The sequence below is a fragment of the Neovison vison genome, chromosome 4 (assembly GCF_020171115.1).
Source record: "Neovison vison isolate M4711 chromosome 4, ASM_NN_V1, whole genome shotgun sequence".
Lineage (NCBI taxonomy): Eukaryota > Metazoa > Chordata > Mammalia > Carnivora > Mustelidae > Neogale > Neogale vison.
In genome coordinates this window covers 163,222,625-163,510,982 of record NC_058094.1, presented here as the reverse complement: position 1 = coordinate 163,510,982, position 288,358 = coordinate 163,222,625, and the positions used below count along the sequence as shown (strand labels likewise).

At 41.3% G+C, this 288,358-nt stretch overlaps 1 protein-coding gene across 2 annotated transcripts; it reads left to right on the top strand.

Moving 5' to 3' along the window:
- The first annotated feature begins 102,769 nt into the window (after positions 1-102,769).
- SLC25A13 (solute carrier family 25 member 13) lies at positions 102,770-284,834 on the top strand. Of its 2 annotated transcripts, none has more exons than XM_044246082.1 (18): positions 102,770-102,933; positions 129,166-129,219; positions 138,386-138,528; positions 171,306-171,421; positions 192,653-192,792; positions 206,673-206,819; positions 208,669-208,807; positions 209,576-209,669; positions 209,884-209,968; positions 213,687-213,771; positions 214,236-214,394; positions 227,055-227,107; positions 228,596-228,676; positions 250,099-250,239; positions 270,947-271,085; positions 283,105-283,263; positions 283,357-283,447; positions 283,722-284,834. In XM_044246082.1, the coding sequence occupies exons 1-18, from the start codon at positions 102,919-102,921 to the stop codon at positions 283,906-283,908; spliced, it is 2,028 nt and encodes a 675-aa protein (XP_044102017.1). In that variant the 5' UTR covers positions 102,770-102,918; the 3' UTR covers positions 283,909-284,834. The 2 variants fall into 2 exon arrangements, with proteins under 2 accessions (XP_044102017.1, XP_044102016.1); XM_044246081.1 differs by having other exon boundaries at positions 213,684-213,771.
- Positions 284,835-288,358: the final 3,524 nt, after the last annotated feature.

Here is a 288,358-nt window from a genome sequence, read left to right as displayed (position 1 = left end):
TGATGTGAGAAGAATGATGGCTGTATGTGGAGGGTTGCATGAAGACAGAGAAAAATCAGCATCCCAGTGGACATCAAGCAAGAAGCTATATCTGTGACTGGAGTTCAGGGGAGTGATTTCTATCAGAATTGTGAATGTGAGGGTTATCAGCAAACCAAAGGTCAATAAAATCTTGGAAGGGCTGACTGTCACATGGAGAGATTATAGAGGGAGGAGAAGGGGGCCAAGACCCCACTTGGGAATACCCAAAAATGTAGTGGAGGAGGAAAAGTCAGCAATGGAGCAACCAATAAATAAGGTGGGGGGTGGGAATTCAGGAAAAGTGTGGTGTTCTGATAGCCAGGAGAAGAAAGTATCATGAGAAGAAAGGCGTGGTCTGTGAATCTAACACAGTTGAAATGAAGAGGAAGTTGAGTAGGGAAGGAGCTCAATAGATGTGATGACCTTGACAAGGGGACACAAGCCTGATTACAGTAAACTACAAGCGGACTTGAACCTGAGGGATGTGGAGAATAATTTCAGGCAATTCTTCTGCAAGATTTTATTGGAAGGATCAAAGAAATGAGACTTGGATCAAAAAAATGGTTCTTTCAGTAACTAATAGTAGGTACTAGCTACCATGTTTTGCTCACTGTGTGCCAAGCACTGTGTACTTTATCTCATGGACATTTTAATCCTTAAAAATCCATCAGATATTATAATTTCCTTTTACATGAGTCAACTGAGGCAAAGAGATAGATAACTGGCCCAAGACCTTGCAACTAGTAACTAGAAGAGCTAATGGTGGAACTCACATCTCTCCCGTTTTAAGGTCCCTGGTTTTTTCCATGAAACTGCAATCAATGGCTAAGTGCCTAGTCTCACCCACATTCTCCCTTGGAATGTGGTAAACCTGAAGATGAGGATACTGACTCAATATGTTAGTTCATATATTCTTTATATGTATTTAACCATGCCATATGCTCCATTGTTTAAATCCAGAACAGACAGAAAACCTCTTGAGGCATAGAGTATAACCACAGTCTACTTGAGTCAACTAGGACCATGTCCACCCCTTTATCAGTCACTGGGAAATTGTCAAACATGAATTTGTCTAAATGAACCAGAACATTTCTTGGGAGTGCAGGCTCAAGGGATATATTGTCAAAATCTGGTTCTATTGGGAAGGGGTAGGAGATAGATGTTGGACAGAGAATGCCCAGGATCTGACTGTGGCTGCAAACCTGTATAAGTCATCCATGAAGGACCACTTTACAGATGCTGTCCCTACAAGATCTTAGGGACTATATTAACATAAGCTTGGAAGTTACTAAAAACTTTGTCATATTCCTTTATAAGGTTTCTGGAAAAGGGATTCTGCCACATATGCCTAAGTTTGTTTTTATTTGCTATTTTCTCCCACTCTGAGATCTACAAAATTAATGAAATCTACTCTTACCATTTTTTCCTTTTCTGTCTTGGTGGAATAGTTTCCCCTCCCAAGGCTAGTCCTTAAAATTGTGCTTTGACCTCCAACTAAGTGTTCTAACAAATCCACTGCAACTCCCCTTACCAGCTACCAATGACCTCCCTTGCTGTTCTTCAGTGGATAGGTTCTGTTCTTAGCTTATTTGATCTCCATGAATATATTCCTTTTTCTTAAAATACTTTCTTCCTTTGATTTCCATATGACTACACTCCCCTAGCTTTTCTAGTGCACCCCTGTGCTTTCCTCCGTGTCTTCTTCTACCTATCCTGTAAGTGTCCTATCAATCTCCATCCTTAGTTATCTTCTTGCTTTACACATATTTGCTGAGTAATTCATCCATTCCTATAACTTCAATCACTATAAATATCAGTGTTCCTTAAACTCTTTTGTGTTATGGACCCCTTTGAGAATCTGAGGAAAATTCTGGGCCTTGTCCCTAAGAAAAAAATGTGCAAAAGCACAGTTATTTCTAAGCCATTTTAAGAGGCTCATGCTTCAGACCCTTAATGGATTTTTCAAAAGGTATTCCTGATCTATACTGCCAACAATTCCCAAACCTTTGTCTCTATCTACCACTCTTGGTCAAGACTCATATATCAAATTGCCTAGTTGATATCTCTAATTGAATATTCCACCAGCACCATATACTCAACATGTTTAACACCTATGATCTTCTTCTTAAGCCTGACCCTTACAGATTTAATATTTTTATCCTAAATAAGATTTAGTATTTTTCCTTATTGGGTCTTGTGCAATTCTTGTTAAGTTTATTCCCAGATATTTTGGAAGTGTCTATGTTAGGAATGATATATATTTATACCATTTCTATTTTTAGGTGCTTACTGCTAGCACAAAATAAAAGCTATTTTTGTATATTTATCAAATATTCAGATACCTTATTAAGTTTTACTAGCTTTTTTACTATAGTTTCTTGGGTATTCTAAATAAAAATTCAAAGAATTATCAAAGAGCTCAGTTTTTTCATTTTCTAATGTTCATCTGATTATTTGATGTTCTTATCTAACTGTATTTTTTACTCTTGCTACTGAAAGTGTGGAATCAACAGCATGGGCATCCTCTAGGAGCCTGTGAAAATAAAGCGTCTCAGCCCCATCCCTGGACTTTGAGTCAGAAGCTGCATTTTTAAAAGATCCCTAGATGATTCATGTACAGTACAGTTTGAGCAACATTATTACTATTATTGAGTAATAATGAGGATAGTAGGTAGCATTATCCAGTTCCTGATTTTAACTGAAATAGTTTCTATGTTTCACAAGTTAAATCATTTTGGTAAATACATTTTATAACACAGAAATAAGTTCCTTCTCTTGCTATCTTAGAATTTTTCATTTAGAATGATTGCTTAATGTTATCAAGTTTTATATATATGATAATAGTCTAATTCAATTAGTTTAATATAATTCATCATACCATCAAGGAGTACAATTCATTATACTGACAAAGTATCTTTGAGAATTACTGGATCCTATTTCCCAATACTTTATTTTTTTCTATCCATAAGCAATAAGTCTAGCTTTCTTTATTAGCTTGAGGTATTAAATTATAGCTGGTTTTATATAATAATTTGGGGACTATCTTTATAATCTTTTTCAGGAGATTGGAACAGTGGTTGACAAACCTAGTTTGCACAATAGAATTACCTGAGGAGCTTTAGAGATGTGTTAAAGTTTAGGCCCTGGTTTCTAGAGATTCTGTTTTGGGTAGTCTGGGACTCACCAGAAAACAATATTTTTTAATTAAAACAACAACAACAATAATAATAGAAACAGCTCCACAGGTGATTCTAATGAGTTTCCAGGACTGAGGAATACTGGTCTAAAATCCTCTAAATAACTTCAGAAGATTAAATACAATTTAAGCATTCTCTATTTAGTTACCTTCTCAACGTCTTCTATGGTAATTGTTCCATTAAAGTTTCCCATTTCTTTTTGAATGAATTTTAATAAACTATATCTTGCTCTTTATGAGGTTAAGGACATTTCCTTCTATTCCCATTTTGCTGAGTCTTTATTATGAATGGCTATGCAATTTTGTCAAATGCTGTTTCTGCGTCCATTGAGATAATGATGAAGTTTTTCTTCTTCGGTCTATTAATATGGTGAACTGTGTTGATTGATTATGAACTGTTGAAGCAGCCTCCTATGCCTAAGATAAAGCCCACTTAATTATGATATATTATCCTTTTTTATATATTGCTGGATTCTATATGTTAATATTTTGTTGAGGGGGAAAAGGATGGAAACTTACCTTTGCTGGTCATTCTTCCCTTTCCTTCCCATATGCCTATTATTGGTTACTTCTCAAATTCTTCAGATAGTTGCTCTCTGTACTCTATCCAAATTTTCAGTTGGAATCAGTGGAAGAGATGGGTCATGGTAGGTTTCCTCCACCTTTATTAGCATCTGAAATCTGCTACTCTTCTTGTGTGTTTTTTATAAACAGCACTTCAATCTATTAGTCTGTTTTTAAATGGGTGAATTCAGTCTATGCAGTCACACAGTTCACATTCTTGATTTTGTTTCATCTTACTTTATGTCTATTTTTTTGTACTTTCTTTTTTGTTTTATGCTTTATTTCTTTTTTTTTCCCCCCCTCCAATTTATGCTTTATTTCTGTTGTTTAATTATTCCCTGCCTCCATCTCCTGTTACTTAGGAATACTACTGCAACTTTTCCATTTTTCAAGTGAATAAATATTCACCTTTCCTTTCCTGGGACTCACAAGCAAGCATCTTTCACTCAGCTACTACCTGGAAAGTAGATACCAAGTGTTTTTTCTCCAATAAGGCATTGGATTTTCATTTCTTTATTCCTTTATCCAGTAAGAAGAGCTCTTGAGAATATTCTTTCAAGAAGTCTTCCCCAAACCAACAGAATCTTTTCCTATGTTTTTATGCCTCTTCTTTTCCTCCTGTTTTACACAGGTTGTAAAGAGATTTGATCCTTCATTTCTTTCCAGACTAGCATTATTTGTTTGTGGTATATGAGCTCTATCCCCACATCATTGTCTTAGCCTTTGCAGTATGGGTAATGATTATGCTTTTAGATAGATGGGAAGATACTTTATACTCCTTTGTTTTCTCCATGTCCTCTTTCTTCATCTACTCTTATCTTGAATCTTGAATTCTCTGTTCTGCCTGATTTCATTTAGTTATAGCTCACAATTTTTTGGCTATTGTCTCTTTTCAAGTTTCCTTAGACTTTCATTAGACTATTTTCCTTAGACTTGATGGAAAGATAATATATTCAGTAATTCTTTGTACATTTGCAAACAACCTTTTATATCCCAATAGATGAATCTCAGAAACCTAATGAGCAAAAGAAGTCAGACACAAATGAGTACATGCTGGATGATTCCACCTATAGAATTTTAAGAATAAATAAAACTGATATATATATATATAGAGAGAGAGAGAGAGACAGAGAGGGACCAAGACAGAGAGAAAGGTAAGTAGATATAGATATAGATATAGATAGGTAGATTTGTATATATACCTATATGTAAAAGTGGTTAGAATTATGGTTACTTTGGGGAGAGGAATGAAAAAGTCTACTGGAAATGTCTGTTTCTTATTCTATTGGATGGTTATATGTGTTTATACATATGTAAAATCACCAAGCTATATGCTTAAGATTTTTGTACATTATTATATACGACATATACCTCAATTTAAAAAAATAGGTTTAAAGAGGATGAAAAAATTAATTAATTAATTAATGACTTAAGTATTAAAGAAATTTGAAAAGGAGAACCAAGAAGGTCTTTCCTCCATAAAAAGCCCCAGACCAAAAATTGCTAAGGGCAGTTTCTAGCAAAACTCTCAGGAACAAATATATTTAATGCTATTTAAAATGTTCTGATTTTAAAAAATAAATAAAATAAATTAAAATATTCTGATTTTTAAAAATAAAGAAATGAAAGATTCCCAGATCGTGCTGCAACATGAAAAGATGACCTCATATCTTCACCCTTAAATTGGCCAGAACAAAGAAGCAGCAAGCACTCACATTCTGAAGAAAGCTGCAAATAGTTGGAGACATCTGGGCTTGTTAGGAGTGGCTGAACTAGTCCTCCTAAAACAATCCTGTCTCCTTCCATTTAATAGTGCTCAAACAAGGGAAAAGCTGAAAAGGCAGATACGCCTCCTTCTCCCAACCCCGTCCTCACCTTCCCACTCTCCGCCACCCACCCCAGGACCCTTGAGCTACAGGTTAAGCTTGATCTGAGGGAAACAGATTCAAACAATTAAGAATGGACATAGCTGACATCTATCCTGTGAGCTCAAGTTACTAGGATCTAAAATACCCAATTAGAATTTCCATCAAAGACTGGTCACCATGTAAGTCAGTCAATAATCCATGAAAAGATTTTTTTTAATCTATTTAAAAGCCAGAAGTCAGCTGGGAAGCATGACATACTACTCTTTTACAGACGATAAACACGAATTTTAAGGAAAAGATCATTGAAGACAAAACCAGTTTACGTCTATCCGGTTTCCTCCTATTAAAGAAAAAGCATCTTCTGTAACACGCTTGCATTTCTTCACTAAGGGCCCGATTTCATTCTTTCTTTTTGAACTCTGTGCAAATGAAATTTGTGAAGCAATCATTGCATTTGCTGGAGCTGAGGGTCTGTTTGCATTTCCATTCATCTCCTCATTGCTGGGTTCTGCATTCAGGCACAGAGAGAAAAAAAGCTAATAGAGCAGCAGGCCTTGGTCTGAAATCAGCACTGAGAGTATCAACCCACGTAGAAATAGATCTTTTTGTCAGGTTGAATGGGGCTGATAAAATAATAGATTGTCCTGCTGCGTAGAAGCTATGGGGATGCAGCTAATGGGACTGACACAGGTCCCCAGAAGCCACCTAGCAGTTGCAGCAAGAATCTGACAAAAAAAAAAAAAGCAAGCTCTAAGTAAGGTGCTATGGGTAAATTAACCCAATAGGTAAAGTGTGTGTGAGAGAGAGAGAGAGTTGGGAGGCAAAATTAACCATTAACACACATTGGTCTCCATATCCAGCTTCTGTTGCAAGTTCTAGCAATGTTTTAGCAGTCCTTATGGAAACATGCCCCATGTTTCAACCCTACTCCTGCGGAGAGAACAGGTTCCCAGGGACATAGGGGTGTATATGCCATTAAAACCAATCAACTGCATTGTTAAATTATACAAATATTTCCATGCAGTTATCAACAGAAATGTAATTTTCTGAACAGTATCACACAAACAAAACATTTCTGGAGACACTACAGAACTCAAAATGTTCATTTGGAGTCCCCAGTACTTGGACTCTTCTTTGTGATTTCTAGCTCATTCAACATTGCAGGAGCCAAGAGACATATTTTGCAGCTGGACAGTATCAGGGCAACTTCAGCATGTCCCCCAGGCTGACCTGTGGCTCTTGGCTCTGTCCCTCCTAGCCTGACAGACAGAAAGAATGCACAGGGAATGTCTCCTTTGGATTTGGGGGATCAAAATGGTGGTAAAAAGAGTTGGAAACCATAAGATGAATACATCAGCCAAATTAAATTGGGGGGGAGGCAGGCATCTGCTTTAAGAGGAAAGAGCAAAACGCTCTTGCTAAGGTATAAATAACTAACAAATAATTCTCACAGTAAAGCCGAGTATGCACATGTTATTTCCTTTTGTAGGATTTGTATCTACTTCCTTCAGCTTTTTTCATTTTTACCAAGAGTAGAATCTTAAGTTAAATGGAAAGAGCAAAAATGTTAGCATATGGAATCTTGGGCTTACTGAGCTAGCAAGGGGCACTGCCCTTCTGGGACCCTGAGGTGGGTATACTGTGTGACTTTCTCTACAGCCCTGAAAGTGCAGCTACTGACTATACCTTATTTCACAATCTTTCCAGGATACAGGGCTATGCGTGCTTCTCTGGTCCCTGTGTGAAGAATTAGAGTATTAGGACATAATGCAACTCCTCAGTGTAACTCCATGTAAGGTTCTGAAAAAGTCAAACGTTGAGGTATTTAGGAGGTAACCGGGGAAAATCCAGAAGGTCCTAATACATGCCCCTGTGAGCCATGTTGCAATCAGTTCACAGGCTGAAAGAACTCAAGTCTGTAGACAGCTTAGGAACAATAGGTCAGACTGGGCAGGCTTGGCCTTGCAAGGACTCTGTGAGACAAACTCAACATTCCCTTCCTCTGAAAGGGCTTGGAGATGGGGGAGATGGGGGAGAAGGGGGAGATGAAGAACATTAGTAGTCATTCTAGACATTTGGAAGTTGGTCTTTCTCCCACATGCATTTCTTGTCTGGTTGCATCAAAAAATGTAGGGTTGGGGCACCAGTGGCTCAGTTGGCTGGGCGTCTGCCTTCAGCTCAGGTCATGATCCTGGGGTCCTAGAGTCGAGTCCCGCATCAGGCTCCCTGCTCAGCAAGAAGCCTGTTCCTCTCCCTCTGCCTGCCGCTCCCCCTGCTTTTGCTCTCTCTCTGTCAAATAAATAAATAAAATCTTTAAAAAAAAAAAAAGTGGGGTTGAGGAGGGAGCTGAATGTTCGAAGGTACTTTCCAGATAGGAGCAAAGGAGCAGAGCCCAACAGCCCTGTAACTCTATGCACTGTCCTTCAGTTGCTCTCTGAGGTCTATCTACCTTCTCACCAATGCAGCATGACCAAACTCAAATTCAGCCTGGGTGACTGTAAGTGACATTGCTAGTATGACTTCTTAGAACTGCTTCTAAGCTAGGGGTGCCTGGTGGGCTCCACTGACTAAACGTCTTCAGCTCAGGTCAGGATCTTAGGGTTCTAGGATTGAATCCCACATCTCAGCAGGAAATCTGCTTCTGCCTCTGCCCTTCCCCTCACTCGTTTTCTCTCTTTCTCTTTCCCTCTCTCATCCCCCCTCACAAAAATAAATAATCTTAAAAAAAAAAAAAATCTTCTGAATTGGTCATGCTGCCCATGGTAGGTATTCAATAAATGTACTGAAGGATAATATTCTACCTTAAGTTGTTTCTTATCTCTCCCATATGACCATATCTTGTTTCCCCATTAAGATCATAAGCAGGAACAACATGTTACATTTCACCTGCCTTACAGTTCCTCAGAGAGTACCATACTCAGAGTGCTTTGTAGAAACACTGAATCCTTAAATACTTTTCTGTGCTTACAAAGAGACAGACATTTTCTGGTTTTGCTTATTTCTTCATTTACATTATTCAATATGGTGTGACCTTTCAAACTTTTACCTGCAATGACTCCTAGTTTAACACACCAGCCCCTAATTAGTTTTCCTAGTTCTGGTGGACAGCTGCAAGACACAGAACATATGATCAATTTTATATGATTTTTTGATAATTCACATCCTCTTACTGAGAAGAATTACAGCCAAAAGAAAAAAGAAAAAAAAACAAAACAAAACAGAAATACTGTCCTGTAGGTAAATATAAATTTTCTCTCATTTCTTGTATTTATCCATTTTCAAGACCACTTTCCATTTATTTAGTTCTCTTTTCTGAAGTGTTTCTGAGAAAAAATAAAAGCATATTTCCCTTGAGGTAGTCTGTTTGGAATGAATTATTCAAAGGGCAACCCAGCAATGTGTGGGCTTCCATAGGTAACATGGCCATCCACCACTTTAAGGAAACACAATATAAATAGATAAAGCAGTTAGCAGGTAATTGCATGCATTAAAGAAAAAGTTTCCAATTTCCAGAGAATTACTGCAAGCTCTCACGTTGTACTGAACATGAATTTCAACTTTTTAAATTCTGATTTGCCTAGAACTTTTCATAAAAGAGGCATACCTATAACAAGAACTTCTCCACTACCAGGATTTGGCACTGGCCTCCACAGACTCCCCAACTGGCTGCAGATATGCATTTCAAAGCCTTTTTGGAAATGCCAGTCCTACACTGAAAAACCTGTGTGAACTGCAATTAGAAAAGCCAGACCTAAGGACGGACATTATCGGCTAATTATAATGAGGAGGAGCCTGAGGGAGAATCTTCTAATCCCGAGAGATTACATCTGCATTTGAAAGAGTGATGTCAGACCTCTCTATAGCTGTGACCCTCAGGTCTAACCCAATCAAAGAATCCGTGTGCAGCTGGGCTTGCTCGTTTGTTCTCCTAGATCTTATCAGGCTTGACGCCTTCTCCCATTAGAACTCCCCTTTCTCACTTGCTGCCTCAATTTTCCTCTCTTCACAAATACTCAGAATAGAAAGGAGCTTAAAGGTCTTCTAATCCACTGATTTTGAAACTTGGTTTTTGTTTTGTTTTGTTTTTTGTTTTTAAATCAAGGAATCCTTTCCTCAAATGAAGGCTCTCCCAGAAACCCAAGGTGTAAAACAGAGCCACCTGCATGTGAGTTGCGAGGGGAGGGGAGCTGGGCCAGCGGCCCAGCTGCAGCACTGACCTGCCCCCTCCCACTAAAGACTTCAAAGATAGCAATGCCACTTCCTCCCCAGAGGCGTGAAGAAACCGGAAGTTGGATTCCGTGTTTCTCCAGAGGGGCACTATTGGCATTCCAGGGCAGAAGCAGCCTTCCTGTGTAGGGCTGATTCTGCAAGGGAGTCCCTGAGCTTCCCTAGCTCAGTGTCAGTAGTGCCCTCCCATACTTGAGTTGACCGAAATCAGCTAGCTACTGGGGGGGAAGTGATCTGGTTCCACCTGGGCTGAGAATCACATGACCCAGGCGTGATTGGCCCAGGGTTAGCCCGAGGGCAAGGCCAGGACTTTCCTGCCTGCTACAGGTTTTCCTTTTTGAGCTTCGCCCTAACAGTGCGACCCTTGTCTACTGACATTTGGCTTCTACTTGTCCATGAGGCTGCCTTAACGTACCACTGCCGTTGCTGCTTCTGGTGTGGAAGCCAAGTAGGCTTTCCCACCTGAGACTAGTAGTAGACACACACACAAAAATATCCCCAGCACTTCCTCAGTTTATTGTTAGCACAAACTTAACCCCTGGCCCCATGGCAAATGCAGCTTCTCAGTGAGATATGCTTTTCAATTCACTAGCCCAGAAGAACTGATTTTTTTTTTCCTTCATCCCAAATGGTAATGTTTGATTCTGAATCATGTATATATTCTCTATGACCTTGATTCTAGTAAATTATTTCTTGGCTGCCATCCTCAGCAAACAGCAAAGGTTTGGGAGTCAAAGAACTCCTGGTTAGATTCCTGTCTCCTCCATTCATCAGCTGGGTGGCTTCCTAGAGGTCACCCCAGTTTTCTGAGCCTCAGTTTTCTCATTTGTAGACTGGGGAGAAAATTCCTCTTGCAGGATCCTTGTATGGATTCAATGTGATAATGCACATATGGTACTTAGTGCTCTTAGTTCCTTGCTTAGTGGCTGGCATCACTGTTAAGATGATCACCTTCACCATTTGTTCACCTTGGTAGAATTGGTTGAACAAAGTAAGTTCCCCTAAGGTGAGTTTCATAAGGTTGTCACATGGAAGTAGCTAAGGACACTCGTTCTAGATTCCCTGCTCAGTTTCCCCTTGGCTTTCGAGCTTGCCCAGTAATGTGGGCCTATATTGGAGGAGAGTGGTAGACTCCCCTCTTCTTCCTACAATAAGACATCTCTGTAGTCATCCAAGAGATCTTATTTCCCACTGATAGAGGGGTCGGCAAATTTCCAGACCTTTTCAAATGGGTTTTTACCAACAGTCTATCAAGTCTCCAGAGGGAACTATCATGTCTGAGGCAGCCAGGATCCTTTTATTACTGACAGTTTGAGCTGTGTGGTTGAAATCATTTCTGACAAGAAAAAAACAGGCTCAAGTACAACGAAAGCACAGACCGTCCACAGTGACCAATTTTCAAAGTTCAAAATCTGCACGAGTGCTTAATTATGCCACACAAAAATTTCCATCTAAGTTTCATGTAAATTTTTGTCTTTTGCACTCAGTGCTCAAAAACCAGTTGAACAATTTCAAAAATCACAGCTATTAAGTCATCTAAACCAAGCACATTGTTCTGAGATATTTGCTAAAAGTTGTTTCTGCACACAATTTGCTTTGCTGAATCAATTAGTTTTTGCAAAGTTATATTTGTGTAGAGCATTTGTTAGATGCCTGTTTAAAACCTACCCATATGGTTAGTGTTTTAAACAATATGTACAGATGTTAAGTGTGTATATGAAAAAGTATGCATTATTGAAAATAGTTAAGACCCAATAAATCATAACAAATTCAATATTACATTCCATGTAGGGATTCTTTTGATGAACAGATTGAGCAGCTCTTCTTAACAGACAGGCTGCTTGTGTTTCTGAGGAAATTTTGCCCAAGGAAAGACTGACACAGATTCTTCAGCTACATTTCCTTGTTCTTTTTATTCTCAATGAAACGATAATTATTCAATTAATCTTGTCAACAAGTAGAGGCTGGTTTCATTTCAGTTGTTTACTAATTATTATTGGGTAGATCTTTAGATCCTTGAAAATGTTGTCCAATTGTGACAAACTACTAATGAAGCAAGACTTGGTTAATTAGAGAATAAGAGCAATTAGCTTGTCAGCAGTTAATTCCGACAGTCCCTAGAGAAATGCTACATTTAGGGATACGTACCACAGGAGCTATTGACCTCTAAACCTTCCTCCTTTTCTGTCACCGCTGTTTAATGGGAAGTCACTTATTTTGTCAGGCTAATAACTGAGATAATGAAATAGCCTATGGCTCCAGCTTTCTACTCTGTTTTTCTCTTGCTAATTTTAGAAAGTTTAAAAATAGATGAATGGATCTATTTTGGACATCATTTAAAAAGAGGAAAACCAAGGTGGGACTTCACAGAATCCAATGAGGCCTGTTGACCACCCCCAAAGTTATCTGGATCTCATTAGTCCTCACAGAGGTTTCTCTGCCAAGAAAAGTTGGTTGTGAAATTTTTAAATGAAAAGGCTTTTATGATCCAAACCAGTTTTTTTGGAAAGTTTGATTTGGTGGGATGATGGAGGATCATTCTGAAAGATATTCTCTTGTTTCCACATTTACTGACAAAAACTATCCTTAAAAAACAATGGTATTAGGTAATACATTTGTAGCCTTTTGTATATGTGTGTGAGGGACAGGTGGGTGAGGTTTACTTATCATGATCATTAAAAATATCTTAGGATAACTTGACAAACTCAACTTTACTGAAGAATAATCCTTTTTTTTTTTTTTTTTGAAGATTTACTTATTTAGATTAGAGAGAGAGAACACATGCAGGAGGGGCAGAGGTAGCAGAAGAAAGAGAATCCCGAGTAGACTCCATGCTCCATGCAGAGCCTGACTCAGAGCCCTTTCCCATTTCCGCAAAGATCACAATCTGGGCGGAAATCAAGAGTTGGGCACTCAACCAACTGCGTCACCCAAGTGCCCTTCAAAGAGTAATAATTTAAGTTGGGTTGATTGTTCTAATCTTGGACCTCCCAGTTTCCGGGTAAATTCTCTGAGGAATATTCCCTCCACATCTAGACTGGCTGAATCTGGCTAAGACTCAGATTGAGATATGTCACTGAACCAGTTGTTTCCTGTTTCCCCGTTCTTCCAAAAGGCTAGGATGGGAAAGTGTTAACCCTGCCTCTTGGAAGACCAGTCACGAGCCATGCTCTGTTTTCCCCTTGGCATGTTTCAGAACTTCACTTAACTCATTTTTACTTTTCTCCTTTGGAGTGAAGGAAATGACAGTAACATGGAAATGGAAATGAAAATCAAAATGAGAGCAACTAATATCATCTTGACATGTAGTTTTGCTGAAGTTGTCACCAATTCTAAAGATAATGGTGTTGACCTTGTTGGAATTTCAGGGGCCCAATAAATAGCACCCCCTTTTCCCATCCTGAGTTTTGAAACAAGAAGTAAGAAGTAAGACAAAGGGGTAAGATGGATAGGAGCCCATTTTATCTGATTTTAAATTAACAGAGTTCAATTCAGATTGTAGTACATTCTCAAGGGAAATTACCTCAGTATTTTAAAGAAATTAACAAAATGTAATACTATTTTGAACATCAGATTAGAGATGTGGTTGCTATCAGAATATGGGTTTTATCACTGACAGGAAGTCTTCCTTGTTAGGAAGGCCCCAGACTAGGCTCCAGAATTAGAAAGAATTGCCCACCCAGTGTCTGGACCGGCAGACCATATCATGTGGTAAACCCACCTGTATGAGCAGAGCTGTGCTCCTGCTGGTGGCCGCACATTGCAGAGGAAGGAGCTGACTGTGTATGTTCCAGCTTCTCTTTCCAAACTCAGTCATCAGATTAAGTCACTCTTCCTCCAAGGGAGCAGTAGGGAAAAGCAAGAGTAAAAGTGTGTTTCCTGACTAGGATTTCCTCCATCTAAGTAGGGAAGAACTCTTCCTTTCAACAGCTATTATAGACATTGGTGTTCCATATGGTGAGATTCTAAATTTCATTACAAAACTAAGAGCTCAGTAAAATTTGAATTAAATGTCATTAATTTAAATATTAAGGTGATTAGAACTTCTGCATTGTCAATAAACAAAGAATATAGCAGTGTCTATAGAAGTTTCATGGGATTATTTTGGTTTCTTAAGAGAGTGTACTAATTTTAATATATTTCAAAATGCTCTAATAAAAAAAGGACCATGATAATTATAAAATATTGTTATGTGTTGATGTATCTCACATAACATATGTATTTTGTTCTTGTTAGAACAGTGGGTATGCAGAACAAAACTAACTCAATTATTTTTATTTTACTTCTTGATATGCATATTTTCTACCAATATGCACTACCCTTCACTACACTGATGAGTAAAGAAAGACTGAAAGGAAAAGGAGCTATGGGCTGCCTTATCTTTCCCTTTCCTTTAGTCATTTTCAGCATGAGTGATTGACATACAAGGGGATAGTACAAGTAAGAGAAAATGTGATAGGGTTCCCTGGTATTTGTATGCCTTAGAACACTATTGCTTTCCTCCTGCATTTGAAACAAATTATGGTGGTTTTTTTGGTTGGTATGTTTGTTCATTTGTTTGTTTGTTCATTTTAGAGAGAGCTTGCACTCGAGTGGGAGGGGCAGAGGGAGAATAAGAGAGAAAAATCTTACAACCCTGAGATCATGACCTTAGTCAAAATCAGGAGTTGGATGCTTAACCAACTGAACCACCTAGGAGCCCCAAAACCAATTCTGGTTTGAACAGAAAGCATGGTCTTTGGGGGCTGTTTTTAGTACTCTGAATAACTTTTTATTCAGTACTAGATGTAACATGCTTCCTTTGTACTTGCTTTCAGTGTTGCTCAACTCTCATGCATTGTGGTTTCACCCAAATTCCACGCTCCTGAGGATATTGTGCATGCTATCTGCAAATGGGGCAGCTGGGAGAAGAAGGCGTTAGAGTACACATACCTTAGCTACTCAAATGCATGCTTTGTTGTTCCATCAGACATCATGTATGAAACACAAGTTCAAAGACAAAATTACTAAGAATTTCAAAATAGAGACAGCAGAGAGACAAACCAAGTGTGGGGCACTTTCTAGCATAGGGTTCTGGGCAGTGGCACAGGTCACATGCCCAGGAAGCCAGTTCTGGGTAGAAGGTTAGACCTAAGGGAATTCAAGCCACAGAAGGGAAGGCTGAATTCCAGGATAGTGAACTGAAAATGAGGAACAGGAGGTGGAACAACCCCCAATTCTTGCTGTAAGCAATTGCTCTCACTTTCGCGAGGAAGTAAGAGTACCAGCAACAAATGAGCCCTGTACCAACAGAACACCAGGCTGCAGGCTATTGCTGGAAAGAGTATTAGAGGTGACTTATCCCTCAATAAATACAAGTAATTCTTCTTAAGTTGTTATTCAGCATTTTATGGACCCAATTTAGCCTTTGTGCTAAATTACCTTCCACTAAGCACAAAAGTATGTGAATTTTTGTTTCATTTTTGTGGGCATCTGGCAACAACCAGTCTGGTTAAATAAAAGTTTATTATAATTTTTCAACTGACTTAGTAAAATTGGTATAAATATGTAGGTTTGGTAAATTAAACAGCTTTCAAAGTCCTTTAAACTCATAACATTTGCAACCACTTTAGAATTTACAAAGTGCTTTTTACCTACAGAATCCCCGTTTAACCCCCATAATAACCCTGTGAGGTAGAAGAGGCAGACATTATTATCCCTGTGTATGGGTATGTTTACCAGACCTCTGAATTGAATTCCATGGACCTACATCTCTCCATGGCCTCGGCTGATTGGAAGGTGGAAGCATTTAATGCAAGGGAAATCAGACGTTAGCTAGACAGCAAAGGACCTTGTGCTACCGGACTCTAGAGGTGAACTGAGTCATTTGGGTATATCTCTCAGCAAAGGTAAGGCAATTTGTCCAATGCAGACCCCTTTATACAGCTCATAATTTGTCTCAACATTTCTAAAACAGATTTGTTGAGACATTTTCTCAAATTGCCCCTTTCTCATTCTTTTCCATCTTCGTAAAAGGCACTTGCATCCAATATTTGCTTGGCCAACCCTTAGGAGTTAGCCTTGAGTGCTCCTTTTCCTTGCATCCAACCTATCAGCAAGCTCTACCGGTTCTGTTGATAAATTTGGTCTATCTGCTTTTCATCACTGCTACCCACCCCCTGGTCCAAGCTACATTTAGTTCTTGCCTAACTTTGCAATAGCCACAAAGCAGGTCTCCCTGCTTTGTTCTTGATCCATTGTAATCCATTTTCCACACAATAACCATTTATAGAGCTTTATAAAATGTAATTCAAACCATTTACATGCTTAAAAATTTTCAGAGCTCCTTCGTAGTTCAGGAACTCATTTCCCTGGCTTCCAAGGGTCTGTGTGATCTGGAATTTGCATCCCTCTGCAAACCTGACTCCCAGCAATCTCTTCATCCACACTCGCCTTCTGTTAGTAGCTGGAGTCCATCGAGCTCTCTCCCCCTCAGGGCTTTTGTACTTGCTAGTCCCTCCGCCTGGAATGTTCTTCTGCCAACCCTTTGCAGTGCTTATTTTTGAGTGTGACCAATGCCACCTCTGCAGGGAGGCCCTTCAATGATCTCCACATCTGAAGTGATTCTCCTCCCGCAGTTCTGTATGCCCTATCCAGCTCCTATTTATTCCCATCACAGAATGTTTGCAGTCTTTCCTATTTATTAATGACTTAGTTTATTTATTTATTTATTTATTTTTAAGATTTTATTTTATTTATTTGAGAGAGGGAGACAGTGAGAGAGAGCATGAGCGAGGAGAAGGTCAGAGGGAGAAGCAGACTCCCCATGGAGCTGGGAGCCTGATGTGGGACTCGATCCCGGGACTCCAGGATCACGCCCTGAGCCGGAGGCAGTCGTTTAACCAACTGCGCCACCCAGGTGTCCCATGACTTAGTTTATTTATTGAACTTTCCCCCACCAAAATGTAAGTTTCATGAGGGTAAGAACTTGTCTCAACTGTTTATCCTTGTGTCCCTAGCACATAGAACAGTATCTGGAACCTAATACGCACTTAACGATTTTTTTTTTTTTTTCAATTTAAATGAAGAATAGGAGGAAGCCAAATAGATTATGTCAAAGTTGCCTGAGGTAGTGGAGACTGGGGCAACCTGACATACATCGAAGTCTATGTACACATGGAGGAAATAAAAATTATGCGTAAGTAAAAGAGAAAGGGACATGAACAGGACTGCAGAAATGAGCTAAAATCTGAAAAAGAATGAATACAGGCCCTAGAACTGCCTTCAGTGAGAGCAATGTCCAAGTTTTTAACTCAGCACAGGTGTGTCCTGACAATAAACTCTTTTTACCAGACACCAATCAAAGTCCCAAGTTTTTTTAAATTAGAAAACTGAAGGCAATTCTGTAGTCTTGTCTTCTACTGCTGTGGTTTTCATCAATATTCTTTTAGCTACAAGTACCAGATATAAAATACAAGCTAGCTTGAAGAAAAAGGGGACTTTTATTGACTCATAAAACTAGGAAGTCTAGGGACATAGTTGGTTTAGTCATGGCTGAACCTAGAAGCTCAAATTATATCATCTTCTTTCTCTCTTTCTTTTTTGATCTCCTCTTTGGATATACAGATCAGATAGGTAGATAAATTGAGGTAGATATCCATCCCCATTTCTTAAACTTGCTTCCCTCCATGCTACAGACTCACTCTTAGACAAATTCTCACCTTTTGGAAGAAAACCAGCCACAGTCACACCCAAACCCACATTCTTACAACTCTTGATCAAGAAGGGAGGGATACTCTCCCTCTCCCAAAGAATTTCACAGGGCTCTTTTACCTGACTCAATTTGTATGAGTCCAGAAGGCTACATCACTGTGAATGGTCATCCTGGATGACATGTCAAATCTTTTGGCCAGTAAGCCAGACAGAGTGATAAACAACCCATGAAGACCCCATGGCGTGGGTGATGTGGGCTTCCCCAAGGAGGAGACGCCAGACAAAAATGGCACATCTACTTCTGTACTCCCCCCACCTCCCATATACCTTACTATTCCCTGCCCATGCCATGCTCTTCTATGTGACAGGGGTTTGCCTGTGCCCTTGCCTTCGATTACCTTCTTTCTCAGCTGCCTGCTTAACTCAGGATGAGATGTTTATTCTAAGAGTACTCCATGCACATCTCCATGATAGCCAGCTCACTGCCTTGTGTTCTCGATCTTTGTTTACATGTGACTTTCTTTGTCAGACTCTGAGAGTCTCAACTTCAGGGACAGTGAATCTTTGCTCAACATAATAGGGGCTCCATAAACAAATGGATGTGAGATTACTTCACATTCAAAGGTCACACAACTAATGAATTCTTCAAAACTAGTGTGTCATTATAATTGTAAAAGACTTAGGGAGCTATGACTTTTTCAGCTATTGCAGAAATGCCTTAGTTTGGGAATTAATGTTGAAGAGAAACAAAACTGTTCTCTGCTAAATAAATACAAAAGGCCTTAGATTGCTCCCGTGAAGTAACTTGTACCACTGGAGTTCTGGCAACTCAGGGAACTTTTCGATTCTTGAGTTCTTTTCATGGTCTTTCCAACAATCGATAGCCCAAGCAAATATTTGTCCAGCGTGCACTTAGTGGATACTAAATAGGAGTCTGACTACACCAGTGACTAGAGACAGAAAGATAAGTGAAACATGTCCCCTGACATTGAGGAGATATAGTCAATAAAGGGGTCAGACACAGTAGTCTATGTGATCCTTTAAGATCAGGTAAATCATGCCACCCTTCTGTTCAAGACCCCCAGTGGTTTCCCTTCCCCACTGTAATCTCCAGACTTCTCACAATGACCTACAGACCCTCATGGTGTGGCTTTCTCCTACCTTTCTGACCCCATCTTCCACCACTTCAGTACAACCAGGTTTCTGCCTGAAGCCCTTGAACTATTTCTCTGCCTGAAATGTTCTTCCCCAGATAGCCATAGTCCAATCCCTCACTTCCTTTAGATCTCAGCTTAAATGCTTTCTTAACAAAAATTGAATTAAATGGAATTAAAATATAAATAAATGCTTTCTTTTTTTTAAAAGACTTTTGAATATTTATTTGAGCAAACGAGAGAGCACATGCACAACACAGGAAGGACAGAGTAAGGAGAAGCAGATTCCCTGCTGAGCAGAGGCCCAATGCCCACTGGGTCTCCATCCCAGGACCCCAAGATCATGAGCTGAGCCCAAAGCAGTTTTTTAACTGACCGAACCAGCCAGACACACCAGATAAATGCTTTCTTAACAAAAAGGACGTTCCTGTCCAGACTATCCACTACTCAGTTCCCAGCACCATTCCCAAATCCCTCCACCTGACTTTCTTTTTTTTCAAGCACTTACTGCTAACTGATATATGTTGTGTCCCTCTCTCTCTTACACACACAATCACAAGCTCCATGAAGCAGGAATTTGCAGTTTTATTCATATTCAACAAGTAGATGTTGAGTTAGTGAGTGAATGAATGAGGACTTTAATAAACTTTTTCAAGGTATACTGTACACACTATAACAATTATTCTCTTAAACTGCACTGATGATACCTTTTACTAAAGAGAACTGAATCCCGGGGCCTAGCTCTAGCTGGTAAGGCCATTTCTCATTTCCAGAGAACCATGAAAACCAAGACAGTGAACTAGATGATGTGAAGGGCTCATATAGGGTTAAAATAAGACTCAGATTGTAAGGAGACTTTGACCTAGTAGAAGGAAGAAAATTCACACCTAATCATACAAATGTAGTTAGCAGTAGGAGTCCAAAGACAGAGCACATCATGAAGTCTCAGAATAGAGAACTGTTGCAGGGAGGATCAGAGATTTGAAGGTTGAACTGTTAGGAAGTAAAGAATAAGTAGACACGTGGGAAAGAAAATTACACACAGAGGAGACTTAGAAAACAATGTTATGAGGCCACAGGAGAAAGTCCAACCTTGACTAACACTACTGGGTATACAGGAGGAAAAGATAGGATGATCCACTGAAGACATAGGAGCCTGTGAATATACTGGAGAGTTTAGGCTGAGGGAGGCAGGTGTGTAAACCTGTGTTCAAATCCACACTAGTTCTTTAGCAAAATTCAAATATCAGTACCTCCTTATCAGTTTCCAACAAAATAACATATGTAAAAGCACTGCCAAATGTTACATTTCACTAATAGAGTTTTTTGTTTGCTTATTGTTGAGAAGATACTGCCTAGTTGTGGAAGCAGTTTGAATGAAGGAATGACACAATTAGAGCTTTTCCTTATCAAATTACCCGACAGATCTGGTGTGATTTGATTTTCATTTGGTGTGTCTGAAATGCCGAAGATAATTTTGGTACAACACTATTCCCCTATATGTCAACCAAAGACATAATGACAACATTAGCCTCTTTCTTACTACATATGCCACAAGACAGAGCATCTAAACTTAAACGTTCATACAAAATCTGAAAACGTTGTGACATGGTAGAGCCTGACAGCGGGTTTGACACTGCCTCTTCTATGCAATGGCTGTGTGACTTTGCATGGAACACTTTACTTCTCTGGGTCTCGTGGTAGGTGCCATGAGACTTAAATAAGATAATGTGTTTAAAATACTTAGTATAGAGCCTGGCAGATAGGAAGTACTCAATAAATACTAGCTATCATGATGTCATTGAAGTTCTCTTAGATCCCAACCTGATGAAAATATAAAACTTTGTAATTTGGTTTTCCTGCTCTTTGTTAACTATACAACCTCTAAAAGTTGGAGTTTTGAACAGTAGTAAACTTTCATAAGTTTGATAGATATGAAAAATTGGACTTCAGGAATGCCTGGGTAGCTTGGTCAGTTCAGCATCTGCCTTTGACTCAGGTCATGATCCCAGGTTCCTGGGATCGAGTCCTGCATCAGGTTCCGTGTTCGGGGGCGGGGGTAGCTGCTTTTCCCTTTACTTGCCACTCCCCCTGCTTGTGCTCTCTCTCTCCGACAAATAAATAAAATCTTAAAAAAAGAAAAAAGAAAAATTGGACTTCATTCAATTAAAGACTTTTGGGTATCAAAGGACATTGTGAAGAAAGTGAAAAGACAACCTATAAATTAAGAAAAAATGTTTGCAAACCATACATCTGATAAGGGCTTAATATCTAAAACATATAATGAACTCTTACAATTTAATGACAAAAAACAAATAACCTAATTTTAAACTGGACAGAAGACTTGAATAGATATTCCCAGAGAAGATATACAAATGGCCTACAAGCACATGAAAAAATATTCAATGTCATTAGTCAGTAGAGAAATGGTAAATCAAAACTACAACGAGATACCACTTCATACCTACTAGGATGGCTATAAAAATTAAAACAAACACACACACAATTCCCAGAAGATAACAAGTGTTGGAGAGGATATGTATCTTGCTAGTAAGAATTTAAAATGTTTCATCTGTTGTGGAACACAATTTGGTGATTTCCCATGAAATTAAGCATAGAATTACCATAGGATCCATCAATTATACTTTTAGGTACATAACCCCCAAAGAATTGAAAACAGGGGCACCTGGGTGGCTCAGTCGGTTAAGTGTCTGCCTTCAGCTCAGGTAGTGATCCCAGGGTCCTGGGATCAAGACCCGCATCAAGCTCCCTGCTCGGTAGGGAGCCCACTTCTCCCTCTCCCCTGCTCATGCTCTCTCTCTAATAAATAAATAAAATATTTTTTTTAAAAAGAATAGAAAACAAATACTCAAATAAATGCATGTACATACATGTTGATAGCAATACTATTCACAATAACCAAAAGATGGAAAGAGCCCAAATAGCCATCAGATGATGGTTAGATAAACAAATTGTGGTATATATATGCAATGGAGTATAATTTGGCCATAAAAAAGAATTAAAATATGGTATGTACTACAGTAGTAGCAGTAGTATGTACTATACTGTGGTTGAACCTAGAAAACATGCTAAAGTGAAAGAGGCCAGACACAAAAGATCACATAATATATGATTCCATGTATATGAAATTCCCAGAATAGGTAAATTCATAACAGAGACAGAAAAGAGATGGGTGGTTGGGAGGAGAGGGGAATGGGGTGCAGATGTTTATGGGTATGGGGTTGTGAAAATGTTTTGGAAGTAGATTAAGATGGTAGCAGAACAACCCTGTGTATAATCTAAATACCACTCAATTGTTAATTTTTTTAAAAAGATTTTATTTATTTATTTGACAGACAGTGATCACAAGTAGGCAGAGAGGAAGGCAGAGAGAGAGAGAGGGAAGCAGGCTCCCCGCCGAGCAGAGAGCCCAATGTGAGGCTCCATCCCAGGACCCTGGGATCATGACCTGAGCAGAAGGCAGAGGTTTTAACCCACTGAGCCATCCAGGTACCCCAATTGTTAATTTTTAAGTAGTTAATTTTACGTTATGTAAATCTTATTCCAAAAATATATGAAAATACAAAGCTCTTTCTGTAAGGATTTTAGCAATACAGCTTTTCCTAATGAATCGCTCCTGTTTTATACACCAATAGCATCTGTCTCCTCCATCATAGCGTACTGGTCCATGTGTTCTATTGATTTACATACATATCTACTACAGGGGCCCATAAACTATGGCCCATAGGCCAGATTCAGCCCCCTGCCTGCTTTTGTGTGGCCCACAAGCTTAACATTTTTAAATAGTTGGGAAAAAAGTCAAAACAAAGATAACATCTTATAACACATAAAAATTATGTGAAATTCAAATGTTAGTGTCCATTCATAAGGTTGTATTAGAACATGGTCACTCTTACTCTTTTATGTATGTCTATGGCTGCCTTCATTCTACAACAGCAAGGTTTAAAAGTTACAACAGAGATTATGTGGCCAACAGAGTGGAAATATTTACCATTTGCTCCTTTACAGAAAATGCTGTTGACCCCTAACCTACTAGATTATAAACTTCTAAGGGGGAGGGGGTATCTCCCAAGCACCGAGCCTTATAGGAATCTATTCTAGAGGTTTGAGAAATGTCTCTTACTTTAACACCTCTGTAAATGTTTTAGTATTCAAATGTGTGCCATGTGATTCTCTATATGCTAATAAAATTGAAAGCACTAATTTCTTTTTATTTCTACAAAATTTGACACTTACTTAGTTTGATATTTAGCATATGAATTCTACAAAAGATTTTTTAACAGAAACTCCATGCTGCAATAAGAATTTATCATTCCCAAAAAGAGAAGTAATTTTGCAATCTTTTAAAAAAATATATAAAATAGATGTTCATGTTGAAATCTTGAAAATTACACTAATGTACCATTCAAACTTTAAATGTCAGTACATAAAACTATGTTAGTTTTTCTAGCACAAAAATAAATTAAGGATTAAAAAGTTCTGATCCCTAGCATTGCTTCTCTTGGGGATAAGTTCAGAACTAGTATAATGCTAGTTTTTTAAAACTTCTATATTTAATATTTAACTTATTGGGACAAATGGAATTTTATAATCAGTTTTACAAAGTGAGACTATAGGTAAAGTAAGAATATAGGTTAAGATGTAACCACTAAACATTCCTGGAGTAGATTTGGGGGAAAAAAGAAGCAAAAAAACCTCAAAAAACAAAAAAACACAAACTAAGTTTTTCTCCTTCATTGAAGGTGACAAATGAGCCAGATCTTTGTAAGATGAAGTGGTACTGAGCAGAACTTACATTTCTCAGACTTTTTTTTTTCTGTCTCTGACTTTTAATATCCTTCCTTACTTGTATCTCTCTGTTTTGCTCAGAAGATTCTCTGGGTTTCATGGAACAGTCAGTCTAATCAATCAAGCAATCAATTCAGTAACATTGATGTCATATGAAGAGTAGCTTCTTGGGAGTTCAGAGATCTCAACTGAAGCCAAGTGACCTTGGGTCTGTTCTTTGAAACTTTCATCATCCATGACAAAGAAGGTCACTCCATGGTCTCTGAGAGTCTTCCATTCTAACATTCTAGGAGGCTAAATAATAAGTTACATTTATTTTTGACATTCGTGATTGACAAGTTATCCAGTGGATTTGGTCAGTCACATTTTTATAGCAATATATAGATTTAGGCCTTTGTATTTCTTATTTCTCAAATATTCTACATACACCTATAACTGAAGTAAGTTAGCATTAAATAAAATCTCATGTTAAAGCTAGAAGGGTCTAGAATTCACCTATGTGACTTTTTCATTTCGCAGATGAGAACACTGAAGGAGGTCCAGAGAGAGGAAGTGCTTTTCCATTAATCCATGTTGCCCTATTTATGGTTAGGAATTGCATTCCAAATCCTTGCAGTTCCTGCAATATTTGCCTATATTGGCTTTCTCAATTATAACTTTTCAGGCAATCGTCTATTTTCCCACACTCTTAACTTTCCTGTTCCCATGGCTTGATTTCAACCTAGTCTGTCTGTCTGAAAACATTGCCTTCTCTGTTTGGGCTTATCAAATAGTGACATCTAAGTAGTGTATTTATATTTCATCCAAGCAAGAAGTATATAGCTGATTAGAATTCAGGGCTAATAATTAAGATGAAGAAAAAGAAACAAAGATGAAGTAAGGGGAAAATCTTTGCCTTATTTGGACCATTTTGATGTAAGATTTTTCTTCAAAACTATGGTTTTGTATAAAGGGACATAAATTAACCTGTCAAATATCTTGTTGACCAAAAAGAAAATCAGCAACAGTAGTACGATACTCCTGCAAAATCCATTCAGACATTCAACAAATATTATCAACCTGTATAAATAGCAAGGCATGATAGGAAATTCTGGAAAACACAAACAAGAGCCCCTTCCTTCCTAGGAAGAAATTGAAGAAATAATAATAATGACCCACCCTTATAGAGTTCTTACTATATGCCTTGTGCTAAGTGTCTTATATGAATTATCTCTTCTGATTAATCTTTTATATCCTATTTGATTGATGTCAAGTTTACATGAGATCCTGGATAAAGCTTCTAGGACAGTGTCTACAGCATATTAGATTCCCACAAAATATTAATTACTTCCCTGTCCTCCTTTTATTTTACAGAAGACATCACCATTTTTCCTTAGAAAATATACAGTGAATTTGGGCTGAATGAATGATACAGCCAGAAAGAACTAACTAACTGATCATAAGAAAAAACCCCAAATCCAAGGTACAGCTTGAGCAGTGGAATGAAGTTTGGCTGAAGGCAGAAATGGATGCTCATCTGAAGGAGACAAAGGCTGATCCACACAAGAGATGCTTGGAAATGGAAGGTAAACATAGTGGCTGTTTCGTAGAGAGTTGAGACAAGAAGAAGCCTGGGCTCTGCTTAGTCATGGAAAGGCTCCTGCAGTCGGGGGAGGCCCAAGTCCAAGGAACACACTGAAGAAAGTGTGGGCAGAGGCACAAATGACAGATTAAAGTCTGTCTCTAGGCCCTAGCCTAGAGCCTTTACAGCATGGCTTCCAGAACCACAACAGACCAACACTTTCCACAGAGATGGGGAGGAAGTTGCTAGAACAAACACTACCCTGAAACTTGCCCCAAATCTGAACCTAATCAAACCCCAATGTTTTCTTGAGGTCAGAAAAAGCCTGGCTTAGCATTTTTAAAACAATATCTATTTGCCTTTTGTCTCCTATTTGCAGCCAGAAGTGGAAGTTCTAAAAACCCATTAAAAACTTTGGGTTATTTTGTATTTATTTCTTTACAATATGCATTGCCTAGCCAAAACCAGAAAATGCTGGAATGGCACAAGTTCATTCTCCTGAGATATCTAGATCAAAGTCATTTGGAACTGCCTTGGCTAAGCAACTGAATTTTTCCATTCTCATCCAAACCAATGCTTTAATCCCTCACAATTTACTCATATGCACCCACCTTCTCAAGTGTTCTGAGGTATTTCTTTCAGCACACACGGTTGGCCTTCAAAGGGTAACAAGCAATTGTGTGCTGGCAAAAGCTACATTTTCAAGTTCATACCTCCTTACTATTGTCCAACAAAGAGAACAGAAACTTCTGGCAACTTTGTCCACTCTCTCTAAATTCCATACAGAGTGAAAATATAGAAAAGGGAATGTCGAAGACCGTCTTGCATAGAGATTTATTATGTTTACAGTACGTTTTACACTGCTTAATTATCCTCCCTCTCCTGTTTAGAAATCACTTTGACCAAGTAAAATTTTAAGGCAGGTCATGTCATTCGACCAGCAAGTTTACCAGAAAACTGGTCTTGTTTTTTTTCTCAAGGTCTTAGAGCGGTATCTCTTGGGTGGCATCCAAATCTGCCTTATCCGAAAAGTATCGTTTTTGTTGGGTAATCAGCAATTTACATTTATTTCCCCACAGGTCACCTTAATTCTAAATGACTTTGATCTATAGATGCATTATCTTTCAGGAATTATTGAGAGTATGATGTGTTACATGTCACAATCTTAATCCTGCCTACATTAAAAATTTTTCAGTTTATTTACGGTAGGATTTTGCTATGTGAAATGTTTTTCCCCATGCACTATAAGATCAAACTAGAGTTTGTCTTACCAGAATTCAATTCTTGGGATGCCTGGGTGGCTCAGTTGCTTAAGTGTCTGCCTATTGATCTCAGCTCAGGTCTTAATCTCAGGGTCATGATTTCAAGCCCCACACTGGTCTCCACACTGGGCATGGAGCCTGCTTAAAAAAGAAGAAGAAGAAGAAGAAGAAGAAGAAGAAGAAGAAGAAGAAGAAGAAGTCAATTCTCAGAGAACAATTCCATCATTTCAATAAGATAAAGAAAATTTACGATGTTGTCTTCCTCAAATCTGCTGAGAAAACATTATAGTAATGCCCATTCTTGCCTATGACATATTTTAGTCTCAGCGCCTCTATGGGTAAGAGTATTTCTTCAAGGATTTTATACAGCCTTTCCTATTCCAGTCTGTGTATTTGAAGCCCTATTCATTAGCACAATCTTTTCCTAATGCCAAATGAAAAACATGTTTATGATCAGATAGATGAACTTCTTAGGTCAGCAACCTTGTCTCAATTTCTGATGTTTCCAAAATATACAAGTGATTCTTTAGCTTTATAAACCTCCACCTGCTTCTTCCTTTCATGTAATTTGCCTTTGTTCAGTTATTTTGTGCCACCCCTGGAGTGTTTTCAAATATATTTCAAACCCCCAAGCAACCCCATTTCAGCTGATTGACTTCAGAGAACTCTAATGCTGGCCAGGCATTTTGCTGCAACCCCATTTAGACTCAGCAGGAAGAGCAGATTTAAAAGGCAGATTACGTTTTTAGCTTTTTAAAAACTGCTTTATTAGAGAGGCTAAAAGCCACAGTGGTGGTAAGCTGAATTCTTTTGAAATACAGGCAACTTCAAGACATCTAGGGAGCAGTTCCTCACCTGTGGAGCTCCTCCCTTTGGGTTTCAGTGATGGCAGGACCAGCTGATTTCAGGCATTTTTCTTAAGGGTCCTTGTAACTCCAACAACAGAATTCATAAAAGCACCAAAGAGGTTTCATTTAAGGGTTGGAGACATTTGAAAAGCAGCTCATCGAGATTCCCACCCTTGGACTTCTGGCAAGCCACTTTGTGTGAAAGGATTGGTTATATACTGGCCTCCATTAATTATAGGGGCTGGCCAATGGATAGTAGGCAGAGAAGCATGGTGAAGATGTAAAAAGCCCCTTGGAGAAGAAGAGAAAATACCTGCAGGTCTGATTCCTATGGCAGACAGCTAGGAGTCTAAATGGATAGATACATAGGTTGGTAGAGGAGATAGATACGCGACGATAGATAGATAGATAGACAGATAGATAATTGGGGGCACAGTAGTGGCAGCTGCTTCACCTGTCATTGTGTGTGTGTGTGTGTGTGTGTGTGTGCGCGCGCGCAGGTGCGTGTGTGAGTAAAGCAATAGAAGTTTATTAAGTGAAGATGCAGAAAAAGTTCTCAAGAGTGAGAGGGGTCCGGACAGGGTTGTCCTTCACCTGTCATCTTAAAACAAGTGCTACAGCTTATCAGTACCTTCCCTTTCACTTATTTAAACTACACCAGGAGCTGCTCGCAGGGTGGTTGAGGGCCCATGAAAAGAAGTTGGGTGTAATCAGATTTCTAGACTCAATGAGATTCTATATAGAAGGTGTGTATAGAGGTTTGGAGATGAAAAGAATGTACTGGGTTTCGAGAACGTTTATAGAGGAAAGTGCACTAAGAAGCAGTGGATGCTACTTAAAGGCAAGATGCAGGCTTAAACCAGAGATAAAACTAATCAGGACAAATATTTGGCATCTCTGCTACCACCCACTCCCTCTGTGGCCAAATGGGACGTTATCAACTAACCATCACTTCTATGCCAAATCCAGACACAGCCTTAGAATCCTTCTCAGCAGGCTGTTGCAATCTGGATTAAGCAGGCAATATTCCTAAAGATGTGTATGGATCAGATGTACATGGATCAACTGAAGAAATTCCCATGGGTGGGGAAACAGGTGACAGGTTGAGTGATGCTGGCAGGCTCTGGACTAGCAGAATGTCAAGTGCTTGCCCCATCTGAACAGGACAGCAGGGACTCAGATTCAGACTTTACCCCACAGGACTTTGGGACCAGTGCCACCAGATTTTTCAAGAGTAAATAGAAATCCAATTTTGACTTGGACTATCTTTATTTTTAAATGTTGGATCCAAAAAGAGGGGGAAAATTAATACCATGTGAGCCAAACCAAATACACATGCAGTAAAAAGTAAATTAAAATATACCTGTAAGACAATGTAGTCCCAGGTTTAGAAGAATTGGGAAGATTCCAGTTTGCTCTTATCTTGCCTGAACTACTTTACTATCATCCATGGCTTAAAAATAAAAGAAAACCATCTCACCAGGGCTTGAAGAGGGCATGTGACAAATTGCAGAAAATTATAGCCAACGTTTTGTGGTTGCTGATCTCCCCTGGGTTACATGCTAGCAGAGTCCTGAAAAAATAGGCAAACTTAAAGATCAAAGTTTCCACGGCTGCAGAGGGGACTTATAAACCAGCTTGCTTTTGTCCAGATCCTCCCCCACCTCAACCTCTTTTTGTCAATCACAAAGCGGTTGTCTAAAGCTCAAATTCTGACATTGTCAGAGGCTAATGACAACATCAGAGGCCATTTGCTTGATGCTTATTTCAGTATTCCAACCCTCTCGTCTTGGTCTCCCTTTGGGTTGTTTACATACAATTTCCTTCTGGGTGGAACTTTGTTTTTCCTTTCCTTCTCTTGAGGCTGTTGTTTTTTCTTAAAATAGGAGGTCATTTCAGGCAGAGATGTGTTTTCGTCTCCATGCTTCCTCTATGGCTGGGACTGGGGCCCTTTTGGAAAAGAAGGAAATTTCCACTTTGTTTATAAGGAGGGATTGGTTTTCTTTGGATATCCCATTAATTTGCTGGGTAGGGAGTTTGGAGTTCCTAGGATTATCAAAAGCGATCAGGAAATTCGTTTTAAAGGCATTTGTTTGATTTTTAAACTGTTATACATTCTGCTTTCCTTATTTTTTTTTCTCTAACCAGTTCACGTTTTTCCAATGAACCTAAACTTCCCATCTGTCTGTCCCTGCATTTCAGCTCTCTACAATGTCTTCCCAAGATCTTTCAGCTTTAGTTGTCAATCTGGATACTTTGACCAACATTCTGGACCAGTTCCAGCATGAGTCATAGTTTTATACTTTGAGTTGGAAAAGTAATTTTCCCTTTCCCTTTAAAACGCAGCCATGACCCATTATTATTACTGGAAAAGACAGACTTGATCATGCATAACTTTCTCCACCCCATCCTCCCATCTTCACAGGCTACATCTGTCAATTATCCATCACTCACATCAAGTAATGTCAGTATGCACCCAGGTAGGTATGGACTGTGTTAGGCACCATTGAAAGTTTACCCTGGACCTCTGAGAGAATACATTCTATGTTAGAATATTAACAACAACAAAAAAATTCCAAGCATTCCAAAGCCAAACAGAAAAAAATCCCTCTAGGTGAGTCTTGTGATGACTTTAGTAGGTTTCATGCAAAAAATTATTAATTTTAAAATAATTTATTCAAGGTCACTCACAATATGTGACTTATCTAAATGACCATGTTCACTAACAAATAATACTCAAAAACCTCAATTAAATGGATTCAAGCAGTCAGATCTCAATTTCGATTGTTCAATACCTTCCCATTCTATAAATACTTATTGTTTATTCTAACCCTGAGAACAAAAGTAAATAATGAAAAATAAGTTACTGATGAGAAGGATTGAAATCAGAAATAAGTGAATGAAGTAGCTTACTTAGGTTGGTGGTTAGGAACATGGACTTCAAGCCAGGCAGCTGTGGGATGGCTACTTGGCCACACTGGTACTAGCTAAGTGGCTTCAGGCAAGTCACTTACTGTCTCTTACTCAATTTTCTCATCTGTAAAATAAAGATAGTTATAGTGCCTGCTTCACAAAGTTGTTGTGGATTAATATGTTAAAGACATAGTAAGTGTTCATCACCACAAATGTAGCAATCATTCTAACCTTTATAAGGTACTGTCTATGCATCAGACACTGCCTTCACTTGAATAACTCTATGAAGTAGATATTATTATTCCTATTCTCATTTTACAGATGAGGACATTAAAGATTCAGATAAGTCAGGGCCACAGAGCTACCAAGTAACGAAGCCAGGATTCCAGTCCAAGTGAGCTGGCACTGAAGCATTGAGTCTGAGTCCTTAACCACTATGTAGCTAACATCTTTTTAACTGTAATGAGTCTTCATTATTCCAGGTGATGTCTGAGGTTCTTTCATCTTTAACTCAACTTCTTGTGTTGCCCATGACTACATATACAATGTTGAACACTGAACAGAGATGTTCAACATGGCAATTCTGTTCTCCATAGCAGAATCAGTCTTCCTCTCTCTCTCTGTCTCTGCCACACACACACACACACACACACACACAAGGATTTAATTACCTTCCCTGCTCTCTACTTCCTAAGTCAGAGGAGTAATTGATATATTTCAAAAATATGTTCTATAGTATAAAAAGAGAAAGAGGTTTCTAATGCTTTTTTTTTTTTTTTTTAAGATTTTACTTATTTGACACACAGAGAGAAATCACAAGTAGGCAGAGAGGCAGGCAGAGAGAGAGGGAGAGAAGCAGGCTCCATGCTGAGCAGAGAGCCTGATGTGGGGCTCCATCCCAGGACCCTGAGATCATAACCTGAGCCAAAGGCAGAGGCTCAACCCACTGAGCAACCCAGATGCCCTATTTTTCCTTTTTTAATTAACCAAGAACTAGTAATCTAAAACTCCTTGTTCCACTTAACATTCTGGTTAACTAAGACTTTTCTGTATAATAAAATAAATACGCATGGCTGAAATTACAAAGTCAAATAGCTTCAACTCCAAAAGGGACAAACTGCTCCAATTTATCTAGTTTCTTAAAACGTAAACATTTTAAAATAAATTGTTAATGAAAATCCAAGTGACATTTTCATTGTTCTGAGAAATGAAATTTGAGAACTGAAAGGAGTGGGAGGGTATGACATTAGGAACATACATATAAAACAGGGCCAGAAGTTTGTCACAATAGTATATTCTAGTAATCAAGGAATTAACATATCACATACCACAGACCATATTTGCATTTTATAACAATACACTGGTTTTTAATATAGCTTCCAGTTTCTTTTATATTTTACTTTACCATTCATGACTTCATTTGATTTGCACAGGAGAAATAATATTTACTATTAGATGAAGTAGGCATTAGAAATAGTATCAATTCATTTTATGTAGGAGGAAACTGAGGCTCAGACATCCTATGGCTTGACCTAGGTCACACAGCTAGTAATTTGCAGAGCCATCACTGATCATGTCTTGCTACTTCTACTGGATCACAATTCCCACTGGCACTTTTGCTAAGCTTCGTTTGATAGTTCACTTAGACCAAAATGGCAGTTCCCCAAGGGTTGGGAGCCAGGAATGATTTCTGTGGGAAAAAGCCCAGAAAAAGAGGTGGTTATGCATATGGGTATGCCCCCCCAAAACCGCCTCAGAAAGCCCTAGGCAGCTTTGGAGGAAAAGAGGTCACTGGCAGAAGAGAGAGAAGTTATCATAGCAAATGTCCCAATTTTCCCCACATTTGGCTGTGCTCATCCCACATTTTATTTTGTGTTAAAAACTACTAGCTCTCCAGCTGAACTGCAGTGATGGAATCCTGGTTCCACTATTCCCTAACCTCTTTATGCTTCATTCTTTTGTTGGTAGTATGGGACTTATGGTAGTACTGATTTTATAGGGTTGGTGTGAGCATTCTGCAAGAGAGCCTATATAAAAGGTTTAGTGTTGTAACTGACTCATGGTAAGTACTTACTGAACATTAACTATTATCATCGAGGTTGTTTCATGCAGAGATATAAGCGGCAGAGAGGATTTCAACATAGCCAACCGAACTCCAGAGACTAGTTTCTTAACCACAAGCCCATACTGGCTTCGTACTTATACTGACTGTCCATCTGGAAAGTCCTTTCCCTAGATACCCATCAGCATGGCTCACTTCCTCTCTCTATTTAGGCCCCTGCTCAAATGTCACTTCCTCTTAATAACCTTTCCTGGCTCCCTGATCTAAAACAGTGTTCCTTGGTACTATGCCTTTAATCTGCTTCATTTTTTTCATAGCATTCATAGCAACTTGATAATATATTGAATATATTTATTTGATTATTCCTGGATTATTGCTTTCTCCAGCATTAGAAAACAAGTTCCATGAAGGTAGCAGCTTGAGTGTAGCTCACATTGCTACCCTATTGCCTAGTACACACTCAGTTGTTCACTGCATCAATGTATAAATTAACAAAAGGAACCAAAATATGAAGATCTAGTTCCTTCTCTAAAGGACTTGCACCTTAGCTAGGAAGGGTTTTGAAACAGTCAGCAGGAACACACCTAACCACCATGATAGAGTATGCCCAGGTTGAATGAGTGGTGCCAAACCTCTTGGCTCTCATACTCTGGGTCTTATCTTCTTGCTAAGGTGCTGACTTCTCCACCAAATCACTCTGACTGTTTAACCTTCCCTAATGAAATGTTCTAGAAGCACATCTTATAAAATCAAATGATACAATTTCAGAAACCCATTTCAAGAGAATTTAAATCTCAACCCCACTATCTCTGTAAATCAGACATAGCATTCTCTTGAGGGTGATAGTCCCCAGAGAGTTTCAGAAAAAGCACAGTAAGTTCTACTCGAAGCACATTTCTTTTTGGTATAATCTACTCCCAAGGGTAAACTGGGGAAGTAGATACTTTACAATTGTTAAAGATCATGGGAGAGTGAAAAGCAAAATAGGCACTCAGCCTTATTCAGCCTAACTACTGGACTGTGTCTCCTGTGTGTGAGTCATTAATCAATCCCATTAAGTTATAATTCTTTGCCAAGCTAAGAAAACACGACCCAAACAGTAGCAAACACTTCCTCCCCTTGCTACTTACCCCTCGATGTGAAGAACAGCCTTCTAAAAACTTCAGTCTTCCTGAGATTAGCAGGTCTGCAAAATGTCCATTGGATTTGCCCAGAGCGAAAATGTGCCAGATTTGATGAAGTGAGAGAACACTGCTTGATTCTGACCACTCACACTCAAAACTATTTCCATAGCCCAGATAAAACAATGCAGAGCCACACAGGATGACAAGACTGAAATAAAACAAATCATTTACAACATGACTTCCTGCTGCGCAGTGTTCTAAGAAGTCCCATGGTGGATAGTTGTTAGCTAACACAGAACAGACCCCAGACTCTTGAATAGCAAATCCTTTTATATGACAAATGACATTGTGTGTGTGTTGATGAATGGTGACCGCAGGAAAATGGCATGACATAATAGAAACATCAATGGTTACAGCTGAGGAAGACTACACTGTACTTCATCAGAGAAGCCCACCTCAATTAGTTATGATAGACCAAAGGGATAAATAAGCCACTGGGGCGTTCAAATCCACATTCATAAACAAGGGCATAGCAAATGCTCAGTGTGCCTTATTTAAAGGGCAACACAGTGCAGCATACTTAATCAAGTGTCTGGTATATGTACTATTATGGGCTAGGGGTTAAAGAAATTAAGATGCACAAGACACATTCCTGCTGCTAAGGAGGAGGAAGGTACTATCTCAAATGTGAACTCATTTAATTTGATTCTCATAAGATTCTAGTTAGGGGGACAGAGCAGTTTCTATGAAACCCCATTTTATAGATTAAGAAAGCTAAGGCTCAAAGTAGTAAATGATGTACTCAGGTCTTAACACGAGTGAGGTCTGGAACTTGAACTTGACCTCAAGTCTTGGGCTCTTACTATATCACCCTGCCTCAGGCTCCATCTTTAGACAACTGAAAAAAGTAAAGTCTTTCTTCAAATCACTTCAATATATCATTACAAACATTATTTCACTTTCTTTCAGAAAACCATGATACGTCTGCAAGACCAAAATAGTCAGATGCTCTCAAAACTGAAGCTCTGCTTCCCCCCATAGTACAATTAAAGACTTAAGGCTGGAAGGCTAGATGTGAGATGCTTGGGAAGATCAAAGGGTCCCGAAATTCTGATTTTGCTCTGGATTGGATCCTACACTGTAGAAGTGGTCCAGAATTAGTATGTTTACTACAACTTACAGTTAGGGCTGTCTTTCACCTCCTTCACTTGGCTTTCTTTCAGTAAGCTCTTGCACTTTTGGTTCAAATGCCACTTCCAGACGTTTTGATCATCATTGTGATTATGGTAGCACTTTTACCTCTATTTCTATTCTAATGAAATAATGTTTTCTACTCTGTATTATCATTACTTGTGTATATTTTTATGTCACCTCTGAACTTAAAAGCCCTTTAAGACAGTATTTATAATCAAATATCATCTCTGCTAAGAGATAACCAGCATGAAGTCTTGAATTTGATAAGTATACAGTTTGTTGAATATATAAATGACTCTTTCTCTGGTTTCCGCTCAGTGCTATTTATCTTCTTCCAAGGACTTCTGCTTGACTTCATCTTGACTATAGTAGGTCTGTTTTTACCAGTTGTCTTTTTATAGTTCTTGAGATCCATGGTATTTTGTTCTATTTCTTGAGCCCATCTTGAGGAAGAGTTCATAAAATTTTCAGTTCTGTCAAAAATATTACTGGTGATCCAGCCAAACCAGTTTCATCATGGAGGAAGAAAATTTGCTGATCAGTATTACGGAGAGAGGTACTTTTCTTTTTCTCACAGCCTTGAAAGGTCCCAATAAGTAAAAGTGTTAGATTTCTTCCAGTCCTGAAATCTTTGGATCTTCTGCCAAATTGGGCATTCCTGGCAAAATATCTTAAAGAGAGAGATTGTATTTGGAAGAGACAGTAGATCATGCAATTTAGTTTCTTTATTTTACATAGGAAAAATGGAAGCCCAAAACGGCAATGTAATTTGCCTGAACTCACCCTACCGCTTAGTGGAAGGCCCAGAGTAAACCCAGGTATTCTCACTACTGGTCCTCGGAGGTATTTTGTTTTTCTGGTTTTTTTTTTTTTTCTTCCCCACCAATATGAACTTCATTTCTTAAAGAAAATAAATCCTACTGATACTTGAGTTCCTGTTTTTGTTAGATTGGTTTGGATCCTTGAATACTCCTCCTGTCTTCCTGCCTATCCAGAGAGCTAGGCCACTCTGAACTAAGAGCTCAGACTCCATGGCTCCAAGAGGCCACCATCAAGAGATAAGGCACTCCCAAGTGTCCATCCACTGGTGAATAGTTAAAGAAGATGCAGTATATATACCCAATGGAATATTATTCAGCCATAATAAAGAATGTAATGTTGCCATTTGCGAAGGCAGATGGAGCTCTAGAGAGTATTATGCTAAGTGAAATAAGTCAGTCAGAGAAATATAAATACCACATGATTTCACTCACACAAGGAATTTAAGAAAAAATACAAAGAAGAAGTGCATCAATGGCTTAGTCAATTAAGCATCTGACTCTTAATCTCAGCTTGGTTCTTGATCTCAGGATCATGAGTTCAAGCCCACATTAAACATTAAGCAAACAAACCAAAAAAGTACCAATACAAATGACCAAAGGGAGGAGAGAGTGGCAAATCAGGAAACAGATTCTTAACTATAGAGAACAAACTGATGGTTACCAGAGGGGAGGTAGGGAAGGGTGTTGGGTGAAATAGGTGATGGGGATTACGGAGTGCGGTTGTGATGAGCACCAGGAATTGTATGGAAGTGTTGAATCACTATTGTACACCTGAAACTAATATTATACTATATGTTAAGTAATTGGAATTCAAATAAAAACTTAAAAAAGAGAGAGAGAGAGAAAAGGCACTTATCTCACCCCCTGGGCAGTGCCACTTTCCCTAATTAGACAGTAATTAGACTGTCCAGTCCTTCAATAACTAAGAGATATGCCTGGACTTAACCTTGGTTGGTAGAAACCAATCTACAACCCACGTGGTACATGATATTGCTCTCACTTTAGCATATTGATTTTAGAATCAAATAGTTTTGTTAGAACCCTTTGTTATATTACCTCTTTAGCTACCTCATTTTCTAGTACTATCTTCTATTTTTTACTACCTTTGATCTCTTAATATTTTGCCTTTCTCATATTGATCTTCATATTTATTTTGAGATATGATTATTTTGAAGGATATTACTTGAATTTAAAAGAATAAACAAAAAAACCATTTATATAAAAAAGATGAATTTATCAAATGCAATGTATTAGAGCAAGTTATAATGGCAGGAGTCCTGGATCTGAAATGGAGAAGATCAAAGTTCAAATCAAGCCTCTCACCAGCTCCGTGATGGTTGCAAATAGCTGAACTTCTCTGAGCCTCAAGGTGCCCACTTGTAGAATAGAGATAATAATCCTATGACATAGGGGCACCTGAGTGGCTCAGTGGGTCAAAGCCTCTGCCTTCGGCTCAGGTCATGATCTCAGGGTCCTGGGATCCAGTCCTGCCTGGGGCTCTCTGCTCAGCAGGGAGCCTGCTTCCCCTACTCTCTCTGCCTGCCTCCCTGCCTACTTGTGATCTCTGTCAAATAAATAATATTTAAAAAATAATAATCCTATGACATAGAATCTGGGGAGAGCTGAGCAGGAAGTCCTTACATGGGTCTGGTGTGGTGCCTATTGTGCTACATAGGTTCTCACTACAGATTGACTTGAACTGAAACCGAAAGATTTTCAGGAACGTGAGATCAACTTTGTTAATCAAAGTTTCCTTCATCATTGCTCTGGTTTCTCTTTTCTTATAGGGTCAGCACCTTCTATCATGTGTTTTAGAAATGCCAAATTAATTTTTAAAAATCAAATTTAAGTGAAATGGAAAGATATCATGGTGCACATTACTAAACTAATTATTACATAAGTACCTCTTAAAAGTTAGAAATATGCAGAAATAGAGAAGTAGATTAAACAGTTGTTAAATTCAGGCAACATTGCACTTGGGAGGACAGCAGTAGAACTGAGGATGTTACCCAGAGCAAAATATTAAACAGTTTGAATGTAAGATCTTCCAGAATGTACTAGAACATCAGAAACCTGCCCTAAATTAAACACTGAAGAGGTTCTGGATTTTTCCTCTTTTTTATGGAGATCAAGATGGCAGTCTGAACAACCATTTTTTAAATTGAAAAAAGCAACAGTAGTGTTTTTACTTGCAATTCCAAAATAGTCTTAAAATTAGTTAAGCTTTCAGCAAGCACACAACCCCACAATCCAGGTATTTTCTTACTACATTTTACCTTCCACATAACACAAGTTTCAGATAGGGTGCAATCATATTTTGAATTCGACTAACTCTCCCTTACATTATATTATAAACATTTTCCATTTATTTAAATGGCTGCATAATATAGTTCACCGAGCTGCTGAATCTAAATTTAATCAGCTCTTCCCCTGATCTTAGGCATTTATTTGGAAGTCGAATTAAATTCTGTGATTAAGAGGTTTTTAAATAGCTCCTACAGTTTTCATATCAGAATTCCTTTGCCTTCCCAGTCCTGGGGCCATCTCGGTTATGCAGAGTGAGGTCAGCACATGTAGAACCAAGAGGTTTGGAGAAGACGACCAAGGCCTCCAAAGTACTCTTATGGGCCAGAGGGGACAGTGAGGAGCAAGGGAGGCACAGAAACAGCAAAAACACCTTGTTTTAATGTTTGTCTTTAGTTTTTAGATGGAATGACTACTTGGTTTCCTTAAGTTATTTTCTTTGACCAGCAACTGAATTCTGGACATATTTTCATGACTATCTGCATTATTTTATATCCTGTCTTGTTATAAAAAGGATGTAAGGCAGCTCACTTTGGGGATTTTTCTGAAGGACTGAAAACCCTTTATCAAAACTCGTTTCCCGGGGCGCCTGGGTGGCTCAGTGGGTTAAGCCACTGCTTTCGGCTCAGGTCATGATCTCGGGGTCCTGGGATCGAGTCCCGCATCGGGCTCTCTGCTCAGTGGGGAGCCTGCTTCCTCCTCCTTCTCTCTCTACCTGCCTCTCTGCCTACTTGTAATCTCTCTCTGTCAAATAAATAAATAAAATCTTTAAAAAAAAAAACAAACAACAACAACAAAAAAACTCGTTTCCCCACCATTCCTAGAGCATTTCCATCAGTTATAAAAGTTGCATTCTGTTTCTTAGAGTTTTACTTCATATTACAGGTATATAATATCTTCATTCCTTTTTATTTTACTTTCTGTAGCAATCAATTTGATATGAACAGTTTATATCCGCTTTCAGGCGTTATTAACAAATGGTCTCACATTTGTCTTGGTTATATCTCTTGTGTAATTACAACCTGGATAGAGTATTATTTGTTCAACCTTCTGAGGTCACAGAGCAATCTTTTCTGGTTCATATCTGGGCTAATCAGCTAAGAAACCATGAGTTAAGTTATGGAAAAGCTAAATGTTGAAAATTTCTGAAAGCAGTCTTTACCATAACATGCAACTAGCTGTGCTTTGGAACCCCAGCTATCTAGGACTGGGAATGTCCCATCAGTTTGCCGCATTGTGAAATCATCTCGTCACAAAGTTTGCTCAATAACTGTATGATTTTTTGTTTGCTCATGGATTGGTTTTTGTTTGTTTGTTTTGTCTGTTTGCTTTTGTATTTGCTCCGTGTCAAATTTCTGTATTTTGGGCAGTGCCAGGAAGGCATCTGGGAAATAAGAGGAGAAGAATCTGATCTCTAACAAATATAAATCTTTGCCCTCTATGGAACTTTAAAACTGAAAGGCTATTTTCCAAATGCAACCCTCACAGCAGTACAATGAGATGGGACAGGAATGATTATCCCCATTTTATAGGAATGAAGCAGAAACTCACAGTTTGTGACTTACTCAAATCCATTGCAACTAGAAGATGGAAGACACTGGATTCAAACCCTGATCCTCCTGTCTGTGGTCCAACCTGCTTTCCATCATTCACAGCCATAATTAAAACATTTACGAAGTAATTCCTCCCTTTGAGGGTTTTCTGTAATTCCTAGTTGCAAATTTGTTTTACCACAATCAAAGTCCAGGAGAAATCTGTGCTTGTGAAATGACTTCTTCCTTTGATGTGCTTTCACTCTCCATGGAAAGGCCCCAACAGTTAGTTCTCTTGCCCACGAAAGAGCTCATTTTATTTGTCGTGATGGTACCCAATAGAGAGTGAGACTTCTCAAAGCAGCTCACAGATTGGGGCTTCGTATTCCACATGTTGAGAGACAAGAAACGTTGACCTCCCTGGCTAGTGGTAAATCTTCAACAAACTTAGGTGGCTTGTCTCCTGGGTTCCCATGTTTCCTCTCTTCACTCAGCCAAAGTCCACATTCCTTTCCCTGTCACCACACACAGGTTGACCCCAGGCCAGGGTGGTAGCTTCCTCCATCCCTTTGAGGTCACAGCCAGTGCTGCTCTGTGGACTCCCTGGCAGTGGGCATTTGGGGACAGCTGCTGCTGGAACCTTCTGCAGCAGCCCCTGCACCTTCCTTGACAATGGCCTTGTGTTCTCTCTGGCTCCCTGGGTGGAAGACCCATCCTACTCAGCCCAGGCCTCCCACCAAGTGTGTTACTTGGGGCCCTCAACTGAAACAGGTCGGTGATTGACAACTGGAAGTTACTTAACCACCATTACCTCCTCATCCCCCCCCCCCCAGGTACTTCATTCAACTAACGGTGTCAAGATCCCACCCTAGAGAGGTTTGGGATTGTGGTGAAAAAATGTGAATATCTTGTAAGTCTTCCCCACCTTACCCCTCATATGTTGTTTGAAAAAATGAGATGGTGCCAAGTGCAAAGATATTTTTCCATCTAGCTTGGGGAGAAAAACAAAACAATCCAAACAAAAAACGAAAAAACAAAAAACCTCGCCCTAATATCTGAGAACGTTTTTATGAAAATCTGGTATGAACCCAGGTTGATGCCCCACCAGCAAAGAAGGAGAACAACAGCACCGTCTACTGGACAGAGAACTGAGTTAATTGGTGGTGTTCTGTGTAGTGGCCCCAGGAAAATATGGATGACTCTGTGGGTTAGTGTACAGAAAGAAAAGCCGTGAAAGAGGAACCAGCCATTTCCACACTCAGCAGATCCCTGGAGAGGCCACTGCTAAGGGGCACTGTTTCCCAAACAAATCCGGTCTTGAGAGTCACCCTTAAAAAAATTAAACAGTTATTCCCTATGCATCCACACCACCCCCCATCCATCTACTGTAATTTTTATGAGGCTGCCTCCACCATCAACACTTATTAAACACCCTCTCACCCTGACACCCACACATTCATTCCTTTATTCATTCATTCAGCAGCAGACCCTGTGCTAGGCAGTAGGGACGAGTAAGACCCAGCATCCTTGAGCCATTCTGTGGGCATCCAAGACTGGGCCTGGGCAGGAACCTCTGTTTCCACACTTCCTCTACCAATTTCCTTTCAATTCTTGTCCTGAGTCTTGTTTCTACTAAGTGAGATATTGGGGGTTAACCATATAAATTCACCTGGCTCTGTTATTAACCAGGCAATGTTTCTTCTCCTATGTAAATTCAAACTCTTGGGTTCTTAAGAAAGCTATTCAAGAATGACCCTAACGTTAAGTTCTTTAGGCAATTTGACAGATAAACGCAGAGGACCAAGGGGCTGCTGTTTTAGATCTCTGTCCCTCAACCAATCAGTTATAGTCAGTGGCTACCTTTTTTTTTTTTTTTCCCTAAGATTTTATTTATTCATTTGACAAACAGAGATCACAAGGAGGCAGAGAGGCAGGCAGAGGGAGGGGAAGCAGACTCTCCACTGAGCAGAGAGCCCGATACAGGGCTGGATCCCACAACCCTGAGACCATGACCTGAGCTGAAGGCAGAGGCTTAACCCACTGAGCCACCCAGGCGCTCCTACCTTTTTTAATTCATGCAAATATCAGCTCTGGCGAACAGAACACAAAGAAAGCTCAATTCCCTTAGGAAGAATTATTTGGCATGAATATATCTTTTTAGAATTTTTTGTTATTAATGAATGTGTGTAAAAAATGTATAACCAAGTCTTTAAAAATAATCAAGTAGGCTACAATGTTATCAGGAAGACAAAATAAATAATGTTAATATTGAGGTGGAATACCTCTTTGTAGATGTTGGAGAAACTAAGCAAATAAATACAGGAGCCATATGTATTCATCATTAGAACAAACATTCTTCTCAATAGAGATTATCTGTAGGATGACGGAGGATAATTGCCCAGGGCTTTCTAACACTGAAATAGGGCAAAGCCCAAATTACGGTACAGACTCAAGGGACTGAAAAAGTTTTCCGGATCCCCTCCTTCATCCACCTTCCTCATGAAAAGCCAAACCAACCAGCAAGCAATCTTATTATTAACAGTGTTCTGGGTGGGGTGGGGGGAGCGGTCCTAAGACTACCCTGCCCTATGGCTGCAGGGTGGGTGGTGTGGGGTGGGTGTCTTTATGATAATCACCTGTGACCAACAAAGAATAACCACACCCTAAAAAGGAAGTAAGCCGGTGAAGGCATTATCAATAGAGATGTTAAAGGACTTAAGTTCCCTGGTTAGCTTTCTATAAAAGACCAACCCAGGCCCTTTTTCGCCATCCTGCCTGGCCTCCTCTCACTGTTGAGAGGTTTTTTTGTATCTTCATTTAATAAACTTCTTCACTTTAATAAACCTCACTTAATAAACTTCTGTTGCTTTACTAAATAATAATAATAACAACAACAACAACAATAATAAAGATGTTCTAGGAAAATTGATATTTTTTATAATCCATCACACTAGTTAAAATATATGTGTACCCCCCCCAAATTTTTCTAACATCTAATTTAAAGTTCTGGATTAAATTTAAAACTGTATTCTGGGGAGAGAGGGTAGAAGGGAAGTAAGAGGGGGTAGAACAGAAGTGGAAAGCAAGAATAAATCAGACTTTTCTTTGTAATAGCGCTTGTATTCTTAAAGCTCATGTCTACTTCCATTTATAAATATTTCTTTTCCATTATAAGCAATTCCAGATCGGTAGGTTGGTTCACATGAGCCATAATCTCTTCAAATTTTCATGAAGTGTGTTAATCTCAACTCACAGAGGTATGGCAAATTATGATAATAGAGACCTTCTTAGGCTTGATCTGTTGTCCTTTCTGTTTATTCAGGAGAGAATGATGGGTAACGTGAATATTTATAGATAGCTGTTAATTAGCCCTTTTGCTAACTTCCCTCATTAAGAATCCTAAGTTTCAAACTAACCCAGAAGCCCTTGGTTTATATTTCTAATTAATAAAAAGATGGCCAATTTTGAAATAATGATACCAGTATTCCTAGAATAAGATTCTTCAGTCACCCATGTATCTTGAACAGTGTTTATTACACAAAAGACCAGTTGCTGCTGAAAGTAGCTCCCCCATTTGTCATAGGATAGGTTTTCCTCCTGTCCTGCACATATTGTGTCCTCGACTTTGGACATAGGAAGGAACTCTCATTCACACTGATTCCTGCTTGCAACTTTAACTTTCTAGAGATCAAAGTGACTCTCTTGTCTATGTTGTCACCGTGAGTGACAGGCCCGCATTGTGTAGTGCAGGAGATCAATTCAGAGCACAAAAATAATAGTACTTCTTCTTTAACTGGTTCAGTACAATCAAAGTGATGGTCTCAATTTAATTTCATCCTTCAGAGGCAAGTCATTCTTGAGCCTACCGTTACTTAAAAGAGGGATAGATTGTGGTATAATTGCTTCCCAGTTAAACATTTTACTGCTATCCATCAATTTTACCCCATTTTTGTCTGTATCTAGCCATCATTTTAAAAATGTGGGTCATGTGAATATTTTAAAGTGAAAGAAGACAGAGGGATATCATTCCCAGTGAGCAAGGGAAAGGAATCTGTATTCTTTGAGTTTCAAAATAATCATGAGCCTTACAGACTCCCTAATGCAGCTAAAAATACACTCATGGGGTTCCTAGCCATTTTTCTTAAATGAGTTCTAGACAATCATTACTCCTCCCAGAGGATTCAGTTTGGTCATTTACCAATAAAAACAAGCATTTTAAAATCAATTTTAAAAAAGCAGTTTTCTAGTGGAATGCAAGAGTCATTCGGTATTTCCATACCAGACGGCACATTTTACTAATATAGTTAAAACAACATTTGTGATGGCCAATATTATAACTGTATATGTGTGTATAATTTGACCGAGTTCTACTTTAGGAACTATAGTCAATTGAAATAATTGAATACATACACTAAAATATATGTACAAAGATGTTCATCACACTACTGTTCATAAAAATGAATACTAGGAAAACTAAAATTGCATCAATGACCAAACTGATGATACATGCATGAACTGGAATATTCTGTAAAACCACTGAAAATGAAGAAATCTATCTCTAAGGACAGTGAAAAAGTGTGTGTGTGCATTTTTTTCCGGGATATATATGTATTCAGGAGATCTATAGTTGTATAAACAAATGAATTTATTTTTTTAAATAGTGTTTTATGTGATGTCTGAGAGATTATGCATAGAAAAATGTGAAAATGTTAGCAGCAGTAGTACCTAGGTAAGCAACAGTGTACCTGAGATCACAGGTGAATTTATTCTACTCTATATGTCATATAATTTTTCTAGTAAGCATAATCACTTTCATAATTTCTTAAATATATTTTCATTTTGGGGGGAAAAGTATCTCTTAACAGAAAATAATTTATCAGGGTTTTGTTTCCCTTAAAGGAAACCATTCATTCAAGGAAAAGATTCTGTGCACAAATATAGTACATTTTATTTATCAGGGGTGAGTAAGGAACAGGGTGTTAGAGTTAACTGAGAGTAACTATATGAACTCTATGTGGGTATAGGCCAAGGGCTCATTAAAAGAAGTACTACAAAGTGGCTTTCATCCAACCTTTTAAGACCTTCTATTTTTAATGACTGGACCTAAACCAGAAATGGGCATCTCTGGATCCAGCCGTCATCACTAACCCGCATGGCTTGGCTGTAAACAGACGCAGCTCCTCCTCCCTCTTCTCACCCACAGACTCTCCCTTACAAAACGTCTTGAGGGACTCTAGCCCGTGGTATTAATGTTGGGTTTCACAAAGCTACTGACTGGCGCTTGTCAGTAGAAGAGAGAGGAACTGAGGTTCGATTCTTCCACCTTTTTAATCCTGGAATGATGCATAAAGCATCGTTTGAAAGCATCGTTTGAAAGTTCTATGGCAACAGCAGCAACAACCAGTTGTGAGACTCATCTCATTTTCCAGATGGGGAACTGACGCCTAGAGGGAGGAAGTCACCTACTCGCCAGGATGGAGATGCCAGGGCCAGAAGGCAGGTTTCCTGACACTGTTCTGTTAGCTACTGTTCTCACAGAACCTGGACTCCTCACAAGAAACAGTATCTCTCGGATAAACCAAAAATCAGACCCAGTGAAAGAGGAATATGCTCTCGTCCCAAATCTGAGGTATTTCGTTTCTGGCTGAAAAGTAATTAATAGTGTTTCAAATTATTATGGCTCTTATGGAAAGCAGCAAACCAAAACGTAAAACTCTTTAAAATATCCAGTGTAAGACCTCTGAACAGCCATTGTGTTAAATGTCACAAGAGATTTTCATCTTAGTATTTAGTGGCTGGCAGGAGATGACTCAGGGCCATGGAATTTAATTTTAAATTGTTTTCAAATAAATTCACAAGGTCCAATAACATGAAACGTTGGAAGGTGACAAGGTGGCTTTGGAGATTTGAAAGTTTTTAAAGCCATATATCAAAGGCTACCTCTGACAGTTATGGGGATTTATCGTGTTCTCAACCCCCATTGTTTCTAAAAACTCTCAGCCATGCTTCTCTGTGCAGGAGAATTAAATTTGGAAAACTTGCCGTCTTCCACTGCCTGGGACCTCAAAATCTCTAACCTCATGTACCTAGAAACGGCTCAAACATTCTTTTCTGGGGGCTGTCATTAAATCCCCATTTTCTGGATGGGGACACAGAGGGTACACCATTGGTCAAGGTCACCCAGTGAGTCAGTGGCAAAGCTGGGAATGCAACCCAGACTTTCTGACTCCCTTGCCTGTCCTCTGACCATTAAACCACATGCTCCTGACCAGGATGAAACAAGCTTGTCCGTCCCAGCAGTGGGAGGGAGCTGAGAGAAACTGCAATTTCCCTGCTTCCCTTTCAAGCATTCGTATTCCATTTATTTCATCAGCTGAGGGGCAGATCACTCCAGATCATTTTTCACTCTAAAAAACTTAGTTGTATTAATTTTTCAAGGAAATGCTGTCTTAATTTGGAAGAGCAAGAAAGAGAAATTTTTTTTTTTCCATTGTATCACATTGTGTAACACTGGCAGTGTGGCCACTTCAAAAACCCGCAGAAGCTGCTTCCTTTGCTCTGCCGATGGCCGGTTCCTTTGCCAGCTTCTCCATGTGGCCTTCCTTGTACTGGGGTCGGGCGTCCCGTGGTTTCTGGCAAAGGCAGATCCCACGGACAAGCCAGGCCTTGACGTGGCTGTTCCTTCTCCTGCTCTTTTGAATGCTCCTTGACCACAAGAGAACCCAGTTCTCCCGCCAGCTACACCCCACATGCCACTGGAAATGTAGTCGGTGGTGAGGATCCAGCAGGACGCCAGCCAGAGTGCAGAGCAACTTTACTAGGGGCAAGGGAAAAACAATGCAACCAGTTCTCCTGCCAGTGAGTACCATCTCCTGCCAAAGACCATGGGGGGAGAAAGCTTTTCGGTGCTGAGCACTGGGACCAGCCTCTGGGTAAACTCTCCCTCTAGTTCCTGCAGCCTGTAAAGTTGTTTCTCCCCGTGTTGTATGCTTGTCATGTTTGATCATAAATCGTTCTTTCTCAAAATTGTGAACAAAATTTCTCAAAATTGTGAATATAATTGTTTACTCTCAAAGACTTGTTGCCATTTGGGGGACAACTTTCCAAACTCTGGGTAGGGGTTTGTGACCTGCCCACTGTGCGCCCTCTCCTTGTTTTGGCCGTTTGTTGTCATGCTTGTGAGGACTTTGCTCCCAGAAGCTGTTAGCAGAAACCGGAGCCCCAGGGCGCCTGGGTGGCTCAGTGTGTTAAGCTGCTGCCTTCGGCTCAGGTCATGATCTCAGGGTCCTGGGATCGAGTTCCGCATCGGGCTCTCTGCTCAGCAGGGAGCCTGCTTCCCTCTCTCTCTCTCTCTGCCTGCCTCTCCATCTACTTATGGTTTCTCTCTGTCAAATAAATAAATAAAATCTTTAAAAAAAAAAAAAAGAAACCGGAGCCCCAGAGAAATGGGATCAGGAAACCACAGGTGTGTGTCATCACGGTGTTATCCAGACTCCTCTTTCTCCTCCCTGTGCATGCTTTGGTCAGATGTGATTACCCAAAGTCACCTCAAAATGTAGTGCTGTCCCCCCGGGGAAGGACCACACCTCTTTCCATGCCCAGCCACCTAGCCTCTGCTTGGCCAGAGACTTGAGGACTCAGTCTCTTTCACTGCATTTTGGAACAAAGTCCCCACCGACACACAGGGTGGCCCCAAATCAGTTTCCCTAAAGGTCTGAAAATCACCGATACTTAATCAGCTGATTGTGCTTATCTTTCCCCTCATACATGGCCTCCAACACATCCTATTATTCTGTTCTCCGGCTCTTTCTGCACGAGCTATGAAGCACTGTATTCCCAGGAGAAGGAATAAGTTTGCTTAATGTGACAGCACTCGATGTGCTCCAGGAAGACTGACAACATAATTTTGTTTACTATTCACTCCAAGTTCTAAAGAAGTAAACTTCATTAACTTTTCTGATAAAACACAAAGACTCTATTATTTGCTGTACCCATAAAATTAAAAAAGAAAAAAAAAACTTTGATGTCCTCAAGAAGCAGATTTTATTGAAGTTTCTTTTGCTCTACCCTGGTGATGGAGAGGCTGATACCGCTTTGGTTGGCCTCTGACCTCTGATGGGAACGCCCATGTCGGCAGCTCTGTGCGGTACTGGGCATTGGCTTGTCTGCCCATCCATGTATACTTAATGGTCCACCCCACAACTTGACCGGTAGAACAAAGAGGTGATAGATCTCTGGCTAATGTTATATGTGTTTATAATTTTCCTTCCTAGGGTAACAAAACTAGGAATGTAGATACCTTATTCAAAGTAGTTCCTCAACCAGAAAATAAGAGACTTAAAAATATAACATAGCCCGGGGCACCTGGATGGCTCAGTGGGTTAAAGCCTCTGCCTTCCGCTCAAGTCTTGATCCCAGGGTCCTGGAATCAAGCCCCACATCGGGCTCTCCACTCCACGGGGAGCCTGCTTCCTCCTCTCTCTGCTTACTTGTGATCTCTGTCTGTCAAATAAATAAATAAATAAAATCTTAAAATATATATATATATATATTAGTTGTATTAATGTATTATATATCATAGCCCAAGAAAGCCTGACTTCAGTCACAGATGGGTTTAGAGAGACTGAGGCCCCAGGAGGAGAAAGTGAGGAGGACAAATCAGCCGGGACCGCCAGCCTCTGTATTTGGTAGAAGCGGTGACAGGCCCTGTGTAGGTCCGTGTCATCTTGAGTTTCTGTCCACCAGGTGGAAATCTGCTCTTAGGATGAAAATTGTAAGGAAAAGTATCTGGAAAAATAATTTTTAGAAAACTGTTTCAGTTGAAAAAAAAATTAGCTAGAAAACCAAACCAAACCCCCAAATTAGATATTGGAGCAGATTACCTTATTTTTTTATGACTTTTTTCTGCCAAAAGGAAATGGTCATGTGTGTGATTGTGTTAGCAAGCACAGGCCCCAGCCTCCAACTGCTCACAGAAATTAAACTGCTTTCAAAGGGAGTAGCAGGCGAGACAGCCCAAGAAAAAGAGTTTAAGGCCTTTTGCATTCATTAAAATTTATTTGGAGCATGATAAATCTTCCATATATGTCAACTGGTCGTCTTTTCTGCTTTATTTTAAAAGCAAGCATTTGAAGATCTGAGAGTAAACAACGATGTGAAAGTTTCCTTCACAAGACTTTCTTGTTCTATTTTTCCTCCCCTAATAAAATGGTGTTTATGGCTCAATATACAGAGTTAGAAAGAATGCGAGTAGGAAGGTATAAAGTTTTAAAAATCTAAACCTCTAAGTCTTTTTATACTTAGAGTTTAAAAGAATCCAAGTTTAGCACTGTTTTTCCAGGTTGAACTTTCAAAAAAAAAAGGGGGCAAACTTTGTTTTTTAGTTTAATTTTGTTTTGTAAATATATATATACCATAGTGTGCATCATTTTAGCCATTCCTAAGTGTACAATTCAGTGGTATTAAATACATTCACAATTTTGTGTGATCATCACCACTCTCTATATCTAAAACTTTTGTCCCCAATAAAAATCTGTGCCCATTAATAACTCTCCATTTCATTTCTCACCCCCCCCAGCCCCTGATAACCTCTATTCTACTTTCTTTCTATATGAATTTGCCCATTCTGGGTATCTTATATTAAGCTGGAATCATACAATATTTGTTCAGTCTGACTTTTGTCTGATTTATTTCACCAAACATAATGCTTTTAAGGTTCATCCGTGTTGTAGCGTGTATCAAAATTTCATCTCTAAGAAGGACAAAATTTCAGCATAAACAATCAGAATTTTTACCTATTTTCTTTTGTGCAGCCCTTGTGATCTGGAGTTTGTTAACTCTCCACGGAGGAAAGCAGATGTCTCTGATCTTACTTGGCTTTGCTTCATTTACAGTCTCCTGAGCACTTAGAAGTTTTTTCCTGTTGCCTGAGAAGCCCAGAGAGATTCTGGGTTTTGTTTTTTGTTTTCTTTTGGATTGTCTGGTATTGTGAACTAACAAATTCCAGTTTTAAAACCAAAGGACTGAAAATCTTACGTTGAGGCACTTATGGTCAACCCCAAAAGTTGTGGGGGTTTATTATTATTATTATTATTATTATTATTTTGGCCCTCATTGACCTGAATACTTATTATAATTTTCCTTCAGTTAAACTACGGAGAGATACAATGTGTAGGCAATGAACATTTAACACAACCCACATTCATGACTTCTCCTTTTAGCCTAGTGTTTCACAGCCCTATTGGGCTTGACGGCACCTTTTAACAAATATTTTGTTAAGTCCCTTTTAAAGTCCTAAAATGAAAATATGCAATATAACCTGTATACACCTATTTTTTAAAAGTCAAGATCATGCCTTAAGCATGACGTAAATTAGAAATAAAGGGAGAATGATTTTTTAATAAAATTATATATATTCCAATAATGTATATTCCAATTTGCTTGGGAATAACTACATTGAAAGACATAATGAAGTAGTCAGAAGCTGGCATTAGATAGAGAACCACCTTTGACTTCAACAGCTATAAACACAAACCAAGACAAATGTGTTATATTGACAACTAAATTCCCTGAGCAATGTTGCAATTTTCCAACAGTTCCATAAATTTCCAAAATAATGAACAACTTAAAAAAAAAAGTTCTGAGCAAGGCATAAGGTTTTATTCCTAGAAAACTTAGGGTGTGTTAAAACTGTGTAGTAAATATGTTGTGCTTATATATAAAATGGAATTAGATTTTTAGTTGAAAAGATACATAGGCTTGTCCAAATTCATGACTGTCTATTCAAAAGTCATGTACGGAACAATTCTTCATTGTGCAGGACTGTCCCAAAGGACCCATTATTTTCTGTACAGCTTTGTGCCAGGACTGTCTTGCAACATGTCAATATCCCTAACATTTGCCCGGTAAATGTTAGTAATGGTCCCCAATCAGTATGACAGTCAAAAAACAAAACTCATGAATTTTTGAAATGACCCAAAAGTAGAAGAATAACTTGCCTAATCTTTTAGAGGTGGGAAGCCAGCAGATAATTCGAAGTGCCTCTAACAATTCGCAAGTATGTTTACACACCTAATTTCCTGAATGGGATCTGGAGAAAGAAAGGCTCGGACAAATTAGGCAGGGAGGCTCCTCGTGTCCTGGCCCATGCCATGGGCCTGAGATCTTATCCTCTGCCTTTTTTTTTTCCAGACATTCCATCCACCACCACCTTTGCCAAGCTTCATAAAGATAGGAAAGTACATAAACAGTTTTCCTGTGGTGTAGTGGAACCTCTGGGGTTGAACATGCAAATTATGTCGTTACAGCTTCAAAAAGGGTTCAGGTTCTTTCCTCCATTTCATTTTTCCCTTCTAAGCTCACCCTTAATTGCAGCCTCCAGACCAAAGCTGCAAGTCTTGGCATAGCTCCCATACCATTCAAAAATCTAATAATTCCTTTCTATATGTGTCTCCAATTCCACCTCCTACTTGGTTCCTTGCCTACAATGTTCTCGAAGTTTGCCTGAGCTAAACTTGGTGGCTTCCTGCATTCTGTGCCACAATCACCCTGGAAACTGAGCTTTCTATTCTCCAACATTTTAGTGTTCTGGGTCATCTTTCCTGAGTGGCCAATCTTGCCACATATCAAAAATATGTTCTAGGGGCGCCTGGGTGGCTCAGTGGGTTGGGCCTCTGCCTTTGGCTCAGATCATTATCTCTGGGTCCTGGGATTGAGCCCGGTGTCTGGTGTCGGGCTCTCTGCTCAGCAGGGAGCCTACTTCCCCCTCTCTCTCTCTGCCCATCTCTCTGCCTACTTGTGATTTCTCTCTCTGTCAAATAAATAAATAAAATCGTTAAAAAAAAAAATATGTTCTAACAGAGCCGATGCCTTCTATGCCTCATAGACTCTAAAATTTTTCTCCAGCCCTGATCACTTATGTTGCCTACCTAGACCCCAAGATAATCCTACAAAATGGATTGAGAAGGTGACATCTTTTCACTAAGGTCACTGAGATGGGACAGATTGACTTGCTAAAGTTCCATAACTAATAAGTAGCAGAAGTAGGGAACGAACACAGATTTTGTTTCGCTTACTTGATTTTTGTCTTTATTTTCTTACTTTAATTCAGTAGGCTTTTTAGGGGTTAGTTCACTAACCCCATTAAAATAAAAACCTCTTCAGTGAACTATTTCATGGTTACCCTTTCCACTCTCCTTTGAGATTGTGCAAGTCTCTCAAAAAGCCTTCTTGCTTTGCTTGCTGTCAGTGTGGCAGAAAACCCCTCATTTCCTAGTCTATCATCACATCCCCGGAAGTGCCTCTGCCCTTTAGATGGTTTAAGGTGCCCTTCCTTTGACCCCTTCCCCCATTCTTATTTTTCCTGGACACACAGAATCCAGATTGCCACTAAAAAACATGTTTGCCCTGCCTCTGGGTACCAAAGGTGTGCTAATATTTGCTGTTTTATTTCTGAAGCATATTGTAGGCAGGAGAGCACTTTGGACTTGGGACTTTTCAGAGCAATCATTGCTGTATGTTCACCAGCTGCCGAGGCGCAAGCTTCCTATGGGTCTCCCCTTGCCCCTGAGCCACACTGCTCTTTGGCCCCTTCCTGCCCTCAAATCTGACCCCGTCTTTAAGGCCCTGCCCACATGCCGCCCCCTGTGTAAATCTTCCTTTAAGCTTCCAAAAGAATTCCTCTATTTCTCTCATAGAAGATCATCTAAAGTCCGTTTAGCACCTGTTTAATTCTGTGGGATATTATAGTAAAATGCTCACAAATATTTGTTTTGCATTCTTTCTTCTTTATGCCTGGCATTACATTTCACTAATTTCCTTGCTTATCGTTGTTATCAAACCTCCTGCTTCTCTCTAGAGTTGCTTCTTTCTAGAGTAGACTCTCTCCGAGAGGATCTGTGGATGTTAAATTTCTTGAGTTCTATATGTTTCAGTTAAGAAATTTTGGTCTACAGGTAACACAGATCCCTGCTCAGATGGTTTTAAAAATAAAGGAATTTAATTATCTCACCAACAGCTCCCAAGATAGGGCAGCTGCATGCAAAGATATCATCTGAAGGAATGATTCTTCTCATGCTGCTATTCTCCACCTTTCTCATTTGCTCTGGGATTAACTCCCTTCTTGACCATGGTCGCCACAATCCCAGATATCACAGGCAGACATGATAATGTCCAAGGAAAGAGTACGCTGCCTCTTCTCCTCTGGACCTCTTGGAAAGAAAGGAGAACTTTCACATAGTCCCCCAGCACACTTCTCAAATCGAATTGGCCAGGACTGAGTTACCAACAAATGTCAACAAATGTCAAGGGGAATGGGATTACTGTGATTTAAGATCTACCTTTTCTTAAGGGCCAGAAGATGAAAGCAAACACCATTACCAACTTGTGATAAGGATAGCACTTGGCTTGTTGGACCACATTTATAAGAACGCCTTCCAAGAACGTACTTAGTCCCCACAAAGAGTTATTCTTGAGCCTGGCGAAGCAGGATTCACAATGGGTCATATCCTAGGACAGAAAGCTCATGGCTGCACTGCTTTAGCAGGCTTGAAGAGGCTGGGCAGCAGGGATACTTAACCAATCCTGCGACTGAAAACTCGGGCAGTGGCCTTTCTGGCGAGAGTATGTGGAAGTGGGACAGTAGCTACCTTCAGTTTTCTTTCTAGCTCTGGTGTCATCTATAGACTTCATAGGACACCCCACTGAACCAGCTTGTTGCTAGGTCTGTAGGAAGGGGAAAAGAGTTCCGAGGATGTATGATAAGAGTTTGTCTTGCCTCATCCCTAAATTGCATGGAGAAAGAATGAACACTTCAGAAAAACAGGGCTCTCCCTGCAAGAGAGAAAGTTTCTTTAGAGAAGTCTATTGAGTGTGTTCTATACCTTGAATGTTTGAAACCCTCACCAGCTGTGGCTGAGTCTTAATTCTAGACCCAAGTTCTTTTCCCTTCAATACTCTGAAGATTTTGCTTCATTGTTTTTTCTCATCTAGGATTATAGGTGAGAAATCTGTGAGTAATCTGTTTTGATTCTTTAGAATAGTTTTTGCATTTTTTTAATCTTTAATGTGCCAAAATGTCATAACTTTATGCAAATATGTGAAGTTGTTTCATCCTGTTTGGCGCACACTTTCAATCTAAGATGGTGTTCCTTTTTTTTTCAGGTGTTATTTCTTTAGTCATTTGCTTGAGGATTTCCTTCATTATCTCTATTTTATTCCTTCTGACTAACCCAGGAGACTCATGCATCATTAAACACATTTTCGAACTTGCAAATATCTCATCCAAGTCTCTTAAGTTCTCTTGCTCACTTTTCATCTATTTATTCTTTGTGCTCCCTTCTGTAAGGATACTTGCTCCATTTTTCAGCACACTATTTAGCTCTTTCATTTTTCTTTTATGCTGCTTAGCCCTCATTGAGTTTGTTTTTCTAATAAACTTCATTATTGAAATATAACACACTTACAGAAAAGTGCATAAATCCTAAGCATACAGGTTGATGAGGACTCTCAAAATGAACCCTCATCTGTTACATCTGTGTAACCCTCACAGATGAAAAAGGAGGACAGCACCAGGGAATGTTGCCTTTGCAGCTTTAATATACAGGACGTATGTTTCTGATATGTAACTTAGTGAAGTGAAAGAATAAAGAGAAAGTGGAAACTACTGCCAGACTCCTCTTTAACTTAGCTTGCGATTCCGGCCAAGTATTCGTTCTGCTAGAGCCGCCATTCTGGTCCTGGGTCAAAGAAGAGTTTTGTTCCCACAAGATAAGTATGCGATCCTCTTTCTCTATAAAGATCTAGTTTACTATGATATTGCTGACAAAAGTACTAATTATTTCCTCTTGTTCATATGATCATTCTCCTCACTCTTCCTCTCTGTGATGTCAGCTCATGAGTGTCTATGGCCAAACCAAACCGAGTGGAAGTTTTTCTGAACAAACCCTTTCCTAGAAGTCTAAGGATGGATTATTATGCAAGGGCCCATCCCTGATTGGGAGGATTAAGAGGAAAGGGTTATTTCTTCTCAGTAAGAGATATATGGAAATGACAACTCTCCCTGGACCATCAAGTCAATGTAGACTGGCCTGCTTATTGCCTCAGGAGTGATCTGGAAGGGGATTCTGTAGAGATATGCTATCTTCCTTACCCAATGTTCTGCCTGCCACTCTCAAAGTTATTGTCACTCATTCTCCTTGTGGAGGACTCTGTTTTAGCAGATACTGTTGTGAGGAGAAAAATCTCAAGAAATGGATCACAACTTGCAGTTCTCATATAGGTCCAATGAAGTCTCAAAAAATGGGTCATAGCTAGAAACTTCTGTGACTCATTAAATTCAATAGATGTTATTGAGCACCTACCATTTTTTTAATTCAGTCAACAACTGTTTATTGATCAACTACTATGCATCAGTCTCTGTTTTAGGAGCCGTAGTAGACACAGGAAATAAGATGAGACCCTGCTCTGAAGGAAATCATAGTTCAGTTGGAATGGAAAAGCATATAGAAATCATGAAAATCAATGACAGAAAAAGACATTGCCCTGGAGCAGTATAAACAAATGACACTGGGAGAGGAAAGGGAAGGTCAAAAGAAGATACAGATGTAGTGAAAAGAAGGTGTACATGCACCCTAATGTTCATAGCAGCAATGCCCACAATAGCCAAACTGTGGAAGGAATTGAGATACCCTTCCACAGATGAATGGATAAAGATGATGTGTTTCATATATACAATGGAATATTACTCAGCCACCAGAAAGGATGAATACTCACCATTTGCATGAACATGGATGGAACTGGAGGGGATTGTGCTAAGTGAAATAAGTCAAGCAGAGAAAGACAATTATCATATGGTTTAACTTATTTATGGAGCATAAGGAATAGCATGGAGGACATTAGGAGAAGGAAGGGGAAAATGAAAGGTGAGAAATCAGAGGGGGAGATGAACCATAAGAGACTATGAACTCTGGGAAATAAACTGAGAGTTTCAGAGGGGAGTTGGTGGGGGGATGGGTTAGCCTGGTGATGGATATTAAGGAGGGCATGTATTGCAACAAGCACTGGGTGTTATACACAAACAATGAATCATGGAACACTACACTGAAAGCTAATGAAGTACTGTAGGTGACTAACATAACATAATTTTTAAAACATTTTTTAAAAAGAGGGAGCTCACACTCAGATCAGTAAACCAGGAGGGGTTTGTGGAAGATAATATTTAAGATAATCCTTATAGCTAGGTAGGAATTTGACAGAGGGGATGGAAGGAAGAGCATTCCAAGAGAGAAAACTAGAAAGCTGCTTAAGAAAGGGATGGAATTAAAGGCAGACAAAGTATTTGCGTGTAGCTGGAATGGCAGTAGAGACAAATAAGCAGAGGTTGTTTTTTGTTTTTTTTTTAAATAGAGGTTGGTCTGTGGGCACCATACTTATAGAGAGCAACTCTAACCAACAGCCAATGGAGAGTGTGTCATCTAAAACAAACTATTTTATAGAAAAGAATAGGGTTTCTGACCGAAAATAAATGGTATTTTTGTTAATCCAATATAGTCTGCGTTGAAAGCAAAGTGCCAAAATGACCCTTTCCTTAAGGAGTCCTCTTTTTCATAAATGGATTAGAGGAAACAAAAATTTGCCCAGTTTCCCTAGCTAAAAAAATATGGGTAAGCTAAGGTAAACATTATTAAAGAATTAGTTCCAGCTAAAAGGACCATGGAAAGCTTTTGGAAAATGCACATTTAAGCAGAGTTTTGAATGGTGGGACAGGGGTGGAGAAGATGGATCTGGGAAGATCAAGCTCCCAGTTCTATTTGTAATGCTCATGGGGCGTGGATGCCTATGGAATCATTTGCCCTCCACAGACATAAGCTACCGAAGCACTCTGACCCAGCCAATTAAGTGTGGGTATCAAATGAGATTCTCATTAGCATCAAGTGCTATGATGGATAAACATTTTATGAATCCTGTGCAATCCTCTAGGCATTTAAACAGGGGCTTTCTTTATCTTCTGTAATCACTATTACATAATACCATGTGTGGCCACTATCCCCACAATCTGGGGGGATGGAAAGGAGAGAAGTTGGGGACGGCTTCTGGAGAAGTGGATGGTGAATTTAAGATCTAAAAGTCGAGATGGAGGGAGAGGGAGAGCATCCCAAGAGGAAGGTAAAGGGGGCAAGACAGAATTTGGTGGAATCAAGAAGTGTCCATAGTTCTGGGGCACTGAGGTAGAGGAAGATTTTAAGTAAGGGGAGCATGAGCCACATCTAAGGTTAGTTCTTACCCTAAAGGCGATGGGAGTCATCAAAGCATTGCCAACAGGAGCAAACTTCTGCTTTAGAAAAACCACTCTGGCGCCTGGGAGAAAGAATGGAGCGGTAGGAGGATGGGCGGCCGAGAGTGGAGTCCAGCTTCCATCACAGTTTCCCAGCCAAAGCAAGGTGGGCCCGGATCGGAGTGTAGTAACTAAAACTCACTTTTAAGAGGGGCAGAACGCACTTACTTTTCTGCCGCCTGGTAATGTCGTTAAGGTCTGTCAACACCCCTTGTTTGTCAGAACATTGCCCAAGCCAATTTTTTAAACCAAAAGGCTTAGGAGTAAGAATATCACATACACTGAGGAAATTTTAATTTAACTTTCCTGAAATTGGGAAACCAACCTCTTGCACAGTTCAGCACATTCCTCAAAGCTGCCCTCACTTTCCTGCCCGGCTGAGTCAGGCAGCAAGAGGACATCGTTGCTAAGACGACTCCATCCAAGGCCCAGCACTCGGCACTGCCCTCTGCTGCACTCTCTGGCCAAACCCTTTGGGATTGCTTGGAAAATTACAAATGAAAACTAGCAACACTACTTCTCCACGTCTCTTTCTCAGAAATCCCGCTTTAGGCATCCCGTTCTAACTACCATGTTATTTCTGTATCGGTCTCTCCTGCCTCAAATTCTTTCTTCTTTGAAAGGAAACGTGAACTTTCCATTGAAATTAGGTTTCATTTTCTGATATTTTCAGACCTTATTTACTTTTATTCTATTTGTTGGAAACCCATCTAAGGAAGGAGGAATAAAGGGAAGGAGAGAAGGTGCATCTGATCTAATGTATGTTGCCCAGTGCTAAGTAGTATGAGGCATCCGGGTACCAAATCTAAATGCATTTCCTTGTTAATATATATGACACCATATATTAAATAAGAGCAATACAGTACATCTGGATTTCAAAAAGGTATTTGGCAAAGTTTCAGTATAAGGAACAAGGTGAAGAAATGGAGACTAGTTAAGGTTGTGTGGTTAGCATGATTCAAATATGACAACATGCAGAGGATGTCGATTAAAGAATCCCTGACATTTTGTAGCAAGGGCTTTAAACTTAACCCTATCCTATTTATCAAATTCATAATCACTTGGATAGCAACATGTGCTATTAATTTCTTAAATGATCCAATGCATCTAGTGCAATTCTAGGAACTTAGTAATTGCTCAATAAATGTTGGATTTAATAGAGAGAAAACTATTGATACTTCACCTGACAGAATCACAATTCTAAATTAGTTCATTAGTCTGAAAGAAAGTAAAAATACAAATACAATAATATTGAAAAGGTAAAAATTGGTTTTGTGCTCTTGGGCTCAAGGAATCTATGTTCAAGTATAGGTTGAAAAAGCCTAATTTAACATGTGATTTTAAAAATTAAGATTTAGGGGGCGCCTGGGTGGCTCAGTGGATTAAAGCCTCTGCCTTCAGCTCAGGTCATGATCCCAGGGTCCTGGGATCGAGCCCCGCATCGGGCTCTCTGCTCAGCAGGGAGCCTGCTTCTCTCCTCTCACTCTGCCTGCCTCTCTGCCTACTTGTGATCTCTGTCTGTCAAATAAATAAATAAATAATCTTTAAAAATTAAGATTTAGGGGGCTCCTGGGTGGCTCAGTTGTTAAGTGTCTGCCTTCGGCTCAGGTCATGATCCCAGGGTCCTGGGATCAAGCCCCGCATCAGGCTCCCTGCTCAGTGGGGAGCCTGCTTCTCTCCCTCTCCCGTTGCTTGTGTTCCCTCTCTCACTCTCTCTCTCTGTTAAATAGATAAATAAAATCTTCTTTAAAAAAAAATAAGATTTAGGGGCGCCTGGGTGGCTCAGTGGGTTAAGCCGCTGCCTTCGGCTCAGGTCATGATCTCAGGGTCCTGGAATCGAGTCCCGCATCGGGCTCTCTGCTCAGCAGGGAGCCTGCTTCCTCCTCTCTCTCTCTCTGCCTGCCTCTCTGCCTACTTGTGATCTCTCTCTGTCAAATAGATAAATAAAATCTTTTTTAAAAAATTAAGATTTAGCCAACTACAAGCAAAGTATGCGTTAATAGGTGACTTTTCTCTCCCTGCAAAACTAATTCAGGCTACATAGCATCATATATGGATCAAGGCAGATAACAGTGTACTCGCCATTGAGCTGTTTAGACATCTGGAAACTGTGCTTCATACTAGACACTGCATTTTAAAAGGATTATTAATCAAGAGACTGTGTCCAGACTAGATTAGGCATAATGGAGCTCCTATGAGGAAAATGTCAAGATATTTGAATTATTTGCCTATATTACAAAATAAAATTTATGCCAGAGTAGGGGTAATACTGCGAATCTTCATAGTAGCTACCTTCACATGTTGAAACGCTATCATGTACAAGCAGAATTCAGATGATTCTTATTTGCTCTAGAGGGCTTAGTTTAACTAAACTCAGCTTAGCTAAGCTAAATTTAACTTAACTAAGTTTAACTTAGCTTAACTACACATTTGAAAGAAGTGAAAATAAAGCAGATTTTGACTGTAAGTAAGAAATAATTCCTTAGCAAATAAATTGGCCAATAAATGAAATAGTAAGTGTTCCAAAGAAATACTGAAAAGCAGGTTACTTTTAGAGAGAATTATTACATGAAATAGTTTGTTGAATTTTTAAAAATACTTCATATTTTGAAGTCCCTACCATCCCTAAGACTGACTGACTATGATCACAGTTATATTGTCTGAAAGAAAAAAACAAAAATTAAACCACCATAACCAACTAATCATCATGCAGACCAATATGATGCATGAATTTAAGAAATACTAATGCAGTTGAATTCCACATGTCATTGGGGATTGCTTCTTTAGTACTAGGCACTTTGTAGATGCTGACTTTATCATTGATGCTTACAGTCTTGTGAAGAATGATCTAAGTGGGTAATTTCAATATGCTTCATAACATATTGCACGTAACAGACATTTGTATTAGTTTCCAATGGCTGCTGTGAGAAATTGCCAAATTTAGCAGTTTAAAACACCACAATTTTACTCACAGTTCTGGAGGTCAAAAGTCCAAAATGGACCTCACTATAAGCTAAAATCAAAATGTCAGCGTTCTAGTTCCTTTTGGAGGCTATAGGAAAGAATCTGTTTCCTTGCCTTTCCCAGCTTCTAGAAACCATCCATATTCCCTGGTCTGTGGCTGCATTCTTATAACTTCAAAGCTAGTGACATTAAGCACAGTTGTCCTTACACAGCCAGCCTTCTGATTCTGCCTCGCTCTTCCTTATCTGAAGGCCTTTAGGATTATGTTGGCCCCACCCAGATAATCCAGGATAATCTCCCTATTGCAAGGTCAATGGAAGAGCAAACTTAATTCCTTTGCCGTTGTATTAGTCGTGGAGGGCTGCCATAACAAAATACCACAGACTAAGTTCCTTAAAAAACAATTTTTTTTTTTCTTATAGTTCCAGAGGCTGAAAGTCTAAGATCAAGGTAGTGGCAGAGTTGGTTTCTGGTGAGACCTCAGTTTCTGGCTTCTAGACATCCTCCTTCGCCCTGTGTCCTCACATGACCTTCCCTCCGTACATGCATACTCCTGGTATCTCTTTCTCTTCACAAGGATGCCAGGCCTATTGGATTAGGGCCCTCCTATTATAACTTCATTTAACCTTAATTATTCCTTAAGACCCTACCTCTAAATGTAGTCACATTGGGGTTCAGGATTTCAACACATGAATTTGTAGGGGGACACAATTCAGCCCATAACAGCCATGTAACCTAATATATTCCCAGGTTCCAGGCATTAGGACATTAAGGGGGCCATTTCTTGTCTACCGCTGTCAGTGAATGTTTGTTGAATGAATGAATGAATCAATGCTAAGGCAGGACTGCTGACAGGGAAGCTCAGAGGAGATTCTTGGGTCAACCTGGTATCTCAGGGAAAGATTTTTAGAGAACTAATTATGGATGCATATAAAGTCAATAGGGGAAATTGTGGGGGAAAATATTAAGCATCATGCAGTCCAATGCTCAATTTACAAAGAAAAAAATGAAGGGTCAGGGAGGTTAAGTGACTTGTGATAGAAGCTAGTTTTCTCTACCTTTAGTCTAATACTCAGTCTACCATATTGGTCAACACTTGGGACAGCATGGAGAAGGGCTGCCCCTTTGACAGTGCAAAGAAAGCAAACAATAGGTAGAATGAAACAGAAGCACTCCACCTCATCAGACAAAACAATCCCCTTGGGGATTTGGGAAACTACAAGGTAACTGTGCTCTAAGTATGAGATGATGAGAACTTAGGTAAAGTGTGAGCCCCTGTTTCATCATCTACAACATGGGGAAATAGCAACTTCGATTTCATCCAGTTATTGTCAACTTAAAAAAATAAGTGTGCTTAGAATAATCTTTTGTGCATAAGAAGTACTCAATGAATGTAGATACCATTATTATTGTTATTATCATTACTAGCAACTTCTAATGCCTTTATTGTAATCAATATACCTCCCAGCTAACTGGTGCTGAAGTAGTACCAGGACACAGAAATCAACAAGCGAGTTTCCACCACGGAGGACATCAGTCCAGCCAATGCCTAAATGACTATGATCGTCACACAGGTGGTCTCTGTGAGTGAAACGAGCCAGCTGGACCCTGTGGCAGGGGGAGGGCCATGTCCAGCGTATGTGGAACAACTACTGAGTTCCAGACAATTTTTGCCATATAGCATCTTGCCCAATTGTCTGATAGACCAGTTTTTCAGAGGAAGCTGAAGATCTGGATATTTACATATAAAGTATCAAAATTTTTCACTGGCAATTCAAATCATAAACATCTGTGAACCAGATGTGGCCCATAGACTACAAGTTTGCAATGTCTAAGGTGAAGAAAGCACTGAGTAATTAACTAGCAGTTCTTTACCTGAGGTCCTGATAGAATTCAGGGGTCTTTGAACATAAATGGGGGAAAAAAACACCTAATTTATATATAACATAATTTCCATATCTTTTTATATCTATTTGTATTTATTTTATCAAATAATAGAAAATAAATTGTATATATTTATTTTTCTAACACTTAACTGAAATTGAGCATCTCCTTAATTATGAGTATCAACAACAGACCACAGGAGTATTAGAAGTACCTGTAGCTATCACCCATAGAAACCACAAATATTTTTACATCACATTACACCATTGTGGCATCTCAAAATATCTACTGTGCTCATTACTGCTTTGAAATCACAATTAGTAGATCTACCCTAGGTCTTGCTGTTTAATGTATAATGTATTTAACGTGCGTGTGTGTGTGTATAACACACATAATACCGTATCATGAATTTTATTTTTATTTTATTTTTTTATTTTTTTAGATTTTATTTATTTATTTGACAGAGATCACAAGCAGGCAGAGAGGCAGGCAGAGAGAGAGAGAGGAGAAAGCAGACTCCCCGCGGAGCAGAGAGCCTGACGTGGGGCTCGATCTCAGGACCCTGGGATCATGACCTGAGCTGAAGGCAGAGGCTTTAACCCACTGAGCCACCCAGGAGCCCCTGATTATTATTTTAATATTTTGATAACTATTTCATCGTATTTGGTTACTTTTGCAATGCTTTTTTATTTTATGAATTGAGAAAGATTATCCTGAGAAGGGTTCCATATTCTTCACCAGACTGCGAAGGAGTCCATGGAACACACTACACACTCGCCTACACTCACACACACACGCACACACATGTGCACATGCACATGCCAGGAATGAACATTGAGCGTCCAAGGAGGGGAACGAAGGATCCAGGCAAGACAAAAGTCTTCTCCAAAAGTAACACACACAAGAATTGTGCATCTTGGTTTGCTCTTTGAGAAAATGTTAGTGTGTGGCCGTGCAGCAGTGGCCCATCTCTAACTATCCCTGAAGCAGTGACCTGAATTCATCCAGTCTTCTCAGGTACTACAATTAAATCGAATTTCAACGCCCAGGAGTGACTGAGTGTTGTGAAACCGAAGCCTGCTGTTGTTAAGCATTATTATGGAAGCCGGCTAGCTGAGGAACCTCATTTTGTTCAGTAAACGGGTCATGCTAGAACTTCAGCTGTAGTCACAGATAAAGTTTTTTTTTGTTTCTATCTCGCTGGGCTGAGGAGCTTCTAATTATTTGCTTGCGATCCCCTCTTACCAGAGCCTCTCTGCTGGTGGATGATGGTGGGTTCCTTTGCAGGTCTGGGAAATGTGTTTGGCCTGCTCCAGTCTGGGCTGCCGGCTCTGCTTGCTGGGTTTTGCAAATCTGAGCTCGGTTGTGGGTTTATTTAGTTCCAGGAGACTGGTTTGGCTTTTCACATTCCTAGGTCTCGTGTATCTGAAGACCTTCAGTTTGGCTTTACGAATGATCCTATGGTGTAACACTAGCTCCTAAGCGGTAACTTAAGTTTGGTAATAATAATAAAACAGAAATAGGGAGCTATCAGAGATTATTAGTACTGGCATATGAATTAAACCATATTGTAACAAATCTGTTTCAAGGGTAATAATCTTAGTTTGGACAGAACTGAATTCAAGACCTCAGTCTCGCTGGCATTTCCCACATCCACTTCCTCTGAATATGAAGATTTCCAGATATACTTACATGATGTACGCTCCCAACTAGTCTTCAGATAGTGCTCTAAAGGAAGTCATTTCTACCAAACTCTGTTTTCAAATGTCCTTGTAATTTTTATGTTCTAGTATTTTTTGAATACTCCCAAAGTCATGAATAAGAGGGCCCCCACACCTATTTATAGGCCTGAAGGGGAGAAATACTTGTTTCTTTTGTTCGTCATGGTTCATCTCTAGCCTGGCACACAATAGGTGTTCAAAAAATATTAGTTGGTTTAGTAAATATATGAATCAGTGCAACATAAATTAAGTGTAATTACAATGCTTACTTCAACAGTTATCGAAAGGATTAAGACACCAATTTAAAAACATTCATAAACTCGTAAGTCCTACATAAGTGAATAAACTGGATTCACCAGTGCCATAAACCATAGTTAACCTCACACCCTCCCTCCATTGATACCAACTCTAATAGTCTTTTAGTTATATAAAAGCCTGTCGCTAATTGAAATTATATATTTGGCGCTTTTATTTGCTGCCATTCTATTCTCTCTCTCTTTTTTTTATAAGATTTTATTTATTTATTTGACAGACAGAGATCACAAGTAGGCAGAGAGGCAGGCAGAGAGAGAAGAGGAAACAGGCTCTCCACTGAGAGCAGAGAGCCCGATTCGGGGCTCGATCCCAGGACCCTGAGATCATGACCTGAGCCGAAGACAGAAGCTTAACCCACTGAGCCACCCAGGTGCCCCCATTCTATTCTCTTTTATCAATGCTACCCTCATTGGGGGGGCTGCAACTTCCAGGGGGCCAGGGTCCTCACAAAATCTTACACATTTGACATAATTAGTTTAGAAGATACCCACTTCCTTACTCCCGACACTGAACATCTCCTAACATTGCCTCCCTACCTTCAAAATTTATCTTTTTTTATGTGCTATTTGTTCTCAGTTGTACCAAAGCTAACCTGAAGAGCTTTATATATGTAGGTATGTCTCAGAAGGTTACTACTTAATGTCATATCCTTCCTGGTTGGTGCATGTGTCTTTCAGTAGGGGCAAATACTTCAGCCATCCTGGCAAAATGGCAGGAGCATACTGGCTTTTCCAGGATCATTACATATTATACCACATTGGCAGCTACCTATTTGGTGCATAAATTAAGCCCTACCAGTACATGCAAAGGCTTATTTTGCCTCTATTCCACCCAGGTGCACTGGGAGACCTGGGCAAATTGCCCCATATCTCTCTGCCTTAATTTCTTCACGTATAAATTGAAAAGGGAGGACAGAAGTGCCCCAGATAATCTAGTCCGTACTGCACCTAAAAGAGCAGTAGTTCCGGGGTTATCTCTGATAAACCATATTAAATGAGAAATCTGTAAGAGATGCTGATGTTTTTCTCACCCTCGCTTGACATCAGTCTTTGACAATAGAGTAATTTAGGGATATATATAGATATATAGATACACGTATACATGCTCTTGGCCATGTACCAGCCTGAGGTGAGAATTGCCAGTAGGTATTTCCGCTGCTTAGTAATCATTCAGGAACCCAGGCTAAAGGTGACTCAGATATCTAGCCCCTAGTAACACCTTCAGTTCCATGTATGAGCTTAGAAATAGACCATAAACTGGTAATTTTATCACTTTGTACTTTAAAACATGATCCATAAATTGACTTATGTCTTCTCTCTATAAATTTGACTTTTTAAAAAAAAAATCACGGCATGATGACTCCTTAACTTCATGTAGTGGGCAAACTTGATAAAACATATAGAGTCATTTTTTATCTCTATGAGGACCTAATAAATGAATCTGAAGGCTTATTTCTTGTTTGTATGATTCTTCTGTTCAATACAAAATGTCAAGGATTGATAACAAAGGTCTATGTTTTTAATGTCTTATTTGCCATCATGTTAATATGTCAATGTCAGGCCGTCCTTTCTGTAGAGGGAACTAAACTTTTAAATATAAACAAAGGAATGAGTTCCTTTGTGTTCCACTTTTGTTGACACTGGATTTTTCTTATGGACAAAAATAAAGCCCTTTCCCCCCATCATAAGTAGTGACTCTAAATTGACCAAAAAGGAAAAATAAAAAGACAGTAATGTGTTGTCATATGCCAGGAGACAGTGGTGACTGTTTTTATTTTTATAGTGCATTGTAAAAGACATCTAACAAAAGAAGTTTGAGGGACTGCTAAGAATAAAATACATTTAAAGGTCTCTGGCTTCCTTTTCAAACATGACTCGAAGGATGATCAGCATTCATTTTTGGGGGATAAATAGAAAGCCAAGGAAAGTAAGTCAGCTTATAAACAAATATATTTACCAAAACCCAGAAAATGAAAAAGTTATGCTCTTCACATCCATCCAATACAAATTTGTTTGCGTCTGTGGAGAGCTGTGATATTCTATTGGCTAGAACTGCCACGTGGTTTCTCCGTTTGGCTGGATCTTTAGGGCGAGCAGACCCACAGCAGCTGAGCAAACAGGCTGGAGTTATATGTAGCTTGAGACCACCACAAGGACTGCTGGAGGAAGGCGAGACAGCCATACTGTGGAACCTGGGGGAGTGGCTTCTGAGAATGAGATGGTCTCAGGGGAGTCAGAAGCCTGTTATGGACTCTGTGCCAAGATGCTGAGTCTCCCAGATCAGCAAGGTCCCCCAGATCAGGTTAAGTCTGGGGTCCCCTGCGTGCCTCTGTCAGACAGCCAACGACACTTGGTGCTAAGTCCCAGGGAACTGTTTCTGGGCCCTCCCACGGCTGTCTCACAGTAGTTTTGGCCCAGATCATTTCCTGCTACATTTCCTTTCTCCATTGCCATGTAGAAAAGTGTGATGGGGCATGAAAAATAGTATTGCGAGCCAAACAACACACTCTATTTGAAAAGATTGGTCTGGTATCCTTAAATAAAAAATAATTTTGCTTGTAATTTCAAATGCTAGCCTACGAACTTGAAAGAAACCCAAATGACCACAGGATGGGGTGGTATAGACTACCATGTGGCAGACAGATCCCATAAGAGCCTGGGAAAGGGGTCCCTAATTAGAAGGTGTGGCTCCAGGGTTGGGCCTGAAGGCATTTGACTATAGTTAAGGACTTTCCAGGACTCAGAAGCCTGAGATGAAGTTAGTTATACATCTAATGCCTGCTCACACTAAGTCTCAAAAGTTAATTGTACCAAAGTATACTTTTTCATTTGTATTATTTTATTTGTTAGCATTAAAATTCTTCTGCTTTATTTTCAAAATCTGACAAATTACTAAACAATATAAGGTAAGAGTAAATACGAAAACGTGAGATTTGACAAATGGGTTCCAGACTGACCACTTGCTTATTGGCTACTCTGGGGAAAACTCTACCACTTTGGCTCTTTAAGCAAAAACTTATTACAACGGGTTTGATAGGAATAAATCTGGAAAATTAAAATGATCAATGTCCTTGCCCCTAGGCAAGATTAAAGGCAAATAAATATACTATTTTTCAAAAAATATTCATTACTACATAACTAAACAAAATATACTATTTTTCAATAAATATTCATTACTACTTCATTACTACTTCAGGCTCCCTTTTCCTTTAAAAAAAATTATTAACATATAATGTATTATTTGTTTCAGGGGTACAAATCTGCGATTCATCAGTCTTAAACAATTCACAGCACTGCGTATAGCACATACCCTCCCTAATGTCCATCTCCCAGTTTCATTTGTATTATTAAAGATAGTCAGGTTGCAGTCTCATATCTTATAGTCTATCCCACATTAGCAGAAATAATTACAAATTAAGGTTATCAAATGTATGAATATATATTTAATGCAAAATATTCATGGCAGGTAATTCCATTGGAAAGCAGTCATTCTCTTCTTAGCCCATGCACATGTGTGCACAAGCACCAATACTATTATACACACACAGAATTCAAAGACAGACCCAAAGGAAAAAAGATGAGTAAGGAAAAACAACTCGGGAAAAGTGGGGCAGAATTGGAAATCAAAACAAACTTATATTTGAAATGATGTGATTAATAAAGTAGCCAAAGAATGGCCCTTCAACATCAAAGTAATGCAAGACATTTTCCAAAGCTCCGTGGAGAATAAGGAAGTCATTTCACTGCATGAACTACAACAATATACACAACACTAGCTCTCCTTTCTAGTCATAACAAAAATTACTTGAAACATATACAGAGTGAAGGAAAGAATTTTGGTTGTGAATATTGAGAATTCAAGAAAAGAGATTTCCTCTGAAGGCTGAAAATCTACCCAGTATATATATATATACATATATATATATACATATAATGTATATATTAATACATATTAATGTAATACATATTAATGTATACATATATATATATATGTACCCAGTATATATATATACATACATACACACACACACACACATATATGTGATTTTTAAAATTCAAATTCTTGTTTTCTCCTTTACCTTGAAAACCTAAAATAATTTAATCTTCTTGCAAATTATTTTAGAAAATAGGCTGTAAACATTCACATTATTGAGCATATGTTTAATGGAGATAAAAGAACAAGAACAAGAATTTTAACGAGGCATTTTTGCTAAGGAAAGATCTGAGTGAATTTCATGCTGGCTTAGAAAAATAGAGTGGGTGTGTTTCATGAAGATTAATGTTATTTGGAAGTTATAGTATAAGATTTTAAATCCATTTTATGATAATAATGACAAGTCGCCTTAAGTAGTGCCATTATATGCTGTTAATAAGTTAATTCATAACTGAACTTTCCTTCTTTCACAATAGAAAAATTTAAAAATATTAACACCATGAAAGATAAATAAGAAAGGGGACTTGTCTCGATTAAAGGAAACTAGAGAGAATGACAACCATATGCAATGTACAATCTTTGACTGGATCCTCAAACAAAAATAACTGCAATAAACTATGTTTTGTAGAAAATTGAAGAAATTTGAATATAGACCCTTTATTAGATATTATTGAATCAATATTAAATTTCTTGGATGGTTTGGTAGATTATCTTCATTCTTAGGAAATATATGCTTTAGGAGATGTATTTAGGAGAAAAGTGTAAAGTTGCTTTCAAATATACATATAGATATACAAGTGTGTTTGTGTGTGTGTGTGTGTGTGTGTGTAGAGAGAGAGAGAGAGAGAGGGAGGTAAAAGCAAATGTGACAAAATGTTAACAATTGGTGGATCCAGGTAAAATATATGGGTTTTCATTGTACTATTCTTTCAACTTTTCAGTTGATTTGAAATTGTAAGGACCCTGAGTTACTAAGTTATAGATGAGAGCTATTTCACTTTTTAGCAGTATTTCAGGTAATAATTGAAGAAAGAACGATAGAATTAGTCTATCTCCATTTTGCAATTTCTAATTACTTATGAATCTAAATGCCGAGCATCAGTGGCCATAAAAGGAAAGATGATCAGATATTATGTGCCTTTTAAGAGAACACATCACTGAGAACACACCATTGTTATAGAGTGGGCTTGAAAGAAAAATAAAAAAACAACAACAAAAGTATCAAACCTAAGTTCAGCTTCCAGTCTGGCTGTTCTCAAACATCAGCAGAATCAGAATCTCCTGGAAGGCTAGGTTAAACCACAGACTGCGGTCCTTCAAGTCCAGAATTTCTGATTCCATGGCCTTGGAGTAAGTTTCAGTGATTTGTGTTTCTAACAAGTTCCCCAGTAATGCTGAGGCAGTGATCTTGGTCCACCCTTTGAGAACAACCTCTCCATATCAACATATTAACTTACAAGAACTACAAATGACAGAGGAACAAGTCAGTTAATACCATAGGGCTGATATCAACAAAACCAGACTGGTGGTAAGCAAAGGAAAGAACAATCTGCTTCTTAAATACAGTACAATTTAAATAAAGTTGAAAGGGGAACCTGTAGGTTAAAAGAGATTTAAAAGAGGTACCCATCAATTGTAACGTGTAAAATTTTACTTGAATTCTTATTTAACTGTTGTGGTGTTGTTTTTTTAAGATTGTATTTATTTGTTTGAGAAAGAGAGGGCATAGCAGAGTCAGAGAGAAAGGGAAAAACAGGCTTGGAGCTCCATCTCAGGACCCTGAAATCACGACCTGAGCCAAAGGCAGACACTTAACTGACTGAGCCACCCAGGCACCCCTTAACTATTTTTTAGAAGTATTTATTATATTTACGAGACATTTAGAAATTTGGCCACTGACTGGATAAATTATGGTTAATTTTTTAGTTGTATTAGTGGTATTATGGGTTTTTTTTTAAAAAGAAAGTTCTGGGGCGCCTGGGTGGCTCCGTGGGCTAAGCCTCTGCCTTAGCCCACTGAGGTCTCAGGTCATGATCTCAGAGTCCTGGGATCGAGCCCCGCATCGGGCTCTCTGCTCAGCAGGGAGCCTGCTTCCCCCCCCCCTCTGCCTACTAATGATATCTCTCTCTCTCTCTGTGTCAAAAAAAATAAATAATATCTTTAAAAAATTAAATTAAATTAAAATTTAAAAAGAAAGTTCTTATTTTTAGATGTACGTATTGAAATATTTACAGATGAGAAAAGTTAGAGGGAAAAAATAAAGGCAAAAAAATCTATAATTCTTAATAGCTTTGCTGATTTTTATTCTCCAGAAAGAATATTTTTTTTATCCTTGCTTGTTTCATCATTAACATTCCTGTCTATCTTTTTAAAAATCCTCCTTTCCCCTGATGATGACTCAGTTCTTGGAAATCTGAAATGGCCCTCACAATTATTCTTGTGGTTAAATTCTCTTTTCTTTGGTGCCAGCATGAGTCTTCCTGAATCCAGAGTACGCATGTGTTGATTTCCTCATTAATTTGACATTTTGAAATGTCAAAATACTAAAATGCCAAACACATTCAATATAAGTTCCATTTTAATTACAAACAAAATCATGAAAAATTAAGTTCAGTTTTATTGTGAAAATACCATATATAAAGTGTATATGATGAATAGATAGATTAAAGAATACCAATGAAAACCATCCATCAACCACTCAGCTTAAGAAATAAGACTATCAGTACCTTAGAAGACCCCATGTGCCACCATCTAAATCACCTCCCCTTCCCTGCCCCATGAAAGTAATACTATGCTGAATTTCACACTAATTAGTCCTTTGCTGTATAATGGTTTTATCTTCTAACACTATAGTTTTGACTGTTTTAATACCTACATAAGTAGAATCATACTACGCATTCTTCTGTGTGTCCTTATTGCTATTTTACATCATGTTTTTGAATTTCAGCCGTATAGAAATGTATAGCAGTCACCCATCCTTTTTCACTGCTGTATAGTATTCAATTATTCATTTGTACAGGTTTCCAAGATTTATCAGTTCTTGCATTGACAGATAGTTTCTCTCTTCTTTTCCAAATTTTAAACCCATTTATTTGCTGGATTTTAGAACTTTTCTTTATTCATTTGCTCTTTCTTCTAAGGACATCATTTTGTTTAGATTTTTGGTTGTTTTTTATTTTTTAAGACTTTATTTATTTATTTGACAGAGAGAGATCACCAGTAGACAGAGAGGCAGGCAGAGAGAGAGAGAGAGAGAGAAGCAGGCTCCCTGCTGAGCAGAGAACCCAATGTGGGACTCAATCCCAGGACCCTGAGATCATGACCTGAGCCAAAGGCAGTGGCTTAACCCACTGAGCCACTAAGGCGCCCCAAGATTTTTCTGTTTTTTGATGTTAGTTTTGGTGGTTTATCTTTCCTAAATAAAAGTTCTTCTGTTCAGGGGTGACTGGGTTGCTCAGTCTGTTAAGCATCTGCCTTCAACTCAGGTCATGATCCCAGGTTTCTGAGATGGAGCCCCGAGTCAGGCTCCTTGCTTGGCAGGGAGTCTGTTTCTCCTTCTCCCTTTGCCCCTCCCTCTGCTCATGCTCTCTTGGTCTTTCTTTCTCAAATAAATAAATAAGATCTTTTTAAAAAAATGTTACTCTGTTCAGCTAAATTTTCAAATATATTTTCAGAGCTGAGTGTTCCTTTAGATTCATTTTATTTCCTTTGTTTCTACCATTGTTTCTCTGTAATTCTTCTTCTTTTTTTTTTGTCCTTTTTTGTTAACTTACCCAGTGTTTTGTCTACTTTATCATTTTAAAGAACTTGTTATATTTTCTGTGTTCTGAGTCACTAATTATATTGTTACCATTTTTTTCCATTTGCTGTGCTTCATTTTTTTCAGCCAGATACCAAAACATTATTCACTCTTTGGAGTCTTCTACCAAAATTATTAAAGCTATTGAATTTTCCTCTAATGGCTGCTTTAGCTCTATTCCGTATGTTTTGATAGTATTCACATTTGTGTCCTTTTTTAGAAATCCTGTGGTTTTTGTTTGGATTTCTTTGTTAACCCAAAAGTTGTTTAAAGAGAGCTTTTAAAATTCCAGGCAAAAAGGATTTTTTTTCATGATTAGTTTGTAGTTTATGATTTCCAGTGTATATTCAGAAAGCAACTGAAAATATTGTCTATTTCCAGGGCACAGGTTTTGTGATACTAAAGTCCTATTAACTATTTTTTCAGTTCTTTATATACTTACATAGAGGCTTTTCATCCATTTAAGCTATCATTAACTTTGTCTTCTTTCCAGGCACATGGTTAAAGTGTTCTACCTACCCCAATTTAGGTTAGAGATGGCTGTATTGATTGCTGTGGATAATGAAATGTGAGCAAAAGTAGCATGCAGCATTTCCAGGTGAAGGCCTTTAAATGCCGGTGCACTATTTATTTACACATCAGCTTGCCCCAGTACCAGGAAAGGAATTTGGAGTAAAGGAGAGTCCATCAGCCTATAAGCCTCAGTGAAGGAGGCCTTGAAAAGAGGCTCCTATTCACCCATGATGCACATGTCGCATAGGCAAGAACTTAATTTTGTTAGTTTAAGCTGCTGAGATTTGGGGATTGTTTGTTCATTAGCAGGATAGGCAGGACCCAGTTCATCTGAATACAGCAGGTATTGAAGACGCTTCAAGGCAGAAGCGTCTGCTTCAACAGCTTGATATGTCATCAAAGACCCAAGTTTTTGTACCTTTAAATCTTGACTTCAGCTTCTCCCTGATAACAAGAGATGCAGAGGTTCTAGGACTTAGACTCAGACATGAAATAGCAAAAACAAGAAGAAAGAGCATATTTCCTCTACTCTCTCTTAGGAAATGGGAAACTCCCTGATACAGTCCAGCAGAGGGCCCTTTCTGCCTCGGTGCCTAGAACTGTCACAAGCCTATTTCTGAGCCAATCACTGGCAAGAGGGATGGAATTTCACGATTGACATTGACTAATGGTCTAGGATAAAACAGATGTTGGGGTCTCAACCATAATGACTGCTGGTAGCCAATGATCTCTATTAGTATGTATACATATGTAGGAATGATTATTTTTCAATATTTTAATAGAAGAAATACGTTGGTTTCTAGAATTTTCCTGATAAATAAGAAACATAATGTAAAACAAAGTCATTAATTTTCTCCAAATTCTGAATTTAAAAGCTTTTGTTTCTTAGGTGATAGTTTATATATTATCATTTGTATCTCATATAGGCCTTTTATTTGTAAAAATAGCCACTCACATGGTGTCAATAGAAACAGAAATGATAAAAATATGTAAAATTATAATCCAGGATAAGCAATGATCAGAGTATATTTGTACACTAGCAAATGTATATTTCTTATTACCTGAGAAAGGACAAATATCACTTTAACTAAGGTTCCCATACTTTCTGACAGCTAAATTTGGCCTTTTGTTTTACTTGCCTAAAATATTTCTTCTTGTCCAGACTTCAGTCAGTTGCCATGTATGTTATCTCCTTGTCAGATGCTGCTCCTGTTCAGTTTATTTATTTGTAGCAAGTGGTCAATGATATCTCAGAGATCATTTCCCATTAATACATGCATCCTCTTAATGTGTACATCATATCTTTTGTATGAATGGATCTTAATTTAACCTGTCTCCCCCATTTGTATGTATTGAGGTTATTGCCAGTCTTTTGTTTTTATAAGCAATGTTGCGATGAGCATCTATTTTTGTTCATTTATATAAGCATATCTGTAGCAGAAATTCCTAAAAGGGAAGTGTGTTTTCACCACTTGACACAGCTCTGATATGAGTCAGACTTGCCATTTTTAAGAAATTATTCAGAGGATGTATCCACAAATAAATAATTCTAAAAACATTACTTGATTCATAGGAAGATATAAATGTTGAATGAATCTTGTCCCTGTATGAACACACCTCTTTATTTTTATTTCACCACTTTTTCTGGTGAGTTCACAAAGTTCACATTACCACAGAATGATTTATTCATGATTGCCAATGTGATTTAATTAATTTCGGGGATTTACAGCTATTTCATTCACTTGTAAATATGAGAATAAATGACCATTAAAAAATAACAAAATAAATACCACCATCAGGAACTTGTGAGAAGAAAAGAGTAGTTTGAAAAATAATGTTTTCCAAATGCTCCCTATATTTCATTCAAGGCTCAGCTCTCAGGGCATTACTTTATATATTTTTTTAAATGTTTTATGGGTCCTTTGTGAAATAGTGAAGGTTACTGGATGTATGACTTAAGTTTTGCAAATCAAATGTTTCTTTAAAATTCAACAAATTTTCAATGAGGTTTAATTAGGCAGAGAAGTGGTTCAGAACTCATTTTAAAACATGCATGATAATTAGGGAACATCAAAGAGTATTGTTACATTCTAAACAGTAAACAACCAGCTGTTAATGATTTAACAAATTCCAAATGTTAGTTCAGAGAACTGAAGCTTTGTTTTTTTAAGGCAAGTATAGATTAAGTCAATGATTTACTCAATTCCTCTTCTCAAAAAATAGTTTCACCAAAGATTGCAAGGGTCAAAGTTCATGGAATTTTGGACCTGAGAGACATTCTGTGTCTTCCCATCCGTGAGCAGGGGAGGACGCTGTCTTCGCCAAGGTCATATTTGGTTACCAATAGGCTGAGCTAGGACACAGTTTCCCGGGCTCTCAATCTAGGTCACTTTCTACTAGACTGTGCTGTGTCTGCATTAATGTATGTAAAAAAAGTCACAACACCATCTACTGAGTTTACTGCGGTATATACTTTTTTTTAAATCAACTTAAAAAAAAAAATATGTTGAAAATCATGGATAAATTACAGAGATACACCAGTGAAGGAGGGAGAAAAAGTTTCTCTCAGGAATCCATTTTCTGGTGGGAAAAGTGTGTCCCTGATGATTAGAAGAGGCACTTGAGGAGAACGAGAAATCCTGCTAGGACTGATGAGCCTTTCTGCCCTGGACTTGCTGGGAGTGGTGGCATGTCTGTCCCATTATGTCATGGTTGCCCAAGATCTACCATATTTTCATTACAATCATAATCCCTCCTTCTTACACCCTTTACAGGTTTTAAAACATGTCTCCAGGACTGTCCTCACAGTGAATTGTGAGGCAGTTGTTATCTCCAGTTTCTAATTAAGAAACCCACTGTTATGAGAGGGTGACTTGCCCACAACCTCACAGCCAGAAACTTGTAGAAGTGGGACTGGAACCCCAGGATTTCTGGCCTTTGCTCCAATGAGTTGTTCACTATTAATCAACCTGAATTTCCCAAATTCCAAATATTAGTTTACTGGGAATTCTGAGGTTACTTTGGAAGGGAGATCCTTCAGTGGAAGTTTGGGTAACCTAAATTTCCAAATTATAGCATGCTTTCTTGGAAAAGGAAAATAGTAGCGCCCAAAGGTTCCATGGAAGTGCTTGTGGCTGTTAGTGAACTGTGAGGATGGCATTTTGCTAGAAGCATGAAACCACAGTGAGCTTTGAGTTCCTCAGTTTGTTTGTTCCATTCCTTGTCATGGGGATAAGGAAACTTGAAAATAAAATATCACTGAAATTAAAAGCATCTGGAAAGAAGTTTACCAAAATGTTACTAGTCCCTGGGTGGTTGGATTGCAAGTTAATTTTGTTTTCTGAATTTTCCACATTTCCTACAATAATTATGTGACTTTGATAATCAGAAATTACATAATTCATCTGTAGCTGTATATAATTCCCAACCTATTCAAAAGGGAAATTTACATTTTCTTGATCTATATACTTAGATGGACAGGCATTTGTAACCTCTCCTAATAGATAAACATCTTATTAAAAAATCAGTCTGTGAGTGAGCTAAGGAATTCATTCAGGCATCTATCCATTCTTCTAACAAATATTTATTGAGCACCTACAGTGTGCCAGGCGTACTTAGGCACTGGAACTATAGCACTAAACAAAACAGATAGAAATCCTTGCTTTCATGGACCTTCCATTTCAGAAAGGGAGACATGAGTATGAAATGAGTATAACAGAATATGTTAAATGGTGCTAAATTATCAGAAAAAAAAAAAAGCATGGAAGAATGGAGTGCTTAGGGTGGGAACATTTGGGATAGGGTATTCAGGGAAAGCATCTCTGAAGAGGTGACCTGAAAGAAATGAGGTAGTGAGCCTGATGAGTTTGTGGAGGAAGAGAAATCCAGGTAGAGAGAGCAGTGAGTGCAAAGGCGTAGGGCAGGGATATACTTAGCATGTTCACAAACCTCGAGGTGGCAGGATCGTCTGGAAGACCTCATATAGCAGGAGAAAGAGTAGAAGATGCCATTGGCAAGAAAGAAATACAATCTGACTTAGGCTTTAGGATCATTTTGGCTGCTGAGATCGGGATAGATTGAAGGCAAGCAGAGGCCAATGCAGGGAAACAGATGGAAGGAACATTATAAACCTCAGCAAGTGGAGTTGGTGGCTTGAACCAGCGGGGTGGGGACGCAAGGAGTCAGAAGCGGAGAGCTGCTGGATATACTTGGAAGGTGGGGCTACTGGGATTTGCTCAAAGATTGACTGAAGGTTGTCGGAGAGTCAGCCATGACTCAAAAAGTTTCCAACTGAGCAACTAGAAAATTGGAGTTGTCATTTCCCAAAATTGGGAAGATGGTGTGAAACACAGACCGGAGATGGACAGAATCAGGATCTCACTTTTGGACATGCTAACTCTGAGATGCTTATCCTCTATCAAAGTAGACATGTTGATTGACCCTTGGATATACAAAGGAGTGGTTTGAGCTGGAGTTAAAAAGTTGAGACATGTGAGCATGCAGATGACAGGTGAACCTAAAATGCCAGATGAGAGCAACAAGGAGTGAGTGAGAGCAGACAAGAGAGCCAAGGAGTCTTGAGTCCTACCTCCTTACAGAAACCAGGGGAGGAAGAGCCAAGAGATGGCATATCCTGGGGGCCCAGTGAAAACCTAGTGAAACAACAAAGAGGGTATGTATCAGGTGGTGATAAGTCAAATGTAGCTGAGAATTATTGTGCTTCAGACCAGTTATTTCTCAGAAACATCTGAGTAGTGTTTGTTCCAGGGACTAACAACCCATAACGACTGTGCCAGAAAAAAAAGCATTTTAGAAACCATAGTATCACTTCTTAGTATTTTGGCTAAGATAGAGTATAAAGGCCATGGTATAATGAAAGATGGAAAACATGGGTTGGAAGACCAGCTCCACTATTTATTGGCTGTGTGATCTGGGAGAGTCACATAGCCGGTTCTCTTCTAGGTTTCCACATCTGTAAGACCAAAGCAACACTAGCTGTCCCATTCTGTTGCTGTGAGGAATAATGGAGAGAAAAAAAAAAATCTCTATCTTTGTTGTTTCTAACAAACAACAGGCACTCAATAAATGTTAGCTTCCTCTTTGGTATTAAGTGGCAGAGTTGTTGGGCTATGTAATAGATGGTAATATGGTCAGACCTTATAACAGATTTCAGACTCTATGAAATTGGTCCTCAATGACCCAATTCCCCATTGTCCCCCTTTGTAATTACTCAGGTGCCAAATATGTGTCCCTTGCTAAACTTTAAACTTGGCTTCTCAAACTCAAAAACATGAAGCTGAGGAAGTTTTTAAAAATAACTGGCTTATGTTCTCCATATTCTTTTTTTTTTTTTTTAATTTATTGACTTGACAGACAGAGATCACAAGTAGGCAGAGAGGCAGGCAGAGAGAGTGAGGAAGGGAAGCAGAGCAGAGAGCTGCTAAGCAGAGAGCCTGACACGGGACTCAATCCCAGGACCCTGGAATCATGACCTAAGCCAAAGGCAAAAGCTTTAACCCACTGAGCCACCCAGGCATACATACCATGTTCTCCATATTCTTAATGTCATCAAAGCAAAGAAAGGTTTAGGAACTGTTCCAGAGCAAAGGAGAATAAAAAGACATGACAAGTAGATACAATATGTGACCCTGGACTGGATCCTGGACTCTTGGGGGTCAGGGGGCTGCTTGAAAGGACATAATAGGGACAACTGACAAGATTGGAATATGGACTATACATTTATTGTTAACATGTTAATAACATTAAATGCCCTGAATTTGATAATTCTGCATGTATATCTAAGGGAATATCCTTGATTTAGGAAATGCCACTAAATCATTTCAGATTAATAATTCATTAAAATAATTATATATAGAACAGAGAGATAGAAAATGAGAAACAAACATGACAAAATGTTAAAAGTCAATTAATCTGGGTAATGGATATACAAATTATCTCTATTGTTCTTGCAACTTTTCTGTACATTTGAAATGATTTCAAAATAAGAAGTTGAAAAATATTACTTCATGGAGTATGCTGTTTAGTATATGTGCTGCCGAAGCGAGCACTGGAGTATGCTGTTAATTACTTCATGCAAAAAGCTTCTTGCCCAGGGGCTCCTGGGTGGCTCAGTGGGTTAAAGCCTCTGCCTTTGGCTCAGGTCATGATCCCAGGGTTCTGGGATCAAGCCCTGCATCAGGTTCCCTGCTTAGCAGGGAGTCTGCTTCCTCCCCTCTCTCTCTTTGCCTGCCTCTCTGCCTACTTGTGATCTCTGTCAAATAAATAAATAAAATCTTAAAAAAGAAAAAAAAAGAAAGAATCTCTTATTATAAAAAAAGGAAAAAAAAAAGCTTCTTGCCCAGAGGGGCAATTTTTCTTTCACATGTATTTTATACATATGACAATTTTCACAACAAAAAAATTAAAAAATAATAACGAGGAATGTCTAAATGTCTGTATTTATATGGAAATATGTCAGGTGAAAAATGAAATTGCAAGCCTTTGAATTACAAACACCTTTGGTTATGGAAACATACACACACGTTATACTTGGTTTATGTCTGGAAGATAGAAAAAAAAAACCTTTAAAAGCAATTCCTCTGAGGAGTCCAGTTGTAATTTTATTCCAATAATTTTCTTTCCTGTTCAAGTTTTTTAAATCATTGCTTTTCTAATTTAAAATATATTTTAAGGTGGATAATAAATTATACTGTTAAAATTTGTGAACCGATAATGAGGGAGTGGTTTTGAAAGAGAAAAGCAGAGAATTTCTCCTGCTGCAAATACAAAGATTAGAAAAACTAGAATTTATCAATCTTTGTCTTTTGTCTAGGATGGCATTACGGCAGGAAGCAGAATTATTCCTGAGAATGGACAAAGCAACTGTTATTTAAGATCTTACTGGCTTTCAGATATTTAGGTAAATTATTTTTAAAAAAATATTTATTTATTGGAGAGAGAGAGAGAGAGCAGGGGGGAGGGGCAGAGGGAGAGGGAGAAGCAGACTCCCCACTGAGCTGAGAACCAGACATGGGGCTCAGTCCCAGGACCCCAAGATCATGACCCAAGCCAAAGGCAGGCACTTAACAGACTGAACCACACAGGCACCCCTAGGTAAATTATTCTTAGTCCCCAGTTCCCTGGCTTCTGAAAATCTAGAGCTTCCCCATGAGTTCTGCTAACATCTGACTTTATCATTCTAGTTTACTCTGCCCCTTCAACATCCAAAGCCACTTTGTTGCTGCCTGGGTTTTCTTTGCTGCCTTTCACAAGGAGCTCAGGTACGTTCCTGGTTTACAACTGCATAATTTAAGGAAAGACTTGAAGAGTGTTGGAAGCACCTTTACCAGACATTGTCAAGCCCTCCACACTCTCCCTCTTTCACATTACCCTGACTCCCCAAAAATGGATGCTCTCGTTCTATGAGCCTGGGGCTGTGTGTATACCCTCGGAAAGGTAGTAACATTCTATCCTAGCAGTTGCATCTACAGTGGGCCAGCGGGGCTATCCTCCTTGCCCCAACTCCCCTTGTAATTCTGGTGAATGGAGTGTCCGTGAGTAAGAGTTTATGATTATGGTTTTTGCAAATGAAACATCCAATCAGGCACAATTGTGGTAGGGAGTGAAACTGATTCATGGAAGTCAATAGTTACCAAAAGACTGTACATGAAATGCGCTGATGTCTCCTCTGACTCATCCCTTCTTGTTCTTAAAGACATGATCCTGGGATCACTTCCTGGTGAAAAATGTTTATAGCTCTCTGGTCCATCTCCAGGCTGATCATCTTGAGATGCGCATAGTAGCTGAAACCACACAGGTAAGTGAGGTGGTCTAAAGGGTCTGTGAAATACAGAGCAACAACAGCAATAAAAATAAATGACTGTGAGTAGAGATGCAGACTATAGACACTGGCACCCAGAATTCAACTCCAGATCCTCTACTGGCCACTTTGATCATACAGATACTTGCTAGACTAAGTGCAGAGAAAAGAGAATAAAACAAATTCCTTTGAAGATCGTGGGGAATTTGTTTTATTTACTTTCATGAAAATGAGGGAATGTACAGAGGTGGGAAATTTTTATAAGGAAATCTATCAATGAAGTTCAGTAAGCCTTCCAATGTATGGCTTGTCTTGTTTCTGACCTTGAAGTATTCCATATCTTTTCTTCATTATTTTCCCACTTACAGTCATTGACCAAAACATTTGTGTTTGTCTCTCACCAGCTCAGGAAAAAAGGTCATGAAAGGTCTTTAAAGACCTACCTCGGTAGGAGCCTTGAAGTTAGTTAAAATCCAAAATAGAAGAACGAGGTTCATCTCAAGCTGACACTGGCCTATCCATCTAAGCTCTGGAACCCCTTGCTGAGTGTGGCAGACAGAATAATGGCTCCCCAAACATGTCCTCATCCAAATCCCTGAAAGCTGTGAATCTGTTACCTAACATAGCAAAAGAGACTTTGCCGATGTCATTAGATTAAGGAGATAGAGAGATTATCCTGGATTATTCAGTAGGTCCAACGAAACCATAAAGGCTGTTATAAGCAGAGATAGGAGAGGGGCGCCTGGGTGGCTCAGTGGGTTAAAGTCTCTGCCATAGGCTCAGGTCATGATCCCAGGGTCCTGGGAATGAGCCCTGAATCGGGCTCTCTGCTCAGCAGGGAGCCTGCTTTCCTTCCTCTCTCTCTGTCTGCCTCTCTGCCTGCCTGTGATCTCTGTCTGTCAAATAAATTTTCAAAAAAATTTAAAAATAAGCAGAGGTAGGAGAGCAAGAGTCAGGAAAGAGAGTTGCAGGTGCTGTGCTCCTGGTTTTGGAGATAGAAAAAGGGACAGTGAGCCAAGGAACACAGGTGGCCTCTAGAAGCTGAGAAAAGCAAAGAAGCAGATTTCTAGCTGGAGCCTCCGGAATGATCACAGCCCTGCCAAAACCTTGACTCTTCTGACCAGTTCAGACTTTTCTGACCTCCTGAACTGAGTAATCATAAACGCGTGTTGTTTTAAGCCACGGAAAGTGTGTAATTTATTATAGCAGCCGTAGGGAACTAATACACCAAGTCACCCACATTATTTTCTTCTCGTACTTCTCTCTAGCTGAAACTGTGTTGTTCAACTGATTTGTTACTTCCTTACCTCTCTACTCCCTCAAGAATGTAAGCTACACCTGATAATGAGAAATAGCCTAGGACTGAGCTTGTTCCCTGTCTCTCGAGTGACAGAACTACTAATTATGCTGCTGATATAGGTTGACATTAGTCAATATCACCAGAGACCAAGAACCCGGTATTCATTCTCATGTGTTCTTAGGAATCTGTGACGGGCCAGGTACTTGGGAAGTGTTGGATGGAGAGAAATATAAACATGGCTCTGGACACCTAGGAGTTCTCACTCCAATTACATAGAGTAACAAGGTAATATTGATTGTAAAAGTGCTTTTTGAGCAATCAAAATGCAAATAGAATAGCAATGTTTTAGAAGTCTGTGTTTTACAAGAAAGGTATGGCGGTTCAGTGGTGAAGAGTAGTGGCTTTCAACTCAAGGCATTTAGTTGAGAGTCTTGACCCTTCTTTCTTTCCCCGGGACAATCTAGAGTGGCTACTTCTCTCTTCAACCTTATTTCTTCATCAGTAAAATGGGACAGTGAGATTCATGCCATAATCATTGTGATAATTAAATTGGAAAATGTATGTGGGAGCCTTTAGTAAAATGCCTGGCACAAAATAATCACTCCATAAATGATACCTTAAAAATAGAATTCATTTCTCGATATCCAGAAGCAATTTTTACAAAACTGGTCGGTTACCCAACTTTTCCTCACCAAGAATCTCTAGAACTGAGTTATTATTTTGAAGAGCTTTGCTTCCCATGTGTCCCTACTCCTTCCGCCATTCCCAAATCCATAGTTTCTACTACTGAAATGACTTTCCAAGTCAGATTTGTCAACTAGGATTTTCATTAGCCTATTTTCTTTTTAAGGGATGGGCCCCAGTCAGAAAAGGGCTTTTGGAGGTTAGTTAGGAGCCTCTCCAAATAAAAATACAAACATCATTCAGGAGGCACCATAAGAAAGCAGAAATATAAGGACACAATTATTCTTTTTATGGTCAAGATGGATGAGCTAAATTTGTTAGGGCAATTTTGTTTGCCTATATGTGTGTGTGTGGTGGTGGGGAAGGTACTATAAAATCCCTCATTGTTCATTTTCTGCTGGATGTTTTGCAATACGAGTTTCATGGTTTTCGTTCCAACACCTCACTGCCAGACCTGATTGGAAAGGCAACTGAGTTTACCTTAACGGTTAAGTTATAAAGTTGAACACATGTGCCAGATTTTCTCTTTAACACATAAAAATGCTTTGTCTTTTCCATCTAACTCAACACACAAAAATACTCAATCTTATATTCTGAATTTTCAGCAGCTAATGCAGGGAGCAATAAAGAATGATCAACAGATGGGGCTCCTGGGTGGCTCAGTGGGTTAAGCGGCTGCCTTTGGCTCAGCTCATGATCTCAGGGTCCTGGGATTGAGCCCCACGTCGGGTTCCTACTCAGTCTGCCTCTCCCTCTGCCCCATCCCCCAACTTGTGCACTTCTCTCTCAAATAAATAAAATCTTTTAAAAAAATGAATGATCAACAGATACATAGACCAGTGAAACAGAATTGAGAGCCCAAAAGTAACCCAATCATACACAGTCCACTAGTATTTAACAAAGGAGCCAAGAATACTTAGTGGAGAAGAGATAGCCTCTTTAATAAACGGTGCTGGGAAAATTGGATATTCACAAGTAAAAGAATGACCCAGTATCCTTATCTTTAATCAAACACAAAAATAGACTCAAAAGACTTAAATGTAAGGCGTGAAACTATGAAGCTTCTAGGAGAAATTGTAGGAAATTGCAATTTGACCTTTTTTTTTTTTTTTGGCAATGGCTTGACATGGTTCTTGGTAATGATTTTTTAGAAATTACACATAAAGAACAAACAACAAGATAAAAAATAAGCAAGTGGGATTCATCAAACTAAAAAACTTCTGCACAGTAAAAGAAACCTTCAACAAAGTAAAAAGATAACCTACAGAATGGGAAAAAAATATATTTTCAAAGCACATATCTGATAAGGGTTTCATGTCCAGGATATATAAACTACATAGCAAAACAAAACAAATGAAACCCACAAATAATCCAATTAAAAATGGGCAAAGGACCTGAACTGGCATTTTTCCAAAGAAGATATACAAATGCTAACAGGTACATGAAAAGATGCTCAACATCACTAGTTATTAAGGAAATGCAAATAAAAACCACACTGAGATCCTACCTCACAACTTTAGAATGGCCATCACCAAAAAGACAAGAGACCAATCAATAAATGTTGGAGAAACTGGAGAAAACTGTGCACTTTGGCAGGATTGTAAATTGGTACAGCAACACTGGAAAACAGTATGGAGTTTCCTCAACAAATTAAAAATAGGTCTTCCCTCAGATCTGGCAACTCCCAATTCTGGAAAAATATCCACAAGAAATGAAAACACTAACTTAAAAAGATACCTGTACTCCTATATTCCTTGCAGCATTATTTACAATAGCCACAACATGCAAATAATTTAAGTGCCTATCGATAGATGAATAGATACAGAAATTGTGGTATACATACACAATTTATTCAGCTATAAAAATTGAGGAAATCCAACCATTTGTAATAACATGGATGGGACATATATGCATTATGCTAAATGAAATAAGTCAGAGAAGGACAAATACTGTATGATCTCACTTACATGTGGAACCTAAAACAAAACCAAACAAACAACAACGACAAAAAATCGCACATGAAACTCATATTAAAAGAGACTAGAGTCGTAGTTTTCAGAGGTAGGGTGTGGGAGAGGAGGAATTGGAAGAAGTAGGCAAAAGGTGCAAACCTCCAGTTGTAAGATAGGTAAGTACTAGCAATGTAATGCACAATGTGATGGCCATTGTTAACACTACTGCCTGGTATAGAAAGAAGTTGTTAAGAGAGTATTTCCCAAATATGGGCATCACAGGAAGCTAATTTTGTGTGTGTGTGTGATGAGTATTCTTAGAATCTATTCTCTTATAAGCATTTCCATATATCACACAGGAGTGCTACCTATGTGATGATATTTTTTCTTTTCCTCTTATTGTATCTGTATGAGGTAATGCATGCTAACTAAACCTATTGTGGCAATCAGTTTACGGTATGTCTAACTGAAACAGTCCTGCTGTATACCTTAAACTTATAAAGTGATATATGTCAATTATTTCTCAATAAATCTGAAAAGAAAATAATAATTAAGTCCCTTAATTTTTTTTTTTTACTTTTTATTTCTTTTTTGGTATTTTGTTTTGTTAGGGTTTAAAGATTTTATTTATTTGAGAGAGAGAGAGAAAGAGAGAGAACAAGTAGGGGGAGCAGCAGGCAGAGGGAGAGGGAGAAGCAGACTCCCTGCCGGGCAGGGAGTCCAATGAGGGGCTTGATCCCAGGGTCTAGGATCAAAGCTTGAGCCAAAGGCAGCCGCTTAACTGACTAAACCATCCAGGTGACCCTGTTTTGTTAGGGTTTTAATGTCTTTTTTAAAATTGAAAATCAATCAATTAACATATAGTGCATTATTAGTTTCAGAGGTAGAGTTTAGTGACTCATCAGTTGCATACATACCAGTGCACATTACACTAAGTGCTGTCTTTAATGCCCATCCCCCAGTTACTCCATCCCCCAACCACCCTCCCCTCTAACAACCCTCAGTTTGTTTCCTATAGTTAAGAGTCTCTCATGGCTTGTCTCCCCGACCCCCGCCAAAGTAGAGACTCTTTTTGTTTTTGTAAAGTTTTTATTTTAATTCCAGTTAGCTAACATTTACTGGGGTTTAAACGGTCTTATTACAACGTGGGAGCCGATGTGTCTCTTTTCCTTTGTTTCCCAAATAGAAAGAACTCAAGTAGCAGTCCCAGTAATGAAGCCAGCACTGTGGAATGGGGGTTATCACCTGTAATTTCCTCATATGCTGGTGTCTTTCGGAAAATCCAACCTTCCCGCTGAGTAAAGGGTCTCAGCAAATATGGCACCTTTTCCCCATTTATTACGGCAGCTACCCAGGAATCTGTGATAGGGTCATATTCCTTTTGGAGAGGTGGGAAATTTGAGGAGAGTAGTCTATGGAGTCGTGCTTGGAAGGATAGACCCGTGGAAGAGTACTCGTCATTTGTGATGGGCAGGGGCTGGGAGCTGCTGGTAATCACAGCACAACCTCCCCTTGAGGACACCGTGACTATTGAGTCTGCCTTTCTGGCTTGCCTGCTGAGACCTGTGTGGAGCCTCAGCAGGCACAGTACATGATATGTAATTCCTGGGCTCTCAGAAGGCAACAGAAGCCAACTTCAAACCTTTGCAAAAGAATTCAGGCTGTTTAACAGTGGGGATCTACCAATCAAGATGTATGAATGAATGTCAGCCTCCCTCACTTAGAAATCTAAACCAGGGTATATATTTTGCCACATGGGTCAGTGTGTGTGAAGACTGGAATCTCTCCCTGTCTCAGGCTATTGAATTCAGTTCAATTTGTCCTTACTACTTATTAAATTCCTTCTGTCTGTATAGCTCTGTAGAACACATTACTCTGGTAAACACAGAAATGAGTGATGATGTCCGAAAGAGAGGAAGACCACATTTAGAGAGTCCATTCTATCTGCTTTAATTCTTTCTTAAATGTTTCTCGCCACAACCCCAAGAGGCTGTGCAGTCTGAATTAAGGGTCCAGCCTTGTGTAATGAGCAGTCTAAATGCTGAAACCACATTAAAACAGAAGTTTCTTTTTTCTTTTGGAAGAGTCCAGAAGTCAGTGCTCTGGGCACTTTCTACCTTGTACTCAGCCATCCCTAGATGTTACTCTCATCTGTATAATGTAAGATGGCTCTGCACCCCATCGACATTCCCTCCCCTTGTCTGTGTCCCTTCCGCTCACAGCCTGTTTATCAAAGCTTAGCCTCATGGCCAAATCTCCCTGGGAAGTGGAGGCCTTCTAATAGGTGGTCACATGCCAGGCTACAAGGCAGAAATTATTTACATAAGAGCTAAGGAAGAAACAGATGTTGTAGAACTTAGATCATTCTAATGATTCCCATTTTACATTTATGAAACTGAGATACACACAGATTCATTCATAACTAACCTTCCCCAGATCCAGGGGCTTTACTGACCTGTACTGCCTCTCTGTAATGCCCTACAATAGTTGCTTTAGCCTATTGGCTAAGCTTTTCCTGCCAGAATAGAGTCCTGAAATGCCAGAAGTATGCATTTCCACAGTTCTATATTCTTTATGTAATGGGAAATAAGACTAGGATGAAAGCTATTTAAGGGAGAGCACTTAAGAGGTTCCAAAGCTCTCATTCAGCCAGCAAAGGAAAATCAGGTTTTGTTTAAGTGGGAATTCTGCTGGGGTGTGGGAAGAAGTCCAACACACCAAGCAGCCAGGGTGGCAAGGTTGGTAAGACTTGTCTGGGAGGAGTCAAGGTAGAACCTTCCCTCTCTCTGGTTTTATACTCTCAATATGACAGTGGTTACCATCACGACAACTCAAGTCTGCCATCATAACATGAAAGCAGCCCTAGGTTAGACAGTATCAAGCAAATGGGCATAGCTGTGTTCCAATAAAATATTATTTATGGACACTGAAACTTGGCTTTCATGGGCCACAAAATTGATGTCTTCAACCATTTAAAAATGTAAAAATCATTCTGAACTCATACTCCATTTTTAAAACAAGTAACAGGTACATCCGTACTATGGATACTACTTAACAATAAAAGGAAAAAATTTTGATACATATGACAACTGGCAGGGATCTCAAGGATGTTATGCTGAGTGAAAAGTCACTCTCAAAGGTGACATACGTTATGATTAGATTAAATAAGAGTCTCAAAATGACAAAATTACATAGAGAACACAGTAGTGGTTAAGGATTAGGGATGATTGGGGATAGTGGTGTGGTTGTGACTACAAAGGAGTGGCACGAGGGAGATCTTTGTGATGATAATGGAATTGTTATGTGTCCTGATTGCAGTGGTGTCTGCATGAATCTTTACCTGGGATAAAGTGGCACAGATGCACACATGCACACACGCACACACACGCGCACACACGCACACACACGCATTATGCCAATATGGATTTCTTGGCTTTGACGTTGTACTAAATTCTGTAAAATGTAACCAGTAGGGGAAACTAGGTAAAACCTACATGGCACCTTTCTGTATTATCTTTGAAATTTCATGTGAATCTATAATTACTTCAGAATTAAAAATTTAAAAAAGAAATTAAAACACACAGTGGGTTTGGCTCATGGGCTGTAGTATGTCAACCACTGGACTAGAAAAAAATTTGCAATATATATAATAGGAAGATATTAATATACATAATTATGTAAGAATATGTAAGTCAACAGGGAAGTGATAAGCAACCCATTTTTAAAAATGAACAAAGGATATAGGTAACTCACAAAGAAATACAAAGGCCAATAAGGATATAAAAAATGATTAAAGCAACACAGTAATTAAAAAATTAATAACAATAAGCTTCTTGCTACAATATCAAAAACATAAGATTAATATTATCAGGTGTTGGCAATGTGATGGAGAAATGGATACTGTCAGTAGAACAGTAAAGGGGTGAATTAAATTTGAAAGACAACTTGGTGGTTTCTGTGAAAAATTCAAAAGACATCCCTCTGGTCCACCAATTATACATCTCAAAATTAATTCTCTGGATATACTTCCACAGGACCACAAAGATGCGTATAAGAATTTTCAGTATAGTTTACTTGTTTTTTTTTTTAAAGCAGCTTTATTGAGCTATAATTTATGTAGCATAAAATTAACTCATTTTAAATATACAAGTCAATGATCATTAGTAAATTTACAGTCATAAAAATCTATCATAAAATCCAATTTTAGATCATTTCCATCACCCCCAAAAGACACCACCCACCCATTTGCAGTCACTCCTTGTTCCTATCCCTAGACCCTGGCAACCACTAATGTACTTCTTCTGTCTCTATAGACTTCTCTTCCCTGGATATTTCATACAAGTATTGCATTTTAGTTTTAATTGGGACATGTTCAATATTCAACAACATAATTTGTTTCACTAATGCTCTGGTACCAACTATGGACATGATTTAAAATCATGCTTGAATTTAGCTTAAAAGCATCAAGGATACAGCTTCAATAAGAAGGAGCTTGAAGAATATTAAATAGCATGTAAATTTGCATGTATACCATCTTCCGTCAGAATTTGATAAGCAAAAGCTGTTGAAATTTGTTACAGAGTAATGCCATGCAACTGTTACACTGTTCCCCTTCCACAGGGGATACAAAGTTGATCCGTGTATTTTCGAAGTGGGAGGCATTGGTACTTTGACAGAGTTCTATTACAGTGACAGTATTCTTGTTACACCCAGTGTCTAATGTACACCTAATTGTATTAGACACAGAAAGCTGTTATGCACTGATTACCAACTGCTGTTTGTAATCTTTTGAATGCACTTTTCTGATGCTGGAAAAAGTCACAAGAGAGAGAAAATGGAAGAGAAAGTGATCCATAAACAATGGGGCTTCATATAGCTCCATGTGGCTACATCAAGCCTCATGATGTCTCAGAGACTCTGACAAGTTCTAGGAGCATAATAAATTTCTAGGCTTAATAGCAATAAAGCAAATGGTAGCTTCTGATTTAATAGGTACATGGGTGTCAGGATTATGGTAACACTTGATATCATGAGTCCTTTAAACTTAGACCTCCTGACAACTGCTGAGCCTACTACACCCCAACCATAAATCATCAGTCCTCCTAATCAATCAAAGATCAATTTTCTTGTAGGCAAACTGCTAATTTAAATGTTCAGGGCTATTTTCTGTTTGTTATGATCCAATTACATTTTCAAATATTTGAAAGTTCAGTAGCGAGAGAAAATAAAAAGATTTGGTTCCTTCAAGCAGGATAGGTGCTATTGATACCTACAAATTCAGCCACCATGATAAGAAAACAAAAAGCATAGGGTTGTTCTCCATTGGGACCAGATCCTGAAACTCTGCTCTCTCTTTTCCATATAGTAATCATTTTGGGAGAAAAGTGAGAGAGTGGTAACAATAGAGTAACATCTTCCCCACAGTAGAACAAGCAAGATTTGAAAAGAACCAAGGCAAGAAGAGAGTGGGGGAAGAGTTTAAGAAACTAAAATTAGTTCAGCTTGACTAAAGCAGAAGTTGCAGGGAAGAAAGTGGCAAAAGATGAGGCTGACGTGTAGACAAGAGCCAGCAAGCAATGTTAAGGCTTTGGGAATTTACTCAAGGACAAAGGATTCTGAGTAAAGGAGCAGCCTGATGAGTCTTGGAATTTTAAGGTTCACTTTGGATCCAGGGTGAAGAACAGTGTGGAGGAGAATGAAGCAGGGGCAGGGGAGACCCTTTAAGAGCTCATCAGAATTCCTCAGGAGAGATGATCATGCGGACATTACTACCGTGGTGGTAGGACAGAGAAGAGGTATTTACATGGTGGAATCTACAGCACTTGAATCTACACTGATTGAAGAGATTTGGAGAGTGAGGGAAAGAGAAGGAGAAGTCAAGAATGCTCTCTGTGTTTCTAGTTTGGGCAATGAGATGGCTGATGGTGACATTTACTGAAATAGAGGTCAATATGGGAGTAGCTGGTTGAAACTTGGACATATATATTTTTTTTAAGATTTTATTTATTTGTCAGAGTGAGAGGGAGAGAGCACAAGCAGGTAGAGTGGCAGGCAGTAGAAGAGGGAGAGGCAAGCTCCCCACTGAGCAAGGAGCCTGATGTGGGACTTGATCCCAGAACCCTGGGATCATGACTTGAGCCGAAGGCAGATGCCCAACCGACTGAGCCACCCAGACATTCCGCAACTTGGACATATTAAAGTACTAATATTAAATATTAAAGAAATGGTCAGAAGGCAAGTACATAAACAATATGAGTTGGAAGTTCAGGAAGAGAAAGGAAAAGGGTAAATATTTGAGAGTGATATATTAAAGCTATAAAGATAAATGAGATGAGACAAGTTTATGAGGAAACTGGGACACAAAGACAGGCCACAAAGATAGTATTATTGGAGCTGGGATCACAATCCTCATATAGTGGCCTTGCCTAAGTATCAGAAGACAGAGCCATCTAGCATTGTAGCAGAGAGCCCCAAATTAGGAAAAAGAGCAGTTTGAATCCCAACCTGGTCACATATAAATCAAATGATATTAGGCAAGTGACCTAGACTCTTTACGCCTTGCTTTCTTAAACTGTGGTAAGCAGATAATGATAATATGAGCTTCAAGGGTATTGGAGATGGAATGTGAATGTAAAGCCTAAGCATCTAGTTCAGTGTATCAATTAATAAATGGTAGTTCTTACTATCATTTTCAATAAATGGAAGGAAAAAATTTCTTTGAAGATCATTACATATTATTACATATTACAGATTATGTTGAGAGATGCTGATTTTAATATTTTAATTCTAATTGAAATTTAGACAACTTTCACCTTTACCTTTACTTCTCATTTAAAATGGCTGATCTTTAACTTTCACAAATTGTACTTTTTTTTTTTAAACAGTAGTTGTACTACAAGGGGATTGGTTGGCCCAAGATCATACTATATAATGTGCTAGAGATGATAATCTGCAGTCTATATTGGAAAAGCTCTGCCTAAGGCTGAGAAAGACACAAGAACTACGTATAGTGTCACACTTATTCACTTTAGGGGCTACTGGTATTCTGTATAGAAACAGTACATATCTCTATAAAGAATAGAGTACCATAAGTGGAGGGGTGAGAGCCTACATCATAGGCAGTACTGTTTAATCTATTTGGGGAAGAAAGAGCCCCTATGAAAGAACATGATAAATATGCTAAGTTTATACAATACATGCTCAGTGATAAATATTCTAAGCATGTACTTCAATAATTCTCTCATCAGCACAGCCTTGTTACCCCCACCATCAGCAGATACTGATAATTAATCAACTGAAATGAATCTTTACAGAATAAACAAATCTGTTATACATGAATGATGATTATGTCTCTTTCAGTTGTGAAGGCTTTTCATAACTTATTCATGCCAACGTTTGAAGACTTTTCCCTTAGGGAACAAAATCTTTTTGGTGAGACCTCTTTTTAGATTGTTTCTGGTGATCAGTGGCATTTCAGCCATATTCAGTGGATGTAGGGAATTTTAAGGAGCATACGGGGTTTTGTGCGGTGTTACTCCAGTCCATTCTCCAGGAGGGAGGGAGTGAGCTCCTCATTCTGGCTCACAGGCACTTTGTAGTCTTGCTGGCAGAGCTGGGATGGTTTGCTCTGACTATACTCATGGAAGTGGACATGATGTTATTGTATCCAGATCTGAATAAATCTCTGTATAGGCTGCTTTGCAGCTTATGCATACAGACATTAAGTCATGTGGATAAGGAATATGGAAAGAAAGTGCCACACGCCAGACAAAAAGAGGCCTCAGGTTGGTCCTGATGAAAATAACAGCAGTCTCATGAATACAATATACAGACATAGTCCAACCAGTTCCTAATACCATCTTCATGCCCATAATGAAGGTAATACCCTACAGGTCTCTTGCATTTTTGCACATCTTATTAGCAGAGGCTTTACTGGTGTTTGCTCCAAATTGTCTCATTAGGACATTTGTATAACAAACAGCCTTGGAGACTTCTGGCCATAGAACAGCTGTCTGTTCTGTCCCTTATAAAAGATTCAGGTTCCCTAATTCAGGGTCCTCCCCTGTAATGCAAATAACTGCATGGAGAGGTATCACCTGGCCCTCTTTGTGTCACCTTATGGGAATGGGACTTAGAAAAACCAAAACCAATATCCCGGCTGTTGCTGTTATTGTGAGTAATAAACTGTCCTCTGTCTCTGACTCAGGAGTCTCATGTCTTCTGCCAGCATCTGTGAAACTTGTTAGCTTTCAGGTAGACTAAAATCTCAGAGCCTTTACAGTTTTTAACACTGGGTTTCACCACATCTAATATCTAATATGAGTTATTTTCAGTTTCAATATACCTTGAAAATTTGCCTTGGTGCTTCTAGTCCTTCAAAAGTGAAATGCGGGATAGAGAGAATTGATCTGTAGTCAGTACAAAGAGAAGATATTTCTGAAAGTCATGTGGAAAGCCAAATAGTCAAAGCCTGTTCTAAATCACCCATAGGAGACAGGAAATTATAAAACACTCTTCTATATCTTAAATGACAAAAAAACTCCCAAAGAATGATAACTAAAATGTTTTTCTAAAGAGTCAGACATAAAATTTCAAAATAGGAAGAAAACTTAAAAATAAGTTGATTTGACTGATTCTGTCTATTCAAAAAGATAAGGTATGTAAGGACACTCACTGACTTCCTTTGCATTCTCTGTAATAGTTTTGGTAGACTTCTTTCACTTTCCTTAAATTATTAGAGCAAATTTGATGTACAAAGTTATTTGTCACATTTTACCTATGGTAGGTAAAAATGATAAATGATTTAAAACTCCCATCCATTAGAGAATGCTTAAGTGTTGATAAATTCTTGCAGTGTAATATTAGGTAGCAATTATAATTATATTTTTCAAGAATAATTAGTGACATGATATAATTTTTATGCCAAATCATTGAAACAGTAAGATACACAAATTATGTAATCCCAATAATATAACACATCATTATAACACACACTCATGCATACAAAGATAAAAACTGGAAGAAAGTTACTGTAAAATATTAAAATAATTATAACTGGATTAGGGGAATGTGGATGATTTTTATTTTTTTCTCCTTTGTTGTTTTTGGTGTTGTCAGAACTCTCTCTAATCTAATTAAAATTTTAAAATAACTGGGGTGCCTGGGTGGCTCAGTGGGTTAAAGTCTCTGCCTTTGGCTCAGGTCATGATCCCAGGGTCCTGGGATCAAGCCCCGCATCGGGCTCTCTGCTCAGTGGGGAGCCTGCTTTCTCCTCTCTCTCTGCCTGCCTCTCTGCCTACTTGGGATCCCTGTCTGTCAAATAAATAAACAAAATCTTAAAAAAAAACAAACAAACTGATGCTTTATGCCATAAAATCAAAATCCTATTCCTAAATAACTAAGGTTCAGTCTGTGTTTAATCCACCACGCTGTTTATTTTAGCCTTTCTCCTTTCCATTTAGAGCTCTTTTTGCCAGTTGGGCAAGCTTAGGGTACAGTGTGGTTTTGAGGGGGGACGGGTAACAGAATTGTATCTGACTTTTCTGCCTCCCACTTCATCCGATTCCTCTTACCCTATCCTCATGTGAAATCCCATATCTGAAAATCCCTCAAATGGTCATCTCTGGGTATGCCAATCCATGACCTGGCATTGCTGGACTTTGGCCATCTTGCTGCCTAATGGTGCAATTGAGTACAAATTGGGGACACACTAGGCAGAATATCTTCTTGATTCACTCCCATCTTCTCCATCAAGTCCCTCTTTTCTGTACCAATTCCTGCTCCTTTTCCTCCTCCTCCTCCTCCTTCTCCTCTCTCTCTCTCCTGCCCCCTTCCCTACACACAACTAGCTCTGGATCAGCCCTATTCAATAGCAACATCATTTGAGTTCCTCAGTAATTTAAAATTTTCTATGAGCTACATTAAAAGAAACTTCCTATTGGAAGTGGCTTCCTATTCCACCTTATGTCTGAGGTTGGCTGGCTGGCTGACTGGCAGTCTGTTTAAATGAATCAGGAGAAGAAAACAGAATATTAGTACTTGATTGAGCAGTTGCAACATCAAGTACATTGACTTCATTGGTAAAAAAAAAAACCTGAGTCTTGGAGGGGAGAAGTAATTTGCCCACAGTGATAAGACTGGTAAGTGGCAGAACTGGATTAGAACTAAAATCTGGGTCCCCTGACCCTTAGCCCATGACATCAAATCTCAAATCATTTACTTGTGACAGTGTTGACTGAGCTACTGTACCAGGTCATTTACCAGTAGAAAGGCCCAGGATCTACTCCAGAACTAGAAGCCATTCACCTTCTCCATCTAGCTCCAATCTAAGTAACTTTTCACACCAATACCCAGAAAACACACACACACACACACACACACGCACACACGCACACACACACGTGATTACTCACTGTCATAAATGCTAAAAGGGCCAGAAACAGGATGCAGAGACAGAGAACAACAAGGAGGTTCCTGCTTTAGAAAGGAGGTGGGGAAGGCACCCCTGAGTGCCTGAGGATGAAAAAGAAGATCAGGGAGAGGGACTGGTGGTGTTCGCTGCAGACTGAACAGTCTGTGCAGAGATCCTGGGGCGGGAAAGCTCGGCCCATTGAGGAACTGGAGGCAGTTAGGAAGTAAGAGGTGGGAGAACCTGAGAGGCAGGAGGGGCCACATTCCATGGGGTCTCACAGAGAAAAGCCAGACAGTCAGCTAGAGTTTGAATTCTCCTGCCCCTTTTGGTATCTGGTGAGTTTCTTCTTACTTTTACCTGTTGATGTTTAACGACCTCTTATTTGTTTAAAGATCCTCTTAATCTCAAGAGAACGAGCTCTGCCATCTGCACGAGTCCTTGGAGGTTGACTGTGCTGGCCTCTCTTTCTAGTTGGCAGTGGATCCCTAATGGACTTAGGCAGTGGCAGCCAGAAGGAAGATAAAGCACTGCAAAGGCCGGTGGCCCTGGGGCTGGAACTGTGATTGTGTCCAAGTGACAAACAAGTTCAGACATGAACCATCTGGTCCAATATCTTCAAATTGGAAACCTAGAGCTAACACTGGTAGGTTGTTCGTAAATACTCAGGGGCTCTCATGTTCTCTGCCTTATTGGAATTTCAAGTTCCAGCTTCGAAAGTAAAATTTCCACGTCTTCTAAATTGATCTGCCTCCCTTCTTTTTTTCCACCCCTATGTTTGCCAACCTTTGAAAGATTCTGAGACAGTGCGCCTAGGCCTGGATAGTCTTCATCTGTGTAACAGAATACTAGAAGCAGTAACACTAGAATAGAGTCATTGAGCATGAGAGCAGGAAAGAGTCAAGGAGGATAGCTGCTCTGACCCTTTTACTCTTGTATTGCTATTATTTAGAACCCACTTTTATGTGCTGAATGATTTACATATTCAATTCAGTATCATAGTAACCTTGCAAAATGGGTACTTTTATTTCATTTACAGATCAAGAAACTGAGGCTCAGCAAAAGGCTCTACAGCCATAACTGGTGGAGCTGGGGCTCCAGTAAAGGTCTGTCTGATTATTCACTCACCATTCTATCGGAAGCTAGTTAGACAAATAGACACAGAGAGAGATAGATGAGGAGATAGTAAGAGCCAGGGTAGAATCTACATAGCCCACTAGTTCTTGCTCGTCTACATCTTGATTAGCTATAAAGAAGGGTGAGAGGGAAATAATACCTATGGCAGAGTTTGTTGTTGTTGTTGTTGGTGTTTTTTTTCTGTTTGTTTTCGATGCTTACTTTTTATTAAAAACAAAACAAAAACAAAAACCAAGTCTCATGAAACCAGTTTTGGTAAGATTGTTTTCCTGAGCATCTAATTCCATAAGGAATTATAGAGCTCTTGATGAAGAGTTTTAGGAGTTCTTGTGAAAGAAATAGCTGCCCTAAGAAGGAATGCTCCGTGCTATAGCTGGTCAGGCCTGGAGAGCTCACTATACGTTACTGGCTTCTGCTCCTTCCTGACGCATTTGCCTGTTCTGCTACATCCCTCCTGGGTGCCCCGAGGGGTTGGAGTGGCCTATGCCTGACTTGCCACTGCTTTGAGTGGATTGCTGGGCTTGGGGGACCTCAGTCAGACTCATAAACACAGAATTGAGTTTGGTGAACAAACCCTAGAGTATTCTCCTTCCGGACTATAGAGATAGAGCTTAATCTCTTTAAGACTTGACCTAATCCCCGTGAGCAATCAGTTTCGCTTTACTGGGATCTTACGGGACCATGGTTACATGTTTTAAATATTCTACTCTCAGAACTGCTATTTCTCAAAGATTTGCTATGCCAGTGATACCATATTCAGCACAAGGTGTGTTAGGCTCCCCAAAGGCATTCGTGTCTCCATCTTCAGAACCTGTGAATATGTTACATTACATTATGTGGCAAAAGAGGATTAAGGTAGGAGGTGGAATTAAAATTGCTAACCATTATGAACTGAATTGTGTCCCCCTCAAAATTCATATACTGAAATACTAACCCCCAGAACCTAAGAATGTGCCTTTTTTGGGATATGGGGTATTTAAAGAGGTAATTAAATTTAAATGAGATCACTGGGATTGCCTCTAATCCAGTATGACTGGTATCTCTATAAGAAGGGACGATTAGGACACAGGGATGCACACAGGGAAGACCATGTGTAGACACAGGCAGAAGAAAGCCATCTATAAATCAAGAAGAGAGATTTACTAACCCTGCTAAAGACAAACCCTGCCGACATTTTGGTCAGAGACTTTTAAACTCCAAAATTGTTAAGAAAATAAGTTTCCGTTGTTTAAGTCACCTAGTCATTGGAACTTTATGGTAAACCCTAACAAACTAATACACTAATCACTTGACCTTAACATTGGAAGGTTATCCTGGATTGTGTGGCTGAGCCTGATGTAATCACAAGGGTCCTTAAATATAAAAGAGCAAGCAGCAGATTGATGTGATATGGGAAGAACTGGACCTGCTCTTGCTGCCTTTGAAGATGGAGGAGGGCCATGAGCCAAGGTATGAAGTGACTTCTAGAAGCTGAATAGGCAAGGAATAAATGGATTCTCTCCTAGAGCCTCCAGAAAATAACACAGCCCCACCGATATCTTGATTTTACCCATTTTGGACTTCTGAACTGTAAGATAATACACTTATGATGTTCTAAACAAGAAACTTGTGGCAGTTCATTATAATGGCAACAGGAAACCAATGCACAAAGGTTCTGAGCCTGGTCCGTACAACACAGCAGGGTATAAAGCATGACTCTTGCTTCAACATGGTTCGGACTTTCCTTGTTCTCATACTATTAGTTCTTCAAAATATCCCTATTATTTCTTATTTACCTACCTCTTTTGTCAGTGTTGTATAAGATTCCAGGGGCATTTCTCTTATGAATGGTGCTGGAATAAGGTACTGGGAAGAGCAACTGCTCTGGTCTAATATAGGAACATTCACAATTTGCCTTGAAACTGTGGATGAAGCCAAGTCATCAGGATGTCCTTAATTTAAACTTCGACTCACTGGCCCCTGTGGGGTAATCTTCCTCAGTCATTAGATGCATTGGTGCTGTAGGTATAGGACTTCATGTATTCAATGCATACATTAAATGGATATTTATTGAGTGCCTTATACATGTCAGTGTTGCAGACACCAGGCATACAATCTCTACTTCCTTTCCAATGGGGGAAGGCAGAAGACAAATAAATTATAAATGTATTCCAGGTGATAAGGGATAGAATGAAAACCTAAGCAGTAGGTGAATGGAGGAGGGGCAGATTTCTCTGATCCAATGACATGTGACAAAGACAAGAATGATAGCTCTGTGAATTCTCTGAGGGCCAGGACTGTGTTTTCTTTACCTTGGCTTCTGAGTGTAAAATATGATGTAGGGCAGGAAAATGGTTTAACATTAGAATATAAGGCCATGTTGGCAGGGGCTGCAATGGTCAACACTTAAGCCATGGAAGTATAAATAATGTGTATAATCCCACAAATCCTGGTCAAGCATCGACTCTCTACTGAATTTTACCCAAGAGTCCGTTATGCTCTCAGAATAAACAGCAATCACATACCTCTGTCAACTTAGAACTTTTTGGGGTACTATGTGCCATCTGTTACCCCAGTACCATATTTAGATACTCTTACCAGTAAATACTGTAGTCTAGGGACTTGAAATGAAATTGGAAACCTGAATTCATCCCCAAATCTGTAGTGGCTATAGCAGATTTTAGAGGTTTGTCTTTGCCTCCTGCAAAGCTCTATGTACTTTGAGTGCCTGTGAATCTCATAATTTATCCCTGGAATATTTGGCTATTGACCAAGACATTATGATGAATTATATATAAAGTTAGTGATTGTGATTCCTTTTCCCCAGCAGACTGTTGGTAGTTGCTGATATGGCCCCTACTTCCATTTTTGGGTAACTTTCAATGCTCACATTTTATATTTGGTGAAACTGAAGGTCTACCCAAGGGGGAAAGTGTTCACAGGCTTGTGTATACCTGCTCTGGTCTCAGCAACTAGTTATTCAAGGCCAAGAGCATATCTCAAAACTCTGGGGATTTGATTTCAATTACACTTTCTCAAGATGTCTTCTTTTCTTATCTTGACTCCCTTCCTCCCTTTCCTTTCTTTTTAACTCTAAAAAGGTTGACACAGCTTTCTCTTTTTGATCTACTAAGAATACTAGGTCATATTCATTTCCGACCTACTTTTAGCCCACTCTCAGGGAAGCCTTATCATGCTTGATCCAACACACTGGGCAGGATTCGCAAACCAAACGACTGCCCCAGAGGGTCCTGGGTCCTGAGCAAGGTCAGAACTTGGGAACTCTTCATTTACTTATTTCATGGTCCTCTTCTTGCTCTGGCACACATGTCCTTTACCAGCTCTGCCATTACCTTTGCAAAATGCAATCCATACAAAGGATCGTGTTGCAATTTATAGTAAATGCTTAAAATTTCCAGTAGATGATGTGTTTTGCAAGCATTTTTGCTGGAGTAGACTTTCCAGCATGCTGGGATCTGGGAGCAGGCTGGTAGTGGTAAGGGTACCTCTTACTGGCTTGTCTGCTTTTTAGGGAGCTGAGGAAAACCAGATAGTTTAAGAGCACGGTCAAAGGGCATCTACAAGGTACGGCTGCTCTGGGAAAGGTGAAAGCTCAGAGCAGGACACGTTGTTCACTTTTCTGAATTCCTGGGGCTTGAGCTCACACTCGGGCTGTGTGCCTTCATAGCCCATGAGCTTTTCCCATGATTTGGATTGGCTGCTTTCCCAGCACGCCAGGTTGGCACCCGGTGCTATAAGACAGATGGCTTTGGGACCTCTAAGGGTTTCTTTGGGCGGCTATAACAAAGTACTACAAACTGGGTAGCTTCAAACAACAGAAATTTATTATCTCATAGTTCTGCGGAGTACAAGTCCCAGGTCAAGGTGATTTTCCCAATCAAATCAAGCAGAGCCATGCTCCCACCGAGATTCTAGGTAAAATCCTATCTTTTGTCTTCTTAGTTTCTGGTGGTGGCTATTGACTATTGGCATTCCTTGGCTCACAGCTGGGTCACACTAATCTCTGCCTTCTTATCACCTGGCCTTCTTTGGTATGTCTCTGGCTTCTTCTAAGTGCATCAGTGTTGGTTACTTTCAAATGGTAGGGAGGATGGTAGTCTGGGAACAGAGAGAAGGGACAAGTATGAGACAAGTCAGTTATCAAGAGTGCACCTAAGCCTGTCAGGACATGATGAAGAGGTCAGAGGGAACATGGTAGGTGCCCAGGCAACTTACACTTTATCTTCTCAGATGATGTTTCACATCACACTATTGCTTCCAAGGAAATCAAGGAGAATCTTTCCTATTTCAGAGCTTGTGACTGAAAAGTTCCTATTTTGAAAAACTTTTTGAAAATTTCTTTTTTTGGGGAAATTCTAAAATGAAGGAAGAAGCTTAATAATGAAGTCTGACTCCAAATGTAAGTCAAAATTCACTTTTATACATATGTGGATACACTTGCATCCATAGAGTGGTAGGTTTTGTAGGTGGACTGATAGCCCCCCAAAAGACGTCCACATCCTAAACTCTGGAGCCTATGAATGTTAATGTCTATGGCAGAGACTTTGCAGATGTGGTTAAGGATCTGGAGGGTGGAAAGATTATCCTGGATTATCTGGGTTGGCTCTAGATGCCACTGTAAGTGTCCCTAAGAGGGAAGTGGAGGATTTCTCAGAGAGAAGATGCCATGTGAGGGAAGCAGAGTCACACACAGAAGATGCTATCTATGTATGTGGGGTTAGAAGATGAAGAAAAAGGCCGTGAGCCCCTGGAAAAGGTAAAGAAACAGATTCTCGCCTATATCTTCTGGAGAAAGCTCAGCCCTACCATCACCTTGATTGTAGCCCCTTAAGGCTCATTTTGAAATTCTGGCCTGAATTTTAAGAGAATATATTTCTGTTGCACGTCACCAACCATGAGGTAACATTGTTAGAATAGCCATAAGAAACTTACAAACAAGAGTACGATGCTTTGTCTTATATTTAAAAACACAACTCTTTCAAAAAACTTATCATGAGCACTGAGTAAGATATAGACTGGTGAATCACTCTATTGTACACCTGAAACTGAAATAACACTGATATTTATTCAGTATATAAAATTGAATGAAATTAAAAAAATATATAACTCTCTTACATAGGACATAGAGACATCAAGACTTGAAGACAATACAGTAAAATGTTTAACAGTGGCTAACTATGGTGGTGGGATTACGAGTGATTTTTTTTTTTTTTTCGGTCATTACTATGATTTCCTAAATTCTCCAAGATATCCAGAGAAAATCTTACAGATTCTTGATTCTTTTTCTATTTTTTTTTCTTTAAAAGTTAAGGGAATATTATTCAATCTTAAAGAATCTTAAAACTCTGACACACACTGCCACATGGATGAAACTTAAGGACACTATGCTCAATCAAGTAAGCCATCACAAAAAGACAAATATTATATGATTTCACTTTTATGAGGTATCCAGTGTAGTCAAATTTTTAGAGACATAAAGTAGAATGGTAGTTGGTTGCCAGGGGCTGCCGGGGAGGGAAGACTGGGAGTGGCTGTTTAATAAGCATAGAGTGTTAGTTCCGTAAGATAAAAAGAGTTCTGGAGATTGCATAACATGAGTGTGCTTAACAGGACTGAACCATACACTTAAGATTGGTTAAAAATAGATTCAAACCACATTGAGGGCGCCTGGGTAGCTCAGTCGGTTTGGCGACTGCCTTCAGCTCAGGTCATGATCCCGGAGTCCTGGGATGGAGCTCTACATGGGGCTCCCAGGTCCCCGGGGACTCTGCTTCTCCCTCTGATCTTCCACCTTCTCATGCTCTCTCTTACTTGTTCTCTCTCAAATAAATAAATAAAATCTTCAAAAAAAAAAAAAAACCCACACATTGAAAATTTTTAAAGTTCATCTACATTATAAAAGGAGAGCTTCAGTGATGCCCTTAAAAATAAATATGCGGTATGTGATGTGATCTTGGTTACATGAGGTTGTGTCTTCTCTGTACCTTTTAAATTCCTTTAGAGCAGCTGGGGCCACTTCTCCGCATGAGCTGTAGACCCATCCCCCCGCCATTTTTTTCTCTATCAATTCCCCTGGTTTTGCTTTTGTTTTTGTTCTTTCACTCTGCATGGTCTTTCTTCTCTGCCTATGAACATGTTCAAGTTTTTCCGGTTCTGTTAGATCTCTTGGGAGTATGTTAATCAGTTGCTCCTCTTTGAAATGCTTATTTTTCTGGCTTTTCAAGGTAATATGTATATTGCACATCCTCTTCTTACAAAAAGACACACACTTCAAAACACTCCTCTCTTGTATTACTGATCTCGAGTGTCTTGCCAACATTCATATACGAGGGATGTAGGTGCAAGATAGGACGACTCTATTTCTCTCTCTCACTCCCACATATATTAGTCATCACAGGTGACTAATTTTACCTCCTATATATTCTTTTAGCCCCATCCCATCTCTAGTTTCAGGCCCTCAGCCTGCCTTGTCTGAATATACCAACAGTTCCATCTTGCCCCATCTTCCCCACTGCAAGCAGAGTGATCCGTCTGAATTGCAAAACTTCAAACGCTACTTCTGGCTCTAAAGCACTTCAGTTACTACCCTTCAGCGTGGCATCTGACACCCTCTATGACATGATCCCTACCTGTCCATCCAGACCATTCATCCACCAGTCCCACAGCTCAAGTCACCTTTCACGACCAACTACTTTCATAACTTGCTGTGGTTCTCCAGCAATTTCTGAGCCTCCTGCCTCTCTTCCTTTTCTCTGGCTGGAAAACCCTTCCCCTCCACTTCACTGAAGTAATACACAGCCTCTTTTCTGCATACAACTTAGGCATTATCTCCCTTAAGGTACTTTCAGAGTCCTCAGTGTTCCCACAGTGCCCTGGGAACAGGTTATTATTGCCTTAACAGGTTATTTAAATAGAAGTTAACTATTTATGCATGGACCTTCTCACTAGCCCTTAAGCTCTTTAAGGGCTGGGACCATCTTTCAAGTAATTTTGATGTTCCCAGTATCTAGCACAGTGCCTGGCACATGTAGGCACTCAATTGGTATTGACGTATTAAAATAATTAATAATACACTTTTGCTGAAAGGTTATATCCATAAGCCACAAAACATTTAAAGCCCTTTTCTCTCACCACCATTGCCTTAATTATAAATTGTCATGGCAGAGACACGTGAATGGAATTTTGATAAAGAGGGCTAAGATCTCTGGACGGTTACACATTCATATTTTCCACTTAAAATTCTGACCTAGTTATCTTAACAGGGCCTATATTCGGGGTGTGTGTGTGTGTTGGGGCGAATCTCTGACCTCTTCCATCCTAATAGGCGGGGCTGAAATGAAGTAGCCTCCCGAATATTATGTTCCGCACTATATATACCTGGTTGGTACTTAGAGTTTACAGATTTGGCCTCAAAGTAGATTTGCCAGTGATACAGCTTTGCTATCTTCCCTTCGACTGGCCTATGCCTTTGGATACATTCTACTATGGTGCAGAGTGAAGCCCCTTTGAAGGCGAACCGACATAGAAAATGTGGCTAAAGAGTGACCTAGTGGAGTTCTCAGCTTCCTCAGGCTCCGTGCCCCTCCTGGCGAGTCTCACCCGGGTCTGGCCGTTCCCAGTCGAAGTCAGCAGCTTCCCTCATCAGGTCACCTACCCCCAGGCCACCGGTCCGCGCCGCCGAGGTCGCCGCCCCGGGACAGCGCAGCCGGGGTCACGTGCGCGTGCCCCGTCCACCGCCCCCCGGACCCGGGCCCGCCCCGGGCCGCAGGGCAGAGGCCGTCGGATCACGCGCGCCCTGGCGGCCCCGGCCCAGCGCAGCCAATGGGCGGGCGGCGCCCGCATGACCCGCGCCGGCGGGAGGGCGTGGGGAGGCAGGCCGGGCGCGCACGCTGCCGGGCTGTATCGCCAACCCCGCTGCCGCCCGGACTGGAAGTGAGCCGCCGGGGCCCACGGTGCCAGCCAGCCTCCGGGAGGGTCCTGCAGCCGTCCGCACTCGGGGCGCAGCATGGCGACCGCCAAGGTAAGTGTCGGCCCGTTGCCCCGGGGAGCGTGCCGGCCGGCCGGGGCCGGGGGTCTCGGGAGCCTCAGGCGTTCACGTGCCGAGTTGGTGCAACGTGGAAAACAAATGGGAGAGGGGCGTGGGGCAGCTGTTCCACCTTGCAGCAGCGGAAGGAGGTGGGTGACCGTTCCTCCCTGGGTAGCACATGTGGCCGGTGCGGGGACGGAGGCCCGACCTTGCGGTAGAAACTTTGCCGGTTGAACCCTCCCACTTGGCCCGGGAGGGGAGTCGGTGCCTGGTTGGCGCCCTGCGGGCTGAGCCATGCAGGGCTTGGAGAAGCCCGGTGGGCCCGGGGTCACTAGAGCCCCGCGACTGACCCAGAGCGCACCTGCTTCTGACCCCGGTTGTTGTTGACTCGGGCCTCTCCTTCCCGGCGGCAAAGCGCGGGCTGAAGCCAGAGCCTATTAGGTTTCAAAGGCCCCGCCCTCCCGCGGGTGGGGAAGTCACCTTGACTTCCGGCTGGTCGGAGAAGTTGGTGTGCGCGCGCGCGCGTGTGTAAAACTCCGGAGGACCCCCGTCCCGCCCCCACTTCCCATTCTTCAGCCCTCTCCCCATCTGACAACACTTACATACCGGCCTCTGCGCGTTTGAGAGGCTTCTTTTTAGAAATGACAAAACAGATTGTCCTGGGAGCCTGTTAACTCTTGTGAAGTTTTACTTAAAAGGAATTCTGTGTAATGTGAATCATTCACTAACCCAGAGGAAAGGCAACTCCGACAGCTTGACCTTTCCTCTTTAACCGTTTTTTGGAAACCTGGACACCATTTCAGTCTCTTTGGACTCCATTTCAACTTTTCTGACAGAATACCATATTTAGTCCCAATCACTTGACTCATTGGAATTTATTGCTTTTAATTTTAAGTTCACGAAGGCAGCCCTTTAATCAAGCCTATACAACTTCTTAGTTCGTTTTAAGTGCCGTGAACTTAAATATACCCAACATCTCAAACATTTGTCCTTAATCAAAACTCGGTGATAACCCTCAAGAGGAAAACATGGCCAACACATCATATTCCTATTTATTCAAGCAAACTAATCACATTTGCAATGGAAATTGTAAGCAGACAAATATATTTAAATGCTGTTCTATGACTTAAGTTTCTCCAGGCTCCCCAAATCTGCAGGCTTCGTGTTCTTAACTATGTGGCCTAAGTGGCCTTTTTCTTTTCTGTAATTACTCTTGAGTTCCATCCTCAAGAGTCTGCTCTTGGGTGTGTGCATGAGTGTGTTTATGTGTGTGTGAACATATGGGTATAGAGAACTATTTTAGGTAGATTCTTTAAGGATCCCTGGTATTCATTTTTGGAAACTACATTAACCCTTTCAAACCCAGTAGCCCTTGACCTTTTCTTTGCATTAAATTTGCATGCAGTCAGAGCCCAAGGCTTCATATGAATGCGTTCTCTCCTGGTGACTTCTTGCAGCAGAGTAGGTGAAAGTAGATTCCCGTACTTTATTTTTTAAATATCTGCAGGTGATTTAAATAATTTTAATTTGGGGATAAAATAATTGAGGGGCCTAAATTGAGGAATATGCATATAATGTAATTGGAGTACAGGAAAAAGATCATTAACCAGTATGAAGTAAATAAGTGACATGGAAGCAGATCCTGCTTTTTGGTGTATCTTTGTGAAACTGTCACATCATGTCAATAAGTGCAGTATGAGAGAGAAAATGAAACATTTCATTTTTGCTCTTCTGGAGTTTGTGTTTTTGTTTGTTTATTCATTTTAGCCTTGCCTCTTTTCAGGGTTTCTGATGGCTCATGTCATGTATACCTGTATTTATAAGCCAAGAAGACATCAACCACCAAGTCAGAGTAGATGAGAAAAACAGGATAAAGGGAAAGTAAGATGCAGCCAGGACTAAAGTTAGTGGAAAATAAGGATGTACTTGCTAGAGGTGACTGAATTTTCTAGCATCCAAAGTAAAGAGGAAATGATCAGTGAGGTCAGTTCCTTGAGAGAGAGGTCTCCTTGTACTGAGGATGGTTTCTCCCCATGTCCTTTTATATGCTGTGAGTGAACTGCATTCAAAACTAGCTCATGACCACACATATATGTCTGTGGGTTCCATAAGGCCATTTCTTGTAGTGTCACTCCCTGTAGCTCAAGGGCAGTGCCGTAAATGTAGTCTTAAAAGTTCCCAAAATGAGCTGTGGTGGTCTGCCTTAATCCAAGAGTGTCTCTTATTTAGTTGCCTTTTAGCACTATTCTTGCGAGGTGATTGTGTTGGCTACTAGTCAGTGTTGGACAACCCAAGTTAAAGGTTGTGCTCTTTGCTTTTTCCTGGAGTGCAGTTATTCCATATTGCTGGGTTGAACACAGAGCTATAGTCTCATTTAGAAGTAGGACTGACATCCCCTCTTACTAAAACATGAAGAGCTTGCCTAGGAGAGAGCTCATTTCAGTGGAATATTTCCGAGGTTGGGCCAAGAGTCTGAAACTCAGCAGTTATAGGTGAATTCCAGCACTTACTGTGATGAATTATTTGAATATTTAATTAGGCAGATTTGATATTTTCTGGATGAACTCAGTCACACCTAGCAGTTTCTTGATCTCTTTATTCTGAGTTTCCTTGTTTTCTTTTTTTTTTCTTTTTCCCCAAATGTAACTAATTGTTCATGCCCCTCATCCTTTAAGTAGTTCATATAGGCAGGCCAAGAGTCTAGTCTTTGGTCTGCTTTTATTTTGCATGAAGACTCCACATAATGATGCCAAAGGTACATGTTTTTCATGATGTAACATTTATCTAACTACTAGTATTTTGAGACAAATTCAAAAAACTTCCATTCTCGGGGCACCTGGGTGGCTCAGTGGGTTAAGCCTCTGCCTTTGGCTCAGGTCATGATGTCAGGGTCCTGGGATAGAGCCCCGCATCAGGCTCTCTGCTCGGTGGGGAGCCTGCTTCCCCCCTCTCTCTGCGGGCCTCTCTGCCTGCTTGTGATCTCTGTCTGTCAAATAAATAAATAAAAACCTTAAAAAAAAAAAAGCTTCCATTCTCTTGTTCTGCCTACTTTCATAAGGATAATCCTTATGGGTTCCCTTGCTCTATGGTAAATGGTAAGTGGTCTGCCTGTACTGTTGTGTTTTCAGGATTTCTTTTAAAAACCTCCAAGCACTCCCTGCGTGTATTAAAATGCAGATGAGTTTTTCAAAATTCACGCAACTCCACTAAAACTGCATTTTTTAAAAATTAGTATTAGAGAGGAAAAACCTTTCCTTCCCCTTCACCCCTTGTTTGGTTGTAGGGAACATTCTTTTTTGGTCATTGGTTGAGTTTGTACATTAATAATGAGGAAGTGAAACTAAATGAAACTCTTAAAAGTTAGAGAATGCTTCCTCCAGTTCAGCCAGGAGAGACGTTCAGAAACAACACTGGACATGGACCAGTAATTTGTCTAAAATTAGCCTAGACCTGAAAGAAAGGAATTTGAGGACAAATTGAAGTGTTAGTCATGAAAATTTGGTCTGTAGGACTAGTACACTTAGTATTGATAGTCCCTTCTTGGATGAGATGTTGCCATGATTGTATTATGTTCTTTCTTATGTTCCAAATGTGGCTAAGTTGGGGATATGAAAATGAGTTGGTCTCCCTTTGGGCCTTCAAGAAGACCACAGCCACACTGCAGGCGGATTCCTCTTATGGAAATGCCTGGGTAGGATTAGTGCTATAACAAGGGCTATGGGGGCATCAGGGAAGGAGACCGTTTCTGTGGGCATAGGAGGTGGTATTTCAGCGTGAATGGTTGGGGGGAAGAGGGAAGACCCATTCCAGTGATAAGAAACAGCAGGTGAAAGGCAGAGTTATGTTACTTACAGAGGAACCTTGGTCCGGCAGCCTTTTTTCCCCTGGCTCACCTGGTTTGGGACCCTATGCTGTAGGTGTTCCCCAGTGAGGCCACACTCCTTACAAGTGTCGCTCAGCCAATAGAGAACTGGGGGGTGGGAGTGGTGGGAAGGATTGAAAGCCAGGATATAACAGCTAAACAAACGAGGGAGCACATCTTTTTGGGTATGGAGTTGTTTATAAGATTGCTGGAGGGGCTGTGGCTCCTTCTGCTTCTTTGACTTTTTTTCCTATGTCTGGCCTCTACTTTTGTTCGGTTCTTAAATGGAATCATTCTGCCCTGAGTTTCCCACTCTCTGTCAGTGGGAAGCTCCCCTCTTCGTTCAGCATGTGCTTCTTCATAAGCATCCATCCTTGCTGCCATGATGCCTTGGGGTGTGTCTTGGAAAGGAGGAATGTGTGACTCTGCAGATGCATGTTGGTTTTGCTGGGAAGTAAGGGGGCTGTGCCCTCGCCACGGTGATACAGTTCCCTTAGCATGTCTTCAGCAGCAACTGAGCAAGCCCTGTTTTCATGGCCCATTTAACCAGACCCTCTTGTTGCGTTAAATCGGCCCAATTAATGGTAGCTCTGGTGGGTTACCTCGGAATTATTCCCAGTGGTTGATATGTAGCGTGGTGGTCTGGTTTGTTGATTGGAAACGTTTACAAGATAGAGTACTCATATTCAGCCATTTCCTTTGGAAATTTGCTGTGCAGTTGTGTGAGTGAAAATAAGCCTGGATGGTTCCTTTTGACTTTAGGTGCTGACAACATAGCAGAGTTGGCAGTGTTGAAATTCTTAGTAATTTAACCTAAATAAACCACTCTATTTAATGACTGTTATTAGGCTGGTAGCTTTGTCTTGATTTCCACATGTAGTCACAGTTTCCACATGTTATCCATGAAAATTGTTGACTTGATATGTAAGAGTCAGATATTTCAAGATACACTTACTGTTCTATGGTAAAATGTCTTTTGCATAAGTCTCGCGCAGTGTGGTTTGGAGGAAAATTGTATAAGTCTAAGTGTAGAGGAGGGAAAAGTTTTTCTGGACTCTCCTAGGGGTCCCTGGCTGGATCTGAGAATTAAATTGACAAAAACAAATGGACAGGAGAAAAGCACACAAATTTTACTGAATTTTTACCTGGGTATGGGAGTCTTCACAAGAGAATGAAGACCCAGAGAAGTGACCATGGCAGGAAACTTTTATTCCTTTTAGACAAAGAAAGAGTAGGTTTGTAAATAACTGAGGTGAAGGGGTTTGGGCCAGGAGAAGTAAATGATGAAGAAGTAACTAGAAGACAAGGGTTAGTTTACCGAGGTTTTGTTTGTACAGCTGTCTGGGTCCCCACTTCCCCATCTCTGGCGATGAGAATGTCTTTCTTCCTCCTGGTACAGGGAGGGTACCCTTCATGTGGGAGTTACATGACCGATTTCAGGAAAGAGGGTTGTGGGGGCGGAAGTCAGAGTGACCTTCCTGCTCCTGCTGTTTTCTCAGACTCCTTTGGCTTGACATTACAGATGCCAAGGTGCTGCATTTTGGTGCAGTGTGTCCTGGACCCCATCATAAGCCTGATTTGAACAGGCTTGTAGCCCCAGGTGCCCGTATGGAAGTTTTTCTAAGTTAGGCACGAGATTTTCGTGTGTCTGAGTCTGGTCATGGTGGTAGGTTGAGCTGCAGAGGAGCTCGGAACTGATTTCTTAAGTGGGAGGAGGCTGCAAAGAACATTTTATTTATTTATGTTTGTGTAGCTCTGGTTTATTGAGGAGCTAGCCAGGGAGGAGTGGGTTATGTGCCCGCAGCTTACATTGATGGTGAACACATGGATGAGTCTAACTTCTCTGGGAAAGTAGGGAGTGTCTGTGACGTGTGTGATGAGCAAATGCAGTATAACGTGTGCAAATTCTTTGGGGATTAGGAAGTGCTGCAGGATGGCCAAGAGATGCCTTTGTGGGCTGTGGGACATTTCTACCTAACTGAAAACTGGGGGACATAGACATTATTTGATTTACCTGGACAAGACATAGTTTGCTTTTCTTATGCTTGTGATCCATTCAGTGTTCACCATAATAGTTAGCCTATGTGGCTGCTTAGCCAGATTGTCTGAGTGGTCTTCTGGAGACTTGCTGTTGGAACTTTCGGTCCATGGGCCAGCAGCTTTGGTTTACTTGGGAGCTTGTTAGAACTGCAGCATTTTTGGACTCAGCCCAGGCCAAAGATTTTGTTGCATCAGAATTTGCATTTTAACTAGATCCCCAGGGGACTGTATGCACATTAAAGTTTGAAGAATAGTGGTCTGGAACTCTCATTACTGTGTAATTAAATGTAGTTGCCTTCCTATGCCAAGGTTGCAGCACCTTTTGAATTGGTTGTAAGTTAGTCCAACTTTTTGCAGAATTAAATAAATAATAATAAAATCCACGGTAAATTTTAGGGTTTTGGGATTAGTTTTGGATTCTGCATTGGGGTCAGGGTATTATTTTTGGAACATATCCCTGAATTATTGTTTAAGGGAGTGTACGATTATTATACAGGGGTTGTACTTTTCTCCATTTCTTAACTACCCACCCATACTTACAGGTCCTGAAAATGAATTTGTGCCTCTTCTCTTTTTTGACATTCCCTCCTAAAGTCGTCAGTTCTGAAGCTGTTAGCCTGTCCTCCTCATATCTGGATTCAGGGAACCCCATGTCCCACCGCTTCCTGCCTGTAACACCTTTCATCAGCATTCTCACATTATTCCTTCATTCTCATTTGCCGGCTTCTTTTTGTCCTTCTGCTTCCCCCTGAACTGTGGGTGTCCCTAGATCCTCTTCCCTCTGAAGGGTGATGGCTCTGTGTCAGTCTCTCTCTTGAGAGAGAGATAGCTCTCTCAAGCAGCAGCCTTGCATTTGCAGCTGTTTGTTACAAATCTCAATTTTTCTGCCTCAAAGATATTTCCAACTCTGCTTACCTAGAATTGAATTCATCTTGTTGATCGTTCCTCACTTTCAGCTTACGACTTAACTTTCCTACTGATTCAAGTTTCCAATGAGCTCAGTTACGTGCCTGTTGTGGGTGGCCAGGAGAGGCCATCGGTGGGAATTTGGAAGAATACAGAGAGATGGGTCCAGCAAACCCTTATGCCCTAGAACAGGAATGTCCTATCTCTTCCATTTATGTCCCAACTTTTCATTACTTTTTAGCTACAGCATTGCTTTAGCTTCCAGCCTGGTCTTGCCTTTGGTCCGTTCCCTTCACTTCCCCTCTCCATTCTGTCCAGGTCTGTCAAAGGCAGCTTCTAAGATTGGCTCTTATTGCCAGGCTCGTAGCAGTACTGTGTTCACGTGGACAGCGTTTAACAGTTTTTATTAAAAGATGCATTTGGGTGTGTTGTTGATACTGACCATCTGCCAGCTCATACTGTACTGGGCTTACCAAAATGAGTCCGTTATTGGGCATGTTTTCAAGAATTCAGTCTATGGGGATTAAAATAACTAGGTAATATGAAGATCCATGCTTATCTTTATGATTATCTTTATAATCATCTATAGCATAACAGGGAAAAGGTATTGTAGCTTCATTTGACAGGGAAACTTAAGATTGAGAAATGTTGTGCAAGTAACAACAGCCTTAGCAGGTTACATTTATTTAATACAAAGTCAGGCACTGTTCTAGGCACTCTGAACATGAAGTAATTTAATCTTCTCAACAGTCCTATGACATATAAGTGCTGTTCTTATCTCCATCATACAGATGGGCAGACTTACATGAACAGAGTGTGTGTCTTGGTGAACAGAGAAGTTAAATGATTTGTCCAAGGGCACACAGCTTAGAAGGGGCCAAGCTAGGATTTGGAAGTCAGGCAGCCTGGGTCCAGAGTTCAAGCGCGTAACCATGAGATGATATTGCCTTCTTTAATTTGTCTTGTTATACAGTGTAGTTTCGTATTGCCTATAGAATAAAATTAATCTCTTTAGCCAGCTAATGCTTCCTTGGTCTTGGCTGTTGTCTCTTTTTTCCAGTATTACCTCACCCTCATTCCCTTCTGATATCCTTCACAGTGGTTTGTGAATGGGACCCCTGTTCTCATTCCCAGCGGTAAAGCTATGGCAACAGTGTAACTCCCAGGGAAAAAGGGAGCCTGTTTGTTTGTTTGTTATTTAATTTAGACCTTAGTCAGAAGGAGTGTTTCTTGTCATTTCTCGATATGGGTTGGTAGGTTTTTTAAGTTTCTTATTTTAACTTTTTTATTTCTCTTTAGTACTTCTTAGGAACAGGGGTCTTAGTTTTATTTCACCATTCCTTCAGACACCTGCCAGGATGTTAATCCCATGTCCTGAAGTTTTTACAGTTTGTTTGTTCTAATAAAGATTCAGACATGGGCCACACATGGCATTTGATTGATCTGCCTTTTAAATCCTGTTAATCTGTAGGTTCTGCTGCCTCTCATTTTATTTCCGTGCAGTTTATTCCATGAGGGAATTGGGTCATCTTTCCTGCAGTTTGGATTTTACTGATTGCATCCCCCTAGTGTTCTTCAGTCCTCGGTGTTTTCTGACAAGTGATCGATCTGGAGGCTTGATCAAGTTTAGGGTTTTATTAATTTTTATTTTTTGTGTTTGGCTTGAGTACTTCTAAGGGATGCTGGGTGCCTCTCTCAGGTTATTGGGTACTTGGTACCGAGTACTACATCAGGGGCCCATAATTCTTGGTTCTTTCCTTTGATGTTATGTTTGATGAGTGGGTTTGGATGTTGCCTTTCTATTCCAGCAACTTCTTCATAATGGTTTAAGTTGGCTAAATTTTTTAAAAAAATTTTATTTATTTACTTGACAGAGAAAGAGAGAGAGAGAGAGAGATCACAAGTAGGCAGAGAGGCAGGCAGAGAGAGAGGGGGAAGTAGGCTCCCCACTGAGCAGAGAGCCCAATGTGGGGCTCGATCCCAGGACCCTGAGATCATGACCTGAGCTGAAGGCAGAGGCTTAACCCACTGAGCCACCCAGGCGCCCCTAAGTTGGCTAAATTTTAATATTAGCAGTCATTCTCATGTATTATGATTTTCATTCTTTAAACACACACACATATGTGTATACATACCCATATTACAATGAGTGTCTCACAGTTATTACAGAACAGTGGCTGTTAAAATCAGTTAGATATCAGTGGCTATAGAGTTTGTGTCAAATGATGAAATGAGGAGAGCTGGTGGTTGTCCAACATTGTGCGTACACTAAATGCCGCTGAATTGCACACTTGAAAATGGTTAAAATGTTAAGCTTTGTAGGCATTTTACCATGATAAAAATAATTGCAAATAGACTGTAACACATTGAATAAAAAAGAGCCACACTATCATTCCGTGAGAGAGTAGTGTTCATGCCCCCAAAAGCCAAAGTGAGACAGAGAGTGACAGGTATAGCTTTTTTCTTTTCCTAAATACCAAAGAATGCCAACCAATAAAGGTGGAAGGCTCGATAGAATTAGGAAAAGGAAAAAATACCACTTCATAACCCTTGGGTAATAACTGATTTGGGCAAGGTTCTTCCAGTGGATGCTAAAACTTGTCAGTAAGAGACTGTTGGAATTCCCATTGTCTCAGAGTATCTCCTTATAAATTACTGTACAATGAAGAGCTCTGCTTCGACCTCTGATCCAGTTTAACATTATCAGGAAATGGAACAATCTATCATTGACAGTCCCCTGAGGTGATGCATTGGGAAGTACACAACATTCATGACATTGGGAGAATGCTTGTTAAAAATGTTGGATCTAAGTCTAATCACAGAGAAACAATCAGACAAATACAGAAAGTAGGACTTTCTGTAAGATCTCTAGTCTGACTTCAAAAATGTCAATGTTGTGAATGAAAAGGCTAGATTAAAGACGTCCAAGGAGATGTGACAGCCAAATGCAGTACTTGAACCTGGGTCCAAAATAAATAAATGAAACAGTAAAATAAATAAGTAAGTAAAAGAATGCCCAACTGGTGTAACTTGAATGAGTGTATATTAAATGATTCTGTATTAATTTGCTAGGGCTGCCATAACAAAGTACCAGAGACAGAGTGGCTTAAACAACAGGCGTTTATTTACTTACAGATCTAGGGGCAGAACCAGGATCAAGGTGTTGGCAGGGTTGGCAAGGTGAGATAAGATTTAGAATTTGCTCGTTAGTCCTTGGATGGCCTTTTTCTCCCTGTGTCTTCACATAGTCTTCCCGTAGCATCTGTGTCCCGATTTGATTTCTTGGGAGCATTCACTCTTCTCTTACTGCAGGTTGATGTTGACTCTGCTTGAGGATCCCACTTCTTTCCAGTGTCTCCCATCGCAGTACCAGAAGGAAAAGCTCAGTCCCTGCTTCTCTCTTTTGGTGGGTCTTGGAGATTTGTTAGCCCCATTTTGGTGTCCACCAGCAGTTTGAGAAGACCCTGGTCTTGACCTTTGTCCAGTTTTCTGTTGGATTATTTGTCTTTTCACATTGATTTGTTCTAAAAGCACTTTTAAGAACCTTGGCCCTTTGCCCTGTCTGTTGCACGGGTTTTTTTTTTGTTTTTTTGGTTTTTTTTTTTTTTGGTAGTTGTTTAACTGGTCAATACTCACCTTTGATTTAAAAAAGGTTTTTAAATTAAAAAATTACATATTCATTAATCTTTTCATTTATAGATTCCTTTATGGATTCTGAGCTGTTTGTGATGTTTAAACATGGCTTCCCCATTTAATAATATATAGGAAACCACTTGTGTTTTTCTAGTACTCTTTATAAGTCTCTCTCTCTTTTTGAAATTATTAATTATCTGAAGTTATTTTAATACAAGATGAAAGGTAGGAAACCAGTTTAATTTTTTTTGTTGTTGTTCAACCCTAGGAAGTCATGAACCTTCACTATAGTGCCACATCCCCAGCCACCATGACCTGCTGCCAGCTCAGTCCAGACCCTCTGCTGGCTTAGATTCTTAAGAGAAAATACAATTAGTTCAGAAAGCCAAGACAGCCTCCCCTTGCGGCCCAGTTGTCCTCCTGTGACTCCATCAGCTCAGCGGCTATGAATAGGAATATGGAAAGGGTACCAGGAACTGGGGAGCGAGGCACTGCTAGATTCTGTCCCAGCTTACACTGCTTTCATTCAGTCCTTTCCCTCTCTTCCCCGCCTCCTCATAAATGAGAACACAGGCAGTCATGTTGCTGGTTAGTGATAGAGTGAAAATTTAAATGTCCAATTGCAAGGCTCATAAAACAAGGGCAAGTAGCATTCCATGAGGGGAATTTGGTTGGACAATTAGGAAAATCTTCCAAGAGGAATTGGCATTTGACCTAGGTCTTCAAAGAACTGCAGCATTTTTAAACTTCTCATTATGGACATTTTCCATAATGTAGGAAAAAAAAAGAAAAAAAAAAAGAAAAGTATAATGAACCTCCATGTTCCCGTCTAGCCAATTTCAGGAATCATCAGTTTGTGGCCAATAATTGTTTCATTTATACTGCACTGGCTTTTCTCCTTCCATCCCCCTGATGTTTTCAGTACAAATCCCCATCATCATATCATTGTATATATAAATATCAGTGTGTATCTCTAAAAGAGATTTTTTTTTAAATGCACAACCAAAATATTATACCTAAAAAAAAAAATTAGTGATTCTTCAATACGATCAGATATCTATTCTGTACACACTTTACACATTTTCCCATTTCTTAAAATTTTTTAAATAGTTTTTTAAATTGTCATCTACATAAGACCCAGGCATTGTAGTTAGTTGGTGTGTCTTAATTTTCTTTTAATCTCTAGGTTCTCTTGCTCTTTCAGTCTTGTAGTCTCTAAAAGCCAGTATAATATAATGGTTGAAATCTTGGACTCTGTGTTCAAATTATGGCTCTGGGCAAGTTACTCTATGTATACCTCAGTTTCCTGACTTATAAAAAGGGGCGTAGTTGTATTTGTTTCCTGGGTCAATGTGCTCATGTTTGCGAGGCTCAGAGCCAGGCCTGTAACGTAGGTAGCTTATGGAAGTGTTAGCTGTGGGTTTGGGATCAGAGAAGTTGCTCAGAGTAACGTGGGAAGTCTGTGGAGCACGGAAGAGAGCAGAGGAGGGCTCATGTGAGTGAAATTGTATGCATTCTTTAGAAGGGGGTGTCCTGGCTGTGCAGAGGGTTCCTGTTCTTTTCTTTAGGTTTCCTCCTGGCTCCTTGACTGTTCTTCAGTTCAGTGATGTTGATGCACAGTGGAATTTTGAACAGGTAAGGTATGATTTAGTGGAAGCAACTTTTCTATTGTCATTTGATTTGCTGCTTTCTCTTCCTCTGCATTTATGAAGTTAACTGTTCTCTCTCAGAAGCCATTTTAACTTTCGGTGGCATTATTTGGGCTCCAGCAACTTGTGATCTCTTAAGTAGAACCTTTCAGCACTTTATAAATATGTCATATACTTTTTATAGTCCTTTGTTCCCCATCAGGAACATACATCCCAGTCTTCCGAACAGCACAATCAGTTTTTATTCATTTAAGGAGCAGTAGTAATTTGACACTTGCTAATATGTAACAAATTATATTGGGAGCTGTAATTACAATTGCAGCTGGTTCCTAATTATACTGTAACCTTGATGCTTTAAAAAAATGAAGACCGAGTTCAACCTGTAATACAGGAGAATAATATTCTCCATTCGGCAGGTCTGCTTTCTGCTGACTGTGGGCACTTACACATCGTAATGCCAAATTAAAAAGACTTTGTTAGTTTCAGCTCCGGTGTTGTCCGGTGATACCCTTCCATAAGGACAGCCTGAAGTCCCCATCCCTGCTTGCCAAATTCTCGGCATGTCCTCCAGGTATTATAATTAGTGTCAAAACATCCTGGGCTCTTGGGTCATTTTTGGCTCAGTAATTTACCTACTCACTTGTGATGACTAAGAGTCTTATAGCCTCAGTTTCCTCATCTGAAAAATGGTGATAGTAATGACTCTTTACCTTAAATAGTTTCAGAGATGTTCTAATGAGGTCAGATATAAAGACTTTAAGCACCGTGCCTGGCATAAAGGACCCGGTAAAAGTTACCTGGTTACTGTTAATTGCTGTCACCAATAATGAACAGTCCAGCTCCAGAGACTTGACCTCTACAACCCCCCAACACCAACAGAATTACAGTGTTAGTTCTGCCACCACTCTAATTTGCAGAAGCACGTATCTCCACTGATGGATCAGGCCGGCATTCCCCTTGTGAGGCAGGGTCTCTGGCTTATTTGGCATTGTGTCCTCAGTGCTTGGCGCTGGGCCTGGTACAGGGAAGGCTTCCCAGAGGTGATGGCATTGTGTGAATGGGCAGCACCATCTAGACAACGGTTCTCAACTCAGGGTGGAGTAAATCTGCCCCAGGGCATATTTGGTAATGTCTGGGTACATTTTTGATGGTCACATCGGGGAGGAGGGGTGGCCAGAGATGTTGCTAAACATCCTACAATGCATCAGACAGCCCCCTGTAACAAAGAATGATGGGACATCCAAAATGTCAGTAGGGCCAAGACTGAGAAAGCCTGCTCTGAGGTAACCTGACTGCCCGGGTTATGGTCCTGTGGACTAGACATGGGGTTTGGGGTAGATCAACCTGTTTGACCTGCAGTTTTCTCATCTGTAAAGGAAGAGAGTCAAACCTGCTTCAAGTGTTCTTTGAAAATAAAGGGGAATTAAACAGGTGTGTCCCTAGTTACACTACCTAATTAAGTTAATCTTTTTTAGAAAGGGGGAGAGCACAAGCTAGGGGAGAGGCAGAGGGAGAAGCAGACTCCCCGCTGAGCAGGGAGCCTGATGTAAGACTTGATCCTAGGACCCTGGGATCATGACCTGAGCCAAAGGCCGATGCTTAACCAACTGAGCCTCCCAAGCACCCCTAATTAAGTTTCTGATTGTTCTGGCTACTCATGATTTTTTTTTCCCCCCAGGAGACTTAATTTTCTTTTTTTTTTAAGATTTTAGTTGTTTATTTGACAGAGAGAGAGATCACAAGTAGGCAGAGAGGCAGGCGGGGGGGGGGGAGCAGACTCCCTGCTGAGCTGAGAGTCCATTGCAGGGCTCAATGTCAGGAGCCTGAGATCATGATCTGAGCCCAAGGCAGAGGCTTAACCCACTGAGCTACCCAGGCGCCCCTAGACTTAATAGTTTTGAATAGTTTTAGGTTCACAGCAAAATTGAAAGGAAGGTTCAGAGATTTCTTATATACCACTTGTTCCTAAGAGTGCACAATCTCCCCATTATTTTCCTTCAGAATAGTACATGTGGTACAGTTGATGAACCTACATTGACATATCATTATCACCAAAGTCCCTGGTTTGCATTCGGATTCACTTCTGGTGGTGTACATTCTGTGGGTTTGGACAAATTGTATAATGATATGTATCCACCATAATAGTATCATAATTGGTATTTTCACTGCTCTAAAAATCCTCTATATTCTGCCTGTTCTTCTTCCCTACTCCCTCACTTCTAGCAACCACTGATCTTACTTACTATCACCACACTTTTGCCTTTTTTTTTTTACCAGTAGATACAGTCATACAGTATGTAGTCTTTTCAGATTAGCTTCTTTCACTCTGTAGTCTGCATTTAAGTTTCCTTCATGTCTTTTCATCGCTTCATAGCTCTTTTTTTTTTATGCTGAATAATACTCCAATATCTGGATGTCCATGGTTTATTTAACCATTCACTGAAATACACTTTGGTTGCTTCCAGTTTTCAGTAATTAGGAATACAGCTGCTGTAAACATTCATGAGAAGTTTTTGTGTGGATATACATTTTCAATTTGTGAGTCATATGGGAAGATTATGGTAATTTTTTTTTTTTTTAATATTTTTTATTTATTTATTTGACAGAGAGAGAGAGATCACAAATAGGCAGAGAGGCAGGCAGGGAGAGAGAGGAGGAAGCAGGCTCCCTGCAGGGAGCCCGACGCGGGACTTGATCCCAGGACCCTGAGATCATGACCTGAGCCGAAGGCAGCGGCTTAACCCACTGAGCCACCCAGGCGCCCAGATTATGGTAATTTTGTAAGAAACTGCGATTCTTTCTTCCAGAATGACCATAGCATTTTGCATTCGCATCAGTAATCCATGAAGAGTTCCTGTTGCTGCTCATCCTCACCAGCGTTAGTGTTGTCAGGATTCTGCATTTGGGCCATTTAGATAGGCGTGCATTGATATCTTGTTTTAATTTGTATTTCCCTGATGGCAGATGATGTGATATTTACTTCCTATCTATCATCCTCCTTGGAGATTTTTGTGAAGGTCTTTCACCCATTTTTGTATTGTTTTTTTTTTTTTTTCTTACTGTAGAGTTTTAAGAGTTCTTTGTATATTTTGGATAGTAGTTCTTCATTGGCTCCTCTTTTGCAAATACTTGATTCCAGTCTTTTGCTTCTCTCTTCATTTTCTTGACATTGTCTTTTGCAGAGCGGAAATTTCTATTTTAGTCAAGTCCAGCTTCTCCGTTCTTTCTTTTGTGGGACATGCCAGGGTGCTACATCTAAAAAAGTCCATGCCTAACCCAAGGCCATCTGAGTTTGCTCCTTTATGATCTTCTAGGAGTTTACATTTAGGTCTCTGATCCATTTTGAGTTAATTTTTGTGTAGGGTTTAGGTCTGTGTGTAGAGTCTTTTTTTTTTTTTTTTTTTTTTTCCTGTTGTTATCTAATTGTTTCAGCACCATGGTTGAAGAGGCTGTCTTTGCCCTCTTGTGAAAGATCAGTTGGCTCTATTTATGTAGGTCTATTTCTAGGTTTTCTATTCTGTTCCACGGGAGATCGTTAATATCCTCTTGGAGGATTGACCCTTCTGTCATTCTCTAATGTCCCTCTTTATCCCTGGTAACTTTCCTTGCTTCAAAATGGGCTCTGACTGAAATTAATATAGCTACTTTTGCTTTCTTTTGATTAGTGTGTGTGACAGTATCTTTCTTTGTTCATTTACTTTTTTGTTTTTTAAAGATTTGTTTATTTTAGAGAGGGCATGAGTGAGTAGGAGGGAGGGCAGAGGGAGAGGATCTCAAGCAGACTCTTCGCTGAGTGAGGAGCCCACTGTGGGTCTCAACACAGGATTCAGTCTCTCGACCCTGAGATCAGGATCTAAGCTGAAATCAAGAGTCAGGCACTTAACTGAGCCACCCAGGTGCCTGCCCCTCTATTCATTTACTTTTAATATATAAGTATTTTTATATTTACAGGGGTTTTGTTTTTGTTTCTTTGTAGGTAGCATATAGTTGGTTCTTATTTTTTGATGCATCTGACAAACTCTGTCTTTTAATTAATTGGTACATTTAGATCATTAATATTTAAGGTGATTTTGATTATCTTGCTTGGTTTTTTTCTATCTTCATGGATTTGTGGTTTCATGTCTGACATTGGAGGGAAGTTCTCAATCTTTATTATTTCAAGTAATTCTTGCTGTTCCTTTTTTTCTTCTCCTTCTGGTATTTCTTTTACATCTATGTTACATTTTTTGTAGCTGTACTGCCGTTCTTGGATATTCTGTTTCCCCTATTCTACCCCCACCCCCCATCTTTTTTCTCTCTGCTTTTCAGTTTTGGAGATTTCTGTTGAGATATCCTCAAACTCATAGATTCTCCTCTTAGTCATGTCCAGTATACTAATAAGCCCATGAAAAGCATTCTTCATTGTCGTTAAAGTGTTTTTGATCTCTGCTGTTTCTTTTGGTTCTTCCTTAGAATTTCCATTTTTCTACTGACATTGCTGATTCATCCTCGTATGCTGTCTACTTTATCCATTAGAGCCCTTAGCATATTAATCGTAGTCGTTTTAAATTCCTGTTTGATCATTTCAACATTCTTCCCATATTTGAGGCTGGTTTTGATGCTCACTCTGTTTCTTCAAATTGTGTGTGTGTTTGTTTTGCCATTTGCTATGCTTTGTAATTTTTTCTTGGTAGCCAGACATGATGTACTGGATGGACAAAAGGAACTGCAGCAAATTTGCCTTTGGTAGTATGGTGGTGGGGTGCAGAGGGGGAGGAAGTGTCCTGCATGCCTGTGATTAGGTCTCCACCCATTGGAGAGTCTCTGGCTCCAGGCAGCATACTTCACAAGGATGTCTCAGTTTTTTCGCCTTCCCTGAGGTGGGAGAGAATGGCTAGCAGTGGCTGGGATAGGGTATTTATCATCCCAGTAGTAAGGTAGGCTCTGATAATACCCCAGCAGGTTAGACTGTTAATAAGTAATTTCACCTGAGGACAGATCTTGTTAAAAAGAATGGAATACTCGGATGGCATTTCCGAATGGTTCCTTTTCCTGTCCTTGTGTGAGATGTGCAAATGATTTTTCTCCTACTTTCACTGTGAGAACCAGGTGGAGTTCCCAGAGGTGAAACTCACAAAAATGTGGAGACCCTTCTATAGCTGGGACTTTCTAGAGTTTTTAAATCTCTGTCTGGTCCACACTGAGCCTCCAGCAGTTTGTCTTTCATAGGTCAGGTTTTCCTACGCCAACACGGGTTCCCACAGAGGTCCTAGTTGGTCCTTAAAATAACTTTCTGAAATAGATACGCAGGTTTTGTTATGTTGCCCATTTTATAGATGAGGAAACTAACTTGGAGATATTACCTGATTGTCCGGGGTCACCGGGTTAGTAATACACTGGGATCCAGATCTTTACTCTGAACCTGGGGATGTTTGCTTTTGTCAGGGTGGGCAAATACCTTCTGTCTCCATGAGGAGTTGAAAATATAAACAGAAAAATGTCTATTTTAGAAAAGACTCATACTGTCTCTTGTCAGGTTTTTACTCTTGGGAACATTTACTGGAATGTTAGCTTTAGCTTAATAACAATAATAATAAAATCTAAAATTAGTGTGTTTAAAGTTATTTTAGCATCACAGAACCCACAGCTAAAACACCACCATTCATTTCTTAACTGTTATATTCTGCTTCTTAATACGGAATTGTAATGGTGGTGGCTTTATCCTTGTTTAAAGTTTGTCTATAACAGTGCAGAGTTAAATCCAGCACACTTCACAAGCTACTGAATCCTTCTGATAAACATCTGCAGCACCCCTGACATGACCCGTTTGTGTAATTACCTGGTGGGTTAATGTTTGTGGTATCTGGTACCTTATAAGTCAACTGTTGAGTGATGTGAACTTTTGAGGGTTGATTACACAGAAAGGCTGTGGTTTGAAGCATGCTTAACAACGCATCTTGTCTCTGTACTAATGCAGTTTCAGTAGCTTTTTATAATCACTGCTCTACATTTGTTAGAACTAAGGAAAACTGTAGGATGAGGAATGAGTGACTTAGTGAATTTGGTAAAAAAATGATTTTTCTTCAGTTTGATGAGACACCTCATTCTTTCTTCTTGAGTTAATACTAGCTGTGGTTTTAGGGAATTCCAAACTTTCTTTCGAAGTTACTGATTGTATCAGTCAAGGTTCACTTGCAGAGAACAGAATCTACTCTAGCTGGTTTAAGCAGAGGGAGATTTATTACAGGGTATTAAATGGCTTACAGAATTTGTTGGGAAGGTGAAGAAACAGACTTCAGGTTGAGCTTCCAGGAGTGCCTTCTAGGCCCTCAACAGACCAGGCCACCAAGGGAGCAGCAACCTCTTGTATAGTCATGAAATGGGTTGCCGGAAGGGGAGTGTTCAGATCTGTACTGCCACTGACATGGGCAGGAGGTTGGCATGGGAAAATCTAGTACTTCTAGCAATGATGCTTGCTGGCAGAAGCAGCCGAAGCATGGCCCCCACCTTCCCAGTTTTTGCTTTACAAAATATTGCCTTCCACATCTCACCTAGCTTCATCGGATGGACAGCACCTAGGCCACATAGCTGCAAGGGAGTCTGGGAAATGCAGTTTTGGCCTTCCAGTCTCTGCAGTATGGGAAGTAGATGGGAAGAAGAGTTGGGCCCAGCTTCTAAATTGTTGGGCCACACCCAGTAGAGCTTTCTTCTGGGATTCAGGTCCGCCTGCTACACTTCCTCAGATTCAGAAGACAGGCAGAGAGATTTCTCCCTCCACCTCCATTTTCTGCTTGTCCCTGCATGTGTGCCTGTACATACAGCAGAGGCTAGCTCACTTTGATGAGCTGTCTCTTCTGGTTTTTATTTCATATCTAAGGTAAATAATTACTTCATGACAGTAGAATTCTCAGTGTAAGCCTGTGCTTGTCTTAGCTTTCAGACCTTTTAGGTTTCTGGGTGGGGGTGGGGGGTGGTTGGGCACAGGGCTGAGTGAAGGTGGTGTTGTGCAGTGGGTGGAGTAGCAAAGCGGAGACTGGGATTTTAGGGCCTAACTCAGTGGGTCTCAGCTGAACCCCACAGTATAATCTCTTGCTGAAGCTTTGAAGGTACCCATTTCGGAGATTCTGCTTGGATTAACCTTCGCAGTCTAATCTGATAGGCTTGGACCTGGTAAAACCCAGAAGTTCTTGGGGAGACTTGAATAGACAGCTGGGGCTGAGAAGAGCAGCCCTAACCAGACCGAATGGGTTCTTAAATTGTAATAGCATCAGAATCACCTGGAGGACTTGTTCAGTGGTCGATTGCTGGCCCCACCCCCAGAGTTTCTGATTTGTAGATCTGCGGTACATTGTGACAGTGTGCATTTCTAAAAGTTCCCATTGGAGGCTGATGGTCCAGTGCCCACACTTTGAGCACCCCTAGCCTAGAAGGAACTACTATGTATTTTCACTGTACAGAGTTGATTTCTACTCATCTGAAAAACTTTCTTCCTGCATCAACATTTTTGGAGCATCTGCTTAGTTTCTTTTCTTTGCAGGAGTTGGGAGTAAGATGCATTTGAGGAGATCATGCATATATAAATAGATAGATAGATATCTTACAGCTTTTCACTGGAAGAAGAGAGCTTTTCTTCTCCAAATTAGTATCCCTTATTCTGTGTAGGTGTTCTTGTGTTCTTCCCCACTGCCCTGTTGGACTCACAATTCTGTACTACTGCGATTTGTTAATGAGCTTACAACTGTGCTTGATTCCAGTGTTAGAAAGTCAGTTTAAAAAATATTGCTCCACGCAGAAAAATCTTTCCTGGGGTTCTCCTCCTTTTGGCTGTTCTAACTCATACTAAAATAAGAATGCATTTATTTGTCCTGAAAGTATTTTTCTGGTTCTCCTTGTCATGCTTCCTGGCACCACCTTTTAAAAACACAGTCATTGAAGTTATGTTCTTGTTTGGCTGTTTTTTAAATATGTAGGATTACCTAGTTATTGCATCTGTTTTGCAAATGCTATTGTTAACCTGTTCAAGCTATTATATCTAATGTTTGTCTTGTCAAAAATTTTACATACTCAGTGGTCCTGAAATTTTGTCCAGTGAAAACATAGATTCACTGAATTGACCTGAAATTTCCATATTAAAGTTCAGTAAAGGTAAACTTCTCCCAGTTTGGGGGGTGGGGAAAATATATATGTTATATATATCTATATATATATATATAGATATATATAGAAAATATATATGTTATATATATATATATATAGCATAGCTTTTTCAATTTTAACCCTAGGCTCTTTTCACTGAGTCTTGATTATGTGTGAAAGTTAGCTGCTATAGTATGAGGCTCTGTTGTATTGATTTAAGGAGCAAATGGTAATATTTCGTAGTCATCTGCCAAGAACTCTTTTCCTTCATGGTGATTTTCCTAACTATGCTGGAAAACTAGTACCTTTATTTAAAACTCTTAATATACAAATTTTGTTTAATAGTGGAGTCTGTTCTTACAAATGCAAATTCAGAAGCATGATGATAAAATCGGGCAATTAATTTGGAAGAACAGTAGCTGTAAATATTTACATGCTGTTAGTATAAGGAAAAAAAAAACTTACAATGAGATTCAGCCTTCTGGAAACAATCTGAAGTTTGATGAATCTTCTAAAGGCTTGTTAAAGTGATGCAGAGGGTGTATGCTGAGCCGCTGTTTGAGTTGACTTAAAAAGGGAGGCTGCATTTCTGTAGTTCCCTTTTTCCAGCTCCCCAAACTTCCTGGGTATTGATCTTTGCCATCAGGCAGAATCCATCTCAGTACACCTTCAGAACACTGGTACTTCTAGCTCTAACTTAATGTTGTCTCAAAAGAAGCTGTGTTTAGTATTCTTCCTTCACTGCACATGATACCCAACAAGATAGGAATGGGAGGTAGAAGTAGAAATGGGAATTCTGGCTATCCACACAGCAGTGGGGAGGCCAAGAGACCGGTAAAAGATTTTTCTGAATTTATCCCCAATTGAACCATAGTTATTTTGTGCTTCATTAGTATGTTCAGGACCTAATAACACACATTTCCACAGGCCGCAGGGAAATTCCATGGTGTATCTGGAACTTGGGATCTGTTTTCAAGAAGTAGCATTGGTCGAGGCTCAGATAGCAGAAGGGATGAGTTAGGAAAACGTCTGTGGTTGGTGGTTTGCTGAATGTTTTTGAAGATCCATGAGTTCCTTTCCCCTCCCTCCTCATTTTTTCCTTCTCAATTTATGTCAGGTTACTCATGGCTTAGACTTTTTGAAGAGTAAGCATGGTAGAATATAAACACCTTTCCACAAATAATACAAATAATGGATTTCATTTGAGTGCTTTAACTGTGTGTCCTTTTGTTGCTAAGCACTAGATGTTATTATCTCCTGTAACTCTTTCAGCCATCTAGGACTTCTGATTTTACAGGGGAGGAAAGGGAGACTGAGAGGTCAGAGGTCTAGCTCAAGGTCACACAACTAGTAGGTTTAGATGTCATACCTAAGCCCAGTCACAGGTGGGCTGATACTAAAGCCATGTTTTTTGTTGTTGTTATTTTGTTTTGTTTTTAAGATTTTTAAACATTTACTTATTTATTTATTTAGTGAAAGTCAGGGAGGGGCAAAGGGAGAGGGAGAGAGAGAATCCCAAGCCAACTCCACACCCAGTGCAGAGCTCAATGTAGGGCTCGGCAGGGCTCGGTCCAGCACGCTGAAATCATAACCTGAGCTGAAACCAAGAATCTGATGACATGCAACCATCTGAGCCACCCAGGCACCCCTAGAGCCATGTTCTTAGTAATAGCACTGGATGGATATACTACAGTCTGGTGGTTGTAGGAGAAAATCTTGATTTCTAGGCATGTACTATATTAGTGGTTAACATAAGTTATGGTCAGTTTGAAGCTCCCTACAATGTGGCTCAGTGGAAAGACCAATAGAGTAAGAGGTGAAAGATTTGGAATCTGATCTCAGCTCAGACGTTACCTAGATATGTAAGCAGAAATGGGTACCAGATCTGACTTTTGGGGAAGTACTTGACCCTCTTTGAGCCTTGGTTTCTCCTTCTGTAAAGTGGGTGCAATATTATGCTGTCTGCAGGTCTCAGATTTGCTGTGAAGATCCAGTGAAGTAATAGTCATGCATTGAAAATATTAAATGGTCTATACACATTAGGTGATATGACTTAGATTTGTTAGGTAACTATACGGATTTTTAAAAAATTAATTTATAGAATTCAGTACTTCAGCTAATATTTATTGAATGCCTCTTGTGCCAGACATTATACTAGATGTTGGTCATACATTAATGAATAACTCCTACTTTTTAAACAAAATTTTTTTTAAAAGATTTTATTTACTTATTTGACAGACAGAAATCACAAGTAGGCAGAGAAAGGCAGAGAGAGAGGAGGAAGCAGGCTCCCCACTGAGTAGAGAGCCTGATGCGGGGATTGATCTCAGGACCCCGGGATCATGACCTGAGCCAAAGGCAGAGGCTTAACCCACTGAGCCACTCAGATGTCTCTAAACAAAATTTTTAATAAATTTATATACCCTTCACCATTTCTCCCACCCCACTCCCCTGTCTCTAGCAACCACCAGTCTGTTCTCTGTATCTATTTTTTTTCCTCTGTATCTGTTTTTGTATAGATATATAGATTCCATATATAAGATCATACAGTCCTTGTTTTTCTCTGATTTATTTCACTTAGCATATGCTCTTGAGGTCCATCCATGTTGTTGCAAATGGCAAGATTTCATTCTTTCTTATGCCTGAATAATAATCCATTATTTATTTATTTATATGTATCTATCTATTTCACAATTTCTTTGTCCATTCATCCATCAGTGGACACTTAGGTTGTTGCTTTGTCTTGGCTATTGTAAATAAAGCTTCAGTGAACATGAGGGTGCATATATATCTTTTCAAGTTAGTGTTTTCATTTTCTTCAGATAAATACCTCTAAGTAGAATAGTTCCATTTTTTAATTTTTTTGAGGAACCTGCGTAATGTTTTCTGTAATGGCTGTGCTAATTTACATTCTCACCAGCAGTGTACAGTTACTTTTTCTCTACATTCTTGCCACTTATTATTTTCTTGTCTTTTTTTTTTCTTATAATTAGTCTAACAGGTGTAAGGTAACATCTCATTGTGGTTTTGATTCTCATTTTCCTGATGATGAGTGATACTGAGCATCTTTTCATGTATCTGTTGGCCATCTGTATGTCGTCTTTGGAGAAGTTTCACTTGTTCATGGTGTATGATCCTTTTAATAATATATTGTTGAATTTGGTTTGCAAGTATTTGTTGAGGATTTTTGCACATACGTTCATCAGGGATACTACCCTATAATATTTTTTTTTTTCTTGCAGCATCCTTTTCTGGTTTTGGTATCAGGCTAATGCTGGACTCATGAGTTTGGAAGAGTTTCTTCCTCTTCTATATTTTGTAAGAGATGGAGATGGATTGGTATTAATTCTTCTTTGAATAGTTGATAGAGTTTGTTAGTGGAGCTGTCTGGTCCTAGACTTGTTTTTTGGGAGGTTTTAAATTATTGATTAAATCTCCTTACTAGTAATTGGTGTCTTCAGATTTTTGTATTTCATTATGATTCAGTCTTGGTAAGTTGTGTGTTTCTAGGCATTTACTCATTTCTTCTAGGTTGTCCCATTTGTTAATATAATTGTTATAGTGGTCTTTTATCTTTCGTATTTTGGTGGTACCAGTTGATGTCTCCTCTTTCATTTTCGATTTTATTTGTGCCATCTGTCTTTTATGCTTGGTGAATCTGGTCAAAGGTTTGTCAGTTTTGTTCATTATTCAAAGAACCAGCTGTGTTACATTGATGTTTCCTATTGTCATTTTAGTCCTGTTTTCATTGATCTCTGCTCTCATCTTTGTTGTTTTCTCCCTCTATGGATTATGTTCCCCTGTGCCCCTGGATCCTGGCAGAGTCGCAGAGTGAAAGCCTTGTTTCTTAGGGAGGTGCAGTCCTGCTGGGGGATACTGATGTGCATTTGGGGGTTAGCAATGGAAGAATGGTGTGGGAATTTAGGGCAGGGGAAGTTCACTCTAAAATAGCATGGCCCCGGGAAAGCTTGATGAAGTGCATGGAATAGTGAAGTGATTAGATTTGGCTAAGATCAAGTGTAGATTTTGAAGGATGTGGTATTCAAATGGAGCAAGAATAGTTCACTTGGTAGAAACCTAACCTTTGTTTTTAAAAGGAAACCCAGCTAAGTGCCTGTGGTAACCATATGCCTTCTAAAAAATGTCACATATGGGGGCACCTGGGTGGCTCAGAATGTTAAGCATCTGCTTTTGGCTCAGGTCATGATCTGTGGGTCCTGGGATCGAGTTCCACTTTGGGCTCCTTGCTCAGCTGGGAGACTGCTTCTTCTCTCCCTCTCCCTCTTCTGCTTGTGCTCTCTCTGTCTCTGTTTCAGTAAAATAAAATATTTTTTAAAAATGTCACATATGGGGGCACCTGGGTGGCTCAGTGGGTTAAGCCGCTGCCTTCGGCTCAGGTCATGATCTCAGAGACCTGGGATCGAGTCCCGCGTCGGGCTGTCTGCTCAGCGGGGAGCCTGCTTCCTCCTCTCTCTCTCTGCCTGCCTCTCTGCCTACTTGTGATCTCTCTCTGTCAAATAAATAAATAAAATCTTTAAAAAAAAAAATGTCACATATGGACTGTTTCAAGATACGGAACTTGGAGGGACTTTGTCCGCCCTTAAGAGGATGGAGGCGTTTTTATGCTGTCTCATCTTCTTCAGTAGTGTTTGGCCTAGCCTACCTTTCTCAGAATATAAACCTGAAAGGAAGGAATCTTCTCTGGAAATGTGTAGATTGGCACTATCATCAGGCACTATCATCAGTCTTAGGTTGGTTAGTATTCTGTTTTTTCCTCCTTAATTGAACAGCAAAGAATACTAATTTAGAATTTTAAAAAGATTTCCAAATCTTATGGACAAAAAAAATGCATTGGTGGTTGCAAGTGCTCAGTTGAAATTAAAGGAGTTATCAGTCTTGCTTTGGGAAACAAGGTGAGTAGCCAGCTCGTTTTAGAAAAACTACCTTTCCCATTCCAGTGATTAGTTAATAAAATTATTCCTGACAGTGGCAGTCCAAGAAGCTGGGCAGTTACACATTTAGAGACAGAGAACCCATTGTCCAAAGATCTCAGAAGAGCCTCTGCAAACACACAGAAGGGATTTAGAACAATTTGCATAAATCTCCCTGTGGATAGCGACATGGCTCTGGTATTAGGGTGGTTCCAGGAACCCCTCCTTGGCTGTATCATGGGGTGACGCTGTGCTTGGTGAGATTTCAGTCTCATGACGGTTATTGCCAGCAGGATTGGGTGATGGGACACTGAATAAGCCCACTGTTTGGTTCCACATAAGGACTCTTTTGTGTTGGCCTGGGGTAGCCATATTCAAGTTTGTCTTGCTTTTTCTCCACTGATGTTTTTGGACTTTGTGGGCTGGGGAATTAAGCACAACACCTATTCTGAGCTAATCTGTCAAATTTTGTTCTCAATAGGTAACCATAGACCCTTGTATTTCTAGAATGTGGAGAATAATAGTCATACCTTTGGAGACTTTGACTTCTTAAATTAAAAATTGGGGAGGGAAGGAGACCTTGCTTGGCATGCCCAGATAGCTAGGTATTCATGTGTGTTCCTGGCAGTACTGTGAGAAGTAATTCCCTTGTTTGTTAATATGATTTGCCTTGTTCTTTAAGAACTGTGTTCTCTTGCATAGTTAACAAACAAGTTGTATTTTAATATTTAATATTCCTCTGTGGAAAGGTATAGATCACTCTGGTGTGTAGTTTAAAAATGCCAGGTGGTCACAGATCTGTTTCCAGTTTTCTTTTTTTCTACTTTTTGGGGAAAAAAAATGATATACATTAAGTACCACATATTAAGAGCTTTACTGGTTTCTTGCACAGACTGTTACCATTCTAGAAGCCACATAAGGAGTCTGATTTAAAATCCAGGGAGTAGTTTATGCAATGGGGAAATTTGGTGCTTTAAGTACAAAAATGACATCTACTAATTTCTAACCTGGAGTTTATTTTCTTTCAGTCTGCTAGCTTGATTTCTCAGCTTTGTTCTAATAATATAAACATTTTTATGTTTATTTATAGGTGGTTTTAACCAAGAGAGCAGATCCAGCTGAGCTTAGAACAATATTTTTGAAGGTCAGTATAAAGGAATGTTTCTTGTTTCTTGTTTGATTTGTGTTCTTGAACTTTTAAAGATTATTTTCAAACAGCTCTTATTTCATTGTTTTATATATATATATATATATATATATATAAAATACCTTAAGTAAAGGATCTTTACTTAAGACTTATGAAAGAGATCCATTTCAATTCTATCTGTTTTTTGAAATGTATCAGCAGCTTGCAGGTGACTGTGAGGACAATATGGTTTACATTTTAATTTCTTGTCTCTCACTTGGTGTCAGATAGTGGAAGGGGGTTGTTGGGGGATTTAGTCTCACAACTCATTGACCCTTCCAGGACTTACCTATGTGTTGTGATGATTGTGGTTTTTCTCCTAGGAAGCTGAAAGCTCTTTGTTAACATATCCATAACCTTGATCCATCCAGAGAGGGCTATCTTTGCCTCTCATTGGCCATCGTTGTTACCATCATCATCATTATGGTTTTATTGCAGCTGTGGTTCATGATGGAAGCCCATTATGAGTAACAATACATACCAGTTCATGACAGATACCGTATATTTCCTTTGTTTCTTAAATTTACCCTACTTGGTGACCTTGGGCAGTGAATGAATGATAGATACTCAAATAGAAGTCTACCCAAGGTCCCAAACCTTGGATCACGTAATGTTATTTTACCTTGATTAAACTACTCAAAAAAGGAAAGGCCACCTTTGTAAAGATCATTCAAAAGGTATATATGTGGGCCTTTTCTAAACATGATGGAAAAGCAGCTGTGCTGTATTCTTGAGGACGAAGGCTTCAAATGAAACACTTCGCATGCTGCTGTGTACCAAATACATGGCCCTGAAAGTCACTAATTCTGTGAGCATCTCTTTCCTCATGAAAGTGTGGTATGGTTAAAAAATACTGAGAAATCAGAGAATTTGAATACCGACAGGACTATCTGATATAAAGGAATTGTTACTGATTTTTTTTTTCTGAATGATGATATTGTGATAGGAGCTATAAAGAGTCTTTTTCTGTTAGAGATACACAGTGAAGTGTTTATAGATAAGATTATGTCTGAGGTTGGCTTTTAAACTCCCCAGTTTTGGTGGGGGAGGGAAAATGGCTTGTCTGTGTGGTGGTAATATTTGAAATTGGTAAAAGGAACATTGAGTTTCTTACCCTATTCTTTCTACTTTGTTCATGTATGAACATCTTGTGAGTTATAAAAATTTGTAAAGATTGAGTGAAAAAACTTGGGTGAACGTGCCCAGTGCCTGATATGCATTGATAACTGATTCAGTAAGTATTTGAAATTAAATAATTCAACACGAGAGACAGGCTTCAAAAGGAGATGGTTAAAAATGTGAGGGCTGGGGGTGGGGGAGAAGGGATAATATGTAAGGAGGTTTGGATTATGTATAAGAGAGCAGAATTCTTTATAAATTTGGTTTTAACCTGAAAGGACAATACAGTATACAGATTCGAAGGTGGAAAAGGATTATAGGTCATGCAATTCCAGAAGACAGAAATGCTTTGTTTCTCACCTGGACTAGTATCTCTTACTCTGCATTTGGGACCCACCGTAATTGGGATGAGGTGTGTATGTGGGAACCGTGGACATTTTTATTGTGTATATTTAAGATCTATAGTATAAAACTTAAAATTCTAGGAGACCACTTGCAGTGGGTTGCCAGAGACCCTAGAGAAATGGTTAAAAGCTCATTAACCTCAGCTGGCAATGTCATAATCATTCTTCGAACTCAGGACCTCGCTATTACTTCTGTTTTCTAAACCAGCAGTAATTGTGGGCATCTTTCTGACAGGAAATGGGAACAAGTTTGAAGATCTTAGTAGATGGTACATCTTGGGTACCTCTTGGTCTTTGGCGTGATCCAGTAGAAAGACTCCACCTGGGTAAAAGCTATGCCCACCTTTTGAGGCCGCATGGCAGCTGGGTTAGGTTAAGATCCCACTTTGGAGAGCCTGTCTTTTCCATCTACTCCCGTTAATAGGAGGCGAGTCCCTGCTGGAGACAAATCAGATTGGTCAGAGTTCTGGAGAGCCACCTGTGAGGTTTCTGTGTCAGTGAGCCTGAAAGCTTGGGCGGGATCTTGGGCAGCACATAGGGAAATGCCGTCTGCTCTTGGGGTGGCTAAGACGACGTGGCTTTTGAGTGAGAGTGTGACTTAGAATCCAAGGGAACGATGGGGCCAGGAAGGCGGGGGGGGACTGTCCATGAAGAAGAGAGTGATCAGCAGTTTCTGGAAGGGATTGTGGCTCTGGCAGAGGTTCGGGTGATCTCATCAGGCCTGGGCAGGGTCGTACCAACACAAATCCACCTTGGCTCAGCATGTGGGGGATCTCTTGTTTACCATCTGCCACAGATGGTGTTGTGGTGGGAGGAGGAAAGGGATGAGGAGAATTGGGATGAGGGTTGGGGATTCTGCCAGGCACGGCTCCACTGTGGCCAGGCTTTCCCGTTAAGTGGGGATCAGCAGTAAGCTCTCTGCAAACTGGACTACTTTGCTGATTTTCTGTGACTTTCTCCTGACTTTTCTTCCTGATAAATAAACCAGCCTTCTGACTGTCACGCTAGTTAGAGGATTTTTCTGTAGCTCGGGGGAGGGGGACCATTGGACCAGATGAGCTGATAGCAGGGGAGATGGCAACTGTGGAGGTCCGAGAGAGCCAGTGGAACTGGCAGAGAGGAGGAAAGAGGGGTCCTGGAGGACGGAGATGGGCCCTTGAGAAGGGCTACACTTTCTTCTTTTTTTGTGGGGAGGGGTTGCTTACTGTATGTGAAGTGTAGCATTAAGTGTTGGGGATATAAAGATGCATAAATCATGGATCCTGCTTTTTACTAGTTCACTGTGTGTAAGTGTAAACAAAAAAAAAGCCATGATATGGTTGATAAGCATTATATGGTGTTAATTAGTAGGAAGATGATGTGGGGCTAATTAGATCTAGCCGAGGTCATTGCAATTACAGAGAGGTGGTGGTTTGGAGCTGGGCTTGACAGTGAGTAGGTACTTACCAGCTGGAGATGGTAGAGGGGGGCTGTGGGCAGAGGGCAGAGGAGGACCATTCCGGGCAGAGGCAGTAGCAGGTGTGGAACAGAGGGCTGTAAGAGTGCCAGGCGGGGGGTGACCTGGAGCACAGGCTCTTGGGCAGCGCACTTGGGTGGTGGGCAGGGGGCACTCGGTGGCTGGCAGTCCTAGCCTGAGGAGGTTGAGTTGGTTATGCAGCCTCTTCGGGTGACAAGTGGTGGCTAACATTTTGTCTGCGTGTGGAAGTTGAAGTCCAGGTGTGGTCAGTTTGGTTTCTAATCTAAGAGTTGACATGCGTTTTGGAGCAGGTGTACTGAGTGCTCCCAGTTTAAAAACACCGTGAAACCTCGAGGTGAGTAGGGTGTATAGAAGAGGTATAAGCAGCAACCAAGTCTTCAAGGAGTTCAGCTTTTACACGGGAGACCACATTTACAGGTACGCAGCAGGTGAAAAAGAATCTAGCACGTAAGTGCCAGTGCGGTGAGCGAATATGGAAGTTGAGGTCCAGGTGTGGTCAGTTCTGTTTTGTGGCACGCAGGAAACCGAAAGGCTGGAGTGGCCTCTGTGGTGAGGAGTGGTCGGAGAAGGCTCTCTGGAGAGGGACCTGGGAGAGCAGCAGGGCGAGTGGGCACTGGAGTCAGGAGGAGGGCAGCTGGGGAGTTCCGGGGAGAGGGCCATATTGGAGGGAAGGCCGGGAGATGGGTTTGCGAGCACACAGCCTCTCCACATTGAAGGATTCTTGCTCCTTCAACTTGTTGATTTAAATTCAGCTCTGTGCCAGGGAGTCTGCCAAGCCTTACAGGCTTTTTTTGTGGGTGACAAAATTAGCAAGGTAATTGGGAGTTTGGCACGCCTGCTGAACAATAGGAAGCCACTGGGTTCATCCAGTGACACTGGCAGGGTGGGTCGAGATTTGGCAGCAGGGTCATGAGTTAGGCGGCCTTGGGGGATAATCCCTGAAGACTTGTTAGGGTTATGATAGCAGCAGGTGGATGGAGAATGGGGGAGGTTAAGACATTTTGAAGGACTGCTTGATGGACATGATCTTGTACAATGTACGAGAGGGTGCAGGGGTAAATACAACCCCTGGATAGAGCCTGGGTTAGGGAGGTGCCAGTAATGAGAAGGGGAAAATTGAGAAGGACATTGTTGGCTCAAGGGAGAGCAAAGAGGGTGGTATGTACTGTTTATAGGTGGAAGTAGCTGAATGCCTGTAGTTTAAGTTGTGGGAGATGACAAAACTGGGTAAAGGGACTAGACAAGGGGAATAGGCCTTATGACAGTTTGTAATGATACATAGTGAATTACACTTGGATTTTTTATAATTGTTCTTTGTCAGCAAAACATATGTATTTAGAAATTAGTTAATAAAATTGGAAAAACAGTTAATTTCTTTATTGAAAACTTAAGATGAGGAAATGCTTCATATTGGCAAAAATTTAAAAAGCAAAAGTATATAAAGAAAATTATGTGATTCTGCTGTATAACTAAAATCCATATCTATATCTATGTATAAATATGTAAAATTATATTTTATATACCTCTCTCTGTCCGTATTTCTGTGTATGTATATAAAACCTTTTTTTCCTTAACAGGAGAAAAAATACTTTTTTATCCAGCTTTCCCTTTACCTAATACGTTAGGAAAACTTTTTTCCTATAATTGAATGTATTTCTACAGTATTTTTATTGTGAGCTATCCCTGTGTATGGCTCTTTTTACCATAATTTATCTAGCCACTTCATATTTTTGGATGCTTAGTTGTGTTTCCTGCTTTGCTAGTATAACAACACTGTACTGAATACTCTTGGACCTGCATTTTTGCATATAGCCTGCATATGTTTAATCATATTAAAACTTACAAAAATTTGTAAGGGAGAGAGAGAGGCTTCAGGTCACTTGTAAAATCTAGTCCCCAAAAGGATTAAATACCATTTTAAAGGTGGTGAGAGCTGTGTGGTCCACTCCCTTGACGGGGACCCCTGTGGGCCCTGGGGCCCCGTTGTCAGTACATTCTTACTATGATCTGTCTTTGTCCGTCAGTTGAAGGAACAACCTTTGACATTTTTACTGTAATCACAAGGCAGACCACCCAGCCTTGGTAATGTGCTGGTTTTGCAACCTGAAGAAAACTGTTTTCCATGTTCAGATTAATATGTTCTTATATTTATAAAATTATTTCATTATCACCTCTAAAAACTGGGGCAGAAAATATCTTGATTTTTTAAAAAATGTAAAATGCTGAGGTATAAATCAAGTGCCCAAATCATAAATGTACATACAGCTCCATTAATGTTCCCAAAGTGAGCTCACACCTTGTAACGAGCCCCCCCAGAAGCCATCTGATGCCCTGTCTAGTCAGGATCCACCTCTTCTGAGGGGAACCAGTTGTCTGGTTTTCAGCTTCTTAAAAATGGAAAAAACACTATATTTTCTTGTGTCTCATTTCTTTCACTCTTGCTTTATTTATTTATTAAAAAAGATTTTATTTATTTGACACAGAGATCACAAGCAGGCAGAGAGGTAGGCAGAGAGAGAAGGGGGAAGCAGGCTCCCTTCTAAGCAGACAGCCCGACATGGGGATTGAGCCCAGGACCCTGAGACCATGTCCTGAGCCGAAGGCAGAGGCTTTAACCCACTGAGCCACCCAGGCACCCCTCCCTCTTGCTTTAGTTGTTAAAATTCATTCCTGTTGTTGCATGTGGTTGGCGTTCTCCTATTCTCATGGCCGTGTTGCATTCTGTAGTGTGATTGTACCACAGTACACAGTTCATCTGTACATCCTATTGTTGGTTGTTGTTTGAGTTATTTTCCATCTTTTCGCTATTGAAGCTAATGCTGCTATGGACATTACAATGCCATTGTAATGGCACACGTTTCTCTGTACATGTTTCTGTTAGAGACCTCCTTAGAGTTGAAATTGCTGTGTCTGTGGTTCTGTGCATGTTCAGTTAGAGGAGATGCTGCCAGACAGTGTTCTAAAGTGGTTTGACAGTTTACTCTCATGACACCAGTGTATGAGAATTGCATTCGCTCCCTGTTTCTGCAAACACTTGTTATTTCTTTTTAATTGTCCTATGTATGGGTTAGAGGTATGGCATTATAAATTTATTTTGCACTTTCAGTGGAATTCTTTTTAAGGGGGACAGCAGCTCAACAATGATTCTGAATGTTACCTGGGGGAAAAATCAAAGACTGATCATGGCCCAGAAAACTCCCAGGAGGGAAAGTAGCACAATAATTTTAAACTTTCTTCCATCCAATAGATGTGTATTGACCATGGTTCTCTCTGCCTGACACCAGTCCAGGACCCTGAGGATGTTGCAGTGAGAACCACGCGCACAAATCCTGTCCAGACAGAGCTTTCCCTTTAGTTGTAGCAATTAAGGTGCATGCAGTCTTGGAAGAGTAGACAGGTGAGTTGGCCAGGACTCCTGCTGGAGGAATGGTAGAAGTTGACAGCACATCCCTTCATGGAATTTGATGGATGAAGCATCCCTTCATGGAATTTGAGGGCAGCCCCAGAGGGGAGTCTCTACCTTAGGAAGCCATTTGTCGCCAACTGAACAGAACTAGTGCTGAAGAAGGACTTACTTGCCAGGCTGTTCCCTGATGATCATGTGATAATTAGTATGTGATACACTTGCATCTTAAAGACAAGGGAAGGGAGAATGATTTCATTTGTGCTCCTGGGACAATCAAGAGATTAAGTGGGAAAAACTAAAGTAGGAGGATCCTCACCTCAGACCACATAAAACAATAAAGTACCAGTGCATTGAAACTTAAAAAATAAGCCTACTTAAAAGTTAAGAGAAAATATGGGTAGATATTAGTCTTGAGATGAGGAAGGCCTAGGTTTTAGATTTAGAAGTAAGCAATGGAAGAAATTGCAGAGGAGGAAGAAAAATCTACAGACTCCGTTATCTACAAGTATCAAACTGGATAAATATTTGCAACAAATCTGGTAGAGGGGGGAAAGGGCATGTTCACACACTGCTGGTGGGAGTGTAGATTGGTACAGTCTTTTCTGGAGAGCAGCGTGATAATAAGTATCAAGAGCCTTCAAGTTCCCTCTCCTTGACTCAACATTTTCTCTTCCAGGAGTGTAGCCTTTGAAGATTGCCAAGAATTTGGATAATTGTTATATACAAGCTGGTTACCTTAGCTTTATTTAAAAATAGCCCAAACTGGAAAACAACCTTAACATCTACTGGTGGGAGAAGAGTTAAATTGTGTTTTTAGCTAAATTAATTACTCACTGCTGTAAGCAAACTAGGTATGATTCTCTATCATGGCTCGTTGTAGTTAGCTGGGACATCTCCCTTGTACTTCTGTCTTGTTTTGCCTCCAGAAGATCAAATATAATTCTTCCATGTTTCCAAAAATCCAATTCAATGCTAAGTGAATAATAGGGGATTCTTGGACCATTTTTGAGCTTTGCTTTTGTACCATGCTAAAAATTAACCAAAAACGGATTGTACAGAACATTTATGAAGTGCTTATTGTGTATAGTGTATTGTGCTAAGTATATTATGTGATTATTCGTTTATTTCTGGCATTGACCTTAAGAATCCCAGAGGTGTTATTATCCCAGTTTTACAGGGGAGGAGCCAGAGGCCTGGGAAGCTTACTTTACAGGTCATCCAGGTGGTGAGAGGCAGAAGCAGAGCTCAGTGCAGCCCAGGCCTGAGGGACTCCAGGGCTTGTTCCTGAGTATCTAAGCAAGTTTATCCTGCCTTGGAATTAAAATGTAGAAGTAACAAGTGACTTTTAGAAACAGTTGTAATGGTACTTGACCCTGTGGCTGCAGAGGGAGTGGAGGTGCTTTGGTTGCACTTCCCTTCCCGGGTGCACCACATCACAGTGGCCTCCGGGGTGGTCACTGTCCTCCAGCTTGCCTTGCTCTTCGTGCAGCTCTCGGAATTCACCTCCCCACCCCCAGTCACTGTCCTGTCCCCAGGGTCAACAGGTCTTCTCCTCTGCCGTCAGAATACCGGATGATCCTGTGTTGTTTCTCAGCATCCCCTGTGTCCCCTGGGACTCCACGAGACAGGGATGAGAAGCTTCCTGCTTCCCGGCACTGGATTCTGCCACTAAAGGCAGGAGGAACGCTGTGGGAAAGCATTGAGTGTACCCAATTCTTACGGGCCATTTCTACTCTGGAACGGAGAGGAAGCTAACTAGAGCAGCCTTTCACATCTCCTTCCATAAAATCCCATGAGAAGCCGTACAGTTGACAGTTTGCTTTCCAGCTTAGCCTGTTTGTCCTGCTTTTTTGCATTATTGGTGTCCTTGAAACAAATGGGGCAAAAGAATTAGGTTGTTCCCATCCATGATTTTTTTTTTTTTTTAAAGATTTTATTTATTTGACAGAGAGAAATCACAAGTAGGCAGAGAGGCAGGCAGAGAGAGAGGAGAAAGCAGGTTCCCTGCGGAGCAGAGAGCCCGACGCAGGGCTTGATCCCAGGACCCTGGGATCATGACCTGAGCCGAAGGCAGAGGCTTTAACCCACTGAGCCACCCAGGCACCCCCCCATCCATGATTTTTTAAAGCTGAATGTCCTTGCTAAAAGCAAGATGTAATTTTCCTTCCAAGTTTCTGTAAACTAGGGTTTCTCAGTGTCAGTACTGTTGACATTTGGGGCTGGCTCACTCTGTTGTAGGGGGTCATCCTGACCTCTCCTAACTAGATGCTGGTAGCATCCCTTCCCGTCAGGTTATGACAGTCAAATTTGTCATCAGACACTGTCAGATGTCCTCTGTGGGGAAATAGAAAACAAATGGAGAAAGTGCAAAGCAAGAGAAACCTCGCCCAGCCCTCCCGCCCTCCCCAAAAGGCAGGTTACATAGAGAGGGTGGGCCTCTTAGGTTTTGCTTGGCTGTTAGGGGGATGTTGGTGTTTAAAAGCTGGACAGTCAGGCTAAGCTGCCCCCAGTTGAGAACCACTGGTATAAATATAAAACTTGGAAGACTTAACATGTTTCTGTTTTTTTCTGTGAGATGTTCGGAAATAACTGTGCTTGAGAAGAGTGTATTATCATGTCTGATGTCTTATCTGTTGAATATTTTCAGCTTTTTCACGTTGATCTCATGATTATGTACTTTTGAGGGTAAAATACTTTCTCTCTTTTTTTTCTAAACAGTATGCAAGCATTGAAAAAAATGGTGAGTTTTTCATGTCTCCCAATGACTTCGTCACTCGGTATTTGAATATTTTTGGAGAAAGGCAGCCTAATCCAAAGACTGTGGAACTTCTAAGTGGAGTAGTGGATCAGACCAAAGATGGGTATGTTTGTTTTTAATTATCTTATTTAATATTTTTTGTTTGAAATAGCTTTTTATCACTTTAAATATTAGGAAGTCACTGAATACCTTTCTCTCTCTCAAGAGCATTTTGTCTACCTATTACAATTAATTCATTATTAGGAATTATACCTTTAACATTTCCTTCTTATCACAGTTGGGGATTCTATGTGTGTGTGTGTGTGTGTGTGTGTGTGTGTTTTAAGATTTTATTTATTTAGGGAGAGAGAGCATGCTTGAGTTTGGGGGAGGGGCAAAGGGAGAGGGAGGGAGAGAATTTCAAGCAGACTCTGCACTGGGCACAGAGCCCAGTGTGGGACTCAGTCTCATTTCCCTGAGATCATCACCTGAGCTGGAATTAGGGATTGGATGCATAATTGACTGAGCCACCCAGACACCCCGTGTGTGTATTTTTTGACAGTAAAGAACCGCTAGGGGCGCCTGGGTGGCTCAGTGGGTTAGGCCGCTGCCTTCGGCTCAGGTCATGATCTCAGGGTCCTGGGATCGAGTCCCATATCGGGCTCTCTGCTCGGCGGGGAGCCTGCTTCCTCCTCTCTCTCTCTGCCTACTTGTAATCTCTCTCTGTTGAATAAATAAATAAAATCTTTAAAAAAAAAAAAAAGAACTGCTTATGGTTTTAGAGACTTAACTATAGTTGATGAATGGTGTGAGATCTACTAAAATGTTTGTACATATTTGGTATTTTTCAAGGGAACTGTAAGAATTGTGAGTAAATGTAAAATATAGCTCTACGAACATGATCTTTACCTCTGCTCAAATAACTTTTGAAATCTTTTGTATGATTAAATAGTATGACTCTAAACAGAATAATATGATGATTCCAAATCACTGAGAAGGCATTCTACCCAAGCTGGAAGAGACAGATACTTTGCAAAATGACTTTGGATTTCTTTTCCCCTACCAGTGTTGTTACATTTTAAAAATGAGTTTTTTCTAAGCTGTTTAAGATTGTAGCTGGCTGGGGCACCTGGGCAGCTCAGTGGGTTAAGCCTCTGCCTTTGGCTCAGGTCATGGTCTTGGAGTCCTGGGATCGAGCCCCACATTGGGCTCTCTGCTCAGCAGGTAGTCTGTTTCTCCCCTCACCCCCCAACCCTGCCTGCCTCTCTGCCTACTTGTGATCTCTGTCTGTCAAATAAATAAATAAAATCTTTAAGAAAAAAAAAAAAAAAAAGATTGCAGTTGGCTTTTACCATTAAGTGTGGAATTTTAGGCCCCAAACTCTTGATAATAGAAATACCAACATCCCCTAGTAGCCAAGTACAACGTCCAAGAGCTGGCCTTCTCTGTATTACCTGTGGTAGACCCAACCTCCCACCCTTGCTACCTGTCAGCACCCTCTTCCATAGATTGCAGTGACCTGCTCTTCCAGATTGGCTTTCTCTAGCCAATTTTTTGTCTCCTGTGATTTTTCCCACATGCACTGGTGAAGATACAACTATGGTAAAATTTGTTGATGTATTGCAAATGCTTTCAGTTTTCACCAGCACTTTCCTTTTCTTATTTATGCACCTGTGGTCCCATCTTGCATGGAAGTAATCTCCTCTAAAATGAAGGTGTTGCAGGTAGGAGGGAGAAGGATGGATCTTGGCAGTGATACTTACAGTCATATCCCAGAGAGTTGCTGGATTATGCCTTCTCTGTTTATTCCGGAGGAGGTTATTTGAGTTACTTCTATTTTCTACCTCCACCCGGACACAGCATTCTTTGCTTGGTGGGTAAGTGTGTGTAATGCACGAGTAGCCCATCGTTCCCTCACAGGGCCTCCCCGGGGTGGCGTATATATTTCATATATTTTCACACTATATTTTTTTAATATATATTTCGTATTTTTCACACTAGTCCATTGACTAGTGTGACATATATTTCATATATGTCATATATATGTGAAATATGTCACACTAGCCCATAGAAGCAAAAGCTAGATAGAACATAGATTTGTTCCAGCAGATGTATTTTTGTGGGGAAAATTTGGTTGCTTTCACACACCTTGTGTTCATGATTCATATGAAGTGTGACCAAGCTCACATGCAACAAGAATGATTTGATTCAAGGTTTAAGGCCAATTTTTTTTCTTACTTCATGGTTTAAAAATTCTTGGGCGCCTGGGTCGGTCAGTGGGTTAAGCCTCTGCCTTTGTCTCAGGTCATGATCCCAGAGTCCTAGGGTTGAGCCCCACATCAGGCTTTCTGCTCCGCGGGGAGCCTGCTTCTCCCTCTTCCTGCCGCTCCTCCTGCTTGTGCTCTCTGAAAATTCTTAAAAATTCTTAAGAATTCTCTTAAAAAATTCTTTAAATTACAGAAACATTGAAAGAATGTAATGAATACCTATTATATACTCTGCACCTAGACTAATTAACACATTTGTCACCTTTGTCTTCTCTTTTTATACACACGCATGCTTTCTACATACAAATACATGTATACACGTCATTTTCTTTTTTGGCTGAACCATTTAATTATAAACTGTAGACATTATGATATTTTAGCATTTATCTTCTAAGGATAAGAACATTCTTCTACGTAAACCACCATACCATTATCTTCCTCAGGAGAATTAGCAGTGGCATGTAATATCTTCTGATTTCCAGTCTGTATTCCAATATACTGGATCTTTCTACCTGCCCCCCAACCTCAAATGGCTCTTTGCTGGTTTTTGTTTTTTTGTTTTTTGCTTTTAAATCTGGGATCCAGTCAAGGTTCTTATATTACACTTAGTTGTTACATCTCTTTTAATCTAGAATAGAATTTTGCCTTCTGATGTTTTTTTCATGATACTGACTTACAACCTTACAACCTGGGCCAATTATTTTATTGAAAGTCCCATGTTCTGGACTCATCTGGTTGCTTCAGGCCTGGATTCATGTGATTTTTTGGTGCAGGTTGGGAGAGATTCTGTACTCTCTATTGTACCTCACAGGAGGCATGTCGTCACAGCATTGACAATGGGAAGTTGGATGTCTTGGTTAAGGTGGCATCCCCCAGATTCTACAGAGATCATTTTTGTTCGTCATTAGTAAAGAGATACTGAGAGCATGTGCATATCCTGTCTCCCGGCGACTCAACATCCACTAGTATTAGCATCCTTGATGAGCCTTCCCTGAATTAGTTTTTATGTTGTGGTTTGAAAAGTGGTGATTTTTCTTTCTTCCTTCCTTTCTTTTCTTTTTTTAAGATTTTATTTACTTATTTGAGAGAGAGTGAGAGAACACAGGAGTAGGGGGAAGATCAGAAGCAGAGGGAGAAGCAGACACCCCTGCTGAGCAGGGAACCCAATTGGGGGCTTGATCCCAGGACTTGAGCCAAAGGCAGATGCTTAACTGAGTAAGGCACCCAGGTGCCCTGAAAGAGAAGTGGTTGATTTTTCAAATTCTGTTATTTCTCCTGTATTTATTATCCAGCATTCTTTGTTAAGGAAAAGCTTTTCTTCACTCTGTTTCCTTTCTCTCTTTATATTGGTATAAAGTAATGGAAGTTCTTACTTTAAATTCAGTATATTATAGTCCTTTGTTGTTACTCTTACTGATGCTCAGCTTGTCCCACTGTGGGCAGAGGGAATCCCTTTAGCCTGAATTCTGTGACTTCTGCCTGTGAGGGCTCCTTGCTTCAGGAGTGTAAGGGGTTCCAGGCTCACAGTGGGTATTCCCTACCTCCAACCTGGAAATCACTCTTTTCTTCAAGAAGTCCTGGTTTTTTTAGGTTGGGAATGGGGCTTAGAAGCAGAGCTGGGCACAGGTTTATCGCTACTAGGTTGTTACTACGACTCTGGCTTCTCAGTGGAAAGAACAGAGAAATGTATTTAATAAAATCAAAACTTCATAATGACATTTCCTATTTACATTTAACATGTCAGGAATTTTTCCTAATAGTTCATCTCTTTCTTTCAGTGAACATTTTGGTTTCTTATTAAATTAATATATTTATGGGCATTAACTTGTATAATTGTTATACCTTCTAATTTTTTTCTCCCATTAACATACTTATTTTTATAGGTGCTCTCCAAAAATAATAGCCTTTGATTCATTAGATAACATACTGTATTGTAACGTACGTTGTACATATATAACGTAATAGATACATTTTTTTCAGAAGCTTCTAACAAATCTGAAATGCTGGCTCTGCTTTCCTGGTTGTGCAGATGAGCTAGCTAGGGCTGTTGCTGACCAGGTTGTTCACCACCACGCCTGGCTGGCTCCAGAGACCGTGTGGCCTTTCCACTGCTTCAGACTGTCTTTTCTCTCATAAGCTTGTCATCCTCTTCAACTTGACATTTTCTTTCAGATTTTGTATTATCTTAAATATCAGTGTTTGACTGTAATAGAGAAAATCTTAGATGGCCTCAATCTCTTGCCCTATGACTTTTTCTTCATTCGGTTGCAAAAACTTCAGTTTCAGAAAATAACGATCCATAATCTTTTCATCTCGACACGATTATTTAGAGTTTTTTCAATGTCTCCTGTGATTTGTTAACCTACATCAATATTTTCCATCATCTGAATGTATTTTAATTGCAGTTCTTTTATAATGCAGTTCTTTTATAAACTTTTATAATCTTTTAGACTGTATCAACCAATTCTCGTATTTCCATATGCGGTTCATATTAACAGTGGTAAATAGCTTCATAATTTTCTATGAAATTATGTACCATACTTTATGAAATTGTGCCCTTCTAGAGTTATTTCAGTTTTCCTTTTGTTTCTAGTTTTCCTTTTGTTTAATTAATTCCCTTGGAAGAACTTAGAGGCATTCCTCGATGCAAGGGTAGAAATATTTTAAGTCACCATAAGCATTGTAATTCTTTCCAAAAGAATTCAAAACTGAGTAAGTTGAAGAACTTGTCCAAACTATTAAAGCTTTCTGAGCTAGTAGCACAGCACTGGTGTTTGAGCCGAGACCTGCCTAAGCCCCAAGCCTGTTCAGATGTTCGTGTGCCATTTTCCCAAAGCCTGTCCTGGACACACAGCTCCTCAGTATTTATGTCACCCATAGGTGTAACTGTACATCTGTTCTCAATGTGAAACTGAGAATACCTTCATTTCCCCTTCCTTTCCCTTTCATTGGAAGCAAAGCATTTATCAAGTTGACAAGTCACAAATCGTCTTCCCAAATCAACTACTGTTCCTTGAAAAAATTATACGACGAAGCCACATGTTGGCACACGGAAGCACAACACCTACAGCAGCCAAAGGAGAAGCACTGATGTGGGCTCTGTTTGTCTCTCAAGGCTCTTTCCACATCGCTTGGTTGGCCAGAGGGATTTTAGTGCATAACCTTATTAAAATTTGAAAAACTATTTGTAGATTGGTAACTTTAGGAATAAATATAGTGGCAGCTGTGCTGACCCAGATGGCAGGGTGAACTGTGGTAGTTACTTTTATGTAGATACTGGCCCACAAGCTGTGGTTTCTTGAGTGTGTAGACCAGGTCTTGCATATTTGCAGATCTCCAGTGTCTAGTCCAATATCTGGCCTCTGTTTCACAGCAATTTGTTGACCAAATATAGGTAAATCTACTGAGAAGTATTTATTCTCCTTCCTACCCCTTAAGTTATGAGAGCCCAGGTGTACTGAGGAATGGAGGTTCTAGTTCAGTTTCAAGGTTACCCACTGTAGTAGCTGAATAATGTCTACCTGTAGATACCAAGTCATATTCCCTCGAACTTGGAAGTGTGACCCTCTTAAGAAAAAGTATCTTTGTAGACATGATTAAATCAAGGATCTCGAAATGAAGAGATTACCCTGGCTTAGCCATGCCTTAAATGGTGTAAGTGTCCTTATGAGAAGTAGAGACAGATGTGACACAGACACTGGGGCCACCAGAGGCTTGAAGAGGCGAAGAAGGCTTCTCTCCTAAAGAATCTGCCTTTGGAGGGAGTGTGACCCTGCTGCAGCCTTGGTTCTGGATGTGGGGTCCCCAGAACTGGGATGGAACGAATTTCTGTTGTGTTCAGCAACCTAGTTCTTGGTAGTCTGTTAGAGCAGCTCCGGGAAACTCCTACATTCACACACCTGTTTTCTCTGGTTTAGAAAGCCTGTAGTCGAACTGGCCTGATTGTGAACTGCCTTTTTTCCAGTAGTAACTTTTGGCCAGATCCCGACATTTTCCAGGTGGAGACCCCTGCCGCAGCCTGTCTCTGTGAGGGCACTGCCCCTTCCCAAAGGCTTCGCTTCTGTGTGGGGTTGGGCTGAACTCTAGGCATGAGAGTTAAATGCCTGTGCACTGCATGAACTTAACGGACAGGGATTCTCTTTCTTTGGAGCAGTCTTGATTCTGATTCAGTGTTTCATTGGGTAGTGACTTGGTCATACTTCCATTCTGTGGGCTTCTTGCTTATTTTCTGAAATGCAGAGGGTGGCATGCCAGGAACATGGGAAGTGCAGGACACAGTGATGGGAGAGGCAGGCCGTAGTCGACTGTGTAGGAACTTGGTGTTGAGTTTTGGAGATCTTTAAGAGCACTGAAGAGCCGTCAAAGGATAATTTGAGTCCGGCAGTTGTTACAATTTGCCTGTGTTAGAGCCTTCTCAGAGTCTTTGATTTCACCTTTCCCCACCCCTCTTCTAATTGCCTGTTGTGTTTAGATTTTCCCAAATTGTGCCATTTTAGTAGATTTAATAATGGGTTTAATCAATTTGTGAAGTTCCTTGAGAGAAAGGAGAAGAAGCTTTGAGTGCCCAATCCTGGAGACTTTGCTTGGTGGGCCTCATGGGTAAGGAGAGCTTATTGCAGCGTTTGAGGAGAATGAGGAGGAGGAGGGGTTGGAAAATGGAGGGTCTCTAGGACTCTCTGATCTGGGGGCCAGATCCTCTTACCTTAGCCAGACGGTAAGAATTCTCTGCTTGATGTTGGGTTTATTTGTATGATTTTTGATGTGTGTCTTAGATTTGTCATCATTATGGTTTTGTTTAAAATGGGATTGAAGCTTTCTTTGTATATCATCCAAGAGTAATTTTCACACATTATACAAGAGCAAGTAAAAGTAATTTTGTGATTGTCCTTTTGAGCTTTGCAAGCATGTTTCTCTTTGTTATTTAATATTAAGGGGTATGTCATGAGGGAGAGCTGGGCTCAAGAGCTGTTTTCCCTAGTACTTGAACTTCTTACCTGGGAAGATTAAGTGGGGCCTCAGTAAGCTGGAGGTATTGAACGCCTTGCCTCTTGAGCTTAGGGTGCTCACTGCCCGGTACAGCCTGACCCCTGTCTTTGTGGGGGTGGGCACTGGCTGCCTCTGGCATCCGATCAGTTTGCTGAGATCATGTATGACTTTAACATGTACATGTTTTCCATCTCAGGCAAAGAAGTTCTTTGTGGTCAAAACGAGAACAGAAGTTGGCTCTTCTTTTGAAAACAGCACAATCAGAAATGCTGATTTCTTAATGAGCTGACATATCCATTTTACCGTTACAGCCCCCACTTTATTGTATTAAAATGATAGCTCTATCATCAACACATAATTCCTTTCTCTTCAGAGAACAGAGTTCTGGGCCTGTTCTCATTTTGACGCAGGAGGAATAAGGGTGTCAAGGAAGAAACAATCAAAAAGAAATCTAGGGCTTTAAAACGTGTGGCTGTATAAATTAGGTGTGTTCTCTGCCTTTCCCTTGTTCGTTCTTAATCTGAGGGAAGGAAAAGTATGGCCTGTAAATACTCAACAAGGTGAAGGAGGATATAATAATGTTGTTGATGATAACATCATTTTTATATACCTGTTTTCACTTTGTGAGGCTGTTGCAATGAGATCCAGGCCTTGGCCACATGCTGGGAGTTAATGAGGTTTACAATTGGCAATGCTTAAAGAGTATTAGGGTAATGTATTTAAATATCAGCAGTTCCCAGTCAGAAATGCTCATCATCTGTCAAATATAATCCGGAATCAATATGAGGAGGTCTTTAAGTGTGCTAATGAGGAGCGTTTTCTACATGCTAGGGTGGACACAGATTTCAGATAAACACCTGAAATTCATAAACTATAGAATTAAGCAAAAGCATCTTTTTCATTAAAAAAAGTTGGTAATAATCAACAGCAGTCACCTGAGAAGCTTAAATTTTCTTCTTAGTCATCAGACTCCCAAATTAATCTACCAAAACAAAAAGCCTCATTAGCAGCTCTCATTGAATCAGTGTTATTTTTTCTTTCTCTCAAGGTGTCTGATTAACCCCCTTTCTTTTTGCATTTCTCACTTTGTGTTAATATTTGATGTCTGAAATCATAGGGGGGTGCGTGCAATGTGGTGGCTAGACACTGTCTGCAAGGAGCAAATTAAAAAGAATTCTTAAAAAGGTTTGTATTATGTCTCTGGTATATTAGAAAACCTTTAGGAATGTCAGGTGCCTGGGTTTATTTTTCTTTTTAATTTGGGAAAGGGTTGATTAATGACTGGGTGTTGATTTCACTTCTCATTCATATGTAGGGACAGCCCTCCTCCTCTTCCCCCTTCTTCTGCTACATACGAAATGCAGGCCCTCTTTTGGAGAGTGTTGCTGTCAAGGGAAGGTGAGAAATGGGGCCAGAGCTGGTGGGGGATGGGAGGTCAAAGGAGGGTTGTGGATAGATGACAGCATAATGTAAGCTGACGGTAATGACTGTAGAGAGCGGAGCCCTGGCAAGAAGGAGAGAAAAGGAGGAAATTCTAGCGCATTGTCTGAGAAGGAGGTCCATTCTTGTGAGAACTGGGTGAGTTCATCTAGAACAGCTGTTCTCAAAGTGCCCCCCCCCCGCCCCGCCCCGGGTCCCTGGGAGTCTCTGAAAACCTTCTCAAGGAATCTGTGAGGTCAGAGTTGTTTACCTAATAATACTAAGATTCACATCTACCTTTTTCCACTGTGTTGTCTCTGAACAGATGATTCTGAAAGCAGTCGGGGTGAGGGGGTGAGGTGTCAAATGTGTGGTGCCTTAGCTGCCGTTAGGGAGTGCCACCAAGCCGAACAAGACAGGTGAGCGGTCATGCTCTTCACTACCACACGTTCACGGTGACGGAAGTGATGAGCATGTCAGGTCCACTTCAAAGTGTCCTTGAAGAAGCAGTAAAAATCACTGATTTTTATTAAATCTCACCCTTGAGTACACATAATTTGAAAATTCTGGGTGGTTAAATAAGAAATTGGCATAAAAAATTGCTTCTGGTTATTGTCATGTGGTTGGTTGTCTGAGGAAAAGGACTTGACCGCTGATTTGAGTTGCTCGCTGAGTAGTGATTATTTTTCATACAACACTTTCTAAGAGAATTAAAATTTTCATGTGACAGTTTCCCAATACTTAGATTTTTCTGATGTAATTAGTGGGGATATTAATGATTGTGAGTTTATAATACAGTGTAATGAAATGTGCCAACATTTGGAAGATCGGCATAACTTAGGGAAAGATGTTTTTTGTTGTCCTGTACAGAGTGTTTCAAAATCATGCCTGGCTAAGAGATCTAGTCCTAGTGCAAGACAGACCCATGGAGTTTAAAGTAACAAAATGGGTGCAGTTTCAGAGTCCACATTGTAACTAATCTCTGAGGAAGGATCACTTGTTGGGATTTGGTGTTGTACCAGAGGAATCAGGTACCTGAAAAGGCTGTTAAAATACTCCTTCTATTTCTATGAATCTGCATGAGGCTGAAATCCTTCATATCCCTCCACAAAACAACATATTATAGCAGATTGAATGCAGCTGTCTTCCATTACGTCAGACATTTAAGAGATTTGCAGTGACATAAAATGCTCTTTTTCTCACTTCATTTTCTGCTTTAGAGGATAGTTATTTTTCATACAGATGTGCTGTTTATATTGCCATGTAATAGGTTTATCACTCGTAAATGAATTAGTAAATATTTTAAAAGTTTATCTGTTTTAATTTCCAGTACAGTAATTATACATATAACCCATGTAAATAAAACTCTTGGGACTCCTCAGTGTTTCATAAGAATATTTCAGTTTTACCACCTGAAAAACTGGCAAATATTTCAAAACCCTAAGAAACGCTGAGCTAGAAAAATGGAAGAGCAGGTAGAGTATAGAACAGAGACGTGTAGGTATGGTGGTGGGATTTGGGAGACGTTGTCTTCTGGTTTCCTTGGTTCTGCTCAGGGAAGTAGATGGGAAGGAGGATGTGGGTTGAGGTGCTGGCAGTTTGAGGAGAGAGGAGAGTCCACTACATAATGATTGCCTGTAGACTGAATCTGGGTAAGGGGCAAAGAGAGGACAGCGGCATGTGAGGCAATGAGAGGGTGGTAGGCTTATTGAATTGTATGTTTCAGTGTGGTTGAAGATGGTTTAGGGTATAAGAGGGAGAAAGAGCAGGACAATTAGGAGATAGTGGCTTCAATGTGAGATGCGTGACATTGAGAATAAGGAAGTTTTGCAGTTTTCGGTAATGGCAGACATCTGGAGTCTGTGGGTGTGAGTGTGTCTGAGGAAGGATGGGAAAAGGATCACTAGAAGAGAGGAGGAGCTCAAGTATTTGGAAGGTCAGGGTGTTTGTGTGTTTGTGTGTGTGTTTAAGATTTTATTTATTTGAGAGCGCGCGCCTATGTGCATACGAGTGGGGGAGGGGCAGAAGGAGAGGGAGAGAATACCAAGTAGAGTCTTTGCTAAGTATGGAGCCGGATGCAGGGCTCAATCTCATGACCCTGAGATCATGACCCGAGCTGAAACCAAGAGTTGGATGCTCAACCAATTAAGCCACCAGGTGCCCCAGGTCTAGGTGTTTGAAGGCTCAGTGTTGAAGTGTTAGTACATGGAGCTAAAATTTGGTTGGGGTTATGAATCAGGGGTCATTAAGTGATGGAAACCAGGAAGGTTGCTGTGTGGTGTAGTCAGGTGGTGTGAGTATTTCAGCGGGAGTGGGGTAAGGAAGGAAGGGTTGGGGAATGGTCTAGAAGAGGTGATGAGAAGGAAGGAGTTTACCTGCCCTATTTATAAGCCTGGTCCACCTAGGAAGGCTGAAGAAAGCCCATCCATACTCTAGAGGGGGCTGCAGAGGAAGCATTGCCCTCAAGGAAAAGCCAGGTATTGGTTAGAACAATAAGGCGAAGGGATATTTAGAGGATTTCTCTGAAAGGGATCCCTTCAGAGACGGGATTGCATATTGTTCATTATGTCTTATAGAAAGCACAGTGCAAGGGTTTTTGAGAAATGGCACAGAATAAGGAAAGTACAGAGCCCTGGGGATTAGACGTGGGTGATGGAGAGTGAGGGGGGAGCCAGTGAACAGGAAATCTGGGCTGCCAGTGGAGGTTGACATACATGCACAGGATAAAGGACACAATGAGATTAGTCCTGGTGCACTCTAGGTCATGCGTCCTGGGAGACTGGGATCTTGCGGAGTTGTAAGAATGCCAGGAGAGGAGCAATTTTACCACCTGAATAACTTTCAAAGCAAAAATATCCTGTGGAATAGAAGCTCTGTTGATAGTTCCTCCTAGATGGTTAGACCAAAGACTGTAGGAAGCAAATAGTTGCTGAGTACGTGTATGATTCCAGGTCTGGTGCTAAGAGTTTCCATCCAGTTTCTTCATACTTGATCTTAGCCAAAAGGCCAAGAAGCGATCCATCCAGTTTCTTACTTAATCTTCATAACAACTCTTTAAAACAGGTACTTTGACTCCCTACTTTAAAGGGAGGTATAGAATCAGAAGTGTGCCCAAAGTAATGTAGTGAGTTGCTGGAACTAGAATTTGGGCCCAGTTCTTTCGGGCTTTGGGGCTTGTACCTAATCTGTTCTTCCATGGGACTTTCCATACACAGAGTAGAGTAAACTATTGAAGGTGGAGCTTTGCATGAGAACTCCGCCTATGTCCTTGCTTACAAGTTCTGATGCTCTTTGCAAGATTCTTAGCTCCTAAGACTCATTCTTTGGCCCGCATGAGGTGGGCCTGAGTTCTCCATGTGCACTCCTCCAACTGTCATCCACACCCACAGACGGAGGAAAAACTGCCCTCACATTCCTCTCATCCATTTTTTTCTAAGCAAGGGATAGTTTTTGGATCATTCTCCCCCTTTCACTATTCTTAGACTCAGCCTTGAGGTCCCACTGCATACCATATTCTCAGAATTCTTGTTTTTCTTTACTGGGGCAACTGAAAGTACCAGCCCCCTCTTCCACATTCTTCCCAGCATGCGGAGGTGCTCAGATAATAAAAGAGCAAAACAAGTGCCTTCCCGTTTTCCATGGTTGGTTGTCTAGTCTTGCTTTACTCTGGCTCAGAGGTGTTTAAAACTCACATCTAAAATGTTAAAGGCAAAGAAATCAAGGATAAGCTCTGTTAGCTGGCTGCTGGAAGATCTGTTTCTCTACCAGTGACAGTGTCATAGGCATGGGGTGTGGCATTACTGGAATTAAAACAGTCTTACCGTAAAGCTGTGAGGGATTCCTGAAGTGAATTGTGAGGAGATTTGGTGCCTGTTAACTCTCCATTGCTGGTGGCATAATTGTCAGTGCGTCACTTCCTAGTAAAGAGAGTGAGAGTCTCAGATCTTAATGAGGGTTTCTGGGGGTGAGGCTCCCATTACAGTCTGATGGAAAGGTTTTGGGATTTTCAGTCTAGAAGGAGATGAAAGAAGATGATGGTTGAACTTGCACAGAAATTATAAAGTAACTTAGTCTCTGTAATAAAGGATGTATGGTATGGTAAAGTGACCAGGTGTTACAGACCCAAGAGAACCTAATATTTGAAAAATCTAGATTAATTTCAGATTTGTTAATCCATTTAACAAATATTTATTGACAGTAGCTGTGTGCCAGGCACCGTTCTAAACAAAACGGTGAACAGTGTACCCTTCTGTAGCGAATAGTGCATACCGATAGATGTGTATGGCACCGAGGCAGGTGGCTGTGTCTCTTAGAGCAGGGAAGGAGGTGCTGAGCAGCTGTGTGCTCTGGGTGCCATGGTGGATAGGGTGGTCAGGGAAGGCCTCTGCAAAGTGACATTTGGGCAGAGATTGCAGTAAGAGTGCTCCAGGTGAGAATCTGTGAGTTGAGTTTTCTGGGTAGCGGGAATAGCAGAAGCAGACGAGGTAGGAAAGCGCTTGACACGTTTGGGGAGTAGCAAGGAGACTGAGACTGGCCAGGAGCCGGAAAGTGAAAGAAACGAGAAAGACATCCAGGGATCAGATTGTGTAGCTCTTGGACAGTTTTATTCCAAGTGTAGAGGTCATTGGAGAGTTTTGAGCGTGGGACTGACACAATGTGAGTTAACTTAGGACAGATCTCCCTAACTTACTTGTACAGAATAGAATGAAGTAGGCAGGAATGGAAGAAGGCAGAAGATGGCAGGATTAGAGGACCCATTGTGGAGACGGTGGTAAGTGGTTGAATTTGGGGTTTTCTTGCCAGATGGGCTCCGAGATGGGAAAGGGCAAGTTAAGCAACTGAGGGAGTCGCGTGGGTGGGATGGGTTTGGAAGCAAAAGCAAGACTTCTGTAGGACATGTGAATACTGACTTGTCCATTCCTCATGCTACTAGAGAGCTTGGCTGTTAGATGTTTGCATCTGGATTTCAGGGGGGAGGTCGACTTAGAAGTAGAAGTAAGCCAGATTCCTTGATCTGAGAGCGTTTCAGCATAAGCAACTGGTGGTGTAATAACTTCCGAGGGTTCGGAATTGGGGTTATTTTTTGTGGGAATGAGGACCTTTATTATATTGAATATTGTGAACTCATAGAATGCTTTTTAGGTTAATATTTGGCATGTTTTAATCAATTGTATTTTTCTCATTTTTGGCCAGTGGGGGTCCATTTACATTTTCTCCTTAGCGATCCAATAGTATTTGATAGCTTCCTTGTTTTCTGGCACAACAGGACATTGTTTTGTGTGTTTCCTGCTGCAGACTTAGAATCGTCTGCTCTTCATGGAGTCTTTATTCTTTGTAATGGGCAGTTGTATTTAGAGATCACAGTGTAGGTAATAGTTGCTTCTTTTGCGTTCCCATTGCTTTAAGGTCTTAGCAGCTACTTGGGGGAAACGTTTTCAATTCATATGGGATTTCTGACTCAAAGTGAACAATTGACAGGATTAGATTCAAAGTATTTTTAATTCTTTGCTTTTTCTATCATCTCTTTACTCTTTCATTGAAAAATCTTGGTTACCAGCAACAAATTCATGTAATTATATATTTGCAATATATAGGTTATATTCAAAACAATAACACCAGTATTGCTGCTAACGGTTAGATATTGAATGAAGTTTCAGATTTCTTTTCAGCTCTTTTTGTGCTTCGACTGTATCCCACTAAAGACTTACAGTGAAAGACTGTGTTCTAAAGTTATTTGAAACAATTCATTTCTCTGTGTGGTTTTGCCACCAACTTGATATATGGTTAGCTTCATTCGTTTCAGTTTGTTTTCAATTTTTAGGGGTTGTTTTTTTTCTTTTAGATTTAATTTGATTCTTGAATATGTAAAACATATGTTGCCCGAGTCAAAGCTGTATTAACAGAAGCAAGGTATCCTCAAAAATGTGACTTCACTTGTCTCCTCTCTCCCCTTAGAGGTCACTCTTCTTTCATTTAGTTTGTGGCTGCTGCTTCCATATGGTGTTTCTCCCCCAAGTATAAGGAAATTGGTCATTTTTCTGGCCCAGTCATATCTATGAGAGATAATATATAGTGTGTGCATATGTGCATGTGTGTGGTGGGTCAGGGTTCTCCAGAGAAACACAACCAATAGGAGGTGTGTGTGTGTGTGTGTGTGTGTGTGTGTGTGTGTAGGGGTGGGGAGAGGGAGCAGAGAGGGAGACACTTTTTTTATAAGGAATTGGCTCATGTGATTCTGAAGTTGAGAAAGCAAGCTGCAGACCCAGAAAGGCCAGTGGTGTAGGTCACTCTGGAGCCAAAGGCCTGAGAACCAGGGGAGCCAATGGTGTGAGTTCCAGTTGGAGGGCAAGAGAAGATGGACGTCCCCCTTCAGTCAGGCAGGCAGAGAGCAAAAGTCTTCTCTTCTCATCTCATCTTTTCTTCTATTCAGGCTCTCAACAGATTGGATGAGGCCCACCCACTTTGGGGAGGGTTTGGCTCAGTTCATCCATTTAAATGCTAATCTCACCCAGAGACACCCTCATAGACACACCCAGAAATAATGTTTAATCTGGACATGTTTAATAATGTCTAACCCCAGATCCCAATCAGGTTGACATATTAAGTTAATTATCACAACATACGTGTAAGATTAGTCCCTAGGACATACATACACTTGCTTTTGTCACTTAGCCATATATCCTAGAGATCACTCTAAATATATAAAGAAATCACCTTCATTCCTTTTTATGGCTATTGAGGACAAGAATATACATTTTTAATCATTTCCCCAGTTTCTTCTAATACTCACTGAAGCTGTGGGCCATTGCTTTTTAAGGTGGCTTACATTACTTGGGTCATACGGACATTTTCCCAGGGTTCTCTTCGAAGAGAACTGGACACACTGTGAGGAACTGGATGAACTCTAATTACACTCAGGATATGCTTTTCCTTCCTTCTGTCTATCTCCCACTTTCCTGCATCAAACGCTTCCAAGCGTTTCCCTCCCTTGTCTTCTCCTACAAGGAAAAAGTCTTCAATGTTACAGATCTCAGTGTGATTCTTCTGGTCACTACTTCCTCAGACAGAAAGGATTGTTCACATGGCAAAGGCACTGTATAGTGGAAGGAACTAGATAGTGGTTGAAAAAAGCCACATTTACATCTTACTTAATTTCTTAAAAGCCCTGGAGCCTTAGCTTAGACGAGTGACCTAAACTTTCGGAGGTAGTTTTCTCACCTGATTAAATGGGTTTATTCCTTGCTCTGTGCACACTTCTCTGTCGTCTCCCAGTGATGTACCATCTGTGATGGTGTAGTCCGCCTTCCCTTCTCCCCGTTCTCCCAGGTACGTTCCAGCATTCCTCCTCCTCTGCATATCACCTGCCACTCCTCTGCCCCCACTGCTGGCGTCTTTTCCTGGGGGCACACATATTTTCCAATATCTTTACCAAATGAAGAATATCTTCTCATGATTCCACTTTCTCCTCCAGCTTCGGCCTTGCATCTGTTCTTTCTGAAAAGTACATCGAGAGCGTTCTGTTCTGGCCCTCTGCTCTTCACCCCTGCGCATTTGTGCTTGAGTGCCCTCCAGCGTGGATTTTCTTCCACTCTTCTGCTCTTGTTAAGATCCTGAGAAGGAAACACTTACTCTTCTCCTGTGTGTATCTCCTTTACTGCTCACACAGGACACTTCACTCTGACTCTGCTGGTCACCAAATGTGTGGGGTTTTTCCCCCACACCAAGCAATTCTGCGACACCAGCTGGGTGTCTTACAGTTTAACTCCATTCTGACAGTGGCTACCTGGAGATAGCGTCAGGTCCTATGGGTTGAGGGCTCAGCCCCACAAGACCGCCTTTCTGTGCCTTTGCTTCCGATGCCAGTTGTAAGATAAGGTTGTTCCCTGTGCTTCTGACTGATCACCTGTAAATCGCAGGTTCTCATGACCCCCTCCTTGAGTTTGGTTAGCTAGCTAGAGTGGCTCACAGAATTCAGGAAAACAGTTTCCTTACCCTTTTCCAGGTTTTTATGAAAGGATATGATAAAGGCTACAGGTGACCATCCAAATGGAAGAGCTGCGCAGGTATGGAGTTTCCATGCCGTCTCCTAGAACTGTCACACGTTCACCAACCTGGATGCTCCCTGGACACTTCTGGGATTTTTATGGAGGCTTCACCATGTAGTTGATCGGTCCATTTGCAGCCCCTCTGCCCTTCTTGGAGAATGGGGGATGGGCTGAAAATTCCAAGCTGCCAGTGATGGCTTGGTCTTCTTGGTGACCAGCTCCTATTCAGGGTCCCACCCAGAGTCACCTTACTAGAACAAAGCCACAGCTGTCATTCAGGCATTTCCAAGGGGTTTATTAGGAGCTGTGTGCCCATGAGCCAGGGGCAGGGATCTCTCTATAGTTTCTCTCTTACCTCCCAGAACTGATAGGAAAATCCAGTCCCAAGTCCTCAGGTTAACATAGTTTCTCCCTTGCACCTTTCTGGAAATACTCTTTCACTTTCAGGATAGTCATCACGGTTCTTTTATCTCCCTGATTGTTTATTCTCATTCCCCTTTTTAGTTCTTCCTCATCTCCCATCCTCAGAGCTCCGTCCTTGGACTTCTAGTTTCTTCTGACTACTTCTTTGCAGTCTCTCCTCTCACTTCACAGATCTAAATACGTCATAATTCCTACTTTTATGTCTCTGGCCCTCTCTTCTACTTGAACTCCAGGGTCCTATCTGCCCAGCTGCTTGCTTAAGATCTCCATTTGCACATTTAGCAGGCCTCTGGAAACCTCAAGTGTCCAAAACTGGGTTCCTGATTCTTTTTGCAAAAATATTCTTCCTTTCTTATTTGTTATCTCAGGATGTTCCATCGTAACTGTCATTCAGGTCCTAAACCCTGGAGACATCCCTGCTTCCTACTTTCCTCTCACACTTCACATTTAATCTTTAATCAGATCTGTTGGCCTTACCCTCAAAATATAGTAAAACTCCATCCGTCCAGTTTCTTAGCACAGTGGCAGGAGCAACAGCTTCTCCTCAGGTTTCATGATACCAGTATGGACAGTATGGAAATGGGAGATGGCAGAAAGTTGACCAGGAGAGACAAAGACTTAGTATCTGGGGCAAGTCCAGAACACGAGAAAAGGTGCAAAGGCAAACTCTAAGACAAGTTCAGTTACTTTGTCTTGTTTCCTAAAGGGGCAGAGGACAAATTATAAGGAAGTTTCCAACCCAGTCTCCTAACTGCCGTGGTCCTCTCTGGAGAACGGGCAGTTTGCGGCTCCCTGACCAGGGGAAGTGCTTAGTGGAAGACTCAGCAGGTGGATTTCTAACACTGAGCCCATGTAACCAGAAAATGTGGTGACTCCCTGGCTGCTAGTGAGGGTGTAGAGGGACAGCAGGGGACCGGAGGTCCCCACCGCTGTAGTTCTGCTTGTGTTTGTCTTCTCTTCAAGCTGATCTAAATGTAAATTTTCAAAACTAGCACTGTATTAAATGAGCACACGCCCAGAACAATACCGAAGTCTCATTAACTCACTCCACGGTGATTCTGCGCAGCTGGTGATCGGCGAGTGGCCCCCGGTTGACCAGTTCTGTAGATTCATTGCTAGTGAGTCAGTGATCTCCCAGTAAACATGACCCTGCATTTAACATGATTTAGGTTCTTTTTTTATTCCATTTATAGCACTGTGGCAGAAAGTTACAGTGCATCCAGAATGTGGCCATTTCTTGCCTCCTCTGCTGCTTCTATGCTAGTTTGAGGCGAGACCATCTCTCACCCAGATCTCTGTCATAGCTTCTTAATAAGTCTCCCTGGTTCTGTTCTTGCTTCCCTTCCGTCTGCTCAGCACAGCAGCCGGAGTGATCCTGTTCATACTTAAGTTGGATCACGTCACTCTTGACTCACAACCCATTTTGCCCCCCCATTTCACCCAGAGTGAAAGCCCAAGTCCTGACTGCGGCCAGCAAGGCCTTACAGAGGCCACGTTCCTTCCCTTCCCCCTGCTTTGTCTGCTCCTGTTCTTCCTCCTAAGGACTTTGTTCGGCTCCTTCACTGATCTTGCTGCACCTTGAACACACCGTGCTCAGTCTTACCTCAGGGCCTTTGTATTTCCTCTTTCCGTAAGAAGCTCCCTTCCTTCCTTTAGGTCTTTGCTCTGATGACACCCTCTTAGGTGGGCTTTCCCTGCGCCTGCTGTTTTAAGTCGTACCCCTTACATACCTTTTCCTTTTTACTCTGGTGTCCTTCACAGTGGTTATCTTGCAACATAAGGATTTTATTCATTGTTTTGCTGTGTCCCCCTCCGCCTCCTCACACACACTTCCTGTACGCTCCGTGAAGGCGGGGATATTTGTTTTGTCCACTGCCAAGTCTGCAGCTCCTGGGACAGTAAGGTCAGCATGTAGGAGCCCTCCATCCATATCTGTGGAATGACTTGGAATGGACGGGGCACGTGAAGTACCATCCGTGTGTGACATATCATCAGATAGATGACGAGGGGGTGAGAGTCTCAGGCTCTCCTTTTGGTTCCGTATTGAAATTCAGCATGTTAAAATCCTCTGTTGGCATTTTTCTCCCAGAGTCACTAACATTTTATGCAGTCTGCCTCTGTAAAAGGTGCTGGAACTTTCAGCAAATCTTTTTTCTTCTCATGTCTTCACTTTTATCTTCCCTAAATAGGCTGCTGCCACAATAGTCTGGGGTCATTCTAGTTTTTGTAAAATTACTCTGAGAGATTCTTTGTATCTAGAAAACCACTCATAGGATTAGGTTTTTGATCCTTTTCAGACTCCTACCCTTCCCTTCAGCACCCTGAGAAGGCCCGGATGTTCACTGAGCGCCATTCGCCATCGCCCCTCTGCCCCTTGTCCCTCTTGCCTGTGCAGCTCTGTCCTTGCCCTTATCATCTCTGCTTACGGTCTGGTGAATTCAGGCCTTCTGCAGTAGAGTTAAATAAATGCAGTCATGTCTTATCTCTGAATGCATTTTAGTTCACAGTCTTCTTCTGGTTATTAATTTAACAATTTTAGAATTCACTAATGGTGTTGCATTTCCATGGGTGAAAACCCCTTTTTAAAGTGTCCGAGGATTGGCTGAATGTGTAATTCATATTGAAACCTTTTTCTGTGCTTTTTACAATGTCCTGATCAGTGCTTTCTTCTATAGGGTTTTCTTTTTTCTTTCTTTTTTTTTTTTAAGTCAGGAAGTAAAACAGTCACCAACTTACTGAAGGAAAAAGCATTAAAATGCTGGTGTTGCTTTTCCACAATTAGCAGTAATTATACCCAGAAAAAGCAAAACAGTCTCAAAAGTCTCGTAGCTTAATTTGGTTTTGCAAAAATATAAAGTACTCCTAGCAGTTTCTAATTTTGATTATTCTTTACAATCTCTATTCTGTGTTGTAATTGCCTGCTTTTAAAAAAGCTTGGTATTGTGAGGAGACCTTTAGAAATAGGACTTGCTAATGAATACAGAGATAGTGTGGAATAGGATGGGGAAACGTGGTGGGCAGAAATTTTTTCTTTTTTGCTGTTTTTCAACATTTATATAGGTTCTCTCAGAGAATAAAATAAAATATAAACCTATGTAGGCCAGGCTTAAAAAGTTATAATAAATGTTTTTGGTTGTTTTAATGAGAATCTACATTTGTGGGTGGTCTGTGTTAACAGATGAATTTATTGTATTTTGTTCATGGTTATTTATGTAGTAAAACACAATTAAATACAAAAAAATTTCTTTTCAAGATTCTTACCAGTCTTAGGCAAGCAAGTTATGCTCATGTAGTAAAATTTTAATTAATCCTTATTGGGGATAAGGATGGAAATAGCAGTCTGTTTATTGTGAATTATGGGTAAAATCCAGAAACGCTACTTAATCGAGCCGTTGTAATCAGGAATCGCTTTTTATTTCAATTCTCATATTGTTTAAGTTATTAGGCTTTTTTTTGCAATCATGGCGGTTTATGCAACCTAGTCTTAATTTTAAAATTTTATTTGAAATCGCAGAGTGTCTTAGATAATCATTCAGAATACGAATTCTCATAGAGGCATTGGGGTGTGACTGAATCTGTACTGATCCCAGTATATCCTGAAAATGTTTTGCATAAAGATTTATCAGTGCTAGTGCTATCACTTTGTTTTTCAGAATTTACCTCACTTCAGAGCAGAGTGCTAAAACCAAAAAACCAAAACATGTTTAATGCCGAGTATATATTTTTTTCTCCAACTGCATCCTAGCCCCTGGACTGAACATGACGATGGAAGTTTTATTCAAGCAGCTACAGGAGTATTTGTGGAGTGGTGGGAGGTGGAAGCATGGGACCTGAGGCTAAGTCATGGTATTTTGTGTGGCCGTTTCTTCCTTATCGTGGATCAGAAAACAGATCTGGGAAGGAGAAAAAAGACACAGTTCACCGTCGTAGTTGTATCTTGGGATCTCAGTCCCATAACCAAGAACTCCCTTGTTCTTGGCAGAGTTTTCTTCTTAGTGACTCTTAGGTTGACTGGACAGCTTTGCAGTTGACTTCTGAACCTTGATCAGTCCTCCCCGCCACCCTGGTCACTGTTGAGTCTCACCTGCCGCCTCTCCTTTCCAGGATTTTGGAGCTGCCTTCCTCCTATACTGGGAAAGGTGAGAAAGTATATTGGATTTGGCACTGCCATCTGAGGACTCATTTCCATTTTGTACGTGTCCTTTAAAATGAGCATTGTAAATTCAGAGACCCTTTCCAATGCAGATGATACAAGGCAAGTTGTAATTGCTTCTAGGCCAAGAGTTTAGACTTAATTTGGAATTACGATTATGTCTCAGAAAAATCAGCAGTCCACTGTTTTGGAACTGTAATCTGCTCGGGAAGGTTGGTGGGGAGGCTGTAAATGTTGTAGAGCTGAGCGCGTTGTTCTTCTTAGACATGAGTGCTGGTTTGTGGTGGCATGGGAGGGAGGGCTAATGGATTATTTGGGATGGTGGCTACTCTTAATGCAGGCACTGGTTCTAGAAAACTGTGAATAAAACCATATGTTGCCATATCTAAACTATAGAACACATTATTAAATTTTTAATATTTAAAATATTTTAGATAATGCATGATGTCTCCTGTACTTTTATTTATTACTGTGTGCCTTGAGTTTTACGCACCTTATCCTCTAAGTTAATTTTGTTGCTGAACTCAAGTGCCTTCTCCACACCTTGTTATAAAGAGTAAAAGTCTTTGATGGTCTGAGATGCAGTTGATGGAATTGTTGTACAACTTTGAGTAAATCTGAAAAGTAAACTCTGAGTAAAAAACCCAATCCTTTTTTGTTTACATTGAATATGATAAGACGTGTTACCTCTGGAACTTGTCTGAATTCTCTTATGTTATCAGAAATTTCTGCAAATTGAATTTGGAATCAACACGTGGGTACTTTTTTTTTTTTTCTTTTTCATGGTCTTAAATACAGAAAATCATAATCTATTTTAAGCTTCTTATAAATGATGGAGCACTTGTTTACATGGGTAAAATGACTCTATCTAAGTAGTGTATTGAAGTTCATGTTAATGTTTGCTATTTAATGACACCTAATGATATTCAATGAAGGGTTATGCTAAACCGAAGAGAAAATGTGTTACCCAGGCAACTGCCTCAGGCAGAGTAGAGATGCAGGCATATGGCTCTATAGTACACATTATTTCAGCATCTTTAAGCATAAAGAACCACACATGTAATTGACTGTGAAAAATTACTGCTCAGTTACTGTATTGTATGGTCATAATAGAAGTAAATGAATACGTCATTGTTGTTGGAACAAGTCTGTTGGGAATCACTTGTAGACTCTACTATTTAAGAAGCAAAAATACAATAAGAAGAAAATAGCTGGTTTAATTAACATGTAAAATTGGGTTAATTTGAATTCAGCTGGCACAGCAGATATTAATGTTGGCTTTTTTGTGTGTATGATATTCTGGCTTAAGCCTGTGTGCTTTTATTTCTTCTTGCCCACAGCATGAATAATTTTATTTTTAAAAATATGATAAAGGCTATTTCAGTCATTTAATTTTTGCTTCGCCAAGTGCTTATGTTATGATCACATCTGAAAAGGTATTTGTGTGTATCCATAGTGTAAGACTTAAACTGAATGAAAGAAAAAGTTGAAATATTTCTAAGTAATTGATAATAGTCCCTGAAGAGGAATCAGTAAAGCTTGATTTCATAGGTTTTTAAAAAAATTTAGTTTACTGCTTATTTTTAATTTTGTTTTTAATAAAGTGACTAACTGGCAGTTGTCATTGGCAGATGCAAGAAAGTAGCATATTTGCTCTTGTCACTTTCTGTATGTCTGTGCTTAGGTGCTCATCTGTTTTCGAATATCCCTGTAATCATCATTACCTTGCTTCAAAGATTCAGAAAAACACGTTGAGAAAAGGCATTGTGTCCCAATTAAAAAATCATTCAACTCAATCAATTTTGGGTATTTTAAAATGCTATTTGAGCAAAGAACACCCATAGTTAATATGGGCCTGTGCTAAAAGTATGCATGAGAAAATTCTGTTCTTCACCTTGTCTCCTGGGCTTTAAGTACTCAAAATCTCTTGAGTGGAAGGTACTTTTTGTGCTCTTTAGTGCTAAACCAAGGGAAAATTAAACTGAAGTCAGGTAAGTAAAGGATTTGGTAGCATGTGCTCTACTGGAAGCATTTCAAGTACCTGGTTATCCAGTGGTAACCTAACAAGCAACCTGCTACTTTATGCAGAGTGATAGCAAGTATACAGCAGTCACTTGAAAAAGATGCTAGGTAACAAATTTGTGTGCCTGGTGGCATTTTAGGTCCTGATTATCTTACCTAAAGCTTACATATCTCCATTATCCTTCTTCATTTACCATTTTAATAGAATCGAAACCTTCTCATCCAGCCTTAAAAGGACAAAGGAAGATCTCGGAAATAGATTTTTTTTAGTTTACTTTGCTTACCTGAGTGAATTTTCCATTACGGCTTAGAACTACTCTCTACACACCCCTCGCCATTTTTTTTTTTTTTTAAACCAGTGGTCTTTCTCCCTTTCAATTTTTCTCTTCCATTAAAGGCCCCCTTTAAACTTTTTAGGGTTTTTGTTATTTTCTATTTACAATCCCTGTTAGTGTTTAAGAACAAAGAGGATATTTATCTAGAGTCTATTGGAGATAGAGAATATGATTTGTCTCTAGCTTTAAACACCCTGTGGGAATTCTTTTCCTCAATGCAGTGTTACTCTTGTGGAGATTGGCCACAATTAGAACTTTTTTATGATTCAAAGTTTAAAGGGTTGGGGAGGTGACAGGACCTGAAGACAGATTCTCCTGAGGTCATTGGGCAGTGGGCAGTACTGTTTAACAGGGGCAAGAAGGAATGGGGTGTAGAATGTGTAGAGGTGAAAGACCTTTTTGAGTGTATGGTTCAGCAGACTGTTAGCAGAAGAGAAGTAGAATGGGGGTGAGTATACCTGTTAAATGTGCAGATCCCTCTGATAAGGCAGGCATTGTTGGAGGTGTAAGAATGTCCTGTATGAATCCCAGTAGTTGGCACAGTTGGCCCTGGGCCACTTGAGTGCTATTTGGAGTGAACTGTAAGCGGTGGACAGACAGGTAGATCTGGAAATACGGGCTTATCACTTACTGAGTCAAGTTCACAACTATGAGAGCCTGTGTATTTATCTACTGTTGGCAATATGGAGGCAGTGATATATGTAGAGGTGGTATTTATAGGCAAAACTCTTGATAACAATACACTAAAATTGCTAATAAAATCTTTAATAGGTTTTTAAAGCCAGGCAGTAGCCTGCTTGTTTGAACAATATTCAATCTGCTAGATTTCACTGGAGCCAGTGAATTTAAATAGAACCCTGGCAAACGCTGCAGTCAGATTTGAACCCAAGTGTGTGTGTAGAACTGAGGAGCCAGCTGGCCTCAGAACAGATGTGCTCTCAGCAGTGCCAGTGCTGGAACCACAGTGGGCACGGGAGGACTCCCTGTGGCCGAACGTAAAGAAAACAGGATTGTGGACTGAAAGGCATTGGAGAGAGCCTCTTTCATAGATCAGGAAAGATCTGCTCCAACTTGCCCAGCAAAATCATTCAGCCACTCAGGCAAAGGAAGAACTGGAACTCAGGCTGCTTTCCACCTTACTCCTGATGATGTTAGCATATACAATTAGGTAATAATAATTCATTTTGTCTTTAAAGTGTGTTAAGAACAATTGGAATGAATTTGCCTGATTGGGTTATATGGCTTCGTTTGCTTTCTCACTGACCATCAACTGGCACCATTTACTTACGAGCTCCTCCACCATCTGCCCAACTAGTAGTTTTCATATCTTGCGTGACTGCAGGGCCTCAGAGTCTGTACCGCTAGCTGCCATAGCCCCTGGGGCCATAGGCCATTGGGTGTCCCTGATAGGCACCTGACTCCCCGGGTTTGAATAGCTGTGTGCTGTGACTTCTCAGACAAGCCCTGGATTTGAACACTTCTCAGATCTCTCTGCTAATACGCAAGCCCTTGGCCCAGCCTGCTGCAGCCTCTTTGGATTGGGCTCACTGCCTCCCCCTGCAGTCTGTGCTCTGCAGCATCCTGAGTGTTCTTCCCATGCAATCCCGGCATTCCTGGGTCTAAAGTCCTTGGTGGAGGCTGTCCCCCATGCGTCCTTGTGGTATAGTCCACATCACCTCATATAGCCCTGCACGCTCCTTCATCCCCGTCTCCCTCCTACTTCCCTCGTCCTCTAGTCTCCAGCCCTTTGGTGGCTCCCTGCCCCATGGGGCTTGCCAGGGTTGGCCTGTCTTAGGGCTGGTGCAGGCACTGAGGTCCTTTGCCCCCAAAATTCTTGCTCCACACCTTCCCAGTGCTTCCTCCTCCTCACCATTCAGATCTTCATGCTACCTCCCAAGATGTGTTTCCTGACCACATAGGCAGAGCAGCCCAGCTCCCATCCCCATTATTCTCAAGCTTGGCTGCACAGTAGAATCACTTGGGAAGTGGGAAGAAACAAAAGGCTGCCCAGGTCCCTCCAAAGATAATTAATAGGCTGTCTGGGGCTGGGAAGCAACTGCTTTAAGGCATTCCTCTATCTTATGCTCTATATGGAAGTTATCTGATTATGAATCATCTTATTTTTATGTGGGTATGTTTGTGCTCATTGCCTCTTTCCTCCACTAGAATGGAATTCCTGGAGGACACAATTCTGTCCATCTTACTCAGGTTCATAGTATCCTTAGTGCCTGGGGCATTGCCTGGTACACCAGAGATGCAGGGAACTTACTTACTTGGTGGCCTGAACCACATATATTTGCAAGGCATTTGGGAGGGAAATAAAAGAGCTGGAAAACCCCAGAAGCTGTTGAGAATGTTAAAATCATGGAGGCCAAAGCTCTTTTGATAAACTTGGGATCTCAGGAAAGCCCAGTTCTGTGTTTCTGGTCGTCTCCCCACCCCCCCTTCCCCCTGCCCCACCCCTGACATTCACAGATACTTGAACCTGGGTGGTCTGGTGGTTGGAACTGAGTTTTTGGAGTTCATTTTGACTTTTATCTCTGCCATTAATCCTGGACAATTGTTTGGCTTCTGTTGTAACACACGGAAGAGGGTTATAAGAAGAAGTTATTTTTGCGAAGCACTCTTGTGGTTAGGAGCCTTAAGTAAAAGTGGTAATTGGATTTTGATATGGTGCATTGTCTACAACCAAACTTCCTGAAGGCTGAGCAGATCAGATCCTTATGTGCAGTTGCTTAAACTTTCCTAGCCACAGAGTTGGCCTGGAGGTGGAAGCCAGGCAGAGGATGAAAGGGACCACATGGGGTATAAGCCACTGCTGAGCAGGAATAAGCAACAGCCGGCAGGAAGAGAAGCTGGAGGTTGTCCTCCTTGGATAGCCGGTTAATGTGACTTTCTGTCATTTGTTTCTTTTTTCAGTCCCCCCTCCCCTACCATCCCCATCCCTCATTCAGTCCTCCTGCCACTACCTAAGCTTAGATCCTTGATGTTTTGTTTAATGTAAACTTTAATTCTTTCTCTCATTACAAAAGTAATTTAGGACATGTATTATGGAAAAGACTAAAAAATATGGGCAAGCAAAAGGAGAAAACTTTGTTTCTAAGATTTTAACTACCTGGAGAGAACCATTGTCAACACGTTGGCATACATCCTTCGCACTTTTATGTATGTGTTGTTATTTTTGTCCATTTTTAACAAAATGGAATCTTTTTTGTATCCACTTATATAACTGACCTTTTACTTAATAATGTGAATCTGTTTGTAACGATGATAGTGGTTGGAGAGTATTCTGTATATGGATGTTCCTTTATTTAATTAGTCATGTGTTTTTGCATATTGAGGTGGTTTTCGCTTTTTGCACTATTGACTGTGCCACTTGAACGTCCTTACACATAAAAGTTTGTGCATGTTCATTCCTTATTTTCTAGGACACAGCCTGAAAGTGGGATTGTGGTGTCAAAGAGTGTGGGTGGGCACTTCTCAGACTCTTGCTGTGTTGTCAGATTGCCCTCTTTGGAGAGTGTAACACTCTAGACTCCCCTCGCCTTGTCCTAAGCCACCCTTCTTTCCTTCAGGCCTTCATGGCTCTTTCCTGGATTTAGCCAACACATCCCCCGACGCCTGGCTCTTCTCCTTCCAGCTCAGTTAATACTCCTCTGCCAGACTAAATGGTTTAAAGCACAATTCATCGTGTCATGAAGAATTTCAGACCTGGGGTACTGTCAGGATGTGAGCCCCTTTGCCCCTGCCCTTACTCCAGCATTCTCGCACCACTGGTGGCTTGTCACCTGCAGCCTTCCTGCCTTGGTTCCTGGCCCACGGTCTGCCACCCTGTCCCAGGCCATCAGTTCGGGGCTGGGGGAGGGGAGGGCGGCAGGGGTTGCACTTTTCACCTGTGTCTTCCCTGCACACAGAGTAGGCATTGAAGCCCCACTGCTTTTGGCGGCCTCTCCTTCCCCCACCTCCCATCTCTGCTCGGTCACATGTTCCTTCTGCAAGACTGATGGTACACGTCCACTTGGTTGCATCGTCCCTCTGACGTCATGTGATGGTACTGAAGTCCCCATCTCTTTTCCCTCAATATAATAATAATCTTTCCTTCCTCTCTACTTCTGTTACTCGCCACTTTTTCCCATAATATAGTTTTTGGTCTCATCTCTAAGCATCTCTTGGCTAAGAGCTATGCCTTGCAAATATGGGGGGAGGAGACCTAAGTGGGTGCCAGTATAAGGAAACGCTGGCATCGTTTGGTGTGTGTCCTTCTAGTATCCTATTGTGTATGTAAGAGTTATGTAATTGTACGCAGTCCTGAGCCCTGTGTGCACATACAGTCCACTTGGAATCCCTTTTCTGCTTGCCTCAGTATTTGATTATAGGATGTGGTGTTTAGGCCGCTTTATGTGGCTCTCGTGGGGTTGTAACATTGCTGCTGTTCCAGGTACCTTTAGAACGAGGAGAATAATGGCTCAAGTGGTTTGAAACACAAAAACGACTTCCTTAAAAAAATCTCTGGTGACATTGGAACCAAGAACAGTAGTTAGAAACCTACTTTTCACTCATCCGACTGGTTGAAGGCCTTTGAAAATGGACTGCTGGGTTTGCTTCTCTTCACTTACCCGTGTCCTGCTCTTAGTTGCTGTGGGTGGGCGCACGCGAACACTGTTACGCAGGTAGCGATCACGGAGTCCGACCAGAGTTGTGGGATTTATTTTAGAGGGCATCGGACATTGTCAGAGAAGTTTTGGGTGGAAACGGAACCAAGTGAGCTCACCAGCCAGGTCTGAACTTGATTAAGCTTGTATTTTTTGTTGTAATTTACTCTAATACCCATTAAATCTATAAAGCAAGACTGAAATACTGTTTATGTGAAAATATATATATACGTCTGTGTGTGTGTGTGTGTAGATAGCATGCTGTAAAGGAATATAGTACTGTGTAATTATTCTGTTAGCCCTCTAGTCAGATTACCTTGAAAATCCTAAATGATCTTGCTGAACAGTAAGACATTATGATTTCATGGTTCATCTGTCTACCTCCTACATAGATGTTTAATACTTGTATCTAACAGGATTACCAAATTACATACCTTTTTGGTATCTGTAACATGCCTAAAATACCAGAGTATTCATTGGCCAAATGGCCAGAAACCACATTGACATTGCCAGATGAGGATTTGTTCATGCATATAGATAGGTTTCTCATACCATTTTGAGAGATGTAACATACTCTTTTTATTGTATTTAAGTCTTTATTCCAATCATTAAAATTTTTAAAAATGCCTTTTTTCTGAATAATACACTGTGCAATTCACTTTTGATTAACCAAACCTCTGTGCGTGGATAATTGAGCAAATAGGATTATTTTGTGCCCTGACAAATTGCCAGCAAGCAGTTTGGTGAGCAGTGTGGCTGTATGGTTGTTGGTACCTGCTCAGAGGAGTCCTGGGAGTAGGAGCAGTGGCGAGAAGAAGGAGAATCAGAGACGTCTTCCCTCTCTGCTGCTTCAGTAGTGTGGAGAGCGGAGTGTGAGCCTTGACTGAGCAGCCTCGGGCAGTCTCATTCACAGCTTTAAGGCAGCTTTGTTTCAAAACTCCCAGATCTGTTTCCTGTCTTAGCCTTTGTATGAGTTTGCTAGAGCTACTATAACAAAGTTCCCCCAACCTGGAAGACTTTAAAAATGAGTAAATTTATTGTCTCACAGTTATGGAGGGTGGGATCAAGGGTGTCAGCGTGGTTGCTTTCTTCTGAGGGCTGGGAGGGAAGATCTGTTCCATGCCTGTCCCCAAGCTTCTGGTGGTTTGCTGGAAATCTCTGGCATTCCTTTGTTTATAGAAGCATCTGATCTCTGCCTTTATCTTCACAGATATTCTTCTTGTGTGCATGTCTACGTCCAAACATGCACTTTTTAGGACTCTAGTCATATTCGATTAGGTGCGCACTCTATTTGGGTCGGAGCTCCTCTTCACTAATTACATTGCAACAACCCTGTTCCCAGGCAGTGGTCATATTCTGAAGTACGGGGGTTTACGACTTCAGCATGGAATTTTTGGGGAAGGATGCAGTTCACCTCCTGTCAGCCCCTCTCCCGAGTTCCGCACTGGTGCTTTTGGTTTCCTGCTGAACACCATATTCAGTGTCCCACCAGTACCTCAAACGGCATAGTCAGAATTGGTCTTACTGTCTCACAAGGCCGTTCTCTCTTCTTTTTTTCTCTCACTCTATCTTTGTTGGTCATATCTTCCTGCTTAGTTAGCCAGGTTGGATGTTTTGGTTGTAGTGAGGCCCTTTTCCTGGCCCTCAGTCTCTGACATCCATCTCTACCGAGTTCTGTCATTCCTGCCTCAACTGTTATTTCTCTAGCCTTTCCTCTCTTTTCAGTCCTGGTGTGATAGCTCTGGCTTAGACCCTTGTTGTCTCTTGCTCTCACACTATCTATCTCCCATCTCATCTTGCCTTTTTTAAATTCATATTCCACCCCAATTCTTTTTCTTTCTTTCTTTCTTTTTTTTTTTTAAGATTTTATTTATTTATTTGACAGAGAGAGAGAGAGAGCACGCGCGCGCACAAGCAGGCAGAGTGGCAGGCAGAGGCAGAGAGAGAAGAAGGCTCCCCACCAAGCAAGGAGCCCGGTTCAGTACTCGATCCCAGGACTGTAGGGTCATGACCCAAGCCGAAGGCAGCAGCTTAACCGACTGAGCCACCCAGGTGTCCTACCCAATTCCTTTTCTAAGACAAAGAGCTGAACCTGATATTTATTAGTGCCCCCCACCCCAACTTTCAGTGACCTCACTGCTTGCAAAGAAGACAGGATTTAGTAACTTGAGCCTTTAAGGTGTTCCACAGGTGGCATTATTATAGCTCAAGTCATTGTTCACCCTTCACAGCCTGTTAGATAGGGGGTTGGCAACTCCTGCATCCTTCCCTAAGCAGAGCACACCCCATATGTTGTCACCTCTGTGTTTTCCTCTGTTCTTTCCTCAGTGTGGAACGTCTTTTCTATGCCCTTCACTCTTCTCGCCATCTTCCCATCCCAGCTGGAATTTGGTCTCAGTCAGATGGAAACTAGGACACCTGGTTTTTCGGCCAGAATGCCAGAATCAGTTGCTTCCCCTTCATATAAGTCATTGACTTCTAGTTTTCTCAAAAGTAAAATGAGGGGGTGCCTGGGTGGCTCAGTCATCTAAGTGTCTGCCTTCCGCTCAGGTCATGATCCTGGGGTCCTGGGGCAGGGTGTCTATTTCTCCCTCTCCCTCTGCTGTTCCCCCTGCTTGTGCATGCACGCTCTCTCTCTGTCAGATAAATAAAACCTTAAAAAAAAAAAAAAGTAATATGAGGAGGTTGAAGTAGATGATCTTTAAGATCTTCTCAATTTCAATTTTTTTTAAAAGATTTTATTTATTTATTTGAGAGAGAGAATGAGAGAGAGAGAGAGAGCATGAGAAGAGGGAGGGTCAGAGAGAAGCAGACTCCCTGCCAAGCAGGGATCCCGATGTGAGACTGGATCCCAGAACTCCAGGATCGTGACCTGAGCCGAAGGCAGTCACTTAACCAACTGAAAGCCACCCAGGTGCCCCTAAAATTTATTCTTTAAATGCCACATCTCCATGAAGCATTCCCTAGGTTTGTAGGCAGAATAAATCACTCCTGTTGTGTCCCTGTAACACTTTGTCTTCTGTAACTTACAACCCTCAACTCGTGCATTCTGGTGGGCATATATGCACGTGACTACCTTGTGCTCCCCCAACAGGCTATAAGCTCGTCAAGGACCCCTGAGAATGTTTGACTCCGCTTTGCTTCTTTTCCCATCCCTGTCTACCCCGGTCTCGCTTGCACATAGACTCTCAGTGAGACACACTGAGTGGTAGAGAAGATGCTCTTGGGCAGGCATATTTATGTAACACATGTTGTTCCTGGTCCTGAATATTCCCTTGCATTTGGAAGGATGTGTTTTGGATGGTGAATGACAGAAATCGTCTATTGAACACACGATGGGATTTTCCTTCCTTGTGACATTATGATCAAGAGACTTTCTGGAAAACACTTAACTTTGTAACACTTAACTTTGTATAAAAATGTGTTCTCTCTATGAGATGCTTAGAAGTAATTAAGTGTTTTGAGAAACATAGGAAAACACTCCTGTTTTCTTCCTCCCTCTCTATCCTCCAGAGACTTGGACTATTTCAGTGTATTATTGAAATATTTGGACATTTAAAATACAGAATAGTGGCACAGAACATTTCTGGGAAAGCTTTTGTGGATGTGTTTCCTCCTTGGAAGTCAAAGCATCTGTGGCCTGCTGTATTGTTCCTAATGGCCAGATTTGATCATGTCATGACTCTGCTCAGAAGCTGTCAATCACTCCTTGCTTCCTAGAGAAGAAAAAGGAGGCCCTTTTTTTGTTTTCATGCCCATCTCTGGTCTTCTACTTCTAATCGCATTTCACAGTGTTTTTCTTTTATGTGCTCTGCTGCCCAGACAAAATCAGTTCCTCACTGTTTTCCCTTGTCCACGCCCTAGCTTTCTCGCACCTGCCTTTCTGCTAGGGTCCCCTGCCCAGAGTTCCCACCCTTCTGTGCCCATTACTACATACCTGAACCTCACGCGTTTTTCAAGACCCAGCTCGCATTCCATTTCTGCTGCAAAGCTTTCTTTGATTTCCTCCCAGAATTCTGTTTTCATCGTGTTGGTCCCTATCTTAACTTTGTGTACTATCTCTAGTTCTAGACTAGTGTCATCTGCCTAATCGGACTGAAACGTCCTTGGCATCCCATTTCATGTCTGTTTGTATTCTACTGCCCCTATCAGTGCTGTACGGCCAGCTGAATCCACATGTGGTCGGTGGATATAAGCAATGGATGGGTCTCTGTGAGCCATTTTTACATGGTGTATAAAGGTGTAAATGAATGACAAAGCTGCTCTATTTTGCTGCTACACAATCACATCCTAATCTAAAATATCTCCTCTTTAATTCTAGAATCCAGCAATATGCCTGAAACAAAAATGCCATTTTGGCTAAAACAGTTACATTTGAAATTATAATTCAAACCTGTCATGTTCTTTCTTAAGGTCTTCTACATTGCTGTTTCAGTCCACTGTATGTGAAAGGAAATGCTGAGTGTTAATCAATGGTTTTAGGTTTGAATGTAGTTTTTTGACAGTGATGTTTAATTTTTGTCCTTAGTGTCTATTTGTGTATGCTTTTATTTGCCACAAGCTACTGATGTTATGCTCTGTGCTTGTTTTATGTTGCAGATTAATATCCTTTCAAGAGTTCGTAGCATTTGAATCTGTCCTTTGTGCCCCGGATGCTTTGTTCATGGTGGCCTTTCAGCTGTTTGACAAAGCTGGCAAAGGAGAAGTGACTTTTGGTAAGGGCATGTGCACCTAAGTGAGTACAGACTTGTGTCAGCCATTTGTTTGTTTGTTTGTGTGTTTTGTTTGTTTTCATCCCCAGGAATGAAGTGTAGGGAGAAACTTTGCAGAAGTTAAGCATATCTCTTTTAACAAAGATTGCTCTGTGTTTTGAGCTCCAGATATCTTTCTGTTTGGAAAAAAAAAAAAAAAAAAAAAAAAAAAACAGATCTCTGGCTTAGTTTTGAAACTCTGGTTTAGTTTTAAAGTGAGGGAGGTTGTGCGTGACTTTTTCAGAGCCATAGACCATGGGAGCTAGGCAGGACTTCCTTTCATTCCCTTCAGAGTCAGTGGTGCGTCCCACGGATAGGAGGAAGACGTCATCCACTGCCCAAGAACAGAAGGTACCTGCGCCCCCAGCACTTACGGTCCTTACCTGGTTCCCACGGAGTAGCTTGAGTGCCAGGGTTCTGCCCAGGATAGGAGCTCAGGGCAGCGCCAGAAGAACCTCGGTCTTCCAAGCCCTATGTGCCCCCTTGCCTGGGTCGTTGTGCCTGCCATGCTCCCGCCGCCTTTATTGTGAAAAGCCAGAACCCGTCTCACAGGGAGTAGCTGCAAAGCTGCAGAAAACCCAGAAGTCCTTTAAGTATTAGGAGAAAGGAAGCAGCGGGCCAGGAATAGGTTCTTTATTAAAAATAAACTGCTTCCTGACGTATGAAAAAAAGTGTACAAATAAACTTTTTTATACTGATTGGCTGGAAAGTACCACAGTTTCCTTGGTCTGTGTGGTATCCAGTGGGTGCTCTTTGTGCACATGAACCTGCTGTAGATAGCACTGCCCATGAAAAACAGTGGAGACGTTTTGGACTTATGCATTGTTGATTCAGGGGAGGTGGCTAAGGTGCCCATTTCCAATGTCTTTATTCATAGTCTCCAATTCATTTAGACTTCTTGGGCTTTTCTTACTTGACGGATGGTGAGAAATGTACAGATGGGAGGAAAATACAGACAGTATCAGCGTACCATCTATTCTGGAATAGTTTGGAAATTGGAGACACTTAGCTCCTTCTAGCTCTTGGCTCTGTTGTGCTTGAGCAAGTTAATCATCCTCTCAGGTCTTCATTTTCCTTCTCAGAAATGAAGACAATAGCTAGCTGCCTAATATACAGGTAAGGCAGTATAATAGACTAGAAGCCTTCCCCCTTCTGCAGCCATTCATCCACATTGATTGGACATGGCAGTTTTTTAAGGCTTGATCAACTGAGGCAAAACATGGACATGTGCCTGGTTTTGTTTTGTATAGTCTAGAAGCTCAGATGCTTTCCGTGAATACTCCTTGAGGATTATTTCATATTTAAACATCCCAGGAATAACTTCAGTTTTTTCCTTTCCCATCAACCCAGTTTGTCTTAGTGTCACTGTAACCACAGCTTTTCAGTGGAACACCAATAAAAACGTGTCCCTGTTGAAACTGTGGAGTAACAGACGAGCGGCTGGCCCATGGTGGCCTTCATTGACGCAGTGGAAGCCAGTTTGATGAATACATTAGGACAGCGTTTCCTGGGGTTTTACAGAGGACCGGGGGCCGCACATCTGAGTGAGTTGGGCAGTGTCATGCACTCAAGCTCTCCTCCTCCCTGGAGCACGTGTGGAGGCGGGGGTGCGGGGGCACCGGGGTGGAGACAGGGGCCCTGAGAAATGGCCTGCATGTGTTCTCCTTACGTCTCAGTGTGAAGCAGTGATGGGTATGGGTGGCACCAGCCGTAGACTGGCCTGGTGGAGAAGGAATCAGGAGACTGTCCCCCTGTGGGGAGGGAGGGGCTGTTGGTGTGAGCAGAAGGAAGGAGCAGGTGAAGAGGCAGGGGTGTGGGGGGGGTCGTCTGTGAGGTACAGCTGGCGCAGTAGCAGGAGCGTTCTCTGCTTCTTACTAGTGCTCTGTTGATGGGCAGATCATTTCAGCCTTCTGAGCCTTATTTTCCTCATCTGCAGAATCAGGGTAGTAACAATCTGAGTTACAGAGCCATGTGAGGATTACAGGGTACACTGCATATAGAGGTGCTGTCTGGAGAACAAAGAACAGAAGCCTCTATAAAAATATTACTAAAAGAAAAAACTTGAGAGAGCAAAGGAGGATTTGTTTCTTTCTTTCTTTTTCTTCTCCTCCTCCTCCTCCTCTTTTTCTTTTTTCTTTTTTCTTTTTCTTTTGTTTTTGTTTTTCATGTGTGTTTTGGGAAGCCCTGCACTTCCAACTTGCTGTTTAACCACGGGCTGGGTAGCTAGTCATTTGCTTACCGTCTGTTCTGTGTTAACACCATCCCATCTCTGAAGGCATAGGACATTGAAATGAGAAATCACGGTTTCTAAGGAGCTAAAATTCTAATGACAACATCAGTTGCGTATAACTTGTAGAAGAAATGCACACCTCCTCTCCCAGTGTCCTGCCCTCCACAGGCAGTTCATTCCAGAACCTGCCTGTCTGTCGACAAAACAGAAACAGCGTATGTCCTGTATGCATTTATGTTGCGCTGATGGGGTCCTCACCTGGGGGTGGGAGAGTCACACAATGTAGCCTGGGCTTTTCTGAGCTATTCATCCCTATTTGGGATTAAGCTGAAACCGATATACACTACAAACAAGAACCCAAATGACCCATCAAATTATAAATTAATAGCTGACTTTTAACGTTTTTCATAAGGTAGGGTCCTCCAAGAGAAGTGGGTGCTGTGTTTAGGAGGCTTTTACCCAGTAAACAAAATCACAGGGAGATATGGCAGCCTAAGGAGTGTTTCAACAGCAGGTATCTTTAGAAGAAGCTAGTAACAAGTATGTTTTACAGGAAACTTATAATGGGGTTGGAGAAACTTTTTTAAAAAATGGAGTTTGGGAGAAAAGGGGACTGACTTGGTCTCATAAGCCTGCAGAATTCAGAGCATCCCGATCTGTGACCTGGCGGCCTGTCTCTGTGAGGAGTTGGAGATGTACATAGTGACACTCCTACCTCTGCTTACGTCCTTAGCTTCTTGTAAACCCTTCACCCAAGAATGACCCTTTCATGTTTCAGAAGGTTGCCTGGGTGTGCCTCTTTGGGAGGGGTAAGCATGAAGAGATAAGAGAAAAAGTTCTCCTTTCTTACCTCCCAGATTGTCTCCATTGGCTGTGGTCATGAGGAGAGCATTGTTTCATGGGACACAGATTGATCTGGGGTCTTCCCGTGGGCTGCAGGTGAGGGAGGAGAGTGGCCTCGCTTCCCCGTACCTCCTAGCCTTGCATCCTGTCCAGAGGAGAGGTTTTACCTTCTTGATCTGTACTTGTCATGGATTTCCACATGAGGGCTTGTTTGGAGCAGGGCTGGACGAAGCTCCTTAAGCAGCAGTGTTTGCTACAAGCCGCCGTACTGCTGCTCCCGCTAGTGCTGATTCTGGTACACACTGAACAAAACTCAGGTGGCGTGAGGGGCGGATATTCCAGTGTTACCTTTCAGTGAAGGCTTGCCCTGTTTCCTCTGAGGCCTTATTTATGTTTGTCATGTTTTCATGTCTAGATACTCCTGTGTTTGCTGCATTGAAAAGATCTTGATTAGGCCAGTTTTATTCCTTTGATATTGAGTTTGCTATGTTCACTTGTTTCCTCTGAGGAAAATTGTATCTTTAGTATGTTGTTCTGACCATGTTTTCTTGTTTTGATACTTGATATTTATAAGTGCGTTTTGAGATGTCAACAGATGTGTACCAGGGTGTCCGCCTAAGAAGAAAATTCTAGTTAACAATTTGCAAAAACATTTTGTTCTGTTTTTATTTGTGTTTTTAGCCTATTTTACATGTGATAGTGAATTTTTGCTTTTAATTTTTTAAAGTATGCTTCTCACATAAACATAGTATACATACAGAAGAATGCACGTATCCTAAGTTCTCACAGAAACATAGCATGCCTACAGAAGAATGCACACATCCTAAGTGTACGTCTTGATGAACTTTTGCACAGTGTCTGTACTTGTTTTATCACCATCCAGATCAGAAGGAGAAGAGTGCTGGTGCTCCACGGGCCCCTTTCCAGTTACCGTCCCCCAGGCCCAGTGCTAACCGCTACTAACAGCTAACATCTGCCACCATCGACTGGGTTTGCTTGTTTTTAAACTTGATAAAAATGAAGAGATACAGAACATTCCATCTCGCTCTGACTTTTGGTCAAATTTCATTTGTGAGAGTCAGCCATGTCTTTGTTGTATTTGTTTTTCCCCCTTGTTCTTTTTCTTTGTTGTATACTATTCCTTTGCATGACCTTATCCTAATTTGTTTATTCATCTTACCACTGGTAGACATTTGCACATGTCCAGCTTCAGTAGCTGCAAATAATGTGCTTTGGATGCTGTTTCATCTGTCTTTTGGGTTGTGGGTGTGGGGCCATTTCTAGGAGTAGAGCTGTTGGGTCTTAGAAAAGGTGTGTGTTTAGCTTCAGTAGATACTGCCAAACAGTTTTCCAGAGTGCTTGTACCAGTGCATTCACACTTTCAGTGTGTGAGAGTTCTCGTTATCCTATGCCTTTGCTAACACTTGGTATTACCAGTCACTTTTATTTCAGTGATAGCTCATCATGTGGCTTTAATTTGCATTTCCCTGACTGCTAATGGCTTGTGCAACCTTAAAAAAAAGTATTTGCTGGCCATTTGCATATTCTTTAGTGGTGTGCGGGTTTTTCTGCATACAAGCTGTTTATGGGTTGTGTATCTCAGATATCTTCATTCCGTGACTTAACATTTCCACTCACATAATAGGGCCCTAAGGAACACAAGTTCTGAAACTTGGGTAGTACAAATTATTGACATTTTCTTTTACAGATAGTGCTTTCTGTGTTCTATTTGAGAAATCTTTGCTTATATTGAGGTCCCAAAGAGAAATCTCCTATGTTATCTTCTAGAAGTTTTTTGTTTGCCTTTCAAATTTAGATTTTTAGTCTTTCTAGAATGTGCTTGTGTTTTTTGTTTGTTTACTTTTGCATGTTGTGGGGGTCAAGATTCTTCCCCAAACCTCATGGATACCTAGTTTCCCAGCACAGTTTATTGAAATGATTGCTCTTTTATTGCCCTGTGGTGATACAGTGATCATAATCACCTGTGGGTCGTTTTCTGCACTCTGTCCTATAATTGTCTATCCATACCATCGCTATACTCTTAATTACTAAAGCTTTGTAATAAGTCTTGATTTCATGTGAATCTTCCCACTTTATTTTCTAAGATTATTTTGGCTGTTCCTGGCCTTTGGAATTACCAAAACAGTTTTAGAAAAAGTTGTCTTTACAAAAATCCTGCTGAGATTTTGAATGCTATTGCATTGGATATTTTAGTGTGTTTTTACGTATATCTGTATGTGTGTAAATTTTTGACTGCCTAAAGGGTTTTTTGGAGTAGTTAAATAAAAGCTTATTTATTCTTTTTTAAAAAAGATTTTATGTATCTATTTGAGGAAGAGAGAAATTCAGCAGGGGAAGGGGCAGGGAAGAGGTACTAGCAGACTGCCCACTGAGCGGGGATCATCATGAGCTCATAGTCATGACCTCCTGACCTCATGGTCAGTCATAACTTGAGCTGATGTCAGATGCTTAATCGACTGAGCCATCCAGGCACCCCTAAATGAAAGCTTGTTTAGTAATAAGTGTTAGTCTGCCTGTTCCACCGCTATTTAGAAAGCATAAGTTGATGGAAACTACAAATTTTGAAAGAGAGAAGAGACGATACATATCTATGTGATTGTCATCTGAAGATGCTAGTGTAGGTCTGCCATTTTGTAGCTAGGTCTCTTGCCAGTAGGAGTCAGTGCTAAACCTCTCGGAAGGAAGATAGCAGGAACAAGAGCCGTATTTTATATGTAAGCTGAAGAGTAAGCATGATTTTTAAAAAATTCATGAATCTTTGAATAGATTTATATTATGTTGACACAGTGAATATAATAAATGGAAAGAAACTTCAGAATTCTGTGACCTTGAACATCATTGATACTTAACTATCACATTAACATAGTGGGCAAGAAGGATATACAGAAGAGTAACTCATGATGGAAAGCAAGCAAGAAAGGAAAAAGAGGAAATATTTGTTGATGGTCTAGTTATTTAACCAGAGGAAAGAAAGAATGAATAAAGTGATGTTATAATTACATATTTCTACACCATTATGTGAGGAGTTGTTTATAAGAACTTCAGTTTATGATATTTAAGGCCTAAGACCTTATCTCTTTAAAATTATGTTTTTTGAGATCAACATGATTTTCCTTTTTTTTTTTTTTTTTCTTTTTTAAAGCATTACTTCTCTACTAGATCAGGAGCAGCACATTTTTTCTATGAAGGACCAGATAGTAAATATTTTGAACTTCATTGGGCCTTAGGGTCTCTGATAACTAGACACCTTTGTTGTTCCCATGGACAGTATGTAAACGAATGGGTTTGGTGGTCTTCCAGTAAATGTTTACGTACAGAAAGAGTTGGTGGGTCAGTGGAACATAGTTTTCCAACTTGTTCACCAGACTAGTAACAGGAACATGTACAAGTTGATAATTTTAATGCTAGGCATGAAAGGATTAATAGAATGGGTAAGTTCTGGTAATATTGGGGTGATTACAGTGAGCTATGAAACAAAGAGGGTACTCCTCTGTGCACAGTATGGTTTGGTTGGCTTTATTGAGAAAGTGACTTTTGAGCACAGACTTGAAAGAGGTAGGGGAATTGATCCTGTGGACAGGTGGAAGAAGGAGAGAGATTGTCCTAGACAGAAGGAACGGCTGTTGTCTAGGTTTGAAGGCTGGAGTGTGTTCGGCACAGTTGAGGACCACAAGGAGAACCTGTGTGAACTAAGAGAGTCAGGGAGAGCCTAGTAGGAAAGAAGCTCAGAGAAGTAACAAAGCTGATAAAGTAAGACCCTTTATAAAGATCAGGTTAGGTGTTGGACATTGATGGTAAGTGAACTGAGGAACTGTTGCAGGATTTTTTTTTAAAGCAGAATTACATAATCTGATTTATGTTTTAACTGGATCACTCTGGCTGCTGTGTTGAGAATAGATCATGGAAGGAACAGAGTAGAGAGAGAGGGACCAGTTAGAAAGCTATTGCAGTAATCCATGTGAATGATCACTGTGGCTTGGACCTGAGTGCGTTTAGGGGTATTTTGAGGAGAAAATCAGCAGGGTTCTCTGATGGATTGGATGTGGGCTGTGGAAGAGAGAGGAAGCAAGAGTGATTTCAAAGACTTTGGCCATTTAGAAAGTGGAGTTACCAATCAAAATGGGAAGGGCTACAGGCTTGGGGTGGGAGGAAAACAGGAGGTCACTTTTGGATGCGTTAGTTTCATGCCTTTTGGATATGTAAATGAGGTTGTCAAATAGGCACTTAGGTATGTATGAGTGGGGAATTTGGGAGATAGAAATTTGGTAGTTATCAGCAAATCGTGCTTGAAGCCATTTAATTGGTAGGGGCAAAAGAATTAGTAAAGATAGGGATATATTTTAGATCTGACTATATTGTAAGACTGAAGATTATAAAATCTCCAGGGAAAGTAAACAAAATTATATGATGTTAGGATAGACTGTAATGTAAGCTAAGTGCTAGGAGGGTTAGAGGCCCTATGAGCAGTGCTAGAGGAGTGTCTGCGAACACCCAGGAGCTGTATGGCCTGTGAATGGCAAGAACTTGGAGCTATGGGGGTCTGGAGATGAAGGTCACTTGGGAGGTGCTATAACAGTCTCATGCAGGTCTGGGTTGGCTTTGTAATCTCTCTGGACCTGCCAGCGAATGAATCATATATGACTGAACTGTGGGGGTATAGGGGGTCAAAGGGCAGGAAGAAGGACCAGATAGTAGGTACCGAGTTTGTTCTGCTCAGAGACAGACGGTTTTACATAGTCTCTTGAGAGAAGGCAAGTACCTGACATTTTTATCTTTATCGATCACTTATCACTTATCTCTCCTATATAATTCGATTTTTCTGGAAAGAAACGGCCTTGGGAAGGTTAAGTAACTTGCCCACAGTTGTGGTTGCTGTGGTACAGGCCGGGTAGCAGCCCGATGACGCCAAGGGTTTGCTGTTTACTGTGTGCTCCTGCCTCCCCCAGGGGGTGGCTGTGCTCTGTGGGGCAGCCCTTCCTTCCTAATGAAGACAGGGGCCGACTAATCTGGAATAGTTTCAGTCTTTATCAGACATGGGAGGGATTTAATAATTTTTCATGTAGAAGTAAAGAACTTTCATGAAGAAGTAAGCAATTGCATTCAGTTAGGAGTTTGTACGGCTGTAGCAGGAAGTAATTGTAAGGAAGAACACACCCGGATTAGAGTTCTCGGTAGACACAGAAAGTTGCCTTGGTGGCACAGTTGTCCATGTAATTTGTTGAAATGCATTTGATATGGTCTCACCAAGGAAGCTTTATCTTTCGACGTGAACAGAATTCTAAAGTGGGGGGGAATTCATGGAGTGGTAGGGGGTGGGGAGATGGTCTTTGTACAGGCTGAGGATGTTAAAGGAAGCCCTTGATTGAAATGAACACCTTGAGAGCTGTTGGCTCAATATGATGGAGGAGGTTCCTGGGCAGGAGTTCTTAGTTAATGAGAGGAAGTTGGGAGGCCCGCAGGCTCTTCAGAGGACAGGGACCACATCCAAATGATGCCTAGAAAAGATGGATTTTCTTGCATTAATTGGAGTGGGGCACAGCCAGAGGCATACGCGCCTATGGTCATTTTGTGGGCTTTCCAGTACCTCTGTGAGGCAGGCAGATGACCACTCTCCTGTGAACAGAGGAAGTGAAGGTCAGGGCTTAAAGGTGTGGTGTAGACACATTGCGAAGGGTGGTTTCCCAAACACTTTCATTTTCCCATGTTTCTTGTTTGAGGATGCTGGGAAAGCAGAGCATTTTCCTTATGAATTTTAAGAAAGAGCATGTGTTGTGGGGGCGGGGTAGTGGTGGTGGTAACGAAACTTGTTAATCCTGATGTATTTCGTGTGCCCACCAGTGACCCGTCTCTTGATGATACTAATTTCACATGACCGATTCCAGCCCCTTGCTGGTTCTTGGGTTGTTGTTTCTGCAGTAGGCCACAGGAACAGCCTAGCCCAATAGTAGTAGACAGCCTGAATCTTACTTTGGTCCAGTGAACGTCGTAAGTGGACCCCCTGAAAACTCAGAGTATGTTACTATACCATAGTACTTCTTAGGTTGAAATCTGAAATTTTTGCTTACTTGCGTAATGCTAATACATGTTTTTCTCTTTAACTTACCTTTTGCATTACAGTGAACAAAACTTCATGAACTGTTTTATAACGCAATTTTAAAGTTATCGTTCTTAGTACGTGAGAGTAGCCCTCAGTTTCATTGTCTATGTGGCAGTGATGTGTGTAGGGATCTGCGGTTTTTAATTGAACTTTAAAGACAGGAATTCTCGAAAGACAAGGACTTCTTGACTCTGGGGTTCTGGGTAAGTGTCGGAGTCCAAGAATGGCCACCGTTGTCAATAATGTCAATAATGTTCTGTCTAAATGAGCATTTGCTTTTAGCAGATCTCAAAGAGGTCATGATCTGCCAAAAGATAAGTGCTTTTTGTAGAGGGACAGTTTGAATGAATAGACATCTTATTTAAGACTTTTCTAGCTGTTAAAGACTTTGGTTGTGAAATAGTGCCATGCTTGGGAAGCTTTGACTGGCTTTCTGCTTCAGGTTCGTCAGTTGACCTGGAGTCCAAAAAAAAAAAAAACTAGTTCAGTCTTGCTCTTTTATTGGAAATTGCAGTGGCCTCTTGTCCTTTAATCTTCGCTGTTGAATGATATTATGAGTTTTGGGTATCTTCAAGTAGTGGTGTTTCCTGTTTCTGTTAGTGTTAGGTGGAAAAAAGATTCTCCTATGAGACAGTCACTTTTAAAGTCTAAAATTTTTACTTTATTAAAGCTCTGCAAAGTCCTGCAGAAAAATAAATCAATTTAACTTTGTCAGACTTACTTGAACAGGACCTTTCTTTTGTCTTTGAGACCTAAACACAAACTCCGGAACTAATGAAGTGATTGATCTCTGATGCCTTTCTCTAGTTAATTCTTCGACATGGATGGTGGTGTTTGGAGGGGCCCTTTCTTGGTTCACTGTTGGATTTTGTACTAGAGCATCTGCTGTGAAAGTAGAGTGGGCACTCTCTGGGAAACAGGCAGGCTAGCTGACATGACAAAATACGCGGAAACAGTCCGCTTCAGTAATTTTAACTCAGGTTGCAGAAAATGATGAGCGCTAAAATTATGGAAATAAGTTTTGAAGGTATGCTCCCAAATTTATAATACATATAAAAGGCTAGAGGAATGTATGTAGTGGATTCGACAAGGACAGAACTTTAGCCGTAATTTTTTAAACTTGCTGGGAAGATCATTTATTTTTATCTTTATAAAGGCACTTGGAAAATGAAATATTCCAGAGATAAGTGAGGGCAAAAATTGGTTAAGGGTTGAAAAGAGCATTATTTGGGGGAGGTTCTGATTTTGGTGTTTCACAAAAATAGTGTGTTATTTTGCTGAAAGAAACTTACTGCCCTACAGTAGATTTAGTTTATATTATTTTGGGACTCAAGTCCATTTTCTTATACACATTCCAGTAGAGAATGAGAATATTGGATAAGAACAGTGTGTGTCTTGAAAGTAAATAACTTCCACATTGATAAGAATTGTGGCATGCCTCGGTGCTGAGTGTCTTGCCTGAGATCCCAGAGACTGTTCAGAAGCTATTCCAGTTCATTGGGTCAAAAATCCACTATTTACGAAAAGCTAAATACGGATTTGCACGATTGACCATAATGGCTTCAATTTTGAAAGATAGTAGTATCAGGGAGCACTTCCAGTTGGTGGGATAATTTGAGAATCGTCCATGCTCAAATGGCTAAAATATTGTACTTTTTGCTACTTCATCACTCCATTTTAAAAATAGGGAGGGGGGATAAAGGCCTGTTGAGAAGGTGGGAGAATGTCAATTGGAGAGTAAATCACAATAACCCTGTGAAGCCACTCCTTAGTTAACAACTGCCTGAAGGTTAACCGTACTTCAGAAGCCTGTCAGTGTGGAGAGGCTGACTGGGGGATTCTGCCCCTGTTTGCATGGATGTGTGCGCACGCACGTGTGGGTCAGGTGGAAGGAGAAGAGGACTTGTGAATAGGGTAGAAGGTGTGGAGAACGGAAAGCTGGCAGTAAATCCTAAAATTTGGAGCACTGGGAAAATTGTACTGTTTTAAACTGTACTGCTCACTTAAAAATAGTAAAATTATACCATTATTCTTTCAGTATGAGGGAGAGATAAAAATACAGTTTTTCCAAATTGGAAAATTTGCTGTAATCTTGCTGCTAATGACTGATTTCTTCCAACAGTTGCAAGGCAGTTTTTGCTCTGATAGGTTGATAAAGGAAACAAAATCAAGAACATATTGGAAGTTCTCAGAGAAAATTACAGTTTAGGTATGTGTTGGGGGTGGATAGTTAGACATTTTAATTGAAATAAAACAGTTTTATACTAATATGGGATCACTGTGGGTGTACATTTGTAGTACATCTGCTCTTGAAGCATTTCAGTAGGGTTAAATGTATGTTAATGCTTTTGCAAGAAAATCATTTTTGATCACATCCGACTAAGGAAACTGGCTGAGGAAATTGGTTTTTTAGACAATACAGATATTATACTTGCATTTAGAGAATGAATTAGGAATTCTTTACTCCCTTAAAATTTTCAAAGACTTGGAATTTTTTGGTTGTGGTCTTCTCTAGTGGTGAGGAAAGTTAACGGTAATTAGTACAACAGATGATTAAAGCAAACACATACCTGGAGAGTGACCACAGTCTCCTCTATGCCTCCAGACATTGTTTTAGGGCACCTACTTTTGATACTATGAGAGACTGCTCATGGTTTGGTTTATCTGGTTGAAAACACCTTGTCTAGCATGTGTATCAAAAACATCTCAGTTGACCTTTCACTGTTTATTGCATATGATAAAAGATGAATATCAAGTGCTAGGTATCTGCCTGCCAGGCTTTAACCTTTTTTTAAAAAAAATTTTTGTGAAGCAGCGTTTATACTGTGATGAGTTAAGCAGTGTGGTAACCCCAAGGATTTATAGCTCCATCAGATTTTAGAATAGGAAGGATTCTTACCAGGAAGGCAGACCATGGGTTTTGGTTGTAATAGTGTGGAGGTGTTCATTACCACTGTGGACTTCCTGGCTCCCTCTCAAGTCTGCAGAATTAAAAGCTTAGGGCGTGGGGCTTGGGAATTTGTTTTAAACAAGCTCTCCAGGGAATGTCAATTTTCACCATAGTTGAACAATGGCTGGTGTAGTTCATGGCTTTCTTTCATGGATATGGAAAGAAGCCCAGAGTGGGGTGGAAAGTGACTGGTTTTTCCAGAACCACAACTTTGCCTTCTACACCATGAGAAGGACGATCTTTTTCTCGGATGCCCATGACCTCAGCAGAGTAGTTGCATCCCTTTCTAAGTACTGGATTGGAAGAGGTGCACATTAGCTCTCTGGCACCGCATTTATAGGACTCCAGTCTCCTCTTGGGCCCAGCCTGGCCGCGTGTGTGCGCGCATAGTGCGTATGTGCTTAGAAAGATACTTACCACCGCTGTACCTGTGTGTTGAGAATAATAATAATAATAAAAAGTTTCAGGGGCTTACAGGGAACTCAGTTTTAATGAGAGGGGCTGCGTGTGTGAAGTACTTACTCTTTACTTACTCTCTTTTAATGGCACCCATTTTCCCCCTAGAACTTTCTTGAGTGTGAATTGTAGCCACAATACTTCTTTCCTCTTCAGACCCTTAACTGTGATTAATATAAAAAGGCACTTGTCAAAAGGGTTTGAAATGGCAGTCTTGATCCTGGAGCACGTGGAGGTAGAGATGGGTCTGTATCCACTCGCTCCATTATGTTATTTAACTTACCAGTTCAACAATTTGTCTTCTGCTCCTTGCTTAAGAGACGATGGCGGTGTGAGCTGTTGTTAACTGTATCAGCAGGGTGGGATATTATTTCCCTTAGAGCGAAAGCACAACTTTCTTTGAGGATTTAGTGCACGTTAGGAAAGCACCCCAATGAAGCCGTTCCGAGCTGAAGTGCAGGTTGTTCGGCAAGTCTCCCTCTGCCTCCGAGAGGGATTACTTTGAGGTTTAATAAACATCCTTTTTGTGTTTATTGTATTAATGAAATTTTTTAGGATCCATGAGAGAGATGATGGCTCAGTGTTTAAAATAATGTAGCTTGATGAACCTTTTTTATTTGAATGGGAAACTCGTTTTCGTTGATTTGCAGCTTCAAAAAGTGAATCTTTTGGAAATTAAAGTGCATTAATTTAGTTATTCTGTATGGAAACAAAAACATAGAAAGTTAAAATTTGCATAAGTGAAGACCTTGATGATTTCAGATTATAGTGTGGTGGAGGTTAAGGAATAAGAGCCCATAGAATTTGTAAAAAAACAAATTCAGTCTAACCACTTAATGGCATGTGCAAGTAATTTGCCAATTAAATATTTCTAGTTATCTGAAAGATTTAAAAGTAAAGAGTGGAGGCTCTTAATCTTTCTTAATTTTGTACTTTCAGAAACATAATAGAAAATTACTAAATTTTTTATCACTTTTCTTTCAAAAATTTAATATATGAGCTAAGAGAAGGATGGATTTTAAGTATTTGAGGAAAATTATTGCTTTTTGAGAAATGTATAAACTATGATATTTCCAAATCACACTGTGCCTGATTTTTTAGGTATCGTTTGTAAACATTTGATTCCCAGATGACAGTTTTCATTATAATTAAGACTTCAGATTTTGGAGTTTTACCATTTTGATGGTCACCTACTGTGTTTAGAACCTGTGCTAGGCATACTTAGCTCCACACAGCACTCTGAGGTAGATATTTTATTCCCATTTTACAGAGAAAATTGAGTCAGAGTTAGTAATTTGCTTAATGTCCCTCATTAGTAAGAGGCAGATCTGACAGTCCTAAGTTTTTTAAACAACAGTTTATTGAGATAAAATTTACCCACTTAAAGCGTATATAATTCAGCGGTTTCTAGTATATTCATAAATTTGTGCAACCATTGCCACAGTCAATTTTAGAACATTTTCATTACCCCAAGGACATGTTTATCACCCCATACCTTAGCATTCCTCACTCTTTGCCTGTTATGAATAATGCTACCATGAACATTTGTGTACAAGTTTTTGTGTGAACATATGTTTTCACTTCTCTTGGATATATACGTAGGGGTGGAATTGTTGGGGTATTTGGGAACTATGCGATTTTCCAAAGCGACTACATGGTTTTACATCCCCACCAACAGGGTATGAGGGTTTTGGCTTCATACCCTCATCAGTACTTGTTATTTTAGTGGGGATGAAGTGGTTATTTCATTGTGGTTTTGGTTTGCATTTCCTTGATGGCTGATGATGTTGAGCACCTCATATGTGTTTATTGGCCATTGTATGTCTTTTTCAGAGAAATACCTACTCAAAATCTTTTGCCATTTTTAAAGCTGGGTTATTTGTCCTTTTATTATTGAGTTACAAGGGTTCTTTATATGTTCCAAAGTTCTTTATCAGGTACATGAGTTGCAGAATTTTCCTGGCATTTTGTAATCTGTCTTTTCACTTTGCTGATCATATCCTTTAGAGAACAAAAGTTTGAAATTTTGATGAAATCCAATTTATTATTTTCATGTGTCACATGTGTCATAATAAAGATCATTGTTAATCTTGAGTCAGAGAAATTTATGCCTGTGTTTTCCAGTAAGAGCTTCACAGTTTTAGCTCTTATACTTAGTTCTTTGCTCTATTTCGAGTGAGTTTTTGTATATATTGTGAGGTAGGGTTCTAACTACTTCTTAATTTATTTTATTTTATTTTTCTGTTAAAAAGACTAATCTTTCCATATTTAATTGTCTTGTCATTCTTATTGAAAAGCAAGTGACCAAAAACACGTTTATTTCTTGACTCTTAGTTCTTTTCTATCTGTCTGTATATCAGTACCATGTAGTCTTGATTACTGTATTTTTGTAGTAAATTTAAATTACAACTTTGTTCTTTTTCAAGATTGTTTTGACTCTTCTAGGTCTCTTAAATTTCCATATGAATTTTAGGGTCAACTGGTCTATTTCTGCAAAGAAGCCAGCTAGACTTTTGATAATGGATCTGCTGAATCTGTAGATCACTTTGGGGTAATACTGCTACCTTAACAAATTAAGTCTTCCAGTCTATGAACATGGAATATTTTCCCATTTATTTAAGTCTTTAATTTCTGTCAACAGTGTTTTGTAGTTTTTGGAGTATGAGTTTTACGTGTCTTTTGTTCAATTTATCCTTAAGTATTTTTTTTCTTTTTGAGGCTATTATAAATGGAGTTGTTTTCTTAATTTCATTTTTTGGTTGATTACTTTTGGTGTCTAGAAACACAGTTGATTTTTGTATATTGATTTTATATCCTTTAGCCTTGCTGGATTCACTTTTAAGTTCTAAGAGTTTTTTAGTGGAGTCCTTAGGACTTTCTACAGACAACATGACGTTGTCCATGACCCAGTTTTTTTTAAAATTTACAACTTTTTCTGCTATAACATACTCTGTAGCCTGAGAAATTTATTAACTTCGGAGAAATTACTTGACTTTTTGAGGTTATGTTTAGGAAAGAAACAGTTGCCACAAACAATTGCCAATAATTGTCTTTTTGTAATCTTTAAAAAAAGTACGGTGGACATTTAGGCTGGAAACATTTATGGGGAAAACAAAGTCTCACAGATAAACTCATAGGATCCTTGAGCTTATTTGGTAAGTCTTGCTTTAAATAATACCACCATTATTTGGTGATATTATGGGAACTGTAGGCCTTCCAAACATTGTTTGGCACAGACTGAAATAACAGTGATTATACTTTAAGAGATAAGCATTCTAATTTGTTTTTACTTTCAAGAGTAGTGGCTGCACTAAGAAAAGTATGACTTTAAATACCTAAAACACATAATGTGGTGCCTCATTCCTATTTCAGTGGTAATTCAGTTTTGCTTCTTTGCCTATTTGACCTCTACCTGAGGTTACAGTTTTAAGTCCTTGTGTTTTAGACCAGGATAGACCTTCTTCTCATTCTTTTTAAGTTAGTGATAAATCTGTCCTCTGGTGCTTATTTGAAAGCTATCAGTTGATGAAGTATGAATTATCGTTACATATGTAGCTCAGTGAACCAAATACGTAACCAAAAAGCCTAGAACATTTGGCGTTTCCTCTTTCCCATCCAGGTATACAAGTTAGGTTTGGAAAGGTCAGAGAGTGGAAAGGTTTAGTGATAGGATGGCCTTCGGGTTGATTCCTGGAGTCTTCTATGGTAAAGCTCATGGAATTTCCAGTGGGATTCAGAGTCCAGAGCAGAAATTGGAAATTGCTTTGGTTTTTAGTTTCTGATTTTCTAGCTATAAAATAGGAAGAGTACTCTTACCTTTTTGTTGCCTTACTAGGCAGTCAGATCTCCAACAATCAAATGTTAGAAGAGAAAGCTCTTTGTACCTGCTAAAAGGAGAAAAAAATATTAACCTGAGGTGATATTACACTGCCTTCCAAAGTGAAGGGGGGAATTCCAGGACCCATTGTGACTCTTGGCTCATGGATGTTTGTGTTCATGAAGTGAAAGGAAAGTTATAGAGACAAAGCATTTCGGAAGACAAAGGCCCCAGAATGACTTACAGAACAGGATGAAGTAATCATTGACTTGGGAACCTGTTCAGTACTTTTGTACAAAATGTGTGAGTTTTCCAGAGTGGCAAAACTTGATATTTTACTTCTTTAAAAAAGTTGATTAATGATGAAAACGAGTAGAAATATTGGTAGTTCTCTTTTTAGGAAGAATCCTGCTCCCCTTTTGCACAGTCATCTGGTCTCTCCAGTTACAGTGGCCTGGCAGTCTTAAGATACTTGAATACATAAACCTCTATTAGGTGAATTAGGAAAGTGTAAAATGAATTTTGTAGAAATTGTATCAAATGTTTTTTTTAAAAAAAAGCCCCTGAGTCTTTTTCTCTGCAGAGTCCCATGAACAGTTCTTCTTCCACAGCAACCTTTTCTTTACCATAAGTGTGGCGTCAAATCCTTGGGGTTTAAAAATAATATTTGGTCTGGCAACTGAGGCCAGCGTCTGTAACTGTCTGGAGCAGGATCTGTCATGTCTCCGTGACCCTGGGTGGCTTTGGTCCAAAGCACTCTGATTGGACCCTTAATTCACTTCAGAGGAAATGAACCCTTTTCCATGCTGTTGCTCTCCACTGAAAAACTCCCTCACAGATTTATCTGGATAAGTCCTTGGCAGTCTTCAGGACCCAGATCATGGTTTGTCTTCAAGAAGCCTTTTTCTCTTCTGGAAGGGCCCCCCTCCTGATGACTTCTGTTTCCTTGCCACAAGGAACTCCTGCAGGTGAACACTTCCTGTGGTACTGTGAGGGTCTGCTGTTTAGTTGTTTCTTATGGATTAGACTTGGATACAGCAGCACACCTTCTCCCACTGTTCGGCTTCCCACATGGCGAGTACACTGTGCACAGTGGCTGTGCTACTTCCGAGCTATCAGTTAGCTAGCTGAGCCCTGGTGTTCTTACCATAGCCACATTGTCAGAGCAGCTGAGAGCTAGTAGAGGGACCACATTCTCAGGGTCATGTCCGGTGGAGCCCGTCCAGCTCCAGGGAGCATCAGACGCATGGGACGTGAAGAGGAGGTCATCCACTGGGTTGCACAGTGTGGCAGCCCTGTGAGTCCTGTTGTGTCTATAAGTGGCCTGTGTCTACACGTTACTGGATTACATTCGCTGGACTGGAGACTCTTTCCTACCTCCATCCTGTCATATGTTTGTCTCTCAGAAGTTAAAAATTAGGAAAGAGTGAATCTAACTTTTCCATAACTTTTTGGGGCAGTTTTTTCAAAAATGAGGTCTTAGACCGTAGACCGACCCTTGTATCAGAAACACTAGCTATTCTGGTTAAAATGCAGACCCTCAACCCTCCTGATAGATAGGAGTCAGTCTAGGAGTGGAACTGAAGACTTTACTAAGCAGGACTGATGATTCATAATATGTACCTCCCTGAAATCGTAGGAAATGATTGTGTGCGTGTGTGTGTGTTTCTTTTAAAGATTTTATTTATTTGAGAGAGAAAGAGAGCATGAGAGGGAAGAGGTCAGAGGGAAAAGACAACTCCTTGCCAAGCAGGGTGCCTGATGCGGCACTCGATCCTGGGACTCCCAGGATCATGACCTGAGCCGAAGGCAGTCGCTTAACCAACTGAGCCACCCAGGCGCCCCTGGGAAATGATTGTTGAAATAGCTTCTCAGTAAGTGGAATCTATAGTGCCTCAAAGGGTTAATGCCACTGTCTTTAACCTGTTGCTCTACTGTCAACATTTACTGACTCATTTAAATTCTATTTAGTAGGTAGTTGCTCTAAACCTACTAAACCAGCCATGGTGGGAGAATCAGATGTGAACAGAAGGCCCTTTGCTCTGGAGGTGCTGATCATCTATGTGGAAAGAAATGATACACAATAAATACATGCACTCACAACACATATCTGCTTATATATACATATTATATAAATATATCTTGAAAACTGATTATTACCAATGGTACAGGTCTGTAGGATTGACAGTACGTGGTGTTATGTCTTCGGGATCACATATAGCTCTGCGCTTTAGAGTGACTGAATGTCAGTACTCCAGGCAGACTTCATAGGAGAGAGCAGCTCTGTGGAATAGTGGCAGAAGGTGCTCGACTTAAGGGTTCAAAGTTCATGTTTTGAATTCAAGTCAGAGCCTCTACCAGGCAGTAAACGTTACTTTAATTATAGAAAAACTAATTAGGTTATGGTGAGGCATATTTTAAATTCATTTACTAATTTTTGAATGACTTAAATTTATGCACGTATATTTCCAGTTTTAGACCGTAAATATATTAAAATGGATAATAAGTGCCATAGCTTTAGATACCAGCATTTGGCTTCTACGGTCTGTTACTTTCTATGGGACAGTGAAGGAGGGAGAGGTCAGGAAAAAGAAGGATGTCATTTTTGATAGGTATGCAGGATTATTGCATGAAACATTACTCCACAAGCATGCTTGGCAGAAAAGTGGCTAGGACACTGTTCTTGCTTGCATTTTATTATTCTATGAAATGTTTACTTATTGTGTAAAAAATTGTGTTTTTTCTTTTGGTCCCATCTTTGTCATTTGAACATCATCTCCCACTAGATACTTTATTGGTCTAGATTAGAAGATGGTGGGAGCCTTCCCGGAACCTCTGTGGGGCCTGCTTCATGCAGAGGCGTGGAAATGGAGAATGGAAAGGAGCCACGGATTTTCTGGGGGCACTGTCTATTGTACAACTTGTGCGTAGCCCCATTAGAACAGTCCCTGGCACACGAGCAGTGTCTGGGAAAGGTTAGTCACTGGAATTCCAGGTTAGGAATTTCTTCTCGGATGTTTAGAGCTGTAAAGAAACTTGTTTTTCCTGCTTAATTTATTTCATCAAAGATGACCATTACCCCCACTCTCTTGGGGGGGGGGGGTGTCTTTTTTTTTTTTTCTTTTAAATCCCAGTTCTTGTTTCACTTCCTTTTTCCTTATGTCCTTTCTGTTTTTCCTAAAAGTGGGGAAGGCAGAATAAAGTCAGAGAAATTAAGGGTTGTACTTTAAAACTTTCAGTGTTACTGTGCTCATTAGGGCCAGCCTGAGATTTTCTGCCACCTTTTATAAAATTTATGCCCAGTGTAGTTCTGATTTTTACTGCCTTCTCTGTGCAGGTAAACACCCATCCTTCTGCTGATGGCAGCACTGCTGTTTCTTCATAGCCAAACTTAAAAAAAATAAATCCTGGAAATGTTAAAAGCATAGAATAAAAACTTGGAGTTGCAATGCGCTAGAAGTAGGAGATTTGGGGGAACAGTGGAAACCTGTGCCAAAGTTTTTGGCTCCTTTCAGAAACCTAAAGGACTATCTTCTTTTTTCTTTTTTAAAATAGGTACAAAGAGGGGGAAAAAATCCCCAAGGTATCAGGCATAGCTTGGTCATAAAAATGAGCAGGTTTGGTAGATATATTTAAGGAAGTGAAGGCCAGGACAGAACCTCATTAATATAATAATACGTGTCCCTCTGCCTTCCACACACACATTTTTGTTGGGAGAGGGAGACATGTAAAGAGAAATGTGAAGCTTTAGAAAAGTCAGGTTTTTCCTGCTATTGTTTTCTTTGTCAGTTTTCAAACGATTTGTGATAGAGGCCCAAACGAGGTAAAGGATCAGTACGAGTACATTTGGTGCCCATCTGAAACGGGATTCTGTGGGCACGTGCAGTGCCGAGTTGAGGAATTGGACTTTGGACTCGACTCCCCATCACTTTTGTCTTCAGGTGCCTTTCTCTCATGACCAGCGGAACTTCTTAAAGCTCAGATAGAGTCTTAGCACTGTTGAATATGTGCTTCAAGATACATCTGATTTCTAAATCCTCAATAATTTTAAAAAATGGAAGTGTATTTAGCATACAGTGTTGTATTAGTTTCAGGAGTACAACATAATGATTTAGCAATTCTCTGTATATTCAGTGCTTACCATGATAAATGTAGTCACCATCATTTGTTCCTTAAATTCCACATATGAGTGAAGTCCCATGGTTATTTGTCTTTCTCTGACTTATGTCACTTGAAGACAACACAAACAAATGGAAGAATATTCCATGCTCATGGATTGGGAGAACCAATATTATTAAATCATCAAGAACTTTTTAATGACTTGATAAAGGACTATATTGAAGACTTATATAGCACTGTATGTGTTTCTATATGTGTATATGTGTTTCCTCCCACTAACAGTTGAATTATGTTCCCTGTGTTTAGAAAATAATATTTGTTGACACAAAATATGTGAGATGATGATATTTGGTTTAAATTATTATTTTGGTTTGGTTTCCCACTTCCTTCTAGGTGCACGAGCGGACACACGCACACATGGGTGTATATCTGTGTGTGACTTCTTGATTTTTTTTTTTCTCTTTATTAGTGGGACTTTTAATTCTGGGTTCTTCACTAATTCCATGAAGATTCCAACTTTTATTTTTGCCATGGTTTTATAACCTGTGTTGTTTTAAAATTGAATTATTTTTGTAAGAGGAAAATAACAATATCCTTTAAATAACTTACTATATAAGGATAAATCTGACTTGTTTTTATCATTCTTTCTTTTCTCTTTTCAGAGGACATTAAGCAAGTTTTTGGACAGACTACAATTCACCAACATATTCCGTTTAACTGGGATTCAGAATTTGTGCAACTACATTTTGGAAAAGAAAGAAAAAGACACCTGACATATGCAGAATTCACTCAGTTTTTACTGGTGGGTCCAGCTCTTAAAGTGTAAATAAGTAAAACTGAGATCCTGATTTACCTCAAAATCACTAACCTGGCCAAACCATCCTATTTGAAAGTATTTCTTTATTAGTATGTAAACAAAATATCACTAAATGGATTCTTACAGACTGTGTAGAATCCCTTCTTGTGGAAAGGAATATGCATTGAGGCCCAAGGAAATCAAGTGATTTGCTGAAAAGTCATATGAGTCTGGGAGGGGGCAGGAGTGGAACTTGAATTCTTGACTTAGGACTAGTTCCGCTATTTGCCGATATTTTATTTTCCTTTGAGGGATGACAGACACATCATCATTAGCCTCTAACTATAGAATTATTTCACTTGAGGCCTTTTATAGACAAAGGCACGAGGTCAGCAACTTGACTACAGATTGAAATCACCTGGGGAGCTTTAAAAAACCACTGGTATTTGGGTCCCCCACCTCTAGAGACTAGATTTGACTGGGCAGGGGGGCAGCGAGAACCTGGGCATTGGGATAGTGAAAGCTTCCCAGGTGCTTCTCATGTGCAGCTAAGTTTGAGAAGCGCTGTTCAGAGAGCACCTGCTGTCCATACCCAGGGGTTTACATTTCTGGGGTTCACCTTCCTTGGCCTCGTCCCTCCTGCCTTTCTCTCATCTCCACCCTTGCCCCATTATGGTCTCACCATTTTGCCACTGATGATGCCAGTGGGCGAGTAATAACAAAATATGATTGCAGTTTAGTTTTCCTCCTGAAGCATAATTTTTAAAATGTTTTAATTCCAATATTAACAGTCACTAGAGGTCAATATCTGTATGGTATGCAGGCTCTATGATAAACTACTCTTTCTTTTGGACTTCGATGCATTTGTTTTGTTTCTCTAACGATTAAATTTTATTTATGTTTTATTAAATATAATTTTAAAAGACTCACTTAAGGCCATTCCTTTGCTGTGTTTAAATTCTTGGTCTTGAGGAAAAATTTGCCAGGGAAATCACCTTCTTTCCTTTGTCACTAGAAATGTCTTCGGGGGTGGGGAGGCCGTTTCCTGATGCCCCTGTTTATTTCCTCTGCTCAGCACTTTGCCAGAGCCGTCTGAGGAGTGTTGGAAGCTGGAGTGTCGGGGTGGATGTGGAGGGCTCAAGAGCGCACACGCAAGCCGCCGTGTGTGCTCGTTCAGTTAGCGTTTTGTGGGATCTGTTCTCAGGCACCAGCATATGTAATAGGTTGTCTTTAATAGGTACTTCTCTTTTTGACTTCTGGTGGTTTTGTTATGATATGTATAATTCGCCATGCTATTTATTTAGTTTGCTTTTAGGTGCCAGGCCTTTGGGAACTTAAAGCAAGATGTTTTAAACATACCTTTATATATATTTTTAAAGTGTTAGTGTCTATGAATCCCCCTTTTCCGTTCTGTGTAAACACAAACCTACTTAAATAACTCAGGTGGGGAATGGAATGTGAGTTATGGATTTTTGCTGTTGTTTACACAAGACATTGGTGCGCAGTAGGAGGTGGTATTCGTTTTGATGAGGAATAATTACAATAATGCTATTGAGACAAATGCCTCAAATTGACTTTATGGAACACAGCCTAATTAACTTTTAGCCTTAATGGGATGTTAGCAGTAGTAAGGATGATCACGTTTCCCTTTTAAGCAGGTATCAATTATGCTGAATTGAGTCGGCTGTAAGCCACTCACGGCGGCTTCTAGGCCTTCTTCAAGATACGGAGAAGCCAGAGTCAAAGCTTAGATGACTCAGGGATTACCGATTGTTACCAGCTGCAACTTATAGGGCATTCACTTATATTTGACTCCTTTTTATAATGTTAAATGGAAAAACAGCCCCTCGTGTCCTGCATGGGATGATTTTTGACTTTGTAGCCAGAGTGCAAGTGCTGAACATACACTAGATTAACGTGGTTATGGTGGATAATTATCTCAGCGAGGGCCTTGCCTTTGTGCTGTGCTCCAGGTCCAGATCTGAAGGAATGAATGGATGTGTCATGATAGAATCTCTATGAATGTCAGGGAAGTGCTGGTTTTGATGTCTGTCATTGGGTTACTCTCCCCTTCCTGCCGTTCAGATGTTTTGTCGGCTTCCTGTGAACTCTTTTCTGAATACAGGTTTAGCTTCAAACCCCTACTCCAAATGCTTTGTTTGCTTCCTTTGGGCTCTTTTCTGTAGGCAGGAACTTCTTAAAAATACAAGAAAGCTTAATTTCCTATATTTTGGGCTCTTGCTTTGTCAAGCACACACCTGCCGTTCTGCTCTAGGACGAGGCTCCGAAGTAGACAGCAGCTCCCAGGCAGGTGACAAGGTTGTGAAGGCAGATGCTAGGCCGCTGGAGCCTAGAAAGGCCTGCCCCGGGGCTTGTTCCTACCTATTACCTGAAAAGGAAGAGGAGCAGCCCCAGGGACAGCTGAGAAGTGTGTGTGTTTTCAGGGAGCCTTAGTGCTATGTAGAGAAAACCCTGCTGAATCCCACAGACGTCCTAGAAGGGAGGTCAGGTTGGTTCCAGCCAACTCAGGTCTGACGTTTGTGAGTTACCTGTGCGATAGACATACATGGGCTTGTGACTGGTGAGCAGAACTGGTCTCTGCGAGGTCAGATTTCTGTTTCCTTCCCTTAATGAATGTTTCACTTTATCTGAACAAGGGTGAGTTGGTTATAAGCCACCACGTGGCTGTGAGGACTCTGCTCACATGTCCCATCTGTGTACTGTCTGGCCAAGCTGCCCTCTGGCCAGGGTGGGGCTGGTCACAGGTGCTGCTCAGATGCCGTGCTGTGTGTCGTTTTGTGTACTTCAGTTTTTAACTTCATAAAGTGGTGAATCAACTTGATATTCTTTTTTTTTTTTTTTTTAACTTGATATTCTTTGAGTCGAACCTGCGTGACTTATACTTTCCCTGTAAATGATAGTGTTGAAGCAAGAACCAGGGGTACAAAGACTCCTTCCCAGAGTCGTGTTCCTAGTTGGTGGAGAAGGATTTCAGAAGCGAGTGGGACTGCAGTCCTCTTACCTCATCACTGACGCTGTTGAATTTACAAGGGCTGTGTTTTGTCTGCAGGCTGTGGTGCATCTGTGTGAATGGGAGTAGTTTGTTATGCAGGTATACATGTTAAAATATTATGAATATTTCCACATCCCTCTGTTCTTGGTTCCAGTTTTATGGTTGCTAGTTGAAAAATGGATTTTAATATACAGAATTTTTTAGAAAACAGTATCTATACCCGATGGAACTCTTTTTCATAAATGGTATTAATGTAAACTCTCTTCCCTGTTTGGAGTTCTTTCTTGTGCTGTGGTTATGACTTGCTTGTGACAAACCACCCAGTTGAGCAAATGTTTGCTGAACATGCAGGGTTTGTGCAGAGGCCTTGTGCAAAGCGCCAAGAGGTACAGAGATAACAAGTTTTTAGATACTTACAGTGCACAAGTCTAGGGGTCATTTCTGTGTATCCATCTGACGGGCTCAGAAGAAACAGCTGTAAGCAAGTGGGTACACCCTACAAGGCTGCTCTCTTACAGCAGAAGCCCTCAGGAGTTTGAAGCATAGGCCCTTAACGGCAGCTATAAAGCTGAAACCAACATTCAGGTGTGCTTAGGGGGGCATCCAAAGTATAAACTTGAAGGACCTGATACTAGCATAAGTACGGCTAGTTAACCTCCTTGTTTTATAGTTGAGAAACAGGCCTTTCACTTCAGGTCTCTTAGCAGTATCTCATTTGTGATTTTGATTTGCATTTCTCCAATGACTAATGATGCCAAGCATCTTTTCATGTGCTTATTGGGGCATTTTGTTATGTTCCTTGGAAGATCCATTTCTAGCTTGTTAATTGGGTGGACATCATAGGCAAATGTGGGCACAGAGTGAGAGGCCTCTTAAACTTTTCTGCCAAATTATTCTGTTGGTGCAAAGATTCACTCTTGAAAATAGAAGTAATAATAGTAACAGTCTTTATAATTTACAAAGTGCTTTTAAATACTCTGTTTCTGATCATGACATCCCAGTACCATGAGAGGTAGTTATCATTACCGCCTATTGTATGGGAAAGAATAAATGGACTTTAGGTAAAAATTTGCATTTACAGGTAATATTCTGAGGAAAGTGATACTGGCTTTTCATTGGGTTTCCAAAGGAGTACCCCTAAGGAGTACACAGAAACTATTCTAGAGTTTAGCTTCTTCTGTAAGATCACAGACATGTGATTCAAAAATAGTATGTTGTTTCCATTTTATTACATTTTCTTCAGGGCCAAGGCTGTGAAAAATTAGTTTCTGTTTCTAGAAGGGGCTGTGCTTCTGAATGGTGCACAGTCATGCCTTGCTAGACATTTGATCATTCCTGACCCCCACCGATTAATTGCCAAATATGATAACAAAAAGAGGCCCTTAGTAGGGGGTGTGTGTTTCTGTCATTTTCAGTTACTTTTTTTTTTTAAAGACTTATTTATTTTAGAGAGAGAGCACGAGTGGCTGGGGCAGAGGGAGAAGGAGAGAGAATCTCCAGCAGACTCTGCACTGAGCGCAGAGCCCCGTGTGGAGCTCAATCCCACTACCCTGAGATTAAGACCTGAGCCAAAACCAGGCGCTCAGCCGACTGAGCCCCTACCCCCTCCAACCCCCGGCAGGCATCCCTGTCATTTTCAGGTCTTTTTGATGATCTTTTATAATCCATAGGTATATATTTCACATATAATTATTGTAATTTTAAAATAATCTACACATTAGGAGGTTCTAGTTGCTCCAGATTCAGAATAGAGAAGCCTAGGGTGGCTACCAAATGTAATATGTGCGTTAACTAGAAATCTGTTGTTACTGGTTACCTCTCACATAGCATTTTCCAGCTTAGAAAGTGCTTTTACTTGTGTTTGTCCTTGTGATGATCTTAGACATTAAGCATTTGCTCTTGTTTCTGTATGAAAGACAATCACACAGAGGCTTAGTTTTCTGGACTTATTCAAGGTGAGATACATGGAACCGAAGCTAATTTTAATTTTCCTAAGTCTCTATCAGTGTTTTTCAGAGTTTGGGTAAAATTTTCTGAAGTGATTATTTTAAAAGACAGAGTCCTAAGACTGTCTGCCTCTCAGGAGTCTGATTCAGCAGGTCTGGATAGGGCCCTTCCACTGAGGACAGAGAAGACTGGTTGGTCACTTTCTTTCTTTCTTTCCTTTTTTTTTTTTTTAAAGATTTTATTTATTTATTTGACAGACAGAGATCACAAGTAGGCAGAGAGGCAGGCAGAGAGAGAGGAGGAAGCAGGCTCCCTGCGGAGCAGAGAGCCCGATGTGGGGCTTGATCCCAGGACCCCGAGATCATGACTTGAGCTGAAGGCAGTGGCCCAACCCACTGAGCCACCCAGGTGCCCGGTTGGTCACTTTCTAATGCAAGAGAGAAGCAGCAGTGGCCTGGGTCGGATGGTAATGGTGATGAGCCAAAGTACTGGACTCAAGAGAAGGGATAGGCCTGGCCAGCCTTGGGATTTAATAGGATGGAGACAGTTAAGGACATGGTAAAACTCCCAGTTCACAGATTTTTTAAGATGAGTTTTGGGTTCAGGCAAGTGGAAGGATGGTGATGGGTACTGAAATGGGGAACACGGAGGGGGCTGTTTACCCAAGGGGCTGCAGAGCAATGCTTTGCTTGTAATTGCTGTTCACATGTGCACAGCTGGGTTGTTTCCCCCTTTCTCAGTCTGGAGGTCAGATGATGCTATAGGAGTCCACTTACAGGCCCACGGGCATGGGCATTTTCAAGGAATTCTGTTCCATGTTTTGTGGAGCCAGGACACTTTTGTTTCCAAAGGCCTTCTTCTTCTTGCTCTAGGAAAAAGAGTCATCAAGAAAACAACAATGCTCCGAATTTATGAAGAGGCTAGATTTTGAAGTTTGGGTTGCTTTAGTTACCCAAGAAACAGCATTGCCAACTTGGGAGGGAATGAAGCTAAAAATCTCTCTGAGTGTCTTCTCCTCAAATGGAGTTTAGGAGTGAAGTTTCCTGACCCAATGGAGAGCTCTGAACACGAAGGTGTGCGTGTTTTACTGTAACTTTATTCAGGTCCCTCTTTTGTCAGAAGAGGATGAGTCACAGCTGATGGAGCTGGGAGTAGCACCTGGGAGTCAGAGCTGGGTCTCGTGCCCTAGACTGGACACACACACATTGGCAAGGATCTCAGATTTGGATGACAAAGCATATTCATGCTGATAATGCAACTGAACAGTCTCGGTTCTTTTTGCGAAGTGAGACTGACCCAGTATTTTGGCTTCTGGTCAGCATCTGGTCTAGTCTTTTCAGTATAAAATGGACATCATGGTTATTCAGGTTCTGAGCCCTAGAGAGTAGAGCTGTGGAAACTACTATTCCCAGGCGCTGGCGGTTGTTACCTTCACTCTCCAGGCCAGAGATTTGCTGCTCCTAGTCAGCTGTGGTCTGGGTTTCAGAGTCCCCATCACTTATGGTGCTGTATTTGTCATGCCGTCCTAGTAGAAGCAAAACCTTCAACACAAAAAAGAAATTGTCCTCCCCCCACCCCACCCCAGCACCACCAAACAGAGGGAAATGTAACCTTTAGCCATGGCAACATCAAATTCTCATGCTTTGGAATTGATGGAACACTTTGAGTGTGAACAAAAAACAGTCACTTGTCATAGAACTCAACCAAAGCCATGATGTTTAACAGGTTGGTAGCCAATAACAAGGTCCTTGTTTAGGATCGAATAATCCAAGCCATTTGTACCTCCCTTTTGTCCCTCACCTTACCATCTGTATTAGTTAAAATATCTAGACCATGGATCTTTAGTAGCCAGAGACCAGGATTTTATTTTCATTTTTAACATGTGAGTACTTTTTAAGTTGGACCAGATGGAGATGAAGTACAGCTTCGGTATTGTTTCATCAGTACAGCCCCACCTTGGTATTCCAGAGTGAAATGATTAAAAGTAGCTAATCTTGTTTACCTTCAGCTCTTCTCGGAGATTAGATTGTATTTTGTGTTCAGTTGGAAGGCGTTGCTAGTTTGTTGATGGGTGACGGAAAATGTCGTCCTGTCCTGGTCACTTGGAGGATTAGATGCAGGACACATGGCATTCGTGTTGCCCTTTCTGCTCTCAGGGCAGAGGAAATCAGAATTCACCGTGCTGCTGTGTCCATGGTGTTCGTATGCTTGCCATTTTGTGAGCAGCCGGTAAAAATGAGCATCTCCCCAGCCACTACCCACTGTGAAGTTTAACATTAAATCCCAAGAGCGAGGCAGTGGAGATGGACGAGCTCTGTACTTGGTTTCTGCTGAGGTGTTGCTGTGTGTGCAGGCCCACGGGCAACGCGGCTTCTAAAGACTCCTTCAGTTAAAGGCCCCATCCGGTGACCTGGGGAGGAAATTTCACCCTCAACTCTGAAAGTCTGACTGCGTGGGTGGAACATGGAGGCACAGAAAGGTGTTAAGAATAGGAACTGCTTATCTCTCTACCTAGTCCTTTACGAAGTTCTGTTTTTAACTCTGTTTAATAGTATGTGGATCTTTATTTTAACCAGATATTTCCCCCTCCGGATTAGCAAAGGATTGTGAAGATGAAGCAGATACTTGTATGTTGAAGAGGATACAAGTTCTGATACTCGATGTGATACAGAATTTATGTGAAGGAGGGCTGAATGTGATACCATATTTTTAAAGTGAATCTTCATACATTTTCTTCCTTGTTTTCATAAATAGTTACGTGCATTTTTGCCAGAATTCTTCTACCAGGACTCCTAAAAGAGAATTCTTTTGAGTCATATCCTCATTGATAACTCCTTGCTTTTATTAAAGTTCTGGTTATTTTTTTAAAATTCACAACTGTACAAAACACAAAACATGCAAACTAGCCAGGGGTCTTTTTTGGTATTCTTGGCTTTATAATATAAATCATCTGGATCTGCTGCTTGTTTTGAAGGTCTGTTGGTCTGTTTTGTTTTGTTTTTGTTCTGATAAATTGTCCTCGGGCTGAAGCACAAACTTGCATATCTGAATAGAGGTGGAGAGAATTTTTGCATTCAAAATATACCCACTTGAAAATTGGAGATTATTAAGGAAATGACAGGCCTGGAACTATTAGAAGCATGAATGTTAGACCTGAAGTGGTATAGCCCCCCTCTATATGTTTATTTCTGTACAGCTAGCAATTTTGAAGAGTTTGATTTTTGTTCTTTCCCTCCAGCAATCTGAATGGGTGTGCTGAAGTAGTTGGAAACGGCTGCAGTAAAAGCCTATTCCATTAATCATCATGCAGCAGAATAGTGGGAACAGAAAACTGTTCGCTGGCAAATAAGAAAGATAAATTGGGCTTCCTTCCATGTGTTTGAGCACGGCTGCCTTCGAGATAGCCTTGAGGCTCCTTGCTCTGCGACCTTCTGGCCTTGGGTGAAGGATGGCCCTTTCTCCTTAGTCTTTGCTGTCCCTGGCAACAGCTCTTAGCAAGGGACACTGGTGAGAACTGAGCTTCTTTGGCAGGGCTGCTCTGTCTTCCAGCTCTCTGGGTTTTCCACCAGTCCCAGGTCCTCCATTTTATTTCCATACTCACCTTTTGGATACTTGGTTCCATTTTATGGTCACCTGGCTGCTCTTCCTGTGTACTATGGGACGATCTCCTCTATTTCTGCTACTGTTATTTTTTCCTTCTGGTTTTTCCTAGGCCATCCCCCTAAAGGGAATAGGCAGTCCATATAGGTTAAGGTTGCTGCTCCAGAGCTGGACCGCCCAGGGGCATGTCCAGTTCATCTTCAGTGTCATGTGACCCTGAGCAGCTCTTGACCTCGTTGTCCCATCTACTAAATGGAGGGGATGGTAGGGCCCACCTCAGTCCTTTGGGAGGATTCAGAGAGATGAAATAGGAAAACACAACAGTTACTACAGCGTAATACACACTTAATGACACTTAGTACGTGGTAGCCTTTGGTTTTCTCCCCTCTGAGATCTTGCTGTCTCTCTTCCCCGTATTTATATTTCTGTCTCTATCTCTAGCTTTCTTTTGTTTATAGCTCAGGTTAGCCCATCTCCCTCCAGTTTCTCATCGTGGCTAGCTGTCTCGTCTCTTTCCCCTTAGGTGTTCTCCCCCCTGGTGGATTCTTCTGTCTCATCATGCAAGGGGAGAATTATTTGAGGTCTGTCTTGCTTCATTTTTATGTGCAAGTCTTCATCAAAACTTTTCTTAAAATCTCTTATCCAGGTGTCTGTTGCAGTGGTCTTACTCCCAGGTTTACCCAAAGCAGCATCAGCTAGTGGTTACAGATCCCAGCCCTGGAGTCAGAGGCTAGCTCAGGATAGATCCCAGCTCTGCCACTTCCTGGCTGTGTGACTTTGGGCTAATCAATTACCTCCCAGAGCTCCGGGTTCCTCTCTGGGAGATGAAGATCATATTCCTTCACAGGATTATCTTGAGGCTTTAATGAAGTACCATGTTTTAAGTTCTTGGCCCGCCGCTGGCCAGTAGTGAGTGTGCCTAAGCATTCATCCGTTATTGTTCTCCACCCGGTCTGGTCTTCATCTCGGTTCCAGTGGCTGCTTCAGAATGACTCAGCAGAGCCACTGTTCCTTACAAGGTGATTTTTTTTTAAAGACTCAAAGAACTTACACTGAAAGGGTCTTTAGGGGATTTTAAACCATTCACCTCAACAAAAATCAGAGCTCCCACTTAGTAAGTGCTGGTCATGCATGACGTCTCGTTTTTACAACCCTCCACAGTGGATGTTGCATGGGCTCTGAGATATATACTCCCCTAATCCTCCTCGGAGTGTCATGATTGATATTTGAGCTCTGCTCATTCCTGTTCCAAACTCCAGATTTTTGTCATCACACAACATATTGCTTCCATAACTCCCTGTATGAAAATAAACAGGTTCCTTGACTTATGTTCCGCAGCCTGTCATTGCACAGATATTGCCAGTGACTGGGAACCTGCTACTTTGCAGTGTAGCCCCCTTCACTGCTGGAGAGTTGGACAGGTTAAAGATTTTGGTGTTTTGTGCTAAAACCTGATCCCTGTATTTTTTTCTCTTTGGATTTTGGTATTTTTTTTTTTTTTAAAGAAATACAGGGAACCAGTCTAACTTCTTTTTTTACCTGATAGTCCTTTTAACCTTTAAATATTTGAATGTAACTCTTGCTTCTACCGTTGTTCTCTGTTCCTCTGCTCATTTTGGAAAGCTCGCTCTTTTCCTTGTACCCTCATCGTGCATGTCTGGGCTCTCTGGTCCACTTTTATCCCCCTGGGTTCAGATCTAGGAGCCATCGGGGTCTGGGCTCTTGTGGGTATGCACTAGATTCGCCTTAAACAGCTTCAGAGGTGCCAGTGAAGAGCTCTGATTTTCAGCTACTCTGCCATCAATAGCAAGGCTGGATATGTATTTCAAAAGCCATTCATTCTCAACCTAAGTGTTTATAGAGGTTCTGTGTGTTGGCTCCCTCAGGCCTCCTTATTTGTCTTTCCTTCACTTGGTCTGTTAGGGTTGTAAGTGAGCAGCGCCAGGAGAAGACCTTAGATTTGGTTCCTCCTGTCTCTGCTCTTGTTGGGAGAACAGTCCTAGCGTTTGGAGAACATAAAAGACATTTTTGTGAAGGAAAGTGTCTCAGAAATTATACTGTTTTCTCCTGAAAATCGACAACAAAATATCTGGAGCATTAAGAATTTTAAAAGCAAATTTGAATTTTTGTCTTTTCATAGTTACTAAGATTCCTAAATGTCAGATGTATTTTGTCATCAGATTCCAGACAGGCACATGATCCAGGCTTCTGAGGTGCTTGCTGTGCGAAAGTGATAGCGGCAGCGTCAGTGGGCAGAGCTGCCTGGGTTCGCATTCCAGCTTCGCGGCTTCCCAGGAGACCTTGGTTTCCTCAAATGCCATGACAAAGTTAATAGTCGAGCCCACCTCTTTTTTTTTTTTTTTTTTTTTTTCAATTTATTTATTTTCAGAAAAACAGTATTCATTATTTTTTCACCACACCCAGTTCGAGCCCACCTCTTAACAGTTGCTGTGAGCAGGAAGTGACTTTAAACTGTGACAGACTTTAGAACAGTATAAATGCTGTTAACGTAGTGGTTGTGTTGGTTGAGGTAATAGCTTTACTTCTTCACCCAGAAGAAGAAACAATCATGACATAAACAGTTGCTCTTCACAAGGCAAGCTGCTTTTGGTTTGAGGAAACACTTAACTAAATGTTTTTACTCTATCCTACTATGTAAAGAATGATGTTCAGTTAGCTTCTTGTTTTTTATAGGATTTATGGTGACCCCAGTCTTTCAGAGCTGTTAGAAATGTATTCTAAAGTTGTTCATCATGAGAGTAAAAGTGCTTTCGTGTTCTGCAATGGAGGGATACCTGCTCATAAATGTTGAATCTTGAAGTGTAGGCACAGAAGTGGGTAGTGACACCATCCCTGTTATCACAGATGCAGCCCCTGGTCTGACTCTGGAGCACCCACCCCCACCAGGTTGTCTGTTTCCCAATTTGAAATTCCAAGTGGGTTGGTCTTAGTGTTCTGAGGAGAAGAGGGGGCCAGGAATTCTGGGGGTGGCCAGGGTGAGTGATGCCATTTTTGGTATCCTGATCTGAGGAGCCCTAGGTCTCTAGAAGGGTTATAAGCTCTAGGGGAAAATGGTAACTAACTGAACACACCTTCTGCTGTTGTTGGGAGTAATCTTGCCTTACAATAGCTTTAGCAGTGGGTCTGGCAATTCGAAGGAGATGGTGTTCATTTACTTTCAATTGAATACATACTGTGGTCATTTTTCACTACAGGGTGTTTAACAGTTGGTTTCTTCCTTCCTCTCAAATTGGAGGCACTTATATAGAGAACCCCTTTTTGTTTAGTAGAGTGTGATTTGTTCATCAGTTGGTTTTATGGAACACCTGTCACTGAAGGTTATATCTGTGGTTTATTGAGTACCTAGTATATCTGAGGCATTCTGCCTATGCCAGTAGATGGATGAACAGGGCGTGGTCTCTTTTCCCTGGCAGGTAGGGAAAGACAGGAATATAAACAACTGCTTCAAGTAAGATGCAATAAGACAAGTCACAATTGAGGTGTGAGCTGGGAGCCACAGGACCACATCAGTTCTTTCAGCTAAGAGACCTGCTTATAAGTGGTGGCATTGGAGTTAAGCCTGGAGGAAGTGGTAGGATTTCAGGAACTGGGAAAAGAGGCTGCAGTCTACACCAGGTGGAGGGAGGAGTGCAGACAAAGGTTGGGATGTGTGGAAGGTCTGGAAGGACTGAAGGTGGGGTGCTGGAGACCAGGCTGAGCGTAGCTCCTTGGATTCAGTGATGTGCCATGGCGTGGCCTTTCCAGGAGAGCCACGTGGATATATTCTCTGTGCACTTAGGGATTCTGGTCCAGCAGAGAGGTGTGGGGGATTTGGATCTTGGAGTCAAGCCTTCTGAGAAATCTTTAAGGCCTAGGGGAGTAGAGCGAGGGGACTTGAGGACAGAGGGCTGACAGAAGCCTCCTTCTACTAGGGAGATTCAGGTCCCAGAAGAGACTTGGAACCGGGACAGGTTGGATCAAAACTGGCAGATGCCATGACTGAGAAGAAGCCTTTGAATAGGATAAGAACTCTGATTCTTACTGTAGTGTTGTCTATTAAAATTTTTTTTTAAATTTAAAATTTTCAAATTCTACTAAAGTAGTAAAGTATATTATACTGTGACTCACCGTGTTCCCATTACACAGTTTCAATTATTATCAATATTTTATCAAACTTCCTTCATCTCCTACCTTTCTGGGGGAAGAGAAGGGAGATGGAGCACTTCGAGTGCATCACTTCTGCAGTGCTTAAGTTCGCACTAGTTCGTAAGGGACAGTTTGTTTTTACACTGCTCTCAGTCATTGTCTTGCCAGAGTTTAAAAAAATAGTGACTCTCCGTCAACTAATGACACTTCTTTTGTTTAAATAATTTGAAGTCCTTGCGGTGGTTTTTAATTCCACAGATACCAGATCTCACTCTGAGGGCTAATTCACGAAATAGGCAGTGTCATGAGGAAGATCATGAATTGCCCTCTGCAGACAGGGTGCTTCTCCCACACTGCACCTGATGGGCTTTGATGGAAGCTGTTTATTTTGTTTGTACACTAACTCCTTGTGAATCACAGCTGAAATCTGAATTGGGCTTCCTGTCTTTAGATGGGAGGAAAGAAAACAGTGGTACTGTGAGCTGACCCACATACCACCCAATTCCTCGTTCTGGAGCAGCAGTCCTCATTTGGGACCTGTGGCCCTCTCTGGACGCATTGTTGTCATGCTCTTGGTGGTAAAGAGGCTACCATCCTCTAGTGCAGAGAGAGAGGGGAGAGGGATGCACTGGACAGCTCTCCACAACAAAAGCTTAACCCTCCCAACATAGCAGTAGTGCCAAGCCTGAGAAACTGTACGTTAGAGGAACAGCATATTCCAGAGGAGAAGCTCCTTTTTCGGTTTATTACATCACATGTTTGTGTACCAGGTTACCAGTGAGAATTTTTCTGTCGTCTTTGGAGAGAGCTTAATGTCCCTGTAGATGTTTTTCATTGGATCATCTGCATCACCTAAGTTGGGTTTGGCCGTATCTCTGGGCCTTCCAGACGTCATTCCAATTTTTATTTTCGTTGTGTCCTTGGACTCCAGCAGAACATGGAAGTGATTTGGTTTCTCTGGGCAGGAGATTTAAGGTAGAATGCATTTTCCAAGACATGTTCACTGGTCTGAGCAAAGTTCTGTCTGGGGAAGGAGAGGATAGCTTGAGGGTGTTATTTAACAAGCTGGTAATGCTTGTTAAATCAAGATACTATCTGTATTTCTTCACCCTGACTTGAAATTGAGCAGTCTTTTGTAGTAATTAGTAAACATAAATTATTTCATTTTCATTATTTGTAGGAAATACAGTTGGAACACGCAAAGCAAGCCTTTGTGCAAAGGGACAATGCCAGGACTGGAAAAATTACAGCCATTGACTTCCGAGATATCATGGTCACCATCCGGCCCCATGTCTTGACACCTTTTGTAGAAGAATGTCTAGTAGCTGTAAGTTTTAACTTGCCCTAATGAAGCAGGTTTGTTTGTTTGTTTGTTTGTTTTTACCTGGCGAAAGCTCACTAAATAAGGGATTATAAGAACAATTCTTTAAAATTAAGTGGAGTTTTTTCAGTTTAAAACAATAACCTTTTCTTATTGTGATCCCATGTATTATCAAACTTATAGACAGTATATTTTGGCTGGTTTTAATGGAGATAGGTTAATTTGTGTTCTGTATCATAATGGAATATCTTTAATGTATTAACTGGTTTAAAAAAACAGAAAAATTTATGATTTCATGTTAATTTTGCTGTATCTTTTAAGGTATAATATCAAATTCTAATCTTCACCTTCATCTATTTTCCAAAGCAAAATTTTTTTGAAAATATACTGCATGCAGATATATTTCTTTTAATTGTCAGCAGAAGAGAGACTCTAAAGCTTTGATTTACTCATTCATTTAAGATGGGTGTGTTGAAGGAACCATGGCTCATATGGTGGGCCAGGCCCAGCTGTCCTGTGTGGTAGCTTAAATCCCAGTGGGTGCCCTGCCACTTTTCTGACCGCATGGGCCTCGGAGGTGGTCCAGAACATTCTGTGCTGGAGGCCCCCAGGCCTTGGTCACAAAATACAAATCACCAGGGATTTACTTACTAAAAAATACAGGTAGTAAAGTTTTCTTCTGGGCCTATGGATTGATCAACTATAGGTGTGAGGTCCTAGAATCTCCTTTCTAAAGCTTCCCAGGTAATTCTGATGATCCTGCAGATTTGGAAACCCTCACACAGTGCTTTTGTTAGTCCCAGGGAGAAGACTTCCAGAGTGTTTCTGCCACACTCTGGGGTTCCCACAATGTTTACCATAGGCAGGAACTCAGCATAGCTTTTCACTTTCATTTAATTTTTCCTGGTACCTCTTTTTAGAGGTACAGAATTCTGAGGAGGCCTTTCCACTGTGCACTGTGTTAATCTAGCTCCTTTCCTTGCCTTCCCACATCCTTCCCTCCACCATTTTAAACTCTTAGGTTAGCTATTTTAAGTGATTACTAAGTGTAGATTTATGTGCTTGTTACCTTATAAAGAAGTGCTTTTCCTAATAAATATATTTTGCCTTGTTAGGGAAGGACAGAATTTGAGACCCCAAACTGAAGTTCCATTCCATTCATATCTGTTTCCCTTGCCCCTGGAGAAGAAATATGGCTTCTTACAAATTCTGATTATCAGAGTTCTGACTAGTCTTAACCCCCCCACCCAAGCATATGACATCTCATAATTTTACCCGAATACGCTAGTTTGCTAGAAATCCTACCAATGTAAAGTCTGTACTTAAATGATTATTTATTGCCGGTTTTAAGTAACATGACAAATCATGATATTAATGTTAGATTGACCACTTTTCATACTGTGTTTGTGTTGGTATAATATAGTTTTACATGTCAAAGCACACGCACGTGTGCATGTGTATAGTATAGTTGTGCATGTCTAAGCCTCTCAGAATCGCTCGTTAGATGAAATAAACAAACTTATAAAACATTTCCAATTGAAATTTGAACTCTGTAAATTACTACTGGTCCTGTTGTTATAATCCTACACATGTATTTATTTAGTTTTCTAGGACTTGTGTGTGGAGAGTATAAGCTCTGGTCATGATTAGTTGCAGTTACTTTTAAAATTCATTTATAGCTTTTTTTTTTTTTCTTTTAATGTGAAGGGAAAATACTTATGCTATTTCTTCTTATACATGCATTCTTGATTACTTCCAAAACTGGCCTTTGATATATGTACTTCTGAATCTTCTTCATTCTATAAATCTTTTGTTTATTTTTCTTCTCCCCTCTCTTATTTTCAACTTATTTGAGGCTGCTGGAGGCACTACATCCCATCAAGTTAGTTTCTCCTATTTTAATGGATTTAATTCACTCCTTAACAACATGGAACTCATTAGAAAGATCTACAGCACTCTGGCCGGCAACAGGAAAGATGTAGAAGTGACCAAGGGTGAGTGAGAATAAATCTGAATTTTTGCTAGTATCTTGGTGTATTATTATTAGGGTAAAGAAGGCAACCAAGAATTGACATTACAGATTTTTCTGTTCCACTGACACGTCTTAACCATGTGGCCCATGTGTGTTCTCCGTCCTTTGATTAGGCAAACAAAAGCAAATAAAACAATCTTCAGCAAGTTTTAAATAAACTGAAGACAACCTTTGAATTAGGAAACCCTGTAAAATTTCCTGTTTCCAAATCGTGCTAAAAGCTGAGCTCAATTGGTGGCCCCTAAAGTGGCCTTCAGACTTACATGAGGAATTCTGTGAGCTCATGCTGATGACAGCCTTAGAACGAGACGTCCGCATTTTAATGTTTTTTTTTTTGTTGTTGTTTGTTTGTTTGTTTTAAAAGAGAGAGAATGGCCTTGAGAATTGCACAGCTTCATTAATACAACCTCCCAGGCCTGATGCATGTGACGGTCTCTGTCGGCTTCCTTGTTTTCTCTGACCTGCAGTTTCCATCACGTCCTGTGTCATTTATCCCAAGCCTTCAGTGAGACACTGGGCTTTGAAAGTCAATGTTAGAGAAGCTCTTCTGCACACTTCTTACAGACAAATAAAAGAATTGCAAAAATTCCACTAAACCTGTTTGGGTTTAGTGGAATTCAGTGACTGATAAAGTTTTGTGATGTTCACTCAGCCTAGCACCTTGAGTTAATGCTGCATTTAGCAGCTATTCCTTCTTGAATCTCTCCCTTTTAACTCTTTTTCCATGCAGAGGAGTTTGTTCTGGCAGCTCAGAAATTTGGTCAGGTTACACCCATGGAAGTTGACATCTTGTTTCAGTTAGCAGATTTATATGAGCCACGGGGGTAAGTAGGCCTTCCCCCCCCCCCAATTAGTTTAATAAAAGGAGGTTGGGGGTGGGGGTTGGAGGAGGACAGCACACTGGGAGAAAAAGAAGCCAAATAAAAGAGGACTTTGAAATACAGGAACAAAAAAGGGGAACGTTTGCAAATTCCATAATGCAGATTTTAATAAACTTGTATTTTGTTCTTGCTCATGCTTTTTTTTTTCCCCCTCCAGACGTATGACCTTAGCAGACATTGAACGAATTGCTCCCCTGGAAGAGGGAACTCTGCCCTTCAGCTTGGCTGAGGCCCAGAGGCAGGTGAGCAAAAGGAACAAACTTGCTTCCTGATGTCTCTCCAGTAGGGTACCCCAAACCCTTCCAACTGACAGTTGCCTTTTCGACACCTATCTGACCTGCCATTGTAACATGTTGCACCAAAAATGCAGACAAATTTCAAAAGGCTGCAAAGAGAAATTACTTAAGAGATGTTCTGGTTGACAGAGTTGCTTTCAAAGATGGGTTGATTTCTGCACTGCGCTGGAAGCCTGTCTCCCCTGCTCCCCGCCAAAATAGGCAGAAGATCTTTTCTTCTTCCCTGTGCTCCAGTGTTGGGGGGTATGGGCCAGGCGTCCTGTTTTGGTGTCGCTGCCCCAACAAGGCGGCGCGCTGCTGACTGAGAGCCTTCTCTGCCCCACAGAGAGGTGCTTCATCAGCTCATTGTGTGACTGCCGTGCCTCCCGTTTTTCTGAATATCAAAATGAGATAATTTTGTTTAGTCTGGAGTAACAGTTTGAAGGCTTTTAGACTTCTTTTCTCTGTGAAAGGATTCATAAGTTATGTGGAAACAATTTGAGGAATGCTAAATTTTATTTTATGGTTAACAGAAACCAATCTTGTGAAGTCATGAGAGTCAGAAACTTAAGACACGGGATCTCCTCGTTTAACTCTTGCTCGCCTTGCTGTGGACCAGGATTAGAGAATAAAAGCTTTCATAGCATGTGTTGTGCTTACATGTTGTTTGTAAAGTAAATCCAGTCACAGACGAGCATCGTCTTAGAAAAATACCTCCTTTAAGGCAAAGCCACCTCTGAATCCTGTGAGACTTAACAGCTTTTGGCTTGCAGCTCAGAGTCTGTACAGAGACGCCAGTTTGACCACAATGGGTTGATGCGGGCTACATTTTTAGGACTGGCAGGCCTCGAGCCAGCATCCCTCCTTTCAGCTCCCCTCCCCACCCCAACAAACGCGGTGGTGAGTTTTGTGTGCAGCGTGTAACTCAAAGTGGTGGGTGTGTGCTCAGTAAATCCTAACTAGGCACCTCTGGAAAACCAGCTGGCTGTGGTTAAAAGAGGGAGCCGATGTCCCCGAGTGCAGGAGAGAGCACTGTGTAATCACGTGCGGAGGGAGAAGCAGCACCGCTCTCTTCCCTTGGATTTTTAGACACTGCTTACCAGACGATTATCTCTTCGTCTCTATGCAACTAACTGCTGGAGAAATTTGGGGATTAAGAAAAAGCAGAGGGTTTTGTTTTATTTTGTTTTTGTTTTTGTAAAGATTCCTTCTGTTCTCCAGCTGGCATTGGTATCCCACAATTTTTCCTTCCTGCCCTCTGCAGCTTTTGAGACTCTATGGTGGGTGCTCATTGATACTGGCCATGCAAGGGTCGGAGGAGAGTTAGAGCAGGAGATGATGGGCTGTGGCTGAGAGGTTTAGAGCAATTCACAGAGGCCTTGCCTGGAATATTCTTTCCTGTACGAATGCCAGTAGGCCTGACAGCACTGACAGGCTCAAGCAGTGGCAGTCGTCCACCTGGTAGGCTCTGTGCTAGCATGTGTCCTCAACAGAGGGGTGCAGGAATGGGACTCTTTCCTGTCTTATAAGCATGCTACATTTTGCGCTTCAGAGCTTTAGAAAAGTTAAATGAAAATCTGGGACTCTATTTATTTTGTCCTTTTGATTAAGAGTTAGTGATAGCAGTAGGTCAGCCCCCCCCCATTATTTTCAAAGTATTTTCACTCATTATTTTGATGCCAGACCTCTCTAAGTATTGCATATTTATATCCATATAAAAAAAAGTAGTGCCTTTCTTAGGGATGTATTTGTCAAAATGAAGTTACTTGTGATTTCCATCGATGCAGAGATAGAGTTGGAAACCCTCATGAAATTTGCGGAAGAAATCTTTTACATTCTAAAGATGCACATTTCTGTGTAAAGCTGTTTTCAGTGAAGTCACTTTACAGGAGATTGCAAATTAGCTCATCTATTAGAATTGTATAACATTAACAGCAACTAAAATTCAGTGGGTTGATAGTTGGGGTTGGTAATTATTTTCTTTGTTCACCTATTTTAATTATCATGGCTTTTTAAAAAAATTTTATTGAATGTATTTATTTATTCAACAGGTATTATTAAGCACTATCACCCTCATTTGACAACTTTGCTTGACATAAAATTGCTATTTTATTTATGTAGACAGAAAAATGCAATACTCTAAGATGTTCTGGCATCAAAAACATGGTAAGGATAATAGGGCAAAAGAACAATAAAATAACGACTGGCCTGAAGTATGAATTTAGTAAAAAGTGGATAGAGAAGAGGGAAAAGTAACAATTACCAGTAATACAACCAAGTAGTTGTAGCCACTGTAAATATTTTGTGTTATCTCTGGGTGTTGAAATAGCCAAAATGTTAGTATGTTTCTATATGCATACATATGCCCGCAAATAATTTTAATTAAAAACAACATCATATTGCACCAGTCTTTAACGTTGTTCTTAAAAGATTATAATGAAATATTTCAAACATTTATAAAGGTAAACAGGATCATATCATGAATACCTGTCTAACTGCCATATTCCTTTTTTTTTTTTTTCCCAATTTATTTATTTTCAGAAAAACAGTATTCATTATTTTTTCACCACACCCAGTGCTCCATGCAAGCTGTGCTCTATAATACCACCACCTGGTATCCCAACCTCCCACCCCCCACCCCCGCCACTTCAAACCCCTCAGATTGTTTTTCAGAGTCCATAGTCTCTCATGGACTGCCATATTCCTTTTAACCTGTTTTCACTTTATATTCCCTTATGACTATTTATCTTAACATCAAATACTCTTTTACAATGACGTACGATTTCGTTTTAAGCCTGTAGCATTTTTTAAAAGTTTATTTATTTATTTAAATAATCTCCTTACCAACTGTGGCACTCGTACTCAGGACCCTGTGATCAAGTGTTGCGTACCTTACAGACTGAGCCAACCACGCATCCCAAGGCTGCAACATTGTTAACCAGTCCTCTGTTACTGGACATGTAGGTTACTTTCAGTGTTTTTGCTCTTCAACAGTATTGCTTTTTAACATTCTGGTAGCTTGATCCATGTTCACGTACATGATTATTTTCTAGTCTGATATTTTATAAGGCGATCTGCAGGGTCAGAGGTTATGTACAAGAGTTTGGGTGTATGTTACCAAGTTTCCCTTCAAGTTTGTACTCGATTAAGTGGTAGGTGATCAGCTCTTTCCAGGCTGGGTATTGCCATTAGAAAACAAACTGTGGTGATAGATGGTAGTTAGGTTTATCATGGTGAACACAAGGGTCCATGTGTCGAAATACTATGCTTTACACCTGAAGTTAGTATATTGTAGGTCAGCGACAGTTCACTAAAATGAATAAACAAAACCTCTCAAACCTACCAGTTTGACTGATGAAGGATAATGTCTCCTTAATGTTTTTCAGTTTGGATCTCCCTGATCACTGCTAAGAATTAAACATCTGAAAATAGGTTAATAACATTTTGGGGGGAGTGCATAATGGTTTTCATTATGTTCAAATTTGGTTTTCAGCATTAACAATAGTAATAACTTTTTATTAATAAGAACAACATAATCTCATCCTGCCTTCCTCTTTGATATGTTAGTTGATACCATGAATTTGGAGCCCAGTGGGCAGTTTTAAAAAATCATATGTGCTCATTTCTGTTCTGTCCTTCTTTCTGTCTTCTGACCCCGCCCCCGACTCCTGTATGTGCAAAGAAGAAGGCCTCGGTGGACTCATCCCGACCGGTTCTCCTGCAGGTTGCAGAGTCGGCCTACAGGTTTGGGCTGGGTTCCATTGCTGGAGGTTAGTCATGGATGAGTGCAGCTTTTTCACTTTTATTATTCCTCTGATTTTCTTCTCTCATTTTCCACCTTATGATATTAAAGGACAGAGCCTGCCTTGGTCGTTCCAAGCCAGTTTCCTGTCTGTACCTCTGAGATGGGACGAGAGCAAAGGAACCTGCCTGTGGTCAGGGCCTTTTCTCTTAGCTGCAGATAGGCTTTTTAAAAGACGGGTGAACGAGAAAGTTAGGCTGAAGGTGATGTGTTTTGTACATTTGAACTGTCTGGGACATCGTTTTACCAGGAGACATCTGAGTGAAAACCCGTAGTTGTTTAGGAAAGTTGGAAAGTTGGTGCACTTTTACAATCTGTACGTGCACAGTTTGTCCCTTTCCTTCATCCGGCCTCTCTTTGACGGTGACCACCTTCCCCTTTCCTCTGACTTACCTGACTGCCTTCTGAACTATTGGCATTATCTGATTTTAGCTGTTGGAGCCACTGCCGTGTATCCTATCGATCTCGTAAAAACTCGAATGCAGAACCAACGATCAACCGGCTCTTTTGTGGGAGAACTTATGTATAAAAACAGCTTTGACTGTTTTAAGAAAGTGCTACGCTATGAAGGCTTCTTTGGACTGTACAGAGGTTAGTGCCATGTGCTAAAGTCATGTAAGGTGAAATAGTAGCCAGAAGGTTTGGTTTTCCATCTGCATGCCTGAAATGGATTAGGGAGACTGCATTACAATGGAAATGCAGCAGATTCTCAATTATCCATGCTAATGGGGGTAGGCTGGAGGCATCCAGGGCATAGCTAATCAAAACAGCCCGTAATCTGAAAGCCATTTATATTGCTTTTTAGTATGTTTTATTTCTTAAAATAATTATTTTTTATAAATATCCTCAGTGGGTTTTTTAAAAGGCTCATATCATTTGTCTTCTTGAAGTAACTCTGCTCACCAGCTAAAAGGAAAAGGCATCCTGGGGACAGAGCAGAGCCTACTCAGGATTAATGATTGTCCTTGAATATACCCCAAAAAAGTCCATTAAGTGGGTAAAAAAGTCCAAGTAAAGCAGGTTCAGTGGAACCCTCTTTCACTGCCTCTTTCTTTGAATTTTCCCCTTTCCTTCCTCTCACTCTGTACCCAATGGAGTTGATTCATGCACCACTCTAACAGGTAGTCCTATCCAGCTGTTCCTTCCATCCTCTTCGGTTCATGAAACAAGGGAAACAGTAGCAATATGTATGGCATCATAGAAAAGATCCCACAGATCCTAACTGGTTTTCTGTTGGCTTTGGCTTAAAGCGGCTTGACTTTACTCCCCCACCTCTCTGTATTGCCTTCTACAAGGAGAAAAGAAGTAAGTGTATTTCCTAAAATACAGTATTGCAGGGTGCCTGGGTGGCTCAGGTGGGTTAAGCCTCTGCTTTCGGTTCAGGTCATGATCTCAGGGTCCTGGGATCAAGCCCCGCGTTGGGCTCCCTGCTCAAGGGGGAGCCTGCTTTTTCCTTCCCCTCTGTATGCCTCTCTGCCTACTCGTGATCTGTCTCTCTGTCAAATACATAAATAAAAATCTTTAAAAATAATAAAAAAAATACAGTATTGTGGGGCAGCTGGGTAGCTCACTTAGTTGAACTGTCCTACTCTTGGTTTTGGTTAGGGTCATGATATCGGGGTCATGAGATCAAGCCCCATGTTGGGTTCTGTGCTAGGCACGGATCCTGCTTAAGATTCCTTCTTTACCTCTGCCCCTCCTTCATGCACGTGTGCCCGCACACATTCTGTCTGTCTCTCTCAAACACACACACACACACACACAGTATTGCAAGGTGTTTTAAGCTGAGCCACTTTGCCATTTGGCAACTGCACTGTTGGCAAGGTCTTCCCTCCCTCTCAGTGCTTGCTGTAGAAGAAAATAGTATTTAGTACTCTGTGGGGACAGACCTTGGAACTGGCAGCCACGGAAACCTGTGCCTCTAGGCCTCTTCTGCCATCTGCTGATTCCAGGCTTCATCTTATGCATCCAAGTGTAAAAAAACAAAGACCCCTCTTGAAATCTCTCGCCTTAGAAACTAGGGGGTTTTAAACTCCAGAGAAGCTCCATTTTGCAGGTTCTGTTGTGTAGGTAGATAACTCCCATCAAAGGCCTTTTGATCTGTTCTCTACCCTCTTTCCCTCACCCCCTGCCTCTTCTTACAATTGGGAAGGTCTTTGACCCCAGGTGATTGATGATGACCCTTACAGGGTCACTGCCTTCCATTTGAAATACTCTTCTGTCCTGGTGACAACAAACCTCACAAATGAAATGTCTCCCAAGTAGTACAAGGTTAATGTCACAGTGCCTGCTTTGCAGTGATTCGGGCAAAGCCTGCCACCTGCCCCATTCCCGTGGGTGGTGTTCTGCCTGGGGAGCTTTGTGCATCAAGGCAGAAGGACGTCTGAGCCTTGCCATTGCTTCACAGACTGCTTTTATGGCCTTCCCTCTGTATTGATTTAAATGCCGAGAGTGTCTTTAGGATTGTGAGAAATACTTTTTGTCCTGCTCTATGTCTTTAATATGCTTGTGTTGACCTGGTTTGATGTGATGTTGAGTCCCTTCTCTTTCCTCTTTGACCAGTCTGACAGATTTTGATTCTTGGTTGTATCCAGGTTTTCTTCCTTGACCTGTTCTTTTAACCCCATAGACAGAACAGCTTAAAGCATATATGAGTACTGAGTGCCTAGCTATAATATGGCCATCCCACAAACATCATGCAATTTCAGAGATTATGTATGTAAAATGAGGGGCTGGAGGATGGGGGGCGGGGAGCTGATTTTAACTCCTTAGGGAAGGGGAGTCAGCCCCCCTATTACACAGGAAGCTCACTCTGAAAACCAAAGACGCAGTCCTCCCCTTTTTCCTGGTTTAGAAACAGCTGTTTATCTCACTGTTTTGGCTGCATGAACCCTAGGGGGTTCCCTCTGGGAGGGTGCTAGGTAGAATGTTGAGTATAAGAAGATTAATTCTGAGAATCATCTCTGTTCATTCCCTCTTGAATTCTTCTATTTTCTAGTAAATGGTTTTAAAGCAAAAGATTTATTTTAAAACCTGTTGGGTTTTGTTCTTTAGTTTGGATCTTGAGAGCAAAGAGATGATTGGTGGTAGTTCAGGTTTAAAAAAAATCATTTTTGACCTTGCTTCATAAAAATGACCTGTTCCTATTATTGATTAGTTGGGGACCAATTCTCTTTCATTCCTTGTACATAATTATTAATTAATAATTGTATGTAGCTGCTTATTTATGAATGCTTGTCATTAGGGTAGGAGAAAGATGAGATGAAAATGGGAAGCCGTCAGTACTAGTGTAAATTTTAATAGAAACAGCAAAACCTGAGGTACCCTGGGAATCACTATTGTAACTTGTGTGTGCAGCGTCAAGACAGCACGCAGCCTACGTGTGGTTCTTTCACTAAATTTCTCATCAGATGTAATTCTGATGTTTAAAAATTTTATTTTAGGGGAAACTTGAATTTCAATTTTGGGAATTTAGAATTGCCTTTGATAACGCTTCACCTAGCAGGATGTGAGAAGTGTCAGAGGACATCTCGAATTTATAAACATGTTTTGAAATATGGAGCCTATTTTTTCTATTATGGAATTTTGCTTAACATGTAATTTTTCTGCATCAATACATATGTAATTGCTAATATTTCCTGAGTAGTATAATTTGGGAATGTTGCACAGGTAAGGTCTCTCCCCCTATTTTAAAATTATCTTTATGCATATTTTAGAAAAAAGTTGGCAGTTCACCCTGAAAGAAGTGCTTACCGCATGCATCCTTATTATAAGGTGAATGAGCATCTTCCTCCCTCTCTTTTTTTTCGGTAACAAGAATACGGATCTCTCCAGGGGTGCTGTGTTTGTCTGGGGAAATAATCCCTCGTGCAACAGCTAGAATGAAGATCTTTCTAAAGAATTCTTGATACCTCCACCACAGGTGGTTTTTTCTCTTTGCTTTCTCTGGCAGCGGCCAGCCTCTGCATGCAGTCAGGAGGTTATCCAGTCCTAAATGGGGTGTGCGTTTCGAACACCGCCCCGGGGTCCAAAGGGGATTGATAACAGTGTCAGCAACTGTCCTCAGTGGATGTGGTGGGGCATCCTGGACCTCCAGCAAGCCAGGAGGCGTTGTAGTATTGGGGATTTCTTAGTCTTACTCTCCATGTCTCTGTGTGGTGCGACGTTCCCTTGTCTCCGAGAGTCCCTTATGGGATGGGGATTAATGATTGTCCCTTGGAAATCCTATGAGACTGACTCCGCAGACCTTCTCTGTTGTATACACTATTTTGTTGTTGTTATGAGAAAATGATTGATTTTCCAAGATTTTTCTGTAATTTTTGAAAATCAGACCCTCAGGCTAAGTCTGTCTGTTTGAGGGGAAATAACACCCAGGAAAATCCAGGTCTGCCTGAAGTCAGTTGTAGAAGGCTTCCTTTATATCCTCCTCCCTCTCCATACTGATTTCATGCATTCAGGTGTTTAAAATTCCTAATGAAGTACCTGACAGCTCATTTGGTTTGAATGAACCGCGGGACCAAATGAGTCATTTATTGGCCTGCTATTGACTTGGCATATTAAAGAGAAACAATTGATTGGGTTGGGTAATCATCCCCAATTAAATGCTCTTACCAGTCCAGAAATAACTGATTTTTGCCTTTAAACTTTGCTATACTCTCCTCCCTCAGATGCTTCAGGTAATGAGAGGAGCAGCCTTTAGAATTAGGAAAGTTTGGGGGAGGATCTTTGGGGAGAGAGATTCAAGAGAAATCAGAATCCATGAGAAATACTTCTTAAGGAAAGGTTTTTGTTTTTGTTTCTGTTGATGGGAGAAGTCATGGAAAATCTTATCAGAAGGAAAAATTAGATCATTTTATGAATTCAACTTAATTTGGAGCACTACTTAATTTTTAGTTAATTGGCAGAAAAAAATTTTTGTTTTGTTTTAATTAAACCCTTCGATCAAGGCTTACAGAGTCTCAGATGGGTCTATTTCACATAGTCTGTGTGGTGCAAAAGCAGTCGTCTTCCATCCTGGAATGTTCTCAAGGTGACATCTAGAGGATATTGTGGTGATATCTCGGGATGTTATTGATATGTTTGCATTCTGGAAGGAAATTTTGTCAGACATCTAGTTTAAGCGAGGCCTCTTGTTGTGGTTAATGTCTCTATAGAGGGTAGTACCCAAATTACATGGGTCCACAGTGAAGTTCCTTCTTGAGTAATTCTTGTGGATAAAAATAAACTTAAAAAAATTCTGGAACCAAAATAAAACGATTGGAATTTCTGCAACTGTTTTGCATAACTTAAGAATGCATGTGTCTTGGAACCAACTGCATTGAATCCTTGAACGGCGCCAAATCATGGGGGTCTATCCTTGTCCAGCAAAGCTTCTAATGAGCACAAAATAGATTGGTTTGAATCTAACTATTTTTTTCTTTTTTAGCCAGTTTTTTTGCATATTTTAATTTAGGGTATTAAGGCTGTGAAAAGATCAGAAGGCAGACATTTGCGCCTAGGAAGCTGTGAGCTGGGTAATCACATCTGTGGAGATGTACAGCCAGCCAGCCCTACTGAGCACAGTGTGTTAACACAGGAGGCAGAGGTAACACAAGGTCAGACCAAGGAAGGTGGGTGCAATATCAGAGGCCAGAGAGCGCCAGATGACAAGAGTGGTGAGCTTAGAAACTTGGGAAGGATGACGAAAAGATCGAAGTAGACGTAGCCCAGCGAAGAAAAGATTGAGTGAGTTAGCCCTCCAGGATGGTAATTTGCAACCAGTTGCCGTTGCTGAGGCCACAGCAAGCAAAACAGGTTAAACCTCATCAGCAAGGAATTAGTTGAGGCAGAAGAAAAGATGAATAGGAGTTGTCATGTACCAGAGTGACAAATGGAAGGAGGGGATATGACCTTTCTTCCCAGTGATCTTCACTTCTAGAAAGCCAGCCCCATACAGAGGAGTCAAAGGAACTAAATCCTTCCTAGACAATAATCAGTATCATTCATTTACATTTTGACACTCAAGTCTTTTGAAGGCATCCTGAACCATGGTTGGTTCTTGACATTTGGAGTAAAACATTTAATCCAGATGAGCAGTCATTTAAACCTGACCATCTGCACTGTGGTCCCCCTTCCCAGCCATTTCCGCAGCTCCCCGCTGCACAGTCCCGGTGGGTTGCTGCCCAAGAGCCAGTGCAGAGACCTGGAGTGATCTGAAAGGGGATAGCCCAGTAGGGAGGGTGGAAATGCCTCATGCCTCAGGGCAATATGAGTCAAAGGCGGACAGACGGGCGGTTGGAGGAGGAGGGAGGAAAGAAGGTTTGAACAAGTGAAGAGAGAAGGCCATGGAACTAGGAGCAGGAATAAAAGCTGTGAGACAGGGCACATAGAGTGCTGATAGCTCCAGAATGAAGGGTAATCTGATGTTGAAAGCAAGGTGGGCTCTTTGGGAAGATGAGGGCAAGTGTAGTGGCCTCTGGGGGGAGGTCAGGAGGGTAAGAATTTAACATTGGAGGGGTTTCCTTTGGGTTGAAACTAGATAACACAAAAAAGTGCTTCATGTGCCTTTGGCTAGAGGACTGGGGATCGTTTATGTGCTCATTCCCCCTCCCAAACTCCACTGCCTTCTCTGCCCTGGACGCCCCCTTCCCCATTACGAGCTCAGCAGTCGCTTTCTCAGGACTGTGCTTGCCACTCCCGAGTGTGTTTTTGTCTGCCTGGAGACAGATGCTGCTTTACTTACAGAGTTTCTTCGTTGCTGGGGGCCCTCAGCATCTGTGCTTCTGCCTGCCTCAGCGAGTGGGGCGTTGTGGGAGAGCTGCACAAGGTGCTTGCACCGTCTATGGGCGGCCACCTGCCGCTCTCCCCAAGCCCGCTTCCCTGTGCGTGCCCGGATTCGGCCCTGTTCTCAAGGTTGTCACCAGAAGGTTGGCCCTGCTGTTCAGTCCTTCAGTGCCCGGTACTCAACGCCTGTAAAGATAGAGCAGTAGATACATGATGTGGATGCCCATCACACCTCCACTGAGCTCCTTTTGCCCTGTGGAAGGGCCCATCTGTGCAGGGTACTGGCCCAGTACTGGCCAGGGCCCAGAGAAAAGTTTCAAACAGTCTGGGCCAGAAGAAAAGCCTTTACAGAGCAAAGAAAGACTAGAGGAACCGGAGAGACGCCAGGCAGGGGCAGAAAACCCCGGCTGGAGGAGAGCAGTGGAGCTGAATGAACTCAACTCCAAGCGCCACTGCCCACAACGACACAGCTAGTAGCTACCAGAGACAGCCTGCAGACCAAGCATCCTGGGTCCAGACTCCACAGTCCTCTGCCACTCGCTAGAAGTCACATTGTAAAAAGTCGCTTATCATGAGAGGTTGAGTAGTGTACAACTTCTTAACAGAAACATTTTAGTTTAACTTCAAAACCTAAAGATGGGGGCGCCTGGGTGGCTCAGTGGGTTAAAGCCTCTGCCTTCAGCTCAGGTCATGATCCCAGAGTCCTGGGATCTAGCCCCGCATCGGGCTCTCTGCTCAGCAGGGAGCCTGCTTCCCTTCCTCCCTCTCTCTGCCTGCTTCTCTGCCTACTTGTGATCTTTATCTGTCAAATAAATAAGTAAAATCTTTAAAACAAAACAAAACAAACCCTAAAGATGTATTGTTATGTCTGTGCTACTTCTTATTTCTGCACAGAGGAAGCAGGGCCACGAGACACTTGGACCAGACGTTCCCTTACATCTAGGGGACAGCTCTCCTAAGGCATGATGCTATGGAGACAGCACTCTACTCCAGACTTAACTCTGGGTTGTGAGCATTAATCGGTAGAATTGCCTCTTGTATGCAGGAGCAGAATCAAGGACATGCCTTGAACAGATAGGTAGAAACAGCTCGTTTTTTGAATATGTAATGAAGGTTGTGAACCGTGTCTAGCTCTATGTTTACTCGTATAATCATTGTGATAAACCAGTGAGTCATCATCAGCGCCTGTGATTTACCAGTGAAAAACCTAAAGTTCAAGGAAGAACATCCCCAAGATCACTCAGCAGGAAAAAGGTGCAGGCCTCGGATTCCAGCCCAGGTCTGTCAACCTCCAAAGTCCAGGCTCCAAGCCATTCATTTTGCTGCCAAGCCATTGGAAATAAATCGCTTCAGTTAGGCCAGCAGTATTAATGAGTTTCTCTCAGTGTCCCTCCCAACCCTGAGATTCTAGAATTCTATTTCTAAAGGTTTTTAAGTAAAGAATAGCATAGTTGCCCTCTGATCCAGCACAGTGCTCCAGGAACCTCTTTGGGGTGCTATAGGACACTAAGGATGGAGGGTCATGATGGGGGCTTAGTTTCCTACACCACCAGCTCAGTTCTCGCTGGGTTTGCAAGAGGGTCTAGGATCAGAGGGGGTAGTGTGATTTATATCTCAGCCCTATGAAATTTGAAGACAAAATACTATATTAATATTGTGCCCTGTAAATCTTTTCTCGCATTAGCAGCCTTCTGGTAAAGTTTGCCAAGGAAGCATTGCCATATGTGCTGATGGTGCTGAACTAAAATGAGAAGATTAGAAAACTAACCACACTAATAAATTTCATTTGAGGCAGTTGGAAAATAGACTGCTGTTTTGACAAGTTCGAAACAACACACACATCCATTCTCTGTTAAAATGAGTTTCCACAATCCAACAGAAACATCTTGCATTAGAAGCCTAATTTTTCTGCTGAGTTACCCAGATGTCAAACATGCATGTGCTTTAAACCTCACTGGGATGGTTCTGGAGTGCCATAGCCAGACTGGCTGTTTTAGGCATTACTGGGGCAGGGGGTCAGGGATCCAGAAGGGTTCTTGAAATCCCCACCTCTGGGACTTTTCACTGTCCCACACATCATGACCCTTTCCAGAGGGCATTTATGCAGGGCTTCTGGTGTCCAGGCCCAGTCCATAGTGGCACTCGGCTCAGGTCACGGTCCACAGCTGCCTTTGTTTCCCTGATTAGCCAGAGCAGTCATCACAAGGGTGGACCTTACCCAGTGTGTCCCCAGGGGCCACCATCTGGCCTAAGTCTTAGGAATGGGTCTGTACTTTGATTTTACTCTTACTGAGTTGAAGTTGTTCATTTAGTGAAACTCAGGGCCTCCGATTATATTACTTTAACTTCTTGATTACTCTTCCTGCCTTAGGTCTCTGGCCCTAGCATCTGTCCTCCATCAGCCTCTAGAACTCTTTAATCTTTGAATTTCGCTGTCTACTTTAAAAGCCACCCATGTATCTACAGACTTTGGCCCGAGCTCCTTAGTGTGCCCTGGGAGAGAAGCAGTATGCTGTAGCAGTACAATGCACCAGATAGGAGCACCCCTCCAGCCAGACCGCCTGGGTTGAACCCATTCTCCCATCTAACAGCTGAGTGACCTTGGGCAGTCTCCGTGAAGTCTGTTTCAGTTTCTCTTGATGGGATAAGAATAACTTGCACTGAGTTACTGTTTTGACTTAGGTGGATTAAGTGTGTTGAGTCACCTAAAGCCCGCAGAATAGTGCCTGACATGTGGGAGGTGCCCCCGAATTCTGGCTGTCACTACTGTCACTACTACAGTTACTTAGCACCCGATCTGTGATCCAGCCACAGCCTTCAGTGGTCTTGCCCCAACCCCGACTGTGCGGTGCTCTTCAGACTTTGCTGCCTGTCACTCACTGGCCCCAGCTCTTTTCTCCAGTGAACCTCTGCATTGCCTTCAAGACCCAGATCTAGTACCTCCTCCTCTTTGATGCTCTCCTCTCTCCTGCAGGAAACAGCTGGCGCTCTCCGCTGTATTCATTAGTTCTTTGATGCCTCTGGGCTCTGGGACTTACCAGACATCCAGAGATGGTTTATCTTTTTTTTTGTTTTTTGTTTTTTTTTTTTTAGGTGGTTTATCTCCCTTCAGGGGCACACAGAGACACCTAGGGTTCTCTTTTCTTCTACACTGAGAAGTTCTCCTGGGGGCGGCCCAGACCTCAGTGTCCATCCCCGTTCCTTCCCGTCCCAGGCACCGCAGAAGGCTCTTGACAAATGTTTGCTGAACAAATAAATATCTGCTGCCCTACATTTAGTCTTAAATACAGGGTTTTCTCTTTTGTTTGGTTTTGCTTTTTGCTGTTCACGGTACATTACTAAATTTATAGTGAGAAAGACAAATCTCGATAGCTTAAAAGGCTGGCTGAAGTGATTGTGTCTAACGCTGTAGTCATTTGGCTCTGTGGGCTGTTTTTTATTAGTCATTTTAAAAGACTGTCACAGGGTGGTTATAGAGACAAGAGATCATCATTTAAATCACAGTGCTTTCAGCCCATCCATGGTTTTGGTCTACAATTTAATGATGAGAAAAATACATCTAGTGAGTAAATATTTTAACTAAACATTTTGATATTTGACCTGAATACAGAGGAAAATGGAAATTGTAAATGTTAAGGTGTAGTTAAAACAGCGCATCCCTCTATTTTACCTGTAGAAATTAGCATTGTACCTGTATAAAGTCATAACAAAGCCTCTCTTCTCCTATCAGAGACACATATTCTATCATTCATTATAAATAAAAGGTTCCTAAGTGAATCTAGTTCAGGAGGAGAGAGTGGCTCACTTTGAGTAAGAGCACTTGCTTGGGCCAGGTGGTTTCGTATTCATGTTTTCTGTGCTGCTTTGGTTCATTTAGATTATAAAGAGCATAGCCCATCTCCCAGCTAGTGAGAGCAGAGTTTTGGTAAGAGTTTATTCAAGAGAGAAAGAAGGCAGAGATCCTCCAGCGATGCCAGGGTAGGAATGTCGCTGGAACCTGGCCTCAGAGGGACCAGAAGATGGTCAAGGCGCCCCCCCCCCCAACCGACCTGGGCACCCTTCATGGGCTGTGTTCTCTCTCTTTGGTATTTCTGTTGCATTGGCTTCCCATTCTCTTCTGTCTGCCCGTCCACTTCCTTATTATTATGGTCCTCGTGCTTCATCTCAGTATTCGGCCATCCAGGGTTCAGCCGCCCCCGCTCCCCGTCTGTAGAGCGTCTGCTCCATCTGCGCGTCTGTGCTCACTGGCCCTTCACTCTTCGGAGTCTGTTGCACAGTGGGTGAAGATCGCCCACTGGCCAGCTCCACTTAGGCTGCCAGCTTGTAGGGCTCAGGTTGCTGGCCTCGTGGCCTGCACATGTTTTAGGTATCTGATCCTTGTGCGATCAGCTGTGGGTGTGGGGCAAAGCAGCCTGCAGATGTGGTGCCCTCGAGAAGACCTTGCAAACTCAAAGGATTCTAGGGTACGGGCGGGTTATGTACGTGAAGAAAGGCAGGGTGTGAGAGGCAGATTCACGCTTGCTGGGGGGCCCAGGACAGGTGAGTGTTGTCGAAAAACACGGACTCTCGAGGAGGAGGGCTCAGGTTGGAATCCCAGCCTCACCGTTTATCAGCTGGGTGAGTCAGAGTGATGAATCTCTGTCTACCTCAGTTTCCTCTCTGCAGGGTGGTTATAAGAAGTAAATGAGTCAGTGAAATGCTGACGGTGGTGCCTGATACATCATAAATAATACGTTAGCTGTTTTTAGGTCAGCCGTTGTTAAAGATCAGTTTCGTTAGCATCTGCATTCTTACCATTGCGTTCCACGGTGAAATGAGCTTGCTCCCATTTTCCCTCAAACACGAAGCTGTTTGTGCTTTTTGTAGAACCAGAGGCATAGAAAAACATTTCTCTCTTGTGAAGATAGCAACAGAGCAAGAAAAATAATGAATGACGGTTGTCCTCAATCCCACGTCATCAGTAGGGAGTTGGGGGGACCGAGGCTGGGGCCTAAAGGGCAGAGCCTCGCCCAGCTGGAGCAGATTGCTGTACTGTCAGAAAGCGGCAAGGGCTGTCAGATCGATGCAGTCGTCAGTCCATCGATCGATCTGTCTTTACATCTTTACAGTAAGCTCAAATGACGTTTGAAACCTTGTGCTACTCTATAAAGCACATCTGCGACTGGATACAGACAGCCCTCAGGCTGGCGACTTCCAGCCACAGGCTGAGGAAGATGGTGTTTGCCACGCTGATCTGGCACAGGGGACACTGCCAGTGGATCGACCTTCTTATGTTGACGAATTAGAAAATTGTCCCTACCGACAGAGGCCGTGAAGTCCCTCTCAAGGACGGCAGTATGACAAGGGGACAGTACGCTCTGATTCTCAGAGTTAGCTCACGGTGTGTTTCCAAGAAAAGGTTTTTGACTTTGATTTTATTTCCTTAGCACAAATGAAAATGATGACAGTTTCTAGTTTACCCTTCTCAGACCGCTCCTGTTGTGACTGCCTTTCCCAGAAGCTGCCTTTCCTGTGAAAGGCATCCTCTTCCTGTGCCCTTGATATGTAATTCCCACTCTGTCTAACATGTTTAAAACAGAACTTCTCACTTCCCACCCCAAACCCGTTACTCTCCCCAGGTATTCATGTCAAACCCAGTTTTTCTTTTTCTGTCTTCTCTACACACACACACACACACACACACACACACACACAATCAGTATGCCCTTTTTCCCCACACAGCAGCAAGAGTGGTCTTTTTAAAATACGAAGTAGTGTATCATTCTCCTGATGGGGGCCTGAAATTACTTCCCAGCGAACGCAGGATCTTGGCCCACAGCACTGCTCTAGCATCCGGCCCCGACCTGTGTGTCTCTCTCCTCACGCTGGCTCTATGCCTGGCGGCTCACCGACATTCACGCTCATTTTTGAGCACACCGGGCCTGTTCCTACTCTGCTTTCTTTGCCTTATCTGTTCCCCCTCCAGAACACGTTTTTGCCCAATTGTCACGTCTTCAGGAAAGCCTCTCTCTTTCTTCCGCCTGAGGCTGGTCAGAGCAAGAACCTTGTTTGTCTTGTGCTTGTCACCAAGTTATAGTTGCTAAATGAATGAATGGGTAAACTGTGGGCCTTCGGGGGCGGGGAGATGGGAAGAGCGTTAGAAAAAAAATAATAGACTCACTAAAGTACACTTACTTCACGTATTTAAGAGGCAGGAGGGAAAAGAACAAACTTAGGGAATAATGAGATTTCCTCTCTCACTAATGCTGTTGATTTACCCAACGTGCAAACGACCCAGAATATAAGAAGGAATTTACTTGGTCCTGATGTGGCTCTTAGACACATTTGTACCTACACATTCCATTTTGTGTATTCGCATTAAAAGTAATTGCAGAAAATCGCAGCCAAGATTGCCCCAGTGTTTAGATGGTGATCCCTTCTTTAGAGCTGTTGATTTGTTTGGTTAACGGTATTTTATTTAATATACTTCTGCTTTTTGTTGCTTCTTAGGTCTGTTGCCGCAGTTATTGGGAGTTGCCCCAGAAAAGGCCATAAAACTTACAGTAAGTCTTTTCAGTTGATGCTTCATATGCAGGGGGTTTGCACACACTCAGGCGTGTAGCAGATTCTCAAGTTTGTGTTTCCTCGGAGGTGCTGGCTCCTTCGAACCTAGGGCACTCATCACACACAGCTTGTCACTGTCCTCCACCGAACACTGAACATCCATAAATGTGATGCTATATTTGAACAGGACCTGTGGTGGCTGCTACCCACCACCACCACCACCCCCGTCAGCCATCACCATACCCCTCAGCCACCAGTGCCGGCAGCAGGTGCCGCTAAGTTTGCCTCCACCCGTGCTGTCTGTATGGTGCATCAGGTACCTGTGTGACCTACTCTTGTTTCACCTCCAGCAAAGTGGGACCCGGCGTTTACACATGAGGAAAGTGAGGCCCACAAGGTTTCAGTATTTACCCATGTCCACAGTTCCTGTGGACAGTTCCTGAGCGGAAAGATTAGAATCCAAAACCAGGTTTTTCTGACTCCCAAAGTGGCATGTGCCATTGATAGACTTCATGGCTCGGGCATATTCCATAAGCATCTGCCAGGCCGCCTGACGGGTCTCAGTTCTAGATGAAGTTGATCCATTTTCCAGTTCCAAGCTCTCTTGTGACACACGGGAGATACTCAGTGAATTAGTGGAATGGACAGATGCTGCTGTTACGTAATGAAGGTCATAAAGCCCCAGAAGGTTAAACTCTTCTTGAGATTGGGCTCTGTAGCCTTGGGGCCTGAAATTCTTTTACGGTGTTACTGTGTGGCCTCAGGATAACGCATCTTCTCTGGCTTGTGTCTTCCCAAAAACGTGGTTGATTGTTAAGATGGCCTGTAGTACATACGATTTTTGAGTACATTATACTTAGTTAATTAAGGTTACTGATGTTGAGAATTCTTAGATACTGAATTTCTACTAAGCTAAAAAATCTGCTTAGCCAACTTTTTCTCGGTGATACATTTTGTTTTAGATTAAATTTTGTTAGCGGACGTGAAAGTGATTTTTAATCAGACTCCATAAACCAGTTTTTAACTTCTAAAATGTATGTTTTTATTTTGTCTTTGGTGTCAATATGTCTCTCTTACCTCACTGTAATTAGCAGACATATTTGCATTTGGGGCTTATAAACCATCTATCTTTTTTTTTATTTTAAAGACTTTAAGTAATTGCTACTCCCAAAATGGGGCTGCAGCTCACAACCTGGAGATCAGAGGTCACACTGTCCACCCACTGGGCCAGCCAGCCACTCCTAAGCCATCTGTCTTTCGATTTCTTTCTCCCAAAACATCAGGAATACTTATATATGTTTTACCTTTAAAAAAGTACATATGTGCTCTTAAAGGCATTTCTCAAACTCTTTTAAGATTCTTAATTTATTCAGTTTATGATTACTTGAGTAATACTGACAGAGGACATATTTACAGTTGTATATTTATATGTGTTTAATGACTTTCTTTATATTTTTCATCAGCTTCTGTAAATATTTTTCTTCAAGGTGAATGATTTTGTGAGGGATAAATTTATGCGCAAAGATGGTTCGGTCCCACTCGCAGCAGAGATTCTTGCTGGCGGCTGTGTAAGTACCTTTTGCAGAACCCTGTGTTGCAAAGACTTGTTGCACATGCATACCCCCACCGTGGTAACCTAATGTGGACTAAGGCTTCTGTTCAACCACAGATCCTGTGCAGGGGCAGAGTCCTCTAGGGCCCAAGAACCATTCCTGAGATGGATGGGTAAATGTTTCTGATCTTATTGCCTGTTAAGTCATGCCTGTTCAATCCGTCATTGCTTTCGGTTGGTTCCGCAGTAGAAGTCGTTTGTGGCAGAAAGTGTTTGCCCTTTGAAAGAATCTTTGCTGACCTTTTCCCAAAGTTCATTTGTAGTACGTTCTTCCGTCATGGCACCCTCTGCTGGGCCAGGCACTAAAAACCTGTAGTTCGTGGAGTCGGCAGCCGTGGCTCTCTGCTTTGCTTGACCTTCCATATACCAGCACCTGCTCAAGCTTCTGTGTGCTTCTGGAAGAAGGGTGCTGCGAAGCAACTGGCTGAGTGTGCTCCGCATTGTCGATAGCGCTTGGAATGAGTATTTCTTTCTATGGATGAATGGCCTGCATCTTGTTCTTAAGCTCAGCAAAACGTGATGTCTAGTTTTACCTCATGTACAAGTTTGTTCATGGGAATGCAAATACTTTAAGTAAATTAAACTCTTCTACAAAGACGGTGCTATTTGAAGATATGGTCGGTTAAATAAACGGGCTTTGATCACTAGGGCAATACAGTATTGGTATATTTTCCATCTAAACCTGTTTCTTAAAGATGAAGTCACTTATTTTTTCAATTAGTTCTGTGCAGGTAATGGCCTTCATAGAATAATCTTTTCTTAAAAATCGTTGCATTTCAATGCTGGGCAAACACCTGAGAATATTAAACCTTTGTTTGGAAAGGGCTTATTGTCCTGACTTTGAATGGGAGTTCCTTAAAGGGAGGAGGAGCTAAGAAATCATCCTGGTCATTCTTAAGAGGTAGATGGAATTTGGCTCTTGCCTGACTCTCTTTCTGTTTGATCACTGACCTGTCGTAGATGGCCAGGTAGGGTCCCCTTGTCCTGTAACTTTAGGAGCATTCAGACTGGAAAAAGGGAGGCTTTCTTATTCTAAGTAAAAAGGGCACACAGTGATAATCAAAAAGAATATTATTAGGAGGTGCAGAAGCTGCTCTTCCTGGTAAGTACTTTTCATTTGAAACAACAGGAGTGCCCATTTGCGTCTCTGGGTTTTCTCCTGTTAAAGGGGTGCGCGTCCATCTGCTGCCTCTGGCCTGGCCCCGGGCTGTTGCAGGGGTGTTTCTGTACAGGGGACGTAGGAAGGGTTGTTTCTCTTAAGTCAGGTTTTAAACCTTCTTGAAAAGACATGATTATCTATCGCTGTAAGAATTTAAAATATGAAATTAATTATGTGACACTGCTCAAGATTTTGGCAATAACCTGGAGGTTTATTATCTTTTTAACGAAAACACCTTGCCAGCACGTGGGTCTGGGAGATGGGTTGTGGCACGTATTGTCTGCTGTAGGTGGTCTTGTTTTCTTGTCTGTGGTCGCCCATTTCAAACACAAAGCACAGATTGGCATCAGAAGTGGTGCCTAGTTGTTGTAAAGGGGTGCAGCCCTTCTTGAAGCCTGTTCTAAACACGGGCTTAAAATTGGAGCCACTTGGGCTTTACAGCTACTTAAAATATCTGTGAAATGAGGTTTACCATCCTTCATCTCAAAGGCAGGTAGATTGTGTCCTCGGTGTTTCAAGGCTCCTGTTTTGCTCCCTCTGCCCTACCAACGCTGCTTTAAGAAGTCAGAGTTTATTGTTCAAGTGAGCAGTCTTGTAGGTAGCAAAACAGTCCAGACCCTTCAGCTCTCTGAGCAGCGTGTTTTTAAAGCAGCAGCGTCTTCCTTTGCTGCGACAGAGTTTTCCCACCCTTGGAGCTAGACACACACCTGAGAAGGTCCTCGTGGCTTCCACAGCCTTGTCTCTCCAATTGGGAAGACAAAGGGCTTTGAAGGGCTGTGTCACGTGGTCAGCTCCCCTTCTTAGTTCACCCAAGCATGCCAGGCATTGACTTTTAAGTCCCTGGGGAGCTCCCCTTGCTTCATTATTACTGAGAATTAGTACACATGGCTGACTTTTTGCTTGTAACTGAAGCTGCTCATGTCTTTGAAGAAGGCCTTTTCTGTTTTATAGTCTGTTTTCTGCAAAAACAGGAAGAATATGTGGGGAGATCTTTGTTTTATAACCTTCACAGCACTTGGCAAAACTAATAGTCTGTTTTATTATATTGTTTTATTATATTATATTATATGGTAGTAAATTTGGAGGGAAATTTTAGAAGAAAAAAACAACAAAACTCCATTCACTAATTTATTTTTGATTATAGCAACATCTGTAACTGAAGAAATAAAAAAAATCTTCTGTTTCATTGATGTATATAAGAGGATCAAATCTGACTTTATTTTAAAGTCATTGTTTGCACCGAGAGTAATTTTGGTTTAGAGCACTATTAAAAATTTGACTTGAGGGGCGCCTGGGTGGCTCAGTGGGTTAAGCCGCTGCCTTTGGCTCAGGTCGTGATCTCAGGGTCCTGGGATCGAGCCCCGCATCGGGCTCTCTGCTCAGCAGGGAGTCTGCTTCCCCCTCTCTCTCTGCCTGCCTCTCTGCCTGCTTGTCATCTCTCTCTGTCAAGTAAATTAAAAAAAAAAAAAAATTTTGACTTGAGCTTTCTGAGCATTTTTATAGATTCACACATAATAGTAGGGATATATTCAGCACCGTTCCAGACCAAGCTAAAATGGGGTTTACAAACTCTGAGTCTGAAAAGTTCTTTGCGGTGCATGTTCTCCATACGCTGCTTTGCTACGCGCTGTATTAGGCAAATAGTTGCAGGAGTTTTGGCAGAGACCCAGATCCTCAGGCATCCCTGCACGAAGTATATATACCTTCTGTTTCTTGCCATCTTTCTCCTTCTTGGGTCAGAAGCTCGGTGCCTGGAGGGGGACACGGTGAGAGGCCGCTGGTCAGTGACGGTGGAGCTCACAGGAAACGTGGCAGGGGAGAAGGGGCCTGTCACCACCCCCTTCCTAGTAGGTTCCCAGTGAATTTAAAACTGACGTCTGCCTCTCACCACATTGTTGTTAACTGCGGTGTCCCTACTGCTTACACCTGACTCACCTGGTGCCTCGTCTGCAAGTGGCAGCCCTTAATTCGGCAAAACAGACGTCTGTCGACGGAGTTCTCTGCATCTGCTGCAGTAGAGGGTTGAAATCCCGTGGAGTCTGGGATCTTCAGTTTTTGATCCTTTGATGTTAACAAGTCATCAGATAAGGAAAGACAAGGGGTGCCATGACTGGCTTCAAGGAGAAGGTAAACGTGAGTAACTTATTTGGCATGAGAATAAATCTACATTGAAATGAAAAGAAATACTATTCACTGGGGGGGAAAGTGACCAACTTTAAACCTCTCTCTTTTAAAGCTCATATTTAGTAAAAATTATTTGTATACCAATGGAAAATGATAGTTTTCTGTGATAATTTTTAGACAAGTAAACGTGCTTTTGGAGCAGTAGTCCTTTGAAAGTAGACCCATGCTATTTTTTTCCTTTGCGATCCCCACACACACAAACACACCCACATGCACACGGGTGTATGTGTGTGTGTAATATGTCTAATGCTTGTGGTAGTTTATACTCCTATCAGGTGGCAAAAGCAATTGATGTGCCCCATCGCTGGTTTGGAAAAGAACTGGCGAGGCTGTGGCGCGAAGGGCCGTCCTCACTGCAGTCCCCTCCACGCACGGCCCTGTCATTGTCACCTTGATTCCCGTTTACTATGGTGAGCCCCACAGGCATGGTATCTTTATTCCTGTGGATATAGCTGTGAATCAGATACCATTTTTGAGGCACGTTTTTATCACTCACCTCTTTTACATCACATTCAGTTGTGGTTAATCTTCATTATGTAAAAAACAAAAAGGTACAGTCACTCACGTGCTTACCGCTTAGCTTCAGAGGTCAGACTCGACAAATGAGGCTGGATGGAGGTCGTCCTCTTTCTGATGCAATAGCTTGTCCCTCCTTAATCTCCCAGGAGATAACCTTATCCCAAAAGTGGTGATTTTCATTTCCACGCATGTCTTTATACTTTCTATAAGTGCAGCCCTGAGCAATATAAATGTTTGCCTTTGGAGGCTTCATTCTGTAGGACAACTCATGATTCTTACATTGATGCCTTTGCAGTTTTTCTTGCTGGTGCAACTCATGTGCTTTGTTTGCAAGAAAAGAACAGTAAATGGGAATATAACATTGAAATGTTGTAATGTGGCATACTGTGAGTATGCCTGTTACAGATGTGTGGATTTATAGGATTTTGTATAGATATAATTGGGACAGTGTATTTATTTAACCAATTTTCTTTGTAACTTGGAGTTTCTTCCCTAGACCTTCCCCTCGTTCCTTCCTCAGTCTCACCATTTAAACTCATGCCCAACACTAAGTAGATTTAAAATTACAACCCTCCTCACTGCCAGCATATATGCTCCCTCTCTGCGTTACTGTCCCCACTCCTTCCCTCCCTTCTAATGGGAATGATTTCAGTGTGTTTCTCCATCATTGAGAAGGAGCTGTGTTCTGGTTATCTACTGTTGCACAACAAGTCATCCTAAAACTCAGTGGCCTCCAAAGCAGTTTATTATCTCTTAGGTTTCTGTGGGTTGACTGGTCTCAGCTGGGCACGTCTCATTTCTGATCTCCATGTGGTTACCAGCAGAGAGCAGCCGGGGCTGGAGTCATCTGAAGGCTTGACCGGGATGGATGTCCAAGATGACTCCCTTGTGGCTGCAGTGATGCCAGTGAGGCTGTTGTCCAGCACTCCTGCTGTGGCTTCTCTCGTAGCTTGGGCAGCTTGATTCTGAAGGGGGGCTTCCCCAAATTAGGTGTTCGGAGAGCCCTAGGCAGATGCTGCAAGTCTTCTTAGGACCACTTAAGACTTTTGAGTGTCATTCCTCCTGGATTCTGTTGGTCAAACAGACCTCATATGCCAGAGTTCAAAAGGAGAGAAATTAGATTTTTACCTTTCAATGAGAACAACACTAAAGAATCTCCAGACTGCCTCTGGAGGGTTCAGCAGCCAGTATTGCAGGACAGGAACATCCTCACTGGCCTCTACTTATGACGATTTTGTTGTTTATCCTGCGTCTTCTCTCAGGGTCTCTTGCTGATTCTAGAACCCATTCCTGCTTCAGATCCCTTTTGGCTGCAGGCGGCAGAATCTCTAAAGTAACAGTAGCAAAATGAGGGTTTACTAAGGGTGTCTGTGAAACTAAAGGCACTCGAGAATCAAGGCAGTTCTGGGAACTGGCTGCTTTTTGCATTTTCTCTTCTTGGCCTTCTTGGCCTCTCTCACAGTGACTTTACGTGTCTCTGCACATTTTTTTAAGATTGTATTTTTTTTTTTCAAGACAGTTTTTGGTTCACAGAACTGGGAGAAAAATACAGAGATTCCCCTGAATACCTTTTACCCCTACATATGAATAAACTCCACTAGCATCAACATCCCCCAACAGAGTGGTATAATTATTACAATTGATGCACCTACATTGACACATCTTTATCATTCAAAATCCGTAATTCACGTTATGGTTCATTCATGGTGTTATTCATTCTCTGGGTTGGACAAATGTATAGTAACATACATCTATGATATTAGTAATCATACAGAGTATTTTCACTGTCCTAAAAATCTTTTGAGCTCTGCCTATTCATCTCTCCCCTTCTCTTCTACCCGAAGCTCACTTCCATCAATCTTTTTACTGTCTTTACAGTTTTTCCTTTTCCAGAATATCTTAGAGTTGAAATCACATAGTGTGTAGCCTTTCCAGATTGTCTTCTTTTACTTAGTAATATGCACTTAAAGTTCCTCTGTGTTTTTCATGGCTCAGTAGCTCATTTCTCTTTAGACTGAATAATATTCCTTTGTCTGGATGTACCCACAGTTTATTTATTTATTCTCTTACTGAAGAACATTTTAATTTCTTCCAGGTTTGGGCAATTATAAGTAAGACTGCTATAAACATCCTTGTGCAGGTTTTTGTTGAAAACATAAGTTTTCAACTCCTTTGAGTAAATATCAGGGAGTACAATTGTTGGATCTTATGTTAAGAGTTTGTTTAGTTTTATAAGGAACCTCCGAACTGTCTTCCAAAGTGGCTATACCATTTTCCATTTCCACCGGCAACAAATGAGAGTTCCTTTTGCTCCAAATCCTCGCCAGTGTTTGGCATTGTCAGTGTCATGAATAGCGTTTTATTTTGCTTTCCATTTCTTCTCTTCCTCATGGTTTTGAATTCTTCAAGAATTCCTTCATATTCTTACTGGCCGTCTGGCCTGTCTCACTAACAGATGACCTTCAGCTTCTTTTCATCATCAGCCCCAGCTAATTAGTGCAGGTAGCTCAATTTTGTTTTGTTTTGGTTTTCATTTAATTATGAATGAAGAAGTTTGGGGTGTCTGGGTAGCTCAGTGGGTTAAGCCTCTGCCTTCTGCTCAGGTCATGATATCAGGGTCTTGGGATCGAGCCCTGCATTGGGCTCTCTGCTCAGCGGGGAGCCTGCTTCCCCCTCTATCTCTCTCTGCCTGCTTCTCTGCCTACTTAGGATCTGTCTGTCAAATAAATAAAATCTTAAAAAAAAAAAAAAAAGAGTAAGTTTGATTGGCAAGCATCAGCTTTGTGTGCCAGGCTATAGATCAGTCTTGAGTCATGACCCTGCCCAGATATTAATAACTTTGCTTAACAAAATCATTTGTTTCAGCCGTTTGTGAACTCATTCAAATACATCTTGTACTTGAATTCTGCAAGTATCCCCTGAATAATAATGTATGTACTTTTGTTATAAAATACACCTAAAGGCATATTCTTCATGATTAAGCTTGAAATCCCTTGAGGTTTCACAAACAAGTCATATAAAACCAGGGAGAAAACTTCTTCATGTAATGAAGACATATGCTCTGATATTCGGCTGGTGAGTCAGATTGCCTGAAGTGGATAAGTCCTACTTCCGCCATCTTTCGCTTCTCAGAGTGTTCTTTGGAGATGTGGTCTCACAGTGTAGATCTCTTGAGGCAGAATTGTTATTTATATGTGTGTAGATGTCTGTGCACATATCCTACCTACAAGTATAGAATGATGTGAGGCTCAGTCACTAAGTTCAGTTTCTGTGAGGTTGCTCCTATGTTACATGTCAAATAGACAGGATTTATTATGCATTGTAGTGAAGCTGTGGAAGTGAGGTTATTTTTTAAAAATTTTTTAATGCTTGCACATTTATAGTTAACTTGTTTAATGAAAATCTAATGGTTAGTTGCATTGTTTTCAGATGGTGTCATTGTTATTATTGGGAATATTCTCTGGGAAGTTTCTCTGCATGCCCCCCCAGATTTAAGCCCATATTTTATTCCAGTCTTTTTCCCTCCCTCCCTTCCTCATTTGTCAATGGCAATTTCTAGTTTGATAGATGACTTCTAATAGGATTGTAGTGGATTAAATTATTTTTACTTACAAAAGCTTCACATTATTTACTTTTCATTCATTTCCGTATATTTACAAACTTAAAATTGTACCAAACACATATTTTAGCCAACATTTTCTATATTTCAACATGTATTATAATTGTGCCTTTTTATTATGGAAAAATAGCCATATTCAAGCTAAGGTAGAAAACAAAGCAAAGGAAACTGACCATAATTCTTCAGTTCTCATAGTATAAGTTTTTTTTAAATTTCTACATATGCTTCATCCCTCTCTGTCCACTCTGTTGACTCCAAGGCCTAGAGACTATATCAGGTAACGTGTACAAACTGGTAGTTTGTCATATCTGGTCTGTCTTTACCACTTCAGGAGCTTTTCCTTTATAGGTGCTGTCGGCTTCTTGCATCCTGAGGATCGTGGGTAAATGTTGCCAGCCCTGAGATATCCACTAATGCTGAGAACAGGACCCACGTCTCACTGTTACATCCACATGCCTAGCATTGTGTCTGATATATGGGAGAGGCTTAAAAAACATTTATTGAATGAATAAATGCTTGATTAAAAGGTGTTGGTAATGAGGGCAGTAAATGTAGGGTAGTGATTTGATGTACTGAGTTGCTGTTAACTTCGATACAGATAGTCATGAAAGAGGCAGTAATTCCGGGGATCAGAGTGTAAAGGAAATGATGGACTTGAGGGAATGGCTGTAACATACCCATGCCTATAGATACATATCCGGGATGTTTCTTTTTTTCTTTTCTTTTCATTTCTTTATCTTTTTTTTTTTTTTTAAGATTTTATTTATTTGTCAGAGAGAAAGTGAGAGCACAAACAGGGGGAGCGGCATGAAGAGGGAGAGGGAGAAGCAGGCTTCCCACTGAGCAGGGAGCCCGATGTGGGACTCGATTCCAGAACCCTGGGATCATGACCTGAGCCCATGCTTAACCAACTGAGCTACCCAGGCGTCCTTATCCAGGATGTCTTATAAGAAATGCTTTCTGGGGGTGCCTGGGTGGCTCAGTGAGTTAATCCTCTGCCTTCGGCTCAGGTCATGATCTCAGGGTCCTAGGATCGAGCCCCACATCAGGCTCTCTGCTCAGTGGGGAGCCTGCTTCCCCCCTCTCTCTGTCTGCTTCTCTGTCTATTTGTGATCCTCTCTCTCTGTCAAATAAATAAATAAAATATTAAAAAAAAAAAAAGAAATGCTTTCTGTCCCTCAGTAAAGGAACTAACTGTTAAAAAGGTTCTGTTTATTTTATTTGGCTTTATTCCAATCCCCAAAATACACAGAACCTTAGGAGCAGAATGAATATAAAATATTTAAAATACCTGGGGTACTTGATACAGCTTATTTATTATTGCTTATGTTGTTAGAAAAGGTTTTATTGAATAATTAATGTATGAAGTTATCATGTCAGAATCACAAAAGAGTCATGCAAAAGAGTGGCTTTATTTTTTAAAAAAATTTTTATTTATTTGAGAGAGAGAGTAAGAAAGAGGATGAGAGGGGAGGAGGTCAGAGGGAGGAGCAGACTCCCCATGGAGCTGGGAGCCCGATGTGGGACTTGATCCTGGGACTCTGGGTTCATGACCTGAGCTGACGGCAGTTGCCCAGCCAGCTGAGCCACCCAGGTGCCCCTGAAAGAGTGGCTTTAAAACAAAAGAGACCACAGGTGTAACAGGTGTACTACACACCTGTTAGAATGGTTGAATTTTGAACCACTGACAGCAGGCCAGGGAGTGTGGGAAGCAACAGGAACTCTCATCCGTTGCTGGTGGAAATGCAGAATGGTGCAGCCACTTCGGAACTTAGTTTTGAGGTTTCTTATAAAAGTAAACTGTAAGATCTGGTGATTGCAGTCCTTGGTTTTTTTCCCGGAGGAGTTGAAAACTTGTATTTTCAACAAAAACCTGTACAAGGATACTTAAAACAGCTTTATTCATAGCTACCAGCTACCAAAACTTGAAGGACATTAAGATGTCCCTCAGTAGATGACCGGATAAATAAACCGTGGTATAGCCAGACAAAGGGATATTATTGAGTCTAAAAGGAAATGCGGTATGGAGGCATGAAGAGACTTGGAAGAACCTTAAATGCATATTAGTAAGTGAAAGAAGCCAGTGGGAAAGGCCATGTAAAATGTGATTACAGCATAGAATCCAGAAGAGATAAGACATTCTGGAAAAGGCCAAAACTATGGAGACCGTAAAAAGATCAGTGGTTGCCAGGGGTGGAGGAGAGGCAGAGAAATGCATAGAATGCAGAGGGTTTTTAGGGCAGTGAACGTAACTCTGATACTGTCGTGGTGGATATGTCATTATACATTTGTCCAAACTGATAGAATGTACCAAGAATGAACTGTAAGGTGGACTGTGGACTTCGGGTTGTCATGATGTGTCAGTGTGGGTTCTTCAGTTCTAAGAAATGTAGCACCCCAGTGGGGGTGATGATAGTGGGGAGGTTTGCATGTGTGGGGGCAAGAGGTAGGTGGGAAATGCTTTTGTAAACCTGAAACAACTCTAAAAAATAGAAGACCCAGTAAGTAGCAAAAAATGTTAACCATGACAGTCTCTGAAGTTGGAGATTTCAGAGAAGCCCGCGAGGCAGCTTGGTCCCAGTGTGGCCAGAAAGTCTTCTGGGGCTGGGACTCGGGCAGCGGGCTGGAAGCCTGGCTGCTTCCGGGGGAGCTCGTGCTCCAGACTTGAGCTGGACTTGGAGCACGAAGAACAGAGGTGTCTGATGGCACCCAGTTTATCAGCGTGGCCTACCTAGCATCTTCTGTGTGAGGGGAAAGTCCAGCTCCTAAGAGTCCCTGAGCCAGCCAGATGTCTCTCTTGTTTCCTCCCTTTTCCTTCTGTGGCAAAGTCTCAGCCTTGTTTGACTCAACACGGTTCAAGCACTGGGCCATCCTTCTGGTTATCTAATAAATGGAGGAGGGGTTTGTTATGATGTGAAAATACAAAGAAAGATTGGGCTACAGCTTTTATGCTGTTAAGGTACTTTAGACATTGAAGGTCTGTAAATCATTACATGATTCTGGTAGTAGTAGTCAAAATAGACACGGATCACAGACACAGCCCAAATGGGAACATTTTTGACAGGTCTGTAACTTAATTGCTTTTTAATGTCAGTCAAACGGATTCCACTTTGGTTTCTTGGCCAGGCTTCTATAGGCCTATTAAAATCCTATGAAGTTGAAAATATGATACTTGATACTTGTAAAATGTGTAAACAGCATAGCCTTTTTGCCGTGTAGTTAAGTTAAGAATAGGAAATTTCAGTTTGGTGTCTCAAAAACAGTTAAGTGGTGAGACTCCAGTTCTCTCTTAAAATTTCCATTAGTTCCAGAGTTTTTACTGAACAGCTTCTTCTACACATCACGTCCAAGGAGGCGACCCTATACCGGTTCACGGTCCGAGGCTGCATGTAGTCAGACAGCTAGGCATACTAGTTTGCTAGGGCTGCCGTAACAAAATGCCACACACTGCACAGTCGAAGTCACAGAAGTTTTATTTTCTCAGACTTAGGAAAGCCAGGAGCCCAAGAGCAGGGTGCCTGGGTTTCCTTCTGCAGCGTGTGTTCTTTGCTTGCGGACGGCCATGTCTTCACATGTCAGCCCTTGGTCTGTGTGAGGCCCATGTTTTCATCACCTTTAAAGACTCCAGTCCTACAGAATGAGGGCCCATCCACATGACCTCATTTTACCTTAATTGCCTCTCCAATGTCCCTGTTCTCAAATACAGTCACAACCCGAGGGTGTAGGGTTAGGTCTCCAACATAGGAATTCTTGAGGGATGCCATTGAGCCTATAGCACCAGGAGTTCAGCTGAAGGTTCTTTTCTCAACTTGCAGCAAGGACTCGGCTTCTCCGTTGTAGCTGAGCAATGATGTCTCCTGTGGGCACTGGGTCCAGCACTGTCCCCAGCACTGTCCCTTCAGAGCTGGATAGAAGGTGAGGGACTTCCTGGCTCGTGCCCCCTCACGTTTGCCAGCTTCTTTGTGAGATTGTTGAATTCCTTTCTTTAGTACTGCCACATACCTGACTGCCGTCAGCTACTGTATTTTAATTTCATTCATCCACCACTGTTTGCTGAATATTTTTTTTATACCTCTTTTTTTTTTTTTTTAAGTGAGCTCTATGCCCAGTGTTGATGCTCGAACTCAGGACCCTGAGATCGAGAGTCATGAGCTTCACTGAGCCAGCCAGGGACCTCCCTGTGATATATATATTTTTTCTTTTTTGAGAGAGGGTGAGGGGGGGGGCGAGGAAGGGGGCAGACTCCCCACTGAGCACGGAGCCCGATGCAAGGCTCGAACTCATGAGCCCGAGATTATGACCTGAGCCGAAATCAACAGTTAGACACTTAACCAACTGAGCTGCCCAGGTGCCCCCGCTGTGATCTTTATATAAGATGATAATACCTGTACTGCTTAAAAATTATTTTCATGTCTCCATGTAACATTGAGTTAGTAAGAGAATAAATAGAAAATGTCTTGGAGCTTAGATTTCTTAAGCAGTTTTTGTTCTTCAGGGTGCCTGGGTTTCTCAGTTAAGCATCTGCCTTCAATTCAGGTCTGTCATTGAGTCCCACATGCGGCTCCCTGTTCAGAGGAGAGTCTGCGTCTCCCTCTCGCTCTGCACCTCCCCTCTCTGTGTGCTTGCTCTCCCTCTCTCTCTCAAATAAATAAAATATTTTTTACAAAAAACAACTTTGTTTTTCAGTTTCTCTAAATATCAGATACTGTTATCACTTGAGCATTCATTTTATATGAAATGTGCATCATTAGACATTTACTAGTGTAGACCTTTTTTATAGTTATAATTTAATTTGTATCCAAATAATCAAAATAATGTATTTGGGTGTTAGTTTTAAAAAGCCATATTCCATAACTTCATATTAATCTATTTTTGACACATGTAAGCACACATTTTAGAATGTCAGTGTGCAATTAGATATTCTTAGCACATGTCATTTGTGAAAAGCACTTTAAATCTAAGTACATTCAATTGAGCATAATTAAAATATCAAGATACACATTCTTCATATACATTTTGCCACTTAATTTTTTAAGTAGCTATAAGTATCTACCATGTGAATTCAAATTAAAGGGAGGTGATTAAATACAGTTATATTTAATGCTTTTAGTTTAAAATATAGCAGGAATTATGCTATGTTAAAAAAACACTGCTGTGTTTTCTGTGGACAGCAGATTCATGACAGGATTGATTTTTTTTTTTTTTTTAATGCACAACTGTTATTAGTTTCTGAATATTCTCAAGACTGTTGCCCAGAATGGTTTGAGGGGTATAGATCATATGAAAGCATGTTTTTTCATCGTGTGAGTTCTTTTGGCTCGACTCCCCAGGTCCCAGGAAAGAATGGTCAGGGACACCATCCAGGTTAGGAAAGAAGCTTTGGAGAAGGGCTTGTTTAGTTCCTGACAGGTGAAAGAAAATGGATCCTGGAGAAGTATGAACCGGAGCTCCTGAACCAGTCCTTTAGATGATGTATTAAAGCTATAGCTCTCTTCTGTAGCTTAATGATAAGCAGGTAGCCTTGGCAACTCATTCTAAGGCATGTAACTTTAAAACCTACTTGTTCACCATTATTGGACCTAAACTATGGTAGTTTCACTTCAGTGTGAGGTCACTGTCCTTAGGGCCCTAGGGTATGTTGCCTTTCTATTTGATTTTTTGAAATTTTTGTTTTTAAAAAGTAGATTCACCCCTTCCCACAATAAAATTACCTGTGCGGCATCAGAAGTGTCAACAGTGAGCTTCATCATTACATAACATGGCAAGAGAAATTTGGGTGAGAGAATTGTGAGAAAGAAGAAGAAATCAAGGTTACAGTAGTCTCTGGTCAATGAGCAAAAGCTGGGATGGGAGCCACATTTCAGGTTCTTTGCATTCTCTCTAGTCCATTTCAGAGAGGTGGGTATTAGAGGGAAAAACCATGTGATTTTACTTCGAGCCATGAGGAGCATGTCACATGAAAAATTAGAGCATTTGGAAATAATGATGCTTTGTGTCGAGAGAACCCTGTCCATTTGGGAGGCTTGGTGCTTGGGCCTCACGCTGACATAGTTGCAGCTTGCTCAGTCCCATGCCCCTGGCTGAGCTGGGTTGCCCTCAGCCCTCCTGATGCACAGGTGAACTGACGAAGACGGTGCATTGTAGTCTGGGATCACAGCCACTGCAGCTCTCCCAGAGACGTGGATGTTTGGTAGCAGAATGGGACGTCCAGCATTGACTTGGGACAGCTTTAAAGGTCCAAAAGCAGTAGAAGTTGATCTTGGATGGAATGGGCATTTGTGAGGCTTTCCCTATAGCAGTCTCACGGCCTGGTCAGAAGAACGTGTTCCGTGCCTCGTTTTCGGTGGTGGGGAGCTTTGGCGCAGTGCCCAACCTGATCTCCGTCTCCACTGCTTCTGTGACTCATGGTGCTCGTTTCCAGAGTGGTTTGCTGGTATTTGGGGGTGGTCCACAGCTGGATGGAAGTGCAGAAACCAGTTCCCCCAAGAGAGTGGGGGAGACACTGTGCTGATTTGCTACCATGGCTGTTTTACCAGCTCTTTCCTGCAGCAGGACAGGACGAGCCTTTTCTCAGTAACAGAAGTATTTCAGAATTAGAAGTACCCAAGTTTTGTTGAATGTGAGCTTGGATTTAACTGATAAAGTTAAATGAATTTAAATAAAAACTCTCCCGTTATGTTGAGCATCTCTCCATCACCCATCACTAGGAGAGGTCCCCCCCCCAAAGTTTTTTACTTGAGATTACTGCTTCCTAGAATGCTCAGTATCATGGTGCTTTCCTCAAAAAGAAAGTTTAATTTACAGATTTCTAGGGAAAGACAAAATGGGAGCTCATTGTACTGGCTTTGAGGGCATTTGGTAAGCGAAATTCACCTAAACAGTATTTGTTATTGGTGATCGGTACCGTTGATTGAGTAGCATGCTAAGTACTAGGATACAAGCTTTATGTGCACGCTTTCATTTCATCTTTACATAATTCTATAAATAACTTCTAGAACGTGTGCTCCGTAAGGGTGGGGGCTCTTCTTAGTTCTGTGCACTCTTACACAGCATCTATAGAGTGGGCACACAATTTCTTTTAAAAAAACTGCTACAAAATACTTTGTCATACTGACACTGGTATTCACTACAGTGCATTGGGCGGTGCAGTGTTCTTGCTCAGTACCTGGTAACAGCCCAGGGAAGAGTCCCCATCTCACTGAACTGACTCATTCCTCACCTGCAGGTCCCTTGCACTCAGTGGGCTAGGGTCTCAGGAAACCCACTGTGGTGCCTTCCATGGCTCTGGGTCCTCTCGGGCAGGTGCACATCACAGCCCTAACCAGCACATGGGCACACCGCAGCCTACTGTGTCTCCGTCTGTCGGAGTAGAGGCGGGGAATGCATGAACCATTGCCCTGGACTCGTCTTCCAGAAGTCATTAGCTACCTTGTTGACCTGTCTGTGTTGCACATTGGACTAAGCTCACCATAACTTCTGGGGAGCCAGGACATTGTGTTTACTGTTGATTCTCAGAGGTCATTTGTTTTTATGTTTGGTTTATGCTTCAGAACTTTCATGATCTCCGTTTGCTGAATCCTGACCCATTTGATTACATTTTTCTATATCTTTGGAGCAGAAGGAGTAGGGAAAAGCCCGGTTTCACACCCTGCTTTCCTCTCCTCCCCTACCCAGAACCCGTATGCTGTCTTGTATAAGTGTAACATAACCATCCTCAGTTCTGTCTTCCTTTGCTCCTTAATTACGCTAAATACATTTGCATTCTACCTTGCTTGCTTCCAAGTATGATTCGCCTCTCCCTTTCCCTTCCCTTAAAAATGTGGATTATAGGGGCACCTGTGTGGCTTAGTCGTTAAGTGGCTGCCTTCAGCTTAGGTCATGATCCCAAGGTCCTGGGATTGAGTCCCGCATCGGACTCCCTGCTCAGTGGGAAGCCTGCTTCTCCTTCTCCCACTCCCCCTGCTTGTGTTCCCTCTCTTGCTGTGTCTCTCTCTGTCAAATAAATAAATAAAATCTTAAAAAAAAAAATGTGGATTATACAAACTCTAATTCCCCAGCGTCCATTTTCCCATCTTCCTGGTCACAGATCACACCGTATGCCGGATCTCGTCTCCCTGTGCCGGCAGGCATTGCTGCCATTCCATTGTTGGCTTCTCCCCTCCGGAAGTCCCTTTCTTGACTTCAGTGCCCCTTTCTTGACTTCAGTGCCTGGACTTCTGTACACTGTGGTTTGTGGCAGAGGCTTCTCGTCACATCTTAGGTTTCCACTCTGTGTGTTTCATCTCCCTGTAGCCCATGTAAGCTCCTGCCTTTGGTTAGCACAGATGTGGGGTGACGCTCTCCTCTGTCTCCATCCCTGCTCCCAGCACACCTTTCCATTGCCTTCTGGAAGTGTCCTCCACCCTTATGTGCCTGTGGTCCTGTTACACAGATGTAAAACGCTGGGCCCTTTCTTTGCTCCTACACACTCCTTTGGCCCCGTATTCAGCAGCCAGGCCCCGTGCTCTCTACTACGTCCATTACTTATGCAACCCTTACCTGATCAGTGAAGTTCTGATTCTGGCCTTTTTTTTTTTTTTTTTTTTTAAATCTCCCACCTAGTCTGCTTTAGCAGGCCCTAAGTGTCAGCCCTGCCTCAGGGCTCTCCTTCCCTCCTGAACCCTCTCCCTTCTGCCATCCAGTCATCTTTCTGAGACACAGATACTAGTCATGACCTCTCCAGCTCCCAGACTTGATTCTGGACCTGCTCTCCTCCTGGCACACACGCAGTGGAAGTTGCTGTCTACAGAATGGAGCCCGGGTCTTCAGCATCGCATTCGAGACCTCCCGTGATTTGGCCCCCATGGCCTTATCCTCGTTGTCTGTCTCCTAGCCCCGCAGGCCCCGCGTGAGTGGATGGCTGGTTCTGTGAGCTGCCAGGACGGGACGTGCGGTGCTCCGTGGCGTGAGGGCACGGCCGGCCTCCAGCAGGTGTGCTCTGCATCCAGGCTCCCCTTTCCCAGCTTTGTGATTTTGGGCATGTTACATGAGCTCCTTCAGCCTTCTGGTCTAGCTTTGTTCTCTTATAAAACTGGAAGAGTATTGCCCACCTTCTGTGATGAGGACCGAAAGGGAAGATTCTTACAGCGCTCTTGGCATAGTGCCTGGTACCTAGTAAGCACCCAAATAAATGCCAGTAGGGTGAACATGTTGATCTCACCATAGTGATCACTCTTACTAAGATTTCGCTTGGACAGGTGCGGTGTGAGTCTCTGTACCCTGTGAGTGTAGCAGGCCCCCGTCACTGTGCCTTTGTGCCATTCTCCACCTGGATTAGCTAAATCCGAACTGCACGCAGTCGCCAGCTGATGTGTTATTTTCTTACATGCCTTCCCGCCTGCCCACATTATCCCAGCCAGCAGAAATCTTGCCCTCCTTCAGATTGCCATGGCAATTTGTCTGGACCTTACCTCTTGTATATTATAATTACCTTTCTTCCCATGTGCTGTTTTTTCTCCTCATAAGGCATGTATTTATTGGGCCCAGTCGAAAATCCTCTGCTCACAGGCTGCGTAGCCCTGCATAAGTGCTGTATTGGCTTGCTCGCGCTGCTGTAACAGAATACCACAGCCTGGGTGACTTAAACAACATGAATTCATTTTCTCGCCTCCCTGGAGGCTGGAAGTCCAAGCTGGTGTCGGCAGGGTTGGTTTCTCCTGAGGCCTCTCTCCTTGGCTCGATGATGGCTGCCTTCTCTCTGTGTGCTCACGTGGTCTTTTCTGTGTGCACGTTTGTGTCCATATCTCAGTTGGCTCTTATGGTACATAGTAGGGCAGCAGTTACATTGGAGTAGGACCCACTCATACGACCTCTTCTTCCCTTAGCTGCCTTTCGAAAGGGCCTGTCTCTAAATACAGTCACCCTCTGAGGTGCTGAGGGTTAGGACTCACTTCAGTCTGTGAATGTTTTTGCATACAGTTCAGCCCATAGCCGTTCCTTTAATGTTTTATGCCTCAGTTTTCTCTTCTGTAAAATCTAGAAGGAAGACCTCTGGGAGGGCTGGAGATAGGTAATCCATGCAGAGCAATAGCCCAGTGGCCAGTAAGGGGTGCTTCCTTAATATTTATTCCTTCACTCTTATTTCAAGCTCCTTGAGAACAGGCATGCTTTCTCACTCCCCTCATGTGCTTGAAGTTCTTAGGACAAACTCTGAGCACGATTACTTATGAATATGTGGTGAACCTTTATGATGTGAGTGAAAGCATGATCAGGTAGCAGAGGTGAGTCTGCCGTGAATGCGTGTTTGTCTTTAGATGGATGCAGTAGCAGCTATGATTCCGGCGAGAAGGAGCACACCAAGAGACCTGTAGATGAGTCTGTGTGCCTGCGGTAAAGACGACATACCGCCCAGAGCAAGTCCTAGTGTCGAAGGTCTTCGCCCGTTCTACTTGCCACAGACTCCAGAAAGTCACAGGGAAGTGATCTGTGACACAGTTCCACACGCACACACAGGCTGTCTTCACACAGCCAGGTCTCTCCAGTGATGAGGGACACCAAGCCGGCACACACAGTAGGTGCTCCTGTTGGCAGCCCCCGGAGCCCACTGTCTTTGACCTCCCAGAGGCGGCACAGGGGTAAGGCACTGTGAATGGACAACAGGCCGGGAGTGGGACAGCCGCAGCCAGCGTGCAGCTCAGTGGTCCTGTCGTGGCGATGCTCAGACACCGCGCATCTGGTGATAAACCTCCTCGCTCGGTGCCTCGGGGCCTCCTGTTTCCCTCTAGCTTGACTCCAAAGGACTGATTCATCTTCGGAACCTCTACAGTGTGCCACTTTGAATCTGTCTGTTCTTTCTTTCTGAGCCCACCCGAGGCAAGGAACCCATCCTTTTTTCTCGGTATCCCTACCCTCTCTTCCCAGTGTGTCTGTTCCCTGTAGCTCTCTGAAGTGGATCTGACTTTTGCATTGTCCTTAGTGATTAGAATTCACTCTGCTGTGCTCAGAGAATCAGTATCTATTGGTTGGCTTGGAGTCAGGGAATGGAGTATTAAGTTCTTATTTTGTATATAACCTGAACTTTGACAAGTGTTTGTCCAGATGGAAGAGAACAAGTAAGAAAGCAGTTCTGTACCTAAGAATTGTACCTTTACTAATGGCACCACTTGGATCTGCAGAAGTTTGTCGTGAGGTCACATGTAAAATAAAGTTGCTTTCTGAAAGAAAGTGGAAAACTGGCATTAGAAATCCCAGCTGTAGGAGGCCTGTCTAGCAGCCTCTCAGCATTCAGAGGGATCTGGAGGTGATGCAGTGAAGTCAGGCAATCGTCAGCTCTCACTGCACATCTTACTCATGCAGGAGCAGTTTGTAAAAGGGTGGGTGCGGAATTTCTTATTTGTCTGGTGTAGGATTTAGAAGTCACTGCTCTTCAGAGCTCTTAAAGTGACTAATATGCAGCCGGAGAGAAGAACCGTCCCTCTAGGAGACCGGAAAAGAGGCAGGTTTGGAGTCACTACCATGTCCCAAGCACTGTGCTGGCTGCAGTCGTCAAAGGGTTGGTCCTCCCAGGGGACGCTCCGCCTGTGGGCCCTGTGTGCTGCGTCTGCTTTGCGTTTGTTCCTGTGCAGTGTACAGACTGCTTTCCCTTCTGCCCTTGATAGAGATGCTCTTGCTCACTTCTGAGCTTTTAAAAATCAGTCTCAGAGTAATTCCTACTCCGCAAATCTTTCTCAGCAGTTCTGCTTCCATGCATGATTTCAAAATAAGTTTTCATTCATTACTACAACTCAAGAGCTTGGATCAGAAGCACAAACCTAATCCTCACTGTGCCATTGGTGCTGTTACTAAGCCGGGTCCGTCTCCTCACTTCCTTCTGCCGACCTTAACTCCTATCGCGTTGTGTGCAGCGATGCAGGTGCAACCCCACAGAAGCCTGAAGGGCTGTAGACAGGCTGTGGGTTGGCCCCGCCACCTCCTTGCAGGTCACAGCAGTGTGGAAGCAAAGCATGGCTCTTCTAAGCCAAAGAGAAGAGGGAGCCTAGTGTCTGTGCAGACCAGTAGACCACATCGGCCTCCGGGCGTGTCGCCTCACGCTCTTCTTCCCACTTTACGAGGGCCTTTCTTGGGCCTTTTGATGCATCTGTTCTAGGTTTTTTTCTACCAGAGTTGTTTGGCCCATCTCCTAAGAGTCACCTAGGAGGCCTGGAGGGGCTGGGTCAAACAAGCAAGTGAGAAGGACTGGTCCGTGTGGCAGTCAAGACACTGGGCAATACTGCTGCCTTGGGAATGGTTGTAATGTGGGCAGAGAGTGGAAAGCTTGGTCTGTTTTTAACAAGTGTGTCTTGATTAAGGGATCAAGTTAGTAAAGGTGAAAAAGCAATTTGATTTATAGAGAATTAATGGGTGAACAGATTTCTTTCTTTTTTTGGCTAATGTTGCTATGTATATCAGGTAAGTTACGTAGAGGCATTTGTTTTTCTTTGTAGAAGTAGTACATGATCTTGTGTAGAAGAAATAAAAAATAGAGCAGAAAAGACAATAAACCACTTGTATCCTACCAGTCAAAAGCACTGCACTGGTGTGTTCTGTACATGGTGGTAAGGGATAACGGGGACAGCTGGACATGCATTGCAATAGGAGGGTTTTTACGTCCCAGGATGTATGTTGACCATTTTCCACAGTATTTTTTTGGCAGCGTGTAGTACTCATTGCATGACATACTCAGATTCATTTAATTCATCCCCGATCATTGGGTATGTGTATCTCATTTTTGTTTCCGAGTAGTTTAAGTTACACTTCCAAGATCGTCTTTGCAGCCACCGTTGGTTAGTACTGGCCCTTTGGTGAGGGCACATACATTGGTTAATGATGTCAGGGAATCTAGCCAGAAGTAGTTTTGTGTCCTGTGAGTCCTCATCATGCCTGTTACTGTGATGGCACCGACGGAGCTGTAAAATAGCAGCATTGCCGCTGTGGTGGCTTTGCTCTGTGGTAACGTTACTGTGCAGTCAGGATTCTGAACTGTACCCTGTGTCAGCCTGAGTGCGGATGAAATAAAAATTTAATGTATGTGTGACAAGGAATAACAAGTTGAAGTACAGTGGGAAAGAATGTAATTGCTTATAATAAATATAGGCTTAGCTTTGAAATAACTAGCTTAAAATTTCCCTTATTGTACACTTTAAAGATTTCCACCGATGGTCACAGGGGTGGGGCACCCAGTCACTGCTGGAATGAAATAACACACGTTGCTCAAAGTTTGGGCCATAATTGATTTAATGCATATTTTTACTACTTGGACATTTATCTTCTGTGAAAAGAGCAATCTTATACAGGTAATACATAAATAAAATTATAAGAATATGCGACTCCATAAAAGGGTGTTTGATGATGGACCTGATTTTTTAAGAGAAGAAAAAATAGCTTTCATCTATGTTTACATGTTCTCTGGCAATTCTTGAGTCATTGCCAGAGTCAGGAGGTCCATCATGGGAGAACCTGTGTCCACCCTGTCTCCTCCTTTTCTGACAAGCAGGTTAGTGTGTCTTGATTTGGATACTCTTTGATTTTCATTCTCTGTTGCCTTTGTGCCCTTGGCTTTGAGCCCTGTGATGGCAGCTGCTTGTGCTTCAGGGAATCTTTGTCATTTCCATGTGAAGACACTGGTGAGGCCAGGAGACATCGGTCTCTGGTTTTTTCCTTCTTTCAACCTCTGAGTGAGGGAAATAGGATCTCAGTACCCAAAGTCTCCTTGGCAATAGCGCTATTTTTGATCAGACTCGTCACTGTCTTAATTGTGAAACTATAGACTCTTGAAGATAGAATATTCTGCACTCCGTGAAGGGTAATTCCTCCACTCTTCCTAACCCATCTTACCCTTACCCTTTTTTGGTCCTAAATCTTTACTTTTTCTCTCTTTTAGGCAGGAGGCTCCCAGGTCATTTTCACAAATCCTTTGGAAATCGTCAAGATCCGTTTGCAAGTGGCTGGAGAGATCACCACTGGTCCCCGAGTCAGTGCCCTGTCTGTCGTAAGGGACCTGGGGTTCTTTGGGATCTACAAGGTAACTTTCCTTTTAGTCAATTATTAGGTTCCGTGTTCATCTTCTAAATTAGCAAATGGGGCAAACTATGTAAGTCAACTTCTCCTTGGCGTGAAATTGATTCCTCACATTTTGGTACCTGAAGAAGACATTCCGCTGGGACCCATAGCGCATCTTCACACCTGCTGTCAAAAAGCCATCCTCAGAATACACTGATCATGGTTGACTGTGAGGTGAATGGCTGCGTAGCTCCTTAACAGCAACAATGGCGGGAACTTGATTTGGTTTTGTTACTGGTGCAAAACCCTAGTTCCCAGCGCTGCCCTCTATGAAGGATAGATGGAAGCGTCACAGGGTGCCTTTTCTCGGAAGACAGGCTGAGCACTCAGTTCCAGGAAAAGCCTGTACCAGATGGGGAATTTATTTCCTGGTCCTGTACATTCCGGCCCTGTCTGTATGTATTTTTCATTTAGAAAAAGTTTTTTGGAATAATGACAAAAACTGGGCTTTCAGAAAGTTCTTGATATTTGTTATTCACAATCCTCTACCTAAAAAGTTGAATTGGAATCTGTTAGAATTAGCTCCATATATGCACAGCTCTAAGGCTTTATCAAACATAAGGTGTTTACCATTTTTCAGTAAGAAGGTTTAAAAAATGTTTTCCGTGACCAACTTGACTAAGTAAAGCTTCAGGAATAAGTAAACCTGAAGTCAGATGTTCACAGAAAATGGTTGTCATTGATTTCCCCATAAATATACAAAATTCCATCATATAAAATTGGTATTACTCTTTTCTGTACATATGTATCAAGAAATATTCTGTGCAAACTCTTTGTAAAAATTTTGAATCAGTGTTTTGATCACCGCTTTTTGAATCCGCCATTCACATGGTCTCGTGGAGGACACTGTTCATTTGTATCCCACGCCGGCAAGGTGAAGCACTTTCGGGCTCTGTGTGCACTGTCATCCCTGGAAGTTTTATCCTACAGACACAAAACATTAGGACAGTTGTTTCTTTTCCCTTCTCCCCGGTTCACCCTTAGTGGACATACCTGGTCCCATAGTGTAACAACCGATACTACTTTTGAGAGGGAACTTCCAGTGCCTGGTTTTGACATCCAAAACAGCATTTGTGACGTCCGACTCCCAGGAAGAGTTTTTCACCCTTTTTTAAAAACTCAAGCTTTGCAGGTGATCTTGGGAGGCATCCAGTGTTAGTAAGAGCTGGCATCGTTTCGAGCAAATTTGCCCTTCCCGGAATGCTACTCTGTACTTCTCGGGGTGAAGGGATTGGGAAAGTAACCCCTGATCCGAGACTTGTTAGAATTGAATATAATGTGACCCCTTCTTTTCTGGGGACCTAGGGGGAAACCTTGCTTTATATTTAGGCATGTGTGGTGTTTAGGAATAAATGTGCCGGTTTTTTAAGTAGCAGTTCAAATGCTCAGTGTGTGATTGTGCCGCGGAGAACACTGTTAGAGCCATTTCATCTACCAAATTATTATCCAGCTGCAAAGGAACTCGTCGCTGTATTGTCACGAAGCATAGCATTGATAAATTTGAAGAAAAATCATCTTTTCTAAATTTTTAGGCTCCTTGCAGACTGTAACACAATGTGGCAGCGCGTCATTCTGACAAGACGCCATGCCGTCCTTCAGCGGGCTGTCCGGGGGAAAGCACTTAGGCGCTACGGCAATGACTGCTATCGAAATGTCTCGAAAGATAAAATGGTAAAAACTTGTTTGATGACACAGAAACGGAGACTGTTAAACTACCTGCAAAGGATACAAGACTGAGAGCGAGCCCTTTCCACCTTCACGGCATTTCCAAACCGAAATCCCCTCTCCAGCCCCTGGGGAGGAGCAGGGCTCCGGGTTTCCCAGTTAGGAGGGCAGAGGCTGCCGAGGACGGTGTCTGTGCTGACGCTGGGGCTCCGAGGTGGCTTGTTTCCACTTCCGTGCTGCAGTTGCTTTCCTGAAATGAGCAGGACCGCTCAAGTTTGAGCAAGAGATCTCTCCCATATAAAGTTGGTTTAATTACTAGCCCGGTGGTTTAATCTAGTTCAGAGGCATTCCACAGGGCTTGGTGCCTTCTTAGAAAACGCCGCTTTTGGTGTAGTGGTAATTACCAAGTGAGGTCACCACCACCTTGAGCTTCGGGAAACTTGATTTCTGTGCAGGAGAGTGAGTTGGCAGTCTCATCCTTTTTGCAGGTCATGGGTGTCATCAGCTGCATCGGCTAAGACCGAGTCTAGACCTCACTCAGCGGAGTTCACCTTTCCGCTCCGTCAGCGGGATCCTCCGTTACAGTATCCCGAAGTTTTGTTTCTGGGGACTGGCTCTCCTCCGGCCCCACTCACTGTCCCCCAACCCTCCCTGATCAGAAGTCATTTAGCAATTCAAGAGCCGTCCTTGTCCAGGCATCACAGCTTTTGCATTTCTGTATGGTTTAATGTGATTTTGTTTCAGGATAGCGCTTTTCAGTAATAAAGATTTTTCTGTTTCTCCTCATCATTGGGTAGAAAAACGCACCTGACCAGGTTCTAATACTTTAGAACTTGTATGCGTCCCTGCCTGTGGGTCTTTAAAAAGGGAGAGGGAGAACTGGCGTCCTGGTCTTAGTGGACTGCTGATCTTCATTCTCCTGCCCTGGGGTCTTCTGTTTGCTGTCGTTAACATGACAATGTGGGACCCAGGGCAGTGCTCAGTGAGTGGCTCTGTCTGTGTGGTTAGGCCTGCTGTTTAACCTCGCCTAAATTGGACTTAACCGGTCTTCCTATTTTTCTCCTGAATTGACTTGCAAAATGCCCGGCTATTCTGTGACTTCCCAGTAAATGGTAATTAGAATATTTGCTTTAGAAATACATTTACAACTGAAAAAAAAAAAGTGTCTGTGGTAAACTTTTCACATTCCTGAGGTTAGAAATAGTTTAGAGCAGATACAGTGAACTCTGCAAACAAAGCCCCCCCTCTTTTGGTTACATTAAGAGATCGAGTCCCTGTGCAGAGTAGGTGGGTGATTGAAGTCAGGGCAGGATAATTAACTGCCCCTGCAGGAGCTATTTGAATATAATGTAGTTGGTTTTGCTGTTTTTTTGGGGGGGGGTTGTTTGTTTCTAACAAAACCTGCAACATACACTACCTTTCTTAAGAATGTATGAGGTCTACATAATTTTGTTTAACTACATAAGACGCTGGAGCATAAGTAAAATAAATAAAATACATTCTGTCCTTGAAAAGGAGGTGGTATCCATCTTCTGATCCCTCTTCTCTTGGATGGTGCCTTTTTCATAGGAGGCAATAGAGAGCTTTGATAAGGGAATGGATTACACTGTAGGAAGAGAAAGAAACCTCATTTCACATTAAATGGGAACATGGCTGATAGAGGCTACAAAGATGCTTCCTTAAGCAGTGGACCAATTTCTCTCTTTTTCTGAGGACAGTGAGGTCCGTGAGGTCTGTGAGGCACTGACAGCCAGGACAGCAAGCATTGTTGGCAGCCGCTTTCCGATTGTTTAATCATGAGTTACGCATCAGCTGTACCTTGGAAAGTGGTTACCTCGGGCTGTGCGTCTGCTGTGTTCTAACCAAAAGCGTTTGTCCCACTGCATTCAGCAGTGTTCGGACACAGTCTTCATACGCATGCGTGCATGTCGTGTATGTCTGTTCGTTCACGGAGTGTACGTGAACGAGCTGTTGGAGCTACTGGCCGTAAAATCAGAAAGCAAGTAATGCTATATCGGGTACATTCCTCTTTCGTCTGCTGGTTGTCTCCAGGAGATATTGTTTGTGTGTTCTAAAAGTTAAAATACAAGTTCACATTGCAAAAAAAATAATTCAGGAGCGCATGTGAGAAAGATTCTCTCTCTACTACTCCCAGTTTCCTCCTCTCTTCAGAGGATAACCGCTCTTCATTACATACCCTTCAGAAAAGAAAACCTTTCTGTTTACATCAGTATTTCTCAATTCTTTCTTCCTCTCTTTTTCTCTCTGTATATCACATATTGGATCAATATCATTGCTGTGTGTGTGTGTGTGTTTTAATGCAAATAGAGTATTTCTAAATCACAGTATTTCTTTTTTTTTTAATTGAACTATAGTTGACACACAATGTTATGTGAGTTTCAAATGCACACAATTTACCTTAAAGCTCTTTCCTCATTTTATATAAGAGCTGTGTAGAATTTTTTCTAGAGTTTTTTTAAGCGGTTTCCTGTTGATAGGTGTTCTTGTTGTTTCCAGTTTGTGGGTATTGCCAGCAACAGCAAGGTGAATATCCCTGCGAGATATTTTGACATATTTTTATGAGTATATACAAATGATAAGTTCCTAGCAATTAAAATTTTTAGGTCAAGGGGCATGTGCATTGTTTTAGTGTTAGTAGATTTTGTTAGATTACAACAGTTTAGCAATTTGAGCTTGATAAAATAGGAGTACATAAGAATAATTACTCAATTTAGTAGTTTTAAAAATATCTATTTTGGGGCGCCCGCGTGGCTTAGTGGGTTAAAGCCTCTGTCTTCGGCTCAGGTCATGATTCCAGGGTCCTGGGATCCTGGCCACATTGGGCTCTCTGATCAGCAGGGAGCCTGCTTCCCCCCTCTCTCTGCCTGCCTCTCTGACTACTTGTGATCTCTGTCTGTCAAATAAATAAAATCTTAAAAAAAAAAATAACGTTTTTAAAAATATCTATTTTTATGAGTTCATGGCCCCACCCGTCATGCCCTTGGGGACAGGGGTGCCCTGCGAATTTTCTAACACCGAGGGCCACTTCATGGTTTTACAGCCTCTCCATTGCTGATTCTCACCCTGTACCTCCCACATTTGTCTTTCCTCTGGGCCTCTGTGAAAGTCTCCTCATGGGCTTATTCATTTTGATTCTTGACTCCCCTAAATCTGTTGTCCCCAGAATTGATCTGTTTAAAGTGTAATCAGATTAATTGATTGGGAATGCATTCAACATACTTCTGCTGAAAGCTGACTGGTAGGTGAGGAGTCCCTTCCCTGCTCAGGGGTTGGTGGGTAGAAAAAGTCACCCTTGAAGAAAGCAGATTTTTGTTTTTGGGGAGGCGGAGGGATGGGCAAAATGGGTGAAGAAGAGGGGGAGGCACAGCTTCTTGTTATGGAGCAAATCAGCTGCAGGGATAAAAGTCACAGCATAAGGAATTGAGTCAGTGACCCTGCAGTAGGGTTGTGTGGTGACCTCTGGTAGCCACACTTGAGGTGAGCTCAGCATATACAGAGACGTTGAATCACTATGTTGTACACCTGAAACTAATGTAATATTGTGTCAGCTCTACTAAAAAAAAATAAATAAATAAAAAATTTTAAAAACCCGCAAATCTCTGACATCAGAAGGGAAAGGAGGCAGGTGAGTGGAGAAGGGCCAAGGCAGGATGGGATGTTGGGGGGGGGGGATACATTTTAATAGGGTGATCCATGGAGCCTCTCAGAGGAGATGATATTTGAGCAGAAACCAGAGGAAATGAGAAATAAGTGTGCCCTACAGAAACTGTGGTCCTTGATGGAAAACCATCTAGCAGGTTCCTGCTGCACTTTAAAATAGAGTCCCAGCTCCTCCCCGGTGGCCCCATCTTCTCCACCCTCCATTTTGTACCATCCTCTTCTGGCTACATTGGCTGCCTTTCTTTTATTCAGGTATTCCAAGTTCACTCCCTCTGCCTGAAGGTTCTTCCCTTCACGTCTTAGGTCAGCAGAGGCTTGCTCGGGAAAACAGCCAGGTCGCTCACTGTCCCTAGTGCCGTCTTCCAGTTCTGTTCAGGGAACCCAGTACCATCTGCTGGTTTTAGATGTGGTTGTGTGTTTGTGTCTGCTCATCTAGAGTATGCTCTGATACCAGAGAGCTAGCTTTTTCACTGCTGTTTGTAACCGTTTGTGGCACATAAATAGACATTTGATAAATACTTGTTGAGCAAATGAATGGCAAGCAAAAGCCAGGTGTTCCCAAGTGACAAACAAGGATATTAGAGCGCAGAAAGTGAGTAAATTGGCAAGTAGTGACCAAAGATTATGGTACCAGGGACATCAATCAAATGTAAAGAAAGTATCTGATTGAGAGCTTGATTTCGCATTTCTGGAGTCTTCCATTCCTTCACCTAGCAAGCTCTGCACTGGGCACTGGGGATAAAACAAAAATGCATGGTTTTCTAAGAAGTTCACCATCACATGGAGCAGTCAGGTAAAAAGATCCTTGGAATACAGCATGTGTGCAGTTGGGAAGGGCTGTCAGGGAGTGTACAACGCGGTCCCTGGGGAAGTGGGGCTGACTCAGTGGCAAGGACAGAAAGGCTTTCCGAAAGGGAGGTAGCCTTAAAGGAGGAGTCATTTTTCACCAGTGGAAGGCAAAGACAAAAGGTGTGATCAGGATAGTGTTTGAAGAAGGATAATTCAGTTTCAGTATGGACATGCCATGTAGGAGCTTAAGATTGAAGGTGGGTGGCTTGTGAGGAGGATCTAGGCTGGGGATAGTGGGAAATGATGGTGGAGATAGAGGGATAGAGGGGATATGTTTGGGGTTTTTTGTTTTTTATCAGTTTAAAATTTAGATATGTTTGCCATATATATATATATATTTGTATCAAGTTTTATTTTCAGTGAGTGATGGGATATATTTGAAGGATGTTTGAGAATCCATCTCATAAATTCTTGGAAAGTGTGGCAAAGTGAAAAATAAAGATTAAAAGGTGACTCCCAGATTTCTGGCTTGAGCACCTGGATACAGTAAACTTTAGAATTTTCTGATACTTAAGAAGCTGTAAAAACTTCACAAGACCTTCTATCTGGTGTTACCTTTCTAATTGAGATGAGAAGCCCCAAAATCTTAGTTTTACCCAGGTGACTTAGTAGGCAGGGGTAGGGCTACGAGAGCCTGTCTCCTGACTCCCTGTGTGGTGTTTGCCCTGCTCTGCCTTTCTCAGTGTAAAACCAAAGCCGTGTCAGACCTTGTCAGAGGGCTGGGGACCCGAAAGGCTCTTTTAAGGGTCATATGCATGTGTGAAACTAGGAGAGTGGGTAATATCTCCAAGCCGATGGGACACCAGTGATTCAACGTGGAGACCACCCGCATCTAGGTGGCAAAAAGAAGAATGGATGGAAAAAAATAGAAGCAGCTCTCAGGTGGAGAACTGAAATGAATTGTTGTTAGTAGGCGTTGGTGGAGGGATAAAGTACAGAGGAGGGGGGTAGCAGTGAGTGGTATTAAGTGCAACAGAGACCAGACAGGATAAAGCCCAAGAAAAAAGGTCTTTGAACTTAAAGATGGAGGTCAGCAGTTATTTTTAAAAAATCAATTTAAGTAGAATGGCAGAAGTAGAAACCTATATGAGAAAATATTAGCAGCTACAGACCACTCAGCTTAAAGATTTTACTGTGAAAGAAAAGAAGAAAAAGAGTACAGCAACTTGAAGAAAAGGAGTGGAAGGATGTTCAGGAGAGAGGAGGTTGAGAGATTCATTGCCTTTTTCAATTTTGTTATGAGAACTATAGCTAACTATAGACAGAGAGGAAAAAGAGTCTCTAGAGACAGAAGGATTTGAAGCATCTGAAGATAGCAAGATCGAATATGGTGCTAGGATTTCAGGAGAGGCAGTAGAGACAGAGCCCAGGCTTAGGAGAGAGAAAGAGAGAATGCGTGTCCATGCATAATGGCACACACACACATTGGAGGTCGTGTGACTGAGCCCTTACCTGTGCCAGGCCCTGTGCTTAAAGCTCTATATTATGTCGTGTCATTTAATTCGTACTACAGCCAAGGAGGCAGATAGTAGTGTTTTTTGTGGGGTTTTTTTTGGAGGTTTCTTTGTTTTTTTGTTTTGTTTTGTTTTGTTTTGTTTTAAGCTCCCAAGTTACCACCAAGGCAAAGAAGTCTTGTTGGGTTTGGGTAATTTGTCTAAGGTCACAGACGTTTTAATAAGTAGGAGACTGAATTGCTAACTCAGTCCAGTCTCTCTTTGAAACCTGAGCTATCACATAAAGGTCTGTTGAGCCAGATAGGAGAGAGCACATGCTGGCTGTTTGGGAGAAGTTTGACCACAGAGTTATATACTGAGTGCAGACAGGGAGCCATAGCTGACAGGTTTGGGGTCGTCATGACAGTGAGAGTGGAAGTGGAGAGAGTTGAGACAGCGCTAAGCATTGTGAACTTGGCTTGGCTGAGGCCGGGGCAGGTAGCTGCTCTTTCTGATGGTTTTCTGTAACCAGCGCTATATGTATCCGGTGGCTATCCTGGGAGAAGGACTCCGCTTTGCTCTGTTTTGTTTTTTTTAGACTAAGAACATGTTAGATCTTCTGTCAGCTCTTTAAATTGTAGAAATTAAAGTTATTTTATCCCTTGTGAGGCAAAAGGGCCCTTTATTTATTTTTTTAAATTCCTATGTTAAGCAGAGTAGCAACCACGAATCTCCTATGTTGTACCAAAAGCCCCAGGTAACCTGGCAGCGGGGCCGTATTGCTTTTGCTGTTCCAAGTGATAGCTGTTGGTGTGCCTTCCTGATGGCTTTGTCAAAAATACCCTCCACGGATATGCACATTTTGGACATCTTATTAAAAGGCAGAATTTTTGAAGTTTGGAAGAGGATGTCAAATACCTCAAGGGGTCCAGGTTTTTTATCTAATATGGTGAGAATTTGAGAATAATATTGGAAGTCATATGATATTATCCGTATTATGCTTAAAGGTTGCCTTAACGAAAAAAAAAAACTGGAAAGAAAAAGACTTTATATCTTCCTATCTCTGTGTTCTAGGTGCATCAAAGAGGAGAGTCGTAGTGTGTACATGTTCATAGGATTGTTGTCAGGATTTACGAAAATAATGCATGTGAAGGACATAAATTAGAAACTAGCTCATAGTTTGTATGATGTATTATTATTAATTTTAAATTATGGGATGTCAACTAATGGATAACCTTGTAGAAATACGTGGTTCCTGCCACTCTGCCCCAGTCCTGGGTAGTTTCTGATGATGTGTGGTCAACAGCTGTCTCTAGCTCAGGCATTCTTCTTTGGACTTTAGAATAGGAAATAAAAGGAGGAACCTTGAAAAATACTGTTTTTATAAAACACTACCCAAGGGAGTTGAGTGTGCTGAAAGAGGGCTAGAAAATGTTCTTAAAAATATTAGAAAATGACTACATTGTACACCTGAAGCTAACACTATATGTGAACTGTATTGAATTAAAATTTTTAAACTTCATAAAGAAAATAAAAAATACTGGAAAATTATTCATTTTTTTAAAAATCATTTTTCCATTTGTCCATCAAATATTTTTTGAGGGCTGACACTCTACTAGGAGCTGGAGTTACAAGGATGAATATGCTATCATTGCCTTCAAAGTGACCAGTGCTCAGGGAGGGGATAGAATATAACCGTGTAGTGCCATAGTTCTTTAATAATTAGTGCCATAAAGGTTTTTTGGTTTGTTGTTGTTGTTGTTTTGTTTTTTAAAAGAGGAAAAGAGGGTTTGGAGAACAGAGGGTCAGAGAGAATCCCAGGCAGGCTCTATGCCCAGTGCGGAGCCCAACATGGGACTCAGTCTTATAACCATGAGGTCATGACCTGAGCTGAAATTAAGAGTTGGTCACAACCAGTTGAGCCATGAAGGTGCCCCATGTTTTTTAAATATCAATTTTAGTAGGCAAAATAGTTTTTAAAAGAAGAAAATTCAGATATAAAAGAGTATACGACAGGGGCACCTGGGTGGCTCAGTGGGTGAAAGCCTCTGCTTTCAGCTCAGGTCATGATCTCAGGGTCCTGGGATGGAGCCCCGCATCAGGCTCTCTGCTCAGCGGGGAGCCTCCTTCCTCCTCTCTGTCTCTCTCCCTGCCTCTCTGCCTACTTGTGATCTCTGTCAAATAAAATCTTAAAAAAAATGTTTATTGACTGTAAAGTTAAGGAGATACACTGTGTGACACTCAAAAATTCCCCTATGGGGTCTGATCAATTTAGCAAGCCAGTACAAACCTAGGATTAGGTGTTTTGCCAAATTAAAGATTGGCTCTTAGCCTGATAAATAGAAAACTCTACTGTGATTCAGGTGTGAAACCATCTAGTAGTAATACTTCAGCAGCAAGTTGTTTAAAGACTATATTAGCTATTTCATTTTCTGCTGCAACAGGACAGTGTGCTTTTCATTGCTAATGGTAATGACCTTTATATCATCACCTTTTATTGAAGTTCCTTTTGCTAAGTATTATACTGAGTACTTTATGCTAGTCATTGGATCTAAATTCTCATGTCACTAAGAAGTTAAATTTAATAGATGAGGAATTTGAGGTACAGAAATACTGAGAATGTATAGCTAAGTGGCAGGGCAGTGCTCTGAGCTCAGGTTTCTGACTCCCAAAACCTGTATTCTTGTTCCAACAGTGTCCTGCCATTGGTAGGAAGTGGCAGAATTCAGATATAGATCCATATTAAGATGGTACTTTAAAAAAATGTATTTGTTTGTCAGAGAGAGAGAGCATAAACAGGGAGAGTAGCAGGCAGAGGGAGAGGCAGACTTCTTCCCCCTCCCCGCCCCCTGCCCCAGCAAGGAGGCCTATGTGGGACTCAGTCCCAGGCCCAGTCATCATGACCTGATCTGAAGGCAGATGCTTAACCAGCTGAGCCACCCAGATATCCCAGAGATGGTACATTTTGACTGTTTTTTGTTTTTTGTTTTTTTAATACTTCTTCTCTGAAAAGTCATTTTCTTCAAGAAGTTAGTTGCATGTAGAAAGGTGGAACATGAGGATGATAACCAGGCTTGACTAGGTGATCAGCCGTAGTGGTTGACAGTGCAAGAGAGATGGCCTCCATTGAGTGTACGTCAAGGAGAAAAAGTGGAAAAGGAATTATCAGGGGGTGCTATGTGTATAATATTGCACATTTTGAAGGAAACTTGTCAAAGGAATGTATCAAGAGCAAGCCAGCTTGAACATCTCTTTAAGGCAGTAGGTTTTCCTCATAGGGTTTCTGACCATTGGCAGATAGGATGTTTGAGCTGATCACCCCATTGAAAACAATGAAAAATGTTGGGTAATATACTTTAGTGTATTTTGTAAAAGCCTTTTCAGATTCATAAGCTAGTCAGGAGTATTCAAGCCAAAATTTAGGTGAGATAAGCAGAACCCTAAGGCTGGCTGGCTTTGGCTCGAGGCATTTGCCAAACACCTGAACTTGAGCATTAATTCTTGATGTCCCAGGGGACAGCCACATACTGCCCAGAGTGCTAAGTCTAAAAGAAAAGGGTATAACTCAGGTGGGCAAGCAAGGCACTTACTGTTAGGTGCTGAGCTTGTTGAGCAGTCCTGTGACTGAGTGCATCCTTCACGTCTCTACTTTAGGGACTACTCTTGCCGTATCTAATTCCTGGTCCTAAAGAAATTCCTCTTCCATAAAGCTGGACTTCAAAGGGTTATAATTGTAAGCCAACCCTTCTGTGTAAGGGTATAATTAAAATGCTCTCTTTTACCGCTCTGGACTATAAGGAAAATTGCTTTGGTTCTGGAGGGAGAGAGAAGAGAGAGGGGAAGACCCACTCTTGGTAATAATTTGGAATTCTAAGCTTGTCTCATACGGGTTTGCATTGCTAAATTTCTATTTCTCGGGTGATAAAAAAAAAGCTCTCAAGCTGGCAAAGTCTTGAATTGGTAGTACCCCTAGGTACCTGACAGAAACAAACGCAAGTTCTCTCTTTTTTATTTCAAATTTTTTTTAATTTTTTTTGAGACTTTATTTATTTATTTGACAGACAGAGATTACAAGTAGGCAGAGAGGCAGGCAGAGAGAGAGGAGGAAGCAGGCTCCCTGCTGAGCAGAGAGCCCAATGTGGGGCTCGATCCCAGGACTCTGAGATCATGACTGAGCTGAAGGCAGAGGCCTCAACCCACTGAGCCACCCAGGCGCCCCTCTTTTTTATTTTTTTTAAGATTTTATTTATTTGACAGATCACAAGTAGGTAGAGAGGCAGACAGAGAAAGAGAGGGGGAAGCAGGCTCACTGCTGAGCAGAGAGCCCGATGCAGGGCTTGATCCCAGGACCCTGAGACCTTGACCCAAGCCAAAGGCAAAGACTTAACTCACTGAGCCACTCAGGCGCCCCCAAACACAAGTTCTCTTGAAAGGAGCCCACCTTCCTTGCTCGGCAGAGAGCCTGCTTCTCCCTCTGCCTCTGCCTGCCTTTCTGTTTGCCTGTGCTCACTCGCTCTCTCTCCCTCTGTCTCTGACAAATAAATAAATAAAAATCTTTTAAAAAAAAAAAAACAGAAAGAAAGAAAGGAGCCCACCTTCATACCTGTTAGGATGAGCAGTGGGCATTATATGTAAATGATGAACTCCTGAACTCCACTCCTGAAACCAATATTGAACTGTATGTCAACTAACTAGAATTTAAAATAAATAAATAAATAAAGCCCACCTTCAGCCCAGACCTCAGAGTTTCCACAGATATTATTCCAAGGAAAAGGAACAGCTCATAGTCTAAAATCTCAAGTCACACAAGGAAACAAGGGACTTTAAGAAGAGATAGCAGCTTTTTAAACCTACAACAGGCAGCTTTTTAAACCTACAAAGATTTAAATTTCAAAATTATCAGAAATATAAAATGAATGTTTTTATTTGTTTTAAAAGATTAAAAGGGATGAAATATTTATAATGATTAAACTTTAAAACCAAACATTTCAAAATTCTGGCTTTAAGAACAGACTAAACATAGCTAAAGAGAGAATTAGTGAACTAGAACATAAGGGAATGACTCAGAACAGAGAGATTGAGACAGAGGAAAGTATGAGCTGGTCTCATAAGTATAAAAGGAAACCAGAAGGAAAGGAGAGATGATATCTAAAAATTCCCCAGAACCATTAAAAAGCTATCAGTCCTTAGATTCAGAAGCACAACAAATCACAAGTGGGATAAATAAAAATAATCCAGATTAAGATGTCACAGTGACACTGCTGAATACCAAGACTGCTGGGAAGTCCATAGATGGCCAGAAGGAACAGCAGATGCCCCCAAAGGAGAATGGGTGAACTGACAACCAACTTAAAAATCCAGAATAGTAAAAGTCAGACATCAGCACAGTGTTTTCAGTGTGTGGAGGAAAAACCTTTCAACCTAGAATTCTATACTCGGTGAAAGTGTCTTCCAGGAACAGGGATAAAATAAAGACATTGTTTAGACTAGCAAAACTGAAAATGCATACCATGAACAGGCCCTTACTAAAGGAAATTCTAGAATGTACTTTAGGTAGAAGGAAAGTGATCCAGACAGTTTGGAGACGTAGCAAGGAATGAGGAGCAAAGAGTGGTATATGTTTAGTCTAAATAGCATTGTGTGAATTTAAATATATGTGTGATGGTAATTACAGTTGCTCATATTTTTAAAGCTAGAATTAAAGTACTTGACAATAAGATGGGGGGGTTGCTTATAATGTAAGTTATATAAAATGCATGTATTACACTGGAGGAAGGAGATAACAAAGACAGTAAATACATATATTACGATTTCCAGGGTAGAAACGCTTAGAGTAAAAACAGACTGAACCTTGCAAATAGATAGTGGGGAGATGTCAGAAGAAAGAAGGCAAGAAAGGAAATGAAAGGAAAACTGAAAAGGTGGGACATGTTTTATAGATTAGCTTTGTGAAGGCGACATGCTCAGAGACTACAATTCCATGTAATAAAACTCTGTGCCACTTCCTGGATTCCAGCCTGTCTAAATGTGAGCATCCTTGATGGCAAAGCAGTGTACGATAGAACAGTAGAGAGCTAGAACCAACACAGGACTGGCATTTCCTACCAAAAACAAAACAAAACAAAAAAAGAAAAAACCCTTGAGTCACCAAGACGCTTTGGTTAGAATTGCAATGAAATTAAGGAGAAGCCAGTATCCTGAAAGTCCCCAGACTAAAGAAACTAAATAATAGGTTTTGATATTTCATATTCAAATTGAAGTAATTTCAGTGTCACCGATATCAAGTCTCCAGTTGTTGGCTGGGTCATTCGGTTTTAACACCAGTGACATAATCTCATAACGGGTCTTGGCACCAGTGCTTTTTCTCCGCAAGATACTGAAACTCACCCTGTTCAAATCCCAGGCACGTGGGCCTCACTCTCCCTTGACTGGGCAGGAGAGGTGCTGCCAGGCTGTGTATACAAGGGTTAACTCACTGGGGAGAAACCAAGAGGAATGCTAAGGATCAAGACCTGACATGCTGCCCATTGTTTGTAGCTCCAGGATCAAAATATACAATTATACATGCCAAATAAATTCTAAACCTATAAGGTAGGAAAGGAGGGGTGGCTCTGACTACAGGTGCCAGAAGCATTAAATAACGTCCGCAGACAAGGTGCACCACTGTTGTCTTGAATGCTGCAGGTCCCTCCGTCTGGCATTTTACCCCCTGCCAGACAATGTGCATTCACTGCAGGAGTCTCTGTTGAGCCTCCGTCTCCCAGACCTGCTGGCTCCTGGTGCCCGGCCCTGACACAGAGGTGCCTTTGTGAGTGTAATTACCTTCCCCTGTATGAGAAATACTCTGTTTGGAGCTGTGGTTGCAGGTACAGCTCGCAGAAGCAGGAATTAGCATGCAAAAAGACTGCACTGCCCCAACTCCTTTATCAGCAGTCATTCTTGAGGCTTGTTTTTTGTTCCTCAGATTGATTGGGTAGGTGTGATACCATCCAAGATGCAGAGCTTTAAAGGCAAAAAAAAAAAAAGAGCCTTTGGAGATAGCAGAGAGAGAGAGACAAATCTTTTTGTGTTCCTTTGACAATTTCATGCCTGACAGAGCTGCGGGAGTAAACTTGAGTGGATGCTTCTAGCAACTTAAGAACTGATTAAGCTCCCTTGGGCTTTCCCCAGTGTCCACATCAAAAAAAAAAAAAAAAAAGTGTGAAGCAGAAGACATAATTCTTTGGCCACAGCAATACTGTGGCCAGCGTCTCTGAGCCTGAGTGGCCCATGCTGACAGTGGACGATTAACCAGAGGTTAAGTGAGACGAAGCCTTGTAAGAAGTTGGCCTCGACTCCGAAGAGAGAGCGATGACAAGAGGTCTTAGATTGATACAGAATGAATGGAGTCAGGGTGGAGAAGTAAACTAGTTTGAGTTTTGATTCTAGTTTATTTATATATAGGTCTCCCCTCAGATGCCTCTTCTCATTCCTGTCTGTTTTTAGTGGGCCTTTTGTTAAAAAGGAAATTTAAAAAAAATTTTTTCCCCTCTTTGGAGAAGTGCTTTAATAAATACCAAGAGATTCGATTATTGCATTTTGTGTTTACGAATTTTCCCCCAAGTGATTTTACTGTGTGTAGAGAGGAAATGTAGGGCTGACCAGAGAGCATCTGAGGGCAGAGTTGCCCAGAGAACCAGTGAGAAAGACGTAAGGCAGGAAAATGTGGGGATTTTCCTATAGGGCAAGAACATTTAAAGATTTATTTAAGGTGGCACACACTTTGTAATTGATTAATTTTTTAATGGTCAGAGTAGTGATTTCGGTGTTGCTGACGCAGGCTCTTGGGCAGCACAGAATGTTGTCCCTGATCACTTCGGAGAGCTGAGGCGTGGGGCAAGTGGATTTCAAGTCCGACGGGTTCCGTGACGTGATGTGGGACTGCAGAGTAGGTACTCACCGTGGAGAGAAAAATTCTCACTGTTGGAACTTTGAAAGCCTTTTTTCACATCCTGCTTCCCTTTTCATTGTGCGGGAGCCACAGGTCAGGTGTCGCCGGAGGCAGCCTTATAAATTGGCACCTGCCTTTGTGCGGTGGACCTGAAGAAAGTAGTGGGGACGGAAGGGGGGGGGCAGTGGAAAGAGTCTTTTTTTTTCTCCAACCTTTTGCAGCTTTAGCTCTCCTGGGGAGTTGGGCTTTGATGCCTGTGATTCCCGATGCCCGAGAGGGATTTGCTGCAGGGAGATGCCTGAGCAGGAGAGCAGACGCCAGGAGAGGCTGGGACACCAACACCTTCTCGGGACTTTTGTGGTTTTACCATCATTTATTTTTAAGCCCCTGGTCCCACAGGTTTTCTTTCTTCCTTGGCTTTTCCTTCTCCCTTTTCTCAGATAATCAGAAACCTGTGACCTCTTTCATGGTCTGATCTTCATTCTAACATGTGTAAATTACTTGACAACATTGTCTGATTCCAGGTAGGAAAGCTATGTCTTCCTGACCAGTTTTTCCCGTGGTGGTTCACAGTGCATCTTCGGTTTTTCCTTAGCTTTGTTGTTTTTGTTTGTTTGCTCACTTGTGTTTTCATCAGGCCGTTTTTTTCCTCAGGGATCAGGAGTGTTTTCAGACATCTTAAATGTGTTGCACCCCTTACTAGACATGTGTTGTCACACAGATGCAGGATTTGTTGTCATGATTTCAGGACAGGAGGGAGTATTCCTTCTTGGGAAAACCCACCTGCGGCTTCCCATGGCCTTACTCTTACGGTGTCACAGGGAGGTTTCTGATTTCACATCTTGTCTTCTTCCTGTGGCCTCCTGATCATCTAGAAGCCACATAAGCATCTGACTTCCTCTCCTTTTTTTAAATATTCATATTCCAGTACAAAATCCTCAACTACTTTTTTCTAAGTTCTATTACATCGTCCTGAACAAATTAGAGATCTTTGTTTGAAAAGCTAAAAGCTTGACTTAGGTTTCTATTATATATCTCCAAGAAATGGGTTAGTTTTCCTTGTAGGAGCCTGACCATGTATCCCAAAGCCTCTGGTTTCTCTTTTTAATTGTGTTGCTTTGATCATTGTTGTTTCTGTGTGACTTGGTGGAGTCAAGTCAGTGGCACCAGAACATCCCTTAGGCACAAGCTGACAGCCACAGATTTTGCTGAGTGTTCTCTAGCCCCTGCTCCCTGGCCCTCGGTGCCTACTCTGTGAAATAGGCAGCACTGATACAGGCAGATAGAAGAGCACGAAGAAAATCAGAACAGCACTAAGAGAGTGCAAACAGTGTAGAGGTGTGTGGAATTCACTCCCTGTCTGCCCTCTAGTTAAAGAATCATCCTGGTGCACCTGGGTGGCTCAGTGGGGTAAGCCTCTGCCTTCGGGCCAGGTCATGTCCTCAGGGTCCTGGGGTTGAGCCCTGCATTGGGCTGCCTGCTCAGTGGGCAGTCTGCTTCTCTGTCTGCCTTCTGCTCCCTGTGCTTGTGCTCTGTCTCTCTCTCTCTCTCTCTCTCTTTGACAAATAAGTAAAATAAAAAAAGACTCCTCTGTGGAAAGGGTGGTATTTGGGCTTTAAGTGAATAAAGAGGTGCTATTCAAGGAGTTGATGTTCCCAGCTTAGCCATCCTCAAGGTCGTTGCAGGGTGATTGGGTTATCTTGATTGATCAGATGAGTGGGGCATTGAGCAGCTTTACCTGAGAGGAACCAGGCTGACCAAAGAGAGGAAGGTGAGAAAGTGAAGGCATTACAAAGCTTTGAGAAGGGTGAGGATACGAGCCCTGATTCGCAGGATAGCCAAGACCAAAGATGGCTGTACAATTTTGCAAACAGCAAATAGAAAGGAAATTTAGGCAAAATGGCTAAGTAATGAAGGAGTTGCTAAACCATACCAGTCCCTACCTCCCCACTCCCAACCCCCAAATAACCCCCACAAAACCATACACCATGAATTTAAGGAGAAGAAAAGGATAACTCAGAATCACAGAATGACTGTCCCAACTATGGAATAGCTGCTAATTTTACTGATGGAAGGAAATGCTCCAAGGCCTATACAGTTGCATTGGTTTCTCTCTGACTGGTGAAAATTAAGCAATTTAAATTTTTTATTTTTATTTTTTTTATTTTTTTTAAAGATTTTATTTATTTATTTGACAGACAGAAATCACAAGTCGACAGAGAGGCAGACAGAGAGAGAGGGGGAAGCAGGCTCCCTACTGAGCAGAGAGCCCGATGCGGGCCTCGATCCCAGGACTCTGAGATCATGACCTGAGCGGAAGGCAGAGGCTTTAAACCACTGAGCCACCCAGGCGCCCAAGCAATTTAAATTTTTAATGCTTTTCTCTGTTGTCTGTGATGAGCAGTTAATATTTTATAATCAAGGGGGAGAAACATTTTAAAGGAAAAATATTACCAGCAAAAAAATAGACTGAAGTTTGGCTCTTAGATGTGAAGATTTTGGGAGATGAGGTTAAAAGTAAAAACTAATAGATTTAGTAAAAAGCAGGATTTGTGGGAGGAAGAATTTTATCAGCCTAAAAGATTACTTCAAAGAGATCTGTTTAGAAAGCCAGTAATACGGCAATTTTTCTTTTACTATATAGAGGGAGTGGGGCATGAAGAAGATCTCACTGATCTTCATTTGAGTTGGTTCTTTGGCATCTAATTTGAATATCTCCTGAACAGAGTAGGCTAGCAGAACTTACCGGAAGGTCTGCAGGCAGATGAGGCAAAGGAAGTAAATGTCGTGAAACAGCTGGTGAGGGTCGTCCCCCTACATATGAACTGATCCCAAGGGAAAGACTGGACGCTGAGCATGGATCCTGACGTTCTGCTGTACTTTCTCCCCCTGGAAAAAGCTGGGGGAAGTGGAAGGATTTGAGAGTCCTGTCCCGAGTTTTGCACCTGCCTTTGGCGCTGCCTCCAAGGTTGTCCCCTGAGCGAGCCAGTAGTGTGACCCTTAATAAATGTGCAGCTGATAGATTAATAATAGTCCTGGGCATCCTTTGCACATACATATAAAAGGATTTTTTGGTTCTTTTCAGTTAGATATTTAACAGTTTGGGGGTAGACAAGATACAGAAGTGTGGGTCAATCAGCAGAACGTGATGTACATCCACCCCCCTCCTTTCTGAGTACAGAATGGACAGAGGTATCTTTTTTCTTTTTTTTTTTTTTTAAAGATTTTATTTATTGGGACACTGGGGTGGCTGAGTGGGTTAAAGCCTCTGCCTTAGGCTTGGGTCATGATCTCAGGGTCCTGGGGTCGAGCCCTGCATCGGGCTCTCTGCTCAGTGGGGAGCCTGGTCTCTTTCTGCCTGCCTCTCTGCCTACTTGTGATCTCTGTCTGTCAAAGAAATAAATAAAATCTTTAAAAAAAAAAAAGATTTTATTTGTTTATTTGACAGAGATCACAAGTAGGCAGAGAGGCAGGCGTGCAGTGGCGGGGGGAAATGCAGGCTCCCCACTGAGCAGAGGAGCCCAATGTGCGGCTCTGTTCCAGGACCCTGAGATCAAGACCTGAACTGAAGGCAGAGGCTTAACCCACTGAGCCACCCAGGCGTCCTTGGACAGAGGTATTTTAACATATCCATGGGTGGTTGAGGAAGAGTGAGCAAGACAGAATCCAGATTGTAAGCATTTGTTCTGGCTAGAAGGATGGGCCAAGCTAGGACAAGGTTTACTAGGATGAAACAAAGCCCTGCTTATGTTATTTATTTAAGGCAGCTAATGAAGTTACAGTATCCGTAGGTTAATGGTAGTTCATATGAAAAAGACTAGGGGTTTTATTACCCACAGTCTCAGTTTGAGTCAGGAGTGTAGTGGTGGTGTCGCAAAGCCAAGGCTATGGTAACAGATGTGTCATGTTAGGAACTTGGACAGAGTGGAACCTAGCTTCAAGCAAAAATCCCCACGATCCAACATCATTCAACCTTACTAAATTCACTGGGCTCGGCTAGATCTGTTGAATCTGGATGGATTCATTATTTTCTTTGAAGAATCTCTCAGTTTAGTGGAAATTTTTAGGTATTAGAAATCTGTGAAAGAAATGATACTAAATCATTAGGTGTTGAAAAGGGGTGACTTCCTTCCCATTTAGCCTTCCTGAGACACAGTATGTGTCTCGTGGTTTTCATTAGAATGCTACGTTTCTGGGCACACACCAGTTCTCAAGGCCCCTCCGTGCATTATTTTGGCACCAGAAATTATTTGAAGACTTTGCTGTAGTTGCTAATTGCTCTATGCACAGCTGTTAAATGGGTGGGAATTATTGTAAATATGTTAAAGCTTTAGAACAAGCATTTATCAATGTTTCATACCCTAGAGGAGAAGGGTGAGTATGTGAATAAATTAGGGGATCCATGAACCCCTTGAAAAGGTATATAATTTTTTACGTATGTGTAATTTTTTCTGGGAAGGAGTCCAACGCTTTCATCAGAATCTCAAACAAGACAAAAACAAACCTCTTCCCCTGCTACCTATATAATTTGTCTACTTCCTAGTATGTAAACAGAGGGTACCTTGGTTGTTAACTGCCCATCTTCTGAGAACAGATACTCCTTGAAATGCCAGTGAGTGACATGGAATTTAAAAGGATGTTGTAGGCAGAGTTCCAAAAGTGTTTATTTTTTTTTTTAAAGATTTTGTTTATTTATTTGACAGAGATCACAGGTAGGCAGAGAGGCAGGCAGGGTGGGGGGGGGCAGGAAGCAGGCTCCCTGTTGAGCAGAGAGCCCAATGCGGGGCTCAACCCCAGGACCCTGGGATCATGACCTGAGCCACCCAGGTGCCCCCCAAAAGTGTTTAAATTGGAGTCTTATCATTGAAATATATGAGAACTATCCCCTTCTTGCTCACACCACACAATAAAATTACTTTTATTTAAAAAAAAAAATCTCAGATTTATTACTTGCAGAATTTGGGTTATTTTTTTCTGTTCCCCTTTCAGCTTGTGAGTACAAACTCAGTCTCCTCCAGGAATATTTTGTTCTGAGGTAAGTTCCAGAAAAGCTTGATCTTCTCAATGGGATATGTGTTTCATGTGGTTTTTCTTCCTTTTCAAATGTACAGGGTGCCAAAGCATGCTTTCTGCGGGACATTCCTTTCTCGGCCATCTACTTCCCGTGCTATGCTCATGTGAAGGCTTCCTTTGCAAATGAAGACGGGCAGATTAGTCCCGGAAGCCTGCTCTTGGCTGGCGCCATAGCTGGTGAGTGGCCCTCACAGAGCTCTGCTTGCCCCAGGCCCCTCCCATGTCACTGCCCTGGAATTTCTTACTTACAGTTCTTGATAGGGCTCCTCTGAGGGGGCTGTAGATTGCTTTGAATAGCTACTGAAAAGAAAGGAGAAGAATTTAATCTTCTGGCAGATTAGATTAGGCAAGCTTAATTTCTTAACTCCAGAAAAGGCTCATTAAAATATGGTGCATTTTGTGGTATTGTTGAATTCTAAGTTCCGTATTCTTTCATAGTTTTACTTCACAGCAAAACAGTGATAATGGTTCAGCCAGAAGTTTTTTAAAAATTTGAATACTTGTGCGTAAAGGTATCTAACCAAAATAGTTCATAAATGCTTGTCCAGAATTTAAGCAGTGGTTATTATTTAATAACTTTTTAATTAATTTTTTTAAAGATTTTATTTATTTGAGAGAGAGAGAGAGTGAGAGAGCACAAACTGGTGGAGGGAGAAACAGACTCTCCACTGAGCAGGAAGCCAGAGGCTGGTTGGATCCCAAAGCCCTGAGATCATGACCTGAGCAGAAGGCAGATGCTTAGCCCACTGAGCCACCCAGCATCCCAGCAGTAGTTATTATTTAGATAAAAGTAACAGAATCAGTATGTCTCAGCCTGAAGAGATACCGGATTCCTCTTAGCTGTGTTACAGGGCCAGGTATGTAAATTGAGCCCCAGAGGGAAATGGCTCTTGTTTTCTGTGCTACAGTGAATATGTCAATACAAAAACAACAACAACAACAACAACAACAACAACAAAACAGTGAATATGTCAATACAAAAAAAAAAAAAAATAGATGAGGACTGGGGAGGGCTTCTACATCTCAATGTAAATTCCCAGAGGAGATTTGATTATGGCCACAGCAGGAATCCGTTGGATCTTTGATGCTCCCTGTTTAGAGACCCTAAGGGCTCTAGCAATCCGGATTTGCTCTCTAGGTGGTGGGAAACATTTAATGAGTTAACAAACCCTAAGGCAGTCGTGGGATGCCTGGGTCCAAATGTTTCTGATACAGGCGTTGTTCTCCAGAGATGTGTGGCTTGAGTCTCAGGAGAACAACCCCCTGCTCTGAGAAGTTGTTTGCTGTTTTGTGGACCTGCCTGGAGCCTGGGAGCCCCTGAAGGCAGGAACCAGCAAGCTCCTCTTTAATTCTTCGGTAATCCCCTTCTTTGCAAGGCAGTGATGTTGGTCAGTGAGGCAGGGTTGTCTTTTCTTGGCTGCTCAGGGGCCTTCATCGTAGGAGGCCACTCTGCTTCTATCACGAAATCATGATTTTGAGACGAGACTATAGAATTCCCAATTTAGCTATTGTTTAACTAGATCCTTTTATATGTCCTTTACATGTGCATAAGTGAGTATTTTTTAAACCAAAAATGACAGTACAATGCATTTTGTGCATTGCACAAGATAAATTACTTACTGGAAATGAGGTAGGACCTACTGGGAAGAACTGCCACACCACTCAATAGTGTGCTCGGTGGACCAGTTACCTCACCTCTGGAGCCTCCGCGGCCATCGCTGCGAATGGAGACGGTAATTGTGCCAACTGTCTAGCCAGTCTGGGAGGTGCAAGTGGGAACACCTGTGTGGAGGACTTTGCATCGTGCCTAGCACACAGTAAATTCTCGAGAAGTATTCGCCAGTATGATGCCGGATCCAAGAGAGTCTGTCTGTAACTTACCCAGAAATCAGTTGTGAGAACAGAAGATACATGTTAGAGCTCAAAGTCTAGGACTTTCTCACAGCCGAGTTTTCCTCACCCCACAAAAATAGTGCCTTTACGTCTTCCATTAGAGAAAGGTAGTCAACCAGGTTTCGTCGCTGGGTAGGAATTTTCTAAGCAATCCATGCTACCAGAGCTGTAGAAATTCCTAGTGGATTTTTTTCTCTTTATGGTTTATTTTCTTCCTTCTGTTACTTTTATGATTAGGAAAATAATATTGCTAATTATAAAATATTTGGAAATTAATTGAAAGGGTAAATAAGAAAATATTATCTGTTATTCTGTGACTGTAAAATAATCCCTATTTAACATTTCTGCTAAGTTTTTAACTTGCATAGTTGCTTAATTTTTAAGAGTTAAAATCACACTGTGGAGATGTGGTTTTCACTTACTTTCATTACTGAAGTACCGTTAGCCAGCACCGCAAAATGGTTAATGGCATATTGCTGTGGGGCCAGACTAGGCAGATTCAAGTTCCCGTTTCTGTGATCTGCCCAAGTTCTGTAACCCCTCTCTGCTTGTTTTTCCATCTGCATATGGGGTAAAGAGTAGTATTAGTCTCATAAGCTTATTTTAGAGATCAGTAGACATAAATTAATAAATGGAAAGATCCAAGAAAGTACCTGACACATAAGTATTTTTAACACATACATAAAACATTATAATACATGTTTTTTAAAACTTTATAAACCTAGTTTTTAACTGCTGCATATTTAACTCTCAATCTTAGGTACTTAAATTTTTTTGAAAAAAATTTAAATACATTATATTATTTTTTAAAAAATCTTTGTGCTTAAAGACTTTTTTCCCTATTCTGGGGCGTTTTTCTTAGAGAAATAGATCTCTAAAGTCACTTTGCTGGTAAAAACGTAGGACCATTTTTATTTAACGCATTACCGCAGTATCCTTGGAAGTTGGAACTGGAGCACACTGCTCTTGTAGCCCTGCGGCCATCCAAGTATCTTTCAGAGTGGTTCTTCAGATAACTTCTCTATTCCCTATCTGTGGCTGCCTAACAGATACCCCAAAGCCCGCAAGCATTGATCATCTATCTCACGGTTTCTGTGGACTGGGAGTGGCTTATCTGAGCCTCTAGCTCAGGGTCTGTCTGTCATGAGGTTGCAGGTACAATGTCCGCCAGAGGCTCGACTGAAAGCAGAGAACTCCCGTCAAGGTGGCTCAGTCACAAGGCGGTTGGCAGAGAGGCCTCACTGTTTGTTGGTCACCTTGGATGTTGTCGTGACATGGTGGCCCCCCAGAGCCAAGTCAGAGAAGGATGAAGGGACTGGAGAGAAGGATAGGTAGAAAAAGACAGAAAGAAGGCAAAGCAGTAGCTGCCATGTCTTGAGTGACCAAGCCCTGGAAGTTCAACTCCTTCATTTCCACACCATCCCCTTGGTCACGCCCATCAGGGAGACTGAATAGAGGCAGAGGTGTGAAGATAGGAGGTGAAGGTCATTGGGAGTCATTTGGGATCTGACCGCCATGCTGCTTTTCATTTTATTGTCCATCTTCTCCTTCCCTGTAGGGCAGGGGAATACAAGACAGACTGTGGTTGGTTTTTTCCTTCAAAGAAAAGATTAACGTCAAAGCTTGATGTACCTATCATCCTTGTTTTTCAGGCATATTTGGGAGGTTCCAGTCAATCTGGTAAAAATACCAAGCAAAACAAATACCACAAAAAACAAGTGAGAGGTACAAATATTAGAAAAGAAGATGTGAATCTCTAATTATTTGTGAGTGACTATTTAGCTTAAAATCCAAATAAAAGGGCGCCTGGGTGGCTCAGTGGGTTAAGCCGCTGCCTTCGGCTCAGGTCATGATCTCAGGGTCCTGGGATCGAGTCCCACATCGGGCTCTCTGCTCAGCGGGGAGCCTGCTTCCTCCTCTCTCTCTCTCTGCCTGCCTCTGCCTCTCTCTGTCAAATAAATAAATAAAATCTTTAAAAAAAAAAATAAAAAAATAAAAATTAAAAAAAAAATCCAAATAAAAATGCCCCTAAATATATCAGAATTAACAAGTAATGTAATTTTGTTACAGAATGAACATAAACTCTATCTAGTGATAAGCAGGTAATGGATGTCAAAGGAGGAAGCAGGACAACCAGCTAGCTGCTCAGGGTCGAACCTTGCCCTGCAGGCTCAGCCAGATTGCTGCGCTGTGTGGAGAAGGGCAGGAAGACTTCTGTGTAGACATGTGTTGTGCCCAGTGCAAGAAGGGCAGTGAGCACAGAAATGCCCTCGTGTGGGCTGTTGGATAGAAGATGAGTCAGATCCCCACATACCCTTTTGTGGATGCTTGTGAGAACAAAGCCAGTTCCTAGGGAGAAGACATACAGGAGGAGCAGGCTCAGAATGCTGGGAGGTAGAGCTGGAGGGAGCCGTGTCATTAAGAGAAAGGAGAAAAGGGGCGCCTGGGTGGCTCAGTGGATTAAGCCGCTGCCTTCGGCTCGGGTCATGATCCCAGGGTCCTGGGATCGAGCCCCGCATCGGGCTCTCTGCTCTGTGGGAAGCCTGCTTCCTCCTCTCTCTCTGCCTGCCTCTCGCCAACTTCTGATCTCTGTCTGTCAAATAAATAAATAAAATAAATCTTTAAAAAAAAAAAAAAAAGAGAAAGGAGAAAAGCTTATCTCAAAATAAGCGCAATGAATACCACTGACTTTGTATTATAACACAAATGTCTCTTCACTATTTTTACGTGTGTCTTTATATAAAATAGATTTAAGTTGTGCTCCTACCCAGAATACATATAATTTTTGTTTAGCAATTGTATTATAAAAAAGATGAATCTGGGATTTCATTAATATGATCATGCTGTCTATATTTTGATGGCAATTTCAGTTATTCAGTAAGTTCTATCTGTTTCTAAAAATTCTGTTTGACCTGAGGTTAGATTGCTTTAGCAATATTTTTTTAAATTTATTTTATTTTTTCAGTGTTCCAAGATTCATTGTTTATCACCACACCCAGTGCTCCCTGCAATATGTGCCCTCCTTAATACCCACCACCAGGCTCTCCCTACGCCCTACCCCCTCCAAAACCCTCAGTTTGTTTTTCAGAGTCCACAGTCTCTCACAGTTCATCTCCCCCTCTAATTTACCCCCAACTCCCTTCTTCTCTCCTTTACCCAATGTCCTCTGTATTATTCCTTATGCTCCACAAGTAAGTGAAACCATCTGATAATTGACTCTCTCTGCTTGATTTGTTTCACTCAGCATAATCTCCTCTAGTCCGGTCCATGCTGATACAGAAGTTGGGTATTCATCCTTTCTGATGGAGGCATATTACTCCATTGCATGGACCATATCTTCTTTATCCATTCATCTGTTGAAGGGCATCTTGGCTCTTTCCACAGTTGGTGACTGTGGTCATTGCTGCTATGAACATTGGGGGTACAGATGGCCCTTCTTTTCACTATGTCTGTATCTTTGGTGTAAATACTCAATAGTGCAGTTGCAGGGTCATAGGGTAGATCTATTTTTAATTTCTTAAGGAATCTCCACACTGTTTTGGAAAGTGGCTGCACCAACTTGCATTCCCACAATAGTGTAAGAGGGCTCCCCTTTCTCCACATCTTCTCCTACACCTGTTTACTGTCTTGTTGATTTTGGCCATTCTAACTGGTGTAAGGTAGTATCTCAATGTGGTTTTATTTGAATCTCCCTGATGGCTAATGATGATGAACATTTTTCATGTGTCTGTTAGCCATTTGTATGTCTTTTTTGGAGAAGTGTCTGTTCATGTCTTCTGCCCATTTTTTGACATGATTATGTTTTTTTGAGTGTTGAGTTTGAGGAGTTCTTTATGGATCTTGGATATCAGCCCTTTGTCTGTAGTGTCATTTGCGAATATGTTCTCCCATTCTGTGGGTTGCCTCTTTGTTTTGTTGACTGTTTCTTTTGCTTTGCAGAAGCTTTTGATCTTGATAAAGTCCCAAAAGTTCATTTTTGCTTTTGTGTCCTCTTGCCTTTGGAGACATGTCTTGAAAGAAGTTGCTGTGGCCAGTGTCGAAAAGGTTACTGCCTATGTTCTCTTCTAGGATTTAGATAAATTCCTGCCTCACGTTGAGGTCTTTTATACATTTCGAGTTTATCTTTGTGTATGGTGTAAGAGAATGGTAGAGTTTCATTCTCCTATACATAGCTGTCCAATTTTCCTAGCACCATCTATTGAAGAGACTGTCTTTTTTCCACTGTATATTTTTTTCTTGCTTTGTCGAAGATTAGTTGATAATAGAGTTGAAGGTCCATATCTGGGCTCTCTGTTCCACACTGGTCTATGTGTGCTTTAGCAATATTTTAATAGGGGTGGTTGTTGAGTTCTCAAAATCTAGAGAATATTGTTTTGTTTTTTTGGTTTTTTTTTTTTAGATTTACATATCTGGTTGCAAACTGGGGCTATCTTTAAATACTGGGAACATCTCCAGTATTTCACAGGATAGAATAAGCCTAATTGATATTTGAATTTGTGTTCATTGACCAGCATAACTTCATTTGTCAGAAGGTGAGAATTGAAGCAGGGAGCCTGAAGTTAAGAAACTAAGGTTTAATTCCCTGTAATGAATGTGTTGCTTTTTGATACACAAAGAGCATTTCAATATGGCTTATGGATAGTCCCAAATAAAGGATATCTAGTACTTCTCAAATTTTAGAGCTTCATCATACCAGGTGATTTTAATTATCAGTGATGAGCTAAAGGGTAAGTCAGCTTAGACTAAGTTATAACTCGGGAGTATCTTTCAAAGCTGTATAATATATGGACAGTGAATTGCTAAATATGTGTAACTGTCAGGACGCTTTTGCAAACGTATTAAAAAGATTAAGTTAGGAGAGAAGGACTGTTGGCACAAATTTGTTAAATGATGTGGACATAAAGATTAAGACAATTTGAAAGCAATTCTTAGATCCTCAAAAAAATGTAATGGAGAGATTGAATCAAAGTAATAGACTGAGCATATTCATCCATCTTTCCTCTTGTCCCGAATACCTGAAAATGTCAGAAAATACATTTTTTAAAACTCCTATTGGCACTGGAAAATGTTAGCCCCAGCCCTGGGAAGGGAACAGAAGCATATTGAGTCTGAAACCGGACCAGAGGGTACCACGGCCCAGGACGCTGGCAGGAGAAACCATCCTTAATATAAGAAGAGAGCAGGAGAACTGTAACCTCTGAGGGAGTCACAGAATACCGAGCGTTGGGGAGGCCTGCAGGTAAATCTGTCACAGGAGTTCAAGAGCTGCCTTCGTGGCAGGAAGGTGGGGCTCCTTCCTCCCTGCTCCTCTTTGTCTGGGGCTTCAGACAGCACCTGAATCCAGACTGTGAAAGCCTAGAGCTGTTTTGCAAAGAAAGGCATCACCTGCCTGGAGAGGGCAAGTGTAAAGAACTGAAAGAAAGTAGGGTAAGGCTTCAGGTTCCAGACCTTCACCGCAGATGGCAAAAATAAAAAAAAGAAACGAATGGTAACTGTCCCCAAGAGGGATGTAAAATTATTTCTTTTACTTCCAGAATGAAGTGCTCCACAGTCCAGAGATTTGGAAGGTCCCATCCCTGCCAGGCCTCCTCACCCCCGGTACCTAGTTTGCAGGCCTACCCCATTCCACAAAGCCCATTGCCAGCCCTCCTACTCAGGAGAGGAGCCTGCAGAGGAGACTGACCCTAGGGGATGGTAGAAACTAGCACTACACTAATCAGCCTATTTTTGAACTTGAATATCAAGAGATAGCCAGGGGTTCCTCAGACATGGAACAGCAGAGGAATTTCAAGGAAAACAACCAATTCAGAGGAAAGAGAACTTTTAGGAACTGTAACTAGGATCTACAGAGATTTGAGAAGAAGAATCATTCTTTAAATGTTTTTTCTTTATTTTATTTGTTATGTTATCATATTTTTAAGAGGGGTGTAGGGGCAGACGGAGGGAGAGAATCCTAAGAAGACTCTACCCAGCAGGCCTGATGCAGGACTCGATCTCACAACCCCAAGATTTTGAAGTGAACCAAAATCAAGAGTCAGAAGCTTAACCGACTGAGCCACCCAGGCACCCCTTGAGAAGAACAATCCTTAAGGAGCTTTCTTGAAAATTAATAAAGGGATCATCAAAACTAAAAACCCATAAATGGTCTGAATGATAGAATGGATATGCTCAAATAGCAAATTACATCTGGAAAATGAAGTGATGGGAAAACAAAAACAAGAACTACAATATGGAGCAAAAACAGAGATTAGAAAAGAAAGAGCAAATGTAAGACACACGTAGGATTAGTCCAGGAAGTCCAACACCCGTTTAATAGGAGTTCCCTGGAGAGAAGTCATACGAAAGGTGGACTCAGAATGAATCAGTAATGAAAGTTGACTCAGCTTTTCTTTTTTTTTTTTTTAAGATTTTATTTGACACAGAGATCACAAGTAGGCAGAGAGAGAGGGGGAAGCAGCCTTCCCAACGAGCAGAGATTTCCGATGCGGGACTTGATCCCAGGACCCCAGGACCCCAGATCATGACCTGAGCAGAAGGCACTGTAACATTGCGCCACCCAGGTGCCCCTTGACTCAGCTTTTCATCTGCAGTCCTAGCTACTTTCAAAAGGTCAAGGAGAGGATATCTGGAACCTTGATGGCATTCCTAAGCACATGAGCATTCAGGAGGGAGGGCAACCTCAAGCTTGTTTTCTCCCATAACTTAAGGGTTACACCTCACAGACATTGCTGAAGCAAAGTGAGAAGTGAATTTAAGAAAGAAGAAAATATGGGATGTATGAAACAGCACATGTAAAAGTTACACCTGAGAGTAGATTTAAATAACTGGTGACTTTTGTATATGTATTTTAATATAAGTAGGGCTTGTTGGTGAGGGGTACAAATAAATGCTAATTTATTGTGAATACTGTAAATATTGTGCTTATGTGATAAATGTGTATAATATTTAAATTAAATGAGGAAAGGGTGGCGATCAAAAGAAAAACCACTAGAAGCAGAGAAAATAAAAACTACAATATGGGATAGCAGAAGTAAGTCTAATAACCACAATTACAGCCACAACTGAATGGATTCAATGCCCCTAGTAAAAACAAATGCCTATTTTAGATGAGTTGTGAAAAGAAATCTAGTCATCTGAAGTTTGAGAAACAGTGACCTAGAACAACTGAAAGAGAACGGATTGAAAAATATGTCATTAGGCAAATACCAACAATAAGCAAGTTTAGCAATATTAATGTCAGAGTAAATGGAATTCATGGTTTAAAAATAGCGCTCAGAAGCACAGAGGCCTATTTGACACTCACAAAAGAAAATTCACTGAGAAGCCTGTGCCTGAGGCAAGCTGGGGTTAGTAGGAATCGAGTTTATTCGGAACATGCTGCAGGCCAGTGTGTGGGCAAGGAGTGCGAGGCGGCGGTCCAGCCAGCGTCCAGGCCGTAAGCTCACTGGCTTGAGGATGGGGAGACTTTGCCCGCCGGGTGTTCACTGGCTGGGAGATAAATCTCAGTCTTCTGCAAATCTGTTCCTAAGTTCCGTTCTGAGGGAGCACACGGGAGAATCTCTGTCTCATACCTTCTGGTTCCATTTTAAACCGAAATCCTTTCCCCGTGTATTGCCGTCCACTGCTTTGTATGATCAGCATACTCGTTTCCTAAAACCCCAGCTTAACAGTATGATAAGAACATGATATTTTCTTATTCCAAAGCTTGACACTTAGAAGCTGGTCCATCAAGTAGATACTATGGATAAGGGTACGGAGGGAATTAGTGAAACTCTTTTAACCTTGATCCAAAACAAATAATATTAATTTTGTATTCCCTAAACAGAGAAGCACATTCTTGACAAATGCTAATGGGATATTTGTGAGAATTGCAGATTTCTTGCCCCACAGTTGTATTTTGCTGGTTATGCTTTCTGTTGTAAATGAACTTCTGTTCTCTAGGTGCTGGGCCCCCTTTAAAGGGTTATGTTTTATACTGAGCTGGAGAGCACCTCAGATGGTTCTTGTCCCAGAGGGGTAGTATGTAAGCCGCAAGGTCTCCTGATTTGTTTCATCGCTGAAGCATGGGGCAGGCTGCTGTTGAGGAGCCTAGAAGAAGCTTCTCTGTTTTCTAGCTGACTCTTGCTTTGCCGTCTTTGGGAATCAAGAAAGCCGGACCTCTTTTTTTTAATGTTTTATTTATTCATTTGACAGACAGAGATCACAAGCAGGCAGACAGGCAGGCAGAGAGAGGAAGGGAAGCAGGCTCCCCGCCAAGCAGAGAGCCCGATGTGGGGATCGATCCCAGGATCCTGGGATCATGACCCGAGCCGAAGGCAGCGGCTTTAACCCACTGAGCCACCCAGGCGCCCCGAAAGCTGGACCTCTTGATCAGTGTTGTCTTGGCCTTTTGCAAGTCAGGAGAGACCAGGCAGATTCACCCAGAGCCTTTGCCAATCCTGCCCCCCGCCAAATCAACAGATTTCTGGTGGCCAGGCTCTTCCTGCTGCATCCTGCTTTCCTGGCCTTGCTTTGGAGCAGCCTGAGGCTCTTCTCCAAGGTTTTAGCCAGTCTTACACCAGAAGTCCCCCATTTACAGAGACACCCGAAGTTGCCAGCCTGGGAAAGATGAGGGTGGCTGAGAGATGAGGAGAGTCCCCGGCAGGCTGCTGTATTTCCAGCCCCCATCCCCCACCCCCCAGCACCACCACCTCCAATCAGTTTTGCCAGACAACTTACTAAGCATCTCACCCGTTTCTTCGGCATGTTTATTTCATGATCAGTCTGTCTCCTCCCTGTCTCTAGTACTTCTCTCTTTTTTCTATAACAAGGAACTACTTATGAGAACTAACTGGAGAACACTTTTTACCCGCATTATTGCCTGTGTTTTTCCCACTGTCCCTCTGACATGCCTGCTCACTGTCGCAAGGAAGATTTTACTATGTGCTGAAAGCAGAGAGCCTTGCTACACTCTTTCTAAACCAGGAAGTAAACTGTGGTGTGAACACAGTGGGTTTCTAAGCATTCTTCATGTTTCCTTCCATTATGTTGGAGGATAAATTCCTGGCTCAAAGTTAAAATAATTCCTCCAAATTAATGGGAAATTCAGTATGACTTATCCAGTGAAGCACTGGATATAAAGTGAGCTTTTTCACATGCAAAAAATGTGATGTATGTCATAAAACACAGTTACTTAACATGAGTGTTTGTGAGGAGCTCAGTAAAGATGGAAGAGGAAGAGATGCAGTTTAGTAACAAATACAGATGCGTGTGGTGCAGATTTCCCCAGGCACATGCACACACGCACACACCCGCACACTGTAACTTTAAAGCTGTCTGTTAGAAGGATGAGATGTACTTGTGAGCCAGACCACGTCGGTTTGGACAGAAATTCTTACAGAATTATTAAGCCTTAAAAAAAGCAAAGGAGATTTATGCATCTGCATTTGACCAATTTGGTTTGGAATAGGTTCATAATGGAAAAGTAATAAAACCATAAGAGACAGTGTCTTCTGAGTACAGTCTCGCTTTTAAAAAATCTAAACCTGGGCTGCCCCATTTTGGATAAAATGACTGTAGAAAAATTTCCCATTGGTAATTTTGGGAGGGTTTTGTTGCTGTTGTTGTTCCTTTTTCATTGATTATCAGCCAGTATAAACTTTCAGCTTTCTGTCAAAGATTTTTTTTTTCTGGAGATGTCAGTTTTAGGAAAAAGGCATCCTGAACTGTTATCTATGGGAGTCTCCATCTCTGGTCACCACCCCCAACCCTCTCTCCCACCCCCAACACACACATACACACAGAGTGTTTGCTTAGCCCTCAGTAAAGTCTTTTTCTGGTGTAACTGGAGAGGTTAGGCTTTGGTGGATAGGGGGTGGTTGAATGTGTGCAAGAAGGCACCTCGTGTGACTGCCAGCAACCACAGAAAAGCATGAAGAGGAAATGCATAACAAACTTCACCTCTGAAAATCGGACCTAATAACTTTGCAAGTTTCTGATTTAGACAGGGAAGAGAAAAGAAAAAAAGAAAAGCTTTCTCCACTTGTTCCAGTTGAAGTAGCGTTATGGAGAAATGGTTTCTTAAAACCATTACTGAATACAGTCCGTACCAAAGAGCTTGCTTGGGTGCTTGGGGGAGGGCAGGAGAGGAATGTCTGCACAGCCTCCGTCACTAAGGTAGTCATGGCTGTGCCACCCAGAGAGGACAGCAAAAGAGGCATTTGATTTCATCAGACTCTTAACTTTCCACGGCCAGCAGTTGAAAGCACAGTTATTTTTATATAGTGTGAATGTGACCAGACTGATGGTGGTGCGTCTCCTGCAGGTATGCCCGCGGCATCCTTGGTGACCCCTGCTGATGTTATCAAGACGCGATTACAGGTGGCCGCCCGGGCTGGCCAGACCACTTACAGCGGAGTAGTGGACTGCTTCAGGAAAATACTGCGGGAGGAAGGCCCAAAAGCTCTGTGGAAAGGAGCTGGTGGTAGGGAAATAATTTGTTCTTAACCAAACCTTTTGTAGCAGGTAATTTTTTAAAAAATCTAATTATATCTGTTGCTCCCCCATTTCTTCAAAGCTCGTGTGTTCCGATCCTCTCCCCAGTTTGGTGTAACTTTGCTGACGTATGAATTGCTACAGCAGTGGTTCTACATTGACTTTGGAGGCGTGTAAGTATCCCGCTGAATCCACAGCCAGGTTCGGCAACTCCAGTCCTCAGTCGCTGTTAAGAAGGGTACGTCACTCTGATTGCTCTGATGAAATAAACAAGATATAGGAAAATACTGAAATCACGTCACCACGCTCATTTCCAGGGGGCACATACAACCAACTAGAATTCCACAACTCCTTTATGTGATGAAGATTTTCACAGCGTTTGCATGTTATTTTTACCATGGTAAAAAATGATAAAACAGATTCTCACCCAGTTTTCCCTTCCTTTAGGAAACCTGTGGGATCAGAGCCCGTTCCTAAATCCAGGATCGTACTGCCTGCTCCCAATCCCGATCATGTTGGAGGCTACAAACTGGCAGTTGCGACATTTGCAGGGATTGAAAACAAATTTGGACTCTACCTACCTCTCTTCAAGCGGCCGACATCTACCTCAGCGGTGATGAGCGCAGGCCCATAGGGGGAGTGCGGCCGGGGGTAGAGAGCTCCTGGCTCCGACGGAAACCGTGTTTCTCCTTTCACTTCCATCTCTTGTTTAAAATCCAAGTCGAGGCTTTTTAGAAGGTGAAATCATTCATTTTCTGTGTGTTTTCTTAACCACATCATCGCGAAATTATTCATAATTATTCTTTTGGGCCTCTGCTCGCAGACCTGGGTTTGTATCTGACATTTACTGGGATTTGGTGAACACTAATGTGATTTGGGGAAGGAGCAAGTCTGAGTAAAAGTTTGAGCTGCTCTTCTTGGATTAGGATTATAGTCCCAAAGAGACTCCTGAAAGGAGTTTCAGCTGGTAGAAAATGGGTGCATATTTATCACTGTAAAAAACACTGTAAGAAATGAAGAAAAAAAAAAAAAAAAAGATCAGAAATTGCCAGCCTGGCTTCAGATTTTAAACATGTACTAATTCTGTTTCTGGATTATATTATGAAGCTTTTATGTGAAACTTTTTTTTTTTTGGTAATGGAAACCACATTGAAGATGTTTAATAATCATACTCTGTTAGTGGTACCAAGACTCTTAGAGAGAAGTCTTTGTATTTTAGGGAAGTACTTTGTGCCCTTGGACCGAAAACCCCAGGGGGAGATACAGCACCTCTCCGGGACATGCTAATTTTGGATCACAGCTCATCTGATGACATGTGCTGGTCGCTGCCTGTTGCAGTAGACGCTGTGGGAAGCACGTGCCCATGGGACTGGTGTCTGCTTTCATGCCCTTCCAACCCCCCCACAGTTGGCACCTCTTTACATTTAAAGTCCCATTTATCTTGAATCATGTGAGACAAATATATTCTAATACATGCTTTTATTTAATTTGTGGTGCCTTGCATAATGGTCAGAAGGCTCAAGTGTTTGTAAAGGAGGAAATAAACAGTTTTTAAAGCTGTTGAGTCGTTTGCTCTTGTGTATATCAGGTGGTCAGTGACTGTAATAATTGTCATTATTGGACTCTGTATGTTTCATTTTCAGGGTGCTTTTGACCCTATTGGCATGGCTATATCTTCCTGGCCCTTCAAGGTCATGTGTACCCTGATTTTCAGTGTGCCGACATCCAGCGTGAGTAAAAGAATTGACATTTAACCCTAGATAAGCAAAGAATCCAGTGCTTGGACAGTTTTCCTCTATTCATCCCCAGTACTCCAGGCAGTTTCATTCGGTGAGCATTCATACAGATTCTCATTTTGTAATACAAAGTTTCACTGGAAGGTGAGCATGAAAACGAGTAGGAAATGACGATTGTGTTTTCTAATCTTCTCTGATCCTTCTTCATACGAAAACCAGATGTCCGTGTATCTGACATTTGGTAGTATTTGCCCAACACTATCATTGGGGGAACAAAGCTAGTCTTGAACAGAATTTAGGGCTTTTGGACTTCTTAGACTCTGGCGAGGCTACTGAGAACCTGTGAGCAGTCAGTCCGAACTTTCCGCACCTCCAGAACGGCCCTCCAGGAGAGACAGCCACTTTCCGGTCTCTGCCCGACTTTTAAGTCAGCGTGTTGACATTCAGAGTTACTGTTCAAAGCTGAGGAGCATCAATACCATCCATGGGTCTGATTTTTTTTTTCCCCTAAGTGAATAAAAGCTTTGTTAGCTTCACCAGAAAACAGGACAAAGACCGATGTGGCTCCCTTCATGGTTTTGGTTTTGCAAAACCAAAGCAAAAACCGTTCCCTCTGTCCACCCATCCTCACCCCCAATCCCTGCTTGGTGGGATACATGGTAAATGCTTACATTTAATCTCAAAAGACCAGTCACAAAACTCCAAATACATCTTAGAAATACGGGTGGTGGGTGCCTGGGTGGCTCAGTGGGTTAAAGCCTCTGCCTTCAGCTCAGGTCATGATCCCAGGGTCCTGGGATTGAGCCACATATCGGGCTCTCTGCTCAGCAGGGAGCCTGCTTCCTCCTCTCTCTCTCTCTGCCTGTGATGTCTCCACCTACTTGTGATGTCTGTCAAATAAATAAAATCTTTAAAAAAAAAAAAAAAGAAAGAAAAAGAAATACGGGTGGTGTTGCAGTAACACATCACTCAAGCTTTGGTATTTTGCACATGGACAGAAGTCCCTCAGTGTAAATCTCTGCATTCCTGTTTCTTCACTTGTTGGAATCGTGTGGGAGATCAGATTTTCATGCTAACAACAGAGACCCAGATCTCAGAAAAGGTGCATTGCCCTGCCTGCTTGTTCAAGAGCTGTTTTTATATTTACCTGCCACCAAGCACAGTTCTCTTCAGTAAGGGAGAAACCAGAGGAATCGGGGAGGCACAGGGGATAGGGCCACCGGGCGGTGTTTCTTTAAAATCCTTGGCTGCTTCTGTTCGGAATAGGCTGTGATTCGAGACACTTTGAAGGAGGCCTGATTTCCATCTGAGTTCTGCTCAGTGGGTGGTGTGACTGTGACATCCTTGAACAGGACTGCAATCACCCTGTGGTGAAAACCACGTCAAATTTGTTCTGGGTTTTCCTTCTTCCTGAAGTGACAGCACAGGACGTCAGCTGGGCCATGACTGCCGTTCATGCAGCTGGTCATTTCCCTCCTCGACGCTGAGGACCCAGAAGCTGTGTCACCCCGTGCCCCCTGCCCGCCCCAGGGGGTCAGCCTCCCCCTGCTCTGCCGGCCAGCCTTATCGGTGAGTCTTTCTCAGCTCTGCCCTGGGTCCACCTCCTGTTGCTTAGGAGGTCGGGGTGGGGGGGAGAAGCCTGATTTTTGTAGCAGCTTCCTTTTTTTCAAGGAGGGGAAAAAATGTGAAACTGACCACAAAGTGAACACACTGGTTCTTGGGTTCCAGTCGTGGCTGGGTTTCTTGAGGCTGGGTGGCATGCTGTCGCCAAGCTCATGCCGCACCTCATAACCCACAACCATTTGCTGAGCTCCCTGGGGTCGCCTTAATCCCAGCAGCCAGAGTTGCACAGGGGAAAATAAGAATTCTGGCACAGAAAGGAGTCATTTAAGTGCTTATTGCATTTCAGGCTTCAGTTTTTACTTAGCTAAAATATTTACCATTGCTGGAAAACAATGTTTAAAATTTTGTGCTTATATGTTATTTAATGGTGTGGCCTATGTAAACCTCAGGATGCTTACATTTTGACAGTCTCCTGGAAATGTTTAACAGCACATAACTCAGTGCGCAGGGAATAAAAAGGGGAAGAAATTGTGCTTGAAACCATTTGTAACCCCGTCCGGCTCGGTCTTCAAGTCACGTCGGAATTCTTCAGGTAGACAGAGGGCAGTCTCTAGCAATGGCATTTGCTGAGTTCTGTCTTATGGCCTCGTGTATCAGCCTTGTAGATGACTCTCTAAGTCATCCTGCCTTTTCACTGCAGAAGCCGTTCTTCAGGGGACGAATTTGTATCTTTGCCACTGAGCAAGAGCCCATTTTAAATTCAGGGTAATCAAATGCTTTCAGGATGTGGATTTTTCCAAAGGTGTGTTTTGGGTTTTTTTTGGTTTTTTTTTTTTTTTTTTTTAAGTCACGTTCACTGTAAGAGCACAGAAATGTACTGTGCTCCACAATGGTACTGCCCACAGAAGGGGTGTGCCTTTTGTTTTACCTTTTGGGAATAACCCAACTCTTGCCAAGGAGTTCTCTTTTCAGTGCTAGGAAGACCACCTCATTTCCAAGGCCAGGACAGCTAAAAGCATTGAATCTCTGTCTTAAAACCCTACCAATCTTTAATTGGAAAGCTTGGCTGGGGCTCTAATGAGGGTAGGGACTGCAATTTTTGTTCAGAGTCCGCAGAGCCTGGGACTTAGGAGGCTCTTGATTATTATTTTGAAGGATGGGTGAATGGATTTCCAAGGAATCTGTATTTTTTTCCCCAGTGAGCAATCTCTGTTATTTTTCTACCTTACAAGACTTTGCTGCTGCTGGAGTTAAAACCATAACTGAAAACAATCACAGTCTTCTGTATTGATCACATACTTTAGAAGTTGTAACGACGTCTTTTATTCAAGCTGTAGCTGGCTTAAAATTGGTGTTAATGACTTAAGTTGACTCGGGAACTGTCATAAAACAATATTTAAAGTTCCTGATCGTTGTTAGAAATAGAGCTTTAAAAAAATCATTGCTTTTGAGGTGAGTGCTACATTGGGGTTGAGATAGATCATTAAAATAGTTTTTCTTTTCAGTGAATATTATTTATAATTCATTCTCTCTCTTTCTCTCACCGATGTGTATGTGTCCCTAAGAGCACAGTGGCAAGCTTTCCTTCAGAAGCTGCTGAGGACAACAGGAACTCTCTTTCAAAAGGGTTTGTATTTGACTAATGCATTAATTGACTCCAAAAAAGAGTCCAAATGGAAGACTCCGCTTTCATCTGCTGGGACGACCTAATAAAATAATGTTTGTTTTTAGATTCCTGGCCGTTAAGGGGGTTTTGCTCAAGGCAAAACCACAGTCCCGTTAAAT

Coding starts and splice junctions, on each gene's coding strand:
- SLC25A13 (XM_044246081.1), top strand. Junction 228,677..250,098: donor AGATTCTTGCTGGCGGCTGT/GTAAGTACCTTT, acceptor TCTCTCTTTTAG/GCAGGAGGCTCCCAGGTCAT. Junction 250,240..270,946: donor GGTTCTTTGGGATCTACAAG/GTAACTTTCCTT, acceptor TCAAATGTACAG/GGTGCCAAAGCATGCTTTCT.